The sequence below is a fragment of the Lethenteron reissneri genome, chromosome 25, assembly GCF_015708825.2.
Source record: "Lethenteron reissneri isolate LAM-NWPU_2019-01 chromosome 25, ASM1570882v1, whole genome shotgun sequence".
Classification (NCBI taxonomy): Eukaryota; Metazoa; Chordata; class Hyperoartia; order Petromyzontiformes; family Petromyzontidae; genus Lethenteron; species Lethenteron reissneri.
In genome coordinates, this window is record NC_083803.1 from 3,656,189 (window position 1) to 3,944,546 (window position 288,358).

A 288,358-nucleotide genomic window follows, 5' to 3' on the forward strand; every position below is an offset into this window, starting at 1 on the left:
GGGTGAGTGGTGATTGGTGAGGATGTGATTGGTGAGGATGAGTGGTGAGTGGTCAGGGTGAGTGGTGAGCGGTGAGGGTGAGTGTTGAGGGTGAGTGGTGAGCGGTGAGGGTGAGTGTTGAGGGTGAGTGGTGAGTAGTGAGGGTGAGTGGTGAGAGTGACTGGTGAGTGGTGAGGGTGAGTGGTGAGGGAGAGTGGTGAGGGAAAGTGGTGAGGGTGAATGGTGAGGGTGAGTGGTGAGGGTGAGTGGTGATTGGTGAGGGTGAGTGGTGAGGGTGAGTGAGGAGGGTGAGTGGCAGTTGTGAGTGGTGATTAGTGAGTGGTGAGGGTGAGCGTGAGTGGTGAGGGTGAGGTTGAGTGGTGAGCGGTGAGGGTGAGCAGTGAGGGTGAGTGGTGATTGGTGAGGGTGCGATTGGTGAGGATGAGTAGTGAGGGTGAGTGGTTGTTGTGAGGGTGAGTGGTGAGGGTGAGTGATGAGGGTGAGTGGTAAGAGTGAGTGGTTAGGGTGAGTGACGGTTGTGAGAGGTGATTAGTGAGGGGTGAGTGGTGAGAGTGAGCGTGAGTGGTTAGGGTGAGTGGTGAGGGTGAGCAGTGAGGGTGAGCAGTGAGGGTGAGTGGTGATTGGTGAGAGTGTGATTGGTGAGGATGAGTGGTGAGTGGTCAGGGTGAGTGGTGAGGGTGAGTGGTGAGCGGTGAGGGTGAGTGTTGAGGGTGAGTGGTTAGGGTGAGTAGTGAGGGTGAGTGGTGAGCGTGAGTGGTGAGTGGTGAGCGTGACTGGTGAGGGAGAGTGGTGAGGGAGAGTGGTGAGGGAGAGTGGTGAGGGAGAGTGGTGATTGGTGAGGGTGAGTGGTGAGGGTGAGTGGGGAGGGTGAGTGGCGGTTGTTAGTGGTGATTAGTGAGGAGTGAGTGGTGAGGGTGAGCGTGAGTGGTGAGGTTGAGTGGTGAGCAGTGAGGGTGAGTGGTGATTGGTGAGGGTGTGATTGGTGAGGATGAGTGGTGAGGGTGAGTAGTGAGGGTGAGTGGTTGTTGTGAGGGTGAGTGGTTGTTGTGAGGGTGCGTGGTGAGGGTGAGTGGTAAGAGTGAGTGGTGAGGGTGAGTGACGGTTGTGAGAGGTGATTAGTGAGTGGTGAGGGTTAGTGGTGAGGGTGAGTGGCGGTTGTGAGTGGTGATTAGTGAGGGGTGAGTGGTGAGGGTGAGCGTGAGTGGTGAGGGTGAGTGGTGAGGGTGAGCAGTGAGGGTGAGTGGTGATTGGTGAGGATGTGATTGGTGAGGATGAGTGGTGAGTGGTCAGGGTGAGTGGTGAGCGGTGAGGGTGAGTGTTGAGGGTGAGTGGTGAGCGGTGAGGGTGAGTGTTGAGGGTGAGTGGTGAGTAGTGAGGGTGAGTGGTGAGAGTGACTGGTGAGTGGTGAGGGTGAGTGGTGAGGGGAGGGAAAGTGGTGAGGGTGAATGGTGAGGGTGAGTGGTGAGGGTGAATGGTGAGGGTGAGTGGTGAGGGTGAGTGGTGATTGGTGAGGGTGAGTGGTGAGGGTGAGTGAGGAGGGTGAGTGGCAGTTGTGAGTGGTGATTAGTGAGAGGTGAGTGGTGAGGGTGAGCGTGAGTGGTGAGGGTGAGGTTGAGTGGTGAGCGGTGAGGGTGAGCAGTGAGGGTGAGTGGTGATTGGTGAGGGTGCGATTGGTGAGGATGAGTAGTGAGGGTGAGTGGTTGTTGTGAGGGTGAGTGGTGAGGGTGAGTGATGAGGGTGAGTGGTAAGAGTGAGTGGTGAGGGTGAGTGACGGTTGTGAGAGGTGATTAGTGAGTGGTGAGGGTGAGTGGTGAGGGTTAGTGGTGAGCATGAGTGGTGAGGGTGAGTGTTGAGCGTGAGTGGTGAGGGTGAGTGGTGATTGTTGAGGGTGTGATTGGTGAGGATGAGTGGTGAGTGGTCAGGGTGAGTGGTGAGGGTGAGTGGTGAGGGTGAGTGGTGAGAGGTGAGGGTGAGTGTTGAGGGTGAGTGGTGAGTAGTGAGGGTGAGTGGTGAGCGTGATTGGTGAGTGGTGAGGGAGAGTGGTGAGGGAGAGTGGTGAGGGTGAATGGTGAGGGTGAGTGGTGAGTGGTGAGGGTGAGTGGCAAGTGGTGAGGGTGAGTGGTGATTGGTGAGGGTGTGATTGGTGAGGATTAGTGGTGAGTGGTGAGGGTGAGTAGTGAGGGTGAGTGCTGAGCGGTGAGGGTGAGTGGTTGTTGTGAGGGTGAGTGGTGAGTGGTGAGAGTGAGTGGTGAGGGTGAGTTGTGAGGGTGAGTGGTGATTGTTGAGGGTGTGATTGGTGAGGATGAGTGGTGAGTAGTGAGGGTGAGTGGTGACGGTGAGTGGTGAGGGTGAGTGTTGAGGGTGAGTGGTGAGTGGTGAGGGTGAGTGGCGGTTATGAGTGGTGATTAGTGAGGGGTGAGTGGTGAGGGTGAGCGTGAGTGGTGAGGGTGAGCAGTGCGGGTGAGTGGTGATTGGTGAGGGTGTGATTGGTGAGGATGAGTGGTGAGTGGTCAGGGTGAGTGGTGAGGGTGAGTGGTTGTTGTGAGGGTGAGTGGTGAGGATGAGTGGTGAGGGTGAGTGGCGGTTGTGAGTGGTGATGGGTGAGTGGTGAGCGGTGAGGGGTGAGTGGTGAGGGTGAGTGGTGAGGGTGAGTGGTGAGGGTGAGTGCTGAGTGGTGAGGGTGAGTGGTGAGAGAGTGGTTAGTTTTGAGGATGAGTGGTGAGGTTGAGTGGTGAGGGTTAGTGGAGAGTGGTGAGTGGTGATTGGTCAGTGGTGATTGGTGAGGATGAATGGTGAGTAGTGAGGGTGAAGTTGAGTGGTGAGGGTGAGTGGTGGTTGTGACGGTGAGTGGTGAGGGTGAGTGGTGAGGGTGAGTGGTGAGGCTGAATGGTGAGGGTGAATGGTGAGAGTGAGTGGTGAGTGGTGAGGGAGAGTGGTGAGTGAGAGTGGTGAGGGTTAGTGGTGAGAGTGAGTGGTGAGGGTGAGTGGTGATTGGTGAGTGGTGAGGGTGAGTGGTGAGGGTGAGTGGTGAGGGTGAGTGGTGAGGGAGATTGGTGAGGGAGGTTGGTGAGTGGTGAGTTGTGAGGGTGAATGGTGAATAGTGAGTGGGAGTGGTGAGTGGTGAGGATGAGTGGTAAGGGTGAGTTGTGAGTGGTGAATGGTGAGGGTGAATGATGAGTACAGTCAATATGCACTGCTGTTATCATACCAGGTACCACCACCACAATATGTACTCCTCTCATCATAGCAGATACCACCACAGCAGTATGCACTGCTGTAATCATAGCAGGTTCCACCACAATATGCACTGCTGTCATCATAACAGGTACCAACACAGCAGTATGCACTGCTGTAGTGATAGCAGGTACGACCTCAGTCGGTATACATTGCTGTAGTGATAGTAGATACTGCTATCGAGTTGGTAGATACCGCTATAGTAAATACTAAAACAGTCAGTATATACCGCTACAGTCAGTCAATACTGCTACAGTCAGTATATACTACTATACAGTCAGTACATACTACTATACAGTCAGTACATACTACCACGGTGAGTAGCTACTAGAGTCAGTAGATACTATTATAGAGTGAGTAGATACTGCTATAGATTTTGTAGTTACTACTATAGTCAGTGGATACAACTATAGAGTCAGAAGATACTATACAGTTAGTCGTTACGAGTATATAGTCGGTAGATACTACTGTAGGCCCAGTAAATACTACTATGGTCAGTAGTTATTACAGTCACTAAATACTACTACACAGCCAGTAGCTACTACTGGCTCAGTTGATACTACTGTACAGTCAGTAGATACTACTACAGAGTCAATAGATACCACTTCCTCTGTTGTATGTAAGGTGTTGTTAGTATATATACCTACGAGGGGTAAAGATATTTTTTGAGGGGGGGGGGGAGACCGCAATTTTCGGAAACCTTTTGACATCAACTATTTACCCCACACTTTCTACAACTTTTTGGACTTGTGAAAGCCTCTTATATATTTGTTGGTGGAGAAATGTACAAACAGCCCACCGGGCTTTGACAATACCTTAGTATCTGTGTATATATATGTAAGGTTTTTAAGAAATATATTTTTCACCCGGGCAAAGCCGGGTACTTCCGCTAGTATACATATAAAAGCGGCTGACAACTACCCTTTAACCAAACACATAAAGGAGTTGCATTTGCACAAGTGAATCATAAAGTAAACCAACGTAGTATGCGCTCCTGCAATGGAGGAGTTACAAAACGACACGAACTCTCTCTCTCCTGCAGCCCTCCTCCCGTGGCGAGATTGCCAATCACCATAATTGCCGTACGCGAGTGGAGCATGCAAGTCGCAGACTCGTATCGCGACATGTGCAGCAAGTGCTTTGGTGGCGCCACGGCATCAGACTTCACGGTGAGCTCCTAGGCAGCAGTTAACTAAGCCTGCACTGCCAGGAAGATTGCTTCGGCTCGACGTAGCGACCCTGGCAGCACATTGAGACTTCACACTCGTGCCTGTGTGTGTCCTCTCATCCGCGTGTTGCCCTTCCTGTCTCCCAGTGCAATTCCGAGGCAAGCGTCACACACACACACGTTGCTTGCGTGCACTTTTCAGATGGTGTTCTTGATCAACGGGCACGTCTCTGATCCATGAGTGTGTTGCATTTATTTCGCACCGTATGTAGCCAACCCTGCTCATCGGCGGTGCGGGGGAAAGGACATTGGAGTTGCGGGGTATGGAGTGACTAGCTTACATTCCCTATACTTTACACTCCTATGGGGTTTTGTATTGTTCATTGTTGTAACCATCTGAGTCGCCCCCACTGGACATCTGTGAGAAAAGAGCTTCACAGCTCATCGGATTCCTCCAGGATAAATAAAGATTCTGATTCTGCAATGTATAGCAGGTAGATATATACTGATAGCAACAAAACAATGTGCTTCGTTAGGCACATTGGTATTTTACTTTCCATTGCTAAGTTTACTTTTTCATCGCATTGATCCCCGGGGCCACACACAACAACTACCCTTGGTTGGTCTACGCGCTCCGATGCTCTTTTCACGGTGTGTTGCTCACACAGACATGTTTAGTTCTTGAGCGAACTTGTGCGTGACCTTTGTTCTTTGAGAATATTCATTTTGAATCCCCACCGTGCGGCCTTTCTTTATTCAGTTATTCTGTAATGCCCTTCAATTCGTCTTCATGTATTGCCATGATGACCGAGTCATACGAAAATCTATTGACGTTCACCGTATGGACTGTTAAGAAAAGTACGCAGGCTGTGGGCAGACGGGGTGAAGATCGGTCGTCGAGACTAATAACGGAGTGGCAGCCAAAGAGGGGAACACGCCTGCGGGCACGCCTCTTTTCTTTGGGTCTTTCGGTAAAATCGCGTAGATAGGTTCAAAATAATTTTTTTTTAATTGGAAAAAAACCCACGACGTTTCGATCACAACACAAGCGATCGTCTTCAGGTGAGAAAAGCGAGTAGGAGTCATGAAATTAGCTCCCAGGACCGAGAGATGGTGACAGCTTGAGGAGGCCTTCATCCAGCAGTGAAATAATCAGACTGACGACGATGATGATTAACGCAATAAAAGTAACGTAACTTAATTGTGGAGAACAAAGTTCCTTGTGGCAGAATGAGTCTCGAAAGGAAATACAGCGAGCCTCAACCTGGAGGTTATGACAAACGATTTCTCTTCATGATGCAATGTCAGCCTTCTGCACAAGTTAGTACAGCGATGTTGCGATGCAATCGAGTTATTAGTGAAACATCTCTGATACAAGCAGCTAAATATGTCGGCAAAGGAGACTTGTCAATGTGTCCTCTAAGGCGTCTTAACACCAAGCAAGACGTCATCATTGGGTTAAACGATGACGTCACCCTGCTGCTCTTTTCAAGACCGGGAGCAGGTGGAGGGCTTCACTTTTCTGGCAAATTGCCCGATGATGCTGGATGTAATTACCAGCGAAACGTCGTACTCAGAACTTGTAAATGTTGTGGATTCACTCTTCAACACACCGGTGGGCTAAAGTAGTGAACTATTTGTCTTTTGTCAACGTCACACTTTATTTTACTGATTTGCCCGTGTCGGGTGGTGGAGGGTTGCGACACATTTATTAATAACGCGATCTAACCCAAAAACTTCATTATGAACAATGTTATAATATTCCAAAACTGGGACTTACGGTTTTATTGGAGCATGACAAACAAAAACACTCTAAAATCTAGGAGCGAGGGCAATACAACAATGCGTTTTAGAACAATGCCGCTGATATCATGGCCACTTTCTGGCTGCTCGCCATCGGCGCTTTCAGATACGCTTCTGCGGCCGTCTGAAACGGCTCTTCCTTCCGATATTCCGAAGCCACTGGTAGCTATGCACCTTTAGATCATCATCGAGATTGAAAACGAATTTCTTTAGAACAGTTTTTTTTTGTTATCAGTATGTTGTCATCCCCCCCCCCCGGGCAACTCCGATTAGCACGGTTGGCTACGTACGGCTCGAAATAAGTTCAACATACCGTACAAGAGTGGACACAGGAGGAGGAAGAGAATGGAAGCGACTCAGCGGGGAGGTGATGCACAGCAAGGAACACACAACCCCCACCCAGGCGGGAATACCCTGCGAGCATCAACCTCATCAGTCTCAGCCATCGCCGCTCGACATTCGTGGTCACATTAGAGAGCTTTGCGAAACTGATTTCGCAACAGTTACCTTCATTCATATGTTTATCTGTGGATTAATTTATTTCAGGAGCAATGGCAGCAGGTTATTATTATTCAGCCCCTGTAATAGGTTGCAGATGATGAATGATTGTTTTAGTCTCACCAACACCCGTGACTTTCTAGCAGCACGCACTGGAACAGGCAGGGCTGGAAGAGACCTCATTGTTAAAAGTGCAACGTTCCACTCGCGGAGGAACAATATGGACCACAAGGATCCTCCTTCTCCATGATTAAAGGGCTGGCATATTACGACGAGACGTGGCAACTGCTGTAACTGGATTTTACTTTTACCTAAACAGAGTGGAGCCAGCACAACAGGTTTATAATTACAGGACTAAACTCTTCACGGCTACATGATTTATGTCCCATTTTTAGCCGTAGTGATGGATTTGAAGTCTTCGGTAATTCTACAAAGCACCAGTTAAAAAAAACCCACCGAATGAAAATCTATGACCTCATTTGGCCGGGATAATTACATCTGAGTGCTAAAGGCCACAGTGTGCGCAAACACATTTTTTTTTTACTTTCACCAAGAAAGGCGGCGGATGATCGGCTCTGAGCGAGAAGCCACGGATAGCAGCAGTAGTCATCGGGTTATTCGGAAAGCAAAGCCATAAACAATACGATTTGGATTCATACGGCGTCGAAACGCGACCGTATCTCGAGACACTGTGCAGAGACAGAGGCGCGTAGGTATGAAATGCCCCGATGGCAAGAAGGCACATGTATGTGTACGGGATTTATTTTATGGAGAAAAAAAACAGCCACACAGAGATGAGAAGAAGAGAGGGTATCGAGCCTGAGCGTGATCACGGGAAGGGAGTCGACAGCATGGATGGGTGCAGGGGGGGGAGGCTTCGAGACTAATGAGGTAGCAGAGGAGAAAGAGCAACTTCCCACTGGATGTCAAGAAAAGGGGGATTGGTGGCCGCGCTGGAGAGTAATGCAGCGGGGAGCACGATGGGATTAGAGTGGAGTGGTAGGCAGCGGCGAACCCCGCTGAGGATCTTGAAAGACGGAGAGTGTGATCTCGAAATTGATTTTGGGGAAATGGGAGCCGGTGAAGGTGACGGAGCGTTGAGATGATGTGTTGACATTGACGAGTACGGGTAGGAAATCTTGCAGCAGCAGCAGCAGCAACATTGTTAGTTTAGTCCAGAGTTTGGAGACGAGGGAGTTGGTGAGGCCGTGGAAGACGGAGTTTCGGTGGTCGAGTCGGAACGTGATGTAGGCATGAACGAGGGTGGGAGATGGCATGTAGAGTTGAGCGACGTGATAGAAGGGAATGAGAGCTCGGAATCAATGGCAACTTCAAGTTCTCACTCTTGCCAGCATGATGCCAGAATCTAGGAGGCGCACGTTCAAGCTGGAAACTTTACTGAGCATGGCCTATGGCAATCGAAATGCAACGCTCGGCATATTTAAATGTTTTATGCATTCTGCATGTCCTTTAAACTACTACAACCGGCCAGATGGTTCCCTGACATAGTGAACGGTTCACAATTGGAAAGTTGCGAGTTTAATTCCTGGTTGGGATCTTGACTCAGACGAGCACCCCGCTGGAGATGAAAATAAAGTACCACTTTGTAGTGAAGTGAACAGCGGTTGTCCTATGGAGAAACTCGCCCCCACCAAAGGAAGGTGGAAGTTTCACCACTGGCTCTGGGCTGTAAACAGAAGACGAACAGCGCCTCATTGCTCAGCTGAGCAAGAAATCATTTTGACTTTAAACTATTAAGCCATTAGAGCTGTCACCACGAACAGCCCCGGAGCAATGGATTATTGAGGACAGGTTTGGCTAAAGGGAGCTCGCTTGCGCTCGCCACTATTGTGGCGCTGAAGTCTCAATTCTCGTCGCTTTCAGGCCGTGGGCTGAGCTCACGTTCAGATTTCCCACCGGGTCGCTATTCCCGTCCCGGGCACGTCCGCCGTGCTTACTGCGGGGGAGGTCCCGTGCTGTGGGAGAGGTCCCGTGCTGTGGGAGAGGTCCCGTGCATGGCCGAGGCTGTCTGATTTGACCGGGCCCCTCCCACGCCACCCCTTACCAACTTCACAGAGGAAGCACCTTTGCCGCCGCCACCGCAGCAGCCGCCACTAATTGGAATGCGCCGACGCCTTGTCGCCACATCACGCACAATGTCAGGACGACGCTAAATGCCCCCACCGCCCCGTGTCGCGAGCTATACACCACTGGCTCCCCTGTCTCTCTCTCTGTGTGTGTGTGTGGTCAGGCTTGAGGGAGAAACCCCCTCGGGGATCTACGTATAGCCTCATTCGCAGGCAACTCTAAAGGATGCGTTACGACTGCGATCACTGAGAGGGTAAACCGTGCCCGTAGAGCGTCAGCTGCCCTTCCTCGTCCGCTTGGCAGGTAAAGTGTAGCACAGGACGCCGAGATAGTACTTGGAAGACACTTTAACAAATATATATTTTGCCTTCCCATGATTCTCGTCCTCGGCACAATCGTTACAACTGTTTACGTCTTCACACCTGTCCTTGGCTAATTACGTATTACAACTTTAGTCGCTTTGTGCAATTATCATGGGTGGAAGTTGCAGGGGGAAGGGGCTGCACGGGGTGGCAACGCCCCCCCCCCCCCCCCCAACAACTGGGCACATTTATTTTCAGTAGGTTGCAATGAAGAAAAAATTAACCCGTAAAAACAAAGTTTTCACTATAAATCTTTATATGCGTGGCATCGGTTTATTTTTATTATTCATTTCTGTTTGTCTTGAGTAAGAGTTTCATTTTTATCACATTGGTATTTTAAATTAAATATGGAAAAAAAATTCCCTAAAAAGTGGAAAATTTTGGAAATTTTTTTTCACGAAAATAAATTGTCACGCACAACGAGTCTGTGTGCAGAATGTTAGCTCGATTGGATCACGGGAAGTGGGTTAAAAAACGATCGAAAGATTTGCACGGTCGTAAGCGCGCAAGCAAGCGAACTTAATATAAAGGATTTAAAAAAACACATCATTTATTTAAATGCAACCGCGATTCCTAATGTGAGGGACAAAGCGAACTCCCCCCCACCCCCTCCCAAATATAGACGTCAAACTCCGCCTCTGGAAATTATTCACAATTAATGTTTGCCTTTTTTGCCTTCGCCATTATCGCAACGAATGTCTCTCTGCCATTGCGCGCCTCGTATCGGAGTCTCCTCTCATTCGAGCTGCTCCTGCACTGCCTCATCCTTCATGCCGTTACTCTACTTTTTTTTATCCTGAATTCAGCCCCCGCATCAGTTCCCCCTTCAACGTTTCCACTCCTCACGTCATTCCCTCCCCCCTAGCAGCACGGGACCGAACCTACGACATTTGTCCACGAGAGAAGTTTTCCAAAAGTGGGCCTGGATTTGGCAAATCAGGTACGAAGCAGAAACCGGTTAGAGGACATGAGGCAAAGGGGGAAGGCGATAACTCTTATAAACCCGTGTAGTTGTTACCTCTGTGGGAGAGCAGGGCATATTGCGAGATTTTGTCAGAAAAGAAAGCCAACCTGAACCATTTGCCAGAGATCTAAAGACCCACCCTGGCTTGGTGGGAGAAGCAGGGGTGACATCTGTGAGGGCTGGGCAGTCAGCCATGTTGCAAGATGAAACAGCAATTCCCGTGTCAGGAATGTGGGCGGACAGTCGGCACTACCCGACGCAACCACGGTTTACCAGCATTACTGTTTGCCTACAGAGAAGCACCACAAGAAAGCTTGGGGTTTGCCCCATTCGAGTTGTTATATGGTCGCTCGGTGCGTGGACCCCTAAGCATACTTAAAACACCTACGGTCAAAAGACGAGACTGAGGAAGAGGTGAAGACGACCTACCAGCATGTTTGTGAGCTCCGAAAAATAGGCTAGAGCAAACCTTCTTGGTTCTTTCGGTAAAGTCACGTAGAAGGGAAATAATAAAATAATAAAAACAAAACATAATAAAATACAATTCTCACGACGTTTCGGCCACAACGCAAGCATCCGTCCTCAGGTGAAGAACAGGTCTGTCGGAAAGACAGCGTCTGAATGTTTCAGCGTCTGAATGTTTCAGACGCTGTCTTTCCGACAGACCTGTTCTTCACCTGAGGACGGCTGCTTGCGTTGTGGTCGAAACGTCGTGAGAATTGTATTGTATTACGTTTTATTTTTATTATTTTATTATTTCCCTTCTACGTGACTTTACCGAAAGAACCAAGAAGATGAATCCCTGCAGTCACGAAAGCTTTAAATCGAAATTTAGAGAAAACCTGCTAATTGGCTAGAGAGTCGTGAAGGACAGCTGCAGGGAAGCAGAACGGATTATATAATTCGACGGGCTAAAGACCGGAACTTTATGGTAGGCGATTTCGTTCTGCTGTTGTTGCCTACGGAGCAAAACAAACTGCTGCTGAGATGGAAATGTTCATAAAACGTAATCAGAAAGGTGGGAGTGGCAGATTACAGGGTAGAGGTCAATGGGACTGAACGCCTGTACCATGCCAACATCCTAAAGAACGATATTAAGAGAGAAACGCCCCCTGTTTTGAAGCCTGACATGGAGGTGAATGGGTGTGGCATCACCCACCTGGAGGTCGTGATGGGGGAGGGGGGGGTAACACTTGCTTGGCTGAAGATGGGGAGGTAGGCAAGGAACCAGGAATTGGTTTGGTACCATTACCACGGGATCCAGAAGAGAGGTGGGGGACGTTAGTGTCGGTACTGACCGAAGGCCCCAACAGCAATTAGTGTGTAACCTCTTGCAAAGGTATAACGATGTACTAACAAGTAGACCAGGCAGTACAGAACTAGCTACCTACCGCATCATGCTGACAGATAACACACCCGTGAGACAGAACCCATACCCTGCACCAATCGCAGTGAAGGATCAACTTGATCATGAGGTGAAGGCAATGCTTGACATGGGGGTGGTTGAGGAGTCAGACTCTCAGTATTCCAGCCCTGTTGTCTGCGTGGGGAAGAAGGATGGCACAGTGCGAATCTGTGTGGATAGTCGACGCTTGAATCGAATCTCGGTGGCAGATGCTGAGCCGAAACATGGAGGCATTGTTCACACAACTGGGGGGATGTCGGTACTTTTCAAAGCTTGACCTTACAAAAGGGTACTGGCAAATACCAGTGGCAAACAACAATCGGCACAAGACGGCATTTGCAACTCATGATGGTTTTGTATAATTTTACGAAAATCCCCTTCGGTGTGGTAAATGCACCGGCAGTGTTCAGTCAAATGATGAGACGGCTGCTGACAGGCATTCCCCAGGCTGTAAACTCCGTAGATGAGAAACTCATCCACACGGCAACTTGTAAAGAGCACCTGGAGGTATTGGAAGCAGTCCTAGAGCATTTGAAGAACAGCCACCTGACGGCCCGACCAACAAAGTGTGAAGTTGGTAAGAGGGCTCTTGATGGCCTTGGACATCGGGTGGGTGAAGGGAACATTCGGCCTCAGGAGGCCAAAGTTCCGGGCACGAAAATGGAACTGCGTTCGTTTTTAGGATTGGTTGGGTTTTACCGCAAGTTCATCCCAAACTTTGCCGAAGTGGCTAAACCTTTGACGGATAGAACTTGCAAGGGAGAACCGAACCACGTAACGTGGAGTGAGGAGGCAAAGCAGAGTTTTGAGGGGCTACGAAAAGCCTTGACCCATGAACCAAGTCTGAAGCTGACAGATGTGGACAAAGCGTTTGTGCTCCACACAGATGCATCGGAAAACGGGCTAGGTGCAGTGCTAATCCAGGAGTGTGAGGGAGAGTTGTTTCCAGTACTCTATACAAGTCGAAAACTGCTCGCCAGGGAGTGCAAATATTCCACAATTGAGCGGGAGTGCCTAGCTCTAGTATGGGCGGTACACAAGTTGCGAATGTATCTATATGGAAGTGAGTTCATATTAGAGACTGATCACAAACCCCTCTTGTACCTGAATTGGGCTAAAATGGAGAATAGCAGGGTGATGTGTTTGGCCTTGTCACTACAGCCATATAATTACAGGGTGAGGGTTCTCAAAGGATGTGAGAACATCGGGGCGGATTTCCTGAGTCGAAGCGAGACTGGGTCCCCAACTGTTTAAGGATGTTTCAGCGCGCAACGCAAGGGAGAGTTGAGGGAACCTCAACGTACGAATGGGGGGGGGGGGGGGGGGGCATTGTGGCGTAGTGCGTGAGGCGTACCCATCAAGCTGGAGAGAGAAACTCGTGTTTTTGGGCGCGGTCCTTTGTGTGGAGCCAGGAGCCACCACAGCGTGGTCAGACCGGCGTGGGGACAGGTTTTGAGTGGAACAGGCCAACCAGGGGGAGGGAATCTGACCATTTATATTCGGACCTCTCACGTGATTGGCCCAGGAGCTCAACAATGGGCACGATAAAAGGAGCACCCAAATTGGCAGTGGGGGATTGGGTGGATCTCAACTCAGAATCAGCAGCAGCAGTGGTGGTGGTGGCGGCAACGTTTCTCCACCACCACCCCCCAGGAGTGGCTGGGCGTGCTCCCACCCTCAAGCAGCGACGCGAGTGAGGACCAGGGGATCTTCACTCGGCCAATCTGGGGATTGAACCAGGGCAGGTGGGACTTCTGGGACAGAGCAAGGGCATGACAGGAGCGGCAGGAGCGGGGAACCAAGCCGGTTGCAGCCTGGCACTGGCCAAGCATGGAAACTGTTACCATCTGGTTCCCTGGGTGGCAGCTTGGCTAGCTTTTGACATCTCCCACTGCTCAAAGCGGGGAAAAGCTCGAGGCACGAGCTGCCCACTGCGAGGGGTTAGCAAGCGAGGAGTGGAAACCCCTGAGGATGAACACGGGGCCATCTGTAAAGCAGAGTTGCGTGTGGGAGAGGAGGGAAGGTGTATGACCCCTCCCTCCCCCCTCCCCGAAGCTTCTGTGCGAGTCTCTGGGAGGCATTAGGAACACGAGGTGTGATTGCATATGTGTGGGTGGTTTTCTGCTTATTTTTATTCGTTTGATTTTCTTTGTGGTAGCCTGCTACCAGGCTATAGCTCCTCTGCTTGGGGTGGTTGGTGTCAGCTCGCGTAGAAATAAAAGCTGACATCCCTAACAGCCAGGTCTCTGAGTGGTCTAACACCAAGCTCGACGCAATACACCCAACCGTCAGCCCTCCGTGGATAGGCAACTTGTCTTAATTTCCAGCGTAATTTTTTTGTTGTTTAACATTTTTCTCGAACTACCATCCATTGGCCGCGCGTGCCGCCTTCTTTCCGCGACTTCGTCCCGTTCGTTTGCGTTCTAACGCGACGCGCAACGTCTTGCGAGACGCAATATCTGCCCACCGCTTTAACGGCGCGAGAGCCCAGCGGAGGCATTGACCGCAGCGTCCGAAAAATAAACACGCAGAGTTCATTTAGCCGCACGGACACAATTTAAATCACACGCAGCTGTCCGCACACACGTGCCGTTCCAAAAGAGCGAGCACTTTACAAGAGTACGTTATCGCCACAGAGAAGATAACTCAAACCCATCACGCAACCGGCATGAGATAATACGTACTCCAATAGCGGAGGAGAATTCCAGTATTGATCTTAAAATAACTGTTGCGAATATACCATCGCTTTTAATTCACTGTCGATGCTCTTGTGTAATACGTGCCGTGAAACCCACTGGCTTATGTAGTAAGGTTTGTCACGTAAACAAAACATGCCAATTCGTTAGGGGCCGTCCATAAATGACGTCACGCACCTAGGGGGGGGGGGGGTCAGACATTTGTGACGATGTGTGACGAGGGGGGGCGGTTGATAAATGTGACGTCACATCAAAATGCGCAACTTTAAATAAGTTTAGACAAGACGTTCTACTTAATGAAATAGATTTTTAATAAATGTTTTCTCCTACAACATCAGAGTGCAGCGGCACGTTAAATACGCACTACAATGACAATAGTTTAAAGCGATTTGAAGCATGTTTTATTTTTTCTTTGGGGGGGGGGGGGGCAGAGCTTTGTGACGTCATATTTGAGGGGGGGGTCTGACTTTTTGTGACGCCGTGTGACGAGGGTGGGTGGGTCAAAAATCGTCCAAAATCGCGTGACGTCCTTTATGGACGGCCCCTTACTAGTTCAGCAACACCGGTGTGTTGGAGAGTAAACCCGCACCATCTACAATTCAAGTGTACCTATGTTATGGATAATATTGGCCACGAAAGCCTTCGTGTTAAACTAACACCGTTGTTTTAGCTTGTTGTACGAAAGGTTTTGGCCGCTTTATCATATATAATTTGCATGCAAAAGGAACACATGACCTTCATGGTGCAGTCGAACATCAGTAAATATCGATAATAACTTGTTGGACAAGTAGCACGAGCAGAATGCCTCCAAGGGCCCCACAATAACCTCCCCCCTCGCTGCCGTGGAAATCGACCCCGGGTGCGTGAATGTGTGCCATCACGTTGCTGCTAAATTACCAGCGTGCGTTAATCAACTTCTTTGACATTGGCTGACATTGCAAAACTGCAACAACAAAAAACCCCCCATCTGATTATCGTCGAATGAACTAAAAAAATTGTGAACATAATTAATTATATTTTTTTATTTAAAGCTTTCGAGACTGCAGGGATTCATATTCTTGGTTCTTTCGGTAAAGTCACGTAGAAGGGAAATAATAAAATAATAAATATTTGTATTATTTTATAACATAATACATATTTGTATTATTTTATTAGAATACATATTTGCATTATTTTATTATTTCCATTCTACGTGACTTTACCGAAAGAACCAAGAATATAATGAATTATCTTCCACATACCAAACAAGGTGCCTCAGCGCCTCGCTTCGTGGTCTTGCAAACTCACAAGTCGTGTACGACTCAAAGCGCCTAAGAACGTGGCAGTACGGTCAATTTAAATGTATGGTTTTCCTCGAGCTTTCGGCGCAACGGACCCACGCTGCAGAATATAATGCTCTCATCATTGTTATAGGGGAGGCAAACAGTAAGTTAAGTATACACTCTCAGCTTTGTTTTGTAACTTTTGACTGCGTAATCTGTAGCCACGAGCGACACCAGAAAGCCATTAACGTGACGCATCGATTCTATTAGCGCTTCTGACACAATGCCCAGGCTGGGCACATCATCATGAAATCAGTGTCCTGCCACTCGCATGGAATATTAATTCCCCACGGGCGATTATTCGTTGAAAATTGTCTTGAGCCCAGCAGCATCAACGTTCACCATTATACAATGAGCGACAAACACATTAAAACAAGGTGAAAGCACATTCGCGGACTTTAAAAGGTGTTGGAACATCCCATTAAAAAAAAAATCTCACCTCCACTGCTACTAATATACGACAAGCAGATATTCAATCACTGCAGCAAGCAGTGTAATCATGGTAATTTCAATCGGTCTCGTGCCCCTATTCAACGGAACCATTTCGGATGAATCTGATTAATGCAGTTTGGACCACAACAATTTTTCACCTTCATTGGAGCAGTCTCCGTTAAGGCTGTACTGGGTAAACACAGATACATTTTAATCTCACACTCTTGGCCACGCTCACACATCTGGGACGTGGATGTTCTACTTTAAAAAAAAATTGGCAAAATGTGCAGCGATTGCACATTGTGTTCAAAGACAACAGCGATACTGCTTTGGGACCCACAGCCGTACTCAGCGAACCTCGTCTTCCTCCCCTTGGTGCCTACTGGTGCTAGCGTTGGTACATTTCCTTTATCATCTTTGCTGCCCCACAGAGCACCATATACGGGACGCTGTCCAATTCAGCGCCTTTGTATACCACCAGACAATCTCATGACTCCCCCGTTCCTTGTGTTCGCATTTACACATTTGCCAACCGACAGAAATGAGCAATGCATAATTGCCCAATACACATTTGAAAAATACAAATATTGAAAATGGAGGGTTGCAGATGGACATTCGAGGTCCGCCGCATTACGCCGATGATTCAAATTATATAATTATCAGAGGCCTCTCGAGGCATATTTGTGGCGTGTAGGGCCCCTCCTACGCGTTCAAACTAGCGCTGCTGTCAGAACTACCACTGAAAGTTTTGTCTCGTGCCAGCGCAACCACAAGAGCCGACTACTTTCTGGAAACTTTTAAGCCCACGAGAGCCACTGAGCTGCACCATGTGTTACACGGGGAAGGAGAGATGGGGGCGGGGGAACCCAGACTATCCCCCGTGATGCACAGGGCAGACGGATGACCGCATCGCGTGTTGGCGACCCGAAGGGCTGGGGGGGGGCAGGGGGAGTGGGGGGCGCAACGCGTCTGCCTTACGATGAGGCACATGCATTACACGCCACCTGCTAGATATATTTTGTGCATCGCCACAATTTAGGGCTGTAAAAACTCTCCCTCCATCACTCGTCCCATCTCTCAAGCAACACGGTTATTACATAAAAATAAATGTGTAGTACACTGCAATTTAGAGATTCCCTAAATAAAGAAACCCGGAGATGTGCATAATGAAAATGTTCTAGTGTTGCGCAGCGAGCCTGGATACCGGATTAAGAGATGGCTGTGATTAGATATTACTTGCGAACAGAGATTAGAATGGTGCCCCACTAAGTAGCTAATGAAACATTAATAGGTGATACATTTTGTTCGCAACAACTTCGTGCAAATGCTTTGCTACGATAGTTACGGCCACAACTTAATTGTGGTGCCAGCGGTCTCGTTTCAGAACCGCGCCTTTCGAGCTGCACTCCGGCGTTTGGAATGGATCACACACGACCTTTAAAAAACGTCACCGTCAACGTGAACCAAAATGTGTTGATTTGTTTGACCTTGACAAATATTTACAACAAAAACAACAAAAAATGTGTTTGGCCTCCCTGAGCTCTATCTCTCGTCTGCGTGTATTCCTTATTAAACCAAACCAAGTAATTTTTTATTGAAAGCTTTCGTGACTGCAGGGATTCATATTATTGTTTCTTTCGGTAAAGCCACGTAGAAGGGAAATTATAAAATAATACAAATATAAAACAATAAAAAATATATAATCTTTATTGTTAAATATATAATAATAAAAATCTTACTTTTTTTTCTATTTGTATTAATTTCTTATTTCCCTTCTACGTGACTTTACCGAAAGAACCAAGAATACAAACCAAGTTAGTTTACGTAACAGCCGATCAGCCCCCCCCCCCCCCCCCCCCAAGGCGCGATATGCGAGACCGCCCTTGCCACGCCAGCCACGTGGCTACGGCGGGATGCGGGGCTCGCTGTTCACGGTGCGGATGCAGCAGCAGCGCGCTTATCGCAACGTCGCGTTACCCAACCTCGCGTGCTGCCACCCCTAGCACCCCACCATCCCCAATCCCCCATGGGGACGGTCACCGCGTGCACCCTCGACACCCTCTTTACAATAACTGCCGCTCCTGTGGCGCATTCTAAACAAAACATACACAACTCCTCTCCCGCCTCCCAGTATCTTCTCATTCCCCGCAGTTGTGGATGCCCTCCACCCAATGGCCGGCGGCTTCTGCTATGCCTGCCCCCCCCCCTCTCGATCACAAATTGTGCCTCTGCTTGACAGTGGAGACGCATTCGGAAATCAAGACAGCTGCTGCATGCAAAGCGTTGCCACCGTTCTGACAACATCACGACTTAAAATGCGCTCCACACGGGGAATGCAGATAAAAAATGTGCTATGTCTTTAAAATTGCCTCTGTATAACAACCCCTATTTTCCCACTGAGTGTACACAATCGATGCGTGTTTAGCCTGCATGTGAAATCACCATCGTGTTTGCAAAGTAACTTAGCAGCCTTGAGCTGCACTGAGGTTTCTGTGGGAGACAAAACGGACATTATGATTTATCTATTTTTGTGCAAAGTTTCAGATAGAAATCGGTACATGGGGTATTAGGTCTATTAAAGTCGTAATTGCATGCCACATGCACTGCTCATTATTTATGTGCTCTGCGTCATCCTGCTACCCACGGGTGGCAGAGAAGGCCGGGGAATAACTCTTGGTGAGATTGCCTGTAAATACGGAGTGCAAATTTGTACTGCACACGCACAGGACCTGAGCAGAGCAACACAGGTCCTACGGGGAGTCACGCCACCCCAAAACGCCATCATGGCAATCAAACCAACGGTGCAAAAAGTACAACAAATGGGGATAGTGAAACTGAATTTGAAATAAAGAGACAGTAATTATTTGCACACCAATATATACATTTTTTTAAAAATTCCCATGCCGATCACATGCAAATGCCACCTGATATTATTTATCAAATCAGCAATTTACATACTCTTGCATGTGCCTATTTGATTAAATGTTTCATGTAGAAATAAACATCCGCTTCCAGAATCACAAACCATCATTACATAAGTATCCTGGTTACATGGCAAATCATTCGTAGCTATTTTATGCAGATGTAATTCTCCAAATTTCATCATGGGTTCAAAATTCGCAGGTTATTGTGATGAAAGGGTACTATTTAAATGCATTTAGAAACATGCACAGTAATACTAAAACCAACAAAATCTAATCAACTAGGACCTCCACAATAACACCATGAAATAAAAAAACACCTTACAGTCTCTCCAATGATGGGGAAATTCTAAACGTGTTTCATATTAATTTCCTTCCCCGGTGAAAGCTTTAAAGTCACCCATGACATTAGAACCCCTAAAATTTGATATGACACTCATAGCTGGCACAGGCCACATCGAGTATGCTGCATTACACCCTGGCTCTCCATTTTTCCAGCTTTCTTCAGCGTTGCCATGCCCAAAACTAACGAACACCTGGTTGGGAAGCCTTTCCCGACAACACGTGCCCAGCTAATTCCCTACCTATCATCTGTGTCGGGAGGACACTGTCAAAGTTTGTTTTTGTCAGTGCACTTAAGCAAGCCTGTCTCAGCAACAAAGGCACGTGGGCATAATATTCCCTTCCAAGACGCCACCTTCTATTAAATTAACGTGCCCCCAGCGCCATACAATGTAGATGCCCCCCCCCCACCCTGTGACAGGAAACTCCATCCTGCCAGCCCACACTGGGAGACTCCAGTCCAGCCTCACGATTGTATTGGCAGGTGCGGGTTTCCTGTCCACTGAGGTGCAGTGGTGTGCTCCCCCGTGGTTATTGAGCGGCAAGCGCGCGCCTCCGTTGAGCGCGCCGCTTGGCTCACGGATGTATTTGTCTCTGCCACCGACTGTTCTGAAGACAGGTGGTTGAAGCCCTTTCATATGTAACGTGCTGCACACCACATCAAAGGCCGTGTGACACATCACAACCCGCGGCGGCGAGCATCAAACAAACAATGCAACGGTCTCAAAAGCAGCATCATAATTGATTTTTTGTTCTCATTTTAAAAACAGACGCACAATGCAATATTTGAAGACAATTCAATAGAATATTATATTTTATTTCCCCCATTTTTTTTTACACGCTCATTATTTGTAATGGTAGAGACTTGCAGTCTTGACACGAGTCGCGACGGCAGTTTGCTGCATTCCTCGACTCAGCTTTTATTCCACCCAACGGAGCAGCCAAACTCGATGCACACATTGCAGAACATTTCAAGCACACGTGTTCTCGGCTGCGAAAATACCAACAATGCGTTCACGAGTCTGAGAACGTCAGCACTCATCAGCAACCCTTCTGGATAGTGAGAAAGCAGGAGCACTGGGACAATACGTGGCTGATGCAGTGACCAATGAATGAATGGCCACGTTTCAACTCTTAAGTTGCATTTGCGCAACTCCTCTCTCCCATAACTATTTTCGCTCTCCACTTTACTTTATGAATGTTAATCTCAAGATGTGCATTTTTAATGCACGAAATCCCTCATCCTTGACAATAAATCTTGCCCGACTTGTCAAGCTTCATCTGAACGCAACACACGGCGCAGGATTTTAAGCCATTTCCAATTCACGTCAATAGCTCTTGTCTAGATAAAGCTCGTCATCTTTTTCAGGTCTCGCTTTCCAAAGATACGTCGTCTCATTTTTGGTTTCTACTAATCGTACATACACACATGCCTAATTGGGGTTGATGGGTAAACCTTACGACCCAAGTTCGATTCCCGCCCATGGCCAAGTGATATCTGTGCAAGCCCAGGGTACCCACATCACCCGGCAGTGACCAGCATGATAAAGTCAAACAAGCCCCATGACCGAAAAGTTTGTGGAATCTTTTATCCAGCAGTGGATTTGACAAAGCGCTGTAGAGAAATTACTCAACATACGAAAGCAACGTTCAATATATCCACAGCGAGGCCCCCCCCCCGAGTATCGAATAATTATCTTCCACAGCTTTGATGCCAACACTTGATCACAAATCTCCAACACCTCAAATCACTGTATTGGTTCGGTCTGGGGGGGGGCAGGAAAGTGCACCCGGACCCCCCCTTCCTACCCCCACCGATTTGTACCGCAATCAGTCCCCCTCTCCTCTAAGATGGCAACATCACAACACCACCATGCTTCGTCCTACTGCTCACATGCTACATCTTGGCTGGTTGCGGAGATGTGAAATATCTCTCTTCTTCCCTCCACATACAAATAAAGAGGAGTTTGAATTCAACACCATGCGAGTTTTTTGTACCAGTCGTATCGAGCCTAGTATTCTTCACTGATTTTCAGAGGGGAAGGGAGGGGAGGGTGCACTTACGCCGATAAGACATCACCAGTGTGAGGGCCGCCACACATTTGAAACCATTTGGGTTTGACAGTAGCACGATGACGGGAGGCGTTTTCACATTCGTGTATTGTCGGGGGCCGCACGAAAGGCCACCAGGAGCCACCAGGGGCCCGCAGACCTGGCAATGAAGAACGCTGACATAGCCATATGTTTTGGGACTCCTCTGTTTTGTACAACATTGCATGTGGAGTTGTCCTGTCGGTCATCTTCACCGAAAAACATGAACGATACTGGAATTTACAAAGATTCCGAACTACGATGTGACATTGGCATACTTGAACGCACTCGTCATCAAGGTCCCTCCACCTACAAAGTGTTTTGTAAAAGCTCGCGATACATTTCTTGCGTAAATGACACTCAATGACAACGATTGAAAGTTATTCTCATCCACTCATATGCGTTTCATCATTGTAATGGCAAACAATCGGGGAGGTTGTACACATTGCGGTGTCTCTGCATCACCTCTTCACCTTTCACAGCCACCAGCGCAGCGACAGGTTGGTCCCAGTTGTGCTTCAATGGCAGCAACGACAACAATGTGCAGCACATTGACTCAAACAGCTTAAGAGACAATTTTATCAACTTGCAGCTTATCTTATCGGTCAGGTTTACCTCTGGTACCTCAGGGTCAAGCGATGGTGCCAATCGCTCACAGTTAGCCATTTACTAAAGGCTGATAGGATCGGAATTAATTTCGTGGCCTTTTATTGCCTTGCGGCCCCAACTGGACTCCGTCTTGCCTGCAGGGACGGGTGGTGACCCAACTCCACACCCTCCTCCGTTGCGAGTGTCCTCTCCGTTTAATTAATCCCGATGTCTACTTAAAACCCCGAAGCAATTAATTGTTCCAACAAGTACAGCTGTCCAAATCTCTGTAATTTACCAGAAACGGTAGAGTCTACGTCCTGTAAGTGCCGCAGTTGGAAATGGCCAAACCCCTATTATTTTACTAGGGAAGGCCCACTGAGCTATCTAGCTCTTTTTCATAAGTGACCTGGCCACAATTGATAGCTCACTAAAGTGGCTTATCTTGTGGAAGTGTATAGCAGTAAAGTACTCTAAACGCATGTTTCTAAATGTGGAGGGAAAAAGCGGAGGACCCGAAGAAAAATCTGCGCGACCACAGGGAAAACATACCAACTCCCAAACCCATGACCTCCTGTATACCAGGTGAGGTAGTTAACATCTTGCTGCCGTGGCACCCCTTGCTACCCCCCCCCCCCCATCCATCCCTGCAGGGCTCTCCAAATGCCAGGTTGATCAAGATTGAGACGAATGGAGCGGATCCTGTTGGTTGCAAGCCTCCTAAACTAAAATCGGTGGCTTTGTGAGCTTGCATCAATCCCTGTGCACCAAATGAATGTGTCACTGCATTGAGAGCAAAAAAAATGAAACTCTAAAAAGAAGATTGCCAGATAACTCACATTTAAAGAAACCCTAAGCGAAAATTCCAAGGAAAATTGAGCAAATATTTACACGGAAAGAATGTATGTTGAAACACATCGCGAAAATCTTTTCCAACTTGGTAAAAGATTCTCATTAACTTTCAACGTAAATTTCGAATCTTTTACAAAGTTGTGATGGGCAGACAGAATGAAGCTGTGAAAGCACTGTAAGTATCAAGCTTACATCAATTGCCAGATCGCAAACTGAAACACTACTTTTTCAAATAACATCGTAATAACTTTAGCAGATACTTTGACTTACGACATGTTTACAGCTGCGTCACAGCATATGTGCAACTGTGACATACAACTCAGGATTCATTGATGCACTTTAATGCACACTTTACAGCGCAAAGGATGTTTTGCAAAATCGACCAATCAATCAATGAAGCAATGATTATTTACAACCCATAAGTTAAACTTTGCACAAGTGTGATATTAGCCGTGCACATTTTCCACAGAAAATACAAATCGCTTATAAAACAGAGATTTTTAACCGTAGCGTCTTTCCTGTTGTATAGTCCTTAAAGAGTAAAAGGGGACGTTTGGAGATGCAGAGATTAAGCTGGCTGCATGGTGTATAGCCTCTTTGATTTAACACAATCTTGTGGCGTTATCAGATTGCTAAGACATATTTCATCGTACTTCATCACATGATAAGATTAAACACCATAAACAAGGAAAGTGTGTTTTTTTACTGGCTAATATTTTGAGGCCCTTTAAACCGTCAATACCTGCTCCTCTCCGATTGCGTCCTATATTCGTTTTTGATAACCATCTCTGCTGCACAAACCCTTTATTATGGTGTGTTTTTGGCACAAATTGAAAAAGTGGTATCCAAAAAAATAACTATTGGTTTTATAGGATTTATCAGCCTCACGGCTAGCAAACATTTACGGTCATATCACACGAAGATATCACGATCAAAAAGGTTAAAGGTTGGACATTTTACCCACATCTTCAGGAAGCACCGAAATGATAACACATCTTCAGCATGGCTAAACCAGATGTGTTTCTCTCAGATACAACTGTTCGTCACCTTTCCAACAGATAAAGTCCAAGTCAGTCGTAAAGACTGTCAACATCACTTTTCTCTATTCTTAGGATAGAGAAACGGAGCATGCGGACAAAGCAATGCATTATTAAACTATAAAAAAAACCTCTAATTATACGTGACAAATGTCTATGGTATAAAAGCAGATGACATAAAAAAATGATTATAGGATGTGCAAAAACTAGAACATATTTAAAAAAACATTTTCGAGGCGTATTGATAGGGGTTGTTAAAAAAGCAAATGCGTTAGCGACGTGCTATACCACGTATGGATGGAATCTCTTTCTTGAGCCCAGAGCAACATGCAACATTCGAGGGTAAATTATGGTATATGTGTGCATCCATTTCACCAACTGATGTGGTTATAGCTGCCGCAGAGCATTACACTACTTTCACAGCTATTTTACCCAACACATTTGAGTAAATTACGACAGAATAACAAAGGGAGAGCAGGGAAAACAACAGCATGAATTCTTAATACGCAAAGGACACTGGTCTCGGATCAGGAACAGCATGTCCTTCACTGCACCGTACGCCAGGCTCCAAGCTGCAGTCATCTGTCCAAGTGTAAGAGCGAGTTGGATGAATGCCCCTGCCATATCTGCCTGCCCATGAGGACATATCAAAGGACGATTCCTTTTTAGAGATCCACAATGCGGAACCATGTGCCTATTTTTCGATTTAAAGCTTTCGTGACTGCAGGGATTCATCTTCTTGGTTCTTTCGGTAAAGTCACGTAGAAGGGAAGTAATACAATAATAAAAAATAAAACATAATAAAATAAAATGATTCTCACGACGTTTCGGCTACAACGCAAGCAGCCGTCTTCTTCACCTAAAGACGGCTGCTTGCGTTGTAGCCGAAACGTCGTGAGAATCATTTTATTTTATTATGTTTTATTTTTATTATTTTATTACTTCCCTTCTACGTGACTTTACCGAAAGAACCAAGAACACGTGCCTATTGTTAACCAATACTAACCCCGAGCTGAGGACCGTGCTGCAAGAGCTGCCTGCTCGATTTTAACGAATGTACCATTCTCTTAATGTTTGATGCAATTACCGAAAGAAAATCTTGTGGGTGAAAAAAAAAAACAAAGCGACAAACACAGACATTAGTAGAATGTTGAGTATGCTTTATTTCAGCATCAATGGCTTGGATAGAAATCCAAATGGAAATAATAAAATGTGAAAATATCTCAGCAAGACACAATAACAAACACTTCCAAAGTAAACACAAGCTACGCGGATTAAATAATACAAGTGTTGGGTGATATTAAACAACTGTGAGATTGCTGCTATTAGACAGAAATTATGGATATTTTATTACATTTAGGTGTCTGCTTTATATGACCCCCCCCCCCTCCCCCACCGTGAATGTTTCCCATCATACCACGATAGATCAGCATTTTGGAGTTGGGCCTTTGATGACAGAATAAATCACCGTGCTCTTCTGTATACAGTGGGATCATCAATACATAAATCAGTCCTCCTACGAGAGGAAGTAAAAAAACTGCCGGGATTTCTTCGGGATTTGGAGATGCCACACATCACACACCTCTCAGCAATGAAAATTAAACCGACAGAAGGCTCAAACTCCTTGTAAGATTACACAACAGCTGATAAATTATTCAAGTCCCACTTGTCCACACTTTGCTGCACAATGCTGCACACAGCTCCCTAAAGGTGTTTGCAGTCCGAGGCAATGGCCTTTCGATGTTATATTTTACATTGCCCATGTCAACAGGCAGGTAATCGGTCACAGCTTTCCCATGTCTGATGAGGTCCCGTCATCCACACCACCCTCAGCTGGGGGCAGTTCTGCCTTGGTCTCTAGCTCTGAGCCATCTCCGGGAACAAGCTCAGTCTCTTCCGGATATTCTGCAGCTAAACTCGGCCACTGGGATGCACCGGTCACTAGACCCATCATCATTTCACCTAGAGACCCGGGGCTTGGCCTGCCTAGGCCCGAGTCGAATTGACTGCCGTGTAGAGGCTGCTGGGAGGCGGTGTCGCTGTGTAGCATGGCAGCCGGGTTCGCCGCTGTCATTGCTTCATCCGGATCGAGGCCGTCAGGGCATGGCAGCTTCATGAGCACCTCCCGCAGCTGTGCTGTGTGTCGCTGCAGCCCAGAACAGACACAGAATACCGCATCTCACTTGGTGCACCACGATTGTGGTTGATTTAGCCTGAAGCTAGTTTACTGAACATGAAATATGCGATGAAAATGTTTTAATGGAACAAAATAACCTCGACCGTTTTCTTTTGATGCAGGATATCAAATGATATACAATTACATATAATTTCTATGAGGCTTTTTGGAGAACATCAGCTACAGCACCAGCCACTGCTGGATGAAGGCCTCTCCAACCTGCCACCATCTCTCACCGTATTGAGAAGCAACACTTTACCTAACACCTTCAAAGACAAGGTATTTTGCCTAGCTAAAAACTTGCTTTTCTAGCCCATGCCCCCATCCACTGGTCGATTAGTATTAACTATGAGCATATGCCACAAGGGACCGTAACATCCTCATTCCATGAACCAAGAGAAACCAACGTGGAAAATAGGGGAGGGGTGAGAAAGAAGACTGACACCTAAACAAAGCAGTGGAGACGACTCAACATGTACCTGTAAATAAACAAGAAAGGAGGTATGAGAACAGAACCAACACATGCAACTTACCTGAGCAAAGGGATGAACCCAGACACAACTTCCCAGTGATTAGAGGAGTTTAATGTAGGGATGTATGGGAGGGAGACCAGTGGACAGGTGGCATGACCTCAAAAACCATGATTTTATCTAGGTACAAAAACCTTTTTTTATCTTCGTCTATGCTGCTGGACACTATTAGCAATCATACCAAAGGTCGTAACTGGCGGAGGGACAGGTCACTCCTCGAATGGTAGCAGACAGAATTGTTCTCCCAAAGGAGAATCCTGCAAAGCCAGGGTGTCCAATCCTGTAGTTTCTGGCACATGTATGCGGTGACCTCCAATGACACAATGAATGCCCTGGCCCAGGATTCCCCCACTGCTCTTGTGGAATGAGCTTTTAACACCTCGGATGAATCCTTTCTGGCTAGAGTGTAGCAGTGTCTAATGCGCTCCTTTGGCCATCCAGAAATTCAGACCTTTCAGGCCACATTTCATCTGACAGCGTTCCTGTACAGGACAAACAGCTGCTGTGATCCTCACCTGCCCAGCATCTGTTCTGAAAATCCCAGGTTAGTGAACCTTACCCTTTTAACGTCCATGCAGTCAAACGGAAACGCCTGACGTCTGGGAAACACCCTTTGCCCCACCACAGTAGGTCCCTCTCAACTGGGAGGGTCAATGAATGGCCTATTCTAAACTCCAGGAAATGTGAATACCAATGTTAACCCGGTCCAATGCGAGGAAAACAAATGTTGTCCGGCCCAATGAAAGGCAAGCAACATAACGAATGCCCTGCCCTCATCCAGACCACCACTCATGTTGTCGCAGCAAATGAGATATGATTTCTGGCAAATCCAGATAGGAAAATTATGTGAGGCCATATGCACTGCTCTGAGTTACTGGAGAATGAGGCTCCCTTCAGTGTGCGGTGGCCATTTGCAGGTGAGCTACCCACTCCCATGCGCTCGCATCACTCTAGAGGATGAAGTCTCGTGGAGGGCCCCCCAATGGTCAACCATTCTTCAGATTTTTTCAAGCTGTCCACCAAGGGAGGCTCTCGACCGCCTGTTCGGTCAATATGACCCACTGATTGATTGTCGTGAATAGGGTCCCAATAGTACAGCAGAACCCACTGAAGCAGCCTCATGTAAAGGTCCGACCAGGGCAACAATTATGTTGTTGAGGCCACTGGTCTGACTTGCAGATCTTTGGAGTGCTGGCTGATGAGCGCCTTTTTGTCTGGCCGACACATTTGGCCCTCATCCACCTAGATGTCGACTCTGAGGTGGTAAAGTCGTTGGGTTAGATATAGGAGGCACTTTATCAGATTCACCACCCACCTGTGGTCTTTGAGCAGCTGAAAGACGATGTCGGTCTCCCACTTGAACTTGGGCTTTACGTAGCCCTGATAAGGTTGCCAAGTTGGTGATAGATGTGAATTCTCAGTTTGCTGATTGCCGACATGAAGATTACGAGAAGCTTCGTAAAAATTGGAGCTTACGCCAGACCAAAAGGTAAGGTGCAATACTGCTATTACTGTATGAGGGCATAGAATCTCAAACAGTGGAAGGGAAACAAGTAGATTGGAACAATGACTTGGGCAAGGTAGGCCAGCTCCTGGAAGTCCAGCTGGTATCTGTTCCATGATTGGCTCAGACGTCCAGAGGCATGAAAGGAGATAAAGGGCTTGTGCAGCTCCACCTTCTCGGCATCGTATACCTTCTCGAGTCGCTCGGAAGAGCGCTCAGGACTGCTTTTGAAAAGACGGTCAACTTGGTACCCTTTTGCCAAATCACCTTTCGGCCCCGGCCCGTGGCTACCACTGCCTGTAAGGCAATAGTCATAAGGTCCCTGCTGATGTCAATAACGAACTTGACTGCATCCAGGATGCCGAGGTAGACCTGCTATAACTGCTAATATATATCAGAATATATTTATACTGCTGTGATACTTGTTATGATAGCTGCTGCATGGTGAACCCTCTTAAATTCCTTGTCCAGGGCCCTGTTCATTGTATCGAGCAAGGCCTGGAAAATTTCCTCCTGTAATGCAGGGTGTCCTGGTAGCATCTTCGCCACGATTGCAGTGTTCCATATGGCACCGACAAAAAGTTATTGGCATCCGGTTCATCCAGTGCGTATCAAGCCCTTATGTATGTAGAACTTATTTCGCACAGCACGTAGCCAACTATGCTAATTAATTTGAGATTGCGCATAGGCCGCAAGGCCTTTGCTGGTTTGGCTCACTCCCGTTGGATCCGTTTCATCAGAGACGTCACAAGTCTAGAGGAGGAATTTCTCAACAGCTGATCCCTGGAGAAGAAAGCGTCGGGCTCAGTCATCTGTGGTTGCTCCCATTCCAGGAGTTGGAGCTTGCGTCGGATTCTGCACCTCAGTGAGTGAAGGACGTCCTGCGGGAGCTCCCATTCTTTGGCCATCTCATCAAACAAGTCCAAATTCAAAAACATTCTAGGTGATGAGTTGTCTTAGATCTTTTTCATCTTGGCTCTCCTCTGCGCAGCTCCTCTTTAACAGCCTCCGGCACGAAGGTGCACAGCTGGTGCTTGTCCAACTTTATGCAGGGTCCCTGGTAGCCACACTCATCCTGGACAATTAACTCATCCTCGGAGGTCGACACATCCGCAGCCGGATGCTTGGGTGTCTGACCTTTTGAGTGAGCTCAAAGGTTTTAGTGACCTCCACAGTTGCACCTGCTTCCTGCTCCTCATGATGAGGTGAAGCTGCCCTGGTGACGAGGTCTTCAGCCTCTGAGAGCTTGTCAGGAGTGCTGGTAAGTGCCTGAACAACCACCCTCGTTCTGCTGCTTTCAAGAAAAGTAACAGCTGGTCAATCATCAGCTGCTCTGCAATTGGTGATGATGTTTTTAAGCGCTCTAATTTAGTGTTAAGGTGGAGATTGTTGATCACAACATAATGAAGCATAATCATGAAAAAGGACCAAAACACTAAAAAAATTCATCGAAATTCCAGCTTTCCAAAAATGTATGACAAGACACCACAAAACACCATTTTTATTCAGGTCTTATGCCTGCCCAATGCCTGTCCAAGGGCTGCATCCAGAGACCCAGGTTCTGCACTTGGTAAGCAAGTAGGCCGTTGTCTATTGCTCTGGCACGGCATTATATTACGCAATGCAGTGTAAATGCGGTGCAATGCAGTGTAATGAAGGTGCTCGCAACGCTGCCACAATTGATTTCAGTCAAGGTATTATAAAATTGGTGCTGTGAAATACAAGTCTACACAAATAAGTGATACCACAACTAGATTAATGCATATTTTAAGAGTGCTGTGGAAATAAAGTTACGGAAAATTACGTTAAATTGGTTTCAAGTTTAAACGAGCCAATGGCTTGCTCACCTTTGTAGACGCCCCTGAGCCAGTGGTGGAAAATTACACATTCACATGGCAGGGGTCAGTCTGTCCACAGGAGAACCACTATTGAGTGTCCACAAAGTCAAACCCATTTTTATTGAGCCCAGGGGCATAATGAGCTTTTTAATTTATCAATAAAAGCAAATTAGATGGTTGTTTATATGATAAGCCAATTGAGGTTCCACGATTTACACCGGTGCAAGCGCACTCCTCATTGATCCACCTTCCAGGCTGGTTTTTTGACGTGGTGTCGCTTGGCGCTCATGTGCGAGCACTGGGGGCGACCTTAAATCAAGATATGTGGCTAGCCCAGAATGTAACAAGAGCACAGCAGGTATCGTTTTGCTATAAAACAGTGGGAGCAAAAATGGCCCGTTGAAAAAAAGAATCAAACACTTGATAAATACAACAGCATGGAGGTAAATGGGAAGGGTGGAATTTCAAGCAGAGCCTCCGATAGCAGCTGACAGGATCATAAAATACTGTGTAGGCTGCTTATAATTCTCTAACCAACGGAGCCAAATTACTCTGTCCAGATTAATGGTCGCGCTCCAGGCTCTTTTCTATATATCCCTTTCTGCCTTCAAAACACAAGACAGATGGAGGGCTCAAGCTGGGCGCTAATGCATAAAACAATGTGGCAAAAGAGAGAGAAGCATATTAACTCCAGGAGCGGCAGGCAATCCACACGCTGGTGTGGGACGAGCTTTGCCTCGGAACAGGATTATGGTCTGTGGCGTATAAACAGGAAGGGTTTGCAGGAGTTATCCCGTCGTCTGCTGCATAAACTGAATTTATCTGAATGATGGTAGAAAGGAGGTGGGATCGCATTACTGCGATGAAGGGCTGCGATGACTAACGTGCGCTCCTGTAGCCGTGAGCGGAAAGGCTGTCTTCGCCAATTGCAACAGAGAATGCAAAGGAAGCAATGCAAGGCAATCATCTCAACACCATCCGTGATAAAAGAGAATTGATTTAATCCATAAGATCATCAATTTAAAATTGCAATTTGAGCCTATTACTCATCAGTCTTTCCATTACGAACTATTAAATTAACCTGAGATGTAAATGTTAAATAAAATACGACTAAGTTAATTGCACCTATAAAAATGTTTTATTACTCAATTTTTGATTTAAAGATATATTACATGTTTTACTTTAAATGGCTCAGATAACTGCTAATTGCTCTCCCAAGTAGAAGTGTATTCTTTGTAGCATACTGTCTGTATGCACGTGTTCAGCGAGCAGTTGCACGTGTGTGCGTTTGTGTGCATTTGTGTAGACACCAGATCAGCTTAACAGCAATAGCAGGTGACTGCTCGACTTTAGTGCAGCCTACAGGCTGGCAATTATAAATTCGATGTTTAGCCAGGGGCATGCACACATGACCGGCTGGGTACATGCTGGGCTAAGCAAAGGCATCTGCCCGACGACTTCATGCCTGATCAGCAATTGGGAGCCCAGGTCCTTGAAACATGTGCCGATTTTCACACACTTACAAATGTACTAAATAAGACGACGTAGTAAGATGCTTCTAAAGCATTTTAAAACATCTTAAATAAATTGGACCAATTTTGAAATCAAAAACTATTCATTTAATATATCCAATTCTGAATGCAGCATGAATAATTGCATTCATCAATACTACGCTTATAAGCAGTTGCATACAATAAACTAGGCACCGAATTAAGACATTCACATGCACTGTCATATTAGCACAACAAATCAGCTTAAACTCATGGTTAAGGATTTCATGACGAATGTTTTACAACCAACCCTGCAAGGACCGCACCTCGGTATTAGCTTCAGATAAATGGTGAAGCATTATTTTTTTTTACGACACAAGGTCTCGTGCAGCTGCTACAGGACAGGATTTGGGGCAGTACCTTGAGCGCGGAGGCATGGTGTGCCATGGTGCGGCCCACGCGCTTGTCTGTGCTGTACTGCTGGATGTCGGCGATCCACTCCTCACACTGTGCCATTATCTCCACCCTCTTCAGGTAAAAGTGCTTGAGAATAACCTGCCGAGGAGGAGCACACAGCACACTAAAGGTCATACACACACACAAATGCTTCCTCTTTCAGCTGCTGAGAGCAAGTGTTGCTTGTAAATGCCTAACAATGCCAAAAACCGCACACAGCGATGTCGTTAGGGCAAGCACTAAACCTGGCCACCTTGGTGTCCAAGGCCCATGATAATACACATCGCAAGCACACGTTGTAGGGTGATTCACCCTGAGCGACACCCACCAGGTACATAAACTAACTTCTACTGGTATGCACGACCAGGAAGTGAACCTTCGCTGCCACGGTGGAGAGAGGGCGCCACAATGGCGCGATATGTTCACTACCTCGCCTGGTATACAGGAGGTCGTCGTGGGTTCAATCCCAACCCCGACGCCTGTATATTTGGAGTTTGCATGTACTCCGTGGTCATGTGGATTTTTATCGAGGACCTCCGGTGTTTCTCTCCACAATTAGAAACTTGCATTAGTATTTGCCTGCTATAAATGTCCACGTGATAAGCCACTTTGCCAAGCTATCAAGTGTGGCCAGGTCACTTCTGAGAAAGAGCTACATAGCTCAGTGGGCATTTCCCTGAAATATAAAAATAGTTTTTTAATAGTTTTTAGCTTAATGGTGCAGTTCAATAACCATGTCCATCTTCTCTCAAGGCACACACACAGAGTTGCACAGATAGATCCACAATCACTAAGAGACACAAATATGTGGGCAAACGAGAAAATGTGTAGACAAAAACACAGAAAAAAACGAAGAACGTGGCTTTGCTCACGCAAACGATGAGCACATTGACCAACAGCCTTGCCAAAATGTCACTGCTTACTTATCATGCTTTGGTCCATATGTAGTTTGCTGTAATAATGGGATTGAATGGTTAAGATTGTCCCAAAACTCTGCTTACCCCGAGCTTAACCTATCAAAACATGGCACCTGTGCATGATTCTGTGTGCTCTTGGATGCACTTATGTTGAAGAAAAAACAAAACCAGCGAGTGCACAGTAACAACAAAGTACAATCAACTGTGCACGTCTACTTCATTGATACGACAAATCTAAAGTGCTTTATGATTAAGACAAATTTTTCAAATATATAAAAGTTCACATTTAGAAATACCAATAACAGTAACTCACAGAGGTTACGCCATCATTAGCTGTATGGTATTATTTATTGTCTGAATGATGCCACTTTCATGTTCCCCCCCAAGCAAACTCATTGTGTAAAACAGAGGAATTCTATGGAGAGTTGTCATTAAATTACTATGGGTCAAACATTAAAATGGGTTTTGGTAACTACATTTTAAAATATCACAACACTGAGCAAACACACGATAAAAGTGGTAAAACTTTTTGTTAAAAAATAAATAAAAGCCGACTAAGTCATGTTCTGGTAAATATAGCCGCAGAGATGGAATTGCATACCCACCCACCCACTTGGCCACAATAACCTTGACATGAGCAATGTTTAACCCAATGAAAGGAGCTATCCGAGATTAATCTCCAAATAATTGCACACACACAAAACCTGTTAACATCCGTTAATTACAAACGTTAATTGTAATGTAAATCAGTTAGCTTCGTGTGCTCAAGTTCAGGCCACCCTGGAAAATACCACCTTGTAAAATGATTTGCCATAAAGTGATAAAACGTACCGCAGCATCCGTGCTCAACGACACGCGAGCCAATTTGCCTAATGCCTTAAGAGGTAAGGCGATGCTTCATCATTAGCGGCAGAATCTATCAATGACAAACAACGGCGGCTCCCTACTCGCACATGGCATTAATCATATCTGGCAGCAAGTAAACCGAGAACTGTTTAGTGTGTCTGGAGGAACGTAATTACCGGTGTTGGAGTAGCTATACTTCTTCGCAATGCCGTGGCAAGTACCGCCTAAGCTGGGGCTAATTAGACGGTATTACGCCCAACGAATTTGTTACATTCACAAACCACACGCCGGCACAGACACACGTGCCCCCTGCATGCCGCCACAAACGTGGTCAAGCCCGTACGAAGACCGATGGCACCTGTCCTGCGACATTGGCTTGAGAGCACAAGTTTCAGAGCTTCATCGTCAAACCCCAAAGAGAAATGTTTTCCTCCTAAAATCTCTCACGACACATCCAAACATCAATAGCCAAGGCAGCAGTGATTCACAGTAGGCTGTTATTCGAGTCTGTATAAAACGTCAACACCACCGCTGCAAGCTTTCCTCGATGCTACGTACCGGGCAAATGTTGCTTCATAAGTTCCGCATAAACAAATATTTTTTCTGAAATGTGTTTAGACTGCTTAAATCAAACCGATATTTAATGCACTGCGATCTGCATCCCAACTGCAGCACTTGTGCGTGACACTGCCATCACAGATCCCTGTGACCCAGCAAGCCTTAACGCCACCTCCCTCCGACCGAGCAGGATACTATTAAAACGCCTGTAATCACAATAACAGCATGATGGCATAAGCCACCATGTGTAGCTATCTAAGTGTCACTTTAAAGTAGAGATGCAACACAGACATCAAAGTTTAGAATATAAACATTTTAAACGATCAACTGAGAATCTTCTCAGCCCTGAAATCATCATGTGGTTAAGGAGACATGCAGTACTCTGCAGTCTCCCTTGAGTGCAATAGCACAGAAAAGCTCCAAGTCTCCAGCCCGAGCGGTCTCTATTATAGTTCACTATCTTGTAAAGAGCCATTTTATTTGGGCTTGAAAGAAGCAAATGATAAGGGCACACAGTGGGCACCGTTACGCTCATGCTAGGCCGAGTCTGTGCCACACTGCCCTGGCTATCATCAGCATGATCATCTTTGCTGCATTCTACACGCTTTTATTTAACTCACTGTCTGTTATTGTCGTCGTATACCTCAAATCTTGCAATTCAATTTTAACCCATTTCCCAATGTGCCATCGACTGCAAACTTCGTAAACTTACGTCTTACTGATGACAATACTATATTCTATCATTAAAAATGTAAAATATATTTTTCAACGATCTTTTTTACATGTTATGTTTCGCCTTGGGTCTAATTGTCCACGCTCAACTAACGTTGGCTGTAATTGACCACGGTCCCTTACGTTGTGGCAAGCCTCAGGGCCACTTCCTGGAGTCGTGGAGTTCTGCCATTACTCGTACGGTACATTTCATTAAAGCATGTTTTGAAAAAAGTATTTATAAATATTACTTAGTATATGGAATACAGAACACATGAAGGGAAAGGAAATACAACTGGCAGTACTTTAAAACACAAAGAAGTTATGTGGACTATTGTTGGCAGTATTTGAAATCTGTAAATGTATGACAAAAACACATCATGATAGAATAAGTGCAGACAAGTCACAAACATGTGTAAAAATTACAGCCATTTGTGAATATGCAGAAACCATCAGCATATCTTGAACACGTGATTTGTGGTGTTTTAATCATAGGTCACCATCAAAATAAATTTCAGCAAATGTGACCGAATGACTCATCAGCACCGGTGTCTATTACCGCATGAGTGATGCCTGTCAGTTGTTCACAACTGATCACGTTTATTTAGATTCTTATCTCGGATTAAAGGAACATATTGAGCTTCTTCAGGAAATGCTGATGGTGTATGGATATGCAGAGCCTGTGCGCTCTAAACACATGTTTGCGTGTAGTTTGAAACTTGTGTGTTGGCAGCGTTGCACAGGCATACATTTTAAAAGACCACATTTATCATATACACTGAATTGAGACGTAAACTTATGATATCCTAGAGTTGAGGTCAATGTTCCTCATTGTCCAAAATGGCAGCCATCTCTGAAGGAATAATCATGAGCTCCACCAAATGCCGAAATTTCCCAAACGTAGTGACCACAACGGGCACAGTGGCCTTCAAACCGCAGCTAATAACATTGCTTCAATGTCCTTTTCTTGATCAATTACCTTTGTTACGATTCCACCACCATACTCTAAGCAAAAAGATGGATATATTGTTATTTAATGAAATAAATTAAATTATTCCGTGGACCTCTGGTGTCCACTTTGCCTCCATGAGTGTACCCTTTTATGAAAAATCGAGTTTCCTTCATCTTCATAATTAATTGTAGTGTGTTTATGAATTGACTACATTAGGGCACACGGAGTGTACTAATAATTAAGAAAACATTTTTACGGTTCTAATTTTTATGGCAGAAGGAGAAATGCACATTTCTTTCATGTTCAGCTGCAGTGAATATGTAATAAAGGGGGGTAAATTACAGTAAGTTTTAATTATGCAATAAAATTACTCAAGTAGTATTGAGATCAAAGCCAATTCACGCAATCATGCCGGGTGGTGGTGGTGCATGCTTGAAATCCAGCGCTGTGGAGAAGAGTATTCGTGAGCCACACAAATGTTGTGAAACTTATTTCCCATTGGCATTTAGAGGTGCCATTCCCTGGCTTACCAAGAGAAGGTGGTCACAGAAAATGTGGACTACATCTGTTCCACCTGTATGGGTGGGTTTTCTCTTGGCGACGCGATTTCCGCTCACAAGTAAACACTAAATGTCTGAATATGCCGGAGGACGTAGAGCTTGGACAATTGTTGGCGCCGGCTCGCTCAGCACCTGGCGGCCTTCCCACGTCTTGTGGTTTATCGCGCCACAATGATTCTCTCTTCAAGAGTGAGCGAATACTGTACAGCGTGTTCCAAATCAAAATGATGAACTATTAATTAGTATTATTATTATTAAGCTGAGGCACTTCAATTTATTAAAGGGATAATTACAAATCTAAAACCCCAACAGACTAAAATTGAGCACTACTTGTGGGCTTGGCTGACTCAATGAGCCCCGGGGTGCGGTCGTCATGAGAAGATTTTGCAATTCAAATTGAAAACAAAATCTGTATTTGCAGCCGCCATCCCCTAAACCTGTAGAGGAGCAGCAGTCAAGGGCGATGGATGCAATAAGAACATGCTGGAAGGGCTGGTGGTACCATGTGTACACAGCCCACACACGCGCACGCAGCGTCTCTGCAGGGAGCTGCCATTGTTCACTGTGGCATGGTCGTACCGCAGCATTTATTGTGTCTCTCAAGTGCCACTCAAAACGCGTGGAACATTTTGGGAGAGGTACGTCACAATAGCAGAGGTCACCAAAAACCAGAGGTTGGCTTGTGTATAGTCTCAGCATGGCTTTAAAGGGCTGTTGTGAAATGGTTTAAATAGCATAAGCAAACAATGCGCCTCACCAAAGAGCAACCGAGGATGTGTTGCGAGTAACACATCCACACTTGGTAAGGACTGCAGTCACTCTTGGTCATTATCAGAATGGCATCCCATCTCCATGGGCAACTTGACAACAACATTTTCCCACGTTATTCTGATGAAGGGCAATGGAAGTGGCCACGTAATATTTGCTGCCATGTCCATTTCATATGCAGTTTTCGTTGTAGTTCATTGCAGATGAAAGGGATGCTACAATTCAAAGATAATTCAGTAATACAATCCTACTGAAAGGCCATGAAGATGTAAAAGTAGAGGACCTATTAAAATCGGAGACATATCGACTGTTAATAAAGGTATGGGCTTAGAGAGGACATTACAATAAGGATTGACAGCCATTGGAAAACTGGTGATAGAATGACAGGCGAAGGAAGAAACATTCCCGAGATGATGACCGCTGCAGAGGTGGGAGATGAGATCAGCATGTGTGCAAAAGCATGAACGAGTGTGGCATCGCAGGACCACGAGAGATGGAGATGTGGGAAGGCCCTTCATCCAGCAGATGATGAAATTAAGGGGAAAGTAAACGCCAAGGGCTTCGAAAGGAAGCAGGGTCACAGCGAAACTTGCTTTCCGGCAAGCGCCGCCGGTTAACGCTTCGCGTCAGGCTGAGATTCCCGTTTGACACGGCACACTGTGTAAAAAGTACCATGTGACACGGAAATAAGACGTATCAAATAAAATGTGAAATGCACTTTCAACAAGTGAGCTCATAAAAGGTACCCGAGTACAGCAATGACCCAAAGCAAAGCTGTTTTCCGGACGAGCAAGGCACATGGGGGCATCATCACATGAATGGCAGTTCAGCCTATGAGTCTGGGATTAAAGTTCACCAACGTGAGCGCGATGCTTTTGCGCAGTACTGGCTGTGCCAGTGCTGAACGTCCATTTATATTTTTATTGCATTTCTATTTCGGTGGGGTCTATCCCCTTGAGAGGAGCACGGTCTGTTGTTTTAGGTTTTTAGGGTCAGGGTTAGTGCAGGAAGGCATTGTTTGCACTGCAGGTAGGCTTCACATCGGCATAGATGTTTCATCGTTTTATTTATTTTGGGGGCTGAATTACAATCATGAAACATGTGCTCCTATTTGATATTATAAATGTGATTTCAATTTTGTTAGCTATACATACGGTAATCCTTGACTACTCAAAATGCAATATTAATACAGACTATTGACAAGCATACATTAAATTAAGGTTAGAAATTTTTGGGAAAATTGTTACGTGTGGGACAGATTTATTATCTTTTGGCTATGAGCTTTCACACGTGTCGTATTACAATAAATGTGTCGCTCAATTGTAGATTCATAAGTCTGACTTTAAAACATATATCAATAAGTGTCTTATATAAAAAGTCTGCCCGACAACCAGCATCACCACCATACCAACGATGAACACCGCAGAGTGGGTTGGCAGCCAAGTGCGCCACTCACCTCACTCAATGGGAATTCTGCATTGGTTCATTATATTAACTGCATAATCAAACCGTCAACTTTGAGTACAAATGTGATGCTATGTGATGAGAAAATAGTATTCGCTTGCCGCAACAAGATATTCACCGTTTTAATCTTCGGTCCGATCAAATTTTTACGTTAAAAGGCACACGGGTTGTGTGTGGCCTTCTCAGAGTGTTGCCCTCCGCCAACCAGATGTGGGCCTTAACTAACGCGGCAGTACCCTGAACATTCCCACTGCAGCACAGTGGCCCTTGCCCAGCGTCACAGACTTCATGTCTTATCAGCGAGCAAGCGCGCTTAATAAGGGGTGTGCTGGGCTGCAACCCTCCAGGCAAAATGCACACAGTTCATTAATTAGTGCTGCGGTCTGGGATTTGCAAACTAGCTCTGTGCATGAACCCAACTTCTATGGCGTGCAAGGCTTGTCTTTCACTATTAATGAAATGCAACATTATGCTAATGTATCCAGCAGTCTTTTTTAAAAATGCAAGCTAACTTCTTTATGTCAAGAACATAATACTAAAAATGTTGTCTACTTAAAAAAATAAAAAAAAATTATCATTCCTGTGAACATCTTCGGATGAACTCCGAATTATTCACTGCCGACCGACACACAATTACAGCCACAGCAGGGCTCAAAGCTTGCACAGCCAAACAAAGTGCCAATGGGCAGTTTTTTTTATATTAGGAGCGAGATGATTTGAAAACAGAATTTCATGAACGCTAAACATCCAGAAATAGTGAGTGGCCTTTACAGGTAAGAGGTAAGCAATGCTAAATTAGCCAAGAAAGCAACTAGAATGGGAATGTCCTGTTATAAGAAAATTGTCATTGTTGGAACAGGTTACTCGTGCAAAACAAATTGCATTTACAAAGCAAGTAAATGCAATTAACATTTTAAGACACTGAAAAAATTAAGGCATGTACAACTTGGGTGATTTCAATACATTGTTAATCACCATGATATTCCACGATGGCTAATTAACAGTATCCAATTAGGGTGCTGAAAAGCACCATGAAAGAGATTAGCACCACTGCTGTTCCATTTGGTTGATCATTACAGTGGCCTGGTCAGCCGTGGCAACCAATGGCTGTTTATTATATTGTTATAAAGCATGTCTTCACATGATTGACCATAACTAACCAAGGTAAATTGTGAATGATCAATTAACTAAGCATATTGTGCATATGATGAACTAAGCATATTGTGCACATGAATAATCTGTAATGCTAGCAAAATGAGGATAAACAGCCAACATCACTTTGGAATATAAAACATGCGTAATATGGTTTGCTAAATTTGTAAATGTGCAACGAGCCAGTAGATTTTGTGTTCTGTCTGGACGTTATTTTAAAAAACATCAAACACAGCCAACACACATTAGAACTAGAAGATTATAGACCCAATTGCATACCATTGTGCGCATTGTTGATCAAAAATTCACCGTATACTTTAAGGGATGAGCCACTACTTGTGTTATATCTTTCGAAACAATATCAATGCTTTTTTCACACTGCAGCTTTTTAATGTATTACAAAGAGCAGCAAACGCTATCAATTCAATGCTTGCCACTCGTGAAGTGCATAATGCCCTAGCAATTAAAAATACTGACACTTGCATTACGTAAGGTAATGAAGACATTTCATTTAAAGGCTCTATTAATTAAACACTGATACAGAGATTAACAGACAGAAAAATACTTATGGACCATGTAACACCAAGAATAGTGGAACCCCGAAGGTGATTAAGGTGCACAAGGAAAATGTAGAAATTAGCAAAAAATACGCAAGTTTAATGAGTACATTTGGAGCCGCTACAAAGTAAAAACCACATTTTTCTGGTCATTAAGCCAACCGCCGCTTATGCCTACACTGCACCACCCACGTTTGACATTTTCTCAACTGGTTAAAAGCCTGCGTCAGTTTTGATTTGGCGCTTACTGTTATAGAGAAATAAAATTATAACTTACATTTATTTATTTTCATTGCTTGTTTATTTATTTACCTACTCAGCTGCCAGACGATATTTTTTTCTATCTACTGCATTTCCGTATTTTTTCCAATACGCATTTAATAAAAGTCGAAAAGCAATCTTGCTGAGAGTGGATTCTTTTTGAATGCTTTTGCGACTTAGACTTAAGAGAAAGAATGGGCATTATTCCCAGCCATCAGTGCATCTGGTTTCCATCCTTTGTTAAGCAATTCAGCGCCATAAATTTGTATGTCATTCCTTTTTGTGTAAAATATTTTTCAAGAGCTCTGCTGCTCAACATCCTTACGGTTGTGCACACAGGCAGCATAATTTCACACTGACCAAGCTTGTATGGTAAGGGAAATCTTCAGTGGGGTGAAATTATTACATTTATTGTAAAACATGTTTATAAAATGCTTTCAGTTAAAATTGTCAATTTGAAAAATGCCCTGCTAGATGTTATGAAAGCAAGAAAAAAAGCCTCTGAAACACAAACAGTGGGCCACATTAATTCTTTATAGTCTACCCTACAATTCTGATTTAAATAAAAAATCTGGCCTTTGACGATCCCCTGGAGCCAATTTCCACTGCAGCACCGCAAACATTGCACCAGATGTTTCATGTCATCAGCCAAGGTTCTGACAAAGGGTCCTGTTTAGAAGCTTGGACAAAATATATTCAAGAGATCCGAGTTGCATCTGTAACATCTAGCGTGAAAACTCTCAACGAATAACCGGCATCGCCAATACGACACTTCCTGGTAGGCATATTTAATGACATTTTATAGATGCAAATAATTCACAATCATGCAAAAATCATCAATACTGATAAACTAATTTTGGACAACTCATTTCAAGCTACAGGGTATCTATTGTGTAAGCCTCAAGTACATTTTGGGTTCTCTTTGCAACAGTATTTAAAATCAACATAAAGCACAAATTGATGTCCCCTCCCTAAGATAGGCACTAAAAGTCTTTATTGAGGCTACGGGCTTTAAAAAAACCCACGAGAAGAAAACCCATCCCGAAGATGACACATCTTGATTCTGTACTAAAATCACTACCCCGTGTGCTCATTGCAAGGCCTTATCGCATGGTTATACACAAAATAATCTCGGGTTGATGTGGCTGTGAGGAGTGTTAATATAAACCCAATAGTCCAGGCACACATTCATTTGCGAGCCTCATGCTATTTCACAAAAAAAACAGCATGCCTGGCAGCAAACACCCTTCCCCCCCACAGAGACTCCAGATTAGCCTCTCTCAAGCAGTAAACTGCATTACCGGGAATGCCTACCGCTACAGCAATTCTGGCCAAAACATTAATACAACATTTTTCAACGACCAACTTTGTAATAGGTTACACAAAAAAGGGCACTCCATATTCTGCAAAAAAATCTACAAAAACAACACACCATAAGGATGCTTTCGAGACATTCAATCCATCACTGCATACTCCGCAGAGAATAAAGGTCTGGCCATTTTAAACAAAATGGCAAGATACTGTGACCACTCATGAAGGTAACACTCATGCTTTTCCTGGGTGCCGAAATAATGTCAAGAATCTCGATCGTGTGGAGGGGGGGGGGGGGGGTAAGGGAGGTGGTGCTCACCTCCCGGAAGCAGGGCGACGGGCTGCAGATCTGTTCTAGCATGGCCCACTTGACCGTCGCCTGCCGGATGTTGGCGTCATACTCGCGAGAGCTTTGCGCGCCACTGGGCGTGCCGCGTGACCGCTCATAGCCTGGCTCGTTAAAGTACGGCTCCGACACCAGGATAAGTGACTGCACGGACACCAGCACCTGTCGAAAAGAGGGGGAAGGTTGACGGCAACAAGATAAGAAGGGCGACATGGTACAGAAAAAAAAGAATGGATTTTCACCCAGACAGGCTGCACACAATGCATGAACGTGTATTCGTAAGTTTACTAGTATGCACAAAGACTCACTCCACTCTTCCACCAGAGGAGTACTGTACTTATAACGAACAAAAAATTATTGGGACATACTTAAAAGGGTAACAAAAGGTATAAAGGTGTCACATTAATGTAAAAGATGGGATCTCAATTAAAGCAATTCTTTACTGGTGTTTCTCAAACATCTGTTCGAAAGCTCTGAGCCTTCACAAGCTTATCACATTGCTTTCACATGTCTGGACATAAGGAGTGTGAAGCCTAGTGTTTGAGGACTACTGTGCTTATCTCTTACTGATATAACTTCAGAATCCAGGGCTTAAATATTTACATTCCCCCCTCCCTATGAATTTGGTGACCTAGCATTGGTCAGATGCACCTAAAACGCTCACATAACAAATACGTGGCAGTATTCAGACCCCTTTTACAAAATATTTGCTAGCAGCAAATAAACGCAATGCATGGAATCAATTCCAGATAGTGTTAGCCATTTAACGGCTCAAAAGCTTCTTCAAGAATCAATTCCACAATCGATTTGAATTTATTCATTATGCTGCAGCCTTTCAACCACAAATCCCTACAATTTGCAAAATGTTGTGAATCTGGCTAGAAGAACAAAAGCAAATCATTCGTAGAGATCCTTAAAGAGAAGCATGTCGCAAATATATACATTCCCTAAAACTTCATACATCTACGAAGGGAATCCCAGAGTAGTGTGCCCAATGTAACTGCGACACACACGCATGACCTAACTGCTCTGCTTTCTTTTTACATAATCAATTATTGTGCATTGTAAGGTAACTTCCTTTAGTGAATGTTGGGAATAAAAGATGCTTTAAAGTATTCTTTAGGTCTTTCGGTAAAGCCACGTAGATAGAAAAATTATTTTTAAAAAATATATCCCGACGATTGCTTGCAACACAAGCAATCGTTATCAGGTGAAAAAAATATAGCTGGAGAGCTTTACAGTATTACATATATAATCCATTCAGTAGGCAGGCAATGGTAACTTATATGAACTGTACTTTTCTGTACCTTTCTTAGTATCACCAGATATTATTAATAGCCGTCCAATTAGTTTTGGCATTATCTAAACCCATTCATATTCTTGTACTCGCAATGATAAGACAAAATGACTCACTCAGCCAAGCTAAAGCACGGTGATGAGATGCAAAAAAATATATACATTTGTAATAAATACAAAACCGAATCTGTCACCATCAGCAGACAATGATCTGTAATGCTGCTGCAAGTTGTAATAGGTCAATCAGTGAAGAAAGAATGATCTTGTCAAGAATATGGTTCCTCAATTGGCCTTGTGAGGATACCCCTAATATAAGACTCGGAGCGAGTTGATAATGGCTGGAGGAGTTGGCCTCAGATACACTCACATCCACAATCAACTCGTGTGTCTAATATGAATCAGTATATTTTGTTGTTATGTAATGTCATTCATGCAGATTGCATCTCAAAAACACTTAGAATTTTGACCCACCATCTTTAAAAACAAAATGAACATCATAAAAAATGTAGAAGAACCTATGCATGTATGTAGAACCTCTTTCACAATGTCCGTAGCCAACCGTGCTCATCGGATGTGCGAACACCACCACAGATAGACAAAACAAAGCATGGCTAGGAGCACGGGGGAGGGGGACAAAGCATGGACCAGGTGTGACAAAATCAAACACAAATATTTATTCACATCCTAAAGAGTGCATACTATCCATAATCAACGTTTTTGGGTTAGATCGCGTTATTTATAAATGTGTCGTAACCCTCCACCACCCGACACGGCCAATCAGCAAAAAAGTGTCACGTTGACAAAAGACAATTAGTTCACTGCTTTAGCCCACCGGTGTGTTGAAGCGTGAAACCACAACATTTACAAATTGTAAATGTTGTGGTTTCACAAATGATTGGCCAAGTCGGGTGGTGGAGGGTTACGACACATTTATAAATAACGCGATCTAACCCAAAAACGTTAATTATGAATAATATTGGTCGCGAAGCCTACGTGTTAAAGTGCATACTATACTAAACTAAATTAATTGTTTATGAAGACAAAGATAAAGGCAATGTTTTGATTTACCTGAGCATGTATTATGCTCAGATAAACATCTGATAACATGGTCATCATATGGCAAGCAAGGATGTTAATTGCAAGAATTCAGGTCCCCAATGTTCACAGCTCAACCGCCCTGATGTCCCTTTCTCAAACGGCACCGTTTGTTACATTCATTGGGTGCCACATTAAACTGAAGACCGGGATTTGGTCTTCAACTGACTCGGTTTAGATTGCCGTCACCTCCGAGACAATCTTTCTCTCCTGTTAAACCATAAGAATGGTTGAGAAAAAATACAGTTTTTACTGTGAAGACAAATAACGAAATATATTACACTGCTTGATGTTGGAATCGCTACCATAAAGAGACCTCTGTGATTTATACTCTTGGGAAATAATTTGCATGTATCGACAAAATGTAAAACCTTATTACCCATCTTCTGTTATTGCAGTGTAGGTTATGAGATAATAAACCTTGAAATCATAACAATCACGTTGGCCCCTCTCTTATGCGAAGGCTAGAGGGAATATGCATTTATAATTAAAAATGTCAGTCAGCCTGGTTATGCGATACCAAATAGAAATGCTCTAAGCCTCCATCACAGGAGGCTTAATCGAATCCTAGTTCAATTGAAGGCCAACGTTTTGTGAACACATTTTTTTTAGCACTGTACACAGGTTTAACACACGAAATACATTTTTTTATGAGAAGTGCTTTGCTCGTGAATTCAATTAAAAACACGTGACATTCTAAAATATAGGAGCTTAATGAAACCGTGGAACTCTTCTCCATGTCAGCATTGTCTCCGTGAATGCAAGCTAAGGTGCTGTGAGATGGCTCTCGAATGTCAACTCAGGCATTATAATAACTAAATTCGCCAAGTCAAATAAACGCCTTTCGGAGCAGCTGTTAACGTTCAACTCCGTTTGTCTGCCCACAGGGTCTTCGGCTGTGGCAGCTGCTGGTGGCAGCCATGGAGACAATATTTCAGGACATATTAGCGCAATAGCTAGTGGCATTGTCTTCACCAACCGCATTACAAATTATCATATTCCGACCTCTTGAAAAATAACACATTACAAATTATGACTTTTATACTGTTTATGCATAAAAGAAATATAATCACTAAAATATTTATAAGTGTAATACATATATTTAAAAGTTTGACAGTTCAACTTAGAAAAAATATAGTTATTTTAAATACCCCAAGAACCAACAAACAGTAACTATAAAGCTCTTGAAGACTCTGCAACCAGCTTGGCTACCGTCAATCTGTTCGCTTCAATCTGCTCTCTGCCCACGGCTTTCTCAAAACCCACAAACACCGGCTTAGTGCACCTCACCAAAATTCACCGCACACTCCTGCCACAAGCGCCGAGAAATGTGATTTACACGCCTACTGAGTTGGTTTCCATTGCTCTGCAAGTGCTTTTTTGTGTTTACCCAGAGCATGGTAGGCCTACTGCCAGCCTCTGCCATCCTGAGCAGAAATTGAAATGCAAGCCTAATCCACTAATTATGTTTCGCTATCAAATGCTGCCTGGGAACACCGTAAAACCACGGCTTCTTTAGGTTCCTCCCCATCTTTTTAAGGCCACTCACTATGAGATCTGACAACGCATAAGTCCCACATAATATAGAAGTAAAAAAACGACGTGGTTTCACAATAAAACAAGCATGAGGCAGTTCTCATATCCCATTTACAGCCCAGAGCCAGTGATAGAAAGTTCACATTCATATAAATGGGGGTCGTTCAAACCATATCACGAATACGGTTGACTTGCCACAAAGTGGTATTCATTTTTATCAACCCCGGAGCTGAACTAACCCCCTGGCCGAGACCTGACCTCACGAACTTCCGACACTCTTGCCACAGTGGCAACTGGCTAGATCGGCAAATAACTGTAATCTGAAATAAGTGCACATTGTTTTTGGGATGGAGGTGGCAATAATCAGTGCACGAGCCCCCAGACCCGTGGAGATGCCAGCCCCATAAGCTGCGCCGAATAGCCTGTGGCGGGTGCAGTGAGGCCTGACCTGCGGGGTGGAATGTCATCGTGCGCTCTTACCTGCAGAAAGCTGGATGTCTGCGGATTCCACTTTTCCTCGGGGCGACCATGCCACGTGTTCAATATGCTCAGGCAAACCTGCAATGGGACGACGGGTGCCGGCACGGAACATAAGCCTGACAAATGAGCGTCGATAACGGCATTCATGCGCCAGCAAACAGCTCTTGTGCTGCAGTGATCATTCCGTACTAATTAAGGTGGGCTTATTTTTGGTGGATGGTGCGATAGCAGGGGTGGAAATTCGTAAAACTATAATGATCCTAGCACTGTACAACTTCTAATTAACACCCCCTGACCAGCAGATGATAAATGCGGTATCATCATGTGCAGAGATCTCAGAGGCCAACAATAGTGCAGCTTCAGCTGCATCTGGTGAGAATCCTGCTCATTAGAGCAGACACATATCCAGTCCAGTGGCGGGATTTGTGCTAATTGCCACACACCACAGCAGAAAACAAAATGTTTCACCTATTTGAAATGTTTAATGCCAGAGCTGAAAGTAAATCACCATCTGTCCCCAGTGGGACCAGAAGAGGTACCTTTGAAAGCTAATGAAGGCAGTGAAAGTGACAGAAAAACCTTCCCAAAGGCTCTGCTGGACAAGCCTGTCACGGCGCAAGAGCGTTAACACTAGCAAGCCACTGACCAAGAAATCTACCGATTTTTTTTTTATTTGCCTGCAGCTGCCTCCATACTCTTTCTTTCCCATTTAACGCACAAAACACAAACAAACCCATACATAAACAAATATGTTTTCGTAACGTTGATCAGGTCACAAGGTGAGAAGGACAGTGTGTATTTCTGAATAAACAGTGTGATTGTATGGGGCAGGAGGGTGAGGGGGGTGCAGGCTTGCCTTGCCGTCGTTGTAAAGGTTGGGATTGAATCGCACGCTGTTCCGCCCCGTTGTTTCGAGGTTCACGAGCGGCGGGGAGTTGGGATAATCTTGCGGGAAGTAGACATCAAACTCAAAACAGCCATTAGCGTACGGGGTATCAGCGGGGCCCGTGATTAGAACCTGAATCAGATGCAAAAGCAAAAAAGAACACCAATAAGCAACCCATTCAGAATGCTGTTATAAGTGCAGTTTACTTTTGCAAATAACACACAGACTGCTGTGAGCCCCTAGTGGAACAATGTAATTTGCATGCCAAATGTCCAGAAATGAGCACATTATACGAATAAAACATCTCCATACTTACTCGAGCGAAGACCTGTTTAAACAGCTACAAAACCAACAGCAGGAGCTTTATAATTAAGTGCGTGAATTATTCTTGACCAAAAATATCAAACAGCCGCAGCTTTTTTAGTCGAATATAATCGTAGTTAATAAATTAACTTCTACGACATGGAAGCACAGCCAGCACCGCCACTGCAAACACAATCTTGCTCTGTCTGGTTTAAGGATTCACTTTTCTCAAGACAATGCTGCACAAGTCGAAACAATGTTTCTATTTTTCAGCATCTTAATCAGGAATTAAAATCCCTAAAATATGTATAACAACACGTGGCATTGAAGTAAAAAAAAGCACTATTTAAGACAATCACTGTTTTTGTCATTATTTGACAGTACGTGACATCCCAACCGTGAAATAGATGGTCAGTATGGCACGTAGCCCTCAAATTTCAAATTACATGAGATCAGATTATCCGGCGGCTTCGGGGAGACGGGGGCGCCGGATTCTTGAAAACGCTGGATAATCACATCATTATTTAAAATAGTTTATTTTTGCACATCCTTGCATGACATTATGTTTTTAGGTGTTGTGTGTATGATTTTTAGTGTTTTAAATTGGTTTACAATTTGAAATTGGCATAAATGAACAGACAAAATGACAAAATAAATGTCCTACTCTACAAAGTTACTGTATTTACTGTACCGTACTTACCACTCAAATCTCGAAGACTCTGCATGGGGTGATGTATGTATTATGCTCTTATTTCAACAACCATGTGTTTCATGATCGCAGGACTGATGTGAACGCCGAAATTTCCATGCGCATCTCGTCGGATCGCACCGTATATTTTCTGTTTTTACTACTGGAGTTATTAGTCATGAAAAATGTATATATGTGCAGTTTTTTCAATGTTTCACTTGTATGTAGTGTATAATGCACTATACCTACTAGAATCACCGTGGAATGTGTCCTTAATGCACGTGACGTCACTCCACATAGACCGGCCCCCCTGATTAATATTAATGAGCAGGTGACGTCCTCCAAATGGCCAACCCCCCACCCATCCTCATTCATAATCATGAGCGGGTAACATCACACCACATGCAGCACCCTCCCCCCTCATTAATAATCATGAGCAAATAACGTCCCTCCACATCGAACAGCCCCCCTCATTAATAATCATAAGGTGACATCCTCCAAATGGAACCCCCCCCCAAATTAATAATAATTAGCGGCTGACGTCACTCCACATTGGGGGCCGAGGCGCCTCCTCCCCCCTCCTCGGCGTCAACTCACAACCCTCACTACAAAGGCAGAACCCTCACGTCACGCGATCTCCGTAAAGCTATTGAGACATCAAAGTAAATAGGACGTCATGATGAACAAGGGATTATAACCTTAAAATTAAATAGGTCTGTGTCACTGCGCCCTTACAAATTGCCCACGCATTAATGCAATGAATATCACGTCGCGGTCTGCTTTTCGATTGCAAGTTTCAGATTTACTGCAAGACACCCGTCCTTGGACGAGCAAAAGGCGAGTATATAATATTTTACACTGAAATCAAGCAGAGCGGCTTTTTTTGTCGCGCACATGGTGCCGATCGCTGGATTAGTACAGCCTTTGCAGTGGTTTTGCCAGATTGACCGGGGACTGCCGGATATGTTGGAAGCCAGATAATCGAGCGGAAAATAAATCGATGATCAACTGTGGTGTCAAACAGTCCCCCCCCCCCCCCCCCACCCCCTAAAAAATGCCATCTTAAACAGCTTATTCGAAGAAAATGCCAATTTCACTTCCTTAAAAAATGTTCAACTGCCTTTCAGGTTCCTCCACCGTTAATACTGAGCCCTGGAACCACAAGCAGAAGGTTTGCGTATTATGTGCGACGCGTTTGCGGCCAAACTATATTTTGCTGCAACTTGGGCGGTGCGCATTGGCCTTGACGCCGACTCGCAATGTCAATGGCAATGTTGTGAAGAGCGTCACAGGAGTGAGCACTGGGGATCCAACAGAAAGGAATAAAAGGACGTAAGGATTAAAGTAGTATGCACGTGAAAGGACCATTGTAACGATGCCTGCCACTCGGCACAAGATCGCTCGGCATGAGATTTCAAAATTTTAAGTCTCGGACAAAAGAATGATGATGTCATAAGATTTGAAAAAAATCTCAAGCCACAATAGAAAGAAGAATAAAATCCCTTCCATATGGATGCCGAAACACATGTTCACTAGCTATGAGATGGCATAAATGAGGTACCTGGAGTTAAATTACATGAGCAAATGAGGCCTTAAGACTTGCAGACTAAAATTAGCACTGAAGCATAATTACTGAGACAATGCTGAAGAGGCTTCATGTTATTTTCGAGGAATTATAGAGATGTGTTGCAAAAAACATGGATGTATTTGAAATCAGGAACACCAATACATGCAGTCTTATAACACTGATAAATAAATAAAGTCATAATTTAAAAGGCACAGGACTCCGAAAATGATATTTCGATCTATTTCAATAAGCGAAACATCTAAATAAATTACATAACTGCTCAAAACATAAATTGTATTATTCAATGACTCGTGTGTAACATTTAAAACATCAACTGTGGATCTCAACAATCTCAGGGTTGCAATGTGTGGATTTGCACACACACTGGTCATAATTAACTAAACAAACAAACTAATAGAGCGTAATTAAACCACAAGGGATCGCACATGCTGTGCACCGTTACACACACATAACACTCGGGCTTCACTCTCCATTTCCCAAGCCTGCCTCCATTTCCTAACTAGGTTTACTCAAACTGAAATCTGGCTTTCTAAGGCAGCTGTCGGCATGTTCAATAACACAAACTTGCTCCTGATGCTCGGACATTCTTCAAGCCTTGGGTTCAAGAGAAATTCATATTGTACGGGAGGACATGCCGATGGCTACCCAAGGTAAAAAGACGAATAATGGCACGCCAAAGATTCTATAGTATCGTGAACAAGACTGGAATCCCACCAAGCACAAGCAAAATCAGAAATGTTGATTCTGTACATATTAAGCACATCTGGGTCCGAGAGATTTGGCTTATTGGGAAGGAGAAATATGCTCATATCAGAGAATCTTGTCCGAGAGCAGAAATACTCTCGAGCCCCATTAAAACCACATTATTGACGGCTTGAATATTGTCATGCTAAATGCTTTATTTCACTTATTTATCTTTAAACATTTGCACTATAAATCTGTTGGGTTTTTATGAATGGCTGAAACCCAAGGAGTGTGCCGAGCTGTGACTGCTGGCGCCAAATGAAATGGCAAATTGAGTGAATGACCGCGACCTGGCTGCTTTGGCCACGTCCTGACCCGTGGGTGACAACTGTCAAGAAAAACTCACAATTTTTTGATTATTTTAATATAAATACATGTTAATTTAGATTCATGTTGTTTTTTTCTGACTTTACGTGAACGAAAAGACACAAATTCGCCCGTTTTCTCATTGAAAATAGGTACATTTCAAAATATCACTGTCCTGGTCACAAAAGCAAAGTTTGTGGGGAATAAGAGCCAATCTTAATTTTAGAACTTTCGTGACTGCAGTAAATGATTATTTGGTTCTTTCGGTTAAGTCACGTCTAAAGATAAAATAATAAATTAAATTAAATAACGTCTAAAGATAAAATAATAAATTAAATTAAATAATTTATTATTTTATCTTTAGACGTGACTTAACCGAAAGAACCAAATAATCGAATAAGAGCCATTTTCTATACTTTTTAGGCATAAGCAATTACGAAATAACACTACCCAGGAACAAAAATTGTGTTACAAAGTGTAATCGATGATTCACTGTATATTTTTCTCCTTTAATGATGTGAAGAAGGAGCAATACTAATCGGGAACACTTTCACTCGCAGTGCTGCAGAAATTTTTTTCAAGGTCCTCGAAAGAAAATGATAAACCAGACGGAGCCAACTCCTGCATAGAAACTCACTCAAACACGACGTGAGCCAGAGAGACATTGACAGCGGCATGAGGCATGTGGGTTTTTAATTTGATTAAGCTTTGAATGAGTTAAGTGTTCAAGACGTTGGAGCTCCTGTATATGTCTGCAGACTGTTCATATTAGGTCATGGATATTGTTTTGTTTCGTAGCTATAATGATTAGTATAACAGAATTAATGCGTCTCGTGGACTCATTTTCAGGAGGGTCTTGCTGAGGATGTTTGACCAATTGCCGAGTATATGTTGTTGCGTGTGAAGGAAACTGGAAGGAACACAAGCATAGGATGGAATAGCCCTAAATATTACATGAAGAGGTATGTAGCCTACTTGCTGCACTGTCATCAGATGGCTATCTCATAACCCTACTGGCTGGAACATTCATTGGACATTATCTACACGATCCATCAACTCGTCTTCAAAACAACATTACCGTATTCTCTGGAATATAAGACTCCCAAAAGTATTGGGATCTACGGATGAAATGCGCCTTACAAATGTTAATTCTTCTTCTTAATGTTTTGCCCGGCGTCAATACAATAACACCGTACAAAGCTAGTCACACACATACACCACCCAGATCATGAGACGCACCCGCAACATCAGAGAATATGGTAACAGAAAACCGATAGTTGATTTAAAACGTGCACGGCAGTGCTCACCTTCATGATGTCCAACCGTTCCTCGTCGCAGCGCACGAACACGCTGGAGCACGCGGAGAGCGGCAGTGAGGTGGAGAGGGTGACGGCCTCCTGCGCCAAGCGGCGGGCGCGCGGTGCCCCGTTGCTGTCGTTGGCGCTCTTCACCTGCGACATGTAGTGGTGGCTCACCTTGAAGACCAGCTTGCCATCCTCGTCCTCGGACACCAGCTCAAACGTGTCTGCCACGCAAACGTCAACACTTTTTTGTCACACACGGCGACCGAAACAGTGGTGAAAAATATCGACGGGAATTAAAAACGAAGACCGTTACGTTGGGTCAAGAGTATTGAAGAAAAATGAAAGCATTAATACGTAAATTAGTCTATTAATGCCAGATACCGTGCTCATATAATGTGTTAACAAAGCTTGTAAAAACTTTTGAATTTTGTGGCTGGTTAACACGTTTTTTTTCTTTTTCATTAAACACCCAAGAACACTAAAGCCTGTTTTGCATTATAAAAAAATACATGCAAAATACTTTGAGTTCGTAAACTAGCATTTTGATTAGTGAACATTGCACACGTACAATAATTACCAAATGCCCAAAATGAGTAATTTGCTAATTTTACCCGGCAATCATTTAAAAAAACTGTGAGGTTTTTTGGCCCGAAGCAAAATCTTTATACAGTATATTAAACGCGTTACTTTTGAATCTGTTAAATTCACACAAAATGCGGACCTCGGAAAACTGAATGTTCTCAAAGACGTGACATTGCATAAGTTGTCAATAATAACAGGAGAAACGTTGAAGTTTTCCCCCCTTAATGAGTTACATTACAATGGAGAGACATTTTCTCACGAGAAAAAAAATCAAGGTAAGATCTATAGCACTTGAAAGCCACCTTCCATTAAAGGCACACGCATCACATGTTGAAACAGAACTTTCTGACTCGTGCCGTGACTTTAACGGCCTGCGGAGAAATACGAGCATTAGGAAATCGATGAACAATTTTTCGGCATCTAAAAATGGAAAGGGCGCTAGCTCGCCAGTCCCAATAAATGCACTACACGACATGAAAACCAAAGCTCTCCACTGATAAAATAAAACAAATAAGACACATAAATGACACGTTACATAATACACATAGTATACAGTAATAGGGAATGAAAAAAGCACCAATATCTCAATGCAGCTAAAAAAATTCGCCAATCGTTGAATGCTCAAAATTTTGGAGAATGAAGCTCAACCAAAGCACCACAGTCCTTGTCCCCTTGGAGCCGCTTGCAGCTCATTGTCACGAGAGCCAAAACATGTGCCACTGATAGATGATTGTGTATTCAAAACAGCCACTTAATTGCCAAAGGAAAAAACAGCCGAACATTATACACATAATGTAATTAACTAGTCATGCACCAAGGCACTCATAATTTTCAGTAATGGAATACATTTAAATAATGATTTATCAATAACCATAATATATTACTTACAGCACATGTACATGCTGTATTTAGGTATGTTTTTTTATATATACTGAACCACATCAATGTGATTCAGGTATAACATACCATGGTGTGTCACAGAAAATAACTGCTCGTTAGCCGAAACGGTTATTTCATGGTCCAATCAAAAGTCAATCGCCTCAATTGCTGCACTACGAATCAATACAGGGACAGGCAAGCAGGCAGGTGTAGGGGGGGGCGGCCAGCGACAATCATGTTTCGCAACACGGCTGCTCAGCCGTAGGCCTGTGAGCGTCCGGTCCAATTGACCCAAGCCAACGTAGGGCCTACAGCTTGAGGTAGTGATGTGAACGTGTATGCATATGGATGCAGCCACTAAAAATCATTGCTACTGAGCAGTGGAAACGACCCGTGATTTTGCTTTGTGGGGAACACGTTGGGTAGTCCAATAAATATCTCAAGAGGCTCAGATATGATGCCAAATTTGAGCTATTAAGGTTTCCAATGATGGAATACAATTGTGCATTCAGGAAAAGACGAATGGTACTGAAATGATACCTGGTAATGCTCTCACAACACGTGAGCAAATAATCATCCGTGTGCGTCAACATTTGATAAATGGCAAAGTAATAATAATCAAGGCAAAATTATGTCATGTGCCACACTAAAATAAAGGTCTGAAGCAATCCTCCGAACAGTTCAGCAGAATTAGCACACTGTTAACTGGGCAATTTCTGAATTGCATAACGTGAAAGCATAAGACCTGCGCTTAGACTCTGAAAAACAACATAGGGTTCCCATAGAGGCTATAAAGGTGCCAAATAATTGGGACAAAATTACTCACCAAACTGTAAGTCCTTCATAATGGAAACATATCTTTCCTCCATTGATTTTCCAGCAGTAGACATCCTGGGTCTTGAAAAAATACTCCTGTTTTCAAGATCTTGTTTGTCTGAAATTCAGAATGGGCGACGAATCAAACATTTAGCCAGGTGTCTCCTGGAACAAGTGCCACAACAAGGAGAACAGGATAATAAAAATATGGAACACACTGAAGGAAATATTAAGAACAGACCTTTATTTTCTTTCCAAGAAGCCACACTCAGAATTCATGATCTCACACCACATTGCACTTTTCAAAATCTCAGCTTGAAAGGCAGCAAGCAAAGGGTAAAAAGGGAGGTTTGTGCAGAGGCAGCACTTTGATATAAGCAGAGATATGAAGAAATGAAAATCGAAGCTGAACAGCGACACTGTTTGCCCTAGCAAGGACAGTCACCTAGCAAACCAAGATAAGGGCAGCCGAAACACAACTCCTGATGTGGCAGCCATATCCATTGTGCGACTATCGCAAAGGCAGCATAAAGCACCATTCTTAGCACAAAGCTCTGCAAACAGAACTTGCAAGAACTTGCCCCTGCTCGTGTGAACAAGTAATCCGCTCCATGGCAAGAAAGTGCACACATTCCAGAAGGCTGTCTCGTCTCGAGAGACAGGCAACGCCTCGCATTGTTGTAGGATTTACTGGGTATTGTAGGCAATGTACTCGCACTGCATGCAATAACCAATTTAAAATGCTCCGCAGCATTTGTATAAGCCTTAAGTTTTCTGTCCGTTTTCTTTGGTCGAGAAACAATTTCAATAAAAGTTTCATACGCCTCTCATAAAACCACAGAATTAGGGAAATGGAAGTTTTTGTGTCCTATGAAGGATGTACAAAATGGAAAAAAACAAATCTGGTTTCCTGAATACAGCTGAAGATATTGGCGCCATTATTAGAATTGAAGTGTTAATTAAAAAAACTAAATACTCAACGTGCAAAGGACATCAATAACATTGCAGTATATCTGTACGTAATACACATTAGCTACACCAAAATTATCATTACCACTTATACAAATGAGTAAACAATTGTTTTTACAACTACAGAAAGATGAGCTAAGATGCGTGTTGCAAACAAACATCTGCAAAAAAGCAAGGGACAGCAATTGAATAAAGAAAAGGAAAATTAAGCCGAATGTTCAGACCATCTTAATAGCTTTAAGTGCAAATTGCTTAACAGAACATTAACTGTTTATTAGTCCTTATAAATTAGGCAATACACAAAAGCAGTGAAGATTCAATAGCAATACGCTCAATTGTAGCAATGCAGTATTCCCATGGGGAATGAGGAAGGTTATCCAAGCCAACCGTACATTTATTTTTAACCAGAAAGTAGCTGAAAGGAGGACCTTGTTCAAACAAGTGTATTGGACATTCCAAAAGTACATCTTAGCTAGGAAAAGCGGGATTTTTTTCGAGTTGATAAAAGTGTACGTAAACTACGTGAACAAAAACCAAAGGCCTGTGTAGAATTCTGTAGTGATCATAAGTGGTTGCATTAAAAAAGCTGATTGGTGCGAGTGTGATAGCAATCACGAACCTGCATGCTGACATGAGTAAGTGAGAAAGCGTTAGTGGGCCCAAGCAAGTCCGGCATGTTGGCCACGAGTGTTTTCGTGTGAGAAGGGATATTAGTGGAGAAGAATGGCGAGTGGATGTGGTTCGAATGTAGGCATGAACAAGTGTATGAAGTGGCAGTGGAATGTGGTAATGAGTACATGTATGTATGTATGTAGAACTTAATTCGCACCATACGTAGCCAACCATGCTAAAAATGTGGTTTAAAGGAAAACACAAGCGCACGTGAACAGTTGGGAGTGGAGCACAGTAGGGAATACACATGGTTTGAATGGAGGCATGAGTATGAGAAGCTGGTGGGCCAGCGTACCGAGTGTGGCCTGCTTGAGGCTGGTGGTTGCCTTGTGCACAATCTCCGCTGTCCTCTGGATGTCAGGTACCAGCAGGGTGAGGCCCTCTGCTTCGGCTTCCGAATCCACTTTCCCATTGGCTTTGCCCCGTTCCTTCTTTGACCTGCAGATATTTAACGATGTCACTCATGCGAAACATTTTTTACATTTTCAAATGAGCGTGAAAATACAAGATTAATAGGAAATACACCAACGAACTGTCTATAGATGGCGTGAGATTCTCGTGACAAACACAGACATCAAAACAAGCGGGGTTAGAGCCAAGAGGAGTTGCCAATGAACCCAGTTGCAATGTGAATTACAGGTTTCCACTTCACCAAGACAAATGTGCATCACAATTGCAAGACATTACATCTCCCCATCATTCCCCCATTATAAATAATGCTTCTTAGAAATGAGTCACTAACTTGCTCCATTTCCTGAGTACAACCTAAATTTACAGCACCATCACTTCAATGTTCCGGTGCACTTTATTTGTTTCCTTTAACCCCCATACATTTTTTGACAAAAGTAATATGTTTAATATAAAAATATATATATTTTTAAAACAAGAACATCTAAAAAAAATGAAAAAATCATTGTCACGTTCACTAATGTGATACAGATTGTGCTATCGGTTGTCAAGTCATGAGATTAAAAATCCATTGCTCCCATGAAGTAGTGCAATGCTGAGTGCTATAAAGTGGGCTATGAAAGGTCGCTTGAAGGAATCTCAAAGGTCGTTCTTCAAACGACACAACGACCTCTGAGCACACACCATTCACTCTGCATGAGAGTAATGTTCAAAGCACTGTAAAACCGATATTTTATTTCCCAGAGCTGGGATTTAGCCAAATTATTTGTAGAAACAAATGTAACTTGATGGCTTTTTTTTTATTGCGTTCACTGACGAGTGGGCTGTGTCCATCAACTCACTGAACTTGAGAACCTGGTTTAATCACAGGCGGCCGCCTGGATTCGATCCAAAGATCTCAGCGGTGCTAGCTCTGCGCTATGACCTATGAGCCACCCAGTCACATCCGTGATTTTTTTTAATAACACAGGGATCTTGTTCCTGAGTCCTAGCAAAATAACCATCACATATTAAGCCAACCCCAGACCACGCAGTCACGCCCTGTGGCCCCTCGACTGTTACCCAACATAATACACACAGCTAGCGTGGGTGGACAGCTGATATGACCCTGAAAAACTGTGGGGGCCTGTAATAAACACCACATTTTTATTAAAGCAGTGTCCATAGCAGGTAAATTAAGGCTTTGGAGATTTGGATTGCATAGCTGCCAACTGAGTAAGAGCTGCAAACCAATGGATAAGTGCAAACTCACGGGGAAGCCAAGCAAATGTAAATGAGCTTAAAGTGTGTGGCAGCATTAATGTGCATTACGTTTGTCTGCTGTACAGCGATGAGTTGAGAACTGCATTTCGTATTCCGCCTCCGCAATGCCGTGAAAGGTTGCTGGGTTCCAAAGTAAAAAGTTTTCAGGGCCAATAAGAAGAGCCAATTTTTGTTTATACATATACAATCCCTGGTACAAAGCTACACTTTAAAATATAATCTGTGGTGCACAGCACATTTTTTGTCAAGTAAATTCTGCTGTTGCTGTCGTTATTAAAAAAGAAAAATGTCCAACTTCATATATTAGCTGAACGAGTAGATATCCTGCAAAAAATACATTGACTTAAAGCTTTCGTGACTGCAGGAATTCATATTCTTTGGGCATTTCGGTAAAGTCACGTAGATAGGTTAAAAACATTTTTTAAAACTATGATGTTTCGATCGCAATACAAGCGGTCGTCATCAGGTGGGGAAAAGAAAAAAGAAAAAAAAAGGGGTTAGCCTCTAAAGGCAAACTGTTTATAAAGGTTTAAAATGGGCATAGCCCAAGTGACAGAATGGAGTAGGCGGGGCACATGAGCCCAGGGCCAATACATCAGCATTCAGTCCTTGTTGGACCAAACCTTCAATGATTGCAATGGTGTCAGGCACAGGAACTTTGGTAAACAAAGAGACTACGTTGAAACTAATGAGCAAATCACCTGGAGATAGTGAGATGTTCTTAATTAACGATACCAAGTGAGCTGAGTTAAGTACAGTTGAGGAGGTCTTACCAGTGAATGGTTGTAAGGTCTCAGACAGAAATCGGGCCAGTTTGTAGGTGGGTGAGTCAATGGTGGAGACGATAGGACGAAGGGGTGTACCCTCTTTATGGATTTTTGGTAAGCCTATACAATATGGGTGGTCTAGCAGCAGAGGGTTTTAGGGAAACCGCTTGGTTTGTTCGATTAAAGAAGTCAAATCAGTGATGATATTGTTGTTTTTTTGTAACGAGGCTGTTCGTGGGATCTCTTTTAATTTTTGTATAGCTACCATCATTAAGTAGGTTCTGAATTTTGTTATTATATGTGCTTTTGTCCATGATGACCGTGGCATTGTCCTATATTTTTTATTGAGATAGCTCAAAATGCTCATCCTTACTGATGTTGCTGATAGGTGTCTTAGCACTTTTAAGAGTTGCAGCGATTTCTGATCTTGCCACATCTGCAGTGATGTATCCCAAACCCTTAAGGGCTACATCGACCTGGGCAATAATATCATGCACTGGGATGTGTTAGGGGTGACTGCGAAATTCAACCCTTCACCTAGAACCGATTTTAGGCTGTCAGAAATTGGACTATTACTCGGATTAATAACAACCTTGTCAACGTCTAACTTGTTAATGTGTGGATCTGGCTTCTTCTTGGAAAGGAAGTTGAACTTGGAAATCAGGTTATCTTTGCATTTAGCCGACATTGAAGCGGCTGAAGAGGCTGTCATGTCATCTACATGTTCCCAATCAGATGTAGACATTTTTTCTGTCAATGTTAAGTGTGATTTCAGGAGTGTCTTGTCCAAAAGATCTAGTTCAATTCAGAGCAATCGTATTATCTCTGAGATCAGGGCTAAGCCTGCCTGAACAAGATCCGTTTAGCATTAGAAGATGTGACAGCAGCAGATGTCAATGTAAAGGAGATTGGTATTACCTTGGTGTTGCGGCATCTCTTCAGAACCTTCATCGCTCAATATGCCGAGGCCCACGTTTTTAATCCCTCCGCTCATGCTCCCCCAAGGGCTCTTTTGCCCCGCCCACTCCGTTCTGACACTTGGGCTAAGCCCATTTTGAACCTTTATAAAGAGTTTGCCTTCGAGGCTAACCCCTCTTTTTTTTCTCTTTTCTCCACCTAATGACGATCGCTTGTGTTGCGATCAAAACGTCGTAGTTTTTTGTAATATTTTTGAACCTATCTACGTGACTTTACCGAAAGACCCAAAGAATATAAAAAAACACATTCCTGCAAATATGTCCCAAAAAATCCCAATATGAGCAGAAAGGAATTCAGGAGCAGAATATATAAGTAACTCTAAGCCCGATAGTTAAACAAATTAAGTCACTCCACAATGCGGTTTGCACTTGCTATTCAAACCTGTTCAAAGTCTTACGAGAAATGAGAAATCTGGTAATGTTCAGCCAAATTTCTTGTTGCACTCACGCACTGGTAACTGGTACAAATGAGTAAAAGCATAAAGTCCCTACCAAGGAAGAACACGTCAATCAAAGATTAAATAAAAGGGGGTACACATTTTTCCAGGTCATTTTCTGCCTTAAATAAAACCCACTTAAGCCAAGACGCTCCTACCACAAAAGCATGCTAAACTACAAACATTCACAGCGTCTAAGCAAACATTTGTCCTGAAATAAAATTTGTCCCCAAGCAATGTAATCTTCCAATTTTATGGAACCAAGCAATGAAAGACTTACATCACCGCAATTTATTCTTCCATTCAATATTCAATTAAACACAGATGAAAGAAAATACTGATGATTCAGAGGACAATCTGTATATTTGAAAATATCACATTCATCAAACATATCTCATAGTGAGTCATACTCTTCACGTGTAGTATGCGATCAGCTGTGCCCCACCACTCAACAGGGTCACAAGCTGGTTCACACGCAGCCCTACAGCTCTTTTTCAGTTGCAACCTTGTGAACTGGCAGTGTATGTGTGTGTGCCTCTCACCTGAGTCTGTTACTGTACGTGTCAACACAGGTTTTCATCTTTGTGAGCAGGGCAGAGATGCAGCCTTGAGACGCGGTCTCAGAGTCCTCCTGGACGTCGGAGGGTGGCCCTCCCGAGAGGGGCAGCAGAAGGGGCACGAGCGGCGGGCAGAGGGCGATGGCGCGAAGCAGCTCCAGCAGAGCCCGGTACAGTGGCACGTGGCGCGCCATGTCCAAAACTGCGGACACAGCAGCAGTGCATCGCACGTGTCACTCGGCAGAACAGGACACCAGCCCCACAAGCACATGCTGCGATAGCATTACCATAGTTACTAGTCTTGTAAACTTAACGCGTCGATTCTTCCACCCATGTTGAGGACTTGGTCTACCAGGCCCAGTGTCGTCTCAATACACACGGCGTTCAACCACCACCACCACGCTGCAGGTCACAATAATTCTACTTCTGCTTCTTTCCTCGCATTGCTTGACTTTGGAATTCCCTCTCATCATCTCTGTTTTCAAGTTCTTATAACCTATAAATTCAGGAAACGTATTTACTCTTATCTATCTGTCTTTCCGACAGCCCTGTTCTTCACCTGAGGACGGCTGCTTGCGTTGTGGCTGAAACGTCATGAGAATTTTATTATGTAAATTTTTATTATTTTATTATTTCCCTTCTACATGACTTTACCGAAAGAACCAAGAAGATTCAAGAGTAATGTTTGTTGCTGTTTGGAATTTTGAGCATCTGGGCCGGTGCTCCGCAACTGAGAAAAAACACACACACAGGACAGCACCGCTAACTGAAAATGATACAGCAACAGTGTTACGCAAACGTGAGGCCACACCATAGCACCCAGTGTTGGGTGGCTTATTGGGCACGTCTACTTAAAAACCAAGTCCCAGCAGCTGCCTTAAAAAGCTTTAAAATAAGGCCAGCGGCTTTTGCTCTTTGCCATATGTATAAGCCAAGAATCTTATTAAAGTACAAAGAGAATGAATATCAGCAAGAAACAAAGATTATTTGGTGGGCATCAAAGTACTCCATGGCATTTACGGGAGACCTATAATTTGCTGACAAGTGATATCACATTTCAAGCAAAGAATTGTGATGTGCAATTTCATGGCAGGAACAAAATGCAGAGTTAACCCAAAAGGGAGAGTTGCTCTAATGATTGAATTGTCATTCCGGTTGGATTATCCTTGAAATCAGGTCAAAGTTGTAAAACAATGCTTTTCTTTTAAAAAAATTGGAAAGACTTTAACAACCAAGATAACCTCAAACACTGTGGAATTTAAGGAAAATTCAACTTTGAAAAAGAAGGCCCTGAATACATAAAGTTATTCCCATAAAAATATTGATATATTTTTACTTCAAATGTGATTCAGACTGAATACATTTCATGCACGTTAAATGCACATTTTTATAGTCTCTTGTATGACGTTGTAATAAACTGCAGCAATTGGTGGAAACAATGGTATGTAGTAAAAAATCAATCTGTGAAACTTTGGAAAGAAAAAAAAATCTAATTCTCATTAAACCAAAGGCTTTGGAGGCCCTGAAACTAACACCTAAGAAGACTAGAGAAGAAATGAAACCTTGAAAAAAAATGCTATGAAGATACTTAATGCTATCACACTTCCAAATGGTGTATGAAATAAATGTTAAAAACGATAATAATCGCACTCAATAATGGGAAAACTGCAATGCCAACACCACCCCAATATTTTTTTATATAAAAAAACATTGCGCTAAAATGAAGCAGTGCCAATGTTCAGAATATGTTAATAGAAGTGGTTTAATGAGCAGTGCAAATGCCTTGTACCTGCAGTGCAGTATTTGAGGCACAAAAATTAGAAAGCTTGCATCAAGAAGCTACAATGGCTTTTATGGGAGCATAACAGCTACGTTGTTTTTGCCAAATAATGTCAGAGCTGTTTTTCTCAGGCGTTTATTTAAATCGTGCGTTTGATGTAAGCATTTTCTAAAACGCGGTGCCTCCGATAATAGCCCCATTTCATGCATTCCAAAGACAAAAACGAGGATCAAATTTAAATTAATAATTAGCAGAAAATACATTTATATTCGAGTGATAGGTGACAATAAAGTAGTCTAAAAAATGCCCATAATTAAAATGTTGACAATTTTATACGAAACCTAATTTACATTTCGGGAACTGTATATAATTCTTCATGTTTTTCAATTTATGAGGTTTGTAGGTCCAGATTGCAGTTGAACATTCATCAGGTTTACATCACAGCCACTTAACGGCATATGGGCCCACATGCTCGTACGTATACATGTGGTACAAACACACAAGGACATTCATTTTTGGAGCGGGGCGAGAGCTCATTAAGACAGTCATATTTAAGGCACGCTGGGTCAAACAATTACAAACATGACAAAATATAAATGACAGCAATGATTAAAAGCACAGAGAATAAAAAATAACGGGAAGAAAAAACCATGAAAGCTAATAAAAAAAATAAAAATGTATTATTGTGTTTGTTCATACAGAAACCCTGAGTCTCAGAGCATATCAATCATTACCCTATACTGCAAGAATTCTGCCGAGTTTCCGCACTGTAGGTCGATGATTGTTCTGGAGATTCCAAATGAGTAATTGAAAAAAGATTAAATTTGAAGTAAACAGACAATAAAAAACTAAACATAAAGTCCAATTCATTATTCAACAGTCTAAATTTAAGCAAAGACCAACAAATAAAAGAGCATTAACATATTTGAAAGATGCATACCCTCAGTGTAAAACATTTCACAGGTGCAATTTAAAAACACCTGCCTGCATTCATAAAACCCATATAATCTAAAAAGTATTTAAATCCGATGCAGAGAGACAATATAATTTAATGTATGAGGGGCATCATACTCACGAGAATATTCACAATAATGGATTTAATATTTTGAACATACCACTGTAGTTAAAGCAATTAAAACTACAGATATGGTTGCTTTCATATAGAACAGCAATATTATTCATGATACAAATGTCATCATTGCAATGCAAATTACCCATTTCCATAAACAAACCGTATTATAAACAGCACTGTTAAACCCTTTGTTAAAACCTTGTTTTAACCTTGTTTTCCATCGCACTGCCACATTACAAGGAGTTATCACTTCATACCCTTCATTATTTTCTCTACTCACCCTCCTCAATGGCTAAGTTTGTCTATCGCTTAGCGACAACACTGTAACGTGCATATTTCACCCATTTTCATGTTATAATTTAATTATAAAAGAACACTTAAAAATCAACAATATTAAAACAAACTGGCAAGAAAAATTTGAGTCGTGGTGTTTTCGAAACCTATTACCCCTTAACCCCCATTGAATCAATGTTTATTATAACGCAACTTTCCTTCACGCGGCGTTCTTGAGGAACGCAACGACCATGTTGTAGGAGAACTGACTACTACAATGTGCCACCAGGAACGTGGCAACAACACGCAGCGCTACTGCATAAAAACATGCCCGTTATTATTCCCTGGGCTCAGGTACCATTGTGTTACCTCAGCACACCTGCGGCCGATTCAACTGTTGCCCCTAAATGGCTAAAATTGTTAGCGCTTTGTATCACTATGCTATTTAAATGTACATGATCGCACATTCCCTGCTCGGCCATCATTACTTGAGCAGCGTCGTCAGATTTGGAGACAATCAGTGTGGACAGAATGTGCTATTTTATTTCACATCCAATCAGACCCCTGCACGGAAGCCAGGTCAGTGGCCACCAAAGTAACCTTAACCACCTAAGCTTTTCCCTGCTGAGTTTGCAAGTACAATAACGGCAATGTGAAATTAAACTGAACAAAAACAATACATTGGCAATAGTCATGCTCCAAGCCAAACAATATACCGAATACACCGGAATTTAAACGTGCCACTAAAAACACTAACGCAATGCATTATGAGCATATACGCACATTCAATATTGAATGCCACTGTGCGGTTTTGTCCAATGTCACTGTGTGGTAGGACTGATCATACTGACAAAGGTGGCGGCGGTGGCTGTGAATCGTCGCGAACATCTTGTTTGGTCAAACTGCCCATTGGTCAGCAAGTTTCACTGCACAAACGTGGCTTCGTGACATGACCAGTTTTCACATTTCACTTTCTATTACTTGCCCCATGATAATAGTAAAATTCGTCACCAACGCATTCAAGTATGTACGTACAGTTGCTCTCACACAATAAAAATTGTTTCATCCCTAATACTGTGCACTATTCAAACAAGATAGCGTACGTCAAAATTATGCATCAAGATTTTATAGCACTTCCAGCTTCAAGAAACAAGCCATAAATTGAAGTGAAGCCGGTCCCCACAGCGTCATAAATGTGTCTCCGTGTCATTGAGAGATGGTAAGCACTGCATTAAGGCATCGCTTACGAGCTCATGATCAAGAGCAATGCCAAGACTGCGGCACAGTAATTAATGTTCTTACCAAATGGGGCATTCATGGAATGCAGAAAATCTCAGAGTCCCTCCCACCTGCCATCACGGTCACCAATCTGCTACACATATCTGCTCAGACTTATTGTGCACAACCCATTAGATTATAAGAATTACCAAATGTCTCAAGGGGAAATCCAAATTAAAACAATTCAGAAAAGTACATAAAGCACATTAGAAGACTATAGTTTGGATGAGTTAAACTTACCATTCAATGCAATTTTCATTAAAGTCAGTCTACATAACAGATAACAATGCTGCATCATGCACTAGACGAGGCTTCAGTGAATAACCTCAGATAACACATTATCGCCAATGGCATTCTACTGAGCAGCTGAATTGTCCCACACAATGTCCTGTTTGGTGTCCTATAAAGCACTTATAACAGTTGTATTTAAAGTGTGGTTGTATTTAAATTACATTTCAAAAGTCCATCTTAAAAATTGGTTTCATTAAGTAAACAGCTTCAAATAAGCACTGTATTGTGAAACATTTGTGTACCTTGCAAGTATAATACATTACCAAATGACTGTCATTTCTATATCTCTACATGGAATAAATGACAATTGCAAATGAATGACCTTAAGTGTAACACACAACAGGCTGCTCAATAGCATAGCAAACCATGATAGCAGCCAACAAGAATAACAACGGATACTTGAAAACATCAAATCAGGCACTGCATAATTCAAGGTCAATTATGTCCCTTTCAATCACCTAATTACCCATCTCCTCAAAACATCCTGGTACCATCATTTATCATACCATTTAAGCAAGCGGATGCTGTGCGTTGGAAGGAATTCTTACAAGCCCAATTAAGTGCCCATGATATATGAAGTGGTTTTTCTCAATCCGTTTACACCTCCACAGCTGATGACAAACACTACGGAGCAACGGGAACCACAGCGGTGACGAGCAACCTTCTTCACAATGCAAATGCCTCCAACACACATTCGCACAATGTCCTGCACGGGGCAGGCAACACCAAAGCAACGGAGGACAGCAAGCAACTAGCAACTAGTCTCATTGCATTTCGATTTAAAGTTTTCGTGACTGCAGGGATTCATCTTCTTGGCGCTCTTTCCCCCCCTTCCAACCCAGCTTATTTATATGCTCCAAGCTCGTGTGCTGTTTCATTCAGACGCTGTCTCCCCGACAGACCTGGTTTTCACCTGAGGACGGCTGCTTGCGTTGTGGCCGAAACGCCGTGAGAATTATGTTACTATGTTTTATTTTTATTATTTTATTACTTCCCTTCTACGTGACTTTACCGAAAGAACCAAGAAGATAGTCTCATTGCAGCCAAGAAAACATTGCAGTATGGCCAATTTATCAGGCTCACATTGCCGAAAGGAAGTAACGCACTCCTGTTGTGATGGGAGCACAACAGAACGTAAGGTTAGGTTTCTCGATTAAAAAAAAATACATACTCGAGCAATTGGTTTACGCTGGAAACATTTGTTTTGTCACCAACATCATCGACGACAACAACTACGACTCTTTGCGGCCATACTTTTGAGAAAGGCGGAGTGAGATTGAGGCTGCCTCACCCAATGGGCGCATGCCAATTTCTTGGCTTGCTGCACTGCGCGAGTGGACGAGCTGCAACCCAATTGAACTGGTGGCTCACACACCACTCTTCAGCAGTCTCTGGCCACAACGCTCACTGTCTAGCGCAAACATTAGAAATGCACAAGTTTCTACTAACGAGAGCAGTCCCACATGACGAGCGACTTTGTTAGTTTCGTGTCTTACTCAAAGTCTTTTAAATACTTCTTAAATATTAAATGCGAACCTTTAAATTATGCCATATTATTGCACACTATAATTACGGTTTGTCATTGCTACCAACGTTACAACAATTACTCATAAAATGTAATGTTACTTTTTAGGAAGTTTAAATGCACAATGACCAATTTCACGAAACACCACGCTGGTTTTATAACCGACAAATACCTGCTCATTGCCATTTAAAACGTTAAGGTTGTCTCTTATTTGCTATGCATAACTGATGATAGAATGGAATGCCAAATATACAATCCAGCCATGCCAGCATTACTTTCATGAACTTAAAAGCAATGCTGGCATGGCTTGAAAGTAATGCCAATGGCACAGACAATTCGTTTCGAGTTACAGGCTTTCATGTGCAGGTGCTTACAAGTAAGGAAAAGAACTGCACACACTTCGACTCATCACAACATTGAGGCGCTCCGGGGATGACAATAACCTGGACAACTTCTACATGTACGCATGTATGTACGTGAAAAGTTTTTGGCATCGTAGTTAACCGTGCTCATCGGAGGTGCGGGGGAAGGACAAACTTAATAGAAAAAGCAGTTCTAAAGAAATGGGTTTTCAATATAGATTTAAAAGTACATAGCTCCAGTGGCTTCTGAATACCATAAGAGAGTTCCAGACGGCCACAGAAGTGCATCTGGAAGCATGCGATGCGGTGACCGTCTTTGTTCGATGGCTAGCCAAAAGCTGCTGCGAGGATGACTGGTGTTTGTGTCATGGTTTATGCTCCTTGAGATCAGCAAGGTATTGTGGTTTCAGTTTTGGCAAGCACTGTGTGTGTAATGAGTGCGACCATAACACATTCCTGCGGAGGGAACAGGTAGGAACGTTGGGTTGCTCGGTCAATGGCCAGGGCCAACGGCGGCGTGGTGTATTCCGCAAATATGCCCGACTGTGAGGGTGGGCACAAGCCGGCGTGAGTAGGTTAAACGTTGAGTTTTATAAGGGCACCACGGGGTGACCAGCCCCTCCCCACCCAGCCCCACCCTCCCCACCCAGCCTCTCCCCACCCTCCCCTCCCCACCCAGCCCCTCCCCACCCAGCCCCTCCCCACCCAGCCCCACCCTCCACGACAGACGGACACAATAATCCCCTATGGGCTGGTGTAAGCAGGAGGTTCCTACCAGTAGAATGTATTCATTTGGGCAACCGGAAGCTAGGCGACTGGATGGACATGGTCGGATCTTGCAGTACCCGTCACGACACGTGCCAGAGAATAATGTACATGCTTCAGCGTCATCTTTTTGCCAGACGTCCCGGGACGTACAGGAGTGAGTTGCAACAATCGAGCCTTGTCGATACTGTGCTACATTCCACCGTGTTGGCTATGTCACGACTCAATCGTCGTCGAATGTGTTATAGAACCCCGATATGAAAATTGCAAGGACCTGACTATATTTTGCATGTGGTGATCAAATGACATTCTGGTCGAGTATGGTGCCAAGGCACTTTAGACCTCAATAGAAAAGTGAATCCTGGAGTTTGTGACCTTCCTCGTGGTTCACGTTCCAACTGTCAAATCAAAGCACATTCAAAGTCCTCACAGTCATTGGCACAACGTATGGAACTGGCTCCACCTTGTGCACGCCTCGGTTCCGTATGTCTCGTGAACTTGACCTTACAGGTCATTACTCTCCACAGTTGTGGAGGCAAGACAAGAGTTGGAAAGGACAATATTCCCTTGTTATTTGTGAAGGATACATTCCGGAGATGCTCGTGAATAGAAAATTTCACAGATAATGATGGTGGCCTACGAATATCGTAGCGCAACGCCTGCAGATGCTTCTAAAGCTCCGGTAATGTCTCTCTTTCATCTTTATCTCATCACTCTCTCTCATCACTTTATCTCACTTTCTTTCTCTCTGTCGATGCAGATAGCCAAAATCGCGGGCTAGCATGTTCACGAATAACGAGGGAATGCCGTTTATAAGATTAGCACAAAAAGAAAAGAACACCTGAGGACCGTGAAATATTCACAAACACAATTGTCGGCAGCTGCGGAACACGCTCACCAACAAGGGCCTTCAATTGATTTTGATAACGTTGATGCTCTGCACAAAGCTAATAACTATTGGCCAAGCCGAATTCAAGAATCCATTTAAACGGAGAGGAATAAAGAATAATATTCTTTAAATGCCGAGTATGGCTTGGAAACGTATCATTAAGTCATCACATGACAACCTTAAACAAAAATGTATTTACATTAATCAAAACGAACACAGCATGATTACAACATTACTAACCATGTAGAACAACTAATTAACTATGACTAACCAGTATCATCACGTAAATATATGTAGCTTACTGACATCTCAAATAATTCATTATATATAATCAAACACAACCATCCACTACAACCAAATAATTATGCCTAACTTGTATCGTGATGTAGGTTTCCCCAATGTAACTACTGCCGCAGACACAGTGACAGATCTCGGACCGTGTTCGTGAACATAAGGCAGATCTGAAACACGGTTGGACAAATACCTCGGCCGTGGCTGATCATTGTTTTAATGCGGTGGGCTCACTCGAAATGTATTTCTCTAAGACGAAGGTACTTTGCAAGCCCACTGGCTATCAACAAAGATTCGTTCATGAAGCCACCATTTGTTTAGACACAGACACAATTTAAACCGAGAAGATGGGTATAAACTGAGCAATCATTGGAAGGACGTTATCAACCAGTTTAAATCATAACTGGCTATGATGTTTCCATCCTACCACCTTCCGATGTTAGTTGTGCTTTACGCCCATTTCACAAGCTTCACACCAACACAGCCACTTCGCGCGCCGACTACCCCTCGGTTGCGGCTCTGCGATTTTCCATTAACTTGCTAATCTCTCATTAACATGCTAATTTTCACCTGGCAGCCCTTTGATCGGTGGAAAACCAACCACCATCGGGTTGGTTGCCCACCACTTGCATTAATATTGGCTGCTGACATTTGGGCTACGCCCATTCCAAACCCTTATAGTTTGCCTTTGGAAGATCTAAACGTCGTAGTTTTTTGTTATTTTCTTTGAACCTATCTACGTGACTTTACCGAAAGACCCAAAAAATATGAATTCCTGCAGTCACGAAAGCTTTAAGTTAAGATTATATATATATATATCTTTATATTATGCTCCCTTGTGGGTGCAAGTTGATGACATAACATCCCTTATGTAAGGCCCAAGACTGGAGGACGTTTTCACAATTCTGGGAACTGCCTGATGATGCTGGTTGTAACTACCAGTGAAATGTCATACCGAATGTATTACATGTTGAATGGTTGCTCTCCAACACATCCGTGTGCTGAAGCACTAACATATTTACATGTTTGTTCATGTGACAGATGTATTAATCGAATCAGAAAGTGTATATTAAAATATTTGTCAAATTAGGAATAGATATTGACTGTGCAGACGACTTTCAGTGTTAAACATATGAAATAAAGTCACTTGACTTGATTTACACTCTGAATACTGGGACAGTTTAAAATGTAACATGGTTATTACTCTTCCAATCTCGCAAAGCCTGCATAGACCATTAAGCTAACAATACTGACATAAATAAAATAAAAACAAAGTATTTTTTGTTGAAATTATAATAGCCACCTAAAAACAGCACATTGTCTTTACTATAAAAGTAGAGGCCAAACCTAATGCCCTACATCACATTTATATGAGCACAGACTTGAACTTAACACTAAGGGAAAAAGGTGGTGGAGGGGTCACATGGGAAGTGCCCCCCCCATCTTCCCCCCACCATGGGGGGAGGGGCCCTTGCACATGAGTAATAGTTAAACATTACATTCATATGGAGTTCATGGGTGCCCAGCACAAGGGATGGAGTTCAAGAGGACCTTAACCAGATCGTGTCGGTGACCACCATATAAACAAACAGCTCATTTTCTATACTATAAATATATAGCTTTAACAGACTTTTGGGGCAAGTGCTGTTAGCGGGTACCAAGGAAGGCCGGCACGGCATACGAGGGGTGGGTGGCCACCACTACGCCCGACCACCTTTGTCTCCGCAGTGGCGATGTTGACACACCATACCAGGTACTCATTTGAGGCTGAGTTCAGCTTGGGGAGGCCCAGACCCGGTTCAAATAATCATCATTGGTGTTGGCCGTGAGTGGGAATCAATCCCGGGTCCCCGGGTTTGTAACGCAGCGTGCTAAACGCTACCACTTCCGCTCACCCCAGGTCAAACCCAAAGCACCATCTCATCTCCACATTGGAGAATGTGTCGACATCTTCATCACTTTCCATCCAATGTGCATCTGACAAAGACATCACTGACAAGCTTACAAACGTTCACTTTCATCCATATGGGTGTTTGCAGTCTGCATAAAGCACCACTGGTTGTGCAGGTTCGATGCGAATGAAGACACGCGTGCTAATCTATTACCGTACTCGGATGATGACACCTTAAGGAAACGTGCGATTTGTACAAATTATTTGTTTCGGAAAATCCGTCTGCTCCATTTTTACTTCCGATTTTATTGAAATGTAATGAATACCCAAGGCAAGGGTGATTAATAAATGTAATATTTACAAATGGAATTAAAATATTCTCCCAACATAGCCTTAAAGGTGCCATTAATCTTGTAACAATGAAAGCATTGGCATTTATATGATGAAAGCACTGACCTGTACACAAAAGGTAAAACAATAATTCAATCCAGTAATGTCACTTAGAGCTAAATGGTTGAGTGTCCCAGACATACAATGCTGGTTTGACTAAACTTGATTTCATCTTCTGCTGCTGCAAACATGGCTGTGAATAGGCAAATGTGAATGCCACCGAGCCATCAGGCCCAGGCAGACAAATAAAAAAATATATAAAAGGGAAATTTGTGAATGTGTGTCTGATCGAAATGTTTAGCATACTTACCAACATGCAACAAACTTAAAATTTGGCATGTGGGTAGCTTCCAGACTGTACGTACTGCAAAAAGTATAAAAACAGACTTTTGTATTTTGGGGGGGGCGCAATAATGCATATATTTTGCACAGCAAGTGAGCGGTGACGTCACATCTGTCATGTCACCCACATGCGGCAGCGTCATGCAGTGTGTGCCTGCTGACGTCACGCATTCCCCCCCCCCACCCTCCGCGTAGGCTGTATATTAATCCAAGACAAGAATCCAAGTTTTGAACGAAGCAGGGTCGTAAAGTAGTAGATGTATATAAATATTGCTACCAGATTCCCAATCCCCATTCATCCGGGATTCAAAACAAGTGCTGTGAAACACATCAGTTATAACGAAGCCAGGCAATTCACAACATATGACAAACAATAATCATTTTCACTTCACAGCTGAATATTTTTTTTTACAAAACTTAGACTATTTAATTGGTCCCAGGTCTGTGTAAAAAAACCCAGAAAGACCAGAACATAAAGGCTTGGTTTCCACTTTGAAACAACTTAGCAACCACAAAATGCTCAAGGGGTAGCTCTACATGTATCTTGCCCTTGCACCTACTCCCCTCTACCCCACCCTACTGCGATAGATTATTTTGCTTGGGAATTCTTCTAAATGTGACTTTTTATGCATTAGCATTCACATGGACTTTACTCGTTTCCTAACTTTTTGCCGAACAATTGGTTGCCAGGCTGCATTAGCGGCCACCGATAAGGCACAGAGTGGCCATCTCCAAAACGTGGGGGGAAAAAATCAATGTGCATTAGAAAGCTGACCACACTATATAACAGACTGCTCCTTCAGATTTGTTATAGCACAGTTAGATTTGCTATACTCTGAGAATGGAAGGAACAGACCAAAGTTTATCGTTTGGCATTCAAAAAGTGCATGAAATAACAGCTCCAAAACAACTGTATGACTTATTTAAGCAGAAAAAAACACACTAATACACATTGGGACCCTTTCGAGAAGCCAATTTCATTTCTCCAAATTCACGTGATAGAAATGTACTTTCCCTTCTTTCTCTGTTGTTGGGAGTTTCCTGAGGAGGTATTTTGGGTATATCCCTGCATGAATATGTAATGTTCAAACTCCACAACCCAGACTATTATACGTTGGTGTAAAATTGCTGAATGCTATATTTCTTAACCCTTTGATCTCCCTTTCGCTATGTTTTTGAGTATGTGTGTATTTTTCGAGCATGATAACTGGGTTATCTTTTCTTCATTTTTTCGTAACGTCTCAGTCACAAATGTAAAAAAAATCTGATCACCCTGCTGCTGGGCAACGTGATCCCAAATGCCACCCACCCCAATGCCAATCTTCAATCACAGTAAGAAGACCTCACACTCTCGTGATGTTGGTGAAATACAAACAACCCCCTTTGCGCACGCATCATCGCTGCAAGTCAGCAAAACAGCAGGGTATTTTGCTCCTTTTGAAGTTATTTTGTAATTCACATTTCAATTGCAGAAATTAAGTAAAAATGGAATGCCAAGGGGATGTCACCTGGGCTTATCTGGCTGGGCCTGTGGTTAAAATTATCGCCAATTGCAGGCTGTGTGGGGGATGTGGGCCCGGTCCTTGTGGTATGAAATGCACGTGGCACTTTAATGCACTTAAGCATCCAGATATAAACTTTTGTAACGTTGTACAAAATTGCTTCTCTAGTCTATGCTATCGCTAATTGGTCCAATGCTATTCTCAATATTGAAACATGCCATTCAGCCCACGAAACATGCTATCGATAAAGCTTTGGGGGTGTAGGGCGTAGAAACGCAAGTACTGGAAGGACCATGGGTACATTGGCACGTTCAGGTAGGCATTTTGCAGGTCCAATCCCCACATTGCAGGAAAATCCTGATGTAGCGCAAGGACTTCATCTTGAAGTGCGCCTTCTTGAAGAAGACATTTACCTTTCGAGGATATAGGATTGCTCTCAAGACCCCTGAGCTTTTTTTTCTGACAATGAGATATCTGGAGTAGAAGCCCAGTCTTTGTTGGTAGGTAGCCACGTATTTAATGGTTTTAATGTTTAAGCCATGACATTTCCTGGGTGAGTGTCTGTATGAACTCTGGATCATCCAAATGAACGCAAAGGTTGGAATCCAGTGAAGCGTGAAAACTCCTGGGAATCCAGCTTGTAGCCATGCTCCTCCATCTGCTCGGACCCATGCATCCATGTTCGTGTGCGCACATGCTTGCGTAAACTCTGCTAAAGGGTCCCCGATGTATATTGGAGATGGTAAGGTCCAGCTGTTCTCTTTGGCACCATCAGTGCTGCTGCAACTTGTTTGCTGATGTGGCTGTGTAATGCTGGTGCTGTGGCAATTTTGGCTTGTCCTTCTTCTGACAAAGTGGGACTTGTAGGTCGGCATAGAGGTGGGCTCCTTGCGGTTAATACCACGCTTCACCTGACGGTCCGCTTGGTTCCTTTCTGCTAGATCAGTCTCCTTTCCGTCACAGCGGCAGCTGCCGCTTGGGAGGCGGTGTCCTACATAGCTCTTCCAAAGTCAACGGCAGACATGGCCACATCCCGAATGTCGAGGTAGGCCTGGTAGAATTCCTGGTCCTCCCCCTCATTGGGCTCGAGGGTCTGGAATGACTCCATGTGTATGTTGCATACTTTGCGATGGATACTGCAGAGGCTGCAGCTCAAAGGCCTTATTAAAATTCCTTGTCCAGAGCCGTCGGTTGCATCCAGTAGGGCTTGGGAACCTTCTACCTTTCGAGCAGGGCGACATGCGAGCATCACTGATATCATTGCACATCCACAGATGGGACCAGTGCGTAACAAGCCTCGAGGCTGTGCATGGTCCATGGAGCCCGTGCTGATTTGGTCCACTCCCGCCGATTCTGTTTCTTCAAGAGACTTTGGAAACGGAAGTGACGCATTCTACGATTACTGATGCCTGGAGAGAAATGTCTCGGGTTCAGTCGTCTGTGGTTGCTTCTGTTCAGAGAGATTGGGCTTGCACCTGATCTTGCTTCTTAGACAACAGAAGATTCGATAGAAACATCTATTTCGTCGCCCTCTCATGGTCCGACGAATCACGATCTGAGAGTGACCCTAAAAGGAGTTATATCCTACATCCTCTATTACATCTCTTTCAACTCCTCTCTTATGGATATTTGCATGAAGGTGCACAGCTTATGCCGGTTCAGCTGCATCCAGGGCTCCCGGTAGATGTACTTGTCCCAGCGACAATGTCATCTTCAGAGTTGACACACAGCGTCTGTGGCATTAACCTGTGACCAGTAACAGCGCGGGAACCAAAGCCGACCAGCTGTCAGTCGGTCCCAGGAAGACGTTAACAACTCCCGCAAGTAGTGTGCTGGGTATGTGGCGCTTTACTCAGACCAGCAACAGTGAGGTGGCCCTGATTGATGCTCTGTCGGACTGGTTTCAGGAAGATGTTACAGTGTTCCGAGGCTGACACTTCCACAGTAGTGTGATGGGTATGTGCCATTTGCCTCAGTTATTGGGTCGGGAGAAACGGGGTGTTTCGTGGCCACCGTTAGCAGAACTGCACTGAAAATCCGTTGACAACATCCTTGCCTGCATGGTATGTGCAACGAAGTACCCGATGAGGCTTGTGTCATCTCCATGGCTTTGCCCGCCTCCTCTTCCTGACGAGAAGCTGCCTCAGTGACGAGTTCATTGTCCTTGGATGGCTGGTCAGGGGCGCTGATAAGCCCCTGCATTAAGCCCCTGCTTCGCAATGGACATCATCCGGCGCGCTCTACTCTCAACTAGGATGGCTTTAGCCTTAGCTGCAACTCGCCCGAAGTGCAAAAGGAAGAGTGAAGCTTAAGGGTAGAGAGGGCAGGGATAGTGTTTGAAACATGTTCTGTGGTCCAAAGGGAATTGCTAAATGTTAAGATAAACAATGGACCAGTGGGCGGCGGCATGGATGTAGAGAAACTGGCTACCATTCCACAGCCCAACATCCACGAGTGGAGTGGCTGTGTTTTCCACTTGTGAATGCACCATTCCACCTGCTGGTGTGGGGTGGGGCACGTGGTCACTTGGAAGGTGGCAGCAATGTTCGCGAATTAGCTTCACAGGGCCCAGGCAGCAACACACACACACTGAAGGGCTATTACACTACGATCAGCACTACGCTGTTACTCTGTTAGTGTCCATCATTCCTCTGTGTCGTGGTTCAAGCAAAGTAATCATAAACAGCAATAAAGTAATGCGCAACTACGTGAATTTATTTGCCAACTGACGTAGCCAGGAGGGGAAATCGTTACTTGGGAGAAAAATCACAGTAATGGTCACAGTCACCATGTTAAGCCACCCCTGAGGCTGTTGATATCAAAGCAAATTAAAATAAATTAGCTGTAAAATGTTGCTCTTTAACATGCTATAGTTTGTGACCACTACACAAACAAGAAATGTCCAATATTTTTCCATTAATTGTTTTAACAATTACAGACGTAAATAAAGCTTGGGGTAAAACATATCACCCACACTTGTACTGCATCTGTGACACAATCAATAGGCCATTTTCTTTCGTGGGAATGTGGAACTCTTATTTATACTTGGGCCAATGTTAACAGCTTTTAACCACTTTGTGGTGTGATCCGAGCAAATGGTATGTCAATGGAATTTTTTACCTACATGTAAGAGCCCAATAAAACATATTTTGGAAAGAAAATATAAATATCAATGATCAGTTTTATTCATTAATTGGCCGAAAAATCCCTCTCGTGTGTATTAAAAATGCATCAATTATTCCTGTAATCATCCACAGCAGTATCTATCCACTGCTGGATGAAAAATAATGCCATTCATAATGCACACAATATTCACAGACATAATTGACCATGATTGATGTCGTCTCCATCCTCTGGTCCTATGATGCTACAATCCATTTCACTCCTGTGTAGAAGCTGATCTCATCATTCCAACGCGGTCCTCATTCTCTCAGGTGTGTTCCTCCTTTAGTGGAAATTCAATCTACAATCTCATCTGTCGGCTGTCATCCCTGAAAGCAATGTCACCGGCCGGGCCCACTAAAATGAACCGTAAAAAAGATGCATAATTTGCATTTGTTCTCAGGATCCATGTGTTATTTTTGTCGTGTTTAATTCCCAGCATTCATCTCTCCATGTATGCAAGATCTGGCCCCCACAGGGGAGAATTATTAGATCCAAATTAAAAGCAACAGTTACATCAATAATAAACACGAGGTATATAAAAATAAAGCCCAATTAAAAGTGGTACCTCGCAATAAATTCAGATGTGACATCCATATTTCCTAAAAAAACATGTGGCCCTGATACTGCAGCACAAGTCACCTCCTCTTGCCGAGTTTTGCTTTTTTTTTCTACCGATAAGAAGAAATATTTTATGTGCCCTCAGAAGGTAGATGATATAAATGCTCCAGTTTGTGAACTCTGGCATGCTAACCACAAGACTTCTGAGTCGTCCATTTGGTACGATGCCCACTCCAGCATCGACTGCCCAAACACTAACTACCCTGCTGCCACTGTTGGTTGAGTTTCAGAGAGCCAATGTCCCTCGGTGGGCCTGTAAATGTGGTCATTTTTGAAGCAAGATGTAGCGACTGCCTCAATCCTTTAAATCCAGTCCCATTAATGCATGGAGTAAGCTGCTCGGATTTCCTTTCTTGCATGTACACATATATATTATGCTACTTCTCTCAGTCACATCCACTTCCATTGTATCTCATTTCACTGCATACTTCCTCCATCTCCACTGACTCCTTTCACTCGGCACCGGCATCTCCATAGCCCTAAGTACCAACCTTTTACAACATAATTTATAAACCATGAATCTCTGAAGAGGAAAATATCCACACGTCCGATTTTATATCACGACTCAGACTCAAATTTGGACAATGAAATCAGCAAGATATCTCCAGTCTGAAAGTCCTTTGCTGTAATATGATGAGGTCGAATGCTGGTAAACCCAACAGGACACGTACTTACTTATCTACCAGTTATGTGTTACTTATTTATTGGATATTTACTTTTGTTACTTATTTAGTGTTTTAAGTTCACTCGTTTCCGGTTAGTTTGTTTTCTTCGTGCACGTTATGATTGTAACGTTAACAGTTGATAGTGGAATGTATTACAAATGTAAACTTCGTATTAATATGATGGAATTAAGCTGCGGTAACGACGTTAAAGATATGAATACATGCGGGGTATATGGAGGTGCGGGCTATCTGAAAATTGTTTACAAAAAACGCTATTTTTGAGGGGTATATGCGTCTGCGGGCTATATGCGTATGCAGGCTATATGTGGGAAAATACGGTACATATTGAAATCACTTATTAAACATTTTTCCTTAATTTAAAGTCTTTCATGCATACTATAAATGTATGCGCTCTACACACTGTAATTCTACAACCACAGGACAATGCTGACAAAATGTACATCCCTTGGGAATCGAATTCTGTAACTCATAATGCTGATGGCAACAGACTTGATTGGAAACCAATGATATTTAAAAGTAAATAATAATTGATGACTGGCAGCCCTTTGTTAATCCAAAGGGTTGCCAGTCGGTGATTGCGGTTGTTGTAACATGATCATGTCCATACTTCATCATTCTGGTCAGTTTGAGTTGAAGATGAAAAAGGGGGGGGGGGGGGGCAAAAGCACTAGGTCTCATTCAGATATCACTCCCCGCCGATATAAGCCATGGGAAGGACTCAAAGCCAGGCCCACTGGGGTTCAAACGTAGTACCCTAACAACTTCAACAACACCCGCCCGCCCCCCGAAAAATAAACAATGTTTAAAGTTGCACTACACAGTGCCACAAGCCGCAGGAAAAAAATGAAAAATAATACTCTCCTACACAATAAAAGTTCTCCCTCGTGTTGTGGTCACCTATTGAAAATTCTCACCATTCACCTGCGAGCAGTGTCAAGTGTGGCCGACGTTGGAATCTGGCCAACATGGCCATGCTGCTGCAACCGAGCCACCCGTGCATATAAATATATCACTGCAGGCAGCACATGTCACACTAGCTTCCATCGGGAAGGCAATCGCTACGCACAGAGTGACGTACACAGCAGCATACTGGCAGGCATACCGACCGTGTGCGCTGTAATGAAATGGTGCCCATTTGAGAGCTCCTCTTGTGCACTCGCGAGACACTCGCCTTCCTGTTGGAGCAAGCTGCTGCTTTAAGGTCTCCTCGTGATACACACCTTGTAAAAATGCCAAATCACTTGCCGTACTAGGGTTATACGGCAAGCCTTCCACCTCTGGGAGCACAATAGATGAAAGACCGTCAAATCATTTTGGCAATAACCAGTTAATGCTTCTTTGTGTACACATTTTTTTTTAAACAACTTAACGGCAAAGCATCAATCCTACCGTGTTAACCTGCAACAAAGCAGATGGTACATTACTTAAAAGCTCCTGTACATATGAAGCAATGCACTTTAAAAATGACCTTCACTGCTCAAACATTAGTGAAGGCAAAAAAAAACTGTAAATAAGCTTTGCTGGTTTCTATGAGATGAAAGTGGCATGAAGAAATGGACTCTTGAAAAACTCCATTAGCCCAAAGCAACTGCAGCCACCGCGCTTGGCTTATAGAGACAATAGGAACAGAAAAATGCACATCCAACCAGTGCGCAAAAAAGGGGTAAAATCCATAATATTCCCCCATGAATTCAATTTGTAAGGCAGCTGGGACCATGGACAAGAGCCAGTGCTGTATGTGCCCACGTCTCTTGAGAGAGAATAGAAAAGAAAACAATTGACGGTCATCCCTCATTATTAGCCACTCTGTATCGTTTCAAGACAGCTGGCTGAATAGCCACTCATTAAAATACTCGAGGCAATTCATGGGAATATAATGCACAATGGCTTTCTGACCCAAAGTGTTGACACTCCTTCAGGTAAGGAGACCCTTTTATAACGACACCGCTGGGTTTCAGAACATTAACCTGCTCGTGTTTTCCACACGCGCTCGACATACGGGCACGGCACTGCCAGCGTCATGGATGTATTATTTTGCTCGCATTGTGTTGTTTATAGAGTTTGCTTGGTGCCAGCATAGCTTAATATGCACGACAAAAGCTATCAGGGTTTATTAAGGGTGAAATATTTTAAAAAGCCAGAATTAAATGCAAATAGGTCAATAATAATCTAACTCTGACAATGCAAAGCTCTTAGACTTTCCGAGGTACACAAGTAAGAATAATGATATATAATAATCAAGGGAGGGGAATATACTAGCACGAACAGAAGCTAAAAACAAATAATATATATACAACTTGCATTCGTAATTGTAATGCACCCGTAACGTAAACACGCATCTCAGAGCGCTGGAAAGATAAAACGACGCACAACGATGACAGGATTATGACAGGAAGCAGAACCTTCGTTAGCGAGCGGCACTGACAATTCATTAACTCGGACAGTAGCCAGCCACCGTCGTCGTGACTGCCGGGACTTGCCCGAGGCGCTGGTCGGAGTGGCACACACGTGTGTGTGTGTGCTCCCCCTACAACAGCAGGCGTTCCGGTCGTCCGTTTAGGATCATTTATGAGTATCTGGCTGCTACAAATTTCCACAAGCCACTTTGTTGAGCTATCATTTGTGGCCAGGTCGCTTCTGAAAAAAAAGCTAATCGCGCAGTGGGCCTTACCTGGTAAAATACAAATAGTTTAGTTAATTGTATATATTTATTTGTCATTTTCTTACCTTTCCTATGCTTTGCACGATCTTTCCGTTTTATTGTTTTTATGTTATAATGTTCTGACCTGCCCCGACTGGACATCTGTGGGAAAAGAACTTGACAGCTCATCGGATTCCTTCATTACAAATAAATATTTGTGACCGCGATTCATGTTTGACAGTCGGCATCCTTGCCGTCACTTGTCCCGCGGCGCTGGTTTGGAGGCACACGCCTGCGGCCGCCGTGAGGTGACCCACTCACCAGCGCCAACACGCGACCCCGACTCCACGTGATTTTCAACAAAGAAGGTGTGTGGTGAAACACGCTCGTGTCGGTCACAAGTGCAGCTGGTGTGGTGTTTTACGAGATACCCACACACTGAAACATGGCCGAGCCGTCAACTAAATTCGGCGTTTAATCTGCGGCAGGTCTTCACGTTGGCAAAGTGCGTTTTACAAAACAACAACAATGAAAACAACGTGACGTTGTAAACACCACCAGCACCACGTCTCAGCTCCAAACACTTACAGCTGTGTGGCACCAGTGAGTCATCGTTTCCATAGTGACCAAATTTCACCACCACCCCCTCCATCTCTTCTTCCCCCCCCCTCCCCTCTCAGTCTCGCTCCTCTCCTCTCCTTCCAGCCTCGACTGGATTTGTGCTCTTCCTGTCCCTCTCCCTCTCTGATTTCGGAGAATGTTTTACAGGCAAGTAACCGACACGGCCATCGAAGAGAGGTAATTCCCAGAGGAGGGTGTGTTTTTGCCTCTCTGCGAGGCATAGCCGCTGTTGCTGACAGAGAGAGAGAGAGAGCGAGAGAAAAACACACGGGAGAAAAACTGTATATATCGTCACCAGGAGAACAGCTTTATACTTGCTCACAAGAAGCCCCAAGATTCGTCCTGCTGAGGAGAGAACCACCGAAACCATGTCTCGCGTCGTCACTCCTTTTCTCCTCTGAAGCATGCCAATTGCTGCTCTGCTCCTCATGCAATGTGTGGTAAGTTGCCTCTCTTTCACATCCATGTGTGCGCGTGTTTTTTTTCTTTACATGCGTCTCATGCAATGTGTTTTGTCCCCCCCCCCCCCGGCAAATCGGTAATGCTCGAGAAGGCGGCAAACCACAGCTCGCACCCCCAGTGCGGGGCACACGTGTGCGTGCATGCCGACGGACACGTCTGTGCAATTTGCACATTCTCTGCCGTCCGGGGGACGACGACGACGACGGGACAATGAATGCCAGCGAGCTCGGGCCACGTGAACGAATGATTTGGCACTGCGTGAACGCCGTGATGCGTTTACCCCACTAAGTATGTTCTTTTTTAAAATGCATCTCTCTAGGTTGCTCGTCAATGTTTCGTTATTAAAACGCAGAGAGGCTTATTCATTGAGACAGTATGCATGAATTAACGGTGAGCGCTGCTGTTTCAAGACTGCTAAGGTGTCTCCTGCTTTGATCGCTTGACAGCAATGTTCAGTTTCAGAACTGCAAGCGCCTTCTTTAAGTCTTAATGTGTGCGGAGAATAATGTTCACACATCAAAGTATTGCTCAGTACTGCTCGGCGTATCAGCACATGCAAAGTACTACTCATCACAGGCCCAATAGGGTCAATAATGTAACGTTAAAAGCAGCAGATTACTTCTAATTTACCTGTATTCTGGTTGACATTCCTTAAATTATCTACTTGGTGCAGAAAGCAAATACAATGTATTGGAACAAGCATGGCATTACTAAATGTTTAATTTTAGACAAAAGCTCTTTTTTACTCTGTAAAAGGGTGCACTGTCATGCGTTTTAAATTGCATGTTATTGAGAATGTTGTTTTTTCCCCATGCCCATCTCTGCCCACCACCTCTGCACTTCAACTTGTTTCATGGAGACATCCTCGGGACTGAGGCTGCGAAGACCCACAGCAACAATGGGCATGTCGTTATCCGCGGAGGAAGAGGACATTGTCAATGTGCGTAGAGAGGAGAGAGAGGAGTCTATTCTGGCCATGCTGGGGATCACGGGGACCATCCTCAACCTCATCGTCATCATCTTCGTCTACATTTACACCACCGCCTGAGCGCCAAGCTGCGACCCAGCCGTCGGGGCCGCCAGCCGGCCTGCCAGCGGCCACCAACGAGGGAGGAGGCGCTGCTCGGGCTCGGGAGAGGCCACCCACGGCACCCGCGTCCGACGCCCGAGCGATCGATGGCTTTTCACACGCGCGGGAGACCGACGTGAGCTTGAGCTTTGGGAGAAATAACGAAGGAACCCTCCGCGTGGTAAGACGACGGCGGCGAAAAAAACACTGGACTGCAGCGCAGGCGGCGGAGACGTTAGCAGCGGCTTGCACTTATGTTGCAGGTCAACAAATCGAAGACGATCAAAGGCCGAGGGAGACTGTGAAGCCTTGTTGACAATGAACTGGGTGTCAGATGGACATTAATACCTCTGGAATTCCTCTACTTCAGAACAGTGAGGTTAACAAACACAATGGGCATCTCAGTATTTTTATGTTTACAACGTAAGCTCGAGTTGTGGGTAAGGAACACGTATAATCACCGACACGTACAAGGATAACGGACATCAGGGGATATTGCAGTGAGATATTCTCGATCAAGTACCTTAATATTACATCACGAGTAAGATGCAATTTTTTGCACGTTGATATCAAATCGGGGATCATCAAAACCACTCCAGAATAATAAACTGTTGCTTTATGTGTAAATCAATCCTGCGTACACCGTGTACATACTTCAATGGCTTGTCGTTAGAATTCAAGCTCTTCATGTATATAGAAGAGCCATTTCATTGCATTTCAGTCAAAAAAAATAATGTCTTTATACCTTAATTTAATCATCGAATATAATAACAAGGTACAGTTTTGTTTTAATTTACTTATCTTACAGAATATAGAATGCATAATCCTGATGTAATGGTAAGGTATTAATTCAGTGCCTACAAGTATACAACTTGCCTGTAAAAAAAAAGTATGAGCTTTTCTTCATCAATATTTCGTATTAAATTAACGATGAGAGACGATGCTTCGTACTTTAATTGACAGACAGTGCGTCGTCTGTCGGTCGAAGCTGAATATTCTACAACCGTCTGTCACTTGTGCTTATAAATGACTATCACATTTTTAACAAAATACATTGGTTTAAAGTAGCAATAGTGCAACCTGACTCTTTGTTATCACAGACACTTGCTCGGGATATGAAAGGGGAAACCAACAAATGCATCTGCTCTGGCTTTTTCTTGTGATAAAACACAGTAATATATTTAAAGAAATGTACACTTCCTCGTCCTTTGAGTGTAAAACTACTACCAACCAAATGTAAAAGATTATTTTTTTAAATGTTACATTTATATGACCGATTAAAAGAAAAGAAAATATACTTAAATGTTTAAAAACCCAATGGTACTTTGTACAGGAAAAGGTATGGCTATTGTACGACCTGCATTTTGTTCACCAATGACTGTTGAAAATTACACATTTCTGTTTTATATTCCGTGATCAACAACAACAAAAAGAACAACGCGTTTCCTTTCGGACGTTAATTTAAGGCAGGCTCCAACAATTATCCGCGAGCTCGTTCGGGGGAACAAGCCACTGCTGCTGTACACGAGCCGCCAGGCTTTTCACTCCCGGCATGCACCAGCTTATTGCCTGCACAGACTGCGCACAGCCACAAGTGATCAACGTCATTAAGCCATAAAAACTGAGGAACACTTCCCCCATCACCCTCCCTACACCCTCCCCCAATAAAAGGGCCTTTATTAAGACAACGAAATTAGGAGGCTGGTTATACAATCGTTGAGGTCAAGGTTAAGACGAGGACACACGATGTATGTAGAACTTCTTTCGCACAGTAGGTATCCAACTGCGCTAAATCGGGGGTGCGGGGTATTACGATGTGCTTGTATGATTGATACAAAGGGCCCATGGTAAAAGGTGCTTCCATGCGCGCGCAAATACACACACACAAGCACACGACAGTCTCCAAAAGGAACTGCGGGCCCTAGAGGAACGATAAGACAATAGCTGTAATGTTGAGATGACAACCACCCTCGGATGCGAGTACAAACACTATACATATTCGTATATGGATATGGTATCATAATATCATTACTTTCGTCTTGCAGCCAAGAGGCTAAACAACACGAGGGATTAAAAGAGATCGCTGAAAATTAAGGAAATTGCCCGAGCGAGACAGATTGCAATTGTACAGGATTGTATGCACTGCAGTCATCATATTCATTCTGCAGTGGATAAATAATGCACAGTATTAAATGTGCATGGCATCGAGGGTGTTTGGTTAGCAGGTTTAATGCTGCACATCGAGTCTTCAATGTAGCCGCCAGTAGAAAATGGCCTCCAGATTCGTTAAAAACAAAAGACTCGTAAACAAAACAATGCCAGTTAATTGCCAGTTGCAACATACTTGCTTAGCAAGTTGACAAACACAGCCCCACTCACTTTAGAGACTATTCCTTTGCTTAACATTTGGGATCAAGTCCACTGCATCTTGGATTGACGGTTACTGCAAGAAAATATGGTTGGTTTAAAACTCTTCCCAACTAAGACCAATGAAAGAAGCGGAAACTGCATACATTTTACTCACTAAAATTAAATTTGTTAAAGCGAAGGAAAGTATGACAGTAGGTTGATATTTCAGTGAGTATATACAGAGTTATAAAAAAACTGTTACACTAATAAAAGGTAAAAATAAAAGTGCGTTTTTATCAACTGCTTCAGACAACATACTATGATTAAATAAGTTTAATGTGCTCAAAGTAATTTTTTTTTGCAGTATTACCACATATCATCGAAAGGAAATCACATTGCTATAAAATGATACATTTACCGAGGGCCTTTTTGTTGTTTACAGAGGGACCCTCGCAATACCCACATGCAGGCAAGCATGAGAAGTGCGTTAAAATCGGCACAACCACCGCACACCGCAGCAATCACAAGCAACACCAAACACCACCTGGTACTCTACACCTCAGCTGGACTGCCACACAAGCCCTTGAAAACGGTCAGCAAAACAATAAAGCATTTCGCCATCACATCAATGGAAAATGCAAGGGCCCCTCTCTTTATGGCTCTAACTCAATTTTCTCTTCTTTTTTTATATAAGAAATCCGATAAGAGGCCACTGAAAAAAAGCAATCGGAGAGGGCAAGTGGCACAAATGCGAAGTCAAATGAGATCACGATGGGAGCAGAGCCACAGCGATTGCAGCACGGGGCCGTGCTGACATGCTTCCCAACAGGAGCGCAAAGATTACCATTCTGAGAAATGCAGAATATTAATGCTCAACATGCACGAGGCTTTGGAGAGTGATGGCGTGGATGCCACGCAAAGATTATCTAACATTTCTGTTCTCAGAGCATTCCACCATCGTATGTGGTATCTGCAAAGCAAAGTGTTTTTTTTTTGCAAATGATTGTCACTTCCCCTCTGCCCAATCGAATCTGTAATAAAAAAACTAAATTTTGGTGATAAAGCAGACAGGACAAATGCACGCATGCACGCACACAAAACTAAAAAATACTTGGACTGGGTAGATTCGTTTATGCACAACAATAGGTCTCCAAATAACTTACTGACTGTATCATTGTCATTAAATGCTCATGTAATGAGCATCCCTGCCAGACTATAAAGGCTACAGTTCCACATCAGCTCACCATCAACATCAATGCAGTCTTGACTTGACCAATACTTTTTCTTCTGCAAACCAGGTTGCAACAGAAGATGCGTAAAACTCGTGCAAAGCTTTCATTTGCACAATATTATTTGGAATCCATCAAGCTGGTTAATAACTATTCTGTTATGCAGGGTACAAAATCGACATGTGTTTTCACATGCATCATAGCCATGGAGCATAGTGACATAAAAACACTCAAGCACAACCGACTGAGCATCGGACTGGCGTTTGTTGCAGGGTTGGCTTGCACTGCGTCCCTGCTAAAAAATTCACGCCTGGAGAATCTAGGCTTTCGGTGGCAGGTTGTTATCATTATTGTTTTAAAAATCAGCCACATTTCCCTTGCACATTACACAGTGAACGTGTTTCAAGTTGCACCTCAAGGTGTCATGTCAGACACGGTCATTTTCACAACCATAGTGCTTTACAAGAGATTTAAATCTGCCAATGGTAACTGTGCATGTACGATAACAAAAACAGCGTATTTTACTTGGACATACACATATTGGCTCGGCCAACCTTACAGGGTACTTTTTAATTGTGTGAGTCAGTCCATCCAACTCATGGCGGTGTGTTGATTAAAAGGCTACCCAGCCCTCGTATTTTACCAGAAAATAAATTTTCCTTGATATAATTATTTTGCAATGATATTTGTAATACCTCGAACGAAGTTGAGTAAAAGAATCTGTCAAACAGCATTTAGCAAAATAAATTATGAATCGAGCATTTCTGTTTCATCTGTTCAACTGACAATCCAGTACAATAATTCAGATATGATACAACATTTGATAATATTTGTCAGGCATTTAACCCAGATAAAGGTGGCAGATTGATTTTACCAGCAAGAAAAATATAAAGTAGCAAAACATTAAAAAATTAAAGTCAAGAGTGCAACGAAATGTATAAATCGCTGTATAAAATAAATGATACAATTGAGATTTCATCCAAAATAGCTAATCATTTCAGGGGATTTTGAAAACTGAATACCGCATTGTCCCCAGTGAGGGTCGACGGGCAATAAGGCACACCAACCCAAAATCTCATGGCCTAGAGATGTTTCAGCAATCCAACCAGAACACGACACCAAGCACATATTACACAACACATAATGGAATTTTAAGCACAAATTATTAATATATATAAAAAAAGAAACAACATTTTTTCAATAAAATGTTTCCCCACCACCATTCCTTGCTGAGAAAAATCATTAAATGTGACCTTTCCAAACCCTGCAGGAGTCCAAAACATCGTGTCGACGAGAGAACACAGCAGAGACGCGCTTGATAAGCCAGCACGATAGATAAGTCATTTTCATCATCACTGGCGTGGAAAAGGTCAGCTGTGCTGATAGATTTCCAAAATAACTTATTGCTGACAGAAGCAATGGAAGGATATTAAAATTACAAATGTTAGGCGATGAAATGATGGGTCATTAAAGTGTTAAAGGGCCCTCTTACTTCAAGCACTACAAACAAACGGCATCATGTCCTGTGATCACAATACACCGATATCAGCTCTTAAATGTTTTCAAATATATTACAAGTCACACAAGGCAGACAAAGTTAAAATATATTATCGTTAAAAAGTATAAACTCCCATAACAAGCACTTCTACTGGAACTTTATTTTCACAGGGATGTATAATTTTACATTTAATGGATAAACGTATTATTATAGGATATATTGTTTATTATTTTACTTTTACTAGGAGCAATGCTATATTTTTACATATGCAGTTCATTATCCTTGGAATTGCAACTGGCTGGAAACAATACGTCCCACCTCTTTCCACTCATCAACAATACTCCACCTAACTTAAAGGACATAATGTGTTCCTTTTAAAGACAACTCAAAATCTATGGTTATTTTGCCTTCTAGCTACACAGTAAGGATAATGTGTTACTTTTTTTATATATATAACTGGCTATGTCTGGGATTACATAGCAACATGCGTACAATTTCGAATAACACATGGGAAATGTTGATATTACCAAAACAACATATTTGTGGTAAAATATGTTCGTGAACCCTTTACAACCTTTGCAAGAGTATGCTATGGTGTGTTGGTGTCTTGGCACACTATACCTGACATGGCCATTTCACAAAGGACGGCTGGTTGAAATATTCAGCAACCACAATGCCCCTTCTATGTCCCACTTGCCTGAAGTTCTGTGCCACCACTTCGTAAAGATTACAGGAACAAAGTTTGATTTCCATCGACAAGGACACCGTGTAAGATTACAAGCAATCTGAGGTCTTGGTAAGCGTTGCTATTCATACCCATGTGAGTGTGCATCTTGAGCTCCCCCCAATGGTTGACCACCATACTGCACATTGCTTAGATGAGACGCAGCTCACCGACGCTCAACTACTTCGAGAAAATAATGGTTAAACACCAAAGTCTCGATTGGCTTCATTAGGCATCTCCAAAACCTGGTGTTCACCGCACTACATTGCAGCCACAAACCTTTAAATATACAAATCATCCATCCACAACTCACCACCAGCGTGCTGACGAAAAAATGTTCGTCACACACTGAAAAGGGATTCTGATTGTAAACAGGTCGAATGCAATCTGTTTGTTGGGGGGGGGGGGGAGTTGGCAAAAGCTTGTTAAATATGCTCCTGCCCACTGGTCACTTCACTTAGAAAATCACATGGCTTGCAATATACAAGGTATGGTTTGTCTCTGAAATCTATGGTCAGAGCCTAGCAAGTTTTAATAGTTGCAAATCCCAATTATATAATGTATTACAAAACAGCTAACACATTTCATGCGCAGATCATATTGTAAGCAGATGTTATAAGTAGAGCCAAGCTAAATATTTGAACTTGGGACAAAATATATAAAATAGCATTTTAAATACGACAGAGAAATAAGTTCCCTTGAAATAAATACAATGGAAATAAACTCATTTTCATTGAAACCCATGCTATAGTGAAATAAATTTTGCTTTCTAAAAAATGCAAACCCATTTAAAATTATAATGTTGATGAATTTTTACGACCCGTTGTGTTGTACGGGGCACAGCCTTTGTATTTTCACACGAGTCAAAGGACAAAACTGGCTGCCATTTAAATTTACATAGTAATAGGACCTTGAAATGGATGTTTATTTTTATTTCCAGCGCGTATCATGATCTATGACACTGTCTTTAAAGGACGCATTTTCAAGAACGAAACCTGAAAATGCACTCCGTGACATTGGTTGTAACTGAAAAGGGGAAAATGCAGATTGATACACAAGCTGCAGTCTTCTACGCTGTTTGTTGCTGCTGCACTGCTTACCGGAGACGAATTAAACTCGATTTCAAAGTTTTATGGAGGTGGAAATATCCATTTTGATCAAGTAAACACATCACACGGGCCACCGGGCGGAGAACAAGGCATCATCTAATTTTTTTAATCATGAGACTCTCGTATATATGGCATTCGGCGATGTCTGGTTTTAAATCTAAATCAGCTTCGTGCATAGAGATAACTATACACCCCTTTGCAGTGTATGGCAGATGGATCACACTTGCCGGCACACAAGGTATAAAGACTGACGTGGTTACAGACCTAGCACGTGTGGTCCCCTTCTATATTACAGAGGGGTATCGTGTTAAAAGAGTAGAGAAAATAGGTTCAAGTCATCACTTTACTGGAAATCAAGTGGTTGTCCTTTTTGTCAAATTTCAACAATTGGCTCAGGACAGTTAAAGGAGATGAAGAAAATCTCACAGTGACTTCAGGAGGGAGAGACATACAGATAAAGATAGCCTGCACATACTTAGCAGTTTATTGATTAGAGTGAATTATCATGCTCATGATATACACACCAATTCGTGCAGATAAAAATCGATTATTTAAGCCAATTATATGTAATGTTACATTTAGGTGAATGAAACTAATGAAACAGACAGAATAACCAAAATGAGACAATTCTTGTTATACTTTATGAAACTGTGGAGGGGTTTAAATAATACAAATTTTAAAATATGAACACACCAGTTCACTTAAACCTAGTAACCATGTCCATGTCTAAAAATAACTTCATTGATTCATTATAGCTTGATAAAGCGTCTTTTACGCAAGTTGCATCTCACAATCCCTGACAAACCATGGACTAAACTAGTTTTATTTTTCAGAAGTGACCCAGCCACAAATGATCGCTTAACGAAGTGGCTTACCATGTGGAAATTTATAGCAGCCAAATACTCTAAATTCATGTTTCTAAATGTGGAGGGGAAAATCATAGGACCTCAAGAAAAGTCCACACGACCACAGGGAGAAGATGCAAACTCCAAATATACAGAGGTCAGGGTTGGGATTGAACCCACGACCTCCTGCGTACCAGGCGAGGTAGTTAACATCTCGCCACCACAGCCTGGAAAGCTAGGAGGCAGCAGTCAGGCGAGTGAGCCGGGGCCAACAATTGCCCAAGTTCTATAATCTGTGATATATTAAGATATTTGCAGACAATTTATGAGTGCTTACACAAGTAGAAGGTTACTAGAGAATCCAGACAAGAATACACGCATGAGAAGGGCAACACTCTCCTATACAAGAGGGGCAAATGATATTAGTCCACACCGCCTTTTCCAGGCGAGTTGGAATATTGCACCCCGATGCCCAAGTTTCGCAACATTTGTATGTTTGCTGAACTTTTTTCGCACCATACGTATTCAACTGTGCTAATCGGACGTGTAAACCACCAACCCTCACCTCCACAGTGCTGGAAAACAGGCGGCCGCCAGCACTGCCCGGGGGTAACAATCTGTACAGAGTTTTAATGAAATAAATATGCACATCAAAAATACAACAGTGCTTCCAAGTGTGAGGTTTCAACAAGACTCAGGCTAAGACTAAATTATGCTGTAAATGCATGCGCTGATTGGACAGTGCAGCGAGTGGGGAAATGCTGGTAACTTTACGACTTATTGACTTTCCAAGCAAAACGTGACAAAAATAAAAATGTAAATTCAATATTAATCAGATGGTGTGTGTGAAGTGACCTCAAAAACTGTAAGAGCCTTGCTTTAGACCGTGAAATTCAACAGCAGCATTTTAAAAACAAAAATGAAATTATAGCATGTATGAGTTATTTATTTAATACATCTGCAATACACGTCGTTTCAATTGAGTGTGCATTGCAAATTCCTGATGAAATGTGACCCTGTGCCACCACCAGAACCCACTGCTCTATTCCTGTGGTGGATTGAGGCTTTAGCTTTAAACATCAAGGAAGACCCCCCCCTCCCCCACCCCAACCCCAAAATACACTCAAATCATTACATGTGTGTTTATCATTTTATTCAGTTCAGCTCAAATTCAAAAATTGGATGACGACAACAGGGTGGTCCACAAAGGACGGACATTAAATCAATTTTCATTCATGAGCTGAACTGCTTTATTTGCGCGGGGCAAAGCATGGCTGTGACAGCAGCACACTATTATTAAATTACATGACGATAAAATAGAACATCACCGACAGCTTGCGAGCCAGGCAATATGGATAGTGTTTCAAGCAGCATCTAAGTGGTGATGTGCTTTGTGTGGTTTTTTTAAAATATAAGTGTAGAGGAACATCTACCGTGCAGAGAGAACAGAATTTTTTTTTCCATCAGATTCGTAATAAATCCACCTTTACACAATGGATGTTTCACTTTCAGGGACAACATTGCGCGCGGTGGATAACGAGGCAGTTATATAACGAGGCTTTACTTGAAGAGGTACAGCAAGGTGTGTCCCTCATATGTGCAGTCTATTGCGGCAGCTACTAAAACAGCACGTCGGGAAGGGACGTCCAACGAAAGAGATGGAGCAATGAAATCAGCTTGTGTGCAGGTGCTGTGGACATTGCAGGGTAATAAGAGATGGCGGTGGCTTGGGAATGCTGTCATGCAGCAGTGGATAGACCATGGCCCTTGAAGATTAGCACGGTTGGCTACGTGCGGTGTGAAACAAGTTCAACAGACATTAATAAATTAAACAAATCCAATTTCATTAAATGTCTTTTAAAGTTATAGAATCTGCTTTTCTGCGGCAGGTGAGTATTTGTATTAATGTATGAAAAATTATAACTGCTCTTGTAATTTAGTGACAGGCTATCAAAAAACTTTAGATTTGGGCTATAATGCGGTTCCAAAATGGTCTACTTAAATATGAATTGAAAAATAATTTCGTAAAATATGTAAAATTTGATCGCGCATAGATACAAAAGCGGTTTTCACATTCAGACACGAGTAGGCGTTCATTTCAAGCTTCCTTTCCCCATTCAGGCAGAGTAGGTGGATTAAGGTCATGAATGTGGATATTGAATAAAGACACATGAAAATATTGTTTTCCCGATTGTCATTTTCACACTAACCGCCAAAGCCTTGTGTAAACATGTCCACACATTAGTAAACACACCATGACCAGGCTGTCTGAAAGAGATCTGATGGGAGATTGCAGCACAATATGCAACCGAGCGGCAGGTCGGACCCTCATTAAACCCCAACACCAATTCTTCATATGCTGCTTTCACCCACATTGGAAAATGCTAGTAATTCCATGTAATTATATATCTTTGCGTCACATTTAATATTTATTATTTAGACCTTGAGTTGTGAGAGCATGATGATCCCATCAATTTCCCATGAGTCAAATGTATTTTCATAGACTTAGGGAGACCTGTGGAGGTTTTGTCAAAGGCCATATTACCTGCTATAAACATCTGGACCAGAAGAAAACGGACAATGATTAAAAAAATGTGTTACGAGATGAGTGCACAAATAAATCACGAGGAGATGCATGCTTGGAATTAGAGTAAGAGGAACACATGCAGACGCAAATTACACATTGCAGATGATGAGAGCATGGGGAATAATTCATCCAGCAGTGGAATCATGATGGCTAGTGATTTAAATCAAAATAGAACATTCCAATTACATTTTCACACGAATAAATTTGTACTTTGATAAAGCCACCCTTCATTGTATAAAAGCAAAGACATTTTGTGAGTGGAATGTATTAATATCTTGATTTGAAGCATTCGTGACTGCAGGAATCCATACTTTTTGGTTCTTTCGGTAAAGTCAGCATATTGAAGAGATAGCTCCTTAGTTAAGATTTAAAAGGCAAGAATAAGTGGAAATGTTGATGATATTACACAAAGCAGCACTAGTTTACGGGAAATGCATAAACATAGCTCAGGAGGTAATGCGTTAAAACGAATCACATTACCATACCTTTATCTGCAATAACGGGATTGAATTGCGGAAATGGTCACTTCACCGAAAAATAAATAAACAAAAAAACGGACGATAATAAACACTGCCACGCAATCTTTCACAAGTGTGGCTACCGATGTTTTTTTCATCACCGCACGGCCAATGAGATAAAAAAACGGGAAGCGCTCCGTAGCCGGCGTGCGGTAGCGGCGGCAGGGAAGGAGGCGGCTTTGGCACATGACAAACGCACTTCATTTTCTTCCTGCCAGTGTAACAAGAATTATCTTCGATGGTGCCCGCTCAACCCACGTGCTTCATCCAGCAGGGGAGGGGGTTTAAGAGGCCATAAATCGGTGGGGGGAGGCTGCTCCTGCTGCACTTAGAGAGCGTTGCCCGCTTCCCGTCGCGATGCTGTAGACGTGCCCTTTCTCCGAGCTGGCCCGTGTAAACTGCCTTAGCGCCCCTGCAATACCGTCTTTTAATTAAAGGTGTAATTCAACCAAACCGCAATGGCGGTAACGGAGAAGCCAGTCGATGATTTGCAAAGGGTTCTGATAAAAGCTGCGCGCCGGCAATCGTGTTCTATCTCGATCAGCAGTGTGGAATCAATAAATGAGTATGTGCAATTATATACCACTAATTCAACGGAGCAAAAAAAAACATCAAATACAAAGGGTTAGGAGGGTATTGATTCGGGTGTCTCAAATTAAGTAACAGTTTTAATACTATTCACATTTTTCCAAAATGTGGATTGCGATTACTGTAAATTGAACTAAATATGGCCAATTAATATGGCTGGATAAACATCACTTTATACTCCCCCAGCAAAAAAATGGCCAGGGTAAATAATAGCACGAGAAAGTGGGACTAGAGCACGCATGCGGAACCTGGGACGGACTTGAAACGGTTAACTGCCTGGAGCTTCCAGCGAGGTTCACAGCTATTGAACTGTATTCAGGCTACGCTCCCCATTTCCATTTCAAACGCAAGAGTGATCCCCGTAATACGAAACGATGGTGCACCACCTGACACAAGGCTACCAGCATAAACAATTCATTTCCTGCACACTTGTACAGCATGCATGGTATAGCGTGTCAGTAAACAAAGGCTGTGCCTCGACCTACGGCGGCTGAATTTAATTGACAGTAAGTATATTCAGACCAGGGTAATGCCTACTTATTAAACATTAAAAGGCAGCTGCTACCCTTGCAAAAACCAAAGAGGACACGAAAATCAACAATACATACGTTACGGTTGATTAAAAGTCTGCGTTAGACATCATTTTAACACCAATTAATTACAAAACTGAAAAAGTTAAAATGCAATATAGTAAATATTGAAAATGCGTTGCATTAATAAACAATGAGTGTCTCATCGCTTACCTTACTTTCATTTTGTGCAATTGTCATACCTCTACGTACTAACTAAATATTTTAATACGTTACAAGCAGCCTGCTCCGTCATTTGGACGTGACCGTCCATCCATCAGTTCATCCCAGCTAGCCAACAAAGTTGTTATGTTATAGAAAACCATGTCTCTCCACCTTTCTCTTGGCTTCTCTGTACTGTACATCCCAATGCATCTCGATTTCTCGCATCGTCTCCGTTTTTATCACACGCTTTTATTTAACTCACTCTGTCTGTTATTGTCATTGTTGTCGTTGTCGTATCCTCAAATCTTGTAACTCAAATTTAACCTATTTCCCAATGTGGTATCGACTGCAAACTGTGTATACTTATGTCTTACTGATGACACTATATTCTATCATAAAAAATGAAAAATATTTTTTTAAGCAATCTTTTTACACGCTTTCTACGAACTCACTATGTCTGTTGTTGTTGTCGTATCCTCAAATCTTGTAACTCAATTTTAACCCACTTCCTAATGTGGCATCGACTGCAAACTTGGTATACGTATGTCATACTGATGACAATACTATATTCTATCATAAAAAATATATTTTTAAACCATCTTTTATACATGTTATGTTTCGCCTTGGCTCTAATTGTCCACGCTCAACTCACGTTGGCTGTAAATCACCACGGCCCCTTACGTTATGGCAAGCCTCGGGGCCACTTCCTGGAGTTGTGGAGTTCTGCCATTACCAGTACGGTACATTTCATTAAAACGTGTTTAAAAAAAAAGTTTTTTAAAATATTACTTTCCTTTCTCCATTCTCCTGTCCACTTTCTACATCTCTCTCCATATTACTCAACTCTGTGGGATGCAGACGACGTCATCACCACATTTGTTCAGCAGACAGGCGGAATCGAGACAGCAAAACTATTTTCTTGATACAGTACATGATATGCTGTACGTTTTTCATGTCCTGCATAATAGGAGACAATAATTCTACTTCGGGGCCGTCCATAAATGACGTCACACGCTTTTGGACGATTTTTTACCCCCACCCCCCTCGTCACACGGCTTGTCACAAAAGTCAGACCCACCCCTCAAATATGACGTCACAAAGCTCTGCCCCCCCCCCCCCAAAAATAAAACATGCCTCAAATCGCTTTAAACTATTGTCATTGTAGTGCGTATTTAATGTGGTGCTGCACTCTGATGTTGTAGGAGAAAACATTTATTACAAAGTCAGTTTAATTAAGTAGAACGTGTTGTCTATATTTATTTAAAGTTGCGCATTTTGATGTGACGTCACATTTCTCAAACCCCTCCCCCCTCATCACACATCGTCACAAATGTCTGACCCCCCCCCCCCCTAGGTGCGTGAGGCAATTTATGGACGGACCCTTACATGCTGAATGAGTGCTAGTCAATTTGCAAATGTATTGTAGATTTGTATCAAATAAATCTAAGCCATAAAAACTACTTGAGAATTTTGGCACAAGACAGAGGCAAGTGGAAACACGTGACGACATGTGAGGTGGACACCAACGAACTATCTGCTGACAGATTGTGATGATGACCAAATAACGTCATATAACGTTCAAAATCGTTTCATCTTAATGTATGAAACCCCATCGCAATGTGATGAAGCTCGTAATACTTGTCTTGGATCACCCCAAGGGTTCAATGCAAGCTCCTTGTGAAAGAAAAGAATGCTGGCAAAGCCCTTCCAGAGCAGTCTCGACCGGTACATGTAAACACATTGCAGCAGGGCCTCAGTTGGGTTGTGTAACAGGAGATGAAAGTCTGCAGAGGGCTCAGATGACTTCCCATATTCTTCAATTATACAAAAAAAATTGCAGAGAAACAGAGCTCAAAACATCAGCTGTTGCTAGTGGCATTCACGGTAACGTTATCTATATTTGGTGAAACATTTCCAGCTTTCCTTTTGTGTATTTAAATAAAAAATATTTTTCATCATCTTTTAATTACCCTGGCACATCCATAATGACAAGCACTGCAAGATGGCATGGCCAGTCCCCCCCCCCCCACCACCACCATTGGGCAGGTGCTGCTGTACGGGAATACACGGTGCACAGATGACGATTATCTTTCCACATCAGCGTATTCTAATTGTTCTGCTTAATCATCCCACCAATAACATGACCCATTTGCCGTGCAGTATGAAGCCATCGCACACGCAGGGCTGAATGTCCATTTCACTTGCCAAGCGGGTAAACAGCATCTCGGCTGGAGTCAGCACTTGGCAAGAGACAAGGGACTAATATGCACACTCCTGTATAGAATGTCTAAGGCATGTAATAAAATGACTCCTGCAATTAACGTGCTTCTTCTGACGATTGTAGAGTAAAAAAACATTACATCTTGTTTTTCCATTCTTTGCTGCGTTGGGTATTGTTAAACCGTCAATTTCCCTACGTTGTTCAATAATGGATGAGGGGGGCACAGCTGCCTTATATTAAAACACAATTATGAATGACAGCCCCCGTGACAATGTAAAGTGTAAATTGGATTCATGGCATTTTAAGACTGTCATTTGCGGATTTAATATTCGCACTACAAGCCACAGGTAATCATCAATTGCATATTAAAGATTTGGACAAAAAGATCGCAGTTACCTTTTCCCATAATCTTTTCACAAAAAGGCATTGTGTTAAGTGGTAGGCGAGGAAACTGGCCAGCAGCTTTCGTCAAAGCGGTGAGGTTTGACGCACATGCAACAACAGACCCGTGGCCAAAAATCAGTAATAGTCAACACTGAATGTATGCAACATTATATATATGTGGACCTCTATATCCTCAACGCATATAAAGGAATCCTATATCTCATCTCATTATATATGAAAGGCAAAGTTGTGAATGGGTGGTCTGTTCAACATGTTTAGCGTACTTCCCGACATGCAACAAACTGGAAATTTGCCATGTGGGTACTTTCCAGACTGTACACCATGCAAAAATTATTAAAATACACTTTTTGGGGGGGGGGGGGGGGAGCTCAATAATGCATACATTTTTTGCACGGCAAGTGAGCTGTGACGTCAAATCTGACAAGTGACCCGCGCATGTGGAAGCGTAACGCATTGTAGTGAGTGGTTAGCGTGCCGCGCTACGAACCCGGCGACCCGAGTTCGATTCCCGCTCACGGCCACCACCGGTGACGATTATTTTAACCGCTCCTGGGCCTCACCCTAGGTCGCCTCAGCCTCAAACGAGTAATTGGTGTGGTGTGTTAACATCGCCACTGGGGAGACAAAGGCGGCCGGGCGTGGTGAATCCAAGTCCCATGCGAAGCCGGGTAGTAAAGCTAGTATTATATATATTTGGCATGTCTTGTATTTGGCTAGCCTAATGCTTTTACCCTTGCAGCTGAAGAATGATTTTTTTTACAATTGTGGAAAATGTTAAAATCAAATATTTGGCTCATACTGGTGAGGTTCTTATTAAAGCAATGCATATAATAATGTGAACTGCATTATTTGCATTCCCTGGCTAATGAGAAGCAGTGTGTGTGTATATATAGTGCGATTATATTATTTTCTACGTTTTTAAATTACAATGATACAGAGAGTGCATTACATTACCCAGGGAGTAAAATGTTGACATCAGCAGACATTCGTACATTAAGAATCATGATAATCACTCCATTGCATCTATACATTCCAGCCATTAAAAAAACACATTACTAACCTCTAACCTTGACTCTTTAACCCTGAAAACTTCAATTATCTGGCCATCCCCCAAGATGAATTAGCAGAATCCGAGACCACAATGCATCCAGTCCATGGTGGAAAGAACATCACTCCTTTTGTGGCCATGCGATATCAAATTAGGCTTCATACGGCACATTCGGCATATCATCTGCAAATGAACACCAGGACGAGGTGCAGGTGGGAAAATGATATCTGTACCAGTCCTGAGTCATCCCCCTTAACCTACCCGCACTAACTGGAGTGGTGAAGTATGGTAAAAACCACCAGTCAACATGACATGGGGAGGCCTTCATCCAGAGGTGGATAAAGGGCTGTCTATTATTCTGAAGCATCGCCTGTCAAATTCCATGTCACCATTAGGTTTTCTTACACAGGTGCAATTTTATACTCACGAGAAGCTTTCCCACCTGTAAAAAGCAGATGTATTTTCCTAGCTTGCTCACAAGGGTAAACAAAAACGAACCACAACCCTGAAGTGTAAGTTTGTTTGTGCAAACGGCACAAAACACGATGGAAGGCAATGGAAGGCTGTGTGACAAAATAATGAATAAATCACTGTTAGTCTGTATCCAGAGACACGTGGAAGGCCATTACAACGCATTACCATTACATGACACAGACAATCATTTGGCAAACAACTGAACAGGCAGCAGCAGCAGCGGGATTACACTTGCCGCCACGTCGTTCCGCTGCAGCTCGGTGTGGGGGTGTGCATTCCTTGCACAGGGCATATTCCCAGTATCACGGTCCATTCTCAGTGGGGACACGAGTCTCAGCTATTTTTCACAAGTTTTATAACCGGGAGCCTTGTGCTGTCAAACCTTCATCGCCAGCTTATACCTCACGACGCCAATTTCAAAATAAACTTTGACCGCCCGTCCAATGTGGGTTTTTTTTTTGCTCATTGTGATGCTGCTAAAAGGTCCTATAAGTAATCCTAACCTCTACCAAATGGTAGGAGAAATGTATGTTTGAGAATTGTTCGTTAAAAAGTTATCCAGAGAGGTAATAAAAAAATACATTAAAACGTTGTTGACTCTTGACAATGAAGTAAAGACAAGGGACAGATCCTGAAGCGTCACGGACAGTTAGCAGTTGGTCACTACAAATCAAACAAGTCATGCAAACGTACCGTGTACGTGTGCCAAACCTGTTTTCAACAGGAAAGTTAACTATTTGCTCATTAGCTAATAATTTAGGAGGAGAAAAACCTGGAACGGTATTTTTATCCGGGTGATAACATGGCCAAGTGGTATTGAGGGTTCGTGGTTCTAACCCGGTAGGTCACTTTGGTTATTTTACTTCAGGTGTACAAACCATCAAGAATAGTGTGAATACCAACCGTACTAAATTAAGTATCAATCAATAGAGGTGACATATTGGTAACAAAATGTAAACACGCTGTGTTCGACATCTTGACACTTGGGCATGCCAGAGTTAATGTTAACACATTGGGCCCAGTGTAGGCATGCAACTGCGAAGCAATTCACAGTGTGAGGTCTCAAGGCGAACAATGTGGCTGCAGATGTAATAATGCAGGCAAAACAACTCAAAACGAACGTCAATATTTTGTTGACAAAATGTAAAAATCTCCATTGTATACACTGCAATACTATGGGATGCAACTTCACTCAATTCATGAAATGTGATTAAAAAAGTGATGTTTGCCATATTGCACAGAAACCCTCTTGTTTAATGTATGGACATGGTGCCGATCGCCAGACTAGTACAGCCTTTGGAGCAGAGACTGCCGGATAATGTTGGAGCCGGCTAAGTTCGCGCTGGATAATTATCGATGATCAAGTGTATGTCACGGCAAGATAATATGAATGTACTAAAAACTTTCATTTTTAGGTACATTGGTATGGTGGTTGTCATCATCATATTTACTTTCAATTCCTGGGATATATATTTTGTTCCAAAAGAGATCTGCATGGAATTCCTCTACTCGTTAACATGCTGCTGAAGCATCACGGCTTCGGTCATGCTTTCAGGGTTACAATTTGTTATTACCAATCATCAGCTCCATTTTTTTTCCTGTTTTCATGCCCCCATTTCTTGCTTATGACATTTTAGATATTTTTGTGCTTTGTTCTATAATTTTGTTTTCCCTAACAGCTCTACAGTGTTCCATATATTATTGAGCATTCAAATCCCTTGTGTTCTCCTTGCTGTTGTTACCACTTGTGATCTCGCAAAGCTTGTTTGCCATGTGCTTTTTACTGTCCATTATGCCTATGCTAGATATTTCATTTACAACACCAATTTGATTATTTTGAACATTCTGCTTCCTAGAATCAGTCAAACGTCTCCCACCTAATGAATTAGGATTTTCTTACGCGAACCAACTTGTTTTGGCCAGCTTTGGCCTCCCTTTGGCAATGTTGAAGTGTAACTTGCATTGCAATAGCCTACCAACACATCCTTTGTTGAGGTTGCAGAGGTACAACTGACAAATGTGGACCTAATTCACAACAGAATAAAATTGAATGCTGTTGAAGTAAAAATCTTTCTACGGAATAGTTCCTGCAACTTAACTGAAGAAATTAATTATAATCCCTTCTTAAATACAGTTTCCTTTACCTCCCCAGTAAAAATGAAAGGACATCAAAGACATGCTATATATAACATGCAACAAGATTTTAACCAAGCTAGACAAGCTTTCAATCAATACCGCAAACGCACCATAGCAAAATCTATTTCCCAATATCTATTCAATTAATTCACAACACAAATTAGATTTTTTTTGTTTACATTTCCCCGGCCAATATAATTAACTAAGTATGGAGTCAATTTCACAAAAACCCAATTGTATAATGAAATCAATAACAAACTATTTGGGTTCAAATTTAAGTTGAAAATCCCCTTCTCTTCTTTCATATGGCTGATGTAGACGCAGAGCAACAACATCCGGTACAAGGATGAGCTCAATAAAGCAGATACGCGCTTCATCCACACGCGTCGCGATAAAACAACCTCTCCCAGGGCAATACCATGCCAACATTTACACGTTAACGAGAACATTACAGATGTGAAGCTCTAACCAATTCAAGGACAGCATCCGGCTACAATACATCGACTGTGTACTGCTGTGTGATTTCATACAGCCTACATTTTCTTTTATCAATTGCCTATGCAGCACTCTCACTGGTGATGATTTTTGTGATTAGGTTGCAGAGTAAACACATTTTATCTTGCAAAGAACGACATCTTAGTCTACTCCAAACAAATTATTTGGTAAAACCGCTGTCGTGCACAAGCACAACCAACAATATACTCAGATTTATCAATAGCAATGTGACCTCAATAGAAAAGTGTATAATAGGTGACATTTGGGCAAATAGCCCTTCTTCATAGCACAAAGGATGAATCTGTTGAGATTTTAGTCCACAATGATGCATTAAACCAAGGAGCAAAATGCCATTTTTTTAATAATAAAGTCTTATGATGCAATAATCAATTTTCTTGTGATGTTATATAACAAGATACGCATTATATAATCAACTAGCGGTAAGTATCCGGCGTTGCCCGGGCGAAAGACAGACACACACATCAACCTACACACAGACATTAACCCACACACACACAAAGACATCGACTTACACACACACATAGAAATGGACTTACACACTTACACGGAGCCACACACACACACATTGACTGACACACAGAGCCACATCGACTCTCACACACACATGGACCCTCACACACATACATCGACTCACACACACACATCGACTGACACACAGACACATCAACTCACACACATCGACTCACACACACATACACACACACACATCGACCCACACACACACACACAAAGAAATGGACTAAGACGCTCACATGGAGCCACACACACACACATCGACTCACACGCACACATGTACTTAGGCAGATATAAATAAAGAAATGTACTATTAAAATTGTAAAATCTTAGTTGTCTATGCACACAAAAAACACGCACACACATTGACTGACACACACACATATCGACTCACGCACACACACATGGACTCTCACACACACCGACTGACACACACATGGACTCACACATACAGACACGTCGACTCACACACATATCGACGCAGACACACACATACTTATTTAAAATTGAAGTAACCTAATTGTTAAATATTAGTTGCGTACACACACACCACCACACACATTGACTAACACACAGCGACTGACACACAGATATCAAATCATGCACACACACATCGACTGACACACACACATGGTGGCAGACACGCACATGGACTCGCACGCACACTAGGACTTAGACACAATTAAAAAGATATGAATATTGACCAAGTAAATTTTGAAATCTTATTTGTCAGCACACAAACATTATTAAAGTAATATTTGCAAGGTGATTCTTTCAAATTACGGTTTCTGTCAACGTTAGTTGACACAATAATAAGACTATTATTAATGACCAAGGTATTGAAAGAATGTTAATTGTGAGCACGCAAAAATCAATGTTTTTATATTTTGAATGAGATTATTAGAATAACAGGATTATATGTACGTGAGTTTAGGAGTTTAGTGAAAGAAGCAAGGAAGAGAAACACATTCCTGTGGAGGGAGCTGGTAGGAACGTTGGGTTGCTCGGTCAATGGCCAGGGTCAACGGCGGCGTGGTGTATTCTGCAAATGCCCGACTGTGAGGGCGGGCACAAGCCGGCGTGAGTAGGTTAAACGTGAGTTTTATAAGGGCACCACGGGGTGACCAGCCCCTCCCCACCCAGCCCCACCCCTCCCCCACCCAGCCCCTCCCCACCCTCCAAAAAATGCCTCATGGTTGGAGGTATATACATACGGTGACATTGGCTGACAATGACGAAATAAATACTTTTGGGAAATGTAACACGGGAAGGATTTTTCATCAGTTCGTGAATACTCAACATTGTAATGTGCTCTAGGTAGCTGGTCCCTCACACTAAAGTTGGATTTCTATCATCCCAACCCTTCCCCTGATATTTTCGATTTTATTTAGTTGCTTATACCGTCACATTTAACCTTGACCGGGTAAATGCCTCGACGTGCTTTAGATTTCCAAACGCAATTCATTCAAATGAAGAGGTAGCCTCAGACTACTTCACTCATGCACTATAACTTCTCGATCCTGAGCTTCACACGCTTGGAAATTATTTGCTTGCATCGAGCTAGCACTGCTAATAGTTGCCCTTCTGTTGTCGATGCTGGAGCGAATATGATTAACGCCATGGGATCAAATAATAAAAAAAACAGTTGAATTAACAAACAATGCTTGCACTGCAATGGTAAGAAGGCTTTACTTATACTACAATGGAGATGTATTTATTATCAAAATAAAAAATGTTTAACTGGATTTCACGCTTTGCAGTATGTGCACATGCACAATGACCAAAGCTTTCAGCAACCCAGATGGACTTAGTAATCACATGGCAATTAACCATCCCAATGCATATCTCTTAACACCGGCGTCACACAAGACACTGGAAATACATAATCTTCCTGGTATGGAGTGGGGCACGCAAGCCTAAAATTGATTTCAAGCTACGGTGTTAAACACGAGGATTTGAGGACCACATTGTCACTCCATACCAAAACATGACTGCACAACAACTAAGGCTGGTTGTGCTGGCCAAAGGACGGTTGGGATGTCGGGTCTAGTGATTTTACAAGTAAAATAAAAGTTAGGAATACATAAAGAGCGAAGCACAAACGTACACCCCATTTGATGTGTGCGGACACAATAATGGCTCAATGATTAACAAAGGACATAACGTGATAACTAATAATCGCATGTCTTGGCTACAAACATCCTACACCAGACCCCATTAGTCCATTCCTAATTGACAAAATCAGGATGTATATGTAACGTTTACACGGGGCTTGGCTATCACCTTTTAATCATACAAGCCTCCCAAGACTTCATTCCCAGAGTCGTTTGGCTGAATTGATCAAACACTTAAAAGGTTGAAGAGGTAATTGCTTCTACATGCAATAGTAGCCACTTTGGGTGAAGTAAAACATTTAATACGCAAACAAATCAGTGTTGTAAAAAATTATGACCTTGGAAATTGGTGACATTTTACGACAGTAGAAGGTATCCCTAAAAGTTCCAGTACAAGCCAGTAATTAATCTTGTGGACAGCATAAAGTGTGTTGTTCATTGTGCCATTTCAGTCTTCGGTGACCTAATCTCTAAAGACAAAGTATTGAGCCAACATAGCCGAAATCCTCAGTTCAAATCCAACCCGTGAAATTTCACTGTAAACACATTCATCATCTCGGGGGTGTACTGATGCGTTTCAAGTGCGGTGATTGGAGTCCTGGCTCAAGTCTCGGCTTTCATGTCGGCTGTGCTCGTCCGGTGGATGGTACTCCTGGGACAGATGCATTTGTTGTGAGAATGCAGAAGCCAAGCTGCCCGATTTATATTGCTCTGTACCATAACTAAGACAAAAGGCACCTATTAAGGACGCCTGTGACTGAACAAGACATATCAACATGCTGGGCCTGCGCGCTTCAATATCGCTGGACTGGCACTGCTTGTGAAAATAAACAATGCAATGTGATATATAAACTTGATGGTTAGTGGGGATGGGGTGGTGACTAGATTGGGTGTGCGGATGGTGAACTAGGCCAGCCGCTGCTTGACCTTTCCTGGGACTCTCTGCTGATGCTTGGTTGTCACATGGCGATGCAGCCCTCGTGTGTTTGGGGGCCACGGTTTTCCCTGCGTCTGATGCCGTTCATTTGTTGTTTATTCTATTGTCTTGGGTTTATTTTTTTCCCTATATCCTTTCCCCAAATTTTTACCTTCGTGATGTCGTGCGCTTTTGTGGTTGTGTTTTTTAAGGAGATTCGAGATTCCATGGCATTTATCCACATAATATACACAATTTCTCAACTTAATATTAGTTGCATTAATTTTATTATTTACTTTTAATAATTTAGAATATTACTTTTTTCCCATAAGAGGTTTGTGGGTTAGATCGCGTAAATATAGAGGTGTAGTTAAACACGTCACCACCCAACATAACCAATTAGTAAGGTTTGTCACGTAACCAAAACATGCCAATTAATTACTAGTTCAGCACACTGGTGTGTTGAAGAGGAAACCCACAACATTTACAATTCAAGCACGATGTTTCGCCAGTAATTACAACCAGCATCATCAGGCATAAGCCAGAATTGTAGAGAATCCTCCTATTTCGGTCTTAAATAAAGGGGGGGGGGGTACATTTATTAATGTAAATTACAATGGATATCCATTATTGGTTGGGTTACTCATGACATTACCTTTTTTTCCAGAAAAAAACATACTGAGTCATAGGACTCGTTTTCAGGAAGGTACTGCATCGGGTTTTTATTTTAAGATGTTTGTAGCCAATTAACAATGAGTTGTGTTCATACTTTTGGGAGGAAATCCTAAGAAAAATCCACACGCACGAGGGGGTAGCACTCTATAACGATTAGTCCACTTGCTGTCCTGTTGAACCAGCATATGCCACCTCGACACCCACAAGAAGGGAGTTGCACAACATTTGAGCTATGCACTTTTAAATCAAGATTGAAAACTCGTTTCACAAGAAATGCATTTTTTTTTGTGTTTAGTTTGTTGTTGTTCTCCCACACCTCCGATTAATCACGGTTGGCTACATACAATGCAAAATAAGTTAAACATACATAAATTAACAACAATATGTATTTTGACTTAAAGCTTTTGTGACTGCAGGAATTCATATTCTTTGGCTCTTTCGGTAGTCACGTAAATAGGTTCAAAGAAAATAACAAAAATAACAAAAAACTACGACGTTTCGATCGCAACACAAGCGTTCATCATCAGCTTGTGTTCCTCATCAGCTTGTGTTGCGATCGAAACATCGTAGTTTTTTGTTATTTTTTGTTATTTTCTTTGAACCTATTTACGTGACTTTATTGAAACAATTTAATGATTTCAGGTTTAGTAGTTGTATCGTGCAATACCCCAAAAGGTATGCAAGACACTCAACATTTTTCTGGAATATTGTAACAGAAACAAGTATCTTCATGCCAATGACGCATGATTACAGTGCAAACGCGGCAGATGGGCATGCGCCTGTGCAAACCCGCCGATGGGTCTGCAAAAGCAACATGCGGCACGGGATCAAGCACATTTTCAAAATGTGACAATGTTTTGACATTTAGTTTAACATTGCAGGGGAAGAGGGCATTAACAAAAAAAATCCACGAAGATAAAGTATTACCGTTTACACGAAAGGACTTGTGAAGCAAGTAGTATTTCGAAGGTAGATTCCTGAAACCCAGTCGTTTCCTTGGGCTCACGTGAGCGTGCATTATTGAATGGCTGCATAAATGCACTATTTTAAGCATTCGCCGACTAATGCATAATATTAACGTTATGCGTACATTTTTTACAGGGTCTCTTAAGGCTAAGTGAACATATGTTATCTCAAAAAATAAATCTCTGATATTGTGATTTTAACCGTAAGGTCACCCACCTCAGCTGACCTCGCTCATCTCACACAAAATGGATTCAAAGGACCATTCCTGCAGCATTAGGGTTACTCAAAGCCGTCACACACCTGCCGTTCCGCGTTGCTCAACGTGCATGGCATGTGTGAAGCAGCAGGGGACTCGGCAATAACTCCCGTTGCTTCATTTCACATTATTTGACAAAACAATGGTCTTGCAGGCTGTCAGCTGCTGTCAAGTTCACAATCGCCAATATGCCATTACTCAACAATAACCGTGCACCATTAAAAATCTCATTATTTGAATACATCGGCCATAGCAAACACCGCTCTTTTTTCCCCCCACTCTGGATTTATTCTCTCAAAATGCCAATTTGGCCCTCTCAGATTAGCGGCAGCATCTGCTTCAGGGATTTTCCCACTCACAACTATAAAAGGCTGGAATTATCCCAGAAAGTGCCCCGTATAACATCTGCTCCTTTCCTACCTTCAGCTAATTACAAGAGATTTATGCAAGGCTGCTCTGTTACTAAGTGTTTAGCAGCAAAGTGTAACACCGTAACCTCTGCTTTTTGAGGTGTGGCGGCATCGTAACATGAGAGTACATTGTGCAACAATGGGGAGTTGTGTAGGAACGTTTAAAAATGAGCACATGTAAGTACAACAAGGGGTCAACGAGGTCCATGGGAAAACAATCTCCAGGGCATACACCAAAAAAAAGACAAAGATCCCCCTGTACAGCCTTAGACAGACTGTTTGGGCCAAGTGCTGTTAGTGAGCACCTATGAAGGCTGGCACGGCACATGGAGGGGTGGCATGGCCAACACCCACGCCCAGTCGCCTTCGTCTCCACGGTACTGATCTTTAAACACTGTACCAGATACTCGTTTAAGGCAGAGTCGACCTCGGGGAGGTCCACCAGGACCGATTCAAATATCTACCAGCATCATTGGTCGTGAGAGGGAATCAAATTTGGGTTGACGGGTCTGGAGTATAGTGGCCGAACTGCTGCCCACCACTCACCCAGGCATACCGATTCAACACTACACACACACCCAACACATAATTGCAGTCAAATACTGCATCACGTTACTGGTGCTCTGCACGGAAACGTATATTTACCATTTTATTAACCGTGAGAAACTGTGATGAATGTAGGGCTGCATTTGTAAGGCATTAAGCAATACATATTTATTGCATTAAACATTACCTTCAGATGATGAACGAGTTTATAATGCTCAATCAAGTTGCACAATGAGGATTATTTTAGCTAATTGTCTTCAGCCTCATTTAAAATCCAACATATATGCAGCAAGTGTATAGTATGATGTGCGCAAACACACGTGCATGCACACATACACAACGGTAATATAATGTTAGGTCAAGCTAAACACGATTTCACTTTAAATTTGTATTAACACCGTAAATTGATGTCCAACACTGACCAATGAAACACAAACAACAGCAATAAAAAAAAGCTGATAGAAAAACAGATGTATTTTTTAAAGGTGGTTTTGAGAAAAGAGGAGTTGTAGGCTCTCCTGTGTGATGTATTACATGTGACAAGCTTAAAATTAACTCTGGACTCCCAGCAGACACACCCTCTCTTAGCTGGAGAATTACATCTGAACACACAACCGAAACTTCAAAGAATCACACGCATATTTTCTCTTTATGCTTGATGACAATAGTGCATTAATGTATTAGAAGCATATCAGCATATTCCACTGAACAAGATATCTCGATCATTTTGAAAAATAACATAATTTGGGTGATTTTCTAATTTAAATATGGCTTTGCTATGACGGCTAACCTATCACATGTATATGTTTCTGGCAAGAGCTAGGGTTTACATTTGCATGAACATACAGTGTTGTGTGCAGAGTTTGTTGTTTGTGGGCGAGTAAGAGTTTCGGCGTGTGTGTCAGTGTGTGACATTTATATGTTCTCCCCTTGTTCTGCATGAGTTTCCACCAGGGTTCTCTGGTTTCCTCCCATTGTAACGCTAAAGCTTGTTTCCCAAGGGTGCGTGCTTGCATTTCACTGGACGGCATGGTGACGGGTGGTGATGGGGGGGGGGTGCAGCAAACGCTATTGCTGCAGAGAATGCACAAGTCCACTGGGAGTCACAGCCCCAACGGCTCATTCAAATCTACGAAAGAACCAATTTTGCAAATGTGTATATGTGTATAACACATCAAATTGCAGAGGAACTGATTTCTGACAAATTAAATTTATCACGCATTAGCGTGAAATTATCTCACCAGGACCAAGATGAAAATTCTGAATCGGCAAGACCCACAGAAGGGGCTTTCGTCGCAGTGCTGCATTCGCATCAAGTCTATTTATTCAGAGACTTTAAATAAAATATGAGCACAGCTCATTACCATGCTGCATATTGCAGGATAACATATTTCATAAAAGCTGTTTACCAACATAATGCTGACCCAAGGGAGCTTATTTCTATTTTTTTTTCTCAAGCACAAATGACACCGTCCATCTCTGCGATCAAGCACTTCTCTCACAAACCTTAAACACACAAAGCTTAAAAAAGACAATCCCATTTTAAATGCAAACTCTGCATGACCGAAAGGTGTGTGGTCCTTGAAATATGTATTTAAACAAAGCACAAAACAACAAGATTCACATTTCCAATAAACCCAATATCATGTGATTGTTAAAAAAAACCTGTTAATAAATATTGAAACCTTTTTGCCATTTTACAACATTAAAATAATTGCTTGAAAAAAAAAAGGGAATCCACTTTGGATAAAGACCAACAACGACAGAAACAAAATAATACAAGACCCACAACCGAAACAAAGCAAAATCTAGAGAAACTTTACTGGCATCAACAGGCTGGCAACAACGCTTCCTTGGTGTCCGGCCGACTGTGCGGCGAGGCACTTACCCGAGTCGTTGCGCAGATACGAGGCCACGGCCAGGGTGAGGCACGACTGGCACAGCAATTCAAGCAGCATGGGCGGCAGCGGCGTGTGGCTGGGCCGCCCGGCCTCCCCACCGTGCGCCTCCGCAGCAGGATAAACCCCGCCGGGGTTCATGTAGCTCGCCAGCACCTGAAAGCACAGCGAAAGTCGACCGCCGCCCCCCACAGAGGATTCTGCTCCTCAGCGATGTTTGTTTGTTCGTTTGATGAGGCAGTGACTTGCTCAGGGCCCGATTGAAAAAAATTGAAGCAAACTATAAGTGTATCGAACACCACCAGTGATTATTTCCTGATGTATTTTAAAGACATGAGATATTCGGAGGAGCATAATTATTAGTTTAAGATAAAGAATACAATACCTAAGAAACATTACCAAACTTTGTGGCCTTCTTTATGAGGTTATTCAATAATTTACTCGAGTTCATTTCCATTAGTTCATGATTATTACGTTCAAACTAGATTTAAAGCTTTCGTGACTGCAGGAATGACTCTTTGGTTCTTTCAGTAAAGTCACGTAGAAAATCAAATCAAATAATAATAGAATACGACGTTTCGGTTGCAACACAAGCAACCATCATCAGGTAAGAATGAATGATAAAACACAGACACGGGAACAGCATAGGCAGACACACATGCAGAGAGAGAGACACACAAAGACACACAGAGCGAGACACACACCATCTGAGATGGTTTCTCAAATAAAATTTTATGAAAAAAAATTTGAATTCCGCTGTGTCTCCCTGTACGACTCCATTTATAATTGATACTTTTTAACGTAATAAAGTTCCATTTATCCAAAAAATTATCTAAATAATGTTGCAGGCCTTGTTTTGTTAGAGTTTGGATGGCTGCATGAATTTCCACTCGGTAAAATGGAATTTCATAGTCTACAGAGGCAAGGCGTAATACCAGTTGATATTCATGATGCAAAATAATCATAGTCCAAAAGTTTGCTTGTGCTGAATCAATACTGCTGAAATTGTGTACTCCAAGAAGGCTGTGGAGCCGATAGGTTGTAGGATAAAAAAATCAGTTTTAATGTAGAGAGATTGATATTAATGAGTCTTAACTATAATCTGATTGATGGCATGTGGGTCAATGGTATAGAATAATTCCATAACCCAGTTTGCTCGTGAGGTCGGGGAGCCTATAAACATTATCAGGAACAGGAGAAACAAAAGCTGCACATTTTTTTTTAAAAAGCATGAACAGGCGCATGCGTGGAATTGCACCGAGATAAAGTAAATCGAAACTCGAGGATTGGAGAACATACAGACACATCATATTGACTAAATATACATTGGTTTGGAAAGGATTACTGACAGTGGCAGAACACGAATACATCTAGCATAGAAATATAGCAATTAGATTAGCATGTGTGCAAGAGCTAGATGTATTCTTGCAACACAAAACAATGAGAAAGAAGTAATCGTTTTGGGATACCTTTCATCCAGCAGTAAAAAGATCATGGATTATGATGCTTAAAACATGGGCGAAATGCACACACTATCAAAGCGTTAATGAAACCCTTTGCTCACGTTTGTCATTTGTGATGATAAATTAAAGCAAATTGCTCTTCTCAAGTGGAAAACCACTTCTTCACAGAGTTGAAAATTGGCCGGTTCAACTAACTTTGCCTGAACTTTAAGAAATCGTGTTAAATTATAAATAGCTTCATCCTGAATGGCAGCATTTCAAGAAAGCTACCAAACATTACCACCTGCCCACTCTAGCATGCCAGTTCCACTGGAGGAGCTGTTATGGGGGGAGGGGGTTTGGAACTCCATTAACATTTCTGAAAAAAACACAACGTTTTGTGTTGAGACTGATTCAGTTCATTTTCACCAAGGATAAGTGGGGCTCAGGGATGCTCGCCCCATTCATAAATAATATGGTGTCACACTCAAGTAGTTATTCCATGACAAACGTGTGGCCAGCCATTCGTAAAGTCACACAGGCATTGAGTAGCACATCAATTATGCCGCTTGGCTTGCTTCTGCATATTTAATAGAATGACGGCTTTGGGTTGAAAGTGCAATCATCTAAGTAATTGCACATAAATGGAATGCCTGTGTGAAGATGACACCAAAAGTCAGCCACATAAAATAGGCTCACTGAATTAAATGTCCACGTTAAGCAGTCCGATTCAAGCAGGGACCTACCAGCTTCAATTCACAATGGTTCAGAGCAGAGTCCAAACGCATGGTGGGCGGTTTCATGCACTGCGCTCGCAAGAGAAGGGCTATACGCGGAACCCGCAGCCACGGCCGGTACCTGAAGCAGGCAAGTGACGTGCTCCTCCTCCATGCGCTGCTTGCTCAGTGCCTGCTCCACGTCCCAGCCCGAGGTGGTGGAGCCAGTGCCGAAGCCAGTCCCTTTAGCCCAGTAGAGCTGCTGATCGTCTCCGGGGCCAGCTGCCACCTGCCCAGCCCCGCCCGTCGCCATCTGACCCAGGGTGGGGGCCGGGGGTAAAAAGCAAAATGTTCACGAGCCGCGACAGAGCACTGGACATGCAGCATCGCAGAGTTATATTTTTATGCGAGTAACCTATATTGAACCATATTATGGCACAGTCACCCATTGCTACCTGGGGCATCATTTTTTACTTTTCAAATGCATCACCAGAGCAAAGATAAATAACATAGGGCACATTTCTCAAAATAATCTCTTTCAGCCTACGAGTGGTCCACAGTCTCCTTACACAAAGTAATTTTTCCCCAAGACAGATCATGTTCCAGAGTATCAAAGTAGCAATGACGCACAACGATCATTAATTATCTTCAAACGGTGAGAGCATGAAAAACATATTACGTGGAATACTGAATTTTAGCTGGAATAATATAAAACACTCAGATAGTTTTGTGTATGGTTATGCAAGAGAACAGCATTGTTTGAATGACCTTTGCAATTCACTTGGTGGATGACTTGAATGCTGTCAGGCTGTACTGTGCACAAGCTTTCATAACAGCAGCACAATGGGCGCAATGCAATTGAGGAATTCTCCTATGCGGTTTACGGTACAATCTCTGAGGGTGCCATAAAAGAGTTACGACCTTGGAATAATGGCAGTTGTCCTCTGAATTGCTGAACTTTTTACATCAACCAAAACATATAATAGCTGAGATTCAATAAAATGTGAAAGGCGAACAACATTTTTACGTCTTTTCACACAACACTGCATTACATTGAATAAAAAAACCCAAATCGCTAAGAGCTGAAACATCAGCAACATCACCACCAAAAATAAATATCCTTGATTAAAAAATGTTGCAAAAGATAAAAAAATGTATTCATCAATGGTATTTTGCTTACCATATTGTGTTTTTCTAATAACACATAAAATATCCTTTGAACTTCTTGCAGGTCATTTACATGGGCAGCCGATTTGTTATTCAGCTTATGATAGAGCACCGCCACTAATCTGCATGAATTACGTTAACCAGATGAACTTGAATATCTTATTAAATATCTGCATCTGTTTAAGGCTTGTTTACTGGCCAGCTCCATTTGTTCTCACCCCCAAGGAACACGCCACAGCCCGTGGTTAATTTTGCGGTGGAACGAGCCACCACCAGCTTCATGCGGTGAAGGGTGCTTTTGGTTCTCAACAGGTCCAAGCGACCCCCCACGTTGCAACTCTGCGTGACTACCAAACATCAGGTGCATGCAATGTGCGTCAGGGTCGCTGCCTTCGGGCAAGTGAAAATTGTGCGCATTACAAATTAGCATTATTACCAATGAGCACAAGAGATTGGTAATCACGAAAAAGGACAATTTGTGGGAAGTCGCGAGCACTGGAGTTGGAAACGATGCTCGAAAAGTTTCAGTCCACACGTACATTTTTTCAAGAGCGTCGCTCTGTCGTTATATACTACATGCCAAAAGTGTGCCAGTATTATCGCTCTGTCAATAGATTACGTAGCAGTGCCCATTATTTCAAGTGACAACAGCAGGACAAACATATGGACTGGTAGAAGGGCCAATCAGTGGTGACTATATCATAACATCGTGCCAAAATCATAGCATCTTTCCGTTAGAAGTCACATCACAGGAAGTTATATGTCCCATTATTTTCTGTTGTCGCCCAAAGCTTCTTGGAGCTCGCCAAATCACTCTGGGAGACAGCAAGTCGCTTGTTTTAATTTTGAGTGCAAATATCTCTGTTTCTCCAACATAAATGCGTAGGCGAGACTGGGCCTAACACCCATCAGCAGGCAACTTGGTCGGCCATATTAACATTCAAGCTGAGGACAGCATACTCTGCAAATATGTGCCCATGCACCCATCCACTCACTGCATCACACACAGCAGAGTCAAACCAGCAGCCCGGGGACAGAGGCGATTGTGCCAGCACTGAGACTCTGCTGCCATATTTAATACACAGCTCTGGGATCTTGAAGATGCTTAGTAAATGTTTTAGTAAGTGCGGCATGCATGTCATATAATGGTGCATTTCTGTAGACTGGGCTGCCCATGCAAGGTCTCGTAGGGGTTAAGCTGGGCCGTGCAGGACTACGCTTCTAAACAATTTTCTTTTTGCTCTTTTTATCTCTCCTTGGCATGCACAGTTGGCCATTCACACTTTCATTTTGGACGTCAATGGACACCCTGGATGTTATTATCCTTTTTACAACTTTCACCAACTTTATTTGCCTTTTGATCTGGCTCAGCACTTTAAAAGCTCCCAGTCAGAATTACACAATCTTGGTTAAAAATGCAAACGGCAGACTTCCATTTAAAGAAACGTTTTTGTTCTTTGTTTGACGATGTTTTTCAGTGTCTTTAACAACTTTGTACTTCGTTCGCTTGTAATTTATTTTCAAGATGGCCAGTTAATACTCCCAGCAATGTGGTTTCCCCAAAGCGCAATTTCAAAGGTCATCGAGCCTGAACTGACAAAGAAAAAGTGGTTAAAATAATCAGCATCCGAGAATCTGCAGGCTGCCCAACTCCAGCCAAATTGGGACGTAAAAATAATTTTACAAACACACCGGTGGCAGCTCGTTATAAAGCAGCCATCTCGTAAACCATTCCCTCAGCAAGAGAGAGGAGCTTTGGCACAAAACAGGCTGCTGTATCCATCAACACCAACCGAGGAGAAGAAATAAAGTTCAATCAAAGCGGACCGGCACCGAATATCACAATATGTTCCATCTTCAGGGACTGGTGGTGGGGAAGTGAAAGGAAAAATCACCTGTGTTCCACACTAATCCCCGAATTACTTACAGCAGGGTAATGGTACCCAGATGGAGATTTATGGTTGCCAAATATGGTAATGAATAGCTGTACCCAGACCGACTTTCACACCCACTGATGCTGCACAAGACCCAAATGTTCACTGTAAAAAGTGCCACCTGCATAAGCAGTATCAGCACAGGTTTCAAATGTGACACGTTGATAAGAATTGGAGTTAACCAAGACTAAAGCCATTTTAAGATATCCTTGTTCAATTATTTTTTATTATTTTCCCAGATGGAGGATACTCCATGATTTAAAGGTGTGTATCAAAGATACTGACTGCATGCTTTAATGGAACAAAAAATTGAAATAATATTACTTTTTTTCTATTGCTTACGAATTTGAGTATATCCAGGCTCTCGGAAAAGTCTTCAATGTAATTGCAATGACGTTGACAGTGAGCAAAAACAAAATCAAGGTAGACGATGCAGTGCATCAACTTTAGATGCCACCGATGTTTTCATAATTTTCATCAGCCATGGTCTTACCCACTACTGGACAAAGGCCTCCCCAAGCAAGCCATCTATAACAGTGATTGAGAATAGGTTGTCCCCTTTTTTCTGGCAACAAAACAGGTGTTAAGATGTTAAAACACCAAACTGAAACCTTTTACAAGGAATCATGTCTGCATTAACCACAATATTTGTGGTCAGAATGCAAACAAAAAACCTACTCTGATAATATATGCATTGTCTTTGAAACAAATTGGTCCACAACAGACAGCTTTCTTTTGTGATTCAACAATCCTGTACATCAACAATCCTGTGCACATGCAGATTTCATCGCATAATTTCCACGGTGAACGTTCTTCTTGGGTGCGTTTCCGTACTTTGGGTGCCATTCCGCCATTAGTCTCGACCACCATCCCCCATATCCCTCTTAGTGTGGGGTTTTATGAAATCTAAAATGTATTGTAAAACAGCGAAGGCTGTGCAAGCTCACGTTTCTCATGCAGATGCAAAGAGATTGGCACAAACAAGGTGCTCTGACCCTTGTGCAATGACTTGTGCAACCCTGCCAGCTGTAATGAATTGCCTTTTCACAATGACATAGAGTGTATCAGGGTTTTTCAGGTGATCTTAAGGGTGCAGATTACATCAAACCATGCTGTAAAAGGTGGATAACAGAAATGGAAGTGCAAAACCTACTACGCACGAGATTTTTTCCACAGCCATTCCCAGGAAACTGTGGATCAAACACCACGTCTACGTAAATCAAATAATTTGGAGAGCAGTTGCATTTATACGCTTTTTAAAACCCTACTGCACTGTAATGCATTGAAACCAAGCAGCAGCTACAGAACAAGAAATTACAATTCTTTCACAGCAGGGACGTATGGTGATATTGGTAGGAATTGTAATAGCTGCAACTTGATTAGGACTGTCAATGGAGATGAGCACCACCCGATTCTCATTTTAGATGCCGGTTTTGTAACTCGACTACCTACGGCGTGTGCATTTGGTAGTGCAACCATGTACACATGGAGATTCCTCTCCACAGGGGCTCACCCCTTGCAAGATTTTTAGCTATTGGCCATCCTTAGACTTGAAGTTTTCGTGTTATAATAGGAACGAAAAAATACGTGTCAATAAGTAAATCACTAGCCTTGTTCTACCAACTACTGGATGAAGGCCTCCCCCACACTGTTGGCATCGCTCAGTCCAGCAATGACACAGTCCATCATTTCGCTCCTGCACATGAGTGGATGTCTTCGCTTCATCACCACTGCCGTCATCCCTGATACGTGTTATTTTCTTTGGCTGCCAATTCGTCAACTGTCTTGCCCGGTGGTCATCATCTCTTCTCAACATGCGCCCTGCCCAAGCCCACATTTTTCTTCCCCATCACTATGGTGTCTTTAACGTGAGTTTGTTTGACTGAAGAACACATCACTCATTCTTTCTCTTGAAGCATTTTAAATTAGTATGGCAATATAAAATGTTGTTTCTAATACACTACACTAGAAAAATTCCCTGAAGGCTTAACTCGGGTAAAAACAGATGGCAACATCGCAACCTATTGGCAGACCTAATAGCAGCCTTTGTGATAGCCCGATACCAAATGTACTCATCATTATGAAGTAACGTTAACCTCCACAGGGCCCGAGAGCTCACCTCGGCCTGCGTGAGGCTGGAGCTGCTGACTCGCGGCGCATGGTGCGACAGCACCGAGAGGCACGCGAGCAGGAGGTGCACGGCGCCGATCTCCAGCGCCATGCGGCGCAGTAGCACGCCATCGTCCGTCGTGAGCGGCGTGGAGCTGAAGAGTGTGCGCAGCACGTGGAAGGGCAGCGTGGGCAAGACACCCGCCGATGGCGACTGCAGGATATGGCCTGCGCACGTGCACGCGCAAGGGAGAGAGATGTCGGCTCCTAGAAACAGCACGCAATGCACTTGCGTTTTCATTTCCAACCGCGCTCGCTCCTCGTGAACTCGTAGCCAGCCATTGCCACATCGAAGTGCTCCAAATTGTTCATCGGGAATTTTTTTTCTAAAAAAAAACTTGTGGGGGAAAGATAGCACCATTAATTTTTTATGACACAATTTTTCCTGGAATGTCAGCAACTGTTAAAATGAAAATAAAATTGCCATCAGATCAAAACTATAAGAATGTTAGACTGGTCTGGCTGAAGGAAAATTGCTTTACAACCGCAAAAAAAGGGAGAGGTTTTCAGATGGAGCAAAATCTTTGGAGTGGGCGGTATATGTCAGCGGGAGGTGAACAACCAGAACAGCCATCTTCTGGATCAGACAGTATAAATTACTTTTTTTTATGTTAGCCTATTTTTCCTCTTTAGAATAAAGCAGAGGGGGAGAAAGATATACATCCATTAAAAACTGTAAAGTATAACGGGAAACAACAAAGGAAATATGGTGATCACCTCCTTCGCCATCATCAGTGACGCCCAGCACGAGGCGCAGCAGGCACTGCGCATGCTTCCTCTCCCGGAGCAGCACCTCGGCGTAGCCGGGCAGCCGCAGGAACAGGCCGAACGCGGCCAGGGAATGCGCAGGGATGGGGCAGAAAGACGGCGGCCGCGGCAGAGGCTTCGCGACGGAGACCGCCACGGTGGAGCCCGAGGTGGAGGGTGCGACGCAGGGCTCCAGGATCTCCGTCGGCTCATATCCGCCCATCTCCCCGCTCGGCTCTAATGTGACCCATTCGAACTGCTCAGGGTCCCGCGTGCCACGGTCCTGTCCCGATGCAGCCATCATTGGCCCGCTCACCTGGCCAGTCACAAAAAACATCCACAATGCATTTCACAATGGTCACGCTTACAGCATCGGCGAGCCCGCAACTATCCTCCGAGAAGTATTTTGAAAATGAAGGCCGCAGCACAGTCCACATGGAAACGAACCCACAACGTAAGCCTTACACAAATCTGCAAGCTAGTGAAACTGCAAATGCCATATTAATCACATACCATCTCATTAGTGCCTCATTCCATTCAGCAGACATCTGCTTCGTGTAATTACCAAAACAGCAGCTCATGTAATCAGGTTATAAACGCTCTGTACGGGAAAAGGTTTACGGCCAACCTACACGACCTGTTTGTACAAACCCCGCATGTGCAAGTACGCACCAGCAAAATCCAAAATGTAAAAAGTTCAAAAGAGCAATAGGAATGCTCGGTTAAAGCCGCAATATGCCAGGTTATAGCATGCGCAGTGACCGCCCGTGACACTTAAAACATAACATTCAAATTGAAAACGCGTGATGCATTGAATTGATAAAAAAACATTTTTATCACCCTTATTAGCTACCAGTGCCTTAGTGGCTTACACCCACAGACACTAATATTTCACAAGCCCTATACAATCGCACCCAACGAACATAATTATGTTTGATGTCATGCTGCTTACAGTTCTGGCAGATTGATTTTGTATGCACTTTGTAGACTAAATGTCAGACAACATGAAAATACATGCCATTACAAATACAAATCCCCTCATAGATGAATGTAGAAGCAGATATATAGCATGCATTTTTGTTTTGGTTAAAATGCAAACAGCTTTGCAATGACAATATTTAAAGCACCAAACAATATATAGAGGGTGGGGGTTTTGATTATATTGGTAAACAGTATATTTCATTAAAATACTTTCTTAAATGTGTGATGCATTGCCACCGTGGCTTAGTTCAAAGGTTCAGAAAACAATATACATGGAAATAACAATCTGTTCAAAGGATTGAGGGTCTTTCAATTTTGCATCTGAATAACCATTTGCTTTGCATCAGACGGGAGAATTTCCATCATTTGAAGCATGCTTCAAATACTTACATTTGTTATATATCAATTTGGCAGACTCTTAACACCACCTGCTGTTCAGATTACCTCTTACAATACAACAAACCTAACCAACACATACATGGCGTGAAACAGGATATCATCAATTCGCAAATGTGCTACTTACACACGGCGTATCATCAGCAGCCACGATCTATCTGCTGCTGTGTGAAGGTCTCCCAAGCTGTCGCCATGTCACATATTACCGCGATCCAACGTGGAATATAACCAATTTGGAAATTATGCTGAGCGAGCAAAGAATGTCTGCATTGGTAAAATGCTCGCGAAAATAAATATTTCATTTTACCCATTTATTATGTTCTGCTCTCATCACTCAACCAAGAATGTCATTGCAATTTTAAGGGAGAAGACCATATCGCATTCAAAGTGTTATATTGTGGCAATGACAACTTTGTTGGGTGAAAAGAAATCGCATTATACAATAAAATCTGCTGCCAGCTCAAAAAACATCACTCTGTTTTTTTTTTAAAGCACATTTAGCAGAAGTAACTACCACTAAATACCGGTACAAATGAGCTGGGGCAAGCCTAAAGGCAGGAGTGCAATGCTATCTGAAAATAATCTGCGTACCATACAGAAATGTGATCAAATAAAAAATCCTGAACTGAAAAAAGCTCAATTCAACGGAGCGCATCAAATAAGCACTCACACTCATCGAGTCGAAAAAACATTGATCCACATCCAGGTTACCATAAGGAAGGAGAGGAATGAAGAGTGCAGTAGTTGGAGAGGCAATCTGAAGAACTCACCTGCTGAATGATGTCCGGGTAGAGCATGGGCAATCGCTCGGCAATGAGCGCCAGGCCTCCAAGACCCGCAAACACCTGCAGCGGAGACTGCACGGGCGCCGTCTCCAGCAGAGATTCGTCCAGGGCCACGTCCATGGACTCCTCCACAGTCTGCAGTCCCTCTGCCTCTACGCATGCCAGCGGCAGCTCCACGCCTTGCTCTGCACAAACAAACACACACGCTGCACTTCATTTTTTCGTGGCAGAACCTCACCTGCAAATGCCAAGCCAGGTCCTTAGACTAAAAAACCTGGCTTGGACGTGATCTGTTTAAGGTACAGACCCTGCTCAGTGTAAAACAGCAGCTTAGAGTAATATGCATGGGTATATACGAGAACGCATTATGGAATATACGGGGAGCAGTGGTGCATTGGTTGGCACACAGTCGTAAACTTGGTGATGCGAGTTAGATTCCCGATCACGGTTAACATCAGGGGCGAGTGATTGCGAAGACCTTCATCAAGCAATAGATTGACAAAGGACTGTAAGGTATTGTTATTTTTAGTGGATGGCAGTGTGAAAAAATATATTCACAGTAAGAAATTAAAACTATTGCTATAACTGTAAATCTGTTGAGGAACTTTTTAAATAACGTACAACATACATTGTTTTTATTCTCCACAAATTGAAGGTTTCACCTTTCTCCGTCCTCAGGCGTTTGTAGGCATCAGTCTTGGACAGGCTGGAGTCAGGAATGACCTTTGAGCCAAGCTTGACGGTGAGGTCAATGGAACAAAATCCCTGCGGCAACTTGAGGTCGTGTAGCAGGGCCAAGAGCTGTGCCAAGGTGAGCTCGGGAGGAAGAGGCTGACCTGTGAGCGACGGCACAGAGCATTAACGGCGTGCGCTAACCAACGTGTTCTTGGGACCTCCAAACATGCTGGATGTCCTCGAATTGCGCGCATGTAAATGTCAAATGTTACATATACTTGTGAAACGTTGAAAATACTAAATAATCATCGGAGAGCTGAACATTTACTATGTTCTACAAAGAGGGGGCCCTAAATTGCTGCAAATCGAACACCTGGGCCATGGTGGATTTTCTGAAACGCTGATAATATAATGCCAAAATAGGCCAAGTGACACCATCAAATCATGCAAAGCTGTGCATATGTCCACAAAATGGAGCAAAATACAGATGCTGCAGGCTGTTGCATTTGCACATGTTAGTATGCGGAACAGCTCAAGGCGATTTAAATCTGGTCCATGTAGCCATATATATGGATCCTTAATAAATATTAATGTCTGTAGTATAAATTCAATAGCTTAAAATGCCCTTGCACTTTGTAGATGGAACGGCTAACAATCGGGATATTTCTGTATTACATGCTATAGGCTCATTTTTTATACATATTTCATTCAAATTTATTTCACACCAAACAAATAACCCTCCAAAAATTTAGAAATGGTGATGAATTGTGATAGAGATAGAAGCAGTAGAGACCAAGTAAGTCACCAGTCAAATTATAAGCACATTTGAATTTTCTATCCTATTCCGCAGACGAAAACAACTTGATACGACTCATCCCAATAAAGTGAAATGTAAAACTCAAGAAAAATATAAAACAAAAGAATGACAGACAAATCAGAGCTGGCTGGTTAAGAGAGTATTTCAAGAAGAAAGAATTGACTCCTGCATTTCTGTACAAAGATCAACAGAATAGCTTTTTCTGGAAAGGAGAAAAACACATTACAAACGTATACATATCAAGACTGGCTATAAAATAGACAAACAGATTAAAGCGAGTTACAGAAAAGAGTTATTTTACCCTAACCTCCAAATATCTGCGGTGGGAAATGTTTTCCAATAACGTACAGCAAGACCGACTGAAACACAATCCAAATTCTGCTCATCAATCTAATTGAAAAGTCTCAAAAGAGGTTTTTAACGCATTAGCAGAACATCTCGTTTGACAGCTTTAATATATGCTTCCATTGAGCTCTTACATTAGACAATTTGGCTATTTTCTGCTGCAATTAAAATCGAAAAAGGCACAAATTAAAAGGCAGAATTAACAGGCAATATTACTTTAAATTTGAGAAAAGGTGCTCGACACTGAAATCCACAGCAGAATGAAATGTGCCACGGTTAATATTCTAAGAGAAAGATGACCGTGGGTTTTTACGAGCATCTGGGGACGAGGTGACACGATATTTAATAGAAAACCAAATGCATGCCCAGCTCGTTGACAACATGCAAAGCAGGCAAATTGGAATCCGCTATATTTGGAGGTGATTAACATTTATTGCAACAACATTTACTCAGACTACTTTACTGCAATTAGATTTGGAAAACACAACTGCACTCAGCCTATGCATTTTTGCTGGCTATTGGTATGCGAGACTGCTGGCAAACACTGTAGTGCAATAACAAATTATGTGTCACTGAAGGTGAATGTTTCTCCGTCAGTTTATTAAGTGGGTTTTGCTCGATTAAGCTCAGCAGATGGTTAGAGATTTTAGTTCGTGTTGTTTGGAATATTCGCTTATTTGAGATGCATATTTGAATAAAGAAAACATCTGCACTCACGCTGCCTTTAAACGGACTTTTGCCAATTAAATCCACCTTGCAGCCAGGGGTTTTGGTACATAAATGAAACCGCTCAGATGTAACATTATACATTTATGCATGGTGAACTTCTTTCGCATCGTCCGTAGCCAAACGTGCTAATCAGGTGCAGGGTAAGGACTGACTTAACACAAAACATCATAAAGATACAATTTTACCATGACAAACCGCAGAATCTGTTAATAAAATTACATGATTTCCGACTACAGAAGGAGTGCAAATGTGCGCCAATGAAGAGAGAATCGGCGTGTGTTGCCAATGCGGCGAAGCTAACAAATGGCTGCAAGGCGGCCGTGTCTCTCGCGTTTGTGCATTTGCATAGAGTGGTGGTGGTGCAGTGATGGATGTTTGCCAATTGTGTTGGGTTATTGACTCTCAAAACACCCTCACCCTCCGCCGGCTGCTGCTCAGCACGTTAATCGCCCCATCACTCGTCATCACTTCACATGGCTCAAGGGTGGGGAGGCGAGCGGAAGTGGCATAGGTTCTAATAAAAGCGCCACATATGTTGATTGGACATAGTTCAAGACTAAGGCACAATTGTGTCATTATTGATAACGCCGCTACGTCAATTGATGGTAACGGATTACTGGTGGGAGAAAAAGGTGGGCCGTTTTGTCAAAGTCTACCGTCCTCGGCTCATTGGATCACTGCAGTGGCAATCTAGTGGCTCTTTGGTTTTTTCCGTAAAGTCACGTAGGTAAATATAAATAACTTAAATACAATAATAGAAATAAAATTATAAATCACGACTATTTCGGAGGCAACACAAGTCTCCGTCATCAGGTGGGACCGTCACAGCTAGAGTTTATTTTTATTATTATTTCTATTATTTTATTTTTATAATTTATTTTTACCTACGTGACTTTACCGAAAAAACCTAAGAGTATGAATCCTTGCAGTTATGAAAGCTTCAAATCTAGAATCTAGTGGCTCATTACTGCGTAGGTTAGCCTTCTGGGAACAGCTGTTATATCGAATTTATAGCTGTATCATCCAACTTTAATGTTATATTACATTTCAGTTTACTTTTTATTTAATTGTACATCTCATGGATATAGTTTAATTTAAGTTTGAACACTATGTATTAGGACGATCCGATACCGATCAAGTGAGTTTCCCAGCAGTGAGACTCAATGCTGATCACAGTAGAGCTGTCCGTGGTGCTGCATATCTATAATCCAGCACTTTGGAGGCAGAGGATGGGAGATCACCTAGATTTGTAAAACTCTAAAATGCATTAGGCTGCAAAGTGGCCAGACGGCAATTGAACAAGTGGGTTGAAACTGAGCGTTATTTGCCCCATACGAGCGAGAAAAAAATTCAATTCAAAAACGGTTATGGAAAATGTTTGAAGACTTGGTAAGGCTTTCCTGGATAAAATAAATAAATGCCATTAGCTATTAAATTAAGATAATGATGTTAATTTTGTCAGCGTGTAAGCATGTGGAAATGAAGTGGGTATGCAAAGTATTTTTTTAAGAAATGTTTTAGTTATCTATATAAATGCCCTGCATTGATAATATTTCAACGCTAATGGTAAGGAAAGATATCCACTGGCAAACACTGTCATGTGTCGGAAGAAACAGCACTGTGTTTCTGTTGTTTAAAAAAATACCAATTACATGATTATGGAGGTTTCACTGGCCAGCAAACACTGTAAAAAGAGACATCGAAAACCACAGCATGTGGGAAGCCCTTGTTAGAATTACAGAAAATGTGGTTCCTGCATTTCTTGGCCTCTTCGATTAACTCGAGGTATGACCTTCAGAATCTCGAAATAGGAACAACTATTGGAGGTTGATTAGGATTCAGTGTGAGCCTCAAACAGTCAACAGGTTCCATGCAAAGAGCTGCTGATGACATGCTATGGCACTAAATCTAAGATAGATTTTATAATGGACTGGCGGGAAGTACCTGACGTTACCCGGGGGTAAAATATATTTAAAAATGTATCTAAAAACATAACATATACATACGCAAATACTAAGCTGTTGTGAAAGCCCGGCGTGCCATTTGTCTGTCCATTTGTCCATCAATAAAATTATAAGAGGCTTGCAGAAGTCCAAAAAGTTATAGAAAGTGGGGGGGTAGATAGTTGATCTAAAAGGTTTCCGAAAAATGTCGACCCCCCCCCCTCAAAAAATATTATTACCCCCACGTAGGCATATATACCTAAACACCCTGGCACTATAGTAGTATCCACTGACTATAGTAGTAACTACGAAGTCAGTATTATCTAAAGACTCTATAGCAGTATCTACTGACTCTATAGTTGTATCTACCGACTCTGCAGTAGGATACTGACTATAGTGGTATCTACTGACTGCAGTATTATCTACTGACTCTATAGTAGTATCTACTGACTCTATAGTAGTATCGACTCTACAGTAGTAACTACTGACTACAGTAGTATCCACTGACTAGAGTAGTAACTACTAACTCAAAAGAAGTATCTACCGCCCCTCTGGTAGTATCTGACTGTAGTATTTACTAACCGTAATAGTATCAACCAACTCTATAGTATAAATACTGACTCTACAGTTGTATCTAATGACTATAGTAGTATCTATGGAATTTATAGTAGTATCTATTGACGCTATAGTACTATCCACTGACTATCGTCGTAACTACTAACTCTATATCAGTATCTGCTGACTCTTTAGTAGTATCAGCTGACTCTAGAGCAGTATCTACTGACTCTACAGTAGGATCTCCCAACCTTACAGTAGTATCTACCAACTCTACAGTAGTATCTACCCACTCTATAGTCGTATCTACCCACTCTATAACAGTATATATCGACTCTATAATAGTATCTATTAAGTATACAAAGTGCCGTTGTGAGGCCTAGTCCCGTGCAGAGCCCCCTGGCCTCGCCCAGATTGCCCAGCCGGCTGAGGTGGCACCTTTGCAGGCTGGGGCTGGGCTGCTACCCCGCCCCCCACCATCCCCCCGCCCGCTCTACAGTAATAGTATCTAGGGGCTATAATAGCGCTGTGTATTTATTTTGCATTTTTAACGCGAATGAGATAAAACCCACAGGTTGTCAGTTAAAAACATCTCAAGGTACCCGCGCAGACAGACAGACGGACAGACAGACAGACAAAAAATTACATTTAAAGGGAAGATAGTCTGAGACTCTTACGTGATGTTGTTTTATAACAACAGCATCGAGTACTTTTCCTAAAGCAATGACAAGCTACCGACTCTTGATCATTTTCCTTACTATTGTATCAACCCCCCATCCGAACCCTGCAAGCAATTATGAATATATATATAAAAAAATCATTTTGAGATGTCTATCAGTACTTTGAAGTATTCCAACAAAGTTGGAAAGAAAAATGCAATTTGCAGAGCCAATTACTGCACCAGTTAAAGATCAAGACTGGAATGTGATAAAAGCTATATAAAATTCCATACACTCGACACATCCATAGAAAAGAACAAATTATATCTGGAAACACTGGCAGCTCGTCAAACGCACTGGTTGGGCCCCATGGTGATTGGGGAACCAAAAGGAGAATCATTGCAATATCGCCACTTTTTGTATTTTGGACGAGACAGCGAAACATCTGATTATGTAAATGATATGCAAGGTGCTCACATCCACCATTTTAAGCTTTTAACAGTCGTCCATCAGGGAGCATGGGGGACCGCATGGCTTAGAATTAATTACTTGTCCTTCAGCAGAAAATGACACCTCTCACAATTTTAAGCTAACTTTATTGCCACATGAAAATGTCAGCAGACTTAAAAAAATAAATCTTCAAGGAAAGAATAATGTATCGCTGTTCTCCAGATGAACCTCTGTGGATATGTAAAGCTGGGATTCTATAAAAGCATTGGCACTCCAGCTTAAAAAAAAAGCATTACGTTACACAGTGCATCAATAAACCCGTCAACTATTAATTTCCATTATATAGTGTTTTACAAGAATTATCCTAAAAGACAGACAATTAAACTTCCACATGTTTTTTTTAACTCCTCAGCTGCAGGGCACATTGAAGAATGCTAGTGTCATACCGTAAGCGTTCAATTATTCTATGAGACGTTGCACATTGATATTTGGAATGTTACATATTTTACATTTTTCTTTGCCTGCGGAATATCCAGTTAATATTCAACGCAGAGCGTGGTTTTTTAGCCAGAGGTAAACTACGCAGTCGTATTTTCTGTGCATTGGGACAAGTAGGTGGCATTTGGCAGCCTCTAGACATCTTACCCAGCACGCACTTGGTCACCTGAAATTATTTGCCAAGTTTTATTTCACGATGTACTAACTTTCAGATCGCTAATAAAAAAATGAAATATGTTCATACTTAAAAAGAGACATTGTTGGATTTGACGATTCGTTTTGTGGATTTTTTTTAACAGAACCAAAGAAATGAACAAAAATATAAACTAATATTGTCATTACAACTTAAATAAGAACCTTGGTTAAATCCCAAAAACAACAATGAAGGTGCAGTGCACATAACGGTTAAATAAGCCAATCTCAAAACATTTCCGTTTGAGGAAACAGGGAGCGATTAAACCTCCCCTAACTTTCCTGTGTCCACAGAGAGATCTCTGACGGCCCAAGCTAACGGGACAGGGGAAGAAGGGCTGGCAGAGCAACTGGGACCTCACCAGGCAGCAGACGGTGGTACAGTAACAGCACAGGGATGCTGATGGTCTTGCTGGCAGAGTCGGCAGATGCCCTCTCGGCCAGGGTAGGGTTTACCGCTGTTCGGCCGCGGCGTGTAGGGGGTCGCGGAGGCGTCGCCGACACAGAGCGCTTTGACTGCGACTTGAGGCCTTCAGGGTTGGGACCGAGGAAAATTGCAAGAGAGGGCATCAGAGATGGCATCAGCGCCAGAACCACCCGATCATGTACAGCAGCCTGTAGCAGCCACGAACAGAGTTCAAAGACTTCCACCACCAAGCCAACCTTGACTACAATATATACGACCTCCTTTGCCAGTACCAAAATATAAGAATAGGTTTTCTCCATTTTTCTGGCAACAAAACTGAAACCTTTTTACAAGGAATCATGAGACGAGGCTCAAAAGAAAGCTTGTCTCTGGTGAGGACCAATCAGTTTCAAGGACAATGCATATTTTAGAGTGTGTTTTTTGTTTGCATTCTGACCACAAGTGTTGTGGTTAATCCAGACATGAATCCTTGTAGAAAGGTTTAACTTTTGTTGCCAGAAAAAAGAAGAAAAACCTATTCTTACAAAATATACCGTTGCCATTTTCAATATAGAGAACGTACATAAATCATTTGTACATAACTAGTCTTGCATAAAAAAAGTACTTAAGACCAATTGACAACATTTAATGTTAACAAATTGTGACTCAAGTATCTATAAAAATATATAAATTGCCTGTCACTTATTAACGACCACTCACTTTGGCAATCCTTATTTTTGGAGTTAAGCAAATTGCTTACATGAAGCTATTGATCCAGAAACATATTTTGTGATAAAAACAAGTTAATAACATGTAGCTAATTGCTCCATAAACAGCCACTGACACGTTTTGCCCTATTTAAAATGGGATCGCAGCCACACTGCGGTTATGTCATATTACCGGAAGCCATGACAACTCCATAGGCATCCTGCAAGCCGCTGTCAAACTTGCCCTTCTCCTTCCTCTCCTGGGGCTTCTTCTCCTTCTCCTCCTTCTGCCCGCCAAAGAGCTTCGCAGTATGCTTGGTGTATCTGTCAAATAGGGTCGCAGCTGAGCAACTACACAAAGCACGCTTCGGTCACCAGTTCAAAATTGCAAAGCACATCAACAGCGCATCTGTTAAATTAGCGACACCATCGTTTGCCATGGAACATGTACAGCCCTTTGTCAATCTGCTGCTGGAAGAGGGCCTCTGCACGCCGTGCGAGTTATTAGACCACACTCCACTGTGCTGATGTGCACACGGGACGAGATATTACTCGCCGCCAGTGTTAAACATGGTCAGGATTTTCAAGCGCAGTGCCAACTATTTTCCACAATAATTATTGAGTCTGGAAATTAAATAAAGTAACTGAAAGTCATACATTTGACTACCGTATTATGAACTCTGCTATTAACATTACCGATGTTTGTCATTTTAGTTACAAGTTGTCAACATTTTGACACTTGGGGATCTCTAGAACAGTGGGGAGGAACCCCTGTGGCTGTCAATTGTATACCCAAAGGTACATCGATTCAAAAGTTTAAACGCGATTCTAACGCTTGATACGCGAATCCAATCAAGAGTGTATTCACATGTTTCATGTAATATTCACGTAACCTCTGCAGCCACTAGAGGTGCTACATTCAAAGTAAAAAATATACTTTATTATTTTTTATTTAACACCAACTCTGATGCATAACAATTCATTTAATTGCCAGCGAGGGAGGCGTGGGGGGCGGTGTAAAAGGTTACAGCGTGTTAAGGGTTTCATTGTGGAGCCCAAGGTCGTGGGGTTAGAATTATAAAGTCTTGCTGACCAGATACACGGTCGAGCACGCTGGCCAGCGTGGTCGAGACGGGCAGTTGTAGGGTGCGGAACTTGTGGCCGGCTCCGTACATGGGGTGCTGAATCATGTGGCTGATGGCGTTCACTCGTCCCTTGTACAGCTGGCAGTGACAGCGCACGGACACGCAAAAATAAAAAGATCCTCCTCGTGTAGCCGTTGTAAACATCTGCTCTGGGGAAGCACAGGTGGCTGGGTGTGGTGCTGGCCATATTATTCTCTTGGCCACATAACAGCATTTACCCCCAACAGACACAAAACCTTACATTTACTCCAAGAACTAAAAAGGATAAGAATTCTATTTAAAAAAACACAAGAATGTGAAATAATAATAAAAATGTCAATGTATAAATGAAAATAGGATTGCTGGATTATAACAGTGATAAAGAAAGCTGAATGTGCGGTTGCATGGGACGTACCGGGCATGGCGAGTGCAGGAACACCAACACCTTCTCGTCCTCCAGCATGAGTTGCAGGAAGAGGCGGCGCACGAAGCCCGAAATGCTGCCCGACACGGGCAAGTTGTTGCGCAGGGGCGTCACGTGGAACAGCTCGCAGAGCACCTGCACGGAGAGACAGCCACTCCCACGTCAGTCCTCCCTACCCAATGCACACCTACAAGAGTGGACCCTCCATTACATGGCACCGTTTAACAAAACCAAACTAGCTACTCCTTGTGGGTTCTCCAGGAATGGCAATTGCAAGTGTGAACCACAAAACTGTTGGTTTAAAAAAATATATGCGGCCTGATGCAAAGATTATGGAAGGAGTTAACAATTTAGGTGAGAGCAACGACGCCACCACAATGTGCCTTCATGTGCAGCACTTGCCTGGGCCATGAGTTTCTGGTTGGAAGGGTGCCCACAGATGCACTGTGTGAAGAATGCAACCGCCGCATTCTCAATGCTGCTCTTCTGCTGTGTGGTGAGGACCCCTGGCGAAGCGGAGGCCAGCGAGGTCAAGCACGGCCGCGGAGCACCGCAACTGCTGGCGGCACCGTTAGCGCTGCAGCCCCCGGTGGACAGCGAGGCAGAGGACGATGACGGCGTGGACGAGGACGAGGTGGCAGAGGAGGACAAAGTGGATGGGGACGAGGTGGACACAGAGTAGCAGAGCAGGGACAACAGCGACGTCCACAATGGGCGGCCCTCAGGCCCTCCGAGCCAGTCCTTCATCGTGTGACTGCTGCCAACCTCGGTGAAGAACCGCAGCACCGGCGTGACGAGGTCTGCCGTCAATTCCATGTGGTGTGGGCCGTCTACCTCGACGTACGCACCGTTTCTGCTGGTGCAAGGCGCTTGGTCTGAGCTGGGGCTTGAGGCTGTAGCAGAAATGAGGGCCAAGCAACAGTCCACCAACCCCTGGGCTAGGTGCGCGGGAAACCGTGAGTCCAGCAGCTGCCGTGTGGCTTCAGGGGACTGTGCTACAGCCGCCAGCGTCGCCAGTCGCAATTCGTCCAGGGTGGACGCTAAGGGAACGCGATCGTCGGTGTTCAGCATGGCGCTGCCGCGCTTAGAGTCATCCGTGAGACCCTCACGCAGATCGGCCTTTTTGCTGTCGTCTGTGAGAGCCATGCTGCGCTGGGCCTGCAGAGAGGGGAGGGGCACACCGAGCCAGCCCAGCAGTCCTGGGAAGTAGCTCGGGTGGATGTGGCAGAATGTGCACAACAGCCAGTCCACCGCCTTCTTGAGAGCCACGCTGAAGGGAAGGGAGGTGGACCAGGTGTACAACGCCCTGCAAAGCAAGAGATCATTGTGTTCAATTCAAAGCAATAATAATTACATTTACAGTATGATAAGTTGTCATTTACGACTGTGAAATATTACAGCTAGTCATCACAGCCACACACTAATCATAATTATGCTATCCCTAGGAGACAAAGCTCTAATTTACTTTACATTGTCCCAGAGGTTGGGTTTGGAAGACCCGCACAAGAGATATTTGCTCACAAAATATGATTCAGTGATCCGTTTATTTAATGAAATGTTAAGATGCGTTGTATGAAGGTCATGCAAGAGCCTGTAACATCGATGCAAAAGACACCATGCTGGGTCTCTTTAACCCATGGATGCATCCTGGGGTTAAAAAGTAAAGCAGTGTTTGCAGGGTGTCTGATATTGTGGGGGCGCAGCGTGTGGGACCTACTGGAAGAGCTCACGCGTGAGCAAGCCGGGCAGGTCGTACTGCACGGGCAACTCGTAGCTGTGCCACAGGATGGCAGCAACACAGTGCACATGGGATGGTGATGGCACCAACAGGCCCTGCTCAGACGACAGCGCATCGGGCCGCCGAGACCCGCCCAGCCGCGCACACTCGGCTACCCACTGCAGCAGCGACCGCACCCTGGACAACGCGCACAAGCACCACATTAGCAACGGTCCATTGCAATCTTTTAACTTTTACATCGGCAATGTAATGTAAAAGTAGTGCAGAACAGTTGATGGGTCTTCTGGTACAATTGCGGCCATCTGGTACCTGGCCCTCGTGCCGCTGTCCTGCGTGGTGCCCAGCTGATAGAGAATGTCCACGGTGGAGTCAGAGGACAGGCCATTGAGTCTACCCAGGAGCAAAGGGCTGTTCAAATCTGCAAGAAACACAGAAAATTGTATCTTTCACATCCAGCACCCAATAGAAGAGAAATGACGCAGCTCGCTGCTCTGAAAAGGGATTGGTCGTTCCAAGCGAATCACCGGAACTAGACTCACCGTTAGGGCGCGTCCCGCAAGCGGCGCCATCCCTCAGCAAGATGTCGATGAGGCGCAGACCCATTGGCGCGGACTGCAGGCCGAGCCGTACCAGCACGGCCTCAATGCTGGGCGCGTGCATGCCGCAGTAGGGCGACACGAGCAGCGCGGCGCACGTCTGCAGCAGGTTGGCCGTCGGAGCGGCGGCGCTCGCCATCACGCCCTCCAGCTCGCTCACATGAGTCATGCAGTGGTGCAGCAACCGCAGCCAGCCGATGCTACTCACGTGGAGGAGCAGGGTGAAGCCAGCAGAATAGCGGGGTGACAAACAGGAGTAGGAACACGTTACTGAGAAGGAGAATTACTCGAGCAAATCGTTTCTTTGCATTGGTAACTTTGAATTTGTCACACCAACAATAAAACAATGTAGAGCTTATTGACTAGGTGGGCATGCATAGGCATCAACGTAGAAGGTGTCATGTACATACTTGTATGTTAACAATTGTTATTAGCAACATCAGTGTCCATTTAGAAGTCTTCTGTTTCTATTTTACTTCCTTTGCCCACATAAGAGTACACACTATTACACTGAGCGATGCACTGTGTATGTCCTCGCCAGGGATACAGACTGGACAATATCACCGAGATGTAACTCGTGGCCAAAGCCTCATCACCTGGTCTTGGACACCTGGTCCTCGGTGGGCAGAAACGGATTGTTGACTGTGGAGCAAGACATGCCCCCAAAGGCAGTCAGGCCCAGCAGCTTGATCTGCGAGAGGCCCAGAGTTCCCGAGTCGCGCGGGCAGTGCAGGCGCAGGCACACGGCCGTCGCCACCTCGGCCTTGACGAGCTGCAACTTGATGTACGTGAGTCCGGACGTGACGACTGGGCACGAGACGGGCAGCATGCTCACACCGTCCGCACTCAGCTCCACAGACACGGACGAGGGGCACGCTGCATGGGGCAGCGCAAAGAGGCATGCGTTAATTAATGAGCAAAGTCAATCAAGCATCCATCTTAGCCCATTCCGATCACGTACGTTTACGTTATCGGTTTTTCTTCGATTCCGTTCTGATGACGCAAGAGATCGTCATCGGAACAGAATCGGAAGATGGCCAACCGGGAGAGCATGTGGCACAGTTTGGTGCCAGCTATCAAAGAGTGCGGTCGTGTCGCAACAGTTCTCTGCGGTGCGAGTACAATGTCTTTAAAAACAACAGCGCTATGCCTTTCTAAATAAAATTTACGCTGACCGCTTGCGCATTCCAAGATTCAGCGGTGAACGGGACCCACCCCGCAACTTGCAGACGTCTCCGAATGGGACAGGGTTCAGGCCGAGCTTACATCCGAGTTACGGAACCGTGCTGGAGGTGCACAGAAAGGCATGGCGTGGGGGAGGGGCGTACTGGCGAGCGAGGCGAGGTGCGGTTGGATGTGGATTTCGCGGAGCAGCACGGCAGCCGGCAGGTGGATGGTGAGGTCGCTCCACGCCTCCTCGGGCAGGAACACGTAGGACCAGGCGGCGGAGCGCGCTCGGCGGTGGGGCGGCGTGGCCTGCAGCAACACCTCGGCAGGCTGCGCTGTTGGGCTGCTCGATGTGATCGTACCTTTTAAACAAACGCTCAACATTACCTTCAGCACGTAGGTTTAAGCACCAACTTGAAAGCCAAGTGCAGCCTTCAGGGTTAGCCCATACGTTGAACATTTATTCCCTCAAACTGTCGCCGGTCACCATTGTAGATATCAAAAGAAGTTCAAGGTGCCCGCGGGCACTGGCGGAGCCAGTGGGGGGGTGGGGTGGCACGAGCCCCCTCAATGATCCGATCGAAATCCCTAATTTCGATCGGATCATTGGGGTTTATTAGTAATAAATCGGCATTTTGCGACCCCCACTGCCACTGTGTAGAATATTATTATGTGCCAGGGACTCTGAGATGATAGGACAATAATCCGAGTCCATAATTGCCAATAAGTAACAGCAAAGCAGTTATAAGTGACTCGCAGAATTGTGCGCAGTTGCGTATACAGTACACGACTTCCCTGAAGGCATTAACCTTCAGTGAGCGCGATGCCGATCATACACGGTTCGAATTCGACCCTCGATCGATGGCTGTGGCATCGCCGCACACGTGTCAAATAAGAAGCAAGAGACAAGTCCTTACTTACTAACTCCCATCATTTTTCATTGCTGGAGGGGTTGCCCCCCCTACCTGAAAATCCTGGCTCCGCCATTGCCCGCGGGAGTGACGTTTTTGTGAAAATCAAGCTGCCAGATGTCAAACCTTTAGGAGGCTGAGTAATACAGCCACTTGAATTCACATTGAAACATAGCACTGCATTGCAAAGAACAAACCAATCTTCCACTTGTTATAATACCAAGCTCAAATCCTCTCTCTTCTATTGTTTGGAGCTCTCACTCTCCCTCTGCTGTGCCCATCACTGCTGTTAATCTACAACTTCGATGTGTCCAGGGTCGCCCGCTCACCATACGGAGCAAAGTTGTGCAGTCCTTCGGAGTTGTCGGCCTCGGAGGTGAGCACGCGTGCCTTGAGACCACCATCGTGCGAGCGACCGGGGCCCAGGTCGAGGAAGCGCATGATAGTGGACACCATGCTCCGCGCTGTGTTGATTACGGCACGTGTGCTCGTCACCATGTTGTTGCAGATGAGCTGTACTCCACCTGCTCGCACAGTCGCCAATATCCAAGTGTTTCCAAACTCAAATGAACATCAGGGCGGCGCTCATGATCGCAAACGGCCATGAGCTCACAGTGGAAATTCCATACAAAGGACAAGTACTAATCTTACTGTTCCAGAATGTATTATGGGCCAAATTAACCCCAAAATTGGATTTTAACTAGGAAACCTAACTTTGCTCTCAACAAAGCCCCACCTGAATGTAAATGTTTGTGCTCCCAACACAAGAGAATGTTCAAAGGCACTTCATCAATTAATGTTCGTTCCAAGGGAGCCCCGGTGCCATATACAGTGAATTAATGCATGCACAACAAATCATCAGCTCATCGCAACAACAGTTATCCGTCACACTTTGCAAGTAATGAGACAAATCTTACCCATTAGATGAAAAGTTTTGAGGGCCTCTGCAGAATCCAGCACCCTCAAAATGAACCACAGGAGTGGCTCGGACATTTGACAAGTGGCAAGGGACCCCTGAAAAAAACACATTTTTTTTTTATTTCACACCTGCACTTGATGCAAATATCTCAATAAAAAATATTACAAAGTTTTGTCCAATATGAACATAGCTACGGCGCAACGTGCTGTTTAAAATCCGCCGAGGACGGGCTGGCGTTGGACTAACCTGGCGACCCATGTAGCCGCAGGCCATGTAGGTGAGGATGGGCTGGAGCATGAGCTGGGGAGATGTGGCACGCTGGCTCAGGGTGCTCAGGATGGAGAAGAGCCCGTCGCCCACGGAGATGGCATCCATGCCACTGTGCAGGCTCTCATGCTTGCTCAGGTGGAGTCCACTCGCGCCTGAATGACCGCGGTGGGCGGAGGGAGGCATGGACAGAGCGAGCTGAATCTCAACAATAACGGCATCGTGTGTGAAGATGAACACCAAGTGGGAATTAGCGTGGGGGTCTCCGCTGTTCTTGCCGTTTACTTTCTTGCACAATACAGACTTATCCTTCAATAGCAGCTCCGACGTTAGGGAATTTCCTTCCTATGTACGTACATATGTTGAATTTATTTAGCACCATACGTAGCCAACCGTGCTTTCTAGCTCTAGAAAGTCAATTGGTAACACAAGCTGTAAAAGTGAATACAAATTTGTTGTCTTTTAGAAGGCATTTTGCTCAGATTGACTGTTCAATTAATATCTTTAACAATTGAGATTTTTATGTAAATTAGTCTTATTTACAATCACTCAAACAGGATATTAATATACTCAATGGTAAATTAGCAAGCAGTGTACTGTAAAAACTGAAAACCTGGAGTGAAAAACATGCAATACAAATGCTGATTGAACTCATACCCGTAGTTCTGGTAATCAATCACTAATTATACTTATAATATTACCATTACAATATTAGTGTTCTATTATTCATAAAATAGTAAAAAAAAAATATTCATGAAAAAAAACATTTGCATAATTTCAGGTAATAATGTATTAAATTCCGTATTCGGTCCATTCTTTTAGTGCAAGGATATCCAAGGAGGCGCTATGTTTCACAATGTGACACTCATGGTTGAGTCGCCATGCTCAAACAAGCATGGAACTAAGTGCTCAAGACCAATGGGTGACCTCTGGACCAGCGGTAGAGATTCCTCATTGCAATAAATTCTCAACGTTGCAAACGCTCGCAGACAAACCATGGCGAGAAGTGGCGGGGGGAGTGCAGGGCCTCACCCATAATCATGGCCATGGTGTTGCTGTTGCACTGGCTGAGGGCTGAGAGGATCTGGCTCATGATCTGCTGGTTGGCGAGTACCAGGTCAGCCACGCAGGCCTGAGCGGGCCTCTCGGGCGTGAGGCCACCCTCGGCGTCCCTGCCCCCGCCCGATGATGCCTTCTCCTCGTCGGACACGCTGCCCGTGGAGCTCGAGCCAGTGGCAGTCGCACCGGTGGCCTCTGCGGCGAGAACGAGCAGTGAGCGAGTCCAACAACAACACACGCACACACGCAGACCACACGTCAAAACACCAGTTGTGCGATTTACGTTCTATGCAAGCACAGCCCCTCTGTCAATCCATTGCTGGATGAGGGTCCTCCCCACACCGTACAGTTATTTGACAATACTTCTCCACGCTGATCAGTGTGGGTTGGTGAAGGCTGGGTGCACGGACCTGACAGTAGAGAAACCTACAAGGACAGATTTTGCTGCACTGTCATTTGTTAGCCACTACGTAGCAGAACCCCATACCTGAGCCACCTTTGACAACCGAATGGCATTGGTGGTGACCGATCCAAACACTATCCAGGCTTAGCACTGCTAAGCTAACGAGATCCGATGAGATTGAGCACACTCAGGGTGATTTGGTCAAAGGGTTTGAATAATAAAATGCCAATAAGATGCAAATACACTATTTTTTATTGTCACCGAGAGTAAAAGAAGATCAATATTATAGCTAAATGGCCTTCAAGGAAGTAATCTACATCAATGGTGATTCACACAGCAGCAGGTTAATGCACCCCGATTAGCACGGTTGGCTCCGTACGGTGTGAATTAAGTTCAACATACACACAATGCAGCATCCCATACCTGGCTGAACACGGGTGGTGTGAGTACGGTCGCCGGACAGGGGCAGGCGCACCAGGAGGCTGAGCAGCTTGAGGAGGTTGAACATGAGACGGTCGCGTGTCACCTCGGCGCCGGAACACATGGGCACCTGGGTCTCGCCGGGCCGCGTGCTGTTGGAAAAGAGGCCCCCGAAGCAGGAGCGTGCCCCCACGGCCCCCTCCGAGCTGCTGCGCGACACCAGGCGGTCCGAGCAGGTGATGTACGTGTGCACGAGGGCAGCCACCGACTCCACGGTGCCCAAAGCGGCCTCCACGACCACGCTCTCGTAAGCCTGCTCCAGTGTGAACTCCAGCAGCTTCACCTGTGCATCCAGCGGACCCTCCCCCGTGTAGAATGGTCCTCTGCATGCAGACACACGGGCGCACATTGCTCGAGTCTTTTGCTTTATTATCCGCCCTTGACTCAATGCAACACACAAACATGGTTATACTAAATAAAAGTTTAAGGTTTCCCTGATGGACCGAGGAATCTGGCATCTTAGCCCTATGGCAGTAGTAGCTGCTTATTCCAATGCTAGGGTTGGTATTAAATAAGGGACACTTTTGGTTGTCCGCAAAGTGTTCCCATCTTTATTGATCCTTGATGGATGGACTTATTCAACCTCTGACCAGGTTTTGATCTCGAAACACTTAAGATTGTGGGTCAAGTGCACTTACCAAATTGCCAAGCAGCCAGACAAAAATAATTGACCAATTATTCATCACAGAAAGATTCGCTAGATGTCCACTCATAAACATCCAGCATTTTTATAGGAAGCCAATTCCTTAATGAGTATTCCCTTTTATCAGTCCACTACAGAGGCTCACTTTGAATAATCGACTAAGCCATGTTAACAATAAATGGATGCCTCACTTGAAAGCATGGCACATCAAAAGTCTCACAGCACAGGTGCAGCTTTCCTTACCTTTCTGCAGAGAGGGTCTGCACGAGCCTGAGCAGGAACTCGTTGAAGAGGCTGGGGCATGTGGGAGACAGATGGACCTGTAGGCGGCTCAGGAACTCCTGCAGAGCTTGAATCACTGTTGGCCCCACCTGATCAACAGTCAGACCATCACAAAGGCATGGAATCGCAACAACAATTGAACATGGAATAGCAACAATTGGACACTTCAGGCAATAGCTTTCTTATAGCGGGCTACTTTCTCAACATTAAAAATAAATACCACTGATTATAATTTCAAGCTCACAAAGATCACTGAAGTCCCATCACTTATAATAATTAAGTCATTTACTTATCCAAGAAAGCCTCACATGGAGTCTTATAACTCTTTTCCAGGTAGAACCACAGTACCCGAGCGGACAACACTCCAACTGTCTAGACAGATGGGTTCACAACCCAAATTTCTGTACTGTCATCACCTGGCCTTTTTGTATAACACTGAGTGTAGGAGTTTCACAAACCATCACGATCCACCAATCCTCGCCCTCAAAGTGCTAGATCACACGGGCATCCACCACCAGGCCTGCCCTTATTAACAAATGGGGCTCCATCTGCAGAGGCTGCACCTGGGTGCTGTAATGGTTGGTGCTGTGCAGATTCCGTCCCGAGAGGAACCGACCCAACGCCACCACCAGGTTGGTGTCCAGGACCATGGCTTGTGCAATGCTGTCCGTGGTAGCAGAGGACACGCCTGCCGAAGCTGGGAAATGTGAAAAAACAGCAGCGAAGGAATCTAGTTAAAACTTTGCCATATGGCAATATTGAACAAGGTTGGTAGCATCTGCAGAAGCGCATTCTGGTGACTGCAACAGCATGGAGGCTCCCACTGCAGGGGCGAGCTTACGTGTGGCCTGAATGTTAGTCATGAGAGCCAAGCTCTGCAGGGCCAGACACCAGGTGCGAAGGCTGGCATCCGGATACCACGCCAATGCTGCCAGCAGCGTGGAAATTGACACTGCCAACACAAACACAAAACCCAGCACCGCTTTGCGTCATTTACCGTTCCAATAAACTCAAGAACACAATGCACTGTGCTTAATTACCCTACTCTTCAATGTCACTAATAATTTAAGTCTCTTGCAACACTTAAAAACTTTCCAAGCATTTCAAACCATATTTATTATCATTGCATTAGAACACACAGATCAGGGTTCATTCAAGTGGCAGGGCCACAAGAACGGCAGCGAGATTGCACAGTGACCTTGGAGCACAATCTTCATCATGCCCTCATGCAACATTAATGCACAGCCATTTTATTTTTAGAAGCAAAGTTACAACGGTATTTAATCAAATGACAGAAAAACTACACGAGCCACTAAATAAATTGACATTGCAAATGAGAAATTAATAACAATTACAACAGCGCAATCAATTTAGCGGCTAAAGCCTCCGGTGATTGATGATAACGACCAACGTGAGCTGGACTGCTGCCGCGCGACTCCTAATAGCATGAATTGAGATGAATAGGATGGGCGTGATGAGTGGACGAACCCTGTGAGAGAGGAATCGCCGGGGCCTTGTTGGCACAGAAGGTGTACAACTCGGAGGTGTTGTCATCCAGGCTGGATGGAGACGAGCTCTGGCTCAGGGTCAGCCAGAGGTGGAGCAGCGAGTCCAGCTGTGAGAACCAAGGGGCACGCATTTGCTTTATGTCAATAACTAGCTTTATGTTAATAACTAGCTGTACAACCCGGCTTCGACCGAGACTTGGATTCTTCTCCCCCCCCCCCCCCCCCCCCCCCCAAAAAAAATATACAAAAGTCTATTTTTATTATTTTTGCATGGTGTACAGTCTGGGAAAGTACCCACATGGCAAATTTCAAGTTTGTTGCATGTCGGGAAGTACGCTAAACATTTTGAACAGACACACATTCACAAATTTCCCTTTTATAAAAAAGATTACATCTTGACTTAAAGCTTTCGTGACTGCAGGAATTTATATTCACGACGTTTCGATCGCAACACAAGCAATCGTCATCAGGTGAAAAAAGAGGGAGAAAGCTGCTGAGGCAGGCTGTTTATAAAGATTTAGAGATGGGCGGGCAGTTAATGTAGGAGAGGTCTGCGTAACCTGCAGTAGGTTTACACCAATCAAAGAGCTGTTAATACAGGTTTAGAAATGCTGGTAAATGCAAGCTCAGAGAGAGCTAGGAAAGAGCCATCGCCACATGGAGGTGGAAAAGGATGGCAAGCCGCCATTGACTAACACAGCTAACGGTGGCCGTGTTAGTGAATGTAACTCAAAACGAAGCTGTGGGGTGGCCATTGTATTGTGAGAGATTAGCATTCTAGATTTGAAGTGTTCGTGACTGCAAGGATCCATATTCTTTGGTTCTTTCGGTAAAGAACCAAAGAATAGAGATGAACATATAAATGTAAGAAATTTGCTTGTAAATGTAAGCTCGGAGAGAGCTTGGAAAGAGCCATTGCCACATAATTACGACAATGACACAGACTAACGATAAAGCTCCCCTTTCAAAAATGGACATCTATTCAGAGGATGACTTGCACAACAACCAAAATTTGATACCCACATATGAAGTAGAAAAAGTGCTCCCGCAACACGCTCATATGAGCATGTCATAAACTGCACACAAACGTTCTGAATGTTAACAACATCTCATGATGCTGGTGCCAAAAGCTCTTCACGCATGCCTGTCCACAAGGCAAATAATATAAGACCCAACAGTAAATAACGACAGCTCCAGTCATGTAGTTGTGAACCTCAAGGGATGATTTAGATGTATTGCCTTGAATCCTGTTTTGTCGCATAGGCAACAAAAGAGGGTCGTTAGTTTAGGTTTATCGTTATCGATAGCCGCATGCAAAAACGATTTCTTTAAATCAATTGTAGGTTTTCTGCAATGTAAAGTTAGACAATAAAATGAAAGTATGGCCCTGTGTATGTATGTCCTTGTGTCAGAAGTGACCAAACGGTGACTATTGGCTCTATGGCTGGTGCCTTATGATGGTTGCCGTTGACAAATCACATTCCAAAGTGCTGTATGGTTTAAACCAGGGGTGGGGAAAGTCCGGCCCGCGGGCCGTATAAGGCCCGCAAAATCATTTGGTCTGGCTCTGCCAAGGCAACCGCACGACTCGAAATTCAATAAATCTAGGCGCTTTTTTCATAGCAACATAAATGTAATTTTGTATGGCCCGCGAATGATGTTATAAATATCTAAATGGCCCTTGGCAGAAAAAAGGTTCCCCCACCCCTGTTTTAAACGGTCGCATGTACCAGTCAGTTCAATCATTCGGACAATTTATCTGGATTCGATGATAGTTTCCATTAATTTTGGGATCGACAATGCATTTAAAAAAAATTTTTTTTAATCACAATCAATTAACAACCCTTTGACCAAAGGCCACAATAAACGTCCTCCCCACCTGAACCTGGTGCAGTTGTAGCGAAGAGAAGAGTCGATTGAAGCAGGCGCTGAGCATCGGCGTTGAGGCAGCGGGGGTGGAGACTGCCTGGGCCTGGCTGTTGGATCCCCAGAGCAGCGTCTCCAGCACCATGCCCTGCCGCACCATGGCAGCTGCGTGCAGAAAGATACCAACAATATGCAGGCAGTGCCATCGGCAACGACGACGGCACCACACTGGCCAAGCCACTGCACATGCTCGCATGGTTTGTTCATTGGTGTTCATATTTTCAGTGCCCGTAGTGGACATTAGGCCTGCGATGACTCGCCATTCCCACAAGCAATGCACTGAATCGACACCATTTTGGGGTCACGATTCAATTCAGGAATATATGCCTTATAAAGGTTTGAAATGAGCGTAGCCCAAATGTCAGCAGCCAATGCCAATGCAAGTGGTGGGCCACGACCGCGGCGGTGGTATGCTTTCCACCAATCAAAGGGCTGCAGGCAAAATTTTTCATGAAGCAGCAGCCTCGAGGATGGTGCGCGAGATAGCTGTGTTAGTGAGAAATTGAATCTGTTAATGTAAAAAATCAGAGCCGAAAATAACAACTAACATCGGAAGGTGGTAAAGGCTGGGAACATCACAGCCAGTTATGACTTTAACTGGTTAATAACGTCCTTCCAATAATTACTCAGTTTGTTCCCATCTTCTCGGTTGAAATCGTGTTTGTGTCTATATATATGGATGGCTTCATGAACAAATCTTTGTTGATAGCCAGTGGGTTTGCAAAGTACCTTCGTCTTGGAGAAGTCAATTTCCTGTGAGCCCACTGCATTAAAACAATGATCAGCCACGGTCGAGGTATTGGTCCTACCGTGTTTCAGATCTGCCTTATGTTCACAAACACGGTCCAAGAAATGTCGGACAGTGTTTGTTATTTTCTTTTAACCTATCTACGTGACTTTACCGAAAGACCCAAGGAATATGAATTCCTGCAGTCACGAAAGCTTTAAGTCAAGATGTCACGTAGAATTTGCAAAAGTGGTCAAATGTCCACTCACAAATGCCCTTCTATGCATGTATCGTAAATGTAATATTTATTTTTAAATCGATGCATTGTCATATGTCTAGTTGGGATGCACAGTCTTGGGGAGTACTGTCATGTATCCATCCATGTGTCATCAGAAGCAAGAATTACCACTTGCAAACAGGTCACAGCACAATATGATAAATCTAGGATTGAAGCTTTCGTGACTGCAGGAATTACTATACTCATTGGTTCTGTATTTGCCTCCATGCAGTTTGCTGTTCTCTGTGTGCTTTGTGTGTGATGTCCCTCTGTGTGTTCCCTCGCTGTGTGGTTTACGCCATTTTCATCTGAGGACGAGCGCTTGTGATGCGTTCGAAACATCGTGATTTATTTTAATTTTATTTTATTTCCACATACGTGACTTTACCGAAAGAACCAATGAGTATAATATGATAAATATTTTATATCAATGCCCCATCACCTGACATTCCTGTCTGCACGCACACTGCTCCATTATGGACTCTTGTAACTCACCAATGCCTCTGTGGCACTATTAGCTGGCTGGAATATGGTGATAATTGCGCAACCTGTGCTCACCGGAGGGCGTGGCGGTTGTGAGGGCCTGCAGCACCGAGTCCGCCTCGAGGGTCGCCATCATCTTGAGCATCAGCTCTGCCTGCAGGTCCAGTCCGACCTCCAGTCGCGCGTCCACCGCTGGAGCAAAGAAATCACATGGATTAAAATCACAGCACGGCCGCCAGAAACTCATCATCGCATGCCATGAGCACCCCACCACTTCTCCGCGTCCTTCCCCTAACCTTTCGTAACCCCAAAGTAGCCTCCGTCGCAATCACCTATTTCTCAGCCCTTGCATCTAAATCATAATTTTATTATACCATTTTTTTCACTATGTTAAACACCTTATAGTGTTTGTGTATATATGTTGAACTTATTTTGCATCTTTAGTCAACCGTGCTGATAATCTTAAGCAAAGACGCTCTATAAATATAAAACAAGATACTTGTGATATATTTCACTTTTGTTGATGGTTTTGTCGCCAACGTCCTCGAAATGTTTTTATTTTAATAAAAGGTCACCTCGGACACATCACTCACCTTGCGAGACCAAGATGGAAAAAGTCTGAGTGCTGGCCTTGTCCACATTGTTATTATTGGTATTGTTGGCCGTCTTGGTGACGGGCACAGTGACTCCGCTGTGCGTCGGGTAAGCATAGGTCGTGTAGTCCGAGTAGACCCAGTGATCGTACCATGAGCCTCCTGGGGGCTGCAACACACAACGATGATGCCGACAACAACAACTCAAGTCAGCATCGCTGCATTGTTCCTGGTGCTCGGACGCAACGTGGCAGGTGATTTCTGATGAGTGCATGGCTTAATAAACGCCACCTTGAAAACTTTGGCAGCCAGAGGGTCGTCATCGTAGTAGACATCAAACGGGAAAACAGGGATTTCAGCGAAATCCTGAAGCATCTCCATGTCTTTGTCCTTCTCCATGGAAGCTGCCGTTACGGTAACTGCTGCACAAAAATAGCATCTCATCATAATGAAATACAACAAACGAAAAGTACATAAACCTCACCTTATATGTAGAAATGGAAATGCAGGGCCAGATTTACATTTTGACAAAATTACCCAAATATGTGGAGTTAATGGGCCAGTGCAGAAATTGACACCATCGAAGGGAGCACATCTTTTGTAGCACATAGTTATTTATATAATTAATTAGAGTTAATTGATAACCCACTCATAATTTTTATCACAAATGTCACCGTTATTGGCCTAATAAATTTAGGACCACTACACATGCCACATTAGGTGTTACTGAAAAGTAATAGATCTGGTCTGGGCTCATGGACTAATTGGCGATTTGCCTCACCAATGGTGGTAGAGAGAGAGAGACACTGGCATGCATTTTCCAACAACTCTAATTTTTTTAAATATTATTTCCTAACGTGTAAAATCGGGTCCACAGGGTTGTAATGCCACACTCAGTATCTGTTGACGACACCCAACAACATCAACATGAAAGGAAACCACTGCAGGAGGAGGAAAACATAATAGGAAGAGCGAGAAAAGAGCTGAAAGCAGAGCAGCCATTGAAAGCAGCAGGACAGATTACCCAAGATGTCAGGCGTCACTGGCTCACTCTCGCTGGGCTCTCCGATGGAATTGGAGGTGGACGGCTGGGGGCTGTCATCAGACATGTCGGGCATGGCACCGGCCGCCTCGTCTCCAAGCGTCACGCCATCGTCAGTGACCCCGTCTCCTACCGAGCCAGATGACTGCAGCTCCCCTAATACACAGAGACGCATCTCAGCATGACCACCACACCTTGAATGATCCGCCAAGCAAAAACCAACATTTCTGAAGTTGTTTTTAAATTGTTCAAAATAACCATACCTATGGTTCCATCTTGGTTAAATTTGTTTATTTACGGACTTGTGTTGTCTGCAATATGTTGTCTGTATATGCTTTCATTACAAGACAGTCAAGTAAACATTATTTGATCATCAGTATATCGCTGTCTAAATAAATAAAAACTAAGCAAATTATATGTAAATACACAACTTGCTGAAATACAAGGGTCTCCACTTTTTTATCCATCGGATTAACTTCAGCCAAATAATTTCCTCACTGTCTCATGATTGACATTAATGATCATAAGACATCACATATCACTTAAGTTTCAATTGTTGATGATAGATTTTGGAGGATCCAGGGAAACCTTGGCAGTATTTTGTTGGAGAAGATAATTAAAGAATATTTTATCGCTCAGAATTCTGACAAATGAGATTTTAAGTTATGAAATTAGCCGTAAAGTACACACTTGTATTATTCATAATCGGAATAATTTTTCCATCAATTATGGTTAACAATGCAAATTAGCTAAACACAAATTTAATTTCAGTACCTAATTGCATCATGTCCATAAAGACACTTCATTTTTGCACAAAAACTGGATATGCAATGAAAACTGGATTTAAGGGAAAATGTGTTACTTTAATTAAATCTGCAGCAAATTCAACAAATGCCTGAAAATTTTAAACATCAATGTCCAATTTAAATCTCCGTGAACAATCCTTTACTCCCAGCCACTCTGCCCATAATTCCATGTCCCGAATGTTGACGGGGCTACACTCTCAGACACAGCCCTGGAGAAGTAACAGGACAAACTAGAAGTCAAAAATATTGTTTCATCCCTTTCCCAAAAATGTATCCAAATTGAATCTTGACTTAACGCTTTCGTGACTGCAAGCATTCATATTATTGGGTCTTTCGGTAAAGTCACGTAGATAGGTTCAAAGAAAATAACAAAAATAACAAAAAACTACGACGTTTCGATTGCAACACAAGCGTTTTTCTTATTTTCTTTGAACCTATCTACTTGACTTCACCGAAAGACCCAAGAATATGTATCAAAATTGTGCTATTGGTGTCATGAGGTTAGATAATCCATTTAGATTTCAGAGATCAGTGCAACAATTCATCTTCTTGGTTCTTTCGGTAAAGTCACGTAGAAGGGAAGTAATAAAATAATAAAAATAAAACATAATATTATATTATTTTATTATATTATTTTATTATGTTTTATTTTTTTACTTCCCTTCTACGTGACTTTACCGAAATAACCAAGAAGATGAATTCCTGCAGTCACGAAAGCTTTAAATCGCAACAATTCATGTTAAAGAAAAGTCTGCAGAAGCGGACACCATTGAGCTAACTTCTGAGATTTCTTCAAGTTCCGTTGACCTCGGGACGACACATGAGGGGGGGGGGGGGGGGAGCCCTTTCATTTCTCTTCTCTCGTCTCTCCCCTTCCCCGAACTGCCTTCAGGGTGGCCTCTGCTTACCTGCGAGGATGTCCTGTAGCATGCAGGTGAGCGCATGCTGCGCCCAAGCTCCGCCCCACGCGATGGTGCCCTTGTTGAAGTCCGTCCCGACCATGAGGAGCAGCAGGCGCTCCAGCTGCCGCTCAGTCACGATCTCGCTCAGGTGGATGCTGGGCCGCGTGCAGTTGGACAGCCGTGCCAGCACCTGTGAAAGCAGAGTAAGACACGTGGCTTACTTTATGTTTCGTGTGAATGAGTGCCAACGAAGCAGCAAGTGGCAGATGCCGAGGTCAAACCGGGCTTTTTTGAAAAGGGTTTTCAGTGTTGAGAAAAACCTAAGTGAGGCTTTCCTGGATCTAAAATATATATACAGTTGCATCCGTTAAATTAACATAGTGGGCAATATTGCAATTGAATAACACAATCAGCAAAGATTCGTGGTAGGCATGCGACACCGTTTCATGCCTTCCTTGACGAGACCATAACATTGCAACAAAAGGCTTGCATATTGATACACTTATGTAGTCATCTTCAAAATGCCACCAATCGTGGCTTAGTGAGACACCTGGTGGTCACTCCGCTACCTTGCACACGAAGAGGAAGAGGTCGGCGTGGCACGTGAAGTCCATGGCTAGCAAGAACGAAAGCAGCTTCTGCACCACGGGGATGCACTGCTGGTGGGGCAGGGTGAACGGCAACGGCTCCACCTCGGGCCCATCCCAGCCGGTGCCTGCCGCTTGCTCGCCGGCCTCGCCACCCGGACGGGCCCAGCCCGACACACGACGCAGGCGAAGGAGGTCCTTGAAATGCTGCGTGAATACGGCCGACACGACCACGGTTTATAATCGTCCTCCAGCATGGCTGCTGCTGTTACTTAATACTGAATCCACCACCTGGCGGTAATAATTGGCGGTTGAAGCCGATTACGTAATATCTACATATATATGGCAAGCACCTTAGTGGGGGGCAGGGGGATCCAGTCTTTCCACAAAGTGGAGGTATTATGGATCGAGTTGACATCTGACTTGAATATGGAATTGCAACATTCCAGTGGCACGTTGAGTTCTATGCACAACATCACCTGGCCTTTAGTAACCTAATTACATTTAAATTAAATTTTACAGAGGATGAAAAAATAATAATATAGGTGTTAAAATGTTCAAACACCAAATAGACAACTATTGCAAGGCATCATCTTTATCCGCACCTTCCGATTAGCAGTTGGCTACATACGGTGCGAAAGTAGTTCAACATCCATCCAAAAAGGGTCCCATAAATCCATTTTACAGAATGACTCAAGCACACCATGTTAGACCAAGTCTTGTTCCAAAAAAATGCAGCGAGCACCCATTCCAAACCAAGGTGTTGGATCGTACCTTGGAGGTGGCCTGCTTGAGCTTGGCCTGCTCCATCAATAGTTTGTAGGAACCCCCCTTGTTGATCTGCGTTTTCTCCTTCTCAATCTGCTCCACCAGGGCTTTCTGCTTGGCCTTCAGGACACTCAGTTGCTGTTGTGAGTTATGCACAACACAAGAATACAAAACCCCCATCAAGATGATGCACACTGGTAATTTTCGTTTAAATGTAAAATGTGCTCAAGTGCTGCATACAGTACCTGCTTGTGGTGCATGAGTTGCTTGCGGATTTTGTTCAGGTAGAGCCTGCTGTGGCCCTTGCTGGACCGGCTTAAGCTCTGAGGCTGGAAACTGTTGTTGACAAAGCTCCACTGGTTTCCTGATCAACAACAACCATGACAGAGCGATCACTCGGCGAATGAACATCACAGGTTATCTTCCGCTCGCAGCCCGATTGTTAGCAGCGCTAGCAACTCTTTTTTAACGGAGGAACTCACCGGCCAGAAGCCTTTCGATCTCTTTGTCGACAGCAATTTTTTTGCCCCCAGCCCCGACCGCCAGGCCCTCATCCTCGGCGCTGGTTACACAGTCAAGCAGGCGAGACACCAGCATGAGCACCCAGCTCACAAGCGGGATATCCAGCACACCTGCATACAGACACACACACATACAACACGGGGGTGACACCGTTAGTTACAGCTCAGACTATTGCGCTAACGAGGGCAAGCATGCCACAAAGCAATGTGGGGATATTAAGCAGCACGTGTACCGCAAGGTTGAACATCTTCCCAGCCGGCAGACTGTGGCTGCAGTGGAGAGAGCAGGCGGTCCAAGAGAGCCAGCAGCGACTCAAGAACTCCACTGTTGCTCAGGGATCTCCGGCCCAGGCACGACAGCAGAATAAATACTCTACAAATGGGCAGATCCACAATGCAGTCATTTGTAAATATGCATGACAGTGAGTCAATCTGGTAAGATGATTCACAAGCGTTTATCAGTTTCATGTACAACCCTTTCTTAATCCACAGTTGGATGAGGGCATCTGCAAGCTGTGCAAGCTGTGGAGGTTAATAGTCTTTGACAATCCTTGACGATGTTGGTCAGTATAGGTTTGGAAAGGTGTGGATATGGGAGAGAAATAGTAGTACAGTACAACATATACATTTTCCTGCACTGGCCCTCTGCTGCCAACCACACAGCATAACATTTTATATAAGCAAGCCACCTTGGTGTGCAGTCACACGGGTATAGATAGACGCACCGGTCTTGCGGGAAGACAAGCAGCTGCTGCGAGTTGTAGAGCTCCTGCAGCACGTTGGCGAGAAAGCGGCCCCACCAGCGCTCACCCCCACACAGCTGCACCAGCAGCAGCCCCGCGTGCAGGCGGATGCGCGGCGTCCCACTCAGGCACAAGTGCTTGAAGAGCTCCTCGCAGGCCGTCGCCTGGAATGTCTGCTGCAGCACCGATGGCACGGGCTGACCTGTGATACGGAGTACACGCAACACGCTGCTTTCAGCACGATGTCCTTCGCGCACGCTGTGAGCTTGATCTGGAAAACGGAATAGAGTTTGCATTGCCATAAAACACCGCCATCATTTAACAATATCTTAGAACCCAAAAATATGCAGTATTTTTTTAAAAAATGGGCCATTCTTCAGACACAAACCTATAGCTCCAGGAGTTATAGCTCCAAATATGATTTGCTTGTGTAATGATGGACGGGTACCATTGGATGTGTGCAGCACGCTGAGGAGCGTGTCGAGCAGGTACTTGATAACGGTACGCAGCTGCTCGGTCGACGAGCCGAGGATCAGGTCCCTCTGGGAACGGTTGCTCTCCGGCAGGCCACCGCCCGCCGCGGCGTCCTCCTCTTTCCGGCTGGACCACGCCGTGGTGGGGCCACCGCCGCCTATGAATCCGCCCTCAGAGCGCGGCGCCCCCAGGGCCACACGTAGCCGGGCCACAGCGTGGTGAGCCAGGTTGAGCTGCAGCTGCAGCTGCGCACACGCCTGATAGGCGGCACACACGCGGGCGTCCTCCTCGGCCGCGCGCTCCGGCCGCCGCAGGGAGTGGTGGCCGTTGCCAGCGCTTGAGAGCGGGGGCAGGTCGACGGCATGCAGCAGGGTCTCCAGGCGGTGGCACGCCAGATTGTACCTGCATGGAGACTATACTTTAAAAACAACCACTGCTGGTATACAACCAACACGGAATGCTGCGCATTCAATTGCGAGGTTTAATAAGGCAACAGCAGAACAACCAACGAAATAAAATAAGAATAAAACCGTGCCGACTTGAAAAATGAAGAAAGCTTGCTTACAAAATTTCTAAAAACATAACCAAATGATCTTGATTTTAGGCTTTCGTGACTGCAGGAATCCATACTCTTTGGATATTTCGGTAAAGTCACGTAGGTAGAAAAAATAATAGATCATGACGTTTCGATCGCAACACAAGCAACCGTGATCAGGTGTGAAACAAACACAGCAGGAGGACTGCTGACATAGTGTCCTACCTACGTGACTTTACCAAAAGAACCAAAGAGTATAACCAATTGATCTTTAGAAATCTAAAATTTATATCACTGAACTATTTTCATTCATCAGCACCATTCCAGAAAGAAGAGTTTCTCTAGTGCGGGTCGCCAACGGGGCAGTGTGCGCACACACCTGCACTGGATGTCCTCCTGAAGAGTGACGAGCGTGCTGAGTTGTTGTTCCAGCTCCTCCTGGCTCTCAGCCTCCCGGCTCGTGCTATCCGGCTCTCCGACTATCGTCCGTCCCTCCTGTTCCCACGGAAGGATGTATGTGTGGCCGTAGTACAGCCCCAGCGGGATTTTTGCACGCGCGTTGGTGCTGCCGTACTTGCCAATGACCGTCACCTAATGGAGAAAGGAACCATTAAGCACACAATGGGGAAGGAGCATACAGGTGCATCGTACCCAATGCACCGGGTCACCAGTGTCAACGTGCATACAATAAGCCGCAAGGCACCTTGAGGAAGCGGCACACGGGTGCGGGCAGCAGGTCGTGCAGGATGAGCGAGTGGGTGCCGATGTCGGGCGTCACCACCAACCGCCGCCCGTCCACCTCCTCTCCGCGAGTCCACACGTCGATGGCGAGCGATGCCAGCTCCGAACATGCCGGCACGAGCAGGTCCGTCAACAGCACCGGCCGCCCAAAGTCCAGGGTCACAAAACGACGGGCACCTGCGTTCGCAAAATTGAGCAGAAATAAAAACGAACGTGCAAATGCTCGTCACGCACGAAGTCCAATAATATGAAGAACTACTCGCAGGACGGATGTACTCGGCGTAAGAGGAGGTGCATGTACAAAAGACGGTCAAGTACCCGAGTGCATTCGCTCAATGACCATTGACTGGTACGTTGGTGGCTGCAGCAGCTGGGACGCCTGCGTGAGAGCCTGAGCCAGACCCCCGCCCGCCAGAGAGGTTGGTCCAGACGAGCAGGGGGAAGCAGCAGATGACTTTCCCGCGGAGCTCTGCCCATAAAATGACGAGAAATTAATTCCGAACAACATGAAGCCACGATGTGCTTAAGACACAAAACTGCATTAAGGAAGTTAAATAGTGCTTTATATGTTCATGATGCTAGCATGTGGTTGCCTGTGCACCCACCGATTTGCTCTTGCTAGACTTGGAGGTGTGCAGAGCCACAGTGACTGGGTTGAGCTCCGAAAAGGCAGGCGGTGGGAAGAAGTGGGAGAGGTCCCCGTTGACGGTCGGCGCAGAGGTGACGGGCACGTGGACCGGCTCGTTGGGCGGTGTGAGCGGCGGGGTCATGAACAGGGGTGTCGTCTTGGGCGTGGGTGGGAAAAGCTCCGAGCTGTAGGGGTAGTAGCCAGGGTGGTGGGCCACAGCAGCAGCCGCCGACGACATGAGGGGGGCGGCCGAGGGCCCTGCCGTCACCGAGGCCCCCGCAGCAGAGGCCGCGGCCGCTGCCGCCGCCGTTGTCTGATGTAGCTTCGCCTCCAGCTTCACCTTCTGCTGCTGCAGCTTGAGCAGCTGGTGCTGCTTCTCTTGCAGGGCGTGCAGCTGATGCTCGGCCGTGGCCATAGCAGTGGACAGAGAATGCAGCGCGGCCTGGGCGGCAGTGCTCAGGGCCTGGCTTGTGTCCCCACCACTATTGGCCGCTGCTGCTCCACCTGGCCCCGCCATCATGCCAAACCCATTGCCTAAGATATTATTTGTAAACAAAATTACACAGAAATGTTAAAATTAGAAACTTGACTATGGCCAGCATTCCGATTTGCACAGTTGTCCACATACGGTGCAAAATAAGTTAAACATACATACGTTATTGGAATAAAAAAGGAGTTTCAACTACAAGCACGAGATTGTGCTAAAGCAATCGCCTATGGGGGTAAAAGTGACGTGAAATGGCGCACCCCTCTCGTCTTTCTCCACGCGGGTGCCGTCGCTGGTGGCCACGCACGTGAAGTGCAGTGGCTCCACCTCCAGCAGCCCCGTGAGTGCGGTGAAGCTGCTGTCGGCAGCTGCACCTCCAGCCACCTTGCCATTACCTGCACCACCACACACAAGGGGCATACACTAGTCAGAGAAGCTGATTTTAATACGCAAAGTTAAAGTGTCTACACACTCAAATGAGCATTGGGGAGAGCTGTTCTTGGCTTCATGAGACAGTCGTGGCAATTAAACATTCCTCAAACAGTGGCCAATATATTCCATTGGAAAAAGTTCATGAACACCACCCTCTTCACAACATTCTACATAGGCTTAAATGGAATGCTCCTGTCATGCAAAGCGAAATGTTATTTGCATATGCTTTGTAATTAACACGCATGCTTCCATGATGCAGCATCATGCAACTCACGATGAAGCTCCCCACCTGTCATGATCTCGGAGAGGTCGATCTCGTCGGACTGCACGTTGCTGGAGCTGCTCACCAGGTAGGCGTTTTTGTAAGAGGAGCCGCTCATCTCAAAGTCAAACAAGAGGGGGTCGAACGGGGAGCGGTACAGCCCATACCTGGGGTCACATGGAACACATGAGTTATTTGAAAAGCCTCTGGTTAAGATATTTACCGATGAGCAACGTTAAGATAGACATGCATAACTACAAATCAATTTAGGTTATTATTGGGTGAAGGCATGGTGCAGTTTTTAGCACAATGTTCTGTGAACCTGTCGACATGAGTTATGTTCTAAGCCATGGCTAATATCGGTGATGATCGCTATCTGAGCCAGTCCTCCCTTTCATGAACCTGCACTGACCAGCATGATGAAGTATGGCCATACAACCCCAAGGATCGACATAGCAGGAGGTCTTCAGCAATGGGTGAATTTCTCACGTTATATCCCTGTGTGTTCATTAAATAAACTAAAACGGATACAACCTGGAGAGACGATTTTGTATTTGCATGCTATATATGTTAAAACTTAAATTGCAATATACTAGAATTAAGCCGATTATATTATTCTGCTACTGCTCATAATTCTGCTACACCGGGGGTAGTGACGCGGCCGTGCGGTAGCACATTCGCCCCACTTGTTGCAGAGGCTCATGGTTTGAATCAAAAGGCTGCCCTAATTAATACTGCGGGTCTAATCTGTGCTGTCTGCTTCCCAGTGGATGCGAAAGATCCCTTGACATTATTCAAAAGAATAGTCCAAATATAACAAATTGTAAATTACCCGCAAATCAATCATTTTGGACGATATACAGCAATCATCACCCCCTACTGGAAGACGAATGCCCCAGTTCACTCTTGCCAATGGTCTCTCTTGCGTGCGCACCCGGTTAAACAAAATAAACTTTTAAACTTGAGCTCAAGAGCCAAGCCCGGGCTCGGTGTGCGCACGCATGTCTCACCGTGCCCGCAGCAGCGCCTCCAGTGGCGTGAGTCTGTCCGTGAGTTGACGCGACACAGCCATGAGCAAAGCGGCGCACGCTGTGCTGCACTCAGCCAGGTCCTCCTCCTTCACGTAATTCAGCAGCACGAAATACCAGTACAGAGCTCCTACACAAATTAAAGGAAAAGACAAGCGTTAACAGATTGTTGGGTCAGCTGCTCTTAGCAAGCACCTATGAATGGCAGCACTGCATACGAGGGGGTGGAGTGGCCCACACCACACCCCAAGTGACGATGTTTACACATTGCACCAGGTTCTCATTTGAAGCCGAGTCGATCAAAAGGGAGGCCCAGAAGAGGTTCAGATAATCGTCACTGGTGTTGGCTGCGAGCAGGAATCGAACTCGGGTAGCTGGGTTTGTAGCGTTTCACGCAAACTGCTACCCATACCACTCCCCATAAACACACACAGACATCTGGACAAAAAAAAAATCACCATTTATGTGGAATGTATTTTTGTATGCCCTGGCAGCACCTACACCCTTCGCTGGTATTTTCATGGGAGCTACACCAAGGTGTGCTAAAGAACATCCGTCTAAATTTGCCAAAATGGCTCACAAATTACTTCAAGATCAACCCCACTGTTCAAATTTGGCAGGACCCTCCTGAAAGTTCTGGACAGTTGCCTCACCTCTCCTCCCCTCATTAGGCAGCACCAACACATTTTCCTCCCTCCCTACCTTCCATTTTAGCAGCGTGGCAGTGATAGAATACATTTCCTCCACAAACTGTCGCGAATATTTTGATTGTTGAAAGGAATCATTACAAATGTGATAGCTCTAAAAGTATGATGACTTAATGGGCTGTGGACTCCTACAGCATACTAGCTCAAACTATTCATCTGCTGTCCAAAGTGGTGGGTGTTTCATATTGATCTGAGAGTCATGTGCATATTTCTATACATGTCATCCAACTTGTGATGACTGTGTGCGCTCCTAAAGCCAAAACAAAATAAATGTACGCTAGTAACAAAGCTTACATTTTTAGAGCAAGCTGATGGCATGTGCCTATTTAACACTTAATAGTTGGCATGCAATGCAAGCTGGATAACCCAAGTGGCCAAAAACGTTTGCCAGCCACATTTCGAAGTTAACTTGGTGCAAGTAATTTGAAGATGGATTAATCTCAGAAAAGCCCAAATAATAAGATAAAAAATAGAATTTTTGCTGGTGTCACCCGTTGTCAAAATGCACACCTACGCTGCTGGATTTAATTCGGTCACAGATCAATGCATGCAATTTAGCCAAACTCAGTCACTTCAGATAAACCTTCGGGGATTACAAGGCAGGCTCACCTGCAGTGGCAGCCGCAGGAATGTACGGGAGATTGTCCAGCAGGGCCAGGAGCAGAGCTCGGCTGAACTCTTTTCTGATTGCTTCCGTCCTTCCATTACTGTTGGAAAGTTCATAAATATATATTTAAAAACAACTCATCATTGGCCACTCAATCGACTGCAGGATGAAAGCTTCTCCCAAGCCGACACCGACCTCTCAGGATCCTGCAATGCAATAATCCAGCTCACAAAATATATATGCTAAGGAATAGTAAATATAGTAAAAACCATCGCTATGCACGAGTTCTGGTTTCACGAGTATCGCGAGTTACTAAATGTATACCAATTCCCTATTTGCGACTCGCCAAACTCCAATATTTGCAAGTGTACCTAGTGCCAGACCTCTAACACCGTGGAGGTGTGCGCAGAATTTTACATTTCAAACTGTCGGCGAAGATTCGGCACGCCACCTCGGCTGCCCGCTTAGTCCTCAGTCTCGCCGTAATCTCGCGGAGCTCGTGATTGTGCATGTTTACTTTATACGTACTTACAAGTCGACTCGATTATACATTTTGGTATAAACAAGTCGACTGAGGTCCATTAAAACGAATACGAATGCAATCGGGGAAAATGTTGCGACTCGTGCTCCCCCAGAGTGCAAAAATGATAACAGCTGTGCGGCATTGTTATGAAACACCTGTATCTCCCGAGGAGTCATCCTCCTGAATGCCTCACCATCACCACTACCTCCATCGTCATCAAATCATCATCAAAGGTAATGAAAAAACACGTTGTTCTTTGTAATTTGTTATTTATTGTAGTCATTGTTAGTAAACATTAACCACTCCCCTCATGTTCACTCGTACCAGGAACGTAACCCCATTTTTTACATTGGAACAAGGTTTATGCATTCGCGAATTCAGCATTCACAAACATTTGCAAGAACGTAACCCTCGTGGATAGATAGGGTTTAGTGTAATGTTTACTACGTTAAGGAAGTTAATTCACACTCAAAATAATCACATTTCTTACACCACGTAAACATACGACTGCTGCGTGAAAAAAATTGTACAGCGTTACCTGATGCAGAGCGTGAGAAACTTGGCGCACTTGTGAGCGATACTGCGACCAGCCTCCAGGAAGCAGCACCGCACCAGATCCACCAGATGGCACTGCGTTTTAATCGACAGGCTGTCCACACCATCCTTGGAGCTGGGCGGGCAGGGCATGGGACATAATTGGATTAAACTACCCGCCTCCGCAAAAACCCGTTCAAAGCTTGACCTCCAACTGCCGCTACGTGCAGATGCCTGGCCAATTTTCTACATACAAGGACAGCCAATTTGTTAATCCACTGCTGGAAAGGTGGTGGGTGTTATTGGAGCATATAACACCATGCTGGTTTGAGCATAGTAGAAAAACAAATATTTGTATACACTTTCCTCTGTTGGCAACGAAGACCCGCAGCAGCCTTTAACTTTTGCTTTATGCATGTCGGTCAGCTATGAAAGCACGATCAGGCATCCTTCCAGGAGATTTTGTCAGAGGCATAATTCAACACTTGGCTCTATTTTTCATGGGCTGTGCGCTAAGAGTAGCGCTGCGAGTGTACCTGCACTGCTGCGCATGAGCATGCACGCCTGCCAGCCAGCACAACACGTCGAGGGCCAGGCTCCGGGCCTGCTCCGTGGGGGGTGGCCCCTCGTCCGTCCGGAGGCACAGCAGGAGCAGCAGCCGCTCGGGGAAGTCCGCCAGCTCCAGCATCGCCAGCCGCTGAACCCTGCGGTGTAAAACAAATATCGACAGCACAGACGACATTTAACACCTATGTAACACCACATCCACACCACATGCTACTGCAGCACTTTTTATTTCAAAAAATGGGTTCTAAAAGAGATTTTCTGGGCTTGTTTTAATGAGACATTTTTGCAAACATCAACTTTGGAATTAAAACCATCAACAAAACGTCCATTTGCTCACTATTTTGCAAAACAAAATCACCTATGCCAAAGTCTATAATATAACCTAAGGATTTATCCATGTGTTTAGGACTGTATGTTTCATGAAAATATATCTCACCTTTCTTTTGGAATGGAAGTCTTTTTAAATTTGCGTATGGTGATGGACACCTCCTGCAGCACATCACAGCCCTGCAACTTCTTAGACTTCTTGGATGAGTTGCCATTCTCTCCAAACTTGGGTGTGGCTCCTTTATCCTAGCAAACCATTGACAATGTTGATTAAAAATACAATAACCATCTCACAAACCATAAGAAATGCTCCTTACAAAGCGATCAACATGTGATCATGCAACTTAAAATATCGATTTTTTTAATAGCAAACAGGATGATCCATATTTAGTTTTTGGGTTAGGCCACACAGTCATTTAATTCCAAAATTATTGTCAATAAACAGAGTAAGCTGACGCAGTCCACTCCATTTTTGAGTACACTACTTGAAGAAGCTCAACGCAGTTTAAGTGAACGTAAAATATCAGGAAAAGTCTCACACCACCGGTGACCAATGTCCAAATAATATTTTTGTAAAAGTGACAATCTTGTTTGGCGGTAAAGAGTAGAGAAGAATTTTGGCATAAAATGACGGCTTAACCTAAAAAAAACATGGATTGTATGAACATTGCATCTCAAGGTGAGCATCACAAAGTGGCTACTTAAAAGCGAGGGCTTACTTTGGTGGCTGTAGCTTTGAGGAGGAACGTGGCCAAAGAGTGGCCCTGGTTGGTGGTCGGTTTGAGTGTTGGGGCTCGGTAAATCGAGCGACCATTGTTCCCTGCGTAACTCCCATCCTCATTTGCCCGATCACCATTGACCGCCTTGATGTGAATGAGAAACGATCTGTACTTTCCCCCGGCCATGCCTGTTACAACAGCAGAATAAATAGAAGGCAACACTATCAGCTGGATATAAATACATGAAAGGTGTTACTCCACCCCAAAATATTTAAAATACAAAAAACAATGAATGTAGGTTATAATACTGTGCAAAACAAGGCATTTAAATCGTGATAGGTCTCCAGAAGTGTGGTGAACATACCCTTGATGAGTGCGGGGCTGGTAAGGGTGAGCACGCCGGCATGGCCGGACAAGTCCAAGCCATTGCCCAGCCACTCAGGCCCACACAGGATGTCCTCTTTGTGGTCATCCAGGAAGGGGCACAACTTTGTGCCGGATTCTGTGTGCAACCAGAAACATTGAGGGGGACGGGGAAGGTGACCAGGGCAGAATTATAGTTAACACTACGGATGTGCATGTAAAACATACCTGGTTATCTTGATTCTGGTTCGTCGCAAAAAATGGGTTACAATTCGATTTCAAATTGTGTGAAAAACAGGCAATTGTAAGTGACCTCTCACCTGTGCCCTCATCGATATCCATGGCCTCGCAACCCTCCCTTCCATCTAACAGTGAAGAGCCCTGGCCCGCTGAGTTCATGCACCATGGGGTAGTCAAAGGAAATGCGACTTTCGAGTCAACGGCACAATCTGAGATACAAACACCACAAGCAACACGAATGACAATTTACAAGTACCTGGCCACATGACGACAAAACATCATCATGTGGCTTAGAATTTTAAACATTATGCTGACAATTTAGTAATTCGCCAAGGATAAACAAGGCTCATTAGTGTTTAAGTGACATGGCTTTGGCAGGTGTGGGTGTGCTGCCCATGTGGGTTTTACCATTGATCTTGCCGAGGCCAGGAGAGCGATTCCGCAGCAGTGTAACTTGGATCTGAGGAATGCTGGCCACGTCTGTGTTCAGTATGAACTTCAGGTCCACGTGACCAACCATGCACACTTTGGGCAGCACAATCTCAAATATCTGCTCATCCCAGCTTTTACTGAAAAAAGAATTGGACAAACAAAAGTCAACCACTGAAATATATGAAGAATATAAAATCGTAACTCATACATGAAGAACAGTCACTTTGGTCTCAATAGCCTCCTCGCGGGTTATAAAGGATGAAAATAGAATTAACAAATCACCGGCTCACACAAAGATAAGGGTTGTAAGAGCAAAGGTGGCAATGCAGATTGCATTATTAAAGAGCACAGTGAATTTAATGCCCTGCACTTGGCAAAGCAACAAACTAATGCCCACGACCAAATACAGAATGATGCATTTCCTAAGTTCTGTTCACAAGGGCATAGAGAACAAGCCGATAATTGAAGTTAAACTTCATTTGTTTAACCAGGTGAGAACTCAAAAAGAGCTGGATAGTTTTATTTGCAAGAGTAACCTGTCCCACCAAAACTAACAAATGAAAAACAAATAAAATAACAATGAAGCAAGTAGAAATCAATTGCCAAGGTGGCATCTCAGGGCTCACTTGTCCGGCTGCAACTTCCAGGTGCGCGTATGCTGTGCTGCATCCCCGTGCTGCTGCCCGTGCAGATGCTGCGGGTGGCGTCTCTGCTGCTGCTCCTGCTGCAGCTCGGCCCAGCAGGGAGGCACCGTGGCCGAGAAGCGCGGCGTCAGAGTCTCGAACTGCGTGAGCTCCACCAGCGCCGTCAGGGCGGACGTAGTGAGCACAGGCTGCGCCGCCAGGAGCTCCACCCCTGCACACACCACACCAGGCACGTGGCAAGGCAAATCGTAAATGCTCATGCCGTGACCCAGCATTGGCCACGATATAGTAGCGTTTTTGTTACTATGTAATTACTCCTGCTCGTTGTACACGATCGGTGAGTGAGAGAGAAAAATAACACAAGACTAAAGCTTTTATGCAAGTAGGAAACGGTCTTGTTTGACATCTTTATAGGGGGACAAAATATATTAATTAAACCCTAATAATTAATACATCTATCCTATGGCCAGAGTTGTTTGTACTTCAGGAAACTAAAATAGTTTATATCGCATGAGTGAAGTAAATACTTATTAGGTTCCACCTTCCAGTGTATCTGCAAGAGATGCAATACCCAGGTCTGTCCACACCTTGTTGTAACTAGAATGTTGACATGTTCCAGTCACTCTTTTGCTTTTACACCTTGGTCAATGCTCATTGGCTCTTTTTGGTTAACAGAAGTCCTCACTCGACCCTGTCCATTTGAAATTACTCCAATACTTGCTGTGCCTTATCAACACATGCAGTTTGCCATATTTACATCTATAGACGTTGATTATAAAAATAAAATCGATAGTCACGTAAACAATCATTAACATTGCTTTATAACAGAAAAAAGTATGGGCTTTTGAACGATATGGGGACATGATTACTCTGAAGGCTGTTGCTCAAAATGTTCCCCCCCTAATTTTTTTTTACAAGGCAGTCATAATGATGAACATGGCATGTTTTATTTTCACAAATTTAACTAATTTGATAGAGCACTGTATCACAATTAAGGACGTCATTATTGGCAATATACTGCTTATGAATCGTTCAATATTGGAATCTACATACTAATCATTGCCCCCAACTGCAAAAAACATGACATGGGCCCTGAAATAACCACGAGACTTAGTGTGGTTTTCCTGGGTAAACAATCATAGAAATAATAATACAAATATTGCTAGTATGTATCTGCACTTTCCTGCATGCAGGCTGTAATGCTGGTACCTGCACGTACCGCTGCTTTGAAATATGACGGTACTGACCGGCCATGGCAGGGCTGGCAGGGCTTGCAGAGTGCTTGCTTGCTTCCTGGACCTTCTCCTCGGCCTTCGTGCATGAGCTCTCCTGAAACATGGTCACCGAATCCACTTCCTCGTTCGGCTCCCCCACCTGCAGAAAGTGGATCTCGCCACCTATGAAATTTTACAAGAGTCAGCCACAGCACACAACCAAGCATTGGAAACTCAATCGCAGCACCATGTGTGTACAATTCACCATGAAGAACACAGCACCATAAAGACGTGAGCACGTGTGTTGCAGTGACGAAACAACAGGCAGCAAAGCATGTACCTCGTGTGCAGGAACACAGTCTGTCGGAGCCTGAGCAGTACACCACAGACACAAAAGGGTCGACTGTGCCATTGTTGTCCTTTTTCGGTGGGACAACTGAAGCCACCGTCTCAAACGTAGACAGCTCCATGATCTTCACATAACCTTCTCGCGTCGTCACCACAAAGTGGCCTAGGTGAGCACCAAGCATCCTTTTTTCATCTGGCACGCCGGGCTTGGAAGGCTGAGTCTGGCCCAAATGCACCTTCTCGGACTGCTCCTCCAGGTCTTCGTCTCGCCCATTGAAGGCGTCGGGAGAGAGGAGGATGAGCGATGTGATGGCGTTGCTGGGGTCGGCGATGCGGTGTATTCTGACAGGCTCCTCGTGCAGGGTCACGGTGCGGGTGTTGAAGTTGAGCTTGTACAGCAGGCAGTAGCCACCGCTCGTAGCCCTGGTCTCAGCGTCCTCGGCGTCGCTTTCGTGCCGGTTGAGCGGCGGCTTAAGCGAGCTACTGTTCATGCCCTGCCCCTCGGCCTCACACAGTGCAGAGTTGAGCCTGTTCATGGCCTCCACGCCACTTGCCGTGGTGGCATCCGAGGCACGGGGCTCTAGAATGACGAGGATGTGCATCCCGTCCGAGCACGGCGTGATGGAATGCACGGACATCCGTTCCTCCTCAGAAAAGCGGGGAAGAGGGAGGCACTGCACCAGTGCCCCAGGCCTTGGAACCACAGTCGCGGACGACTTCCGGTCCACATTTGTTAGGCCCTGGGTGGCCTGCGCCAGCTGCTGCACGTAGCTCACGCCGATGGGCTCCTGCAATAAGCAAAAAAAGAAAAAAAAAATACTCTCAGCATGGAACGCCATCTCATTGTGCCTTGTTGCAATAGTTTTACTTGCGCTTTGTTTTCCTGTTGGTATATTTATTGCTCTATGTTTATGATTCTCTTATCCTGGGCATGCCGAACCTGTTGGTATATTTATTGATCTATGTTTATGATTCTCTTATCCTGGGCATGCCGACTTTAGAACAAGGGGATTTGTCAACGACCGGGGAGAGTAACAAAAAATACAAGAGCCGTAAGCCGACTCAATCTGAGCAGCGTTTCCCGAATGCACAACCTACCTGCAGGAAGAACTGGTGCTGATCGAGCTCCAGCTCCAGGATTTGCGGTACTGGGAAGGTACCACCCACCCCAATGTCCTCCTCTGGCAGGCTCTTCCCACTCACCAGGGCATCCAGCTGTGAGAAGCTCTTCCCTTCCTTCTCCTCTGAGCCCTTGATGGCGTACGTAAGCAGCATGGGCACCATGCGTGGCCCCGTCTGAGAGGAGCCTTGGCTCAGGTTCAGCGAAGACTCCACCTCCATAGCCATTACCCGTTCGGTCTGAGAGGGCTCGGCATTCTGCAGCTGACTGCACTCGCTGGAGCCCACTGGAGCTGCTTTAGAGATAACGAGCACGCCGGCCAGCAAGCAGGGAACCGAGAGGAGGCTCATCTGTTCCTTGTTCCCGCCGCCCTTGGAGCTGGCTTGCTTCCCCCCGCCACCACACAGCACCGGGGACATGTTCTCTTGCAGCTCCTCCAAGTCCTTCACCGCCCCGTCGATGACACTGGCGACCATTTCCCACTGCTGCGTCTCGGGCTGCTGCAGCAGGGTCAGCGCCGTGACCTCGAGGGACGTGACTGCTGCGGAATCCTCCTTGACACTCGACGCACCTGTCCGGACAGCCAGGGCACGTGGAAAACAAGCGTTTGACTGTTTACTTGAATGCAAATTTTGTGAACTGCTCGTTTTAGAAAAAGGACATTTAACAGATAAAGCTAATTGTTCATTTATTCTTAAACAATAAATTCCAGTGCACAAATGCTTGCTCACCCATTATTAATTCAGCAAGTGAAGGAAGAGGTTCGGAGTCAGAATCTTCAAGCTGGTCATCACTGTAGACAAAAGATTGAACATGAAAGAACAGATTTTATTTTTTAGAGCTGCAAACTGTCACCTATTTCACTAAATCGGTTAATAAACATAATAGTTTTAAGTTTCAATTATGATGAATGATAAAATTAAGATACAATTTGCATATCATGTGCATACATTATTTCAACAGTGAAAATATGTTCAAGCAAAGAATTGTTCTAGAAATGAATTTCTAATTGCAAATGTTTAGTACAATCACTGTTCAATAATTATGTGAAGCAACCACCACTTTCTTGTTTATACATAACTATCCAGTGTCCCCCCCAGACTGTCCAACAGGAGTTAACGCTAAACTTAAAAATCAGGATCAAACACGAGCACATCACGCAAGTGACATCACTACATTGACATAATATAAAATGATGGGTTGGACTATGTATTTAAAGGTATGAAAGCCTCAAGCGCATTCCAGACAGCCTGGAACAACACAGCCTAGGTAGATACTTGTTGGTTGTGCGTTCCTTTTTGTGCTTGCTGACATGCATACTTTAAAACCCTCCTGAAGTTTATTTGACCACACTTCACACCAGGCTGGACCATTGCAATTGTCAAGGTTCATGCGATTGCAAAAATCGGAGCTATATGGCAAGGGAAGGCTGCCGGCAGGGTCACCTGTCGCTCTCAAGGCGAGGCACATCCGAGCTGCTCGAGGTGTCGTCGGTCCACGTGAGGCAGGGCTTTGTGGAATCCTCGTCGGCGGAAATGCGCTCCGTGCGCGCCAATCTCCGCATAATCATGGGGTCGCGGGGGTTCATGCAGAACCGTGCTTGCACCTGCGAGCCACGATTCGTTACATGAACAAGAAAAATGTCGCATTCAAGGCCACACGAACAGAATGTCTCGGGTGTCACACACTGAACAACTTTCTTAAGGCATACTATCACTAGCAGTGATGCAGCTCAGTGGAACCGGTCCTGAGTAGACATAAGACCACCCCCCGTACCTTCATCTGCTTGTGGACGTCCCAAATGCAGACGCGGCCATGACGGGTGCTGGTGGCGAGCGTGGCGGGGCAGCTGCCAACACCCAGCCAGGCCACGCGTTCCGAACCATCTCCCTGGGGCACCTGAGATGGCGCTGTTGCCAGCGTCACTGCAATCGGCACGTTCTGCGTATGCTCGCCCTTGACGTACGGGCAGTTCGGCGAGTGTCGCTCATGCTCAGACCTGAAGCCCAATGCACACAGCAGAGATGCAAAGACAGGGGGGCAAAGAGCTGACAAACGTAACCAGAGTAACCACGCTGGGTTTAACTAGACTGCCTCATGCAGCGGTACCTCTGAACGAAGCCCGCACCCCCCTCCCATGCCGTGTGGGATGTCGTGGTGGCTATTCGCCTATATTTCAGCCTGCTTGGAAGTGTGGATTGGTGAAGGCGGGGGGGATTGAATCACCATAATACAATTATTTCTGATGCAGTGCCCTCTGCTGATTACCATGCAGTACAGGTTCCAAGCCGCCCATGACAACTGTGCACAGTGGTTACCCATGCAACCAGTAACCAGGCCCATCACCTGCTCAGATTCCAAATTTTGATATCAAGTGCAGTGCAGTTGAATTGGTTGTAGGAAAATCAGTATAAGCAGTACAACAACCTGTTAAGATAATAACAAGCACTGTAGCACCAAAACATTTTATTGACATGAAGTCTATTTTAAAAGTATATAATGCAGTAAAATCATTTTCATTTGCGCCGGTGTATGTATTGTGCATATATCTGTGCGTTGGAGCATATATTCACGCACACAAACAACCAGCAAACATTGGAATTTGACTTCTATAGTATCAATAATATACACAAGGATGCCATATTTACCACGACACATTGAGTAACATGTGTACGTCTATAGTCAGTCCATCCAGAAAAACGCGATTATGCGATCGCAAGATTCCACGCAAAATCAGCCAAAGTCCGCATATTTATGCGGGGGGGGCGTTTTTTCAAATACGCCGCACTTTCGCCGCATAAATTGCAGATTTCCGCGCGCAAAATATGCGGGCTTGCATGATTTCATAATCCCCGCATTTTCGTTGCAAAAAGTCACATATCTTAGCAGAAAGTTGAAAAATGTTGCGTTTACTTCACACAAGCGCAGCCATTTCCCCTGTTGCCATGGGAACGTTATGAAGTGTTAGAGGCTACGTAGTTAGTTTTATTCAGGAGTTTATGCAACTTTACAGTTGTAAGATTGCACTTTTTTGTTAGTAGTATGTAAATTTACATTACTGTAAGACTGTACTGTTACTGTATTGCTTACGTTACTGTGCACTGAAAACACTTATTTTAACAGAAGATGTCTGTTTTGTATAGCTACCTCTGTAAAACAGGAAGCACACATTTTATTTTTTAAGATTTTATTTATTCATTTTTACAGAAGTTGTAGCATATTCATTTTGTAAAGCTACAGAACTAGTTCGACTCAATGTTTTGTAAGTTTGAGCCATCTGTTTGTTAAGGTCTGAAATAAAACAAGATGAGAACTTAAATATTCCCAGCACTTTCTGTGATGTAGTATGCTTGCTTATCATAGCAAGTAATAAGAAATGACTCTTTACATTAAAGTAGTAGCCTAGTGAATAGGGTGTTGGGGGAATCACTTTTTTTTCTCTTTTTCATCAAACCGCAGTTTTTGCAAGTTCCCGCAATTTTTGCAAGTTCCCGCAATTTAATCGCATAAAATTGCATAAATATCCCGCATATTCCATCGCATTTTTTAAGAAAACGTGCCGCATAATCAACGATTTTTGCCCGCAACAATCACCAAAAAACTCCGCGTTTTTCTGGAGGGACTGTATAGTAGGAGAGGCAGTGCTGCCACACAAAGCAGGGCACAACATGTGAACCCTGTGCTCACCAGGGCTCATCTGTGGGCTCCCAAGAGACGAGGCACACACTGCATGTGAAGCACATGGCTCTGTCATCTCCATTGGAGGTCGGCTGTATGGGCAAAACGAGCATATTTTAACATTATGAGTGGGAGCATTCGTGAGCAGTAGACTTTAAGCACAAATGTAATTGTCACACCCATTAAATCCGAGAGCATTTCATATATAAATAAAGTAATCTTAAGCCCCTATGCCTTGAGCAATTGTCTTTTTACATGGATGGTTAACTTTTCATCGACATGGAAACTAAAAGCTTCTAGCTAATATCAGACCATGAGAGCTGCCATGAGCAAATGGCATTTTCGTGAGGACACGCCTATACATTGGTAAAATGTGACACGTAAGGGGTGGATAACCATTACGCCCAAACAAACGTGTTCCTTAAGCCTCATCACAAACCATGCTTGTACACATTCCTTTAGCCGTTCAACGAAGATGTCAAGTACAGTAATCATAAAATATTTGAATTCATAAATGTGGGTTCGCCTTCACAGGGGATTTCCTCATGCAAGGCTTGGGCTGCTCACTTGGCAACCTGTTTACCTGTTTGAAGCAGTGCATCTGGTGCGATCTGGTTTCAGTGCCAATGAGATGTACAGTGCCACATAATTTGCGCCCGTCTATTTACACCGTTATATATCGACATGTTTATGATGAAAAAGTGTCAAAGACAAGGTCAAAAATTTAGGCAATTGAGAACAAAACCTAAAACTGGTAAACAAATAAAGCGTACATTCACACGGCTTACAAGTGCGATAAAAATGTAACACGTGGGGAAAATGCAAAGATTTATTCCCGAATGACAAATGCAAAGGTGGCAGTTGCCCAACACTCTGGCTAGAACAAGCATAATAATAAAGCAAACAGGTTTTTGTGGACCATGCTTTGGGTGCGGGCGCGCCAAGGTAGCGAGAGCGTTCGTACAACCTGGTGGTAGAAGCCGGCTTGAGCCATGGGGTCGGGCTGTGCCCATCTGTAGTGGGCGTGAGGCCACGACGTGAACGTCTCCCGCCGGTTCGCCTCGCTGTACATCAGGGACCTAACACAACCAAAAACTACATTTTATTAAGCGATCCGCAATTAAACCCCCATCACCAAGCTAGACAAACGGACATTACAGAGAATCCAAAAGACAATAACTATTAGATAATACGTCAATCATTCAAATCAGCCTTTCTTGTAATGCAGCCAAAGGCAGATAATGTATTTTTTTCCATTAGAAGCACTACACTAAAATAAATGAAACCCGATATCAGAAAAAGCAACCGGAGCGTTAAAAAGGCTCAACCACTTAAATGTGACGCAGTACGTGTGGGGGCTCAGCCTGCACCAGCGACTTGCCTGTCTACGGGCCGCCCTGGCCCCCCTCCCAGCTCGGCCTGAGCGCTGGGCAGAAGGTAGGCGAGGCGGTCCATGAGGGCGGCTGCCACGGGCAGCGCCGCCAAGTTGAGGCCGACACGCTTGAGCTCGTTCACCACCCCAGCCGCTGCAGAGCGCAGCACGTGGTGCGGCAGGCACAGCTTCACCGTCGCCCACTGTCAGTGGGAGGTTAAACCAAACTCATTAGTGGTCGCAGGACCTTCTCCATCTCCAGCACAAGCACATGGCTTCGGTCTTGAGATAGCAGTGATGCAACGTGTCCAACGTCCCACATTTTTGGAAGAATGCCCACCTGCTCAAATAAAAGTACATTTGTACTTACGGTCTAATTATAGATGGAATATTCATGTATAAATCTCCAAATTGAACAAAATATTAAACGCAGTTCACTTACCTTCGCCACCTTGTGGCTGAGAGCTGGCTCCTGTGTTGAGCTCCTGACACCATCCCTTAGCTGAGAGATGAACTGGTCATAACCCTCCGTGCCAGAAACATCAATCTTCCTCTGGCAAACTGAGAGCAGCTGCTGGGCCTGAAACATTAAAAAATAGTACCCACAAACTATAAATTTGTATTATTTTCACCACTTGTATACTGCAGTACAATATGGATTGATAAAGCATTATTGCAACCACATCTCAAGATGCTGTATAGAGTGGGACATATTTATCTATATATACAAAAGGGAAATTTGTGAATGTGTGTCTGTTCGAAATGTTTAGCATACTTCCCGACATGCAACAAACTTGAAATTTGGCATGTGGGTAGCTTCCAGACTGTACACAATGGAAAATAGACTTTGTATTTGGCGGGGGGGGCGCAATAATGCATATATTTTGCACAGCAAGTGAGCGGTGACGTCACATCTGTGATGTCACCCGCATGCGGAAGCGTTACGCAGTGTGCCTGCTGACGTCACGCATCCCCCCACCCCAACCCTCCGCGTAGGCCAAGACAAGAATCCAAGTCTCGGGCAAAGCAGGGTAGTAAAGCTAGTTATATATAAGTATAACCCGTAAAAACAAAGTTTTTCACTATAAATCCTTTATATGCGTGGCGGCTAGAGTCCTCTCGTCCTCTGGCTTGAGATGGCTGCCACCTATGAGTCAGATGATTGTCTGCCAGTATTAAGCAATTGGTAATTAAATATTTAATTTGTTTTCCCTAAACAGTCTAAAATTTTGGAAAAAAAATTTCACGAACATTAATTGTCTCGCACAACGAGTCTGTGTGCAAAATGTCAGCTCGATTGGATCACGGGAAGTGGGTTAAAAAACGACCGAAAGATTTGCACGGTCGTAAGCAAGCAAGCACGCAAGCAAGCAAGCGAACTTAATATAAAGGATTTAAAAAAAAGAGAGGCAGTGCGTTATGGGTGGAGTCCAAAATGCATTGAATTCAAATACATTCCAATAAACAATAATGTCCAAACGATGGTCTATCATGACAGTTAAGTGACAGTGGAAGACAGGGGCTCGGCGGCAGCAGTACACGTGCGAGACGGGCGAGCCGATGGAGGGGAGTGTCTGCAGGTAACACTTGCCTCTGAGACGGGCAGCTCCAAGTGCACCGGGTCGTCAGGCTTGGTGACGGCGGCCTGCAACGCTGTGTCCAGCAGCAGGATGCCATTAAGATCCTTCCGGCAGCCGACAGCAAACCCATCCGTGAAAACCACCTTATCTACCCCCGACAGGTAATGGCACTCGATCTGACCACCTGCCTTGGCTGGAAGGTACGAAGGAAAGGAAAACAATGATGGCATTTTAATCATGTTCCTTACGGAGATATATTATTCTGTTAGCAGCCGCACAAAATACAAATGCTTTGTTGAGATTATGTCATGTGGCTGCAAATGTACTTTTAAAAAGTAAAAACCAAACATGTGTGAGCATTGTTAACTTTCTGAAATAACACATATGCCGCCTTGAAATGAATCACAGTGTGTAAATGTGACGCTCGGGGAGATGTGGAGCAAAAGTGGAAGACAGATGGTTTCACTTTGTAATAAAAGAAACAGCAGCATACATTTATGGGATCAATAATTCACAATCACGAATGCAGGCAGACGATAAATGAAGATTGAATACCATAATGATTAAGACAATGATGTGTCAAGAAACATGTATACATCATGCTCTGTAGCCCTGTCAAATGAATTATACGCAATTATAACAGTCGTATGTATTAAAACAAGTTCACTAATTAAGAACAATTACTTACCAAGTAAAAAAAACCACTACCACAACTCGAGTGAAATAGTTGTGGTAGTGAGACATCACTCCAATACTCATATTCCTCTACGAGCATCCAAAATAATTTTTAAGATCACTCAACATCTCCAACAAACAAAAAGAGCATTTTGAAATCTCCAGTCAACCTTTCTCCTCAGCATGTCGCTCATTCTACTCTGCTGCCTCCAGAGATTCCTTCCACCAACCATCAATGCCAGACTCCCTGAACCTATTCAAGTCTCAACTTTACATATTCCTTGTTGCCTCTACCTCCGACTGACTGCATATCTATAAAATAAATATTCCCACTGTTTCTGTACGGCATCTTGCGATGCAGTTTAATTTAGGTAGTCTTGATGCCAATTGCATTGGATAAACTATTTAATTTGACATTACATCATCGGTGGCTAGGCATACTAGACAAATATTTGTAAGTCCAAAGGTAGAACAATCTACAATGGTAAATTGCAAATTACCTAAGCCATCATATATAGAAAATGTGTAAAACAGAGGCAAAAAAAAATAGTCATGTTGGTTAAAAGCAGTTCGACTTTGACAATACCTTTAGAGATGTGCAAGCCATTCTCAGAAATAAAATACATTATTTATGATATCCACTTCTTGCTATTGCAATAGTGAGTACTTCTGTTACTGAACTCTGGTTGAACTTCTCCTCACACCTCGCCGCCTATGGCATCCAAGAACCAGTTTCTTATTCTCTAATATATGCCGGTACCAACTACTGCGCGGGAGAGCTCCTTTGGCCACCAACAGTAGCAATATTAAAAAACAACACTACAATTTTCCTGGAATTGGTCTTATGCATAGGTTTACTATGTGAATAAAAGTTATAACATCCCGTGATAAATCTTGACTTCTCTTACAACAATAACGACCTAAGAACTCTAGAATAAATATACTTAATGTATGAAATAGTAATACTGAGATTTTATTAACAATAACATAGAAAATCTGGCCTCATATATTTATAGGTAGATTTTCCATGGCATGAATCTTCACAATAGTCTAAATTTAGGATGTTAACAATTGCCATACACTTGACACCTTAATACATAATTTACACTCAACACATAACCACAAACACATTTGCCTAGGTATGAAAGTAAATGATTAAGGGATATGCACAACCGACAAATGTTTGTCTGTATTTAAATACATTTTACCACAGCTAAGTTTAACAGTGTGCAGTGAGCACGGTACATATTGTAATGACAAAACAAAAATAATGGCTCATCATCTCGCCTTTCAAACTTTTCCATTATGCCTAGACATGATGACCTTCATATGAAACGCATCAAGCTCCACATTCAGTGCAAACGGCCGAGTAATCTAGGAATCACAAGCCATGTGTGATGTCACGACACCAACGTGTCGAATTGGCTTGAGTCAAGCATGGCCACTGTCTCATCAATAGTGGGGCACCGTGGGTATGGACCAAACGGCCATACACTCCAGCTGGTGTTCCTGAAAATTACTTAACTAGAGGCATGTTTTGGTGCCATATCTTAGGCACCTAATGATGCAGTATAGATGTATGTCGTGACATCAAACCCCAAGCATAGTAACCACACGCATGACAACAGTCAAGTGAAGGTTATGTAAAGTCCCTAGGTCATAAACCGAACGATACTCTAATATGTTTATGAACTTATAATTCAATAGATGAGAATAATAAAGAGGCCAAAATAAGACCCTCTACCTATATTTCTGAACTCAAAGGTTTAAATTATAACCATGCTTGTAGAATCAGACTATAAAGCACACACAAAGTTTAGCATTTGGTACATGTGCCTATGGCTCATGCTGCCAAAGAAGGCACTTATTATACTAAAATTAGGTTAAACCGGTCTTAAAAACAGTCTTAATTGGATATCCTATCACTGTACAAAAGTTTTCAGCCAATAAATGATAACATAAGAAAAAAAAGTTGGGAGTTAATCTTCACACATACGTTGCAGCACATGCAATAATATACATTCCGTGGTCAACACTGGCATGGGAAACCGAAGTTAATGGAAATCAACATACCAATTTACATAAAAAGAAACGTATTGTGCATTCTATATTACCTGCTATATGGATCAGAAACTTGGAAATTGCTAAAAAAAATACAAAGCTGAAAATAAAACCATGGAAAGTAGTACCTGCTAGGAATTAAGCCGAGACACGCGGATCAGAGAGCGAACGCCGGTTCAAGATATCTTGTTGACTTTGAGGAATGTAAGTAGGCTAGGGCATGACATGTGGTTAGAAGAGAAGAAGGGATGATGGCCAGTGGTCTAGGCTCATGACAAGAGTGGCAGGCAAAGGAGGGCACATGCTTGAGGGGATGTCCAATACGGGGATGGAGCGATGAAATCAGTTTTTTGTGCAGGAGCAAGATGGATTGTTGCATTGCGTGACCAAGAGATAGCTACTGCTTGGGAAGGACTTTATCCAGCAGTATATAGATAACAATTAATGATCATAAATAACACTTGCTTACATCGAGTAGAATTTAGAACCAATGAAATAAGTTATGGAACTGAAGTTGACCTTCAGAGAAGACAATCGAAGCAAGCGAAGAGGTGTGTCCATATCTGATATCTGGGAAGTTAGTTTCATGGGGAGTTTACCGCAACAGTAATTGACACTTTAATCGAACTATATCAATCATTATATAATTCATCTTGTGTTGAAACTATAAATAGTAAATTCTTGGAATGGATTTTAAACATTAAGGTATAGCATTTGTTCATAACTGCCATTGATATATCAACAAAATTAAAATAATTCTCATGTTGTGAAAAAATTAAGTATTTTTATTCTCAAAACACGTGCATGACGGTGTTTGCCTCTGTTGGAAGCTCTGAGCCAATGACGAAAATTGCATATTACCACAGCATATCCAAGAATTACACAAAATGCCCACGATTGACTTTGGACAAAGGCGTACTTATTTTTTTATCAACCAGTGAGATGATGGGATGAATCGACCACCCGCTGGGATGTGAACTCGAGCAGTGCCATCATCCCGGTGTTTCTGGAATGTTATATTCAATGGCTTGCCAATAAACATGGGATTGTGCAGTCTAAATGCGTCCTCCTCTCACCACGCACGCAGTTAAAGCCGTGTCGTAAAGGACAGTATGCGCACGTGAACACTCCACATTGATTTTCAATTCAGGAAATCATGTCACCAGCCCGTGAAGCGGCGTATGAGAGAAATTCATAAATATGTTGCAACCAAATACACACCACGCAACAAAGGTTAAAAAAAGTGACAGCGCGGAGACAAAGCAGCGTGCACCACCAGCAGGAGGGCTCTTTGGTCCAGATCGAAGCGGCATATCTCAATCTACACGTGGGTGGCGAGTGGCGAGGTCGTGAACGCGACGCGGAAAGATACCGTCAATAATTAATAACGCGGTTCAAACTGGGCCCAGAGGCCGGGTCTGGGGCCGGGTCTGGGGCCGGCGCCGGGTCTGCCCTGGTTCGGGAGTGAACGACGCCCTGCGGCCTGGAGCGCGGCCGCTGAAACTCAATGGGGAGGAAGAGGTATTGCGATGGTGGTGGTAGTGGTGGTGGAGGCTTCGTCACAGCCACGTCTTCCTCATTCTCGTCTGAGGCTAGGGCCGAGGAGCAGTGGACCGACGGTAGCGAAGAGCCTCGTCGTGTTGTCGGTGGACGGCGCGGCCGGCAGAGAGGTGGAGAGGGGAGGGCAGGCACGGGGCAGACGGCGGATACAAGTGGGGATGAGAAGTGATGTCGGAATGGAGCAGAGAGGGCAGGGAGGAATTGGAAGAGGGGGGGAACGATTACTGGGGATTGAGAGGCGTGGAGGCGACTAACACTAGAAGAAAAGACCAGGGCAGGGGAAGGAAGCAGCGAAAATCTTCAGTGGGGATGCGAGAGTGGAAAGGTGACGTAGATGGAGGGGGGAGGAAGAGTTAAACACAAGAGAGAAGAAGGCGGGAAACGAGACAGTGAAAGTGGAAAAAAGCGAGGGGATAAACAAGACTGATAAGTCTGTGAGAGGGAAGCTGAAAAGAGGAAATAAAAAATACCGGCATGAGACGATGCTGAGACAGGGATAGGACAGGAGATGAGAGGAGAACGAAGATACAGGGAGACGAAAATACGCGCGAGAGATGGAACAGGGAGACCGAAAATACGTGAGAGATGAGACAGAGAGACGAGGACGTGAAGAGATAAGCGATCGTGAGATGAGCCTCACGAGAAGACGAGTGACAGGCAGAAGATAAAGAGGGGAGAGAGCACCCGAGTCGAGAGGGCCCAAAGTGTCAGGGAAGGCAAGGCGAGCCCACAGACAGACACGCACGCAGCGTGAGAGAGCCAGGGGAGACACGGCAGGGACACGGAGACACGGCAGAGACACCAAGGCAAGAGACAAGCGAGAGACAGACAGAGGCCGGCATCGCGCAGAGACCCGCGAGCGAGCGGCCGACGCGGAAGAGCGGCGGGAGACCAACTCCACCACCCCCCCTCCGCTCCCTCATCGCCTCTTCCTCAACACTGGGCCGCACTCACCGTTGAGCCCCGACACCTGCAGCAGCGCGCCCGACGTGCCGTCGATGACCTTGACCGTGGCGCTGCGGGTGACGGCGAGCACGGCGTTGAGGGACGGGTGGTAGGCCAAGCCGTGGAGGCCCTCCTCGCACCGGAGGCAGCCATCGCTCGTCACCACCCACTCCGCCGCGGCCATGTTCGCTGCGGACCACGGGCCGTGACCGTCTGACCCCACCCCCCACCGCTAGCCCCGCCTCCTGCGCGTTACGTCACTTCCGCCGGATACGCCCACTTGCCCGAGAGGCGGTGACGTGCGCGAGCGAGCGACTTCTGTAGGCCATGTTGGGTGGGGGAGGGATGTGTTGGGGGGGCAGGGCTCTATTCACATGGGTTATATCTTCTTGGTTAAATGTGGATTTAAAGCTTTCGTGACTGCAGGGATTCATATTATTGGTTCTTTCGGTAAAGTCACGTAGAAGGGAAATAATAATATAAATGTAAAACAATAAAACTTCTCAAGAAAAAAATTCTTGCTGTGGATTTCACACCTGATGATGATTGCTTGTGTTGCAGTCGAAACGTCGTGAGAATTTTTATTTTTTATATTAATATTATTATTTCCCTTCTACATGACTTTACCGAAATAAACAAGACTATATTCTTGGTTCTTTCGGTATTCTCACGACGTTGTGGCCGAAACGTGAGAATTTCATTTTATTATGTTTAATTTTCATTATTTTATTATTATTTCCCTTCTACGTGACTTTACCGAAAGAACCAAGCAGATGAATCCCTGCAGTCACGAAAGCTTTAAATCGAAATTCAAATGTATTACAATTAATCCACGATATAATTAATTATGTTAATGTATAAGGAAGCCAATCGGCGTCGAGCGGCCGACTAACGTGGGCGCTGATTGGCTGCCTTCATCATTAACATAATTTATCACTAATTCTGTCGCGCGCCCACATTAGACCGCCCCTTCACGCTGATTGGCTTATCTTCTACATTAACATAATTTATCACTAATTCTGTCGCGCGCCCACATTAGACCGCCCCTTCACGCTGATTGGCTTATCTTCATCATTAACATAATTTATCATTAATTCTGTCGCGCGCCCACATTAGACCGCCCCTTCACGCTGATTGGCTTATCTTCTACATTAACATAATTTATCATTAATTCTGTCGCGCGCCCACATTAGGCCGCCCTTCACGCTGATTGGCTTATCTTCTACATTAACATAATTTATCATTAATTCTGTCGCGCGCCCACATTAGGCCGCCCTTCACGCTGATTGGCTTATCTTCATCATTAACATAATTTATCATTAATTCTGTCGCGCGCCCACATTAGACCGCCCCTTCACGCTGATTGGCTTATCTTCATCATTAACATAATTTATCATTAATTCTGTCGCGCGCCCACATTAGGCCGCCCTTCACGCTGATTGGCTTATCTTCATCATTAACATAATTTATCATTAATTCTGTCGCGCGCCCACATTAGACCGCCCCTTCACGCTGATTGGCTTATCTTCATCATTAACATAATTTATCATTAATTCTGTCGCGCGCCCACATTAGACCGCCCCTTCACGCTGATTGGCTTATCTTCTACATTAACATAATTTATCATTAATTCTGTCGCGCGCCCACATTAGGCCGCCCTTCACGCTGATTGGCTTATCTTCATCATTAACATAATTTATCATTTATTCTGTCGCGCACCCACATTAGACCGCCTCTTCACGCTGATTGGCTTATCTTCATCATTAACATAATTTATTATTAATTCTGTCGCGCGCCCACATTAGACCGCCCCTTCACGCTGATTGGCTTATCTTCCTCATTAACATAATTTATTCACCGGCGCCCCGAGGCGTGCTGTGTCACGGCGCTGTCAGGAGTTTCGCAACCCTTAGTAAGATGGCCGCGCCTGTCACATCGCACGCCACGTGCGGAGCGGCGTGACGAGCACGCGTTGTGGACGCGTGGTGACCGGCGCTGGCAGGGGTGGGAGGAAATGTCGCGACTCTTGAATTAACTTGTCTTATTATTCATTAACCCGCGAGTTCAAGGGGTACAGCTTTTCTTGTAAAACAGCTTGAGGCGGAATGCGTCGACAAATAATATCGATCGATAAAGTACATCGATAATGCGCCCCACTTCACGTAGCTTGTCACCACGTGACGTGCGCGTTTTTTGTGTCAACAACGCATCAGTTTTTTTTAATTTAGCGAATGCTTTTTTTTTCACGCGTGACTCTCACACACCGGCACCAGATACAGAAGAAAAAACTAAGCAATTAAATCATGGATACGTATATCCGATGTGTTATGCGAGTGTACGTCGGCCTAACGTCAAGTAGCCACAGAGCCAATGTTGACAGCTTCCCCCTTTCACGTGCAGGACAAACCAATCCGCCCGGCACGCCTTGACGCACTCCACAGCCGGAGCCGAGCCGCGCCGGGGTCTCCTGCGCCACGCAATCACAGCAGCGAGCTGCTGGGCACCGGGGTTGATGTGCCCCATCGATGTGTACGGAAGCGGCACACACTCCCGGACGCGGTTCAAGTGAACGCGCATCAGTCGGTTTAACACGTAGGAGGCTTTCGCGAGCACTATCGTCCATAATAAGAGGTTTTTTTGGGGAGGTTTTATCACGTAAAAATGTGTCGTTAATTCTAGATTTGAAGCTTTCGTGACTGCAAGGATTCATACTCTTAGTTCTTTTGGTAAAGTCACGTAGGTAAAAAATGAAATTAAAATTAATAAATGAAATTAAAATTAATTTAAAAAAATATGCTATTATTTTTACCTACGTGACTTTACCGAAAGAACTAAGAGTATGTGTCGTTAAACCCGCCACCAACCGACAGCCAGTTAGTAAGGTTTGTCACGTAAACAGAACTGGCCAAATCGTTACTAGTACAGCACACCGGTGTGTTGGAGAGTAAATCCACAACATTTACAAATGTAACGAATTGGCATGTTCTGTTTACGTGACAAACCTTACTAATTGGCTGTGGCGGGTTTAACGATATATTTACACGATCTTACGCAAAAAAAAACCTGTATTATGGACACATCAGTCACACGGCCTTCGGGGAGTGCATCATTTTGGCAGCATTGGTTCAAGAAAGGCAAACTCTGGATCGGTTTCGACATTCAGTGTGTCTTCAGCAGTCAGGCACGCTTAATAAGATACAGGTGGGCTGGCAAATGCTTTCACAGCAGAAATACAATGATCCGCGTTTACATAAAGGGGGGCCATGATGCGGATCCTCTAATCCGCGGCACAAATGACGCATATGTGCCGTATAGGTCGATTAAGTTTATACTGTACTGAATTTATATCCAAGAATAAAGCAAATCCGAAAAAAAATCTGTTGCGACAAAACAAAGTAAGTCAGCACAACCTTTTTCTGTACTCGTGGGGCGAAAAATAAACAACATCCGTTACCTCGACATTTCCCTTGAAGATCTCCAGCTCTGCCTTAACCCGGCTCACTTGTGGTGATCGAATGTGGTCCATGAATGTGGTCCACAATTGGCCCCGATGTGCCATGGACCACAGGACCTCAAACTGACAACAATCCACGAATGAACAGCGATTTGTGGACGTCCGTTATTGTCCAGACTTGGCTCGCAGCGATGTGTGTTGGTCTTTCGAAGATGCACTTGTGTGGCCAACAATTCCAGTCGAGTTCAAATGTGTCCACAAATGGTTCAAGCGGGGACATTTCTTTCGATGGTGTTGGCCAGTGGTGGTCAATTGACGTCTCCTGAGCCGCATGCGGCTCTTTAATCCACCACACGTGGCTCTATTGAAGGGGCATAACGCAGAACATGCCATCACAGTAGCAAAGAATAATGAATTGAAGATATATAAATTGGCTCTTTGCAGAACTCCTGGGTTCTTTGTGGCTCTTGGTCTGTCAAAGGTCGGCCACCCCTGCTGTAGGCATTCAGGCACTTGTACATCAGTGGGAGACGTTGTACCATCAATATGTTGAGAGATAGGAGCTGCCATGATCTTCCAATTAAAACTTTGTTTTTCCTCTGAGCGAAGTCCAGGAATTACTTGAACCACCCTGAAACAAACCTCAGTTTTTGGCCGAGAGGTTAGTAGTTGCGTAAGTTTCCTGTTTTATCGGAATGCAATCAATCTCATCAAAACTTGTAAGCTAAGCAGACGTGAAGCTGAATAGGGCTTGGATGTGTGACCACTAAGCGCCCTTACATGTTATAGGCTGCAGAGCTACAAAGTTGGCAGCAAAAGGCAGTGCAGAAAAATATATTGCACTGTATGTCTATGCTCCTACATTTTTGCTCCCCAAATGTAGCGTCGTATTGGAAGCATAATCATATTTGCAGGGCTCTTTAAAGACGTGTATAGGATTAACCAATCAGGTGTGTGATGAACATAGATGCATAGGTATATTCCACAGCTGGGAAAAAAGCCTCTGTCAAGTGCAGTGGCAGTGGAAGCGAGAACGGCTTTGGTACAAGATGCACAAATGTAAACACTATTGTGGTAATGATACACAACCTCCGGTGTTTACCCTCCACGTTTAGAAACATGCATTAAGATCATTTAGATTATTTTAGTGCTATAAATGTCCAAATGATGGGCAACTTTGGTGAGCTATCATGTGGCCAGGTCACTTGTAAAAAAAAAGTTAATACCTCAGTGGGCTTTGCCGAGGTAGGATGGGGATGGTATCGCTTTATTTGTATGTTTGGAAGATTTGTTTACCTTTCATGTACTTTGCACTGTTTTTGTACTGTTGTAACGTTCTTACCCGCCCCTACTTGGACATCTGTGAAAAATATCTTGATAGCTCATCAAATTCCTCCAGTATAGCTATTGATTCTGAACCATGTGGAAAACGAGAATATAAAACGGTGTTTAACTAATTGAGTGTTACTTTGACAAAGATTACTGTAACTTGGCTTGTTGTACTCATGCATGTTTCACTTTCGTAAAACATGGTAATGTACGACACGTAATTTGGAGTTTATTTCCCATTCCTTTATTAGTTTTAATACACCAAAATGAAATAAGGAATCAGAAGGAGGAATTCTTCATATGTATACAAACATGTATATGTATACAAACCCAAAACAACTATAAACATTACGGATCATATACAAAATGCATCTCGCTGTATACATATGTAAACAATTCATGGGTTCTTAACCTGCCGAGTCCCATTCAATGGAAATAAAAATGATCATTTAACATTTGCAAAGTACAGTATATTGAATGCATATAATAAAAGGCGAAAGTAATATTCTGTACTTTTGACTAAACATTACTCTCATCTTTTACACTAATCACATTGTACATACCAATATTTTAGGGTTAAGCAAAACCGACTCAGATGCACAAAATGCAATTATAGTATTGATACCAATGTTACAGTAAAGAAACAAGTTAAAGAATATTCGATTGAAAAATAAAATGTATAATTTGCCTGCTAATTTAATGTTGTACTTTCAGTATTGCACTATTTTTCTTCAGCCCTTAGCTATAACTCAACAGATTAGTTATGTTGGTGTATATTTCAAATGACTGAATTTTTTAAAATATCCCAGTGAACCAAGATATTAACCTATTTACTAATAAAACGTGTTTGTTTAAAAAGCTGCTACAACATAAACATTTGCAATTAATGTGAACACATTTACCAAAATAATCCCATAAATTAAATAAGTGACAGAAATTTTTATTTGTATACCTTTGTATATTGTACCTGCAATGTGCTTTACCCATGCAACAATTTTAAAGCACTTCTAAGCAAACAAAAACCAAAGCACCACAAGGATTACACCATGAACTATTAAGAGTAGAGCACTAGAAAATATATCTTCTTTACACATATCTGTATAAGGTGGGAGAATGTCATTCATTTATGATGGTAACACATCCTGGCGAACGAAACATTCTGAATGATATCTGCATAGAGTATTGGATGAGTAAATCCCAATGAGTACAGATTTTCCATTCAGTTTTTCTGGGACTACAAGAGAAAATGGTTGTCCCCATATTCTTAAGAGCAAGTTAGTCTGCATTAGTTTCAATTATCCCCCTTTAAACGTATATAAAAAGTACTTAAACGTACTTTTTATATACAAGTGTTTTGTTACTGCTATTAATAACTGTCTATACCCCGGATTGTGTGAGTTTTGGGGCTGCGATAAATTCCACCTTGGGTTTTCCAGATTCCTTTGGTCAAAGATTTATGTTAACCTATCAGGATCAAAACCATAAGCGAGGATTTTGCAAAAACCGAGGTAGAATTATTTGCAGCATCTGTCAAACTTTGCCATAAAACCTTATTTATTTACTGAATTAAATGTAACAAGGGCATACATGTAACAAAGACATACATGATAACAAGGGCATACATGATTTAATTTTTTTTAACATCTGTTGTGAAATATACACATTTCAGGCCCCACTGTAGAGGGACAGGAAGTAAATGTACAGTAGAAATATGGGGTAGATGAGGAGAGGCTTCTTCGCCTTGAACTCGTCTCCAACAAGAAGTGAAGCAGCACTGTATGCCGACCAGAAAACACCAAACAGCTGAAAGTACAAAAACAAACACTTAAACACGATTTAATAATCATGTTGTGAAAAAAGGAAGCATTTTGGAAAATATATTTAACATTTCTAAATGTATCTGTCTATTTAAGGAACGTAACAGGAGGATTTTTCCACAAATCTGGCTCCCGCCTGATGATGCTAGTTGTAATTACTGGCGAAACGTCGTACTCAGATTGTAAATGTTGTGGCTTTGCTCTCCAACACACCGGTGTGCTGTACTAGTAACGAATTGGCATGTTCTGTTTACGTGACAAACCTTATAAATTGGCTGTCGGGTGGTGGCAGGTTTAACAACACATTTATATTTACGCGATCTAACCCAAAAAACCTGTATTATAAATTTCTTACCTTGACAAGAACAGATAGAAAGTCAAAAGAGGTCACCACCAGCAGCATAGGCACGATTACTACGAGTGGCAGGAGAGAGTACCCAATCACTCCCAAAACCTGCCCATAGGACACCTGCACACAGAAAATGATTATTTATTTTGATATACTTTAAAAACACAAAGGCAACATAATTCAAATATAATATAAAAAAAACAAGTGTATTAGGTTTCTGACCTCTCCACCCAAAACTCTGGCCAACAGGAAGATGGTTAAGGAACCAAAGATCCATATTGTTATAATCCATGAAACTACCTGCAGAGAAAATAAAAACACGTCACGTTAATATTGTTAATTCAGTAAAAAAACGAATATTCACTAATTAAGTGGATAAAATTAAAGGAAGACTTTTGAAACTTACCCTGAATTGGCCATAGAGAGAAACCATGGCAAAGAAGAGAACCACAGCCAGTGGCCCCCAGAAGTCAGGATTGTCTCGCACGACCTGGCGATTAAAGCCAAGTGCTGGCAATGGCATAAGGACACATCGTAGTTTGTAATAGATATCCTTCAGGTCGATGTCAAGCTCCTCCCTGTGCAGCACAACAGATATCATAACAGAGTCATTCAAATGAATGAAGTGCAAAACTAGTTACTACTGGCAAAGACTAATTAGAAAATCCATTGAAATAGAGAGAAATAAGAATGATTTTAACCATTCTGATAGTTAAAGGTTTAGTGCTGCATGGAATCATATTATCAAGTAATACACTGCATGCCTATACAAGATCACCATACGTCGATGGTGATTACTGTGAGCAGCTAAGAACAGGTATTGCGATTTTTTTACCCAAAAACAGCATAATGTACATACATGTGCTTTACATTATGTATGTTGATTAACTGTGAATAATCCACCAATAATAGATATCCATTGTAATTTATATGAAAACATTAACCTCCCCCCTCTGGTCTTTGCACCCGATTGGCTTACAAGTGATGACATCACATCTATCCATCTTTAAAACAGGATTTCTCCACAATTTTGGCTCTCCTCTGATCAGACTGGTGGTTGTAATCACTGGCGAAACGTCGGTACTCGAATTGTAAATGTTGTGGGTTTACTCTCCAACACACCGGTGTGCTGAACTAATAACATATTACCATATTTTGTATATGTGACAAACCTTACAAATTGGCTGTCAGGTGGTGGCGGGTTTAACGACACATTTATATTTACGCGATCTAACCCAAAAAACCTCTCTTCGGCTAAAATCTGCCAGTATGGGACAATGATTGCTGCGAGTAATACCAACGGAGTAATTTGCAGATGATTTTAGAATTGACACCAGCACAATGGCTGGTGTCAATTATGGTTAATATACCCACACTAATAACCAGGGCAGCCTGCTGCGTTCAAACAGCAAATCCCTGCAACAAGTTGCAAACGTGCTACCGCTGGGTCATGCTACTGCCCCCAATCACTCTTAGAGGGGTTATTTGAAGATAGTTATACTGTATAAACACTTTTCACAAACATTGCCTTCATTGGGTTACTTTCTTCAATTGTGGCAAATCACGATTGCACGGCCCTGGCTTTTGATCACACACACCCATGACTGAGACTTACAGAAGCGGCTTGCTGTCTTCTGGTTCATCACCCTCCTCCACCTCCAGGAGCCAGCCATAGCCCTTCTTGCGCAGGAAGGTCGTAGCGGTGGAGTCAGTCTTCACGTCCTCACCAAACTGCACCTTCACGTCCTCCGCTGCTATGTTACCACTCAGATCTGGAAGTAACAATGTCTTTCTCTTAGCGAAATAAAGTAAATAGCAAAGCAGTTGGATAGGTCAACAAGCAGGCTGAGAAAAAAAGCCAGGCAGGTGAAGAGACAAGGCAGTGAGATTTGGAGTCCCAAAGGCAGCGATGGCGATGCGGGTAATAAGATTAAACCGAGAGAGTTCTGTTGCGAGGACACTTGAGTGGAGACAGAAAGAAAATCTGTTCACATACACTTTTACCCATAATGGTCCACAATAACGCACGAGTTGTGATACTGTATTGCTTCTTACGTTGAATAAGCCCAATAGTTTTGATGGAATGCTATTGCCAAGAACTGGTAACGCAGAATGTTTACCTTGAACTCCGATGAGCCTCCCCTGTCGGACAAAACCGGTCCAGCGTTTGTTTGGTTAAACAATAGCTGCTGGATATTATTGGGTTGGAAATCCAGCAGCTAAACATTTTATGTTTTTGTGGAAACAGAACAGAGTTCTGCTTACATAGTGTGTAGATACTGCATGTGATGATACGGGGACAAGCATAGGCATGACAGTGCGGGGAGTCTTGAAGGCAAGAGAGACACGGTGACAGATGAGCACAGAGGTGAGACAGCAAGAGATGGACAGAAAGATGTGCAGACAGGGAGAGAGGGGGATACAACTGCGGAGTGCCCAGTCCAGGAAGACAGATTATAAGGGCGAGGGGACATGAAGACGATGGGCAGACAAGGAAGCTGGGGTACAGGGCAGAGGGGGGGACATGTCCGGCACTATGGTCGATCCACTGCTGGATTCTGGTTTCCTGACTCCGTTCAGGTCACGGGGGGTTGTTTGACCATACTTCACCACGCTGGTCGGCGCGAAAAGCCTCGGAGATGACGCTGATACACCCAAGTAACAGTGGCGGATCGCACAGACCCCCTTCGAGTGTAACAGTTGCCTCGAGTCGATGACTTAGATGAGGCGCTAAATCACTTTCCGCATTGAACCCTCCTCGCCCTGTAAACTCTGCGCTCACCCTCGTTCCCTGGCGACGCCACGAACGTGAAGTCGCCGTTCCCGGGCGCGAACCGCTCCTGTGGCACGCTCGGAGGATTCATCTCAGCGAGAAGTAGTGGCTGTAGTGATGATAATAGTAATTGTTGTTCTTGTTGTTTTAGCTCTTGTGATGACTAACGCTGCTGTCAGCAAACCGAGGCCTCGCCTATCGCGCGCCTTCGCTAGGCCGCGCCGCCATCGTTGCCCGCGCGGTGCCCCACGGGAAATCTCCACGTCGCTACCGGGGGGGGCGAGTTATTTTTTGAAATTTACAAAAATTAAATTAGTCAAAACTAACCCTAACACTGGCGTCGTCTTATTATCACAACTATTAATTTAATACGTTGGTGTATTGTTTTCAGCGTTGGGTTTGTCGTCGTTATGTTAATGAGGAGGAGGAGGCGTGGCCACCGCCGCCGCTGCACCAATCAGAGAGCGGCGCGCGGGAAATTTGGCGCGCGAACGCCGCCGCGCAGTAATCTCACCCCGGCGTCGCTGCTCAAGAGTCACACACACGGATACAGAGAACGACGACGGATCGCAACTAATATTCCCGTATAAACATAACAACAATCACCCTCACAGGCTCCGCGCCCGAAACGTCGTCCTCGTCGGAGCCTGTGAGATTAATTATTTTTTTAATCGGCGTTTGTAATCAAGGGCACGAGTCAATAGCGCGCCGATCTCCGCTCGCGAACTACTTTTGGGAACCTCCCCGTCAGCTCCGAGGCCCATTCATCAACCTCTCGTTGTTTTTCATCAACTTTCATCGCCACCGTTCAACCTCTCTGCTCGGTACACACGCCTGGCTCTCGACTGCAGTACAGTACCGCGCTCTCGTCATTTAGAACCGTCGTTGTTTACTGCCGCGTACACAACGACGGTTGTCCAGATGCGCACCGTCGGCGAATGAAGTTCGTTGTCTCCCGCGATTGTTTTCTGTGTCTCGGCTGTCTCCTCTCTCCATTCTATCTCCACTGTCACCTACCCCTCACCTATCTTTGTCTCCTCTCTGATGGTCTTAAGCGGTGTGCTTTCGCTAAGTTGTCCCCACCTGAAGAAGGACGCTTGTGTTGCGCCCGAAACGTCGTTATTTCTTTACCTACGTGGCTTTACCGAAAAAACTAGAATCTCTGATAGTCCCCTACCTGACATATTGTCCCCCTGTTCTGTCCCTGAGATTCCCCCCCACCCCTCCTCCCAGCCCTAACTCCATCTCATTTCTCCCCAGCCCCCCAATTTGTCTCCCCGTCCCCTCATCGCCGTCCCCCATGGGGATCTCGGGGCTTCTGCAGTTCCTGAAGGAGGCGTCGGAGCCCATGAACGTGAGCCGCTACCGCGGACAGACCGTGGCCGTGGACACCTACTGCTGGCTACACAAGGGGGCCTTCGCGTGTGCGGACCGCCTGGCCAAGGGCGAGAACACTAACCAGTACTGCTGACAAACATCCCACCTATAGGACCACAAATCTTGGGGAATTGTTTGGTCGCCCGTTCTGGCAGCCATCCTGTTTGTGCTCTTTGGTTCTTTCGGTAAAGTCACGTAGGTCTCAAATGAATTAAATCACGACGTTTCCGGCGCAACACAAGCGTCCGTCATCAGGTGGGACAACCACAGCAAGAGACAATTGCTGAAGTGGGTAGAAGGACTCCCGTAATACGAGGTTATACTGGTAGGAACCTCCTGGTTACACCAGCCCACAGGGGATTGATTATTCTGTCCGGCCGTCTTGCAGGGAGGGGCTGGGTAGGGTGGGTGGGAAGGGTGGGGCTGGGTGGAGAGGGACTGGTCACCCCGTGGTGCCCTTATAAAACTCAACGTTTAACCTACTCACGCCGGCTTGTGCCCGCCCTCACAGTCTGGCATATTTGCGGAATACACCATTGACCGAGCAACCCAACGTTCCTCATAGCTCCCTCCGCAGGAATGTGTTATAGGTAAGAGAGGGGGGGGGGGCAGGGAGGAGAGGGGGGGGGTGCTGCCGGATGAAGACGCTTGTGTTGCGCCCGAAACGTCGTGATTTATTTTATTATATACCTACGTGACTTTACCGAAAGAACCAAAGAGTATGGATCCCTGCAGTCACGAAAACTTCAAATCTAGATCTTATTTGTGGGTTCGGGCCATCCTTGGATTGTTCTCGCGTTCTCTTGACGAGTCAAAACTCGTGTGTTACAAATCCCAAATTATGTGCGTTGAACTTCTTTCGCACCATACATAGACAACCGTGCTAATCGGAAGTGCGGGGGAATGACAACAAACTTAAACACTATTACCGTATACTTGTTTCCAGTGTTCAAATGCCTTAAAGCAGAAGTCACAAACCTTATTGAAGTCTCGGCATGTCACTATATATTCTAGAGTCATCAAATAGGTCACGAGACAGTTTGACAATTATTAAACATAGTAAAATGATACAGGATCCTCTATATACTTTTAATTCTGCATAATGTGGTGTTGCTAGATCTTTCCATAATTCTATGAACAATGTGTTATTGCTAGGGAAACCCAAAAAAGTCACTAGATCTAGTGACGAAATCGCTATGTTGGTAACCGCCGCCCCATTTTCTACATGGCCACTTGTTAAAGTCGATTACAGACTCCATTACTCTATAGTGAGCTGCAGGGCAATGTGCTTGCTTTGGAGATTGCAGAGGCAGTGAAGCTGCACGAGGTCCCACGAGTAAGAGGGACCCAGGCACTGCGCTACGAAAAGGGGAATTTGGACAGGAAGTCCCATTTAATGAATTGCATCAGGGCCCATGCAAACCACATGACACAACTGATGAGTAGTGTGGGTGCAATTGAATGCATCGTCATATCTCTTTATGAACCCCCTATGGCAGGGGTCCATAATCAAAATAACAAGGGCCATTTTTTACGTACTCGGTTAAAAAAATTCAAGAACCACAATGCATGTGTATAATGTCACGAAGCAGTCCTTAAAGAGCCGTACGTGACTCCGGAGCCGTAGGTTGCAGACCCCTACCCTATGGCCTATTGGATTTTTATAGCCTGGCAGTCACATTTGCAGGTCTCCAGGCATTGGCCCATCCAAACGTGGTATACATTTCTCTGCCACTGTATACTGGCTCAATCAAATCAAAGTTAGGTAATCACTTTGTCGTAGATGCATCTCTTGCTAAACAGACCCTCTTAGCTAAACTAGAATGGATTGTTAACTCTTATTGTAAGGAATGATGGAGAATGATGGATATATTCTCCCAACACAACAACTTACAGCCTTTTGTCAATCCACTGCTGGATGAGAACTCTCCACACCTTTGGGTCATTGGGTTTGAATGACCATAATCATGCTGGCTAATATAGGTTGGTGAAGGGGGGAAGAGAGTCAGGATCAGTTGAGTTATCACTCACCACTAATGTCAGCCATGGCTGGGAATTGAACACGGGTCACCAGATTCATAGTGAAGTGCTCTAACAATTGTGCCACAGCTTTCCCCCAGGTTATTAATAATTTCACTAAATAATTTTACTAAATTTGCTTTATACCGTGCTTGTTTATGGGTCCATTCTCTCCTCCGGGCGCTATGGGCAGTAATTCCACGCAACAGCTCCGTGCTTGTTTGTTCAGAAGTCCAGTGTCCAGTTCGTCCGTCCCCTATGGGCAGGAATTCCACACAAACCCCCTCTGCCCCCCCTCTCTCTATTTAAGGTCTCGACACAGAGACGTTGTCTTTCTGTGTGCATATGTTTGTGTTTCTCTCTGTTTGTCTCTGTGTGAGTCTCTCTCTGCTTGTGTCTGTCTGTGTGTCTCCGTGTCTATGTTTTGACTCTTTCTCAAATGTAACAATCTTTGGAAGAATGTAATCAACCCGGTAGGGTGTTGACTGTTTTGTTGGCCGACTCTCTGTGTGTTGAATTGCATTATATTTCCAAGTTTACTATGTTTTATTTATTTCTACGTGACTTTACCGAAAGTTTCGAATCTAGTTTATTAATAAACGTGTCAAGTATTACTACAGTTATTGTAAAGTAAATGTCAAAGAAAAAACATCCACTAGAAGAGAGAAAAAATGAGTAACATTGTTATGCACGTTGTGTTCAGGTATGTGTTCTACTGCGTCAAGTTCATTGAGATGCTGCTGGGCTGTGATGTGAAACCAATCCTGGTGTTTGACGGTTGCATGCTGCCCTCCAAGAAAGAAGTGGAGAAATCGAGGAGAGAGTGAGTGTCAAAGAATAAAAAGGCAGCATCTGCCATCAAGCCATGGTAGCATCTGCCAGGGCTTGATAGCCAAGTGTTAAGTGAAAAAGTGTGAGCTTTATCCAAGCACAATACAGTATATTGACAAATACTCTGCATCTCCAATATTATCTGATTCTACTTGGCACATCCACCTGTTCCGTACTGCCTTCCAGGTTACTTCCAATTGGTGAATGGAATACATTGGTAGGTTGACTTATTTCTGTACTGGACATCCGTGAAAAGAGCTTTATGCTCATTGGATTCCTCTCAAGTCTAAATAAAGAAGATTCTGATTCGGAATAGTGCAGATACTCAAATGAAACAGCAATATGTCGAGACATGAAATTTAAATCTATTGCCACTATTGTGTGCGAGTGTAGGAGGCGACAGCTGAATCTACAGAAAGGCAAGCAGCTGCTGCGGGAAGGAAAAGTGTCGGAGGCGCGTGCCTGCTTCACACGCTGCATCAATGTCACCCCACAGATGGCTCTAGAGGTCATCAAGGTACCACACACAGGACATCTTCAAACCAAGCTCCACTCAATGTGTACTATATAATGAGTGCTTAAGTATTTTCCAAGTTGTATACCTTGAAGGTTGTATACAAGTGAAGTGCTTGACCCCTGCAGGCAGCACGTGCCCGGGGTGTGGACTGCATCGTCGCTCCGTACGAGGCCGATGCACAGCTTGCCTACTTGAACCGGTCTGGGATCGTTCAAGCAGTCATCACAGAAGACTCAGATTTGCTTGCATTTGGATGTGACAAGGTGCTGGTTTTTTTTTTACAACAGAGCCTATGTTGTTTTATGTCAATCAAGATTTTAATTTTGAAAACTACATTTATTTCTGAGGTCAAATCGAACGTGTTTTGATTTCCAGGTAATTCTCAAGATGGATCAGTCAGGAAATGGAGTTGAAATTTCTCGGTCTCGACTTGGCCGTGTTACACACCTGGGCAACTACTTCACAGAAGAGAAGTTCCGCCACATGTGCATCCTCTCTGGATGTGACTACCTGCCCTCCATTCCAGGCATTGGCTTGGTGAAAGCCAGCAAGGTCCTCAAGTTGTCCAATAACCCCAATATAGTGAAGGTACTGTCCACAGCCAAGCCATTTAGATTTTTTTTTCTGTTGTGACAACACATTACTTTGATGATTAGATTAATAATTTTCATGTACCCATGCGTGTGCGTGTTCCTTTAAAATAGGTAATCCGAAAAATGGGCCATTACCTTAAGATGAATGTGACTGTGCCGGAGGAGTACATCGAGGGGTTTGTACGTGCTGACAACACCTTCCGCTACCAGCTCGTTTTTGACCCGATATCCCGGCAGCTGTGTCCCCTCAACCCATATCCCGAGGATCTTGACTCCAGCCAGCTGTCCTATGCAGGGGCGTATCCTTTCAAAGCATTGTTCACAAGAAAACAGGCCCACATTAGCAAAGCCTGATATCGCGCCCAGCATTATTCGGTTATGTGCTAGATTAATACTGATCAAGTTTTATTCAGAAAAGAAGTGAGTGACATTCCAACACCTAAGAAAATGATATTTGTACTTTGACCTTACATTATACTATTAAACAGATGGATCGACAATTCTCAGGCCCTACAGATTGCGCTGGGTAACATCGATATCAACAACATGATGAAAATAGATAACTTCAATCCAGACACAAGCAAGGTAATGCACATGCACATTTCAACAGTTTGCCTATCGAACAGAGGACTTTTGTCGAAATATAATTTGTGTTAACTTGTGTTTTTCTCTGGTTTTGGCATTAGCCTGTTGCTGTGAAGAGTCACAGCTGGTATCGTAATTCACAGCGTGTGGACGCTAATGCACACATGCTGAGCATTTGGGACAAAAGATACCGCCCTGCTGGCAAGGATGGTGTTTCTGCAGGCAATGGTCCTTCCCCAGTCAAAGCAAAGAACCAGATACTTCCAGAAAGGAGTGGCTGCATGAAAGGGAAGGAGAGAGTCATTGTTGCGTCTTTCATGAAGTCACGCAAGACAGATGCGGCTTCCAAGAGGCAGAGGCAAGGTGTGTTGCACGTAGAAAACATTTTGTCGATTTTTATGAGTCGGTTCATACATTGGTAAATATATTTTATCTCGTTAACTAAATCTATTGTATGCCTGTAAAAGTTTACAACGTTTTTTTTGTGAACGGTACATTATTGTGCATGTTGATCTTTTTGCTGCTTTAACTGTTTTCACGCAGACGAGTCACAGGTGTTGGAAATGGACCTACTTGAACAGTATTCCTTTTCCGGAAACAAAAAAACGTGCAAAAGCTCAGATGTAACAGACAGCCTTCCCTTGAGTGAGGGTGGAGTTGGGGGTGAACAATCATGTTCTCAGCAGCAACAAGTGAAGCACAGCTCCAACGTTTCCAATCACAAGAGCAGGTTCACCCGCCTGTTGAACAAGAAGGATCAACAGCAAGAAATTGTTTTCACACCTGGCACAAGAAGCAGGTAATTCTCAGCAACATTTAAACATTTAACAGCTTTTAATCTTGTTTTGAAGCTTTCGTAACTGCAGGAATCCATACTCTTTGGTTCTTTCGGTAAAGTCACGTAGGTATAAAATGAAATAAATCACGACGTTTAGGGTGCAACACAACCGTCCGTCATCAGGTGGGAAAGCATGGTCTGCTGCTGAGGCAGACTTTTTAAAGGTTTGAAATGGGTGTAGCCTAAGGGTCATAAATAAGTGGTCAGGGCTAGTGATGTCAATGTGAGAAATTAGCATGTAACTGTAGAAAAGAAGGAAAGCGGCCTCCTAGAGGAGGGCGCGGAAGTGGCTATGTTAATGTGAGAGATTAGCATGATGTTAATGTGAGAAATTAGCATGTAACTGAAGAAAAGAAGGAGAGCAACCCAACGGGTGTAATCCAAAGGGCCTGTGAGTATGAGAGTGCAATCCAAAAGACATGCGAGCATGAGAGTGCAATCCAAAGGCAAGAGACTGCAATGCAACGGACATGTGAGCATGAGAGAGACATAGAGAGAGAGACACAGAGAGTCGAAATAACAGCTGACATAGGCAGGTAGGATGGAAACATCGCAGTCAGTAAAGACTTTACCTGGTTAATAACATCCTTCCAATGATTGCTCAGTTTGTACCCATCCTCTCAGTTGAAGTTGTGTCTGTGTTTATATATCTGGATGGCTTCATGAACAAATCTCTGAAAGTAGCCGGTAGGTTTGCAGAGTACCTTCGTCTTGGAGGAATAAAATGTGAGCTGTTATTTCGTCTAATATTTTTCTTAGGTTTTTCTACCCATCAAAAGAAGAAGCACAATCACCAAACTTGGTAAAATCATTATCGCCAAGTCAAACCGAGGTCAAGTCTGGTAAAGATCAAGGACAATCGGAGGCAACAGTTGATCAAGAACTAACTGGCAGTTCAAACCAATCAGGAGAAGTGTCATCACCCTTAAAGGAGACACAATGTTTGACATCCTCAGCACAAGATGAAGGGTCACCACTTTCAAATTTTCCAGAGAATGTCACGATGACAGAAAGTAAAATATCCAGTGCACAGCCACGGCAGGTGACTGCAACTGCCTTCAGTTGGTCCGGGAGCACGACAAGACCAAGACATGCACAAGAGAGCAACTCTGCCATCGACAAACTTAGCCGTTTTAGAAGGCAACCACAGGTTTGAATTATACTTCTTTTCCTTGTTAATAAATGAGGTGATAATGCATTATTTTACACAGGAGAACCTTGAATATCGCGGGTTTACGTCCGCGGTTTCGACCTATTTCGGTCAACCTTTTTGTATACCAATTTATCTCGCGCGGGGGTTAGTTTTGGCCTTTCGCGAGTCTACTGTATCATTGGCTGATACCGTGGGGCAGGCGAGGGATATGAGGCAGTCAGTGGCACCTCAACCTTTGCCATGCAAGCATCTCGCGGACAAAGAACCCTATTATAGCCTACTAATAGACTGTTGGGGTAAGTGCTGTTAACGAGCACCGATAAAGGCTGGCACGGCACATGAGGGGGTGGGTGGCCAACACCATGCCTGGTCGCCGTTTCATCTGCCCAGTGGTGATGTTTACAGATCACACTAGGTACTCTTTTTAGGTGGACCTAGGGGAGGCCCATGACCGGTTCAGATAATTATCACTGGTGTTGGCTGTGAGCGGGAATTGAACTCCGGTCGCCGGGTTCGTAGTGCAATGCGCTAACCGCTACACTACTGCGCCACACTCGTGGACAAACAAGCTTTGGATCATCATCATCGGTAAATACAGTATTTAGGATTTATGCTATTGTCTAAACTTTTTATATAGGGTTTTTACATGTTCATTTCAGTTATTTCGTTTTTCGTTTATTTGGCATACAGTACTTGTTTACTTTGTGATGTGCCTTTTTGGTTGCCATGTACCTTACCCCATTATTTAGGTAAGGCTTAAGTATTGAATATCGTGGTTTTGACTTTCGCGGAACTTTCAAAGAACGTAACCCCCGCAATATTGAAGAGTCTCCTGTATGCGTCAGTAATAACATTGCGGTGTACATTTTATTTCCCAACAGGAAGCAGTTTCAACAACGAACCTACCAAGCACAAATACGTTAAATCCATTTGCTCAAATGGGTCAAAGATGTTTACAGACTCGGGCAGCAGGAGATGGTGGTGGCAACCTGAGTGAGACTGAGGATGGCCATGAGGCCTCCCTCTCATCCTCCCCACCATCATTACCACATGCCAGCCTCCATTCTCCTGCCAGAGGAATTATGGTTACCTCTCCAGCACAGGATTTTACAAGCTGTCCACCCAATCAGCATTTTAAGGTAATTTTACAAATAATTACAGTCCTATGATTATCGTGCAATTAACTTCAGCAATGCCACCAACTTGAGCAGCTGCATTCTTACCGTTTCAAAATAGAGCAAATGCCACTCATTTCCAGAGCATACACATAACAAAAAGTGTTAATCTTAACATGTTTATGTAAACCTGAATAATGATGGCCAAATATACAGAGTGATCCTTTTATAGATGCCCTACTAATTTTTCATGACTATCTTCTCAACATATGATTGCATATTGTGAAAGTATTGCTCCATATCTTACAGAGGAGAGTTCAAAAGATTTAACAAGTATATTGAGTGAGAGTGATGTTTAAGAAGAGTGATGTGAGATGTTGAATTTTTTTAAATAAAATGTCTTGTGTATATCTACATTTTTTTAGATCGGTACCTAGAAATCAAATTTTGGGAAAATTCAGACTTAATTTCAAACTTATATATTTTTAGTAATTGCACTTGCCATCATAATTGATTAGTTAGCGGTTGATATTTTTGTGGCATTGCAAAATCTCGCACACTATTTAAGTTATTCCAAAGTGCGCCATTGAAACAACATGTGCTTTGCGCAGGGTGTGGGGCTGTCGAAGGCAGGCAAGGTCCTCTCTGGAGGCAGCCACAGCCCCCACATGTTCGGCCAGGCCAAGGCCAGTGGCCTTAGCCGCAAAAGACCTGTAAAGCACAACATCAACTCTGAGAACCTGAGCCAAGGCTCTCAACCAACGCTCAGCAACCTCTGGAGCAATTTCCAATATAAAAGGTGGGCTGCTATTTTGTGAATTGAAAAAAAAAATGTATTCTTTAAAAAAGTTAATAGACAATATGAATCTTCGTGAGGATAAATCTGTTTGATTTCCTACCCAACCCGTAGGGAAACCGAGAACCTGATGTCTACAAGAAGTACGCTTCCCCTGTCGCCCGTGAAGAGCAACATCTCTGTTTGATTCTAGATTTGAAGCTTCAGTGACTGCAAGGATTCATACTCTTAGTTCTTTCGGTAAAGTCACGTAGGTAAAAAATGAAATTCAAATTAATAAAAATAAAACAATAAAAATCACGACGTTTCGGAGGCAACACAAGCTTCCGTCTTCGAAACGTAGTGATTTTTATTGTTTTATTTTTATTAATTTGAATTTCATTTTTTACCTACGTGACTTTTACCGAAAGAACTAAGAGTATGAATCTCTGTTTGAGTTTGCAAGCCAGAGAATGTTGGTGCCTTTCCCTGGCTCGTCATCATATATGCTGTATATGCTGCTGAACCACGATAGTGTGGGTTTATTTGAGGAGATAAATTGCTTGTCACATTTTCTATTTTCATTACGTTATAAAGATCCCACTTTATTATTACACTTCCAGTGACAACTAATAATTGTACATAAAGGCATTGCAAAACTGTACAGTATGCCATTTCTATTAGACATTACACTGCCTATTGGTTTACATGGTAAATCAAGCTTTTAATGGTTAAGTGAATAATTGACCGTGCATAAAACATGACATGCTCGACTGCTCGTAAAACTTAATAAAGTCGTTTTACTAGAGGGTTTCCCAATGTGTTGGCTCCATATAGAATGTGTCTTGTGAACAGGTGAGATCCACACACAAAGTACCAGTGAAATAAAACGAAATTATCTCTTGGAATATGGTAACAGGTGAAACTGGAGTTTGGTCATCATCAAGCATGATCACTACTGAATTTTGGTGCCTTTTTCCATGCTCATTGTATGCGGTATATGCTGCTGAAATACTAGTGTGTTCATTTCAGAAGATACATTGCTTGTCAATTTTTCAATTTTCCTAACCTTAAAAATATAACTATTTGCACTTACAATGACAACCGCTAATTGTACTTGAAGGCTCTGCAAAACTGCAGTACGCCATTTCTATTAGACATTGAACTGCCTATTGGTTTACCTGGTACATCAAGCTGTTAATGTTTAAGTGAATCATTGACCGTGCATAAAATAATATGCTCGTTTTACGAAGGCTTGACTGTTTGGCTTCGTATAGAATGTGTATCGTGGAAACGGGTGATATTCACAAAGTACCGGTGAGATACAATTAATCTATCTCTGGGAATATGTTAACATGTTCATCTCCTCGGTGAACGACCCTTGGGAAGCGTTACATCCCTTGGCGACCACTCCGTCATCCATTACCATTGGGTCTCATGGAGGGCAGGGTGGTGCAGTGGCAAACGCGTGTGCCTGCCTCGCTGCAAGAAGGTCTCGGGTGCCTTTGAGTGTGTAGTTTGTATTTTCTCCAACCTCTTGGGTTCTCTTGTGTTCTTCCATAGCTAAAAACAAACGCAGTATAATGTAATTGGTATTGAATTTCGATTTAAAGCTTTCGTGACCGTAGGTATTCATCTTCTTGGTTCTTTCGGTAAAGTCACGTAGAAGGGAAATAATAAAAATAAAATACAATTCTCACGACGTTTCGGCCACAACGGAAGCAGCCGTCCTCAGGTGAAGAACAGGTATATTTCCCTTCTACGTGACTACCGAAAGAACCAAGAAGATAACTGATATTGATCAAATATCCAAATGCTGAAAATGTAACTGCAAATTACTCGGCAACATCGTCCCCTACCGTCAAACCTGGCAGGAAACGAAAAAAAGTTGATAATGAAGGCTCGATCTTGATTTGAAGCTTTCGTGACTACCGGAATCCATACTCTTTGGTTCTTTCGGTAAAGTCACGTAGGGTAGAAAACTAATAGATCACGACGTTTCGATCGCAACACAAGCAATCGTCATCAGGTGGGACAACCACAGCAAAAAAAACTGCTCGCAGTCTGTTAAAATATATAATAGTTGTGTGGAAACCCTCCCCGTAGAGGCGGTTCAATCTTGATTTAAAGACTTGAAAGAACCAAAAAGTAATGAAGACTTGTGCAAACACGACGTGTCCTGCCCAAGCCGACTTGTGATGAATTGTCAATCTACGCATGCTCTTTAATTCATGTTTTATTGTTTCTGCCCCACAACGTAACCTCAAGCAACCGTTTATTCAGTATGCTTTGTGCAAGGTGCCACATTGTTCCATTTCCATTCATGTCTGACCCTGATCCATGTCATAGCAGGCAGTAATTACACTGAATACAATATATTCTCAAGGGACACCGGTAGGTGACTTCACTATCGAGTTCAGCTTCCCAAAAGCACTCCATCCCACTCTCGTCCGCCTCTTTATTTCATCATTTAGTTGATTCTGTTGCGCCTGCAATGCAGCTGCCCCGAGGTTGAAAGAAGAATGGTAACAGAACATTATGGAAATCACCGAGGTGATGACACAACGGGAGTGACGACTCAGCTTTCAGGGGGCTGCAGACTGCTGACCCCCCCCCCCCCCCCACACACAAAACCCCCTTCCCACTTCCTAAAGGATCAGCACACCCCCTTCCTTATCTTCTAAATCCTTCAAAACATGTTGGTGCAATATTCAACTGCAGTGGCTGTTTTCCTTCGGCTTTTATAAACATACGTGGGGGGGGGGGGGTGACGGCAGAAATGCACGGGAGTGGCACGCAGATTGTCTACTTGTTACTCATTACTGTTGAGCTGTCGTTCAACATTAACTGTTGTGTGTCCCCCTGGCCTGTTTAAACGAGGGCTACATTGGGTTTCTTTTGAGGAATGCTAGTTATCCACCAGCCTTATTGCCATGAGAGTTAGGTAACCATCTTTATCGTGTGTAGGGGGGGGGGGTAAAGAAAACATTCGCTCGGCGAATAATTGAAGCGTCCACCACGGGCGAGTGAGTGTGCTTTTGGTGTCCATCCAGGGGAGTCGTGGGAGTTTTAGCAGCGAGCGGCAGGAGGTTGAAGGGGGGGGGGCTCATTCGTCACGGGAAGAGCGAGAGTTGCCCGTCGCGGACCGACGGGAGGAGCGATCAAAGTGTCCCATCGCGGACGGAGGAGGAATTGGCCCGCTGGTTTGGAACGGGGCAGGGTTCTGGGGCCGGACTTTGCGCAGGAAGCGCCGTCACATGACGGCCTCGCCCGCGCCTCCACTGCAACGAACACAGTAGTGCGCGTTTGCCTCTTTCTCTCTTTAAAAAAAAAAAACTTGTATAAATCAACTTTAGTTTTGTTTTTTTGGCGTAAACTTGCGACGTTCTCAACGCCGCCGCGGCACGCACATCCCTGACTCCTACACGGGGACTCGGAACTCGCGTTGAAGACTTCCATCTGGGGGGGGGGGGGTGGTGGTGGGATAGAGAGGGGAAAAGACTGCGAACCTCGACAAAAACCGGTTCGAACGCCCTGGTGGTGCCCGGCCGAATCGGATTGCAGGAGAGAAGTTGTTGCTTTAAACCACACAGCTGCAGAAGAAGCCTGTGGCTGCAGCAGTCACGATGCAGCGTCAGGGTCGCGAGAACGAGCGGGGCCCGACAGACGAAGAGGTGAGGACGGTGGCTCGGTGATGAAGGAGGGGGTTTGTGGGTGAGGACGGCGATGAGATGAGGGTGGAGAGATGAGATGAGACGGGGCAGTAGGTGAGAGGAGATTGGAAGGGAGGGAGAAGGTGGTGGGGGTTGCGAGAGGCGATGATGGGAAGAGGTGGCTACGTGATGATCACACAATGGAGCCACGAATTATCATCCCATTGCTACGAGTTGTGGGTCGATTTGTAATGCGCGGTAATTACGTCTGCAGAGTGTAATTAACGCATTACAGCCTCTCCACCCCTCAAATTGCGAAATTGTATAGTGGCGCTCGACTGATTTCCACGTGCACATTAAAAAAAGTTACTTTGTTCGATTAATTTAATCAGCCTGAACTGGCGTAGGACGATGGTGATGATGATGGTGGTCTTCCTCTTTCGTACGGATTCATAGCAGCAGATTCAAGGTGTGATTTTAGATGTTATCCACTCGATTGTTTGTTCAGAAGCAGAGTCGATCTCGTCCATTCCTCCTTTAAAGGGGGCGAAGGCAGCAGCAGCAGCGGAGTTTACGATGTGGGTCAATGGTATTGGATTCTTGGCCGCACTCGCAAGCCGTCGAATCTTTGATAATGATGATGCAGCTGCAGTATAAAAAAATTAACCCGTAAAAACAGTTTTTCACTATAAATCCTTTATATGCGTGGCGGCTAGAGTCCTCTCGTCCTCTGGCTTGAGATGGCTGCCACCTATGGGTCAGATGATTCCCTGCCACCATTAAGCAATTGGTAATTAAATATAAAAAAAATCCTAAAAAGTGTAAAAAATTGTAAATTTTTTTCACGAAAATAAACTGTCACGCACAACGAGTCTGTGTGCAAAATGCCAGCTCGATTGTATCACGGGAAGTGGGTTAAAAAACGACCGAAAGATTTGCACGGTCGTAAGCGCGCAAGCAAGCAAGCAAGTGAACTTAATATAAATGATTTAAAACACAGAACTCACCTGCCACGCCTCGGCAGGCAAATCAGTCGTCAAGGATCATCGGTCTCCTTCAGAGTCGGCGCTGCAGGGGTACTTTGGGATTGGGCCCCTTTGGGCGGACCAAAGTTCACTCCCATTAGCGGGTCTATCATCAAGTGAATTGGTGGTGCACAGGCACAAATAATAAATTCAACGTATTCGTCAACGCACACTTTGGCCTCAAAATAAACATGTATAACTGGCGACGTTTCGGACAGTGGCCCTTCGGCATAGCACGTCAACAGAGAAGCCAGAGAGACGGAGCGGATGCATAGCTGTGAACCAACACGGTTTACTCGTATTCTTGCACAGGGAAATGTCGTTTTCAGGTCCATACGACGTACAACCGTTTCAATACGGGCAAAACAATGTTTTGTCTATTTGTTTGTTTATTTCTCCCTTGTGATGGGACTTTGTAGGATGAACGCTGAGATTTATGAGGGCACGGGGTGACCAATAAGGGTCTGAATTGGTCTGTAATAAAGTAGGCGTTGATAAGGGCTTGACAGCTGTGCCGTTATACAAATGAAGTGGCGATACCCCCGTTGGCAGCGGTGCACAGGCACAAATAAAACACTTTGGTCTTCAAATAAACACGTATTATTGGCGACGTTTCGGACAATGGCCCTTTGGCATAGCACGTAAACAGACATGCCAGAGAGACGGGGCGGATGGGAGACGACACTTGACACCATGGGGCATTTCCGCTTGCCCAGACAAGACCAACTAGAATATCTATGGGACCTTTTTTTGCCAGTATCAAAGTATATGTAAAATAAGAATAGGTGTCACCCTTTCTGGAAATAACTGCTCAAGCCGAGCTATAATGTTTTGTCTTTGTACTGTTCGTATTTTGGCGTTTTCTCGTTTGACACTGATGTTGTAAGGCCATAAAGAAGGCTCTCTCTCTTTCTGGTGTTGGCCAATCCGTTTTCAAAGACAATGCATTTATTATCAGAGCAAGTGTGTTTGCATGTTTTACCACGCGTACGTGTGGTTAATGAAGACATGATTCCTTGCAAAAGGCATCCTTACTCTTTGGTTCTTTCGGTAAAGTCACGTAGGCAGAAAAATAAATAAATAAAATCACGACGTTTCGATCGCAACACAAGCGGTCGTCCTCAGGCGGACAAAATAATCCAGCAGTGGAACTGCTGAACCAGCGAGAGAGCTGTTACAACAAGAGGTTATTTACGTGGCGATGGGCAAGCAAGCGGGGTCTGAGCTGTCACGAAAGCTTCAAATCAAGATTATTTGGTGTTCCAGCAACCACATTGTGGCCACACCATCCGAGCAGAATCTGGAGCTGGTGGTGGGGTTAACCCCCCCCCCCCTTCGCTCTTTAATCAAAGTTGTCTTCTGGTTGTTGTTGACTTGCATCCCACTGGGATTTTTGCATGGTGTACGGTGCTTTTTTCTGGAAGACTTTGCAGTTTTTTCCTGGATTTTTCTGTTTGTGCATAGTCACTTTAAGATGTTTTCTTGTTCATGTTTTTGTTTTTTGTTTGTTGCGGTTGCACCCGATTCAAGAGCCGAATGGCTCACAGGGCTATACCAAATAAATGAAACTGAAAAACTGAACTGAGCTCTTCTTCTAGATTTGAAGTTTTCGTGACTGCAAGGATCCATACTCTTTGCTTCTTTCGGTAAAGTCACGTAGGTAGAAAATCAAAACTTTTTTTTCACCTACGTGACTTTACTGAAAGAACAAACGAGTATGAGCTCTTCTTATGAGACGCGTTGACTCTTTGAGAACGACGCAGTGGCGGACGGTGAGCGCCGCGTCTGCTGAGCCACTATCGGGGTGTCCAACTCAGCCAGGGGCTTGTGTCGGGTTAATGATTGCGAGGTCACGCTGCCTTGATGCGCGCACCCACACCGAGTCTCAACGTGTGTTGCGCGCTCCTCGCTTGCTTCTACGGAACCTCCGGGGTTTATCCCACCGAATTTAGAAACATTGCGCCGAAGTTATTATTATTTTATTACACGCTTTTTATTAACTCACTCTGTTGTTGTATCCTCAAATCGTGTAACTCAATTTTTGCCCACTTCCCAATGTGGTATCGACTGCAAACTTGGTATACTTATGTCATACCAATCACAATACTATATTCTATCATAAAAAAGAAAAAACATATATTTAAAAAAAATATTTTGTATATGTTATGTTTCGGCTTGCCTCTAATTGTCCACGGTAAACTGACGTTGGCTGTAAATCACGACGGTCCCTTACGTTATGGCAAGCTTCGGGGCCACTTTCTGGAGTCGTGGAGTTCTTCCATTACTAATAGGGTACATTTCATTAAAGCGTGTTTTTTTTAAAGTTTTTTTTTATATTACTTATTTCTGTTGTTGTTTTTTTTGCCGTGATGAATGTCCGCGCGATAAGCCACTTCGTCGAGCTATCACTCGTTGCCAGGTCGTTTCAGAAAAAGAAGCTAATAACTCAGAGGGATTTAACTGGTAAGATAGCAATAGTTTAGTTTTATTTATATATATATTTTTAAAAAGTGATTTGTTTACCTGTCCACTACTTTGCACTCCAATCGTGTTTGTGTATTGTTCTTGTAACGTTTTGACCTGCCCCCTACTGGATATCTGTGAAAAAGAGCTTGTTAGCTAATCGGATTCCTCCAGGATAACTCAATATTCTGATTCTTACTCCGTCACGCGGTGAGCGAACCTCGTAACCGTTGAGGACCCACGCATATTGGTGGAAGTTCCACGTTGCTATGACGGGGCCCAGACGCACCGATTGGATAAACAAATGTTGACCGACTTCTTACACTGGGGATTACTTTTCCTTGCTGGAATTTGTGAGCAAGCGGGATTATTGTAAGTCAGGATGCTGCCGCGTCATGCCACCACCACTACACCAGTTATAAAAACGCGAATGCACTGCTGGATGAGGGCCTCCGCGTGGGTTACTTTGACCAAACTTGACCAGTGCGGGTTGGTTACACGTAGGCTTTTGCGACAAATATTATCCATAATAAATGGTTTTTTTTGGGGGGGTTAGATCGGTGTGCTGAAGTAGTAACTAATTGTCATGTTCTGTGTGCATAACAAACCTTACTCATTGGCTGTGTCGGGTGGTGGCAGGTTTAACGACACATTTATATTTACGCGATTTAACAAAAAAAAACTCTATTATGGATATTGGTCGCGAAAGCTTACGTGTTAAAATGTAACTGGAAGTGACGAAATATGCAGTGGCCAACGACATGCTATCTCCCCATGGATCGTGATGATGGTGAACTGGATGTGTGGTATTGGCCAAATATCCCAATTGGGATTACACACAGCAGTATCGCCTCCTCCGGAGAAAAATTGGCAGAGCCCTTCCTGGAAAAAGGGTCTTGATACCTTCCTGGGTAAACAGGCATCATAACAGTGATACATAACAATAACCTCCCCGTACTCGAGCCAACCCTCTGCGTATATGAACAATCCATGCCCCCCCCCCCCTCCGTTTATCCAGGTAGAGTTCAAACAGGTCCCTGCGGGGTGGGCTGGTAGGAACGAATAACCAAAGAATATAAACATAATGTATTATTACACTTGTTTAGCCAGGAAAGCCTCACTGAGTGTAAAGGTTTTTGTAGGGTCCTGCCAAGTGTTTGCAGTAGGGGGCGATGTTGCTACACGTAACCGGACATCGGACGGACGGATGATATAATCTATTGTAGGCTGGTTCACTTCGTTCCTACCAGTATAACTTCTTGCATGAGTGCAGAGAGCTGCTGCTGCTGCCACTGTGTGAATGCAAACACTGTCAGCAAAGGCGACTGAGCACAGACATGTGGAACACATCACACGGGGCAAGCACCGTCTGCCCTGGTGAAACGTACACAGAGACAACATGCGACCATTCGATTGCCTAGAGTTAAGTGCACACAAGATTATTATTTGTTCTACACAGCCATAGCGCAATTTGTATAGGCATTGACAAACAAGACGGTCGTCCACATAGTGTGTACGTACGCGACAGAGCACGTGTACATAACCAGCATTGTCTGACAGCTGTTGATGTAAGGGTCACTTGGCGACTGCACACATACTACCTGCCATGTAATGTTACTGTCACAAAGTGAATAAACAGGCGCTACGCCTCATTCCGAAACCCGTATTACCACATGACACGTTTTTCTAAAGGTTTTTTTTTACATCCCATCGGTCCAACCCATCTTCTGGGAGTGAATTTTCGATTTCTGAGGAGACACTCAATGTCAAAACAGGTTCATAGTTTTGTTGTATTAAATAATTACTGCTGAAAAAGAAGTTACTCCGCAGAAGGTTGTGGTGGCCGACAGATCTGTAAATTAGAATTAAATTTATGTTGCACAGATACGAGTAGGAGGCGTATTGTCCAAATTATTTATTTCGATGCTTATATTCTCCACAACGACGCTGATGATCACGTGGTGTGATGTAATAGGCACGTTTCCGACCGAGTTCCCACCGTAGCAAAGACGAAAGGGGTGGGATTAGGGACGGTGCGTGGTTGGGTAAGTCTGCAGGCAGCCGAGATCCGTGTGCTGTGTGTGGTGACCGCTGCCTCCCTTCCCCAGGCGTTCCAGCTCGCCGCCGCGTATGTCTCGGACGCGCAGTTTGCGCGAAACATCCCCTTCCAAACGGCCCGCCGCTGCATCTGGTCAGCAAATGGCTCAGCTGAGTTATTATTTTGTTGAAAAAATATAACCGCAGTGTCATTCCGCAATAGTGAAATTGAACCTATCATCAACGTTACCAAATGATAATGGCGCAACTGTTAAAATTCTAACGCATGACAATAGTACATTTTGATTAATACTGATATGTAACACGATTTTTGTTCCTGGGTACTAAGTGTTATTTTCTAATCGCTTATGCCTCAAAAGTATAGAAAATGGCTATTATTCCCCACAAACGTTGTTTTTGTGATCAGGACTTTATGTGAAGGAATGGCACAAATGCACACGCTTTCTCATTGAAAATAGGTACATTTCTAAATATCACTGTCCTGGTCACAAAAGCAAAATTTGTGAGGAATAATAGCAAATTTCTGTACTTTTGAGGCATAAGCAATTAGGAAATAACATTTACTACCCAGGAACAAAAATAATCATTTTGTTACACACATCGTTCATGAATATAACAATGATCTTAATATGATGTTATGAATTCTCACAGTGATAATCAGGTAATTCGTATTAACATGATAGTAATATATTTTAGCTTACATTCACAATCTTTGCATTCATACATATTGCTAATGCCAATAATAAACCCACGAAATGTGATCTGTGCCATGACCCCAATCAGGTACTACCGCCTGTACACGCGCTGGGTCACCTGGGGACCCATGTACATGTTTCTGGCGCTGAACCTGGCTCTGGCCTTCCTGGAGACCCCTGCTAAGCCTCAGCTGGAATCACCTCTCTGGGTAAGGCATACAAGTCCTAACATCACTTAACTTATTTTATATTATCACCTAGGAAGGCCTCACCGAGTCTCAACTTAGTTTCATGAGGGTCCTACTGCAGGATGCTTTCACATTCTTTCGATGTTTTAAGCCAAGTTATTGAGCATATTTTGTGGCCCGTGGTGCATCCTGCAATACTCTATGTTGCCTGCCAAAAGATACAACTTTTCCACAGACCAGTCGGTCGAGCTTTATAAAAACAACTGTACAGTACACTGTAATCAAATTCAACACATTGTCACCAGATCTTGGTATACATTACTTCCTGCCACCGAAACACAGATGCTAACCCTTTGGCCGAGACATTTCGAGATACAGATTAGTTAGGTGAAAGATACATAACCAAGAGACAGAGATGAGAGAGCTGAATCCAAGAGATCGAGATTAGCGAGGTGCAAGCGACATCAGCAATTGGAAGAGATGAGAGACAAAATATAGAGAGGTTATGGCGTCACGGCGCTGTATGCCGCCATAACGTTCGATGTCATGTGGCCCAACGACGCACACAAATGTATTATTAGTCTGTCAGCCCAGACTCGATATTTCACCTGTTGGTACCACCCGAGGGTCGCAAAACCTTAGTGGTTCCAATTTGTTTCTGTGGCCAACAGCTGTGAATGATGTGAAAACCAATTTAAATGAGTTATCAAATAATTAACTTTTATCATCCATAGCAATAAATCGGTGCTACCTTTGGCGGTACTGCCTGCTGCTCTGGACCATGGGCTATACGTGTGGCCCACCAGAAAAATCTAGTTTAAGAACCCTGCTCTACTTGATTGATGCTGCCTGCAGCCGCTAAGGCCGACGCATGACCCCAGCGCTGGCCGCCCCTGCGCAGGTCACCATGCTTCTGGAGAGCCTCTGCCTCGTGGCCTTCTCGGTTCGCCTCGTGCACCTGGCGAAGTTCACGGAGCGCAGCGTGTTTTGGAAGGACCCCAAGAACATTTGTGTCCTCGTCACCATTATCGTAAGTGGTCAAGGTTGAACGTCTTTCACGTGCCTTTATAAATGTCTGCCCATGGGCTATTCCCAATCATCATCTCCTACGATGGTAGGGCTGTGAGTCCAAGTGTTTCCAGCAGGTCCCGTTCTTAGAGGGGGTTTCGCCCAGAAATGTTACGCCTTCATGAGCTGTGTTTCCCTCGCAGATGTTTGTATGTTGGGTTTTTTAAAAATAACACAAATGTCTGCTCATTAAATAATTATTTTTCGTTGATTGCTGGAACTTTTTCTACAAAAGCGAGGAGCATAAAATGTATATTGTTATACCGCACAGTTACCTTCCGTGCAGATGACTGAGGCTACCGTGTGGTTGTGCCTCAAGTTTATGTTAGCAGTAGATGCTTTCCTCTCTAGTAATATGACCATTTTCATTTCTGTTCAACCCCAGAGTGGTAATTGAGTCATCAGAGTATACAAAAAACAACAGTCATTATTATACTCTACATCAGAATTCCCTTTATTTATTCATAAAAGCCTAGCTAAACCACTATTATTTTTCAGTCTTGAGGCTCAACGGCTAATTCTATCAATGGGTGTCTGGCATGTGGGAGGAAACCAGAGAACACAGAAAAAAAAACCCATGCATTTAAAGGGTTAACACTTAAAGATATGCACTCAAGGAACAAACTAATCCACTTGCCGTACTGCCAAATTCATGACAGCCCAGTGAGTTGGGGAGTTTCAAAAATCTGCATGATCCACAAACCCTTGCCTCCAAAGTGGCCGACCACAGCTGCCACTGCTGCAGGACCTGTGGCTGCCGTGAGTTCTGTTCACGAGGCCGTCTGTCCAGCAAAGCGAATGTTTGCGTAATGTCTTCCCACTGCCGCAGCTGACGGTGATCGACATGGTTATTTACGTTGCGCTCACGCACAGCGGCTATTACATCGTGAGGTGGTCGCGAGCTCTCCGGCCGCTCTTCGTCATCAACTTCAGCGAGAGCAGGCAGGTGAGAGCCCAACTTGAGGCCGGAACTGTCGACATCTCTCTCACTCTCTCCGTGTCTGTGTCGGTGCCGTGTGCCCTTTTTTCCGTCTCGAGGTCGTGACATTGTGCTGTGTGCTTCGGGTGTGCAGCTGCGTCGCTCGTTCCGGAACATTCGACGAACACTGCCGGAAATCCTGGGCGTGCTGGTGCTCTTCCTCTTCAGCATTGCCATATTCTCCCTCATGGCCTTCAAGCTCTTCGGGAAAAGGTGTCGGCACACTCGGATCATTCTTTCAATATCTGCACATTACGGTCATTGAGACCGGGGCTTAATTCAACCTGGTCTGTCTGGTATACTGGATGTGACACGCCACATCCAGTCGACCTATTTTCTTTTGTCTGTGGCTACAAGTTCGGTCTTCTAGTGACCCAGAAAATGCTCGGTGGGAATGTACATCCAAAATTATACAGGTAGGAACAATATGTTCCACACTGCCCACCAGGGATTTTTTGTCTGTCTGTCTGTCGTGCATAAATATAAATATATAATATAAACAGCCGTTTGATTGTTGGAGACCTACTGTCGGGTACGGAGATGGGAGGTGCCTAAGGAAGGGGGGGTCAGGGGAGGGGCCTAAGGATATGGGGGGGGGGGGTGGTCAGGGGAGGGGCCTAAGGATATGGGGGGAGGGTCAAGGGAGGGGCCTAAGGGAGGGGGGTCAGGGGAGGGGCCTAAGGGAGGGGGGTAAGGGGAGGGGCCTAAGTAAGGGGGAGGGGCCGATAGTTAAGGGGGCTGGCTACCTGGCTGGCTGCCTGGCTACCTCAAGTCACGTGATCTTGTATACAGGTAGGAACAACAGGTTCCACACTGCCCACCAGGGATTATTTCTCTGTCTGTCGTGCACAAATGCGCTGTCCAACCAAGTTCCTACCTGCCCACTCCGAAGGAACGTGTTATGGTTGCAAATTTTCTACTCGTTGAATGGGCTCGAGAGAGTTGCCCTGTCTGACACGCACTATTGTTTCATTTCAGACATTTGATCACAGGCGAAGGGAAGCCGTACTTTCAGAACTACTTGAATATTTTCTTTGAGCTCTATGTGCTGGTGACGACGTCCAACAGCCCTGACGTCATGTGAGTTGCAAGGCAAGGGGCGCTTGCTCGACACCCATGTCGTATGCATGTTGAACTTCTTTCGCACCATACACAGCCAACCGTGCTAATCGGAGATGCAGGGGAAGGACAGCAAACTATACACGAAAACCAGTTCTAGAGAAATTAGTCTTCAATTTCGATTTAAAAGTGCATAGCTCCAGTGGCTTCCTAATATGTTGAGATCCATGACACAGTAGATACATGGCTCCACACACTCAGTGAAGGGCACACAGACCAGGCTGACTCAAGACAGCCTGGAGCGCAGCAGATAGATGTTGATTTAAGCTCGTGCGCAGCAACAGCAGCAACTGGCAGCACAGGCGTACTGAGTAAGGCCGTTGCTGCCAAAGAAAGTGTATTTTTTTGGAATTCGGATAAATTATAATGTAAACAATCATAATGTGTTTTACTTAACAATAAAAGCCACACTGAGTCTCAAGACTATTTTCTCAAGGGGTCCTAAATTGGAATGTATGGCCGATTTAATTTCAGGAAGTTTTGTGTGGAGAAGGAATTGGGAAATACCCAGCGAAACACCACTCCTACAAAGATATAACACTCAAACATCCACACGTGGGTTTCACAAGCCCACTTCCTGGGTTTTGTGCTTTTACAAATCTACGAGAGTCACTGACCCCCTCGCTTCGAAATCGCCGGATCACAGCAGGCGTGCGTCACCATTCCCAGGTCAGCGTTTCTGCTCCTACTGACGTCGTTTTACCACCTTCAATAAATTTAACGAGCAGGTTTTTTGAATTGCCAAAATGAAACTCAATGCACGGTTCGTTAGATTACTCACGTCACTTTACCATACACCAAGCAATCTTAATAACAAGTCGCTGAAGTTCACTCGCATGCACAAAGACCCCCCCCCCGTATAGACTTAACAGACTGTTGAGGCAAGTGCTGTTAGCGAGCACCTATAAAGGCTAAGACAGAATACGGGGGGGGGGGGGGTGGGTGGCCAGCACCACGCCTCGCCACTTTAGTCTCCCTAGTGGCGATGTTTACACGCCTCACCAGGTACGTATATTGAGGCCGAGTCGACCTAGGGGAGGCCCAAGAGCGGTTAAGATAATAGTCACTGATGGTGGCCGTGAGCAGAAATCAAACACCGGGTATCCGGGTTCGAAGCGCAGGGCATTAACCACTTCGCTACCACTCCTCATTCTCGCACGCACGCACACACGCACGCACAGACGCACGCACGCACACACACGCACGCACGCACGCACACAGACGCAAACGCATATCCCCCCGCTACGACCACCTTCAAATGTGAATTCATCGTCGGCAGGATGCCAGCCTACAACAGCAGCAGCTGGTATGCCATTTTCTTCATCATCTACATCGTGGTGAACACCTACCTGTTCATGTCCATCTTCCTGGCGGTGGTCTACAACAACTACAGGAAGCACCTCAAGGTGAACACGCGCTGGGTCCGCACGCACAACCCCGGACGGCCGGCGCGCACGGGGCCAGTCCCAGTTTGACGCCCCTCCGTCGCAATCCTCGATTGTCGCATACTGCCGAGCGTTCGCGGTACACGTGCATTACCAGGGGGCAACGGTTACGGGTAATTGATCAGTGCGACGGGTACACAGTGAAGCAAAACTGTGCCATGTGAACTTTGTCATTTGTAAATCAAAGCTGAATTCAATCTTAACTTTGGAGCTTTCGTGACTGCAGGAATTATTCTTTGGTTCTTTCGGTAAAGTCACGTATAAAGAAAAAATAATAAATTAAATAATAACATACGACGTTTCGATTGCAACACAAGCAATCATCATCAGGTATAATGAAATAGCGACATAAAATCTAACCAGAAAAAATTATAGACAGACATATAAGCAGACAGATATCACCAAGATACACACAGCGGGCAACACAGGTACAGAGAGGGGTGATCGTCTCTGTGGGGTGGCCTTAAATAGTGTGTCTCTTTCTCTCCCTAAGCCTGCTCACTCCTTTTTGTTGTACTCATTGACATGTAAATTTTGTCTCTAACCCCTGCCTCTCGCTGCCTCCACCCCCCTCTGTCTATTTAAGGCCACCCCACAGAGACGATCACCCCTCTCTGTACCTGTGTTGCCCGCTGTGTGTATCTTGGTGATATCTGTCTGCTTATATGTCTGTCTATAATTTTCTCTGGTTAGATTTTATGTCGCTATTTCATTATACCTGATGATGATTGCTTGTGTTGCAATCGAAACGTCGTATGTTATTATTTAATTTATTATTTTTTCTTTATACGTGACTTTACCGAAAGAACCAAAGAACAAAGCTGAATTGTGGGTAATTGGAATCATCTTCTTGGTTCTTTCGGTAAAGTCACGTAGAAGGGAAATAATAAAAGAATAAAAATAAAACATAATAAAATATAATTCTCACGACGTTTCGGCCACAATGCAAGCAACCGTCCTCAGGTGAAGAACAGGTCTGTCAGAAAGACAGCGTCTGAATGAACACCACCAAGCTTGGCAGCGTATATTTAAGCTGGGTTAGGGGAGGAAGGGCGCCTTGACAAAGGAATTTGCATATCAACAAAGGAATTTAGCATATTTATGGGAAATGCAGATATGGGATTAGTCACTACTTGTGGAATGCGTAGGAGGTGGGGGGGGGGGTCTCAAAGTCATATTATGCCCGTGCATTATGTAGGATTAGCAGCAACAAAGGGAGGAGGTAAGGTTAGCAGTAATAAAGGGAAGGAATTTTAATAGTAAGAAGCTGCAGCAGCCAAACCACCACGTAAAAAATTGGAATGTTTAGTATTTAGCAGAAGTATCTCAGGCTCAGAGATTTAAACTTAGCCCCCCTCCCCGCCAGCATGAGAGAGGATATTCCATGTGCACGTCACTACAAGAGGAAGTGTTACCGCGGTGTGTGCGAGCAGGTCACCTCTAACCAACATCGCTCGTGTCTTAACAAAAAATGAAGCCTTAACGATGACTATGATGATCTTGATTATGATAACGATAAATATAATGATCTTGATAACGATGACTATAATGACCTTGATAACGATGACTATAATGACCTTGATCTTGATAACGATGACTATAATCATCTTGATGATGATAACGATGACTATAATCATCTTGATGATGATAACGATGACTATAATGACCTTGATCTTGATAACGATGACTATAATGACCTTGATCTTGATAACGATGACTATAATGACCTTGATGATGATAACGATGACTATAATGATCTTGATGATGATAACGATGACGACGTGAAGGACAAATGGGATCAATGTGCATTTTGCATTCTTCAGAATGAGGTTCGCAACTCGGTGTTCAGCAAGCGGCGGACGATGGCCAAGGCATTTGGGATCCTGCGCGAGCGGCTCGGGGAGGGCTGGGCGGTGAGCCAGCACAGCTGGATGCAGCTGGTGGGGATGGCAGTGCCGAGCATGAGCCAGGCCCAGCGCCTGCTGCTGTGGCAGGTGTCTGACGAGGAGCACACGGGGCACATTGGTAAGTCTTGCGCATGTAGCCACTGCTGGGGCAAAACATCGTGCTGTCAGTGAGCACCGATTAAGGCTGGCACGGCACACGAGGGGATGGCGTGGCCGGAACCATGGCCTGGCCACCTCCATCTCCCCAGTGCCGATGTTTACTCGCCACGGCAGGTACTCGTCAACCTATGGGAGGCCTAGGGCCAGTTTAGATACGACTTGTCACTGATGTGAGCTGTGGCTCCCGTAACAATAATGTTATTATTGTATCTATTATTGTATTTATTACTTAATTTAGTTTATATTTAGTGTCTTGAGCAAATGGTGGCTATTTAACATTCATATGGATGGGAATCAATCGCCATATATTCAACAAATACTGCACAAATCGCCAGGGCCAAAGTGCAATCGTGCTTTATTCTTGTTACACAAGTTACGTTTGCGTGATTTCGTTATGGCGGTGCGCGTTCACGTGCGTTCACCCGGCGCCGTGTGGCAGGCAAGCAGGCGTTCGTGCGGCTCACCGATCTACTCAACATCGAGGTCATCGAGACGAGGGGGCGGCAGCACCCCCTGCAGAGCTGTGCCCCCCGCGTCTACAGCTCCGCCGCAAGCCAGGCCCTGCGTCACGTCGTACATCACAGGTCGGCGCGATGCTACGCGTCTCGTGCCCCTTCCACTGAGTCGATCGTAATCATCATCATCATCATCGTGATTTTTGTGTTTAGTTTGTTGTCTTTCGCCTGCCCCTCCGATTAGCACGGTTGACTACGTACGGTGTCAAAGAAGTTCAACATACATCTTCACCATGATACGACGCTGCTGTGTAAATGTACACAGCCCTTTTGTCAGTTCACTGCTGGACCAGTTTAGACATCGCCACTCATGCAGGCCATGACAAGGAAGCAAACTCAGGTTGCCCCCCGGTTCCGAGCGAAATGCATGAACCACCACACCACTGCTCTGCACCATTGAGAATAGCCAACTTACAAAATTATTCGGAATTGGTTTATTTTGGGTGAGATCGTGTAGGTATGATATCAGTGAGAGCCGCCGTACGTAGCCAACCGTGCTAACCGGAGATGCGGGATACATATCACGTGGGCAAATGCGCGAATTTGCTTTTCAGCAAAAGTTTTGACAAAGTTTATTAAAATTGTCGAGTTTTGCTTTCTTTCTAATTGCCATTATACATAGGTGATCCAACCCGAAGGAATCCAATTGTCAATCGTAATATTGGTCGTGAAAGCCTGTGTAAGAATGAAACTCCTAAAACATTTGTAGAGTGCAGGTCGCCAATACTTGCCTTGTCGATTGCACCGACCTTGTCGTCCTGCCATGTAACAGGGCTTTTGCCTGGTTGCTTGTAAATAGGAAACGTGTTTAGATCATTTGGCTGCTATCATTTTCGACATAAGCCACTTCGTTGAGATATCATTTGTGGCCAGGTCGCTTCTGAAAAAAAAGCTAATAGCTCAGTGGACTTTACCTGGTCAAATACAAAATTTGTTCAGTTTTGTTTCTTTTTTGGTGATTTGCTGAACTTTCATATACTTTGCACTCCTATCATATTTTTGTATTGTTTGTTATTGTAACATTTTGACTAACCCCTACTGCACATCTGTGAAAAAGAGCTTCATAGCTCATCGGATTCCCCCCCGTATAAATAAATATTCCGATTATGGTCCTCGGTAATCACGAGCCATCTTGCCGAATCGGCGCAGGTTTTTCCGCTACTTCTTCGATGGGGTCATCCTGCTGAACGCGGGCTTCATCGCGGGTGACGAGGCGAGCCTGGTGATCCGCCAAGCTGAGTGGCTCTTCCTGGGCCTCTACGTGCTGGAGATCTTGCTCAAGCTCTACACGTACGAGCCACAGACCTTCTTCTCACGCAGCAACTTCTGGAACTGGCAAGTGAAACAAGCTTCATCCCGTGGTGCATTGCACGGTCTGCATTCATTCCACAGTAAATCATACACACCCTTCTCGCAAGGGTGGTGTGGAGTGCTCTCATTAAGGAAGATGAGTGGGGCCGTGTTACGATTCTGCAGCCCTGTTCAGAATCATAAATTGACCAGAACAGATGCAACCCTTGATGAGACCTCCTTTGCCAGTAACAAGATATAGTAATAGGTTTTTATCTGGCACCAAAACTGACACCTTTATACAAGGGATCATGTTTGCAATAACCACAACACAAGCAGTCAAAATGCAAACAAAAATAGACAACTCTGATAATGATATGCACTGTCCTTGAAATTGATTGGTCCACACCCGAGACGGCTTTTCTTAGAGCCTAGTTTCCACTGGTGTTGGACCAGATGACGCCAAAAGGCGTACAACTCAAAAACAGCGCACTATCAGAGAATTGAGAGCTTGGGGTAAGCATTTACTAGATGCAATCCTATTTAAAATAATAGATAAGTTCTATTTATAACACCCACAACATTTGATGCAGCGAGCCACGAACACAAGTCAAGACGTGGCCCATGGCACTACAAGACTGGTCTGGGTCAATTCCATGACCCCGCCTGGAATACTTTTCGACCACGTGTCCTCAAGTCGCCCCAATAAAGGCTGGCCAGGTGACGTGCGTCTCTTTCTCTGCCCGTGTGACTCCACTTTGCCGCACAATAATCTTTATTTTTAAATGCAGGTTTGACGTGATGATCGTCGTCTCGGCTCTACTTGCAACGATCATCGTACATTCCAGTGAGTAAACAATCACGGCTCATTCATGGCTAAAGGATGACACGCACGTTATTATGACTGCTTTAATATTATATTATAGTACGTGAACACATCTGTGGGAGGTCAAAACCCTTATTCCCTGCTATGGTAATGCAGTTGTGGGTTTAATCATGACTGTTTATGAAGGCTACAGAATATATTGTTGAGAAGTGCTAGTATTTGATGGGTGATATATGTAGCCAGATTCAAATTGAACATGCATTTGAACCCTCACTTAAAGGCGCAGTTATGTGAAATATGAGCATCCGTTCAGTGAAATATTATATCAAATACCCAAAAAAATACTCAATGACATTTACTTTCGCGTTATGGAAAGAGTCATTTTAAATCTCTATTAATAATATGTGCAACTGTGTGTTTGGTTTTGTCTTACTTTTGCACTCATATAATTACACTTGGCTGCAGTTAATTATTATTATTCAGTGAATTATATCAGTGTTAGTGATCCAATTCAATTTGTGGATTCTGACTTAATATTTTACTCTCCCACCTGCTCAATGTACGCGGTTTATTGAAACTTGACCCAGGTTTCGGGTTGAGACACTTCTAATCGCAATAGGTGTTTACCGCCTCCTAAATTAATCCAATCTATAATCCCAACAAGCACCAGCAGTAACCCTCCTATGGCCTTGCATAGCGCTGCGCGTAGCGCTGACATCAGCGATGAATGTTTCCATGCCTCCTCATTGCAGTACTATCTCTCACAATCACCCGTACATTCGGGGGATAATGCAATTGTCTTGTCAGAGGATTATGATGAACCTGCTTCTACGGGAATCTATTTTTTATTACAGAAGGAGGCACGCCAATAGCAATGCGGGTTTCGGTTACTGCCGTGTGGATCGAGTAAGCTTACAGGAGTCTTGACCGCCTCCGTTTCGTTTTTTCCAGCCACGTCCAGCACTCAGATTTTGGACTTCTTGCTGATCATCCGTGTGTTGCGGTTGTTGAGGATCGTTGAAAGTTTTGAGCGGTGAGTTGTTAGGGAAAAGCCAAGTCGCGTATATTTAACGGTCTAAATCTCGGACAGACACAGGGTTGTCTGCAAAAGCATAATTATACTGGTAGGAACCTCCTGGTTACACCAGCCCACAGGGGATTATTGTGTCCGTCCGTCGTGCATCAAAAAATGGGAGGGGTGGGGCTGGGTGGGGAGGGGCTGGTAACCCCGTGGTGCCCTTAAACATTTAACCTACTCACGCTGGCTTGTGCCCGCCCTCACAGTCGGGCATATTTGCGGAATACACCACGCTGCCGTTGACCCTGGCCATTGACCGAGCAACCCAACGTCCCTTCGCAGGAATGTGTTTTGGTCAATCGCGATTTCCCCCACCCCCACTACCTCACAATTTAACGAATCGTTACAGTTCGGGGTTTGCGGTTCTTGTTTCTATTGTGGTCAATGTGGCGCCATCTTGTGGCCAGCAGGGGTCAAATTAACCCAAAACAAGGTAGCAGTAATACTAATAACCATAATTTACAGGTACCGAACAATGCACCAATCGAAAGGAATTGATCCTTACACGCATGATTCGATGCATATACGGCCAGCAATCGAATCATTCTTAATCTATGACCTCATGCATCGTTATTCCCATAACAATTCTGATAATTAGTGTGACAACGATATTTCAGGTGTTATTATTTTCATTCACTCTTGATATTGAGTTTTTGTGTTAATTCTGCAGGCAAGGAAGGGTGTATTGCACAGAAATGTTTAACGTTCGTCAGGCTACGTCACTCACAACTCTGTCCTCGCCCTGCCACATACGGCAGTCACTGCAGACAAGTAAATGTAATTGCTGCCGATTTATGGTCTCGCCACAGATTCCGCGTGGTGATTCACACCATGATCAACATCGGCCCCACTATGGTGACGTACGCAGGGCTCGTCATGGTGAGAGTGATTGTGGATTGCCGACCAGGCCGTTGTTCATAATAATGATACCAATTATTTACCCAGCAAAGCCTGACAAGTCTCAAGACACTTTTTTCTTTTATAGGAGAGTCGTGCATTGGGATGTTTGGCCAATACTATTTACGAGTATTCGGATTTTTGTTGAAGTCAAGCTACATGGAGAAAACCCAAGCATACAAGGGGATAACATTGCTCTGCACAGCATTATTGATTCCACATACACTAAAATCTGCTGAGTGGATAAAATCTACGTCTGGAGCAAACGCCATTGCTGTACTACCATCTCCTGGTACCTCAGCACTTCTAGGCATATGCCTACAATATCTGGTATGTTCATGCGTTCACTACAACACTAGACAAGTTCAAACCTGCTTAGCTTCCAAGATCCAATCAGTACGGGCACATTCTTGATGATTGGGCAGTAGCTCTCATTGGTACGCCCCCCTCCGTTAACCGAGTTTACTAAAGTCACAATAATACAGACACATCACATGCCCCCCCCCCGTCTCGAGTCAACGCGTAAATGTGCGAGTGAGTCATTCGTTTCATGCTGCGTAGGAGTGTGTTTTGTCACTTGCTACGTGGAGCGGACATTCCCCGCGCACATAAAAACATTTCTCTTGCACAGTATCCATGCTGCAACCTGCACCCTTCCGTATACGGTGGCGGAGCCAGGGCTGGTGCCGGGGGGGGGGGGGTGGACCTGGGGGGGGGGCGTACACCCCCACAGGTCGTCTTTGCTGGGCTCCTGTGATCAGAGGCGCGTGCAGCAGGCCACCTCTGACAGGCCACCTCGTCCCGCCCCAGGTGTTTTACTACACGTTTGCCATCCTCGGGATGGAGCTGTTCCAGGGAAAGATCCGATTCTTTCCGGCTGGGAGCTCGGACGCTCAGCCGTTCTGCGGGAACCCCCTGCTCAATGGCTCCAAGTTCTACAACGAGAAGTACTGCAAGAACAACTTCAACGATCTCTCCTCCTCCTTCGTCCTGCTGGTGGAGCTCACCGTGGTGAACCAGTGGCATGATATCCTCCCTCTCGCAGCCCCCACGCGAGTTATTATGTGGGGGGGGGGGGGGGCGGGAGATGTAGGCCCGGTTGATGATTACCTCGTTCGAGAAAGTCGGTTAAAATCGAATTAATTATAAACCCAAGCTTAAGCTGCCATAACGAAGCAATCTAACGCATTCTATGTGTCTTCCTGAACAAACACCCCTTTCCATAATTTGCTTTTCAATACAACTCTCTGTCTTATATCTTTTCATACACAGCACCTTAGAATGTGCCAAGGTGTATTGGGAATTAGGTTCACATTATTGACAAAACGTCCAAAGACCGTAGTTGCTGTTAACCAATAGCTTCTCTCGTAGGTTAGTTGGCATGGTTTATAGTAGTTCTGGGAAAAGTACAACGAGAGGCTTTAGAAATGTTTGAGGTTGATCTCCTTGACGCAAGCACTTCTCGCCAGCGGATTTGTGGCCGTTACCAACGTAGGAGCCAGGGTTTACTTCATCCTCTTCCACATGATCGTCGTCATCTTGGTCATCAAGTGAGTTTGCTCCTCTACGGCGACGCATTTTGATAACAAAAAAGTTTTTTAGCATCCTGCATTTCTCTTGCCCAGAGTCAAGTAGCTCAATGCCGCGTGCTGCGCGTACGGGTTCCCTTTCCAGCATATTCATTGCCTTCATCCTAGAGGCATTCATCCTGGAGTACACGCTCGACAAGGGCGAGACGGAGTCGGCGATAGAAAAGAAGATCCAGGAGTTGGGCTGGGCATCGCCGAGTGAGGCTCTGCGCGACACCCCGAAGCAACTCAACACAGCCCGAGCTGGGCGGCTCCGTTATCGGAGAGGAGCGTGCACGCAACCCCGCGTCATGGACGACGGATGAGAAATGATCATCCAGGCTGTTCGGTCCTTGAGATTAGCTCTATTTAAAATTAATGCGTACAATTTACAGGTATGATGGTAAGCCAGATCAACTTCAACTCTGAACATTACAGCAGAGGAAGTGGGGGGTGGGGGAGAGCAGTGGCACAGTGGTTTTTAAACTGCGCTATGGCTGGTTACCAAAGTTTGATTACCGGTCACGGCTAATATCTGAACCGGTTCTGCCCCCCACGCCCTCACCAATCCATGGTGGTGAGATGTTAAGTCCCTCGCTTGGTATGCAGGAGGGTGTGGCTTTATCCTGACCCTGACGCCTGTATATTAGGAGTTTCCATGTTCTTCCCGTGGTCGTGTGGATTTTTCTCAGGGTCCTCCAGTTTTTTCTTCCACATTTGGAATCCACATGCATTTTGAGTATTTGGCTGCTATACATTTCCACACGATAAGCCACTTCGTTGAGCTGTCATATGTGGCCAGGTCGTTTCTGGAGAAGAGCTACATAGCTCAGTGGACCTTACCTGGTAAAATAAAAAAAATGGTAAACATTATTTTAAATGTTGGCATATGCACCACAATAATAGGTTGTTATTGGGTTTTTTTTTCAGTATGGCTCAGACTGTAGGCCTGGCGTGTCCTTTACAGTACATGACTTCTCCAGAAGCTGGCAGACCAATAGATGTTGAGTAGTCACATCCATTAGAGCTGTAAAAGGTAGTGGGCCTTACCTGGTAAAATAAAAAATAGTTTTAGTTTCTAGTTTAGCAATCCTCACAGGCCAGCGTGGTGGAATACGGTCAAACCTCATGACCGACAGTGTGGGGATCCCTTCTTCCGGCAGTGGATTGGCAGAGGGTTGTGAATAATAATAATAATGGGGATGTGGCAGCGATGGCCTTAGATGCAGGAGGAAAAATTTCGTTTCCCGAGCCACAGCTGCCTTCCCAGGGAGGACGCGGCGGGTAACGGCATGGTGCTCGTCGACAACATGGAGACGCAGGACCAGGAGCCGAGTGGCGTGGAGACCAGCAAGCCCGCCGGCAGCCGCATCATGTTCAAGATATCGGACAAGCGTACGTGCTGCTCCCTCAAACCGATGACGCCACCCACGACGTTGCCCCTGTTAATGTAGCAGCAGCGCAGAGAGAGAGTCTGCGGAATGTGTTTTCCCGGGAGTGAAACTAGAGTTGGGAAAGCTACAGACCATGGGCCGATACAGCCTGCTCATTCATTTCATACGGCTCGCGTCCACACGGGGCCTACCATTCCGAAACCATCCAAATGATATTTTATCTGTCACTGCAAGCATATTAGCCGCACGCATCCGGTACTGGATTGGAATATTTTTGACGTGGCAACAGCGCGTTTCTAATTTGAGCACGCTCAAGTCTCACGTTCGTCACCGCAAGGGCCTCTTGCAGTGACAAAAGTGGTTGAGGTCCATGTGGTCATGTGTGGTCCACTGAAGGTACCATATTTGAAAGTCACATTCGGCTCTCAGTAAGGAAAATATTACTTAGCTGCAGCGTGTGCAAATTGCAAGATCTGACCAGATCTGTCCAGTGCTCGTCAAGCTGCATTGCTCTCGGGTTGCCGAACAAATACATTATGATGTCGCACTCGTTACACACAAAATGCTTGCCACAAATGAACCACAATACCTCGCTGATCTCGTCAAGGAGCATAAACTCCAGTCATCCACGCAGCAGCTTTTGGCTGGCCATTCAACAAAGATGGTCACTGCATCGCGCGCTTTCAGATGCGATTATACGGCCGTTGTCCTCCTGCACCTCCGATTAACACGGTTGGCTATGTACAGTGTGAAAGAAGTTCAACATACATAACCCACTTTGAGTGGCAGATTTGTGCGAGAAAGGCACCAACGTATGTAATGACGATGTATGGTGAACTTCTTTCGCACCGTACGTAGCCAACCGTGCTAATCGGAGGTGATGATGAACGACTGCGAGTGGAACGCGGTGCGAGATTCGTATGATCACTGGAGTGTGCGTGGGTGTGTGCGCGTGGGTGTGCGCGCGTACGTGGGTGTGTGTGCGCGCGTACGTGGGTGTGTGTGCGCGTGCGTGGGTGTGTGTGCGCGTGGGTGTGTGTGCGTGGGTGTGTGCGCGTGGGTGTGTGTGCGCGTGGGTGTGTGTGCGCGTGGGTGTGTGTGCGTGCGTGGGTGTGTGTGCGCGTGGGTGTGCGCGCGCGCGTGGGTGTGCGCGTGCGTGGGTGTGTGCGTGGGTGCGTGGGTGTGTGTGCGCGTGGGTGTGTGCGTGGGTGCGTGGGTGTGTGTGCGCGCGTGGGTGTGTGTGCGCGTGGGTGTGTGCGTGCGTGGGTGTGCGCGTGCGTGCGGCGCAGGCTACAGGACGGTGGACACGCTGCTGCAACGCATGTTTGAGGAGGAGCTGGCGCCGGAGTACGAGGGGCCGTGTGACGAGCACGAAGACATCGACGTCAGGCCCCAGCAGCTCACGCTGGACAACCTCGTCTAGGCAGGAGCCGGCAACGACGCGAAGCGAGGACGACGGGCGTAGCGGTGGCGAGGGTGGAGTTCTGGGTTGGAGGTTCGTGGCTGAGTAGGCCAATGGTCTTTATAACCACTGAAGCTGAACGAAACTCTCAATGCAAGCGTAACTCGCAAACGGGGTGGCACGTGTTCACAATTGGAAGCCACTTATGATGAGAGAAGTCTCACAGGTCTAGGGAGAGCTGTGTTATCGTGACTTGTTCTGAAGATGAATTTCATATTTATTGTGCTAATATTTGATATTCAGCCACTACAGTGTATTATTCTGATTGTTGCTCATTATGATTATATGTCATTCCTGGGATTAAAGGACTAGAAGTAGTACTAGTTATTGGCCAACTTTATTATCCACACAACTACCGCAACTGTGATTGACAGTGCCCTCGATGTTTGTGTATATTTGAGTTATAGGCCAGTGTTAATGGTGGCAGTCAAGTGTTTTCAGCCTGCCAACTCAACTGCCAAGTCCATTTACGTACAGTGTTAAAGTCTTGAGTTATTAGAATGGAATTGTTTAAATCGTAACAAGTGCAATGTTGTTAAGCATTACAAATTCCTGTATTTTCATGAGAAGGCAGATTGCGTGATTGGGGGGGGGGGGCAGTGATGGGGCAGCTACGCAAGGCTGCTGCTGCTGCTGTTGGGGCAGCTGAGACACCACGGGGCAGCTGAGACACCATGGGGCAGCTGAGACACCACGGGGGAGGGATGTCGAATTCACTCTTCTCCGGCAAGATTTAGTTTCTGATTCGCGTTATCCGATTCTTGTCATTTTTTGTTTGTTTACATTGTCGTCGTCTATGTGCACAAAGCCTCACAGCTGCATCTTGCCTGAACGTAATCGCAATTAAAATACGTATATGATTGAGACCGATGGTCTTCCACGTGGAGAATTAATCACTGGGGCAAATTAGGGCATTGACGTGGGCGTGATTTGTTAAAACCCCAAGGGATTGTGTATTGGTCATCACTCCTATTGTGTACATAACAGTATACGGACCCTTCTTCTTGGTTCTTTCGGTAAAGTCACGTAGAAGGGTAATAATAAATAATAAAACATAATAAAATACAATTCTCACGACGTTTCGGCCACAACAGGTCTGTCGGAAAGACGCTGAATGACACTGTCTTTCCGACAGACCTGTTCTTCACCTGAGGACGGCTGCTTGTGTTGTGGCCGAAACGTCGTGAGAATTGTATTTTATTGATATTTAATTTTTATTATTTTATTATTTCCCTTCTACGTGACTTTACCGAAAGAACCACGAAGATGAATCCCTGCAGTCACGTAAGCTTTAAATCGAAATTTATACGGACCCTAACTTATATATGGACAAAAACACGTGGCTAATCGGCACGCAACACGTACACAATGTACACAATGCAATCCCCTCTCGTGTACATATTCACCCATCGATAGACGCGCGCAGTGTCTGAGAAAATGCCACGTTTACTGTCCCCAATAGCTTGCACTGCTACAACTGTGCACATAGGTCAATCCACCAACTGCATGAAGGCCACCCTCACCCATCGCGTGGTGAACGTATCACCTGTATCATAAACAGCAGGCTGAGCCTGCTTCCAATTAGCGTGTTTGCTGGAGTTAATTGATGTTTTTATTTGAATAAATGAGGTTTAGTCGGTCCGTCGGACGGATACAACTCATCATTTTATAATGTGGACCTCGCAAGCGTGGGGCAATTGCACCACGATGGAAACGCAGTGACTGAGGTTGCATTGTTCGCCTTGGCATCGGGTTATGGGAGGGTAAAGCTGGAAGAATGGCGACGACGAACCTGTCAACCCCTTATCAGTGCCTCCCTTATTACGGACCAAATCAGACCTTGTTGGTCACCCCGTGCCCTTATAAATCTCAACGTTCATCCTACAAAGTCCCATCACAAGGGAGAAACACAGACAAAGCATTACAAAAACTGTGCCCGATTTGAAACGGCTGTATGCCGTATGGACCTGAAAACTCAATTTCCCCGTAAAAGAATTCGGGTAAACCGTATGGGTTGCCAGCTATGCGACCAAGGGATTGAGAGGAGGGAGGTGGGCATCGGGACGGACGCATGAAAGCGTCACACGTGTCCTCATCGCCGAGACGCGGGCCGCGTGGGCGATCAGGAGGTGCTCCGGGCGAAATGGGATTGAGATGGGGGGAGCATGGGGGGGGGGGCAGGCGATATTTTGAGAATTTATGGAAGCGAGGGGATGATGTAGAGGGATAGGAGGAGAGAAGGGAGAGGAAGATGGGGGAGGGAGGCCAGACGATGCAGAAGCAGGAGAGTAAGAGGAAAGCAACGAGAACCATGAGATGGAGGGCGACGTGACGTTGGGAGAATCGAGGGAAATGGGAAGGCTGGAGTGGGAGGAGAGGAGAGAGGAGAAGGAAGGAAATAAAACGAGGGAATGCGGCGCCGCGGGTGGGTGAGGTGGGAGGAGAGGAGAGGAAGGGAGGGACAGAAAAAGCGAAGGAAATTCGAGAGGTCCGTGTGACCCCCTCTCCTCGTCCTCCCGGTGACGCAGAGGCCGAGGCGGGTGGTGGTGGTGGCAGCTCGCGATTGACGTCAGCGCGCGTGGATTGTGCGCGAGCTCGGCTCCCCCGAGTCGCCACCCTCCCGCGCTGCTCCATCATTCATCACGTCCCCACCACCACCACCGTCACAGCATTGGCGCTCGTGCTATCAGGCTGCTGTGTATTCGGCCTTAATTGGCAGAAGACGCAACCCTGGGTAGGGGGGAGGGAGGGAACACAGATCTCGTAGAGAAAAACAACAACTCATTGATCAACAGCGCCGTCCTTAAATGGGGGTAAATATAACGGGCGACGTTTCGGGCAATGGGCCTTCTAATTAGCGGGACAAAGTGGCTATGAACTAGTGGCCATTGCCCGGAACGTCGCTTGGCACAGTATATTGTAATTGCTGTTGAAGAGCGGTGTCAGTGACGAGCGTGTTGGGAGGCGGACATTGCCAATGCTCGTGCGCACGGTCGCTGTTGTGTTCTGGTGAGGCCGCGTAGGGGACGAACGGGGAGCGGAGAGGGCACGCGAGCAAGAGGAATGGTCACCGTAAAGTTGCGGGCAGCGCCGTCTTCAGCCGTGACGATCTAACTAACCAAAGAATAATTCCTGCAGTCACGAAAGCTCCAAAATTAAGATCTAACGCCGTTCAACACGCCATCCCCCCCACCCTCCACCAGCGTCTCGAGGCAATTTAAATGCATTGACGTCACTGCTGCGGTTCGGCCGGGCAACGCTTTTTTCCAGTCTGTGCCAATAACATCGTCCTCAAGGTGGGGTGGAAATACAGTGCATGTCTAATGGGCGACGTTTCGTGCCAATGGCCCTTCTAAACAAGCCCCCCCTCCCCCCCGCCGCCATGGTTTTAAGAGAGCGAATTGTGCCGACTGTGGTCACCCTACCCACAACAGGACCGTGGGACATCCCACGACTCAATGCCCGATTCCCAAATAATCACAGGCGATACACCAACTCCGATACTCCTGACGCAAATGATTAATCTGCCTCGACCGCCGCCGATGTAACATTAGGCGATCTTTGGGGCTGTCCATAAATGACGTCACGCGATTTTGGACGATTTTTGACCCCCCCCCCCCACCCTTCGTCACACGGCGTCACAAAAGTCAGACCCCCCCCCTCAAATATGACGTCATAAAGCTCTGCCCCCCCACCCAAAAATGTTTAAACATACTTCAAATCGCTTCAAACTATTGTCATTGTAGTGCGTATTTAATGTGGCGCTGCAATCTGATGTCGTAGCAGAAAACATTTATTAAAAAGTCTATTTAATTAAGTAGAACGTGTTGTCTATATTTATTTAAAGTTGCGCATTTTGATGTGACGTCACATTTCTCACCCCCCTCCCTCGTCACACATCGTCACAAATGTCTAACCCCCCCCCCGCCCCTAGGTGCGTGACGTCATTTATGGACGGCCCCTTAGCAGCGATCTTCACTCATTGTCAGAGCGGGGGGGGGGGGGGCACAAGGCATCAGTGTGAGGGCCGCCACACATTTGAAACCACTGGGATTTGGCAGCACGACGATGACGATGATGATGGGGTGTTCTCACGTGTGTCTATTGTCGGGGGGGGGGGGGGCAGTGGCTGGCAGGCCTTGCGATGAAGAACACTGGGATAGCCTTTACTGCAGCCTTGCACGCTTTGGTTATCAATCGTAAAACAACGCAGCATGTTAATAAATACACGGGGTTTGATGAAGCAAAGTCGTTGTACTCACGTGCACGTGCTCAACTTGTGTTGCGATGATTATACCTTCTAAAGAAATCTGGCCATGGCTCGTACCCCCAGAAGGGGCATCTGGCACCCCCTTAGGGGATGCGTGCACCCCAGGTGAAGAGCCACTGGTGTACATCAACGTCAGCCACGCGAAGAAGAACAACAAGAAGAGCCCCCCGGGGTCGCGTCACACCCTCAAGCGTCGTGGCGGCGCAGAGCGCGACACGAGGAGGGAATGAAGAGAGACGTGAAACTGGGTTTCATCGCGACCACGAAGACTGCGACGCGATTCGCGAAGGGAAAACCCGCGACGGAGTAAACCGGCGTTCAAATCTGTCACGGCGCGTTCTGAGCGTGGCTGCCCCAGGCAGACACGCCGGGTGTCCCAGTGTCTGCGGCACGTCGCTACTACCACGAATGCCACCGGGCTGCTGCTGCTGTCGCGGCTGCTGCTAGGATCGAGCCCCCCCCCCCCCCCTTACATTGGTGGCACGCAGAAGCGTAACTAGCGTGGGGGCAGGGGGTGCCTTGGCCCGTCCTGGTGGCCAAAGCTCCGAGTTGGGTCCCCCTTGACCAAACCACCATGAGACATGGTTTCAACAACAGCGTAACAAGAACAACAACAAAAACCCGGTATGTAATGATGTGATTAGGCAAGAGGAGCCGCCATATATAATAAATAGCCGAGGTGCGATCGTGCGAGACGTATCAAATATTGGGGCCTCTGCCTGACCGATTTCCGTAACCCCTTGAGCTGACGATGCAGCCACAACGCCACTGGTGCCACGTCAGTCGTGACATGGGTGGCACGTGTAGAGAGTAGTTAGGGCAGTGGTTCTTCACCTTGACTGCAGCCTTGCAAAACCCCTTTGGTTCTCAATCGTTAAAAAAATATATATGACGTTCAAAAAATACGTAGGGGTTGATGAAGTAAAAATTAAGTTGCACTTACGTGACCGTGCTTAATTTGTGTTTCGAGCATTTAGCTTTCAAAAAATCCGCTACCCCCCAGAGAGGGCATCTCGCACCCCCGGGGAGCGCGTGATGCACCCCCAGGTTAAGAAGAAGAAGAAAAGCCACTGAGTTAGATGACGAATTGCGGTGGAGCCCAATTCAATAAAACACCTCGGCTATCAAGTTACACGCGCGCACAGCAGCTTCCCGACAGGACGCTAACGTTTCAAACAATAGTTCTTGAAAAAAAAAGATCTATTGCTCGAAACGGTCGCCTGTTATCTTGACGATGTGTGAGAAGGCCATTGTTTACGACGCTGCTGGTGAATTGTTTTTTTGTAACAGTGTACACTGAATACCTATACACACACACAAGACAAAGATCCCCCGTATAGCCGTAAACAGACTTTTGGGGCAAGTGCTGTGAGCGACCACCTGTCAAGGCCGGCAGAGCACATGGTCAACACCACGCCCGGCCGCCTTTGTCTCCCTAGTGGCAACGTTTTACACATCGCCCCAGGTACCCATTTGAGACTGAGTCGACCTAGAGGAGGCCCAGAATCGGTTCAGGTAATATAAGCGTCATTGGTGTTGGCCGTGAGCGGCAATCGAACTCGGGTCGTCGGGTTCGTAGCCCAGCGCGCTAACCGCTACACTGCCGCTCCCCACACACACCTTGACACGCGCACCACAATCACCTGTGCACAGACGCGCGCACACACACACACATCGCCGATTTGCCATGCAGCAGCATGTCTCAAAGTGGAACTCTGCAAGCTCGACCATTATACAAACTATCGGTGGTGATTCTTCAGTGATCATCCATTTATTCAATACGAAATAGGAAAAGCACACAGATTGTTTCGTTTCATGGCTGAGCGAGATTTGGCGTTTTCAGCCGGCCAATATTTTTGTTACAAATTACTTTCCACTCTCTATTATGTACAGTACTGAAAAAAAACGAGAAAATATACCCTCCGTCGTGTTACAATACCGCACAGTACTTCCTTTCAACCTATTTACGCGTTTAAGAAATGTACAAATCAAAGCGATCTGCTGCTGAATACTAAAATGTGCCCATCTCTTAACACGGTTAACACCAATATTGTAATTATAACACCGATACACTGTGAACTTACTGCCTGCCACTGCCTGCCATTGGTTCAAGCAGGCGTGAGAGCACAACTCAAACACGAAACTAAAGCATTCCTCCACATTGTCAGTTCCCCAGCTTCACATCTCCCATCTCGACAGCTCCCATCTCTCATCTCCACAGCTCCCAGTTCCACAGCTCCCAGCTTCACATATCCCATCTCCACATCTCCCATCTCCCAGTTCAACAGCTCTCATCTCCACAGCTCCACAGGTCCACAGCCCCCAGCTTCACAGCTCTCATCTCCACAGCTCCCAGCTCTCATCTCCACAGCTCCCAGCTCTCATCTCCACAGCTCCCAGCTCCCATCTCCACAGCTCCCATCTCCACAGCTCCCATCTCCCAGCTCCATCTCCCCAGCTCCCATCTCCACAGCTCCCATCTCCCCAGCTCCATCTCCACAGCTCCCATCTCCCCAGCTCCCATCTCCCCAGCTCCCATCTCCCCAGCTCCCATCTCCACAGCTCCCATCTCCCCAGCTCCCATCTCCCCAGCTCTCATCTCCCCAGCTTCCATCTCCACAGCTCCCATCTCAACAGCTCCCATCTCCCCAGCTCCCATCTCAACAGCTCCCATCTCAACAGCTTCCATCTCCCCAGCTCCCATCTCACAGCTCCCATCTCCCCAGCTCCCATCTCAACAGCTCCCATCTCAACAGCTTCCATCTCAACAGCTTCCATCTCCACAGCTCCCATCTCCACAGCTCCACAGCTCCCCAGCTCCCCAGCACACGACACTGCAGTCGTTAATAAAGAATGGGTGACGAGCTGCGCAGTGGGGTTTTGGCAGCCAAATGGTGAATTGTGTTGGACACGGCTAATCCATTCGTCCGTTTATAGCAGTTTACAACCAAAGCGCCGCTCGCGGTCACAGAAGTTTCACAGAGTTCGTGGAACAGATCGGAGACGGGTGGCCTGGGGAGAGGCACCGTTTGTGCACGTGCGTCTGCGGTGTCCTGCCCCGAAGCAGATCCCCGCATCAACGTCTGGAGCATCGCAGGAATTTGCTCAACAATTCAAGAAAGCAGTAGTTTACACCAATTATAATACGGTACATTACTTGTGCCCTCAACCAAACACAAGTACAGCCTCGCAACATTCGCGTGATAACGGGCGGAAGAGCCGTTCCTCGGTCTCGCCGCGTTTGATAACGAATCGGGCCGCGCGACTGCGAGAGATGAACATCGCGGCCACGTGCCTGCCCCAGGTCCCTATCTCTGTGTGTGTGCCACAGGTCCCTGTCTCTGTGTGTGTGTCCCAGGTCCCTGTCTCTGTGTGTGTGTCCCAGGTCCCTGTCTCTGTGTGTGTCCCAGGTCCCTGTCTCTGTGTGTGTCCCAGGTCCCTGTCTCTGTGTGTGTCCCAGGTCCCTGTCTCTGCGTGTGTGTCCCAGGTCCCTGTCTCTGTGTGTGTGTCCCAGGTCCCTGTCTCTGTGTGTGTGTCCCAGGTCCGTGTCTCTGCGTGTGTGTCCCAGGTCCCTGTCTCTGTGTGTGTGTCCCAGGTCCCTGTCTCTGTGTGTATCCCAGGTCCCTGTCTCTGCGTGTGTGTCCCAGGTCCCTGTCTCTGTGTGTGTGTCCCAGGTCCCTGTCTCTGTGTGTGTCCCAGGTCCCTGTCTCTGTGTGTGTGTCCCAGGTCCCTGTCTCTGTGTGTGTGTCCCAGGTCCCTGTCTCTGTGTGTGTGTCCCAGGTCCCTGTCTCTGTGTGTGTGTCCCAGGTCCCTGTCTCTCTGTGTGTCCCAGGTTCCCTGTCTCTGTGTGTGTGTCCCAGGTCCCTGTCTCTGTGTGTATCACAGGTCCCTGTCTCTGCGTGTGTGTCACAGGTCCCTGTCTCTGTGTGTGTCCCAGGTCCCTGTCTCTGCGTGTGTGTCACAGGTCCCTGTCTCTGTGTGTGTCCCAGGTCCCTGTCTCTGTGTGTGTGTCCCAGGTCCCTGTCTCTGCGTGTGTGTCACAGGTCCCTGTCTCTGTGTGTGTCCCAGGTCCCTGTCTCTGCGTGTGTGTCACAGGTCCCTGTCTCTGTGTGTGTCCCAGGTCCCTGTCTCTGTGTGTGTGTCCCAGGTCCCTGTCTCTGTGTGTATCACAGGTCCCTGTCTCTGCGTGTGTGTCACAGGTCCCTGTCTCTGTGTGTGTCCCAGGTCCCTGTCTCTGCGTGTGTGTCACAGGTCCCTGTCTCTGTGTGTGTGTCCCAGGTCCCTGTCTCTGCGTGTGTGTCACAGGTCCCTGTCTCTGTGTGTGTCCCAGGTCCCTGTCTCTGCGTGTGTGTCACAGGTCCCTGTCTCTGTGTGTATCACAGGTCCCTGTCTCTGTGTGTGTGTCCCAGGTCCCTGTCTCTGTGTGTGTCACAGGTCCCTGTCTCTGTGTGTGTGTCCCAGGTCCCTGTCTCTGTGTGTGTCACAGGTCCCTGTCTCTGTGTGTGTCACAGGTGTCTGTCTCTGCGTGTGTGTCCCAGGTAACCCCGTCTCAGCGTTACGGGAACAGATACATTTCGCTGCGTGCCTGTCCCAGGAACCTGTCTCTGCGTGCATGTCCCAGGTACCTGTGCCGGCGTTAGCTCAGTCACGACAGTGTCCGTGTCGGACCCGCTTGAGCGCGGAGGTTGCGCGGTGCGGCTGATGCGAAATCATCGGCGAACCAGTTCCGTGGAGAGAGGAGATGCGAGTGGAGAGAGGAGAGTGACAAGACGCCGGCATAGAGGGGACCACGGAGAGGAGAGTGCAGAGTAGGAACTGGAGACAGAAGGGTGGAGATAGGAGAGCAAGGATGAGAGGAGACACGGGAATGGAGAAGTGGAAAGATGAGAAGAGGGGAGAGTGGAGACAGGATGCATCGAGAGCGGAGTGGGGAGCGGAGGGCGGAGGGCGGAGAGCGGAGAGTGTCGAGGGGGAGAGACGCGGGGGCTGGGCAGGGGAACGAGCCCGCGGTCACACGGACGGAAGGGGGATCATGTTCCTGTCCGCTGGCCTCTCGGGCTCCATCAGCAACTCCGTGAGCGCCGGGGCCGCACACACGCAGCCGCTGGCCCCGCGCTGCCCCCGACGGGGATGCTGCCCCCTTCGCTGGTGCTGCACGCTGCCCCCCGGGCTGCTGGGAGGGGACGGGCTGCTGTTGTAGATGCTGTAGTAGGGCTCCACGCGGCTGTTGATGGGCGACGAGGCGCTGTGCGCGAACGGGCGGCGCTCGGAACGCGGCCCGGGGCCCCGGCGCCCCTCGGCACCGGCCTGGAGGCTGTGCAGGCTGGGCCCGCACGCCTGGTCCACGCGGCCCCCACGTGGACCAGGTGGCTGCGGCTGCTGCTGCTGCTGTTGATGCCGGTGGTGCCGATGGTGGTGATGATGGTGGTGGTGGTGGGGACGGTCGTACGTAGACGCCGGCCGCTTCGGGGACAGGATGCAGGCGGAGTTGGTGTCGTGGTGGGACGACTTTGCGCAGTTTGCGCTCAGGTTTCCTCTCCCCACGGCGCGCAGCCGCGTCTTGGGCCGGCAGCAGCAGCAGCAGCAAGAGGAGCAGCAGGTGCAGCAGGTGCAGACGCCGAGCAGCGGCGCGGAGAGCGCGCGGAGGCAGCAGGAGAGGCGCTTCCACAGCCCTGCCCCGCTGCGCGAGTAGAGGAACGGGTTGAGACCCGACTTGAGGAAGAGCAGCGTGTAGCCGAACACCTCGAGCTGCGTGCTGGCCACGCCGCCGTTGGGGCCCGCGGACATGACCCCCTGCAGCAGCGCCACGGACAGCGGCATGCAGCAGGCGAGGGCCGACAGGGCGATCACGAGGCACGTGAGCAGCGCCTTCGAGTCCTTTGCCGTGGCCATGAGGCCGGGCCCTCGCATCCTCAACGCGGGGTCGTCGGCGGGGCCAGGGCCGTGGTCGCGGGTCGCGCCGGCGCACGGGGCCGCCGCCGCGGCCGCCGCGTCGGGCGCGCACGGCCGTTCCCCGGCCCCCGGGTGAGCCCCCGGTGCCACGTCCACGGTGATGATGGCCCCCTTGCGCACCCGCGCTTGAGCCGCAGCGCGTGCGCGATGAGCGCGTACGAGACGGTGAGCACCACGAGGCACAGCAGGAAGTCGGCGGCGTACGCGTAGAGCACGAGGCCCCCCGAGAGCAGGGGCAGGCAGAGCTGCGGGCCCGGCCCGGGGCCCCTCGTGTGCCCGCGGAGGGCGGCGAGCGCGGCGAGGATGAGCCCCAGCGCCCAGAGCAGCAGCGACAGGAGGAGCGCCGAGGCGGAGGAGGCGTGCGACACGAGCATCGCCGCTGCCTGGCTCGGCTGCTGACCCAGCACGAGGCGCAGCCTCTGCACGGCGATGACCGACACCGTCTGAAGCGACAGCAGCGGGAAGGCGGCGGCCGTGAGCTGCAGCGAGAAGCAGAGCGAGTGCGAGACGGCGCCGCGCGCCCAGTGGCGCACGAGCAGCACGGAGCCCAGCATGGGCGCCGTCGCGCACGACACGAACAGGTCGCAGAAGGAGAGGTTCAGCACCAAGAAGTCGAAGTGGGTGCGCAGCTTGCGCAGCGACGGGTCGAAGAAGGAGAGGAACACCACGAGGTTCCCGTACGTGCCCACGCAAAAGAGCAGCGCCAGCAGAAGCGTGCAGGCGGCCAGCGTGGCGCGGGACAGAGCCGGCGCCGCGGGGCCGACCCCATCGGGTCCGGGGCCGCCGGTGTCGGGGAGGAGGAGGTGGTGCTGCTGCTGCTGCGGCTGGCTGTGGGGCAGGAGGAGGAGGTGGTGGCTCGGGGAGGCGGACGCGTGCAGCGGCGTCAGCAGGGGCCCCGGCCTGCTGTCGTTCATGTTGGCAGGGGGCGCGCGCGGTGAACAAGGGCCCACTCAGGTTGCCAGGAGAGGCCCCCTCAGACCGCCAGGTGAGGTCCCTTCAGGTCACCAGGTGAGGTCCCTCAGGTCACCAGGTGAGGTCCCCTCAGGTCACCAGGTGAGGTCCCCTCAGATCACCAGGTGAGGTCCCCTCAGGTCACCAGGTGAGGTCCCCTCAGGCCACCAGGTGAGGTCCCTTCAGGTCACCAGGTGAGGTCCCCTCAGGCCACCAGGTGAGGTCCCCTCAGGCCACCAGGTGAGGTCCCCTCAGGTCACCAGGTGAGGTCCCCTCAGGTCACCAGGTGAGGCCCCTCAGGTCGCCAGGTGAGGTCCCCTCAGGTCACCAGGTGAGGTCCACTCAGGTCACCAGGTGAGGTCCCCTCAGGTCACCAGGTGAGGTCCCCTCAGGTCACCAGGTGAGGTTCACTCAGGCCACCAGGTGAGGTCCCCTCAGGTCACCAGGTGAGGCTCCCTCAGGCGGTCAGGTGAGGCCCTCCACGGCCCCGAACGCACTCCTTCCTCATCTTCGCCTGGTGGTGCCTTCCCCCTCAATTCAGGGCGCCCGACCTCCTGGGCGAGACGGAGAGAGCACGGGGTGACGCGGGGCCTCGCATTTGTCACATGGCGCGCCCTGGAGTCCTGGACCACCTCGCAAGACAGATGGTCCGTCTCAAGGTATTAGCCAGGCGAAATCGTTGACTCAAGACGCATCGCTTGATTTGGCCCCCGGAGGAGCCAAGCTCCTGAGCAGGCGCTCGCTGAAAGGGAGCGCACGGCGCAAATCCCCTCGTGGTCGTCCTCCCTCCCCACCACTCCAGAACCCCTATCGCGGTAGGGGATTGTGGTCCACTTATCCGCTCACCACAAAGTCCTCTCGTCCCCAGTCCGCTCACCACAGGGTCCTGTGACTCCCCGTCATTCCCTCACCCACTGACTCCTCGACCCCACCCCCCACCACCTCCTCCAGTTAATTCACTACAGTGCCCCCCCCCCCCCCAGGGGTCCTGTCCCCCTCGTTCCCCTCGTCCCCCGTGACTGGGCACACAACGCGAGACGATCCTCGTTCTGACAATCCCGGCTGCTGCCCCCAGCAACTCGCTTGAGTCGCCCCCGTGGGCGCCAGACTGCGTGGATGAGACTGCGTGGATGAGACTGCGTGGATGCGACTGCGTGGATGAGACTGCGTGGATGCGACTGCGTGGATGAGACTGCGTGGATGAGACTGCGTGGATGCGAGAGGAAGAGGGAGGGGATTCGTGCCTGGGTGTTGGAGGTGTGTGTGTGTGTGTTTGTGTATGTCATGGTGTGTGTGTGATTTGTGTATGTTATGGTGTGTATCTTTGTGTATGATATGGTGTCTTTGTTATGGTGTGTGTCTTTGTGTATGATATGGTGTGTGTCTTTGTTATGGTGTGTGTGTCTTTGTGTATGTTATGGTGTGTGTGTCTTTGTGTATGTCATGGTGTGTGTGTGTCTTTGTGTATGTCATGGTGTGTGTCTTTGTGTATGTTATGGTGTGTGTGTCTTTGTGTATGTCAGTGTGTGTGTGTCTTTGTGTATGTTATGGTGTGTCTTTGTTATGGTGTGTATGTCTTTGTGTATGTCGTGGTGTGTGTGTGTCTTTGTGTATGTTATGGTGTCTTTGTTATGCTGTGTATGTCTTTGTGTATGTCGTGGTGTGTGTGTGGCTTTGTGTATGTCATGGTGAGTGTGTCTTTGTGTATGATATGGTGTGTCTTTGTTATGGTGTGTGTGTCTTTGTGTATGTCGTGGTGTGTGTGTCTTTGTGTATGTCATGGTGAGTGTGTGTCTTTGTGTATGTCATGGTGTGTGTGTCTTTGTGTATGTCATGGTGTGTGTGTCTTTGTGTATGTCATGGTGTGTGTCTTTGTGTATGTTATGGTGTGTGTGTCTTTGTGTATGTCAGTGTGTGTGTCTCTTTGTGTATGTCATAGTGTGTCTTTGTTATGGTGTGTGTGTTCTTGTGTATGGTATTGTGTGTGTCTTTGTGAATGTCATGGTGTGTGTCTTTGTGTATGTCATGGTGTGTGTGTCTTTGTGTATGTCATGGTGTGTGTCTTTGTTATGGTGTGTTCTTGTGTATGGTATTGTGTGTGTCTTTGTGTACGTGATGGTGTGTGTGTGTTTGTGTATGTTATGGTGTGTGTTTTTGTGTATGTTATGGTGTGTGTGTGTGTCTTTGTGTATGTCATGGTGTCTTTGTGTATGTTATGGTGTGTGTCTTTGTGTATGTTATGGTGTGTGTGTCTTTGTTATGGTGTGTGTGTGTCTTTGTGTAACTAAATTTCCCTGTACAATAATATACGAGTAAATCGTATTGGTTGATAGGAGGGTGTGTGTATGTTGGGCTGTGTACGCATGTATGGGGGTGTGTGGTATGTGTGTATATGGTGTGAGGGTGCATGTGGGGTTGGGGTGTGTATCGTGTGGATGGTGTGGGTGTACGGGTTGTAATGGGTGTGTCTGGTGTGTGCGTGTGTATGTTGTATTGTGTCTACAGTATAGTGTGTATTGTGTTTCTTTGTTTTGTGTGTGTGTATATGTGTACGGTGTGTGTATGGGTTTATTTTGGTTGTATTGGGTGTGTATTGAGTATGTGTGTACGGTGTGTATATATGGTGTGTTTTGGCTGTGTATGGGGTGTATATGGTGTATGTATGGAGAGTATATGGTGCATGTATGGTGTGTGTGTATGGGATGTGTGTATGGGGTGTGTGTGTGTATATGATGCGTGTATTGTGTGTGTGTATTTTGCGTGTCTATTCTGTGTGTGTATATGATGTGTGTGTATTGTATGTATACGGTGTGTTTATATTGTGTGTATTGTGCGTGTATATTGTATGTATATGGTCTGTATTGTGTGTATATGGTGTGTGTGTATGGTGTGTGTGTATATGGTGTGTGTATGGTGTGTGTAGTGTGCATTGTGGGTGTATTGTGTGTATATTCTGTGTATATGATGTGTGTGTATTGTATGTATATGGTGTGTATATTGTGTGTATTGTATGTATACGGTGTGTGTATATTGTGTGCATTGTATGTATATGGTGTGTATATTGTACGTGTATGGTGTGTATATTGTGTATTTTATGTATACGGTGTGTGTGTATAGTGTGTATTGTATGTATATGGTGTGTATATTGTGTGTATGGTGTGTGTATATTGTGTGGTTATTGTATGTATACGGTGTGTGTATATTGTGTGTGTATTGTATGTATACGGTGTGTATATTGTGTGTGTATTGTATATGGTGTGTATATTGTGTGTGTATTGTGTGTATACGGTGTGTGTATTGTATGTATACGGTGTGTATATTGTGTGTGTATTGTATGTATATGGTGTGTGTATTGTATGTATATGGTGTGTGTATTGTATGTATATGGTGTGTATATATTGTGTATACGGTGTGTATATTGTGTGTATACGGTGTGTGTGTATTGTGTATACGGTGTGTATTGTGTGTATACGGTGTGTGTGTATTGTGTGTATACGGTGTGTGTGTGTATGGTGTGTATACGGTGTGTGTGTATTGTGTGTATACGGTGTGTGTGTGTGTATGGTGTGTATTGTGTGTATGGGGGTTGTGTTTCTGCCCGGCCTGCGCCGCGTTGCTCACGCGTGTGTGTGCACGGCGCGCGCCGCGGCATGCCAATGTGAGCCCTCACCCCAGCGAATCCCACACAAGCGCAACCCATACACAGACAACAACATCATCATCATCGTCACTGCTATTCTAGCAACAATAGCACAGGGGCACGGCGTATGAATGCATTTACCCAGATTTCGTCGTAGGCGCGTCTCCGTCCGCCCTCTTCCAGAACGCGCGGATCGAACATGAACGAATGAGTGAATGAATGAATGAGGATTTGGATGAACGCGTTGGTGGCCGATGCGTGATTGCAGGAGCTCGGGTCTCCACTCGAAGGATCCACCCGGGCAACGTCTTTCCTTCTTCCTCGCGATGCGCAGCCTCCTCCTCCTCCTCGTGCTTTACGATGTGACACCGCTACTCTTCACACACATCCCCCCACCTTCCCGCTAGCCGACAGACGGCTGCCTCTTTGAAGCCGCATTTAAAAGACCGCAGCAAGAGACGAACGCTCGCGAGAAATAGCAGCGCTCGCTCTCAGTAAAAGTGTGCGAAAATAAACCGAGCATCTTTCATCTTCGCAGCGCGATTCGACCGACTGCAACGCGACATCCGAAATGATGAATCGGTCTGCTGCAGCTGGAGGTGTCAGCTGGCTCGTTCTCTCGCTCAGACTACGCGGTGCTGGCGATGCGCAACACTGGGGGGGGAGCGGGGGGCATCGTGCATCGGGGATGGGAAGCACGGGGTGTGTGTGCGCATGTACCATGACCTTCAACACCTAGACACGGGCCAAAATGGTGGGAGACCACGCGAAAAGGATGGGAGCAGCAACGACAAAAAAACTCGGCACGTTCGTCTATGAAGTGGCATTAAAAAAAGAGGGAAATGGAAAATGTGCGATGTGTCGGCCAATTGTTCCTCTTTCCTAGCACGCGTTGCGTTGCTACGCGAATTGCTTGCTATGCAGGGCACGTCACGCTTGTCGGACGTGCCGATAACGTTGGGCGTATGTGTAAATTGCATGATTTCGCACGACTGCTAACGCAGTACGACCAATTAAGAGTTGTACCAGGCAAGCGTGGGCAGTAGACAATGAAGCAAGACTGCATCAACGGCAATGATGTTGGTGGTTCAACGCTGGATGACCAACCGGCAGCGAAAATGTTGGAATACAGCAGTGAAAATGAAACCAGTAACCCCAGCCGTAAAATTGCGCTAAATCACAAAGTGTAATTGGAGCTTGTACCATTGTCGGTAATCATGACTTGTGCGCCCAAATCCCCATTTAGGGGGCATTTTTGACCGCATGGATATTTCGATTCTGCAGATTGCAGCCAAGCAATGTTTCGCAGAATACTTGTGTACGTGTTTCATTCGCGTTATTCATACACGTTGGGATTTTTTCCCCCTCCGCCTTAAATCGAATGTAATTATCGTCACTTAGAATTGACCCACGCTGGCAGACCCGTGCTCATTTCCAGGCCGGTGTCGTCTTCACCTCGTGCCGCACAGGGACAGCTGCCACTGGGTGTCCCCTCGGATAGACTGCAGCAGGGCAATGAAATCCTTGAAAAAGAAGTGTGATGCAAGGCGCTTTAAGTCGTCGAGGCATTAAGTGCCCTTTGCATGCAAATCCTGAGAACACTTCGTATGCTTCAGTCCACAGGTCATGTCCACTATCCATCTACACGTGCAACAGGAGAATGCCTTCAGGAGCTGCAGAATGTGCTCACGTTCCACGGAAATATACAGCACAACAAATCGGGGGTAGATACTATTCTTTTAGCTCTACATTGGTCGCTTGGTCTTCGCTTGGGAACTAAGAGCTAGTTTATTTCCCTTAAACATTTTTACTTGTTGAACGTTCATGGTCCAATTCTACAAGCAATTATCTGTTTTAAATGTACGTTTATTCCCATACAAAATTATAGGTATATCCCCCTTTGCTTGTGTATTTCTTTTGCGATTTTGGTTTATGGGCAATTATTTAATGTTTCTCTTTACCGCCACATCAATGCTTCACCGCATTTACATCTCAAAATGTATTGGATGCTCTGCGCCTGGACACGTTACGAGTTGTGCATTCGGATGTCGATGACAGAAAATTAATGGATCTCCAGTAACGCACTATGCAACACAACTTTCTTTCTGCATGACGTACGATTTGATAAAATTGTTTATTTCCTTTTAGACAAAATTATGAAATCATTTTCCCGTGGGGGGGGGGGGGGGAGGCGGGGTTGGTGACTCACAACATGTGCAGTCTGTTTCAAAAGCGTGCACCGATCAAGCACACGTGGCAACCTCACTTTTGTGAGGTTTTTGTTTATAACCTGACGAGTATGTCTTTGTTTAAAAATGCACCGATCATATTTTTGTTTAAAATTTCAACATTTGGCACGAGAAAATATAAATCACTCAATCAGACCCTTTAAATGACTCCGGGATTGAGTGGCCGATGAATTAAAATCATTTTCAGTCAAAATCAAAATGCCAACACTGAAAAACGCCGCCTCGTGTCGCTAGACAGCACGTTACATTCTCTTAACGAACCCAACGAGAGAAACGCCTGTTGAGAATATCAAACCAAAATGCCACCAGTCTGTCTGGTCACAAACTTGGCTTTCACGTGTGTTGCCCAGCTGATCGCTTCCATCGCACAAAGTCCACTTACTTCCCTGAACAATGAGCTGCAAGCAACAACTTCAAAGGTAAACAGGTTTCAACAACCAAAATAAAACGCTGTAAAACAAAAGATAAACCCAAACAATAATAATGCATAAACAATCAGCTACTGCAATTAACAACAATGCAAACTCTCAATCAAGAAAAACAATTGAAAACCTAGCAATATACAGGTTCTTTCTCTGAGAAAGGATTCGAACCTTCCCCGTCCTTGTTGGGGACTGTAACCCCGCACACCCAGGCATTTTGAGTAAACGAGCAGAGCAGTGCTGCTCGCAAACCTGGCGCAGAAATATTTCACTATCCATTTAATGGTCACATTTTAGCAGAGCATAACATGCTTTAAATGAATACTGTGGGTATTGCTTGAGTGTAGATATTTATTTAGTATTGTGCATAAAAAGGCAAATGTTCAGATGCCGGTAAATGTCTCGGTTTTTTCTATCATGCAGAATCCCCAATGACGCCAATGCAAATGCCATCACAGGACGAACTTAAGCTGGCCGTCACCAACAGGAAACGGAATCTTTTGGTGATGGATTCTGGTCCCACAAGGTCAACGGCTCACTCCCAAAAGCATCACCGAAAGAATATCTGGAAACAAAAACACACACACACACACATCTCTCAAGTAAATAAGTTGATCAACTGTGTTCAGTCCTAACAGTTTGAAATAGATAAAAGCATAAATCTGCGCGTGGTACGTTTTCAAACCCACATTCTAGGTTCACAAGTGGTATGTTGCGTTCATGAAATTTGCTAGACTATGCACTGTGTGCTAATCAATATATTGCCCTGCTTTAGTACCGTGCTGGCTCATGCATAGTAGCAGGGAGACACAAGCAGGTCTGTGAGCACCACCAGCTGATCGTCCGTGAACTGCTGCTTGTGTTCCTGCCAGTTGTCGTGGTGCGTTCGTCGGAAGTTGGTGAGCGTCTTCTTCACCGTCAACTAAAAAAAAAGAAAATCCACAGTCGCGAGCAAATGTGTTTTTAGTCTTCAAAAAATTTTATTCGCTCACGAAAAAAATATATCTCAGTTCTGTGTTCATTTAAATATTTCATCAAAATTGTAAGTGTTTTCACATTGCCCACGCTCATCTCTGTTGGCAGCTCAAAATCGAAGTGGAAATTCCCCATTCTCATTAAATTACACAATTTAAATATGCAAGCAATCATAGCCCCTTCCTGCAAAGACTTGGCAGGTTCCTCCTGAACAATGTCATTGGACTCAGTGAGGCTATTCTGGGTAAACGAGCATAATTATGATAATGTCCACCTCCCAATAGGGCAATCGATCTTAACCAAACACCAGATGATATTAATGTTTATTGACCCAAGATGGATGATGTGTGGAGTCGATCCCCCACCGAGACCCAACGAATCGAGTAATTTACCTCAGTGCTATTGAGCCGGATTATAAAAAAAACAGCCAGCACGCAAAGCTATTCTGAGATTTCCTTCCGAGCGGATGTCGTGATGCTGCAGCCCGCAGATTACCTCGATGGGCTGGGGATCATTGAGGTGCTGGCTGAGGTCCATGAGGAGCTGGGGCATCCAGGTGGGCACCTCGTAGGGGCTGGAGAGGATGCAAGCGCTCAGCCCGAGCACCCCCGCGTGGCGCCGCACCAGGTCTGCACGAGTCACACACACACACACACGCGAGCCTCAGGTCATCAATAAAACCCTCTGCTTGTGGCGTACAACAAGTTTTCTTATTTTTCGATTTAAAGCTTTCGTGACTGCAGGGATTCATCTTCTTGGTTCTTTCGGTAAAGTCACGTAGAATGGAAATAATAAAATAATAAAAATAAAACACGGCGTTTCAAACTCTGTCTTCTCGAAAGACCTGTTCTCCACCTGAGGACGGCTGCTTGCGTTGTGGCCGAAACGTCGTGAGAATTATTTTATTATGTTTTATTTTTATTATTTTATTATTTCCATTCTACGTGACTTTACCGAAAGAACCAAGAAGATGAAGTTTTCTTATTGTTTATTTTTGGAGAAACAATATAACCATTGGTTGTTTTTTGTGGAGATTGAGTAAAAAAAATGTCATTTGGTTCATTATATTCTCCACAGCGGTCACCAGTCAGAAGAGTAATGCTTGTTGTGATGTTGGCATTATCATTGCGCAGTGTGGCACTGGCAATTATCTGCCTCACTACGACAAGACATGGTGAACAGAGCAAACAGAGTGTGTCAACTACACCAATAATTATTGGTGTAGTTATAATTATTGTTGCAACAAACAATTCGTATAATATAACTGAAAGCGCACCTGTGACAGGTATGGGCTGGCTCGCCTCCCTGTGACGTCGCTTGGGCATGCGTGTCTGGCTCAGGCTCTCAAAGTGGCTCTGCATGGCCTCGTCCATGTGCAGGAAGCTGCACTGCAGCAGGCCACTCAAGGTCGTGGCTGCCATCTCCCGCACCTGCGCCACCACCAGTTGCACGCAAGCACGCACGCATTCCACATGAATCTGGCTCAAATGCCCCAAAGGGAAAGTACAATCATATCTTGCGGTGTATCTGCCATATATTTTTTTATGGGAAAAAACGTTTACTGTGGGCGAGTCAAAAATGCAACATTAAAAACCACTATGAAGGCAAAGACCCCCCATTTAGCCAGAACCGACTGTTGGGGTAAATGCTGTTAGTGAGCACCTATTAAGGCCGGCACAGCACACAAAGTAGTAGGTGGCCAGCACCATACCGAGACACCTTTGTCCACGCAGTGCTGATGTTTATGCACTGCACCAGGTACTCATTTCAAGCTGAATTGTCCTAGGGGAGGTCCAGGAATGGTTAAGATATTCAACACCGATGTTTGCGAGTGGGAAATTAACTCGGGTAGTCGGAGCGCAATGCGCTAACCACTACACTACCACTCCCCACAATCCACTATAAACACACAGTCGTGTGAATGCAGATGCATTGTAACATGTTAATACAAACCAAGCTGTGACAGTTCAGTCAAGTGATAACGATTCTTAGGATCAGATGTAGACATGAAATGCTCATTGGTCACATTCAGTCGGTCACAATCACAAGGGTAATGATGCTTTGTTGCGAGGCTGCCGCTTGGATGTTTGTAGACAGAGTTTGTACGACATGGTACTTGTATTAAGCTGCCCCGCGATGGCAGGGCATGGTGTATGGAGCAAACACAAAGTGGTGCCTTGCAAAAGCAGTATCAAGGTTATTCATGTTGAACTAGAAATTTGACATCGTCAAAGCACAAAGGATTTAAATTTTCCAATGCAACTGCATAATAAAATTGTAATACATAATCCCATTTCCAGTGCTAAACACGCCGACTCACCGAGCTGGCAAGCACTACATTTTATACCAAATTGTTATAAATGCAATGCCTTCTCATTTATTGACTTTTTTTGCTTTCAATGCCTTCGTGTTAATGGTCAGCAGCATGCGGACGACCGTTATCTTCGAGTATTTTGAAGACCAAAGCAAGAACTCTACGAGAACATTCTTTGCATCCGTGTCGGTGAAGTGTGAAACACGGTCAAGGTTCCCATCAAGTCCAAGATAACAAGACTTCAATCAACGACGAGCTGCCACTGCCAACCAGGCAAGATGAAAATCCATGTCTCGGCTGACATCCGAGGTTATCTCTTCTCACCGGAATAACGATTAGCCCACAATGAGCGAGAGCGATGGAGGGTCACGTCTTGGGTATTGTGTCTTTTCCTTTGGGTCACGCGCTGCATACTGATACGAGATCAGCATACATGCAAGGCCAAACTTCCAGGAACAATTCACCACAGGGAGATCTTAATAGATACCCATTTTCTGTCCACATGGAAAATAAGATCTACACTACAAAATGACCAATGTCAATGACAGTAATGAAACGTGAAAAAAACTACGTTTATATATGTACAAAATTGTAAAACTAAACAATGAGATTTTCAAGACACCAGATTTAGCAACACCCAGGTAATGTGAAAATCAGATTCCGTGTAACTTCACTTCTGTAAAAGTCAACTTCATGCATTTTCATTCCAACAAAGAACAATATGTCTGTGACACGACCGTTACCACTTTTCTATGAACATTGAATGCATATAAAGCATCTCATCAATGTCGAAAATGCGGCCTTTTAACGGACTGCACCAATTTTGTAATTACCACTCTCGCAATCACTTTTCGACAAACTGCGCAACTCGGTGCTGTAAACACGAGTCAACGGGTGCGACATGAACCGCCGTCGCCGCCATGCACGAAGGTGCGACGCGGCAGCCAGAAGATGGCACAGCGACCGGCAGGGCACTGCGACCTGACTGCACCGCTTAGCCAGTCTGCTGGGACCCCAATCGGAGATTTCAGCGGGGTTTCTATGGTAACTGATTTATGGCTCACATCAGCAGGCTAAATAGCAGGCCCCTGTCTTACCATGGACAAAGCCAACGCGTGATGGAAACCCGTGCGGCAGTGAAGAGATGCGCTGGGGTGTCATGGCAGGTGTCGTAAAAGTTAGGTGTTTTTCCCAAAATCTTTTGGGAAGCAAGCAAAATAACTGGCCATCTGAAACGTTTACGTGGTCACAATTAAAAAGTGGGAGTAAAACCACAGTGCGCTAGAGTTTGTACGGAGGCTACAGTTTATACGGAGAGTCTAAAACTGGCACTCTTCCAAAAATGCATCTGGGAGCAAAGTGACCCAGGTGCACGTAAATTGGCTACATTCAGCAGACTTTAATTAGCCCTGTGACACGTAATTTCACCGACATTCGCTTTTATATCCAAACAAGTTGAAATTGTGCATAATAACCCTCGAGTATGCCGAGTGCATTTTGTTTGTGCATATGGGTATATATCACGTGCACTTGCTTACGTGCATGCGTGCGTATGTCCAACACCCCTGGCTCAAGACAAGTGGATTGAGCAAGTCGGTCAAGACTTGCAGTGCCGACCACTGCGGACATGAGTGCATGCGTGTATGCGTGCGTGTGTGGGGAGCACTGCAGTATGAACCCGGAGACCCAAGTTCGATTCTCGTTCACGGCCAACACCAGTGATAATTATCTGAACTGGTCCTGGACCTCCCTTAGGTCGACTCAGCTTCAACTGAGCACCTGGTTCATTGTGTAAACATCGCCACAAAGGTGACAAAGGAGGCCGGGCGTGGTGCTGGCCACCCGCCCCCTCGTGTACCGTGCCGGCCTTCATCGGTGCTTGCTAACAGTACTTGCCTGAACAGTCTGTTAAGGTTACACGGGGAATCTTTGTCTCTGTACGGGTGTGTGTGTGTGTTGGCAGAGTAAAAGCGCCCCGTATTGCACCTCAAGCTGCTCGTCTTGCAGGAAGGCGAGAACTTGCTTACGGATGGAGCACACGGCCTCTGGGTCAGCCAGGAACAGGAAGAGGTTGTAGAAGACCGTGACCTGCAGGTAAATGAGCGCCGTGTAGCGGGCATGCCACGAGCTGCTACACGAGATCTGCGAACCACAGAGACAAAGATCCCCACATGTAGTCTTCAGCAGAATGTTGGCGCAAGTGCGAAAAGCAAGCAATATATTAAGTCTGGCACAGCACACGAGGGAGTGGGTGGTCAACACTATATCTGGCTGCCTTTATCTCCCCAGTGCTTATGTTTAAACACCATACAAGTAAATCAATTGTAAGTATGTATGTTGAACATCTTTTGCACCGTACGTAGCCAAACGTGCTCAGCCTAAGTCGACCTCGAGGAGGCCTAGGACCGGTTCAAATATTCACCATTGTTTTTGGTCGTGAGTGGAAATCGAACTTGGGTCACCGGGTTTGTAGTGCAGTGCGCGAACCACTACACTACCACTCCTCACCACGCACTCTGAACCACGCGCACACATACCATCGGGGTTACTACACATACATGTCTAAAACCCTTTGGCAATTCATCACTGGATGGGGGCCTCCTCACATTGTGGCGGGTAATTAGGGCAATATGACCATACACCATCATTGTGGGCTGAAAGCAGCCAGCATAAACGTGACAGCACAGAAGTTCAGCAAAACAATGGAAAAGTTAAACTGCCCAATGTTGCTCACCAGGTAGCCCCGAAGCCTGTAAAACCTGTTCTGCATGGTGGTCGCCCCTCCAAACACTATCTATATATATAAAATCGTTCATGTCTGTCTGTCTGTGTGTGTGTGTGTGGACTTTGGCCCATACGCACTTTCATTGGACGGCGGTTGCCCCTGGCAACGGCTAGCCACGCCTTCGCCGCTTTCATTGGACCTGGCAACGGCTAGCCACGCCTTCGCCAAGGGCTGCAGTTTCATTGGACGGCGGTTGCCCCTGCCAACGGCTAGCCACGCCTTCGCCACTTTCATAAGCTCCGTATTTAATTAAATAATAGCCATTACACAGTATTGTTGGAGCGCTAGGGGGGGGGGGGGAAGGAACGCCACCCGTACCCTGCCTTTTCCAAGCCGACAATTTTAGGCGAGGCCGCAGGCTTTGCACGCTACTAGGCCTCGACACCCACCACGCCACTCTGAGGTAAATTCATCAAAGTTTTTCCTACTCTTCACTACACCCCCACCACAATGTGTGCTATTAATATTACTTTTAAACCCAACGCGCCAACAATCGATTACTTTAATGTTCACTGTACAAATACTCATTAAGCTGGGTGAGCGTACTGCCAGTCTATCATGTACACTGTAGCCTGCTTATTAAGCTCGGTGAGCGTACTGCCACTCTATCATGTACACTCTAGCCTGCTTATGAAGCTGAGTGCGTGTACTGGCAGTCTATAATGTGGACTCTTGCCTGGTTATTATAATCGATTCTTTATATGTTCTTTGTACAAACAGTCATTAAGCTGCTTGAGCGACCCCAGTTCGATTCCAACTCACGCCCACCACCGCTGACGATTATTTCAAACGGACCTGGCCCTCCCCTAGGTCCACTCAGCCTCAAAAGCGTAACTGCTGTCGTGTGTGAACATCGTCACTGGGGAGACAAAGGCGGCGGGGCATCGTGGATCCAAGTCCCGGGCGAAGCCGGGTCATGTGTATGTGTGTTTGTGTTTATGTGTATGTCTGTGTGTCTCTATGTATGTGTGTATGTATGTGTATGTATGTGTTTGTGTGTATGTGTGTGTGTATGTATGTGGGTTTTTTTTATGTCTTTATGTGTATGTCTGCGTGTCTCTATGTATGTGTGTATGTACGTGTGTGCATGTGTTTGTGTGTATGTATGTGTGTGTCTATGTATGTGTGTGTATGTGTTTCTGTGTATGTATGTGTGTGTATGTATGTGTGTTACGTGTCTGTCTGTGTGTCTGCATGTATGTGTGTGTGTATAGTGTATGTGTTTGTGTGCATGTATGTGTGTGTTGTGTGTATGTGTATGTCTGTGTGTTTGTATGTGTGTGTATGTGTGTGTATGTGTTTGTGTGTATGTGTGTGTATGTATGTGTGTGTATGTGTTTGTATGTGTTTGTGTGTTTACGCTCGCATTACACAAATGTGTTGCTGGTCTAAGGCGTTCCTCGCACAGCATTGCCGCTTTATTATTTCAGTCGTTTACTGCCTTACGCACCCTGAAAGTCGTGTGTGTCTGCAGCAAGCGCGTGTATGTGTACCTATGGACGCGCGCGCGTGTGTTGTGTAGGGGGAACGGTAGCGTAGTGCTTAGCGTGCTGTCTGTGTCTGTGTGTGTGTCTGTGTGTGTGTCTGTGTGTGTGCGTGTGTGGTGTGTGGGGAGCGGTAGTGTAGTGCTTAGCGTGCTGTCTGTGTGTCTGTGTGTGTGTGTGTCTGTCTGTGTCTGTCTGTGTGTGTCTGCGTGTGTCTGTGTGTGTGTCTGTGCGTGTGTGGTGTGTGAGGAGCGGTGGGTGTAGTGCTTAACGCTACGCTGCGCTACCAACCCGGCGAACCGAGTTCGATTCCCGCTCACGGCCACCACCGGTGACGATTATTTGAACCTCCCCTAGGTCGACTCAGCCTCAAACGAGTAACTGGTGTGGTGTATTAACATCGGCACTTGGGAGACAAAGGCGGCAGGGCGTGGTGGATCCAAGTCCCGGGCGAAGCCGGGTAGTACAGCTAGTCCAGGTTTAAACCTGACGAGAACGGGTACATCCCGGGTAATTTGTAGTTGCAGTAACTGCATACCCTTACACTATTAAAGTACTAAAATGAAACTTTTAATTTTAACAGGTAAGGTCCACTGAGCTGTATAACTCTTCTTCAGAAGCGACCTGGTCACAAGTGATAGCCCAATTAAGTGGCTTATCATGTGTAAATCTATAGCAGCCAAATACTCTACATGCACGCTTCTAAATGTGGAGGTAAAAACCAGAGGGACCTGGAGAAAAATCCAAGAGACCTCGGGGAAAACACGCAAACTCCAACTCTACAGGCATCGGGGATGGGATCAAACCCATGACCTCTTGCATACCAGGCGAGGTAGGTAACATCTCGCCACCGCAGGGCGCTCCTAACACATACCATTATGTCGACAACGCATCGTGTGTAAGACACCACGTAAAGGCTTGGTGCTCGTGCACGCCCGGGTCACCTGCTCGAGCATTTTGAAGATGATGGGCACGTGGTCAGTGGGCAACAGGGTCTGGGCCACGAGTGAGAGCGCCAACTTGGCATCGCTCTTCATCTCATCGTAGCTGGCATCGTTCTCCACTGGGGTAATCTGCAACATGGACAAGCAACACATTACAGACTGACTGACTGCTGCTGAGCTCGGTGAGACAAACGTTTAATATTTGTTTTCTTCAGTTTATGTACAGGGAATTCGAAGAATGAATCAATATTAATTAGATGCTATTATTCCCGTGAATGTGAAGGATTGTGAATGTAAAATAATGTGTATACTTGGGACGTCGACTAACATGGAACAACGACTGCACGAAAGACAAAAGAGTGAGGATCGCAAGGGCAAAATGAGTAATGGCAGAATTCAAATAACATCTGGAGAAGCAAGCAAGTCAGCTACAAGACCAAACTGAACATCTTAAGAACATGCATGTCCAATACAGCTGTTTGTGTCTACGAGACTTGAAAAAGACTGATAGAGACAAGATATTGGCATTCAAAATGGATTGCCGCAGAAGGATACTGGATCTAAACTGGACCCAAAGAAGGACCAACATAAAAATACAAAAAGGTTGCACGTAGAAGAAGACCTGATGATGCAGGCAGTGATAAGAAGGAAACTGGCACTATTTGGACACATGTGTAGGATGGACAGCAATATGAAACTTAAATAGTGTGTTCGGGAACAATGGAAGGAACCATGCAAAAAGGTAGACCTAACATAGAATGGCTTGACTACAGAAGAGATCGTTGCCAGAGAGATGTGCAACTAAATGAGCATATTGGCACAAGACAGAGGAAAGTGGAAACAATGAAATGTGCAGTGGACACCGACGGGCGCGACCTGCCCATGGCATCGTGATGATGATTATTCCCATACCTTACAAATGAGTGGTAGCAGCTGTAGGTGCTCCTTCGGAGTGGAGTAGAGGGAGCGCCCAGCACTCGCCATCAGCCACTTCAGCACTAGAGCCACAGACACAGACCAAATGTGACGAGGCATCATGGATCGATTGAGTGAGTGATAGGAGACACTTGCTTCGGCGCCGTCTCGCCACCACAGGGGCTCATCCCTAGTGCTATGTACGCATGTGTGTTGAACTTCTTTCGCACCGTACGTAGCCAACCGTGCTTATCGAAGGTGTGGGGGAAGGACACGCATAACTAAACACAAAAAGCAGTTCTGAAGAAATGTGTTTTAAATCAAAATTAAAAAAATGCAAAGCTCCAGCAGCTTCCTACTCGTAGCTCTCGAGGTAAAAGCGAAACGTCGAACAAACGCCTGTAATTTACACCATTGGTAGGATGAGGCTAACGATGAAAACAAAGATCTCTCAATTTAATTAATCGTATTGTTTAGCTGATTTGAAACACTGTTTCTGATTTTAGCCATTCATCAAGAGGGTGCCCTCCAAGCAAGCAATCAAAACACAATTCTCACGTCATCAAAAATGTTTTGCCTGCTCTCCAGAGGTGAGGGTCTCACCTTCTCAACAGAACAAATGTTCACTTTTGAAATGGTGCCGTTTTCCATGTTTTTAGCGCACTGCTCATCCTCGTGTTATATTTGGTTCTCACGTTTGAAGTGGAACGATAAATACAGTAGACTCTCGATTATCCACGTTAATGACGGGGAGGACAGCCACAGATAATTAAAAATTGCGGATAATCCCAAAATATTAAAAAAATTCACTGATCTCTTTGCCAAAAACCACTAATATAGAGATAGGTTATGTTAAGTTAACAAAATTTAGTTTATTAATTAATACAACTAAAATTTGTAGTAAAGAATGTATTGATCTTGTTTTTTACAAAATCCCATACAAAAGCACACCCTCACTTAAAAAGGTTTGAAAAATCCTTTCCTGCTCCCGCACAGAAGACTCCGCCCACTAAGTGGATAGCAGCAGAGGCATGCCAATCAAAATAAATCAAATTCTACCCACTGTTCTAAAGATATGCAACTACTGTACTGCAGAAGCGATCACGTGGATTTCGGATTAACCGGAACACATATTTGTTTAGTTCAAGCACGTAACTTGTAATAAACATATCCAAGAATACCAATGAATAACTGTTTTTAGATTATTAATTTGGGCCAAGGAAAAATCCACAAGTGATTAATTTATGTCAAAATCTCAGGTGCCCTGGTTAATCGGCAAAATCGGATAAACCGCACGCGGCTAATCGAGAATCTGCTGTACCTTTCAACAAAACAAAAGCGGCACAGGGGATAATCAGCGAGAGTTGCCTGCCGGGCTCACCCGTCTTGAGCAGCTTGATGGCCTGCACCACCTCGTCAGCCTCCTTGCCGCCGCCGTTCTCCTCCAGCACGTGGTTCGAGATCTCCTCGTCGAGCTCCAGCAGCGGCTTGAGACGCTGCACCACGTTCGCGGCAAACTCGGCACGCCGCGGCGACAGCGTGTCCACGCCGTTGGGCAGCGCCACGTCCAGCATGAAGATGTTCGTCAGCACGCTGCACGGCATAGGGGAAAGATCGCGTGGCCGGGTGCAAGAGTTAAACGAATCGCACGTAAGCATCCGACAATGAACCTCTACAACTCAATTTCCACTGAGCAGATTATCACGTGGACTCACGGCCTCCACCATAAGAATGTGGAATTTCTACCAATGGCTCTAGACTTAACAGAGACGAGCATCACCAAATGCTGACAACACTTTGACATTCATCATTATAAAAAGAAAATCTAAACATTTACGTGCAATACTTTTACGTGTGTGTGTGTGTATATAGATAGCTAGTACCTCCCAATGCGCTCGCGTACATTCTTGTACACTTGCGTAAGCATGGGCTCCAGGTAGCCAAGCAGGGCATGGAGGAGGCTGGGTACACGCCACTCCTGCTGTGCCAAGCCGCCCTGCAGCACGTACAGCCGGCTACAACACACAGCCGTGCACCATACGCCTTACCAATCAGCACGTACGACCCGCCACTTAAACGACGCTTCACAAGCGTGTTCAATACTGCTGGTTACTTTGGACAAGACAACAGCGCACGTATACGGTTATGCAGAAGTGGCCGACCTACAAAAAGCATGTTACATCATGGGGGAGGGATTTTTTTTTCAACTCACACAAGTAGCTATCATCCTAAATCGGAAAAATGGATGCAATTGGATCAGTACAGATACCGTATAAATAGGGTGACAATGACCAAGTCAATTGGCCCTTAAATACTTGTTCCTTCGAGGCTGTCACTTTACCTTCTATGGCAAGATACCAGATATAAAAAAACACCCCACCGATTGTTAGAATTCATAAATCACAATCAACTGTGGCACAAAACTTCCAACGCCTCAAACACACACAAAATAATTTTGCCAAGATGACAAGCCACACACAGATCACAACATTCAAAATAGCTTACACCATCATTCCTCTCATGGGAACAAACTTTAGTTTCACAAAAGCCATTTTCCACACATGCCTTTAGCCGTTTTCATTAAGCGAATTAAAACTGACACATGGTAAACCCATCCAGTGAACATTTGGCTCAAGCGAGCTAAACTATTCATACGCCACCTTCACCAAACCAGTGGATAGGAAATGTGGAACTTGCTACTTTAAAGACTGACGCTCTACTCACAAAATCAGTGAGGTTAACATCCTCCTTATTTATCCAGGTAGGAACAACAGTTCCACACTGCCCACCAGGGATTATTTGTATGTCTGTCTGTCGTGCATAGCCACGCCCTCGATTTGTATTTCATAGAGCGCTTCGGGCGGGCTTAGCACCACGTGACGCGCCGCCCCACGCAGCTTGCGCCGCGTGACACGGATCGCACGAATGCGCTGTCCAACCAAGTTCCTACCTGCCCACTCCGAAGGAACGTGTTTGGTTCTTACCTCGCATCACTGAAGGAGCCTCCTTCACCACTGACAGGGGATTCCATAAGCATTTCAAACAGCCAGTAGATCTTCCTTGGGTCCTGACTCTCCTGCAAGTAGTAAGTCACACTTATTGAAACACTCAAAACAGGCACTTTTTATTTAATATTGTAGTGCGGCTATGTTGGCGAGACCACATGCACGAGATGCCTACACAGGATGTGGAGATGCACGTTCCCCAGTCCATGAAGGTTTCCACACTGATGTTGGACAGTGCTGTGCGCAAGAGTGGGCAGATGAGTCCCCACATCTTCTCAACCTGAAAACAAATATCATTGTCAAAATGTTGCGCAAACTGATAACTCAGAATGGCTCTCACACCCATCACACGTAGCGTGTTTTTTTTCATGAAATTTCTCACTGCCACTATTTAGAAGCTTCCCACCTTCTCGAATGTCCAATGCTTGGCTCCACGAATGATGCCAGCGATGATCTCTGCCACACAGCGCTGGGCGCTCTCGTGCACATCAGTGACCAAACGCTCCATGTGCGGCAGGAACACGGGCAGGAACGCATCGTCAAAGTTCCTAAAGAGACCCTGTTGACAAAATTAGAACTGCAATGAAGAAACCAGACTGCATTCTAAATGACAGATTAGGAAAGCAAGCACTTCGAAATTCAATGTACGTACGTATATACACATTTACACGCCCAGGAGCTGCCATGGTCACACGGCTGCTGACCTTAAAAAGGATGAACCTCCGAGCATTGAACTTGTCCTTTCCTTTTCGGTCCTCTAGGGAGAGCAACGCAATGAACTTCTCCACGAAAGCGGGGTCGATGAAGTGATCGTACACCACCTGCTCAGCCTGGAGGCACAAACAAACATTTGTACAGCTGAATTTGATTTAAGGTGACGGTCTCTCAACTGAAATAGTACTATTAGTGTACGTAATACATTTGCAACATGTCAACTTTTCACATTCATAATCAAGTCTTGTATCACCTCTGACATCTCATCTCGGCTGCGGCCCAGCTTGGGTTGCTCGGAGTAGGGCTTATACACCATCATCTGTCTGCGCAAGGAAAATCATAACAATGGTTACAAGTTTGTATACATGAAGGCGTTGCCTTTATAGGGGCATTTTTGAAGGCTGCATTACGAATGTCAAAAGTGTCTCGTTGCCCAAACAAGGGTGGGCAGCACTCATTTCTGTTGGCGGTCTTGAGCCAGCGGTGGAAATTCCACATTTTTATAAAATGAGCATTTCTCTTGATAAAGATTCCCAAAATTGTTTTCCCAAGTAGTGGTACTAATTTTATCTCCCTGGAGAGGTGATGGGCCAAGTCGACTCTCAGCCACTGACAATTTTTAAATTTCGAATCTGGTGACCTAAACACGGACGCCACTCTACTGGACCAAAACTTCCTTCCCAGATAAAGGAAGCAACCGGGGCCATGCACTTTTAAATATAGTTTGAAAAGTAATTTCTTGAGAACTGCTTTTTGTGCTTCGTTTGTTGTCCTTCCCCTGCACCTCCAATTAGCACGGTTAGTTATGTACGGTGTGAGAGAAGTTCAACACACATGCAAAACAAAAAAAGCGGACACAAATTTCCAACAACCTTGGCCAGGTGTAGTAGCCCCAGTGAGTCTTCTCAACGAAGACAGTCTCCTCCCACGCTTTCTGGCTTCGGGGAAGCCTCTTGGCGTCGTACTGCACCCAGCGCGTATCCGGCCGCTCCCCGGGCTGCACGTGCGCCGGCTGGCTCGTCCCGCCTGCACACGGACGTGCGCCCGCACGCACACCGCGACCGCCATATTGTTACAATGTGCAAGCGGCACCTGGGTGCAGAATCTGTGCCCGAGCACTCGACGAATGCGGACGTGAGAATCGTTGTTGAGAGACGTACTCATGGCGTATGGGTCGATTTCCATTTTCGGATGAAGCCGTTTCAGTTGTTTCATGATGCCGGCCACTGCACATATTGCGAGCTGTGTAAGAGAATTCACACAAAGTCATATATGCGTGTGCTTAAATCAGGAAAATATGGAAAACTAACTGCAATAAGACATTAAAATTTTGATTGATTGGAATTTTTATTTTGATACTAATTTTGTGGTCATTTAATGAATGCCATTTTGGCAATACATACCTTCCGAATTGCCAGGGAATCATGGTTCAGTTTCTCCACCAAAAACCGCACCCCCCGCACAAGAAAGGGGTGATCGTCCCTTAGCAGCATGGACACCAGACCGACAGCAAACTGCTCGAACTTCCAAGGCCTGCAATAAAAGAGGCAGTAAACCACTCAGGATTACATAAACTGTTTATGACACTGTTTATGACACTTGGTGCACAGTGGTAGTGTAAGAGAAGGACAAATAAAGGACTTACAGATTTCGGTTCTCTGCTACATCGATCAGAGCATTTATCATATTTTCATACATCCTGTGGAGCAAAGGTGGCAATGCAGCAGAAGTGAATTATTCACAAAGCACGAGGACTGGCAGATCACCGAATAAGTATTTACCAGATTAACGCATTTAAAATGTAAAGCAAAATAATGTCACTGAACTGTTGAGGTCTACGTATAGCTGGTGTCTTACTGAACGGCGTGCTGGTTTCTCTCTTGTAGCCTCTGTACGCCGAGCTGTTTTTCCTCTTCGGTGGGTTGTCTATCTTTCTCAGTGTGCCGCCACATTCTGGAAGCCACCTCAATGCACTTCTCTGAAACCTAAATGAAAACAAATACAACGACTGCATTTGGGTTTGTACTCATCAAGCTGGATTAAAAATCTATAAAGACAACATGGTTATGTGGTTCGTCACCATCTCGCATGTGATAGAGCAACAAAACCAGATTTCAAAGAGCAGGCCAAAGAAGATGATGTACTAGCAGCTCACGCTAAAGTCCAGACCGATGGTCTCGTACTGCCGGTGGATCTTCTCGGCCAGGTCATCAAAGAGCCGCACAATGGAGGGCTTCTCAAAGGACAGCGTTTGCGACAGGCCCGAAGCCACCAACGCCGGCCACGTGCGGCTGATGCAGTCCCAGTCGTGCAGGTTGGCCAGGCTAGTTGAGCCGTGACCACCAAGCAGACAGTACAGAGCACCCTGGGCGCACACAAAGACAATCACACACACGTAAGACACATGCATAATCCCAAAAACACACAAAGGACACATAACAAGACAAAGACTCCTCTACAGCGTGAATAGACTGTTGGGGCAAGTGCTGTTCGTGAGCACCTATGAAGGCCCGCACAGCACGCAAGCACCACACTCAGCCACCTTTGTCTCCCCATTGCTGATGTTTACACACCGCAAAAATTGCTTACTCCTTACAGACTACACCTACGGGAGGCCCAGGACCGGTTCATATATTCGCCACTGTTATTGGTCATGAGCGGGAATCAAACTCTGTTCGCCAGGTTTGGAGTGCAGCGTGCGAACTACTTTCCCACCGCTCCTCAAAACACATCCACTAAAAACACATTTTACATTCATTTATGCATTTCATTTTCTCAAAAAAAATTCCAAAATGAAAGCTTGAGATGTCACATTTTGTTTGCACCATGGTAACAGCTTAAATCAGATGGGTTAGGTAACTGTCAGTGCCCGTACAAAATTCAAGGCAAATACATATTTGAGTCACTCAAGAAACCAAGGAAAAAAACTTCAGTTCTTGCGAAAACGTGTTTTGTACAAGTCTGTTTATTTGACAATGCCATTTAATATTGAAGCGTTTAACATTGCATCTGATCTATCACATATACGCTTGACCATTACTTTGTGTCTGTAAGCACTGTGTAGCAGTGCTGGCCAGCTGATGTGTACCTTGAACTGCTGCTGAATGGCTTTGTCATTGTCTGGCCTCAGGTACTCCAGCACGTGTGGTATCAAATCCCGGCAGCAGAAGTTGAATGTGCTAAGCGATGAGAAAAAAACCTGCTGTGCCTTACTCCTCACCTGTTACAAATGAAACAATGAATGAAAAACACTGAACTCGTAACATTCACCCGTAACACATTATGAACACATTTAGTCGGTATCTGGTGGAGCACGGCTGTAATCCCGGGTGCCATACCCTGGCTTGCGAGAAGGAGACGGTATGGAAAAATGTGGACTACACCCATTTCATCTGTACGGAATAGTGTTGCCTGCTCCCACATGTGCTCCGGTTTCTACCAACATGTATGCTCATTTATTGGCCCGAAATCATCTGAATATACAGAGGACCATAGAGCTGCGGCTATTGTTGGTGCCGGCTCATCCCCTTGGCTGCCTTCAAACTTACCTGTGGTTCCCCGTGCCTCAAGAGTCTTTCTCTCTCTTTGATAGCAAGCGTTTACTGTGCGGCGCGTTACATTTTGAATGTATTATTGAAGAAAGGCTGCAATCGCTATTTTATTGCAACGCCAATCAGAGAGCACAAAACTTGGCTCACACTTCTGCCTGACAGTGGCCCATGCAGCACACACCTGACTGTAAGTGCTGGTCGACAGCTTCAGCAGGTCCATCAGCACCTCCTTGTGGATGGTCCTGTAGGTGCTGCCTTCCATAGCCAGGCTTCTCAACTAGAAAAATATCAGCAATCTGTCAGCATTTGTTATCAAAAACTGGGCAATTTATTTTTTATAACGCACAGATTTATTTTTAATCCCTTCTCAGATCGTTGTAGTTTGTTGCTGTGCATGTCGGCTCTCGTTCAGATGCAATATTTTTGCCTTCAGGGCATTTTCGTCCATTTGTTACGATAATCTCGTGAAAAATTGAATTATCAGCTTGCCTCGTGTTGCAGCATCACGCGGTCGATGAGCAGGGCTCGGATGTGCTGCTTGTGGCCATGGAGCTGGGGCAGCAGGGACACATGATGCCTTATAATCATCAAACGGTACGCAAGAATTTCTCATTGTAAACCATCAGACGTGACCACACAAAAGCCGGGCTGCACCGATATCGTGCCAATACCTTGTCCTCCATGGATTTCTTCACCAGGCTAAAGCTTTTCCATCTGGAGTCAAACTCTGCCTTGTGGGAGCCTTGGAAGAGCAACACCACTCCAAGGATCTGCAGAAAAATGTCGTGTGTTGGCACACCAGCGTCGCCGCACGTCACACCCGCGATGTTTTACCACATTCACGGCATGCGCACACGGGGCGTGGGAACGCTACAGCAATTTGTCAATTACCGTCAATATCAATGCTCACGAAACGTGCGTCGCATCACAAGCGGAGGAAGCAATTCTTGACAATGTATGCAAATTCACAACACCCAAACAGCAAACTGCCCTTGTGTGCATAAAACCTACCTTAATTATCTGGAACAATGACTTTGTGTCGTCTTCTGAGTTTTCAAGGATGTATTCTAATAATGATACGAAACAATGACAGATTAAGTGTTTCTGTCACACAGACGGTTCTTCTGTTATATATGCACAGTCGTTAAATTGGTTTGACACAGCAAAGGACAGATTAAAGATGACCTGACCGATATAGACTGTACCTTTTCAAGTATTAAAATATAGTATAAGCTTATATGTTGACAATTGGCATGTGTAAAATGTACTTACTTAGCAGATTTCTTGTAACTTTCAGAATAGTTTCTCTGTAGTTTTCTCTGTTCGTGTCTAATTGGGTAAATAGACCACATTGACTTAATGGATAAACAGTGAACAAACAACGTAAACAAATATACATACATATGTATATACACAAGTGTGAGTATCTATACATACCACAGTCAACCCCTGTGTAGATTAAAATATCTTCAATTTCTATCAAACTTGGGACTCTGAAAAAGATATACATTCAAAAATTCCACGTACAAAGTGAACAGAAAATTGCCAATGGGTTTATTCTCTTCATAAATGACACACGGCTTGAGTTCAACTGTTCATCATTTTCATTCCAAATGAACGAACGGAAATTAAATACAATGGTTACACTGCTATAAAGAAGCAGCGGTCAGTAATGCGTGCAGTAGCGTTGCTCGTACAGGTTGGGAATCTTCTCTCCGACAAGCGGTGGCATGATGCTGCCAGCTCCCATGATGCAGTTCGTCACGATTGACAGACTCTGCTGAACCGTCTCTCTTCAAACACAGAAAGACACGAGCACACCATACGCAACACGTTACATTCAAGCAAAGCATGACCGACTACTCCGCGTGACCTTGTTTTTAAACTTATATCGTGAAAAACTATTCATGAGCATTTGCGCATCGATGCTGGCGGCACCTCGTCATGTCGCTCCCGGTCGTGTAGGACTCCAGTTTCACAAGTTCGGGCCACAGGAAAGTGTCGAGGAGGCTGTGCGTGAGGGCCAACTCGGCAGGCGAGGGCATGTGCCACTTCATGTCCAGATTATGCAGGTTCCCAGGCCTACCCCAGTCCTGTTGGCATATGGTGAGCCGCGTTGATAGAAGAGAGTTGTAATTGATGCAGTTGAAAGAAATCATTATTTTTCGCAACAACCACAAATACAGCCCGCATGTGTATTATAAGCTACACATTCCATTGTGATGAACACAATAACTTAAAATACATCCTTACACAGCCAGCTTCCAAATTTACTTAAAAAGTACACTTTTCTTCAGGTCCACTTTTCTGAGGGAAGAGAACGGTGGATGTCCAATGAATAAACTGGTCCCCGTCATAGTAATGTACAATGTTAATGAGTGGCTTAGAACCCCCACGGGAGATGAGTACCGTCCCAAACTTATGCAAGTATGAGAACTTTGACTTTGTCATTACCATATTTTTCGACCGAAGTGTACAACCAAGGCTGTGTATATATGTGTGTGTGTTGTGTTATTGTTAACAAAATATAGTAGAGCCCAACATCAACATTCCCTGCTCGTGGCTGGACGCTCCCTTACTTGGGAAACGCACAGTGCGCGGCCGCCGTGTTGTGGTACACACACCCTGATAGGAAGGTACTCGGACAGGGGCTGGTTGAAGCTTCCCGGAACGCTGCAGTACTCGGTGGGGTAGATCATGGTGGCTGAGCGCAGCATGTGCTGCAGGAGCTTCCCGGCAAGCGTGTAGCCCTGCTTGTTCTTCAGCCACAGCGTGCGCTTCAGAATGCTCTCCAGCTGCCCACGGTACGGCAGCACTTCGGCACCATTGATGCGCACAATCTGACAACAAATGTCAAACGTAAACTTCGCCGCCACACACAAAAAACGATGAGTGGGTATGGGTTTTACGGCCTTTACAAACGTACAATGCTAGCACCTTTGGAGTGTATGGATTTAAGCCCTAGTTTACTGCTTGTGGTAAAATAATTATCACACAAAGCTATGTTAATGGTCTTAGCCCACAATTATCACTGAATTAACGAAAACATCCCATTTTACACAAATTCGGCAGCAGCTGTAAAGGTAAAGCAACACGAGTGACAGTATAAAGCATCTATGTAGTCATAGATAAATTATAGTGGACGGATAATGCAACGAGAAGTAATTCTATAATTCCGTGATGCATGTCTACATATTTTTATTTTATATTTATCGGGCAGACAGATGCAGACTACAATTTGTGTGCAAACAGACATTTCAAAAACGCTTGTCGATGAACACATTTGAAAATAATTACACACTTGAACTCTTATTCTTGGTTCTTTCGGTAAAGTCACGTACAATGGAAATAATAAAACAATAAAAATAAAACATTAAATAAAACATTATAAATATTGATTTTATTTTATTATTTCCATTCTACGTGACTTTACCGAAAGAACCAAGAAGATGAATCCCTGCAGTCACGAAAGCTTTAAATCGAAACTTGAACTCTTCTTAAAATCCTAACCTCAGACAGCAGCTGGAGGTTCCAGATGAGCTCCTTGTCCAGCTCTTCTTCTTGCTGCACCTCCTCATCTGAGAGGAAAGGTCCATCATGTCCAAAGCCAGACCAAATGCATTAGCATCGACGTGAAAAATCCCTCCACACAATTAGTGGCCCTGACAAAGTTGCAGCATGAAAGGTGGGAAGATTCTTACGGTTGGTGAGGTGGGTGATGACGGCACAGCAATGAGGGACAAACAGCTTCAGCGCCTCGGCAGGTCGGCACTGACCAAGAGACCAAAACAATGCGGAAATTATTCCACCGATTTAATTGTTGAGCGAGTTAGGTGCTTACATACTTCCTCGCAAACACGATTGAATGGCTTTCCAAACTCGACATGGATGTTATAAACTCGTCCGTTGCAATAAAAATGTCATACAAAAGTATAAGATACTCCACGTCCTGCTACTTGTTCGTTTGGAAGCTGTGGCTAAAACCGTGCCCCAGCCGATAAAAAAAACTACATGCTTCAGCCACATGTGTCGCATTAGATAGAACTATGTCACAGACATTACGTTACCATGGATATGGTCACATCAATCATTAGCCAAGGCTGCGGCTTACCTTTGCTGATGCTCGACACATGTCTGCTGCCATTTTTCCTGCAACTCTGGCTTCGAATATGTTGGTGGTAGCAAAGTTGAACAACTTGTCGAGAGCAGCCTAAAAGAGATTTAAAAAACACCATTAAATTCACCGATTCATATGATAATAATATGAAGTTTCTGAAACTCGCCCAACTCAGACATAATAGCACAACTACAGAAGTGCACGCATAAAACATGAACAACACATTTCTATTACATTGAAACAAAGTGTTGAAGTCACTGCTTGCCAGACCTTGTAAATCTGTGGTGAGGCCTGCATGAGGATAGTGCTGAAGGTGGAGGAGAGGCCCAGCTCCACCATGCTCTCCACGTGTGTCATCTTCTCCGTCTCCGTCTCTTCCCGCGTCTGCTCCAATGTGCTGCTCTCCACCAGCGCAAAGCATCTGCATGCAGAGGGAGGCATATGAAGCTATGTGCATTCCGCTCTGTGGTGCCACGTCCCGTGAGTCTGACTTGGAATGTATGGGACAGGATTGCAACTCACTTGTCCATGAACTGCAGGACAAAGTCTTCAAACTCTGCAGTGGCCGAGCATAACTCCCTTTCTTCCTAATATGGCAAACGAAATGGTAAGGGAGCAAGTTTTTTCATTGCAGCAAGCACAATCAGCCATGTAATGCAGTCATTTATGTATTTGTGCAATTTGTGCAGAACATTTACACCTACTAACCTTAGTGAGGTCAGTTCCGTTTTGCAGAGCTGGAGAGCAGTCCACCAAAGGCATGAGCGTCGCAAACGTTGCGATGAACTGAAACGTGATCTGTAACCCGCAAATGTCCGCGTGCTCATTTTAGTAACATACCAACCTGACACAAGCGCCGAGCGCGCTGATAAAAAAATGTAACGAACAAAAAGAAAAGCAAGCGTGATAAAAATGTAATGTTCGGAACAAAACGAGGTCTTACCATGCACTTGCTGAAGTCATTCGGGTCGACTCCAGGCAGGGCTCTCAGGAGGAGTGGGAGGGCATGGGAGGGTCCCTCTGGAAACCATCGCCCGCCGCGGATCAAGCTGCGCGCCACGCCGATCACGCAGCTCATGGTGGCCGTCAGTTGGTGTGGCTCCGTCAGGGTTTCCAGCGCCGAGTATGTCCTTTGTTGCGACAGTTTAATGGCACAATGATTTGCTTATGAATTAATAAGCCACGCATGAATATCTCATGACAAAAATCGGCCAGGTTGATAAAAAAAATTCACAGGCCAAATGGAATACAGAGCGTTTGACTTACAAAAACACTTGAGAATTTTTTTAAGTGTGGGGTGGATGTCTGGATTTTGAATGCAGGATCTCAGGCAGGCCAGCTCAGTGCTCTGACATCTGTGCCACCCATCTATGCCACCCATCCACCTTTAATAAAGTTTCTTGCTCAAACAGGTAGACTCACTTTTCGAGAACGGGTGGGATGACGAGTTCGGGACGCACGAGTGCGAGATTCTGCAGGGCCTGCGCAGCATCCAGGCTGCCGATCTTGCTGAACATAGCCAGCAGCACCGGCTGCATTAGGCTCTCCACGAAAGCGGTGACGTCATCCTCCGTGAGCTTGTGGCTGGGTGGCACCGGCGTTTGCCAGCTGGGCTTGCGGTACCGCTCGTGGTGCAGGCGCCGCACCAAGCAAGCCGGCAGCTTCTGCACCAACTTCATTAGCTTCAGCTGGTACAAAGGGTCACCGTCACACCAGACATAGGCACAACTTTATTGCAACCACTCTTAAACAAATGTTATCCTATGAACCATGTGCCAGTAGATGAAAAGCAGTGTAAAACCTGCACGCGCTCATTATGTTAGATTTTGTTTTATTTACATGCTCCTTCACAAGTCCATTCGATCAGGGAGGTTTTCGTCATGGTTAATTACCAAAACATTTTATTGCTTTGTAGAGTCTTTTTTATAGTTTCTATAACTGCGGAATTTCTGACCTCACTAACTTTTTTTAATTTCCTACTTTACGAGCAAGATCAAGAGAGTGAATGCTTGAGTCAGTTACAGGTTTAAAATAGAACACTAAAAGCATCTCCCAGTAAAACAGAAGGACAGCCACCTGCCACATACTTTGCATTTTGCACAAAAAACATTGACAGTGGCTCTAACGTGAATAAATCTTTCGCTTTGGTTTATTGTGTAGTTTTCAAGTTTGACCATATGCCATATGTTGTCATTAATAATAGATCAACGGGGAATAGGAATCGTGGTTATCCGATATTTACCGCATAGACTACAGCTGCCGCATGAACGCACTTGACACGTATGCTGCACGCTCACGACTTTGGCGCAATTCCCATGCTATGCCCAACCTAAAAATATATACTCTTATTATATTCCAACAATAATACATCACTAAGCACCGCACATTGTTACAAAATGAAAACATGTTTTTTTTAAAGGCAAGCAAAAAGAACCATGACCTTTATGCTTATAAACATTATTTTCCGTAAAAATTATTCACATCAGACAGACTGTGGTCATGGACCCTTACCAGCCATCTGCCATTGTTAGACGGATGATAGAACGAAGTCACTGCATTGAAGAAGCCGGTCAAATGTTTCTGAGCAAGTTTAGAAGGTCCACCCTAAAGGAAAAATGCAATTGCCACACAATGAATGACACCATACAGGAGTTATTTAATTCAGGCTATTTATATTCAAGTAACACAATGCTGAAATAATTATACCACCGTTAACATAATCATTAATAAATAATAAACACCTACTACGTTTTGTGAAAGCTAATTACAGCTCGGTTGTAATTTTATCCCAGCAATTGTATAGCACCCTTCACTTACACAAAGTGTGCATTTCAGCCACATTACCTTTGATACATACATCACAGTAATTTGTACAGTTGGTAAATTGTATTTGGTATTATTTTAACGTGTCGCGTGCTTGCAAGAAACGAATAGAGGCACAACATCTGTCCATGAAGAATATGAATATCTCATCTCTAGAAAGTGAAAATACAAATCATAGATGCTAATGGTTAAAGAGTCCCACATTACACTATCAGCTCGAGGGATTTAGTGAAAATGGAAAACAAGGGCATTAAATACCTAAGCCACATTGTATACATCCAACTAAAATATTATTTTATGTGAATCATTGTATGCACATCGCTGTCAGAGATAATGGTTGAGAGAAACAAGAGTGGCAGTCAAAAGAGAGATCGTGCCTGGAAGGACATTCCGCTGCAGAGAGGTTACATCAGTTAGTTTGCAGAGGCTAGATGGAGTCTTGTATTGCAGGACCATGAGAGATGGTGATAGTTTCGGAAGGCCTTCATCTGGCAGTCGCTTGATCATGGCTGAAGAAGACTTCTTAAACGTACAAATATTTGCACGTAAATTTTTTTATCTGACATTTAATTGTACCTATCAAAATTTTTTTTTTAAAGTCTCATGCTAGTACATTGAACTCACGAGCATCCGTTGGTGGATAGATCCAGTTTGTGGATAAATGCTGTTTCCAAAAAAAGGTACATGTTTATAGTGCACTGGTTTATTTATTAGATTGTTTTCACATTCGTGACTCAGTGCCCATGTGACTGCAAACATGTCTAAAAGTAAACTGAATACTTTAAAAGCAGAAGAAACATTTTCAAGTCTTCACACTCATATCTACATAGGTATGCATTTTGTAACTAGCATTGGTCAGTTATATTATGTTGTGTATTTAAAATGTTAAGCTATCATGTAGTAATTGTATGTTACCATGACAATTTATTGTACAAATTTGTTTTTCGGTTATCGTGGGACCATTTATCCCGTGGAAGAGGACAGCACACTTTGGGTAGCACGTTCCACAAGTTTCTGCAGAGGTTTGCGGTTTGCCTCCAGCAGGCCATTCTGGTTAATACTGCGGGTGTATTAACCATAACAAGTGCGCCGTCTACTTCACAGTAGATATTAAAAGATCCCAAGTAAACCATGACACCGTGTGTCAACGTCATGGTCCAAACTTGAAAAATTGCTCGCAAATTGCCGAATTGGGAAATATCGCAAAAATCGGCACCTACTACAAAAATTACCAGGAAGCTCCTTTGAAAGGAGTCTTGAGACTCAGCAAGGCATTCCAGGCTAAATAAGCGTAGTAACAATGATAATAATAAAATAATAAAATTCTATATTAATTTTGCCATAAAGTAGGAAACAGAAGCACTATGTCAAATCTCGAATTAGGAGTCGAGATTTTTGCAGACATGTACAAAGCCTGCAGTTCCGTATCTTCAAACCCTTACCAGCATGGACGTGACCCAAACGACCACGTGAGCAATGTCGTAACATTGTGGGCCGAACCTCGCCACCTGCGTGTGATTACTCCCAACCGGAAGATTCAGGCTTCGAAGGATCCTTGTAAAGATCTGAAGGCGAAAACAAATCATCAGAAAACCACTCAATGAAAGATAATATGAGCACGTGTTTGATCTTGTTTCAAAACGTGTGAAACAAAATTACAATTAGTAAGTATTTGAACAAAAAAATATTTGCTCGAAAGAAAAAAATGGGAAAAATAAACTTAAACGTTACGTCTCAACTCGGCAACATTACATTTTAAAAATCATATTGAACGTTTCTATGCGTTGCAATAAGTACAATGGTACAACAGTTGGCTCTTTAAAGGCCACCCTTCAAGGAAATGAAAACTTTGCCACTTGCCTTGGGTATGTAGGGGTCCCAGTCGATGTAGCCTATATTCTCTGAACTCAGCCGGGCAAAGAGATTCACCAGACTCTGTTGGCCAGAACAAATACATTATTAGCTTCCTTTAACTTTAAAAGTTCAGTCAAGCAGTTTGATTATCAATAGGGAAATAACAATTGGTTACATTCTCCAAACATGTTTCCAATTCAGTTTGAGCAGTATAGCAATCAATATCTGTGATGGTATATCATGTCTTTGTTTAACGTAGTTATTTGTAATGTCCATCTGTGACGGCATATCATGTCTTTGTTTAACATAAGTTATCGATAATGTTCATTCTATCCGTGATATTTCCATGCCTGCTCTATGCACACACGTCTGTACCAAGTAATATACAGGGATTAAATAACATTTTCATTGTGGATGTAATGTATGTTAAAGTAAACACGTTATAAGATATTTTTTTTACTTTACATTTAACTTAACTTACTCCTTCCCACTGTGGCAGGTTGTGCACAGAATCCCAAATTCCAACGAATTCGTCAAACCAAAGTCTGTGGAAACATCAGCAAGAAACAAGAGTTACTCAATTCCGCAGTAAAGCATTACACTATTTAAGCGCACGCATGCTGTAGTACCCATTCACTGCCCGTGAGATAACGGAATGCAAAGTGGCTCTCACTGTCTGCTCGCCTGCTTGCATAATAATCCCAATCAGCACACACCAGTGAGCAATATCTCTCTCAGACCTGCCAGCATCCTACCTGAAGCCTTTGTGATGACGTTCTGGTGGCAGAGATGTTGGCAAGAACAGCTCGAAGTAACTGATGCCCTTTTGCATGGTGACATCAAAGGGGCAGAGCAAAGGGCGCCACTCATCCAGCATTTCGGCAGTCGATTTGTCTGAGAAATACCTGAAAATAATAGATCAAATAGGTCAAACCAACAAAATTAAACATGCCGAATTTTATGTTTTTTTTGTCACACAGGTCATGTCAATATTTAGTAGCAAAGCAAACAAGCGGGGAGATTTTATGTATTCACAGTATCTGATGAATCAGTATGGACTTCGTTCGCACCATACACAGCCAAACGTGATAATTGGAAAGCAGTTGAAAGAAATTAATTTTCAATCCAGATGTAAACATCAATAGCTCTAGTGGCGCCCTAATATTGGAAGAGCATTCCAGACGGCCGCAGAAGCGCAATCTGGAAGTGCACAATGCAGTGACTATCTTTGGTCGATGGTTAGCCAAAAGCCGCTGCGCGGATGACCACAGTTTGTGTAATGGTTTATGCTCCTTGGTGAGATCAACAAGGTATTGTGGTTAATTTGTAGCAAGCACTTCGTGTGTAATGAGTGCGAATTCACAATTTATTTGTTTGGCAACCGGAAGCCAATACAGCTCAGCTAGCGTTGGACGGACACGGTCGGACCTTGCAGAGTGGACTTACGTTCGGCAGCAGCGCACCAAAGACTTGAGCACATTTTCCAGGGAACTGTGTGACAGGTGTAAAATAAACAAGTGAATGCAAAGCTTCACATTTTTATTGAAACAGTGTAATGCAACTTAAAATGCAACATTCATACGCTATTCAGAAACGATTATTTTTTATATTGATGTACTATTCATTAAGAGTACAAAATGTTTACACTTTAAACGGTATAAACTGAGCAGGACACATAAAATGCAGTAGCATGCAAAAAAAAATCATATTGTACAAGTTGCAATACATATTTACTGAATCACTGGAGTCAAACAAAAGTAAAAACATATAGATTAGTGAGTGGCGAGCATAAGCAAGACAACATTGCAGCACTGTGAATATAGTGTATACGTTATCCATGCACTTTGAATTAATCTAGTTTTATACGATGGAGAAACACTTACACATTTGACACACAAGACACGCATTGCCAGAAAATTCTAAGCTCCCTGCAGAGAACCCACGATTGAAGGGAAACTCTTGCACAGTATCGAAAATAAGACACTGATTAACATAACACAATTGCTCAAACACACTTTTCCCATTGGGCACTAACATGAAATTTATCTTACTAAACAGTTTGAACATCTCCCATTAAGACGTCACAAAATATAATTTTCATTCTAGAAATGTTAGTAAGTGAATATATACAAACCATTTATGACACAGTTAGTCAATAAACTACAAGGCTGATGTCAGAGTTTTAAAGCAAATCAGTCTCCTGCCCTCTGCACCTCTTTACACATATCCTCATGTGACACACAGCGGTAACACAAGGCTTCAATGCTCATATAGCAACATATGTAGGGAGGCTTCCTTACCACCTATGTATTGCATTAAGCAAAAGTGATCTAGGAGATGGTGAGCCTTGTTGAGAACTGGATTTCAAGACAAAGGAATACAATAAAGCAGTGAAACCATTACCCGCAGCAACTACAATGCAAACGGAGAAACATAACAAAAATGGATGCGGCAAAGGCCATTCATCCATCCTATAAATTCCACCATGGATAAAAACAAGGTTTAAATAGGCCACACTCATGAGGGGACAACTAGGAGCCACACCAGACAAGGTCGCCTACATGCACCATTGTCTGCACAGCATTTTATTACAAACTGTAACATCTAAAAGATTATACATGTAAATAAATGTTACACACAGTATACTCTTTATCAATGACATGATCAAATCATAAGTTCAATAACATTCTCTATTAACGGCCATAAACGCATTGCAGCCAAGTTCTATTTTCGGCAAGGTGCATGTGACTGGGTTATTCAAATTACTGACCAATACACGTGGTGTGCTATTCACGCTTTAAAATGTGTACAGCACACCCTCCAATGACATGGTCACCAAGTAGAGAACAATTGTGACCACACCAATACCACAGCCTTTTAAAAAAACAATATCCCAGATTTTCTGGCAAGTTTTCAAATAATGAAGATGGGTTCTCTGAGAGAATTGCTGTTGTTAAATTCGCAAAGCTTTCTCGACAGCACCTGGTTATAATGACAATACTTTGAGTTGTGGAATTTGGCATTGCTTACTTTGGGTACCAGTTCAACCCCAGATGTTCATTCTTTGAGTAGAACACCCTCTCCACCAGCTGGTAGAGAGGCCTCCAGGGAAGAACAATGTCATCTCTTGAAAGAAGGTCCTTTTTTCTGCGTGGTGAAAAAGACGACAAGTGCTGATGGAATGGTTCGGTTTTATCATTAATGGTCACAATTTTACATTTAAATATTTGTCAATGTATGGGCCACGCTGTGTCGCCCTGATGGAGGAGCCAGCTGAAACTCACTTGAGTAACGTGATGAGAAGTCGTGCGAAGCTCTGCACCATGCTGACCTCCAAATTGGGGATGGTGACCAGCTCATAAACCAGGTTGACAAACAAGACATGGTCCTCCTTGCTAAACTTTCTCCCATACAGGCGAATGTACCTGAAAAAGACAAATGCCACGAATTTAACAGAATGCAATATTTACACAAACGTGTTACGTAGAGCACTTAAGTGTGAATCTTGTATTCATAATTAACGACACCACAGTTTACAATAAAGCAGCCACACAATTAAAAAAAGAATATTTTTACTGTGGCTTATTATGCTGCATATTGCAAAAGAGCAAATGCAATTGCAACTTGCTAAGTCCCACCCACAAAAATGTCACCAGCAGGCACACTGCCGCATCTTAATGGCACACTGCCCAGAACAGAAAGGAACACAACATACAGTCGTCACATAACACACACACACACAGGTGAAATCACTCTCAGGCTATCCAACGCAAAGGTAACTTGGTTTGGTCCTTGGCATTGTCATAAGTGTCACGAAATCGCATTAGAGCTCACCATCCTCCCCCCCACTCCCAAGCCAATTAAGATCTCTAAAAATATTCTGTACTTTGCTGCTGATGATGATGACGATCATAGCATTAGGACGGCAGGTTTAATTCTACACAAGGAGGGGGAACACGCTTTTTTTGGAGGAGGCCTGCCACAGTGTGTTGACCTTTTTTGGCGGGCCGTCAAATGGACATGTTTGAATCTGCTTTGTAAAAGTCACAATTCTAAGGGAAAAAAAAGTATCTGTAAATAAAAAAACAACGACCCACTATTGTGCAGTACTATCTTCCCAGAAGCTTAACACAATCCTCACTGTGGCGGGCCTACGAGAGCGAGCGTGGGGAGGCAGTGTGTGCCAAGGGTGACTTGCAAAATCTCATGGTCACAACCCCGGGGCAACAGCACTAGGCCCGTGAATTCATTCTCACCTTACACCACATTCCTAACGCAGACCCTCTCACTCGCACAAACACAGCCCCTCTTGCCAGGCACAGAGACCAGGTTGATCTAAACCCTGCCCACAATTGCCCCGCGTGATACATAAACACAATCATACGCATGTACACAAAACACGTGTGTCATGCGGACTGTTCACATGGCAAGTAGAGGCTGATCACTGTACACACTGGACACCGTGTGACCGTGTGAGCCGGTAAATCGAGAATACTTTGGGCAGACGACACGCAATCGGACAGACCAGGTACACGAGAAAGCGACATAGACTGAGAGAACGGGGCAGCAACAACAACACAGAGGCACCGATGGGACACCATCCTACCGTCAGCTCTACTTGCCACGAGAAAAGCGAGAGGAGACAGGGCAGCTGCAGGACACACAACACCCATGACACTGAACATACGACGAGAGAGAGAAGAGGAGGGGGGGGGACAAGCAATAGAGGCAACGAGCCGACCCACACATGACAAGACAACGGAGACAAACAGCAAGGACACAAGCAGAGAGGACACCCATGACGAGCTGTCCATCAATCCTAGACAGCACAATGATGACAACCAAAGCGCACATGGCAGTCAAGCGCGCTCACACAGGGCCCCGGACACGCACAAACAAACAGACAACAACAACACAAACGAGCCAGCACGACAGCAAGACGAGGAAGGACCGAGCCCTTACAGGGACAGCCTCCGGGTGCAGTGCATCCCGCCAGGCCACAGCTCACGGAGCTCCACGGCCCTCGCCAAGTTGCGTCTCAGCTCGGCCAGGAGCCGCCCGGCCTCCACCTGCAGTCGCGGCCCCGCGTAGGGCAGCAGCGCATTGTACACATTCTGCTTCTGGCTTCGCTCCTCCTCCTCCTCCTCGTCCTCCTCTTCGCCCATGGTCGTTATCGTCGTCGTCGTGGTCGGTCGGTGGTGGTCGTCGTCGTCGGTCTGTTGGTGGCGGTGCGGGAAGGAGAGGACGCGGCCGGCGAGCCGCTGAACGGGAAGCTTGGGCCTGCAGTTTCCCCGGCACGTCACGTGACGTGACGTCCACCAGCACCTCTACCGCCCCCTACAGCCCCCACCACCAACCCTCCTACCCCTATCACCACCCCCACCACCCCCACCACCACCACCCCCTCTAACGCCCCCTACCACCACCTACCACCACCACCACCACCCCTACCGCCACCACCACCACCCCTACCGCCACCACCGCCACCACCCCCACCACCACCCCCACCCCCACCGCCCCCTACCGCCACCGCCCCCTACCACCACCCACCACCTACCACACCACCTACCACACCACCTACCACCTACCACCACCCACCACCTACCACCACCCCTACCACCACCTACCACACCACCTACCACCACCTACCACCACACCTACCACCACCACCATCACCCCCACCACCACCACCCCCTCTACCGCCCCTACCACCACCTACCACCACCTACCACCCACCACCACCACCCCTACCATCACCACCCCCTCTACCGCCCCCTACCGCCACCTACCACCACCACCCATCACCACCACCCCGACCACACGCCTACCACCACCACCCCCACCACCACACCCCCTACCGCCCCCTACCACCACCACCCCCACCACCACCACCCCCACCACCCCCCCTACCACCACCACCCCTACCGGCCCCTACCACCCCTACCACCACCACCCCTACCAACAACAGCAACAACCGCCATTCGCCACTAAGTGGCGGTGACGTCACCACGACGCTTTTGCCAGGTCATGTGCACCTTGAGGCCACGTTAAGAGTCGAACGCCCGCTGGCAGGAGGTCACGGGGCAGACCCAGGTGCCACGGGTCGACTGACTGAGATGACCGAGATGACTGGCTGATGCACCACCTGTGCCCCCTACTGTGCCAACTTGCTGTGCTTTAGCCACCCGGCGCTCCGCTCATTGTTGTGAGCGTCGCTCCTCCGCCCTCCGTTGTTGTTGGAGGGCGACTGCCTCCAACTGCCCAGTAGCGTCCTTCACGAGCCTCCTCCACAGAGGCCGATCTTGACACCGCTGGTACCAGTCATCGGCAAGTTCACTCAGCTCCACGTCTTCCTGTACCACATCACTCCATCTCTTCTCTAGCCCTTGCCGCGCCCGTTTAGCCCCCTCGATCCGGCCGAACAAAAGCTGTTTAGGCATGTGGTGGCTGGGCATGCGGGCTACATGACCCAGCCAACGCAGCCTTGCCTGCCGGAGGAGCTCACCGATGGGACTTTGCCCAGATCTTTCAAGGATTTGTGAGCTCCTCACACAATCCAGTCCTGGTTAAACCCAGGATGGATCGTAGGCAGGCCAGCCTAAATGTTTCCAACCGGCGAAGATGCTCATTAGGGGGGTCTACAGTTTCGCAAGCGTAGAGAAGGGAGGGAATGACTGTGGTCGAGAAGACCTGAAGCTTCGTGCGGAGCGACAGACCAGGTAGCTTCCACACAGCGTTACGCAACTGATGAAAAGATATTGCCGCTCGACTGATTCGGAGTGAGACTTCTGCTGTTAAACTGGAGCCGGTCATAAGCACACTTCCCAGGTATGGGAAACTCTCCACTCTCTCCACTACTGCCCCATCACCGATTGGGAGTTTTGGGGGTGGAGTGTCCGATGGTACAAAATACCCAGGCAGGTGCTTAGTTTTGGTGGGGCTGATGGTAAGGCCTCACCTCTTAGTGGCACGCTCCAGTCTCAGCAGCAGCGTCTCCAACTCCTCTGAATGAGCAGCTATTACCAAATCATCAGCATACATAACGTGGTTGACCAATAGGGAGCCATCCCTTGATCGCACCCGGGCATCGATCAGCCTCCCATTATATCTGTACCAAATGGAGAATTCCCCCGGTACAGCTATTGAAGGCTTCACGAACTACGTAGTCAAAATAGATGTTAAATAATGTGGGAGCCAGAGGACATCCCTGTCGCACCCCAAAGTGTACAGGGAAAGGCTCTGACTCCTGGCCACGTAGTTTTACCCGGGCCTGCTCACCATCATGAAGGTCCTTAATGATCGTGAGCAGAGGGTCAGGGACTCCGAAAGCACGAAGAACAACCCAGAGCCCAGGCCTACTGATGGTATCATAGGCCTTGACCAGATCAATAAAGCAGAGATGTAGGTCTTGTTGGAATTCCCTAGACCTCTGCTGTAGCAGACAGACAAAAAATATGGCATCTGTGCAGGACCGCCTTTTCTGAAACCGCATTGGGGCTCCGCAAGCCTCTCCTCGGCGTGCCTAGCAAGGCGATGTTGAATAATCCTTGCCAGGACCTTTCCCGGCACACTGAGGAGTGAGATGCCCCTGTAGTTGTTACAGTCTGTGCGGCCCCCCTGATTAAAGAGGGGGACCACCAGGGCATCCTTCCAATCCCGTCCAGTGGTCCAGACTGTTGTTATGATGTCATATAGGGCAGTCTGTGCACAAACGCCACCCTCCCTGAGCATTTTGCTTGGAAGATCATCTCTGCCCGGTGCCTTTCCTGGTCTCAGACTCCGAATCGCTTTCAGTACTTCCTCAACAGATGGCACCTCAGCCAGCCACTCACAGAGGGTGACTTCTTCCAATATTTGAGGCACCGCAGCCTCAGCAGGGTTATCCCCACTTTGTGCCATGATGTTTTCCTGGCTGAGGGATTTCCCCTCCCCCAGGACCTCACAGAAATGCTCAGCAAATCTGCAAACCTGTTCCTGGGGGTCGGAGATTGGATCACCGTTTTTTTCCCTAATGATGGTAATACCTACCACCACTCCTACCACCACCACCCCTACCACCCCCTACCGCCACCCCTACCACCCCCTACCACCACCACCACCACCCCTACCGCCCCCTACCAAAACCACCCCTACCACCTCCTACCACCACCACCCCCTACCGCCCCCTACCACCACCACCCCTACCGCCCCCTACCACCACCACCCCTACCACCACCGCCCCCTACCGCCCCCTACCGCCACCGCTACCACCACCGCCCCTACCGCCCCCTACCGCCACCCCTACCACCACCACCCCTACCACCACCACCCCTACCACCACCCCTACCACCACCACCGCCTACTGCCCCCTACCGCCACCACCCCTACTGCCACCACCCCTACCACCACCCCTACCACCACCACCACCCCTACCACCACCCCTACCACCACCACCGCCTACCGCCACCCCTACCACCACCACCGCCTACCGCCACCCCTACCACCACCACCCCTACCACCACCACCGCCTACCGCCCCTACCACCACCACCCCTACCGCCCCCTACCACCACCCCTACCGCCACCACCTACCACCACCACCCTACCACCCCCTACCACCACCACCACTACCACCCCTACCGCCACCACCACCCCTACCACCACCACCCCTACCACCACCACCCCCTACCACCACCACCCCTACCGCCACCCCTACCAACACCACCACTACCACCACCCCTACCGCCACCCCTACCACCACCACCCCTACCACCACCACCGCCTACCGCCCCCTACCACCACCACCCCTACCGCCCCCTACCACCACCCCTACCGCCACCACCTACCACCACCACCCCTACCACCCCCTACCACCACCACCACTACCACCCCTACCGCCACCACCACCCCTACCACCACCACCCCTACCACCACCACCCCTACCACCACCACCCCCTACCACCACCACCCCTACCGCCACCCCTACCAACACCACCACTACCACCACCCTGACCGCCACCCCTACCACCACCACCCCTACCGCCCCCCTACCACCACCACCCCTACCACCCCCTACCACCACCACCCCTACCGCCGTCCTCTCTCCAACGCTCCCGGTGAACTGTTCACCGGGGACGCCACGCAGCGTCTCTAGCGGCCGACTGGCACATTCCCTCCTGCAACATAGAGGAGAGAGTGGAGGGAGGTTTTTGGAGGTTGGATAGCGTAAATATAGTGTCGTTAAAACCGCCACCACCCGGACACAGACAATTGGTAAAGGTTTGTCGCGTGAAACAGAACTTAAAACAGAATTTAAAACAAAACTTAAAACAGAACGTGGCAATTCGTTACGAGTCTAGCACACACATCGGTGTCTCGGTGTGTTGGAGAGCAAAGCCACAACATTTACAATCTGAGTACGATTACAGTAAATGCAAACTGGCATTATCGGGCGGACAGCTAGAGGTGATGGGTTTGACGACACATTTATGGGGCCGTCCATAAATGACGTCACGCACCTGGGGGGGGGGGGTCAGACATTTGTGACGATGTATGACGAGGAGGGGGGGGGGTGAGAAATGTGACGTCATATCAAAATGCGCAACTTTAAATAAATATAGACAACACGTTCTACTTAATTAAATAGACTTTTTAATAAATGTTTTTTCCTACAACATCAGAGTGCAGCGCCACATTAAATACGCACTACAATGACAATAGTTTAAAGCAATTGGAAGCATATTTTATTTGGGGGGGGGGGGGCAGAGCTTTGTGACGTCATATTTGAGGGGGGGTCTGACTTTGTGACGCCGCGTGACGAAGGGGGGGGGGGGTTAAAAATCGTCCAAAATCGCGTGACGTCATTTATGGACGGCCCCTATATGAGAATAGGTTTCCCCTTTTTTCCAGCAACAAAACAGATGTTAAAACACCAAACGAAACATTTTACAAGGAATCATGTCTGCATTAACCACAATACTTGTGGTCAGAATGCAAACAAAAAACATACTCTGAAAATATATTGCATTGTCTTTGAAACTGATTGGTCCACACCAGAGACAGCTTTCTTTTGAGCCTCGTCTCAAACGGTGTTAGACCAGAGGACGCCAAAAGGCGTACAGCACAAAGACAACTGCACTATCAGAGTAATGAGAGCTCGGGGTTGAGCAGCTCCATCATGATGTCTCTGGTGTGGACCAATCAAAGACATTGCATATATTATCAGAGTATAGTTTTTGTTTGCATTCTGACCACAAGTATTGTGGTTCATGCAGACATGATTCCTTGCAAAAGGTTTCAGTTTGGTGTTTTAACATCTCAACACCTACATTTTGATTTAAAGCTTTCGTGACTGCAGGGATTCATATTCATGGTTCTTTAGGTAAAGTCACGTAGAAGGGAAACAATAAAACAATAAAAATATAAAACAATACAATTCTCATCAGGTGTGAAAAACACAGCAGGTGTTGAGATATTCTTGTTTTTTTCGGTAAAGTCACGTAGAAGGGAAACAATGAAATAATACAAATATCAAACAATAACATTCTCACGACGTTTCGACTGCAACACAAGCAATCATCATCAGGTGTACAAAACACAGCAAAAAAAAATTCTTGCCGGAAAAAAGGGGAAAACCTATTCTCATATTTTGGTACTGGCAAAGGAGGTTTCATGATGACACATTTATATTTACGCGATCTAACCCTAAAAAAACCCTCTGTTATGTAAAACAGCGCTGTCCCAAAATCCTCAGGCAAGAGCCACAAGGGGACCCCGTTTATAATTAGTCGAGAGCCAGTGAGCCAACTTATGTAACACAAAACAACCATCAGCGTCGCTGTGGAGAACGTCTCGTCTTCCAACGTGGATCTGCCCTTGCACATAAACAGATATAAAAGTATATTTTTGTACACTTCAACCACAAGGCCATTTGGGAGTGTATTTATGATATACTTTTGCAATATTGATTCAGTACAAGCAGACACTGGATACCTTTTCGGTAGTCAGTACCTCATTGCCAGGCAGCCTTCCTTAAATCAGTGCTCGTGAATTCCCAGATGTTATCGGCAAGAGCCCTCTCTTTAAGACATGTGTGGTCCCAATTCAATGCAATAACATTTTTTTTAAAAACCAGAGCACTTACTCTACATGGCATTAAACAACAACTAGAGCATTTCTCAAACAGCAGCGCTGTCTAAATGAAACAACAGTCAGAGGATCATCTTAATTACACAACACAGCTCGGGTACCGTGATGTCTTAAATTACCAAGATAAACCCAACACTGAGGGGAAAGAAAATATTCTCACGTGGCCATGTGGCCAACCCAGTAAACATGCAACGTTGGGTCAACGTTGCCATGAAGTTGTAATCGCTAGCCTGCTATTGGCCCAATGTACGGTACCTTATTGAATGAATTATGGTGTGTGTAAAAATCTATACTTTTTAAAGTGAAGGGGCAGATGCAAAGAAGGTATAGTCTGCTTAATTATTGTGCATCTCTACAGTAAACCGCTTTCAACGACACCCGAAAAAACTAGCTTAAGTAACAAAAACTCAATAACACATCCATCAATAATACATCCTTAAAAGAAAACGGGACACATATTTCAATCTTGATTTGAAGCTTTCGAGACTGCAGGAATCCATATTTTTTGGTTATTTCGGTAAAGTCACGTAGATAGAAAATATATAATAGATCACGACGTTTCTATCGCAACGCAAGCAATCATCATCAGTTGCCTGAAATATAAATATCACATATTACAGGCGACTCATCGGGCAATGGCAATGTCCCTTATTTCATAGGCAACATTATCTTCACAGATCACTCTTCGTAACAATAAGCAGCCAGCGCATTATTTGAAACAACAGCACTGCATTAAAAGTAATGTACGAAGTAAAATATATACGATATTAACAACCCCTGAACCCAACCACGAGCCGCTCTCATCTTGCGTAGCTTATGAAAATGTGGGGATCGGTGACATCCAACACGGTTACCACACGTAATGAGGAGAGAAAAAAATATACTGTGACCTTTAGGGACGCTCTTTGACCTTCAGGAACATGATTTTTAAGTGTCCCCATGCCCACTAACGACGTATTTAAACTTGTGTATGACAGCAAAGAGAGACAACAACAGGGATATTGCCATTTGCAGTAACCGTGCGCACATTGACGTATATAAGCGTGCGAGACTCAATAATTATTGTTCTCGAAAGATGACGCTAATTTTAATCCATTAAAAAATTATCCCTCCACTTAAAAAAAAGTTTATTTTTATTTTTATACATTGTAATAGCCGAACGGCATTCTAGGAAGAAATATTTTCATCAGAATCCGTTTAACGGTAGTAAAACACAGAACCGTTTCCACATTCAGTGTCTCATCAGCAGTCACGCTTGCTTGAACCAATGCTGCTGAACTGCCAGATGTTTGTAGTAAAGGATCTGTAAGATAAAGGATCCCAGTTCAACGCAAAACTATATTCTGTAATAATACATAACACAAAGCATTCATTGGCCACGTTGTGGGGCAATGTAAGTGCACGTGACAAGTTTTCATGTTACTTACAGTATATTGTTCACACAAGACGCTAATGATTTAGCAAATCTATTTGTTCTTACGTTGGGCCAATTTGCCCTGGAAAAACCTTGCAAGTGAACTACTGATGCCTTCTCAAGTGTCAACGCCTTCACATGTTGGTCTCACGCTCTCACGGCGGGTATCCAAAGTTTGCCATCCTTTTCACACAGGGACGTGACAGAATCCTTAACTTGCCACAACGATCGTGCCGTCATTCCAATTTCCCTCCATTTCACGCAAGTCTTACGCCACCTGCTGGTTTCCATAACAACATTGTCCATTTCCACATCAGACGCGCACTATCCACCAACTTCATGTATGGTATCTCCCCCCACACCCTCTCATTCTATATCTGCTGCTGATTCTTCTCTCGAATTGTGGGGTATTCTTCAGACACGTGCGCGCGTATGTGTATATTTCATGTTGGCGACGGGTGCGATTCCCCAGTGCCGGATAAAGCTTGTGCGGGACCTGTAGAATATGTTATAAAGGGGTCCTAAATAAAAAAAAAACATAAATATTAAAACACATACATTTTTTTACTTGCATAGTAAAGTAATTGTATTTTTTCATTTGCTATACAGCCAGATAATACGACAAATCGCTCACCTTAAACACACAGTCGTTCATAAAAGTTGAAGGCGGTATAGTACTATAGTAATAGAGCAAGTGCAGAATCACTGAACCGGAATTGATAGCTTGAAAGCATTTAGCGCGGGGCCCTTGAAAGTCCGGGGCCCGTAGCTACCACTACATATGTAGCTACTTTTGCTACTGGGGTAATCCACTGTGTAACAAAAAAAATATTTTTTTTGTTCCTGGGTAGTAAGTGATATTTTCTAATTGCGTATTTCTCAAAAGTATGAAAAATGGCTATTATTCCCCACAAACCTTGCTTTTGTGACCAGGACAGTGATATTCTGAAATGTACTTATTTTCAATGAAAAAACGTGTGCATTTGTGTCATTCCTTCACGTAAAGTCCTGGTCACAAAAGCATAGTTTGTGGGGAATAATAGCCATTTTCTATACTTTTGAGGCATAAGCAATTAGAAAATAACACTTACTACCCAGGAACAAAACTCGTGTCACGTAGTGAATCCGGCACTGTCCCCGCTTGCCTGATTCCATTCAGCGGTCACCCCCTTGAGAATACATTTGTACCCCTCACACACAGGAATGGCTGCCACGTGGCCAAGAGATGGCAGTAGAGCAGCATTGGATTCTTGAATGTCTGTCTCTCAAGCAGATATTTAACCCGCTCCCCCCACAACTTCGCACAAGAAGGCCACACAAGTGAAGTCATCACATCTACCCCTCTATTTAAGGAACGAAACAGGAGGATGTCCACAAATCTGGCTCCCGCCTGATGATGCTGGTTGTAATTACTGGCAAAACGTCGTACTCAGATTGTAAATGTTGTGGCTTTGCTCTCCAACACACCGGTGTGCTGTACGAGTAACGAATTGTCATGTTCTGTTTACGTGACAAACCTTACTAGTTGGCTGTCGGGTGGTGGCGGGTTTAACGACACATTTATATATTTACACGATATAACCCAAAAATCATGTATTATGGAGATATTTGAGTAGATTTTCTTCGGGTTCCCCGGTTTCGTCCCACAAGAAGCCGAACAATTGTAATTGGCTTTAAAGTGTTCTCTTCTAACCGGGAGGTTGATGATCGACGCTCGGTTGCTGTAGCTATGACATTCAGGGGCGGCCCTAGACTAGCTGCCAGCTACTGGCGCCTTTGGCGAACCATGCAATCGGCGCCCCCATCCCCAAACCCCAAGGGCAGATCTAGGCTGAGGTCTTTGGGAAACTGGGAAACATTTTGTCCCTATTTTCCGCTTAATGTGTTTTTTTAAGCGGATGTTTCTAAACAGAGGCATACTTATTCGGTTTGTCCGTACGTCCGTCTGTCCAACCAATACATTGTCAGAAATGTTGAGAAACGAATTAAAATTCACGTTCCCTCTGTACGCGAACGGGAATTTAAATTATGACATCTTCGTTATTTGATTTGTCTGTTTTTAATCGAACTTGGCACCCTAGGCGACCGCCTAGTTCGCCTATATGGATGGGAGGCCCCTGATGACATTCGTTTGGGCTTTTCACCGTTACAGGGTGGACGTACTAATGCACTACAGTATCTGAAATTCAAAGCTCTCAAAGCAATTGAATGGCTCGATCACTTCCACCTGAATCTCTAATAGTTTCTACTCATAGGCCACAAGAGATAAGAAGATGGGAATTGGCCAAATATTCCAATGTAGCAGGACCCGTCTGAAAATAGTCTTCAACTTCAATGAGACATCGCAAGGTAAACTGCATGATGAGTATTGTTATTATTTCACAGTGCGTAAAACTCATCAAGACGATATTACCTGTTATAATTTTTATTCTCAGTAATTTGTCAATTTATAATTAGATGGTCTCCTTATGCTGTCAGTCATGGGGATTGTTTGACCATACTTCACCACATTGGTCAGTGCAGGTTGGTGATGGGGATACCCAGTACCGATTCAAATATCACTCTCCACTGATGTCAGCTGTGATTTGGAATCGAATTCAGATAGCCGAGTTTATTTTGCAATCCGCTAACCACTGTGCCACCAATCCAGATACATTAGATTTATTGTTTTTTTAAATCAAAATAATTCCACTGTGCGGGACATTTTTTTTATATACATGCAGGCACCTATAAAGTGTAGTGTAACATTGACCTTTAATATCATGGCTTGCGTTCAAAATTAACTTTTTTGGTATTTGAAATTGCGTTAGCTCTTTGGTTATGAAAGTCCACATGAATGTGAGCTGAATATTTCCTCAAATAGTATTCCCCATGCAATGTAAAATTACATGATATGAGTGGGGTAAAAAAAGCTAATCGGATGACAAGTTAGACGAGGAGATGGAATCTCGCCAAGGCTGTCGCAACATTAGAATATATTTCCTGACAACAATTATTGGAACAAATGAAGGCATGAACAATGTTAGCCATCTCATATTCGCAGAGGACATCGTCGTTATATAAAGCACCAGATGGCGACACCATTTCAGGGAGCCAGATACAGTATATATGCCGAGCAAGGGAAAAATATTGTTCCAAAATAAGGCGTGCACATGAAATTAAAATGACTTTCTCTTGGCCGTGGTGAATTGTGTAATGGAAAGGTCACACCGTCCTGGTTTGCAGAAAACAATATATAATCGATGGACACGTCAGAGGCTTGGTGTACACACACAATGATTGAAAGAGCCATGGCATGAGTCTGCCCGTAGTGTACACTCTATATGAGTGTATTTTGTAACAGTCGCAGTAGGATGCTGCTTTGAATTTTAAATACGAAACATATGGAGTTATTGCTTTTTACTTTACGAACAACGATTCAAGTCATGATGAATGTTTTGTTTACACATAGCAGAAGCATAACAGAAGATTACTATACTTTTGATATTGCTATCTTGTGAAAAAACAACCCCGGTTTGCTACGTACGGTGCAAAAGAAGTTCAACAAACAATGATAAGGTGGTATTGCCTTCCATTGAATATTAAATGCTGTTTATGAATTCGAAAAAAATAACCCTGATTAGAGGGCAAACTGAAACCATTTAATTGCCTGCAAGTTGTTACCCATTGAACTCATTACTCTGAACAACAACACATCTCGGGCACTCCGATTGGCATACTGTTGTCTCGTGATGGCCCCAATAACCGATCTGGTTATTGGATCGTTGAACCACCTTCGATTATACAACTTTAGTCATGCTTTTCTTTGGCATTAAGTAATATCTCAAGACATGGCCCTCTCATGAGGAATTTCGAGCATGAGAAACGACTGGTGAGAAGAAGTGTGGTATGTGGATGAATGCTGCATTATTAATATTTAGTGCGGTTTAAGTATTTACTGTATTAGGCACTAAAATATCACGGCATCTCAGAGTGCCTTAAAAGACATAAAACCACGAAAATACAAAAAATATCACCAGTGAAAAAAGTAAATGGTGAAAAAGAGTGCATGGCTCATTGTGAAACTCGGAGAGGGAATATGTGGGAAACAGTTAAATCTGCACGATTCATATTTGAGTCCAGTATGATGTTTGAGCTTATTGTAAGTTGCCTTGGAGTGGTTGTTTGATGAAAGGCATAATATGTGATTCATTATTATTATTATTGATATATTGTGTTTTGAGACCCAATTGTTGCTCACCAATGATAAGGACCTTTGGATGGGGTCTAATGCAGCCGAGAACATCACGTGGATATGGCTGTGGCCTTGGAGACCGTGCTGCGGCAGGCTTTCCTGACAGCTACAAATTGCCTCTGAACGCTGTGAAGAAACCAACCTTCGGCCAACACTCTGTCCTGCTTTAGAGGTCGATTTTACTTTGGAGGGGGGGGGGGGCAGATGAAAAGGATGTCAGGGGAAGGATTCCCACCAAAAGCAGAGGGGGAGTGGGACGGGGGAGGAGCAGGCGATGAGATATAAAGAGAGAAAAGATAATTGATGGGAACTGGATCGAGAAGGCTGGGGACGAGTGTGGACTGGGGGAAGCAATAAAAGACGAACCCCCTGCAACCTTGTGTCGGCTCTCCTTTACACGGGGATACAATACTTTATGGTTGGAGGTGATTGCCCTGCACTGTAGGTGACCCTACCAGCCATCAACTCAACCCCTCCCCTTCTACTCACTCCCACCACCGCCTGTTCCTCTGAACAAAATTATGGATCCTCCCGAGTGTTCACTGAAGCGGGCCCAACACTGGACACCAAACAGGACTGTGTTTCGGGTGTCGTACAAGTGAGCCTTCCAGGAGCTACACCGAGGCGTGATGGCTTGAGGGTTACGTGGCACGATAATTCTCAGACCACTCTCCTTCTGTAACCACAAAGTCCCAGAACACGGTGCTGCAATTACGTGTAGTGCAAGACTTTCACGCCACACCACAAGAAAACATGTCAAAACTGTGGGATTTAAACATGTTTGTGTGTTTTGTGTTCTGTGTGTCTTTGCCTGTTAATTGCAGCCTGGCAGTGATTTAAAGGTTAACTGGCCACCAGAGGAATGTGGCGTACCCAGCAAAATGCCAGCACAATGGACAAAGGTGACCAAGGCCATTGCTGTTGGCCTTGTTTTTATGTAAGGCCGTTAATGGCATATTCAGTAATTATCATGCTACTTATTAATCACAAAAGAAGCATTCAAGGGGGAAAACGACCTTCACGTTTTATAGTCAGTCCGAGTGCTTTAATGCCCCGTGGTAAGCGGCACAGAGCACAAACTCACTGGTGGCGATGGACGGTAAGTGACCCCTGCAAACACGGAATGCGGCTCATTTGCCAATATTGCCCATTGAGTCATTGGCCGACGCTACACAGCTTAAGAAGGGGGGCACTGAAACTCTACACTTGTGGCCGAAAGATTAACAGTCACAGGTGGTGATATCCCAAGGAGAGTTGGCTTCTCGTCCCCGTGGGTACTTCGCGCATTACCAATGGGGAATAACCCACAATCAATTGTTTGGTGTCCGTGTAAATTACCGCATGGTATTTGCTCATAAGATAATTTGGCTTAAACTGTTGGTCTTAATCTGTGAAATCATCTGAAGGGAAACTGCCATATGGCACACAGAGGGAATACAGACAGTATTGTTATGTGGCTGACTCTTCCAGCGGTGTTTATCAGTTGACACACACACACAAGGCCAATAACCCCAATGAAAGTAAACTCGTACTGTGAATGGCAAGAGGCAAATGCTTGCAGAAAGTGTACGCGCTCTGCAAAACTTGCCATCTGATATACAAATACTACTCCCCTCTCATGCCTGTGATTACACATGTGCACACGCATTCCTCTCATTCGTGCAAACATGCACAGAATGCCAGTCCTCCCACACTTTTTGTTTTTTCATTCCTCTCTCGGGAAGCATTTCATACTCAGAACCAGCTACAACCACAAAGTTGAACCTTTACATAACAGGGACAAGGAATTGATTCATTTAGACAAAAAACACCTCCGCATAGATCGTGTGTTCTTTACGCGCAATATCTTTCCATAATTACATAATGCGTCTTTGCCCCAAGAGTAGACTTTTGTGTGCTCAAGCGCAGCTCTTGCTGTAGGGAAAGATCATTAGGATACAGCACGGTGCATACCAACTCTCTGGCGAAATTAATCGGCCATCAGTAAGCAGAGATGTACGAAACGGTCAGTGTCACCCCCCCCCCCCCCCCCGAAAAATAAACAAGGTGCCGCCATGTCCGTGTTGAAAAAGGACCCGGTGGGCAGTCCGTGTGATGTTACCTTCTTGAATCAGCAACAACAAGACGTCTCCGCACGTGCAGGTGATTAATAGCCGACCCTTTAAGCCTTCTAAAGACGCCTTTGCCATCTGCTGGCTCCTTCTTTGAAGCGAATGAAAACCTGTGCGGGAACCTAACCGAAACATGATGCGGTAGCCAAATCAACTCCATTCCCACTCACCTGCCCACCCGTTTTGCATTGCGTAATGCGGAATGTATGCGTGTGTTATGCATTTGTATATGTTCTTGTAGTGTGTGCATGGGCACACAACTTTTATAACGATATATCTTTTTCATCACCCCATGTTGAAAGGTTCGTGTAAGGAAAACCACGCACTCAGGGTGTAAGCATAGGCCAGTGAGATAAGAGTACTCAAACTACAGTTGAAGGATGCACTGTAGACAACAGACAGAGCACTTAATTGTAACTAAACAGCAGTACATGACTAACAGGAAATAAACATTGGCATCAAGGTACGTATTGCGTCATCATCATCATCCTGAAGCCATTGTCTCGCTTCCATGTTGTCGCAATCACACCCATTTCCACAAATGAACCAGACTTGTCACTCCATGTCAATCAACTGCTCAACGAAGGCAGCTCCCAATGTCGTGTCAGCGGTCATGGGGGTTTTTTGACCATACTTCACCCCACTGGTCAGCGCGGGTTGGTTAAGGGGGAGTCCAGAACTGTTTGAGAGATCACTAGCCACTGATTTTAGCCACAGCTCTGAATCAAACTCAGCTGGCTGCTCTATATTTTTTCAACAAATAAATACTAATTCCTACAATTAGAGACTCAAAATAGGAGAAAACATAATACATTAAATATAGAATGAAGAAGGCTTCTTCCCAATCAAATAAGATCGCTGCAGATAAATGATTGTTTGGTAACTTCCACGAAGGAATGTTTGTATGCTACCATTGCATTTGCTTCCAGAACAATATGCTGACAATGGAAAACATTAGTAATCTATAAGCGACGTGCAGTTGTGTTAGAATTAGGCGGAAAAGCGAGAAATAAATTCTCCCCCGATGATTAACTTGCTAAACAGACATGTCCTTAGAACAGCGAAACAAGGTAACACGAGCCTTTAAATATAAACATTCAACAAACACATAAGGCAGGGCATCACTGGAGTCGATGCTGAGCAGTGATGGGATCTGCCCTGGCATAACCTCAGAGGTTATAACAATATGGTGAGATTCATAGCAGCATTTCAAGGACAAAACTACACATCCCCATAATAACATTGCATGGTTACTGCGTGCCGTCATGCGAGCAGAACACATTGATGTATTAAAATTTGTGAGTGGGATATATCAAGTACCATCGTTTAAATGCATAATTAAATAAGGAATTGGGTTTCTGTTGAAAAAATGTCACCCACTGCAGCAAACGCAGGCCTGGAATACAGTGGAGGAATATGCTTAGCGCTGCAAAAACACAATGAGTCTGACCACGGGAATCAGATAATGTTACAGGACCTTTAGGGCAATATCTCATAATAACGAATGCTCGGCATGTCCTCTCTCTTCCTTGCTGAGCTCATGTGCCTTGATTAGAATGTAATGTTTGTAGGAGTAAGAGTAGTATTTGGCTCTCTACCGAGTTGAAAACAGTTCCATCATAATCAATCATTATGTAAATGTGTTAACGTGCTCTCGCCCAGCTTCACGTTTAACCAATGCTTCTGGGAGATTTTTGGATCGCTTATTTTTAAGTGGGGCGATGGTTTCATTGCCACGGTTGCTTTGAGATCACGACCATGAATTAAAAAATGTGATCCTGGCACCGACATGACAGGGCTCAGCAAAACTGAAGCTTGAGAGAGGATTTGGGCTCCCTGCGGCCCTGTCAATGTGGCAGGCAAAGTCTGCACCTGCCTAGTCAGCAGCTGTGGCCATGTTCTGCTTGGCAGTTGTACTGCTATTTTTTAAACATTATGTGGACTCTCGAAAACTAGACGCTGGTGTCATGGACCGATAGTCCTCAATGCCAATGCCTCACCTACGGGAGCGCCAATGGAGGCAACTCTTTCAACAAAGAAATAAAAACAATAAAAGTTATATTATGCGGATCATCACAGAGTCTACCATATCAACATCAACCTTTGCTCCTAGCATGTCGTATTCCTGATTGATGATTACAGTACAGTGTTGGCCAAGTTTAACAGGTGACCAAAATAAAGGCAGCCACGTGCCATTAACATGATTCCATCGCAATTACCGAACAATCATTAATGCAATTTACATTCAGACTGAGACGTAGACAAAAAACTGAGATACAGCCTTATATGTGAACACTGGCAGAGGGAAAACCCATAGGTATCTGTAATTTCTGCCAGGGGCTCAGTACATGCACGAGAGCTTTAGATTTGTTTTTAAAAACGTTTCATAACAGCAGGAATGATATATTTTAAAGCCTCATTTTCATGCTGCAAGTGAGCCTGGTGTTATGCTGAAATCTCGGCATGCTGCCTGACGTTCTTTCACAGCTGCAAGCCCAAGAGGCTGTGGGCAGGATGCAGAGATGCTGGCCTGTGTGATGGATAGGGTTGCACGTGGCTTGCATGGGGACTCCAGGAAAGGTAAACGAAGCAAAAGTACCCAATTCATTTAAAATGTAACCGCACCGGGAGGGAGATAGAACTATATAGTCCATCCAATATATGCATATTTCAAATTTCACCACAAGCTCGATGTGAAAAACAGCATTATCTACGAACCAAGGATATGTAATATTCTGTTCACGTGCTCCGACGGAGACGCATCCGACAGTGTGCGTGGAAGTGGACTTAGCTTACAGTGTGCACCAGTTCGAGGAGGACCTTTGCACTGGCAAACAGACACCGGGGTAAGTCGTTGTCGGATGGACTCCAGCAGGGACGTAGAGTTCCGGTGAACAGGCTGTTACCGGTTGCACACTTTGCGGAAAAAAAGTAACTTCACCTGAGAACAATGTGGACAAAGAATGCAAACGATGCAGATATTTTAAAATGTCTTGTATATTGGACCAAAAAAACAAGTAGCTGTGGCCATTAATAATTTATATTCCCAAAGAACAATGTCATCAAAATAAATCATAGGTGTTTATCTAACAATAATAAACGTAAGCGAGAACCCCTTTGTAAAAGATCCACACATCAAGACAGGCGAAGGCGAGCATGTGAGGCAGCAGGCGGGGATTTGAAGTCCTGCAGGAAGGAGCATTTGTTTGAGTAACAGGAATCTCTCCAGGCATCTGGAATGTGGAATGCTCTCAACCAGACGGCCTCAACTTTTCCCCCCAACCCCCACCTTAACCCCCCTTAAAATCCAATTTCCCCACCCCTCGTTGCCGCCCCCTCCCCCTCCCCAAACCCCCAAAACACAAACCCCCAACCTCACTACACACCACAGGCAGCCCACACCACCAGCCCCATCCCCCAGCCGACCAATTCACCCTTACCATGTGCTTGCATCACCCACGTACGCACTTCTGCCGCCCTCCTTCAACTCCTACGTGTTCCTTTTCTCGGTTCCAGTTTTTTTGTGCCTCAAGCTTCTTTGTGAATGCATGTGCCGGGATTTCCTGCCATGCACGATTAATGAATGGACTGTTTTAGAAAACAATCCCTGATTTTACAGAACCAGAGGCAGGCGTCGTGATCTATTATTTATTATTTTATTTTTTATTTTCTATCTACGTGACTTTACCGGAAAGAACCAAAGAGCAGAGGCAGGCTGTGAAAATTCGTTCCCTGCTGGTGCATTAGTTACATTAAATGCAACGTTACAATTGCATAAACCCCAGAACAAGGCATGCAGCTGTCCGTGTGCTCACGGTGTTGAACATTCAATGACCACGACAAGAAGCGTGCGCCTGGTCGCATGACACAATCGCAAAGTTATGCTGCTCAAACAGTCTCGTTGGAAATTGACTCAGATCTCCAGCAGCCGTAAGACAGCTCACTCCGAGAAGAAATCCGAATGTGCTCTTTTTGCCCAGTGCCGAGCCACATCATTTTGGTTTGAAAAGGCACAGAATGCAATCTACTGTTTACTGCACATATTCATTTCACAATAACTATAAACAGACAGTAAATCATGTACATTGTATCAACAACGGTTATAGTGGCACAAACTTAGACAAGTCGGACATGGATCCTGATGGTGTGCTTTCCCTGAACCAGCAAACAGAACAAATCATTGCTCGTGACAGATTACAAAAATGCAAAATGAGAATTTGTGCTGCGTACAGAGCTTCCCAGTAAAGCCTCATCCTGCCTTGTCCCGTTCACGCACCACACAGCCAGCCGTACTGCTTGTTTGAACAATGCAACCAGCCATGCATTTAATTGGCGCATCAATGGATTGAGCTTAATTGAAATCTGTGTGATTCGGGCCACAATGGCCAGCTATTACTAAGTTGAAGCAGAGTCATCTATTGCCATGAGCAAGAAGCACACAGGCGTAAAATATCATCAGTGTGCTTCTGGGGACGGGCGCTGCTCTGTTCTGCTCCCACCACGGCTCGACGCTACGCTGATTCAATTAACTTCATGGCTCTACTTAATTTCATCTTTCTCATCGAGCAATATTTGTAAGTTCACGCTGAATTTCACATCAGTTTCCTTCAATATCAATTGTTATAATTTGCTTTCAGCTTTGAAAAAATATATATAACAAGGGTGCTATGCTAAATTCAAACGAAACGGCATTTGCATTTGGTAACTGCTATGCCCAAAATACAGTAGTGTATATAGTTACACAGTGCCATAAGTGCATTGCCCAGGTAATGATGTAAGATGTGGCATTGAATATTTTTGTTAAGAAACTAATAGAGCAATAAGTGAAAGTACACAGCTACAATCATTAAGGGCCATCGAGACAAATTTAAATAAATTATCAATAGAAAAAGACATGCAATCTTGAGAAACGTGCAAACATATCAAATCTAAGCATGGTGTAACAATCCCCCCAAAAAATATGTTTTGCACTCTCACATGTGTATGCACAAAGATTTACAAATTCAGCAAAGCAAGGGCAGAACGCGGTGCTGCTGAATCAAACCTCCGGTTTGGATCTGAAGCTTAAACTTGTCGCGTTTCATCTGCCTGGTTTTGATCTCCGCACACACCACCTCCAGCAGGGAGGACACTGCAGGTGGCAGAGGCAACAAGGGACCCAAACTGCAGCTGACCAAATTTCGGGTGCACCGAATTGCGCACAGGCCCCTTCAGTGGAAAAGGAGCCACGAGCCTGAGGGCTGGAAGTGGAACGCGAGGTTGGATCCCAAATCGTCAAGACTGTAGACAGCTGCACTGCTACAACATGCACCTCAAACTTTCTGGGTTTAATCGCTAAAAGGAATTTTATGTAACTCGTTGCTTACATGTCGCAACCTTCACTTCACCCAGAAACTTAGTGTCGAGTCAACAAAGCTTTCAAATGACAACCAGCTCCAATAATATTTAGTTTGAAAACATTTATTTGAACAGGGGGAATAAGCAAAGGTTTGAGTTTCACACGGGAGTTGGATTATTGCGCTCATAAGAATCGACATGGAGCCAACATGTTTTCCGGTGCTGGGTTCGCATGGACTGATGAGACTCGGAGCACTTCTAAAGGATAATTGACACACAGTCAGCATTCATAAACGTTTTTGTGCAACCACCCCTCGTGCTAAAAGCATCATTCATGGTTCAAACTGTAGAGTGGAGTCATGTACTGGGTGAGAAAACATAATCCCGGGGAAAGCCACTACCTGATTGCTCCCAGACATAAGACCTACAGTATTGTGATGGACAGTTATTGATTTATTTTCACTATGCTTGTGCCACGTTTAATACTCATCTCTGTTCCCAAGAGGGTGAGTAATATATCTGTACACAAAAGCAGTGAGTACATTGTTTATTTAGTATTTAAATGCTCAGTCCCCCCCCCCTCCACAAAATAGATTTTGTATTTATTACGAAGGCTGTAGTATAAATAATAATCTGAAGTGAAGCTCATTTTGTTTAAGAATTTTTGCAGTTTTCCTATACTGTATTGTGAAGTTTGTATTTTAGATTTTACATGGGAAATACCAGTTCCCAGTTCTTTGCAAAGCAATTGAGATTTGACTATAAACATATCTGGGTCTAATCTGGACAGCTTTAACATTCTAAAAAAACAAACTGCAGTGCAAGTGTTTAAAGCTGTAAAATGTCTCCACTGATAAACATATGTCACGTTGTGAAGCCAACAAGAACGTTGCTGAATAATGGAAACAAGTATTTCGTTATAATTGTTGTTTACCTGTGTTATTAAACACAACTCTTGTTGTATACTCCATCTCTTGTTTTAACTAGGAATCTAAAATAAATGAAAAAAACATTTATTGATACCATATGCCAAGGAAGCCTTAACTCATACACATCCAGCTGCTTTCGCCCATGCCTCTCATCTGGCTTTGCTTCTTCACAAAATATGGAAAGAGTTAAGCAAAACTACTCATTTTTGACAAGCCAGACTGGTATAAAAAGAGACACTTCATAATAAATGTTAACTGCCAGTCACCTTAAAACACATGAGAGCACTAGGGCAGACTTTTGCATTTTGTTTCCAAAATGCATATAAATACTGTACATGGTAAAAAGGTGAACGTAAAGGAGCAGCCCTGCAATTACTGGCTCACACCTCTGCTGGCAGAAGGGCCTCACACTAGAGGGAGTTCTAGACGGCCCCTTGAGAGGATCTTTGGGCTACTTTTCATTAATGGCCAGACGTCGTGGAAGAGATGGGGAGTATTCACATTTTTCTCCACCACACATGACTTGCCCATCAATTAATTATGGTGTACCAATTTTTACTGCTGGGTGGACTGTCAGTTTAACACGTAGGCTTTCGCGACCAATATCATCCATAATAGAGGTTTTTGGGTGAGATCACGTAAATATAATAAGACTTCTCCACAAATATGGCTGTCACCTGATGAAGCTAGTTGTAATTACTGGCGAAACGTTGTATTCAGATTGTAAATGTTGTGGCTTGGCTCTCCAACACACCGGTGTGCTGTACTAGTGACGAATTGGCTTGTTCTGTTTACATGAGAACCCTTACAAGTTGACTGTGTCGGGTGGTGGTGGGTTTTAACGACACATTTATATATTTATGCGAGCTAACCCAAAAACCTCTATTATGGGTGGACTGTGTTGTGAGATTTAAGAAACTGGCCCATTGATTCAACCGCAGTGCTGGGAGATGGTCCACTGTCTGCTAACCATTA

General features: G+C 45.0%; 6 protein-coding genes across 12 annotated transcripts; 2 read left to right on the forward strand and 4 right to left on the reverse strand.

The window, feature by feature from the left end:
- Nucleotides 1-24,946: 24,946 nt before the first annotated feature.
- Nucleotides 24,947-174,200, reverse strand: BIRC6 (baculoviral IAP repeat containing 6). The gene is given in 76 exon segments (XM_061558929.1): nucleotides 24,947-25,949; nucleotides 31,762-31,896; nucleotides 42,174-42,362; nucleotides 46,608-46,685; nucleotides 47,464-47,625; nucleotides 52,430-52,647; nucleotides 54,714-54,821; nucleotides 56,640-56,782; nucleotides 60,739-60,955; nucleotides 109,932-110,097; nucleotides 112,242-112,412; nucleotides 117,320-117,537; nucleotides 118,087-118,432; nucleotides 120,264-120,463; nucleotides 120,941-121,114; nucleotides 127,504-127,671; nucleotides 128,448-128,567; nucleotides 128,570-128,578; nucleotides 129,348-129,477; nucleotides 129,794-129,937; nucleotides 130,205-131,108; nucleotides 131,520-131,717; nucleotides 131,850-131,958; nucleotides 132,080-132,336; nucleotides 132,733-133,012; nucleotides 133,465-133,665; nucleotides 134,544-134,738; nucleotides 135,132-135,228; nucleotides 135,380-135,555; nucleotides 136,433-136,654; nucleotides 137,286-137,665; nucleotides 138,229-138,356; nucleotides 138,831-138,964; nucleotides 139,109-139,219; nucleotides 139,756-139,882; nucleotides 141,655-141,806; nucleotides 143,264-143,380; nucleotides 143,782-143,950; nucleotides 144,073-144,203; nucleotides 144,806-144,979; nucleotides 146,538-146,721; nucleotides 147,101-147,325; nucleotides 147,893-148,024; nucleotides 148,132-148,250; nucleotides 148,369-148,518; nucleotides 148,641-148,780; nucleotides 149,133-149,352; nucleotides 149,599-150,026; nucleotides 150,539-150,750; nucleotides 150,863-151,077; nucleotides 151,219-151,369; nucleotides 151,506-152,062; nucleotides 152,276-152,410; nucleotides 152,737-152,876; nucleotides 153,720-153,867; nucleotides 155,054-155,151; nucleotides 156,113-156,244; nucleotides 156,645-156,812; nucleotides 157,112-157,248; nucleotides 157,722-157,909; nucleotides 158,086-158,223; nucleotides 158,405-158,533; nucleotides 158,733-158,893; nucleotides 159,383-159,611; nucleotides 160,648-160,797; nucleotides 160,955-161,750; nucleotides 162,061-162,653; nucleotides 162,814-162,875; nucleotides 163,528-163,688; nucleotides 163,859-164,081; nucleotides 165,770-165,852; nucleotides 166,728-166,839; nucleotides 167,142-167,335; nucleotides 167,575-167,712; nucleotides 168,724-168,905; nucleotides 173,963-174,200. Coding segments are annotated over 76 exon segments (15,126 nt in total). The 5' UTR covers nucleotides 174,138-174,200; the 3' UTR covers nucleotides 24,947-25,586.
- A 4,757-nt stretch (nucleotides 174,201-178,957) lies between these two features.
- YIPF4 (Yip1 domain family member 4) lies at nucleotides 178,958-183,934 on the reverse strand. The gene is made up of 6 exons (XM_061558933.1): nucleotides 183,685-183,934; nucleotides 182,518-182,674; nucleotides 181,309-181,480; nucleotides 181,125-181,202; nucleotides 180,909-181,022; nucleotides 178,958-180,539 (listed from the first exon to the last, which is right to left on the reverse strand). Exons 1-6 carry the CDS (start codon nucleotides 183,764-183,766, stop codon nucleotides 180,402-180,404), a joined length of 741 nt encoding a protein of 246 aa, XP_061414917.1. The 5' UTR covers nucleotides 183,767-183,934; the 3' UTR covers nucleotides 178,958-180,401.
- Nucleotides 183,935-184,005: 71 nt separating this feature from the next.
- On the forward strand, nucleotides 184,006-194,291 carry EXO1 (exonuclease 1). 3 transcript variants are annotated; one of them, XM_061558930.1, is made up of 15 exons: nucleotides 184,006-184,499; nucleotides 184,936-185,136; nucleotides 187,775-187,894; nucleotides 188,296-188,419; nucleotides 188,545-188,682; nucleotides 188,795-189,007; nucleotides 189,124-189,311; nucleotides 189,501-189,597; nucleotides 189,699-189,960; nucleotides 190,141-190,396; nucleotides 191,195-191,585; nucleotides 192,470-192,727; nucleotides 193,315-193,502; nucleotides 193,614-193,674; nucleotides 193,924-194,291. In XM_061558930.1, exons 2-15 carry the CDS (start codon nucleotides 184,976-184,978, stop codon nucleotides 193,933-193,935), a joined length of 2,469 nt encoding a protein of 822 aa, XP_061414914.1. In that variant the 5' UTR covers nucleotides 184,006-184,499; nucleotides 184,936-184,975; the 3' UTR covers nucleotides 193,936-194,291. The 3 variants fall into 3 exon arrangements, with proteins under 3 accessions (XP_061414914.1, XP_061414915.1, XP_061414916.1); XM_061558931.1 differs by having other exon boundaries at nucleotides 184,181-184,324; nucleotides 193,614-194,291; XM_061558932.1 differs by having other exon boundaries at nucleotides 184,244-184,259; nucleotides 193,614-194,291.
- A 2,366-nt stretch (nucleotides 194,292-196,657) lies between these two features.
- On the forward strand, nucleotides 196,658-220,259 carry LOC133347044 (two pore calcium channel protein 1-like). 2 transcript variants are annotated; one of them, XM_061558935.1, is made up of 19 exons: nucleotides 196,658-197,152; nucleotides 202,728-202,810; nucleotides 203,461-203,581; nucleotides 204,462-204,590; nucleotides 205,458-205,574; nucleotides 205,702-205,820; nucleotides 206,586-206,687; nucleotides 208,006-208,132; nucleotides 209,995-210,196; nucleotides 210,677-210,821; nucleotides 211,902-212,087; nucleotides 212,834-212,889; nucleotides 213,820-213,901; nucleotides 214,756-214,825; nucleotides 215,654-215,870; nucleotides 216,303-216,393; nucleotides 216,518-216,635; nucleotides 217,686-217,806; nucleotides 219,095-219,228. In XM_061558935.1, exons 1-19 carry the CDS (start codon nucleotides 197,105-197,107, stop codon nucleotides 219,226-219,228), a joined length of 2,268 nt encoding a protein of 755 aa, XP_061414919.1. In that variant the 5' UTR covers nucleotides 196,658-197,104. The 2 variants fall into 2 exon arrangements, with proteins under 2 accessions (XP_061414919.1, XP_061414918.1); XM_061558934.1 differs by having other exon boundaries at nucleotides 196,665-197,152; nucleotides 216,518-216,630; nucleotides 217,682-217,806; nucleotides 219,095-220,259.
- Nucleotides 220,260-227,475: 7,216 nt separating this feature from the next.
- Nucleotides 227,476-234,720, reverse strand: LOC133347046 (probable G-protein coupled receptor 75). Its single transcript, XM_061558936.1, is given in 3 exon segments — nucleotides 227,476-229,614; nucleotides 229,617-230,994; nucleotides 234,222-234,720. Coding segments are annotated over 2 exon segments (1,854 nt in total). The 5' UTR covers nucleotides 230,404-230,994; nucleotides 234,222-234,720; the 3' UTR covers nucleotides 227,476-228,547.
- Nucleotides 234,721-236,858: 2,138 nt separating this feature from the next.
- Nucleotides 236,859-267,587, reverse strand: PSME4 (proteasome activator subunit 4). Of its 4 annotated transcripts, none has more exons than XM_061558937.1 (48): nucleotides 267,195-267,587; nucleotides 265,517-265,657; nucleotides 265,263-265,379; nucleotides 264,533-264,589; nucleotides 263,679-263,723; nucleotides 262,988-263,137; nucleotides 262,714-262,777; nucleotides 262,239-262,313; nucleotides 261,821-261,943; nucleotides 260,067-260,159; nucleotides 258,978-259,243; nucleotides 258,499-258,685; nucleotides 258,264-258,353; nucleotides 258,078-258,142; nucleotides 257,826-257,976; nucleotides 257,550-257,648; nucleotides 257,140-257,209; nucleotides 256,949-257,016; nucleotides 256,063-256,278; nucleotides 255,377-255,531; nucleotides 255,136-255,231; nucleotides 254,876-254,931; nucleotides 254,711-254,767; nucleotides 254,450-254,505; nucleotides 254,110-254,208; nucleotides 253,928-253,990; nucleotides 253,620-253,715; nucleotides 252,976-253,107; nucleotides 252,043-252,252; nucleotides 251,745-251,872; nucleotides 251,533-251,586; nucleotides 251,291-251,420; nucleotides 251,047-251,129; nucleotides 250,760-250,930; nucleotides 250,141-250,210; nucleotides 249,878-250,003; nucleotides 249,580-249,732; nucleotides 249,349-249,453; nucleotides 249,153-249,244; nucleotides 248,052-248,183; nucleotides 247,550-247,761; nucleotides 246,166-246,251; nucleotides 245,254-245,382; nucleotides 242,027-242,182; nucleotides 239,003-239,156; nucleotides 238,222-238,355; nucleotides 237,530-237,673; nucleotides 236,859-237,316 (listed from the first exon to the last, which is right to left on the reverse strand). In XM_061558937.1, the coding sequence occupies exons 1-47, from the start codon at nucleotides 267,395-267,397 to the stop codon at nucleotides 237,539-237,541; spliced, it is 5,550 nt and encodes a 1,849-aa protein (XP_061414921.1). In that variant the 5' UTR covers nucleotides 267,398-267,587; the 3' UTR covers nucleotides 236,859-237,316; nucleotides 237,530-237,538. The 4 variants fall into 4 exon arrangements, with proteins under 4 accessions (XP_061414921.1, XP_061414922.1, XP_061414923.1 ...); XM_061558938.1 differs by having other exon boundaries at nucleotides 250,760-250,913; nucleotides 251,048-251,129; nucleotides 267,195-267,586; XM_061558939.1 differs by lacking the exon at nucleotides 264,533-264,589 and having other exon boundaries at nucleotides 267,195-267,586.
- Nucleotides 267,588-288,358: the final 20,771 nt, after the last annotated feature.

Bases quoted from the DNA above. Each gene is read 5' to 3' on its own strand.
- YIPF4 (XM_061558933.1), bottom strand. From the start codon at position 183,766: ATGAATCCTCCGAGCGTGCCACAGGAGCGGTTCGCGCCCGGGAACGGC. The intron at 181,203-181,308 runs GTAAGTTTCAAA...TTTTCTCTGCAG, and splicing joins CTCTCTATGGCCAATTCAGG to GTAGTTTCATGGATTATAAC. The intron at 180,540-180,908 runs GTAAGAAATTTA...TTGTACTTTCAG, and splicing joins TTCTATCTGTTCTTGTCAAG to CTGTTTGGTGTTTTCTGGTC.
- EXO1 (XM_061558930.1), top strand. From the start codon at position 184,976: ATGGGGATCTCGGGGCTTCTGCAGTTCCTGAAGGAGGCGTCGGAGCCC. The intron at 189,961-190,140 runs GTGTGTTGCACG...GTTTTCACGCAG, and splicing joins TTCCAAGAGGCAGAGGCAAG to ACGAGTCACAGGTGTTGGAA. The intron at 192,728-193,314 runs GTAATTTTACAA...TGCTTTGCGCAG, and splicing joins CACCCAATCAGCATTTTAAG to GGTGTGGGGCTGTCGAAGGC.
- LOC133347044 (XM_061558934.1), top strand. From the start codon at position 197,105: ATGCAGCGTCAGGGTCGCGAGAACGAGCGGGGCCCGACAGACGAAGAG. The intron at 206,688-208,005 runs GTGAGTTGCAAG...CATCGTCGGCAG, and splicing joins TCCAACAGCCCTGACGTCAT to GATGCCAGCCTACAACAGCA. The intron at 212,088-212,833 runs GCAAGTGAAACA...TTTTAAATGCAG, and splicing joins CGCAGCAACTTCTGGAACTG to GTTTGACGTGATGATCGTCG.
- PSME4 (XM_061558937.1), bottom strand. From the start codon at position 267,397: ATGGGCGAAGAGGAGGACGAGGAGGAGGAGGAGGAGCGAAGCCAGAAG. The intron at 256,279-256,948 runs GTTAGGATTTTA...ATTTGTTGTCAG, and splicing joins ACCTCCAGCTGCTGTCTGAG to ATTGTGCGCATCAATGGTGC. The intron at 249,733-249,877 runs GTCAGCAGCCGT...TTTTGTCAACAG, and splicing joins GGAGGTTCATCCTTTTTAAG to GGTCTCTTTAGGAACTTTGA.